Below are 271,151 nucleotides of genomic sequence, written 5' to 3'. Positions count from 1 at the left end.
AGGTTGTGCCTCATCCCCGGGGGCGTGGGGGGGTCTCCACCCCCAGCCCAAGGTCCTGGGTGGGCTCCCTCAGCACCCACAGGCAGGCCTGCCCTCGCCCTGAGGAACCCACACCCCCGCAGCCCAAGGAAAACTTATTTCAAGGAAGCCGGAGGACACCGAAGTCAAGGCTGGGAGGCCCGGAGGCTTTATCTGTCCTCGTCCTTCAGAGGGAACACAAGGGTTGCTCAACACACGCTTCCTCCAGGCTTCAGTACGGGAGCAAGGGCAAATATTTGTAAAGGGAAATAAAAATGGAGAGCCTCCAGCCTGAGTAGCACCCCCTGTCCCCCCAAGAGTGGGGTCTTGTGGCAAGGGGGTGTTCACCCTCACAGGTTGTACCCCAGGGAGCACAAACTGCAGCTCACCAGTAAGGCAAGGAGCTGAGAAGGGGCCTGGCTGGAGAGGTCTCCTGCTCTCCTTCCAGCCCCAGCCCGTACTTCCAGGGTCAAAAACTAGCAAAAGGCTGGGGTTTGTACCCTGGCTTTCTCTTTTTCTCGAGGCAGACACAGGCTCGTGACAGACGGTGAGTCACAGGAACACGTCACCACCAGCAAACAAACTCCAGTAACCTCTTGGTAGCTGCATTTCAGTGTAAATGGGAAAGTTTTCCCAAACTCGGGACAACTAAGCCACTAATTTCCTACTAGCAAGTATGCGTCAGGGCTATGTCTCCATGTGACTTCATGACAGGTACCCAGACCTTGAAAGCTCATCCCAAACCAAGGTACAAAGCTATGATGGGATATTAAAACATTTCTATTACATTACACCTTATGAGACCTGTTAATAAAACAGATTTATTTTGACCAACATACACCCAAGACATACTCTTTTTACATGTATAACTGTTGGAACTGTTCAGAAGTTGTTTTAAATAATCTGTGGGGACTCTGAGCAGAGCCACTCAGTGAGAAAATCTGAAACTGATGTAGTTAGCAAAGCGTGTTCACACTATTATCCCATCACCCATCTTTCATGCTGCTTAATAGGAAAACTGTGGAAAAAATTAAGAGATAGAATAAAAAAGCTCTCATTGCTGAAATGCAAATAGCTGCATGGGTGATAGCACCAGGAATTTTCAGTTAACTTTGCCCCTGTTCTTAAGAAGTAGATTTTAACACAATGCTGCTCAAGTCAGGCTATACATGATCACTGGTGCCCTCATGCTGAAAGTGCTGTGCTAGCTATTTACACTGAAGTGTCTTGTGGTGCCAGCATTGGCTCGGTGAGCAATTGGAAAAGCAGAAAAAAATAATTAAAAAAAGGACAAAAGACCCACGTTCAAAAGTTTCCTCAGGTTCAGCAAATTGTTGAGTTTACTATTTCATCAAATTAGTAAAACCCTAACTCTGGGTGGTAGAAAAATGAGATACCTTTAACAGAAAGCAAAGTGCACCTAACCTTCAGAGTGAGTCAGATTGCTTTTCTTCTTAAAGAGGCTGTAGGTAGGTGCTACCAGACTTTATCAGCACCTCTTGACAAATCTCCCAGGCCAAAGCAGCACAGTGTGACGGGCACTGAGCTCCCTCCCTGCTCTCTCTGCTTCTCCCTAGCAGAGCTGTTTCACAGCCTACCTCACCTTCTGTTTAGAAGCTATTTACCTGCAGCTCACTGAGTGTGAAAAGCAAAGTGGCTGCTCTTGTTACCTTTCTTCCCACCGTTTACACAAGAAATGGGAAGAAGGCATTGCCGCCTCTGCTTCCTGCCACTCACGCCCATCACCTGCTGTTGTCTTTGCTGGTCCAAATCGCTGTGCTGTTTCATCAGATACATCATTTACTGTGCTTGTCACCACGGTGCTTGCAATCTTCTTTTTTCTAGAGTGTTGTACCTTAATCCTACAGGTTGCATTGCTCAACAATTGCCTAACCACAACTGTTCCTGAGCACTCCTGGCTGAACCACTGTGTGGTTCCCATTTGTTGACGACGGAACCTGTGGCCCTGGCATCCCAACTTTTTGCTTCAGCTTCACTTGCTCTCAGCTACCGAGTGCCAGGCAGAAACTTGACTTCTGCAGCAGTGGTTGTTTCCTTCCTTTCTTCCTTCATTCCTTCCTTCCTTCCCTCCTTCCTTCTTTCCTTCTTCTTTCTTCTTTCTCGCTTTCTCTCTTTCTTTTTCTCTCTTTCTCTTTCTCTTTTTCTTTCTCTCTTTCTTTCTCTCTCTCTCTTCCTTTCCTTCCTTTTCCTCCCTTCCTTCCTTCTTTTCCTTCCTTCCTTCTTTTCCTTCCTTCCTCCCTCTTTTCCTTCCTCCTTTCCTCCCTTCCTTTTTCTTCCTTTTTCTTCTTTCCTCCCTTCCCTCCTCCTCCACTCCACGCCCCCCCCCCCCCCCCCCAACAGTCTGCATTACACTGCACGGCCCTGGTGTGCACATTCCGTGTCATCACGTGGGCTGGTGGCTGTAGGTAGGCTTGATGAAGCGGCTGGTGGCTGAGCCTGCCTCACACCTGTCATGATGCCCAGGGGAGCATAAAGAAAAGCCTGTGCTGATAAGGCTGATGCACTGCCAGGGCAGACCGACACCTGCATGGTGCCTGAGAGGCTTGAGCAGCCCAGGGGAAGCACTGGGTAGGCAGCAGCAGGGCCTGTACCCGGCAGGTTAGGGAGAGGTGGGGACAGCAAGGGGGGTGAGGCAGAGGGTTGAGGCTTTCACAACCCCTCTGTAAAATCCATGGCTGGTCCTGTTCCTTTCTGTCATTTTTGGTAGTGCTGTAAACTAGATGTGATTAATGCCTACTTTTAATCCTGTGTAACTCTGATTTATTTTCTATATTAAGATTTTTGGTGTCAGTCAGCCTGGGGAGTAAGTAGCTATGGCTGCTTCTGATGCCTGCATTTATTGACCAGCATGATTAATTCCTTTAAAACTTCTATCTGGGATTTAAATTCAGCCACCCTAGCACCTCAGTACTTCCATGTATTACAGTAAAGTGTAGTATGTCCTATAATAAGCTGTTTAAAGGTAGGGGGTTTAATTTCCCAGTATGTATGCACAGTACCAAAATCCTAATGTGTAAATGAAAGAGCTCCCTCAAGTGGTTAAAAATATCGTTATGTTTCACTTATTTTTTTCCTTTAAAAAAACCCAAATGACCGTAATGTTAGATCTACAATGTAAAGCTGGTTCTAAATGTAGTAATATAGGATCTTCCATTTTTGCATAATGAGAAAAAATGGTGTGGATGTAAGAGGCCAAAACTCAGTCAGGCAAGTGCTGCAGCTAAAAAAAATTATATATATTTAGGAAACTGTAGAGGACTTCAGCCTGATCTGATAACGGATGATTGAATTTTGGCAGGAAAACAAAAAACTAGCTCCAGCAGATATCACGTTGTTGAGGATTCCTGAAGTGTTTATAAATCATAAAGATTGTTTTTTAAAAACTCTGGTTCAAGTTTTCACAGTTCCTGCTATCATCATGTCAAGATTTTCTGTGTAATCACCCTTGCTCCTCTTTACTTAAATGAGGCATAGAGTTTTCAAAATATTTGGTGAAAGAGATTCAGATCAGCAAACTTCAAAGGAAATACAGAAGCAGCCGGAATTAAACTCTGACTTCAGCGAGCAATCCCTCATGGAGTTACTTTCCAAGCAATGAAGTTGCTGGTTTCACTGGCAGATGACAGTTGGAAAGAAACAATTGCATCTCTCTCGGCAGAGGGCAGTGGTATCCTTACCCAAACAACACATCACTTTTTGCTACTGAACTGAGATCATCCTTTTAAAAAAATGAAGCTCTACTGCCAACCAGCAGGTTGCTGGCTTCCTCTCCAAGCTCAGAAATTCAAGTGTTGAGCTTCTTGCCACGACCAAGCAGGAGGCATGACAGCCAGTGTAATTGCTGTGATTCCATTCCTGAAAAGGGAAACTCACATTATTTTTTGAGAAGCAAATAATTCTTCCTTTCCCTGCCATTTTGAAGTAATGGCACGAATCTTGCCAGTTGGGCTGGTGTAATAGTTGGGGTTTTGTTTGTTTAAAATGAGAAGGTTATTTCTTCAGTATATTTTAAAAGGAAAAGATCCTTCTCATCTGGCTAAACATCAAATCATGAACGGTATTGAATCTGTATAGGTATAACTACTGTCTAACCCTGCTAGGCTGAGCTGTGTTTTCTGAAACTGTTCTTTACCCTCTGCGACATACCAGCTTTCTCATTCTGTTAGGCACAGAAACCATTTCGCCTGGGTCCCAACCACATTATATGTGACCATCATTCTTCCTGTGACACCAGCTCAAACCAATCTCAGATTTATTTTGCAGCATATTCTGCTGCTTATTAAAATTGCATGAAAATATTGAACTGCCTCAATGAAAGGGTTTCTGAAGTTGTTTCAGCAGGAACACATGGCATTAAATGTGCAGCCAGCCCTGGAAGAGTGACTTCAGAGAGATTAGTTCCAGAACAAACAGGTCTAATTACTAGTATTGACTCTCCTGCACGTAAGGACTTTCTAAATATTTTTGTGGAAACGCAGCACTGAACTTGGCCAGTGTCTCCTTCCCTTTCCTACACCAGCAACTGTACATGTTCCTTGTGACTCCACAAACTGCCAGCTGTTTTAGAGAGCTGGCACCATTCCTCGTGAAGGTAAGACACAGCAGGTGGAAAAGTAGACATTTTACATCTAGTTTAATGACTGCTTGCTACTCTGTAGTAGTAATCTCTTCCTCTCCATATTTCATAAAAATGCACATCCTTTCTCTTTTCCCTAAGTAAATACGAAATGGTTTGCTGTTGCTCTCTCCATAGCTTCTAAGGTGCTTAGATGGAGGAAACAGTGCAAGCCAGTATTTTCTACTATTTCATTGTCTGCTATTTATCTGTTACAGTATAAACATGCTGACTGCTGACAGATGTGGAAGAGAGTGCTCATGGAATGACTGATCCAGGATGATTCCCAGGACAGTTGTTTGCAGGTAATCATACACCCCTAGCTATTCCATACTTTGCAAAGTGCAGGTTATAGAGACTAGTAACTTTCTACTGCAGTAATCAATTTTTCCACTTGTCTAATGTGGGAGACTTCCACGGCTTTCTCTACTCTCCAGCTATAAAAACAGAAGCATGTTCTTAGTACAGAGCTTTCATACACAAGCTGTAATATATATGGTTTTTGTAATCTTTTAGACTGTCTTCAAAAATAACATTATGAGGCTGTGGGAAAGGTATTTGACTTGAAAGGTGTGGGGAAAAAACAACATTGAGGTGCTATGGTGAGAACAGATCAGCCTTTCCAGGGAGTATAAGATCCTTAGAGTCATCAAGGAGAGATCTTACAGAGAAATATCATGCAGGTAGCCAGTGTGCTTGTCAGACACACGGGGAGCACCATGGAGAAGTCTAGAAGCATCAAAACAGCAGCTATAATTATAATGCCAAAAGTGTAACGATCTCTGTAGTGAAAGACACACCCCCCCCCAAATAAGAGGACATGGGGAAAAAATAACCCCTATCAAAACCAGGCCATATTTCTCAGAGACGAAAACGTATCTTCATAAAGCCATGGAATATTGACTCTCCATTGTAAACCAAGAAAGAAAACACTTTTTCAGCTTTCGGTGTCGGACAGTTCCTCTTTTCACTCTTGTTTTTTAATTTCTGCAAAGACAGATGACATCTACCAAAAGCAGTCCCAAGCAGGAGACATCTCTGAATCTTTCCAGGCAGCTCTTTGGCTGTTTCCATGGCAATGAGGCAGCTCGATCTGCTGCTCTCACTTCTGCGAGAGCCTTTCCCGAGCTTGATATGGACCGACAACGCCATGCCTTTGCAGCTCCCTTGCCAAAAACTTCCCTCTTCTCTGCTCAAGGCCTTTCCCATCTGTTCCATTCTGCTTCTCCCTGATTTTGGAAATACCTGGCTAGAGAAGGAATCTATCCATGTGCTCCCTTCTCTGCTGCAATGATTCAGGCCAAGGAGAGACTGCTGCTGGTAATACAAGTTGAGAGACTGGAGAGGGCAGTGGCTTCCAGCCTTCCTGCCTTGGAAAGAGGTTTTGGGTGATAGTAACGGAGAACACTGCAGGGGCCAGGCGCATAAACAAAGCAGAGAGAAAGAAAATCCAGATTTCTGTCTAGTCTCCCAAAAGAATTGGACTGAAACTTGGCATTTCTGGCCATAGCAACAAGTAGAGCAGTAAAGAATGTACAGACAGTACAATGCAGTGCTTGCTTAGTGAAGGAGATGACAAGCGTGAAGGAACACTTCCAAAACCCTGAATTCAGAGAGATCTATGTCACAGCTGAGTCTGCAGCAGCTCTCAACAGCATTTCACTGAAAGTGGAAACAATAAAAGTTAAAGTTACAAAGCTGAAAGAAGAGCTTTTGCTATCAGCTGAGGACTAGCAAAAATGGGAGATTATAATGGAACTACACTGGGAGGTGAAGCAATCTGCAGGGTTTGCTGCAGTTGATCTGCATGGGGCTGAGTTGATGTGGTTACAAAAACATCTTTGTGCTCAGCACTATTCCGTTGTTGGCCTAGTGCCTTGAGGCTTACATGCTTTGGGAATATGGATGAGGAGATGAAAACTTGAGCTTGTTTAAAGGATTTAAATCTGAAGATGGCAGGCCCAGGAGAGGGATCCTGAGTTCAGGCATGTAGGTCATGCAAGAGAGGTATTGTCTTCACTAGCAAGTTAATATGAGTTACAGTAAAAGTGTTCCTGTTAGTTCAACCCTTGCTCACACAAAAAAAATCCCTCATTGTATAAAGTGGCTGGAGACCCATGCATTGACAAACCAACCAGAGAACAGGCTAAACCTCCTGTGCATTCACTTCATCCTTTACTGCTGCCATTTCTCTCCAGTAGGGACCCACATTAGCACCACCAAAACAAACAGCAGCGCTCACTCCCCACAGTTTTTTCCACTTGTGCTTTCCTCACCAACCGCTTGCTCCTTACTTCCTATTTGTGAGCTTATTTACCCAGCTGCAACAGGCTTCCAGCGCCCACAACAATCACCTATCTTCAGCACAGGAATCTTTTGTTTTATTATTTTGAAATTGTGTCTAACAAGACCTCATGTTACTGTTGCCTGCTGATCAGACACCAAGTTATGGGAGAATCACTGGCATGACGCTACTGTAGTCTATGATTTTAGGAGGAAGGATCCAGGCTGAAAGCTTCCTGGTGATATTCCAGTTAAGGTGTCATGAGAAGAGAATCCAACACACAAGACCTCAGTGCTGAGGGAAAATCAGAAGGTTTCATCTACTCAGAGGAAAAGTGTAGAACTATAAATGCTAACTCAGTAACTCCCCAGGAATGAGCATGTGCCATGCTGAGACTGAATGCATCATTAGCAAATCCCTGAGGCTGGATCTCTATTTCAGACTGCGCAGTATAACAGCTCCAGGGAACATACAAACAGAAGATGCTGATAATTTCACAGTTTCTGCTTCCCTGTGAGGCAGAAAATAGAAGTGCTCTGAAGCTCTTTCCCGAGAGCACAGAAGTAATGTTTTCCAGGGCCACCAAAAGCAGAGGAAGATAGGTGTGTTCTCTGCAAACTGGGAGAAAAGGAAACAGAATAATCTGCTGCCATGGCTGCTAAAGGAGTCTCTCAGCTGATCAGGCAAGCTTTGTGGACTGAAGCTATACAACTCGTCCCTTGCAGCAGAGAGGCTAGGGAGGGATGTGAACTCGGCTTAGGTGGACGGAAATCTCAGAAGCACATACAATCCACAGGGGATTCTCACCCTATCAGCATCTCCCCTAGCAGCACAGATCATTAATGTGCCTAGTACATCTGCCCTTTATCACAAGCAACCCATGGGAAAAACTTCCAGGACAGATGACTCAAGGTAATTTTGTAGTGTGACTGCATGCTAAGAAAGAGTAGACAAAAAGGGAAAGGCAGACAGCCAGGCGGTCTCTAGCACGCTGAGGTCAAATTCCCCTTTCTGTCACTCTCGGGTATGAGAAAGTTGAGGACAACACAGAGAGGTAACAGACACACTCCTCTGTCTGCTGGTAGAGACCGACAAGGCACCAGGCAGACTTAAACATACGCTTGTGTGAGCACAATGATATAATCTCTGACTATCAGAAAGAAGATGCCCGGGTTTCACTCCTAAATGTCTCAACTTCTCCGCATAGTTCAGATTGCACAGTAAATGCCTCAGCTGTATGAAATGTGCTGTTGGCTCTGGGGAGGTATTATTTCAGGTTGGCTGCAGATGGGAGTATGTAGCATGACTTCAGGCCTCATTAGATGCACACTTGACAAGTTTTCTGCACAAACATAAAGGGAAGAAAGGTTTTCTTAAGGAAACAAATCTTACACAGTTGTCCTATGTCTGTAGGGAAGGGAGTGTCTGTCTGTCTGCCCCAGCTGCCTTTTACCTCCCGGTAACTTTTGAGCCTGTTGGCCACTTTTGTGCACATCAGACGGAGAGACAGAGGTTCCAGGAATAGTCAGTTCCTATTAGTTTTGTGAAAAATTTGGCCTAATTAGAGGACAGAGTCTTAATTAATGCTCTGAATGGAGGAAACCTGCAGATGAACTCAACTTTTATTAGAGTAAGAATTCAGGTTGGCAGGGATCACTGGAGTTCATCCAGTCCAGTCTCTCACCCAAAGCAAAGCCAGCTCCAAAGTTAGATGAGGCTGCTCAGGGCCTCATTTTGAAAACCTCCGAGGTGTCAGAGAATCCACTCTGGACCTCAGCTTCACAAAACAAATGCAGCGAGTGCAACTCCTCTGGCTCTGCTGATCAGGGAATTAACTTTCCCCTGTTCTAAGGAAAGCTTAGAAGTGGCAACCGATGGTAAAGCCTGCAACAATCACCATGCCAGGCAGTCCGTAGGACTCTGCTTACATTAAATACATTTAACCAGCAGCTAGTTACTTTATTTTGGCATTCTATGTTAGTTAATGATTACAAGTACAAAGGTCAGACTGAGAGACACAAGGCTTTGTATATCTCATTGTTTGATTTACCAGAAGCTACAAGGGAAGGAGCACTGTTCTGTATGAGTGGAAACTACAGGCTACATATCCAGCCTCACAAGCTAATGAGAACAAGTCATTCATTAACAGAAGACTTGCTGCTAGGCAAACACACACAGCTGGTATGGGAGAAGAATTTGGATGTGAAATGAGACAGTGTAGTTGTTTTTTATAAGACATTTCCTACTTCAGCAAGTTTATAGTCTAAATAAAGACCACACAAAACACGCTGAGAGCCTGATCAGGGGAAGATTTGGGCTTGTGTCTTTTCTGAAAGGTTTGGTAATGAGCAGAGCAGCAGAATTTGCAAAGAGAATGGCAATATTTGCATGTTTAACAGAAGGAACGAGTTTTAAAATTAAGTAAGATTTGATTACAAATGTATATGCTGCTGTCTTGGGTACCAGTCTATTCTGTGCACACACACATACATACGTGTTCACAGAAATATCTTACAAAACCCTGATGCTTTCTCCTGCTTCAGTTGTACAATTTCATTTTTCTTTAGAGTCGTTTCACACTACTGAGCACTTTTTAAAGAAATAACATTAAAGCTGGAAGCTGAAAAGCATAGATATTTAATACTACATAACTGTGTGAGGAAAGAACACAATGTCACTTGAAAGACAGTAATCACTTACAAATCTTGCATAATTAAATAAAAAAGCCTGCCAAGGAAGAATCTATTTGGACTTTGCAGAATGAAACAATAATAGTATTTTAGATGAAACTCTGACTTTTAAAAGTGATTTAATTATTTAGGACCATTGCACAGAGCATGACACTATTCATGGCCAGGGCACGTGGGCATTTATCAAAGTGGTCCAAAGCAAGGCTGGTTCCCTGCCATCCTTATTTTGCAATGCACAGAGCACCAATCCTGCAAGAAGCTGAACCCTTAGGCTTCCTTACAAAATCAAAGACTAAATTCAGAAGTGTGTACAACTCGAAACAATACCGGGAGTGCAATCACAGAGAGATTAATTATTGTAACAAGGGCAACTTTTGGAGACATGGTTTTCAGTATGATTCAGAAAAAGGAAGTGAAGGAGTCAGGAAATCACTGGCTGGCAAAGTATTCTGAACACGAGCGGCAGTGTGAGCAGGCAGGAAGACAGGTGAAGGAGGTATAAGGGGAAACTAGCACATGAGGCAAAGAGCATGGAGAGGAAGCACTGCTGAGTCTGGAGTCTTAGTGGTCTGTTCCAACCTAAATGGTTTTATGATTTTGATTCTGTCTTATTTTAGCTGCGTGTCTTCGAAAAAAAAAAAAAAAAAAGATAAGGATTTTTTTTTTTTCTGGCTAATGTAGCCTTCATTCGGTTTTGGACTATCATGGTCGTTATTCTAATTCAAATACAGTGCAGTAGTCACCAGAGGAATGTAAGGTGGGGTAATGTCAGTCTCGTAGGCATTGATGGAGAGGCACCGCAGTATAATATTGTGCTCTGAAGCATTTGCTCTCCTTTTCTAAATGTCAGCTCTCTGGCTCCAAACCGTTTGGGGAGAGAAAACAAGAAAACACATGAAGAAGAGCTTCCATCTGCGAACTAGAGAATCCCTTTGCAGTCCAATGAGCTAGTAAGATTTCAAATTAGGAACCAAGAAAATTAGGCTCTTAAACATGAATTAAGGCAACCCTGGAACTCTGGTGGCAAAACACTCCTATTGACCCACCTGCAGACAAATGCCTAAAAGCCTGAATCATCACCAGGGCTGTCAAGGGACCTCATATTACCTCAGCAAATGTACTTCATCAGTGATCGCACTGTGCAAGCTGAGTACTAATTTGCAATTCCCAGCAGATGCAGAGACTTGTCATCATTTTTGTTTGGTAGAGGCAACATTTTCCATGGAAAAAGGCAAACAAACAACCTTCTTAATGTTCCTATTAGCATACTCTTCTACAACCTTTTGTGCCTTAAAACAGATGCTTGGGAAGGGTGGTGCAGCTGTAGTACTTACAGAAATATATCAGACAGGAAAACAATGACTGAATAAGTACTATAATCTTTTTATTCCATGTCTCTCCACCTCTGGCTTTACTCTGATGGAGGCTGTGAGAAGGTTATGGGTTATACCATGATGGGTATACTTCCTGCAAAACCTCAGCACAGTTAATGTGTTGCTCTTCGCGGTTAATAGATACATACACATGGACCAGCCACACAGTTACCATCTGTGACGATGGTGAATTACACAGTATACCTAATGCAAAAACATAGAAACACATCAAAGAAGAATCAGGCTCCTTGAGATGCTGTCGTGAGCTGGCTGTCTCTACACACAGACACACTCATCTCTTCTGCTACAACACTGTACACCCAGGCCCTTTCCTGCCTCCACACAGAGCCCTTCATTTGCTCGCTCTCCTGGTAGGCGTCAATGTTTAGACTAGTAGCTGGCAGCATCAGAAGGGTAGTTTGAATGAGGATAATGCTGAAGCAGCATCGAAGAGCTAAGAAAAGGTTGGTTGCACTGAGGGAAGGGCTGAGTTGGGTGGTGAGATGCAGTGTTTGGAGGAGTGTGTGTGTGTGTATAGTTTTTATTTTAGCTATGGTGGAAGAAAGAACAGTTATTGACAGGAAATTTCATCTGTCAAGGGCTGCACGTGAACCCTTCTGTGCTGTTGGGCAAAATCTGTTAGAAAGCCATACTTCCCCAGAAAGCTTTTATGTTCATAGACTCTTATTGAACAGGCATGTGAGTACCTCAAGCTATCTTGCTCGAGATTCTAATTTAAATCATAGTAATGATCTGAAATAACTTTTAAGACAAGACTGAAACACTACCTATTGCGCCATGAAAGATGGGTGCAGACAGTACATTTTAAGAGCTGTCAATCAGAGATGGAAGAGTGAGTGCTTGTACGGGTTGCACCAAGAAATGACACACTCTTCTGAAATAGCTCAGAATTTAGAAGCTTTCAATGTTTATTGCAGAGTAATTAACTTTGTGCCACAAGCCTTTACCAGATTTTTAAATCTTTCTTTCTTCTTTTTTTTTTTTTTTTTTTCCTAAAGTCTTTCATCAGAACCCTCAATTAAGGCTAAGAAGTGGCTGCCTGGTTTTCATGCAGGTTAAGTTGGGGGTGTTACAAGGAACTGAGCAGCAATGCTACGGGCCATCTAGTGGACATTACTTATTGGCTTTGCCGACATCCCAGGGGAGTTGGAGCTGTCCTGAGCTTCACAACTTGTTCAGGTATTGCAATAAAAGCATAAAAATCCTGACATGTTACGCACACGCAGCCCCTGCTCTCAAGAACTCTGCAAATGCCTCGATCAGGCCTCTGTTGTACCAGGCACTTAACAAATACCTTAACTAATACCATCCGTATTCTAAATACCAACCAATGTTTAACACAAATCTGTTTCTCTGTGTAGCTGTGATACACAGAAGGTATATGAGCTGGAAGAAGAGCAAAGAATACTCCCATAATTAATTTTCAAGCCACCGACAGAATACTGCTGGGCAATTTTTCCTAAGTTACAAACAGAACCTACCCAGTTGACTCAACACTTAGACTTAGGAGCCTTCAACTTGTCCACAGGCTTCTTCTGGCACAGAACCTGTACCTCAGGCAGATGACAGCAGCACACTCATGACATGTAATGCTGGGCACGTAAGACTGCTCAGCCAGCAATTATTTGTTTGTGTGATTTTTGGAGCACACCGTGGATGTGGAGCAATGCATTGTCAGTGCTTAGAAGAAGCTTCAAGAAATGGATATACGGTGAATATTTAAAGTCACTTCATAAGTGTTTCTAGAAATACCACATTTCACATCAGGTACATTACTGCAACCTCAGTGCTGCCTTTGTTCCTAGGTCCTTTTCATCCCTTACTCGAACAGCTCATGAGATGGCAGATTGACTGGAAGCCCAAAATCACCGTAAGGACAGTAACTGTTACTGACGCCTCATTAATGCACAGTGCCAGACCTCTTCAAAAGAAATTACCTTCTGAAAAACAACCTATTCCTGATACTAAGTGAAAGCTGATAACATCACAGCTGATAATAATGGGTGGCAATGAAACAGATTTTACCTCTCCAAAGCACTTTGTAATCTTTGCATGGTTAATAACCACGACACTTGGTGAAGTGAATACTTAGTAGCTCCTGTTTTAACAATGAGGAATGGTGTGGCTCAGTGTCATCAGTGACTCAGTAGCACAAGAGTAATTTTCAGTTTGGGGAGTTTCTTGTTTATATCCCCATTGCCCTTCTAGCAGGTGCTCTCAAAGAGCTGTCACCAACCAGGGCAGGTCCCCTGTTTCTGTGATACCATATAACGGATGTTGTTGAGAGGACCAGCTGGGGTATACTCTCAGGGTATGGCTTGTTGAGCACACAACCAGAAATGCTGGGGCACTGGTTTTGATGCTTTTTTCATAGAGTACAGCATAATCTTAAAATACTATTATACAACAGCAAATGGTAACCATGCTGTAGCCCTCTTCCCCTTCTAACAGGCCTTTTAGAAAGCCCCTGCTTGACTCCTTGCCCAGTAAAGATGTTTCTGTGTGTCAGATAAGTTCCATGCTGTGAGACCCACAGCGAGCTGCTATATGCACACAAGCAGCTGGTAGAGAGAATGAGGGATTTCATGAGAACCGAGGAATCAGAACAGTGTTTAAACCCAATTCTCCTTAGTGCACTAAGTATAAGTCTCTTGACACTGGCATCTTCTTTTAAAATGCTAATGGCCTTCCTCTGGATAGTTCTTTAGCATCAGCAAGTAAAAGGCATTAGGAAAGAAAAACAGTATTTCTGTTGATTTTTAAAGAGTGTTCTATCTCACATGGCAACTGCAAATGGCACGAGGGAGTTTTGTTTGTTGTTTCTCTACAGTCTCCAGAGAACATATATTTTGTTTACAAGGCAAACCATTTATAAGTGTCAAACCCTGCAAATTCTAGCTGGAATGAGACCAGAAAATATCTCCACTGAGGAGTTCATCCATGTGGGCCAGTTCTGCCCAAGACCATCCATCCTGCAGACACACCCTCTGCTCACATCCATGTAACCATGCCCATATGAGGCCCCGGACTTGGCAATGTGTGCTCCATGCTACACCCCAGATGTTCCCAGCACTATTTTAAGAACTGTTTTGTTGTGTGCTATTAGCAAGTCTGTCTGTGATTCCCGATCTCCCCAATGTTTTTAGTCCATTAATTTAGTGAGTTAAGGCATTTCTGGCTCCACATGCTGCTCTCTCCCATTTACTCCAGCCTGTGTCAGAGTGCACACCAGCCCAGCTGGATGAGCCACCCCTATTTTAGATGGAATTATTACTGCAGCAGTTTGAGTGCATGTGACAGTATGGATAGTATTTTGGTAGCACTTCATGACCCTGGGAAGGTAGAATATGACCTTACAGTTCTTGTCGCTAGGAATTTCATGTAAGGAAGCTGAATTTCATGGAGCTCAAGAGACGAGCTTCTCCTCACCTCCCCACCCTAGGACAGCCACACAAAGGTTAGTCCAGCCACAGGTTGCCATGGCTCCTTGGGAGCTGGCTGGCTCCTACCAAGCCAATTTGTCGCCATCCTGTCAGTTCTCCGTGATGCAGTGAGGGCATCTGAGTGGTGGTATGGCTCATCCATGACGAAGCAACACAGCCAAAGCATTGCCGAAACAGTAGCTAGCATGGAGAGAGAAATACTTCCAAATGCCTAAGTCCTGTAAACTGCACCATGCACCATTATCCTTCACGACGAAACCTCCACCCTTCTGCTCTGACCTGGAGAGCTTTACGCTAGTATTAAAGAAGCTGAAAGAAGAGAGTTTAGCAATTAGGTACGGAATAAAGCATACATGCAGCCACACGATGACAGGCCACTGCTGCCAGCCATGCCTGGCCACCAACATGCCCATGTGCTCTCCTCTCCCCCCATGCTCTAGGCCAGGAAAGCGGGCCCGGGGCCTGCTGACCCACAGCAGGGGCAAGGCGCAGGGCCCAGGGCAGGGCCCCCACTGCCGGGCAGGCGGCCCCAGCCTCACAGCCCGTGCCCCCTGGGCCTTCAGGTGACCGGCCCGGCCCCAGCCTCGCACCCCGCGTCCCCCGGGCCCGCGAGCCGGCCGGCCGGCCCCAGCCCAGGGGGGAGGCGCGCTCCGGGGCCGGCGCCTGGCCTCGCCAGGAGCAGTCCGGCCCTGGGTCCGCGGCCTGCCCTCGGGTGGCCCGCGCCTGGCCTCAACAGTGGCCGAGACTGGGCGGCCCCCCCCGAGGGCGCGATCCGGCAAGCGAACTGGGGCCTTGCGCCTCAGCCCCCGCCAGCCCGGCCCCGCCGCCGCGCTGCGGGACTGTCCGTGCCGGGGGCGGGGTGGGCGGCCTCCCTCGGAGGACCGGAGGTGGCTGCGGGAGCCGCTCTGTCCCCGCTCGCCCGACGCTCTGTGGTTTAAGATGGCGGCGGGGGCTGAGGGGGCGAGTCCGTGAGTCCCAGGCCGGAGCGCCGCGGGGGCCGGCGGGGGCGGCGAGGCGGGCGGGAGCCGCCGGGCCGCGCCGGTGGGAGGAGCGGGAGGCCGCCTGCCGGGCCGGGGAGCGGCGGCATGTGAGCGCGGGCCGCGGCCGGCAGCGCGGCGATGGGGCAGCAGGTGGGCCGCGTCGGGGAGCCGGGCGCCGGGCTCCAGCACCAGCCGCCGCCTCAGCAGCAGCAGCCGCCGCGGGGGCTGCGGGGCAGCAGCGCGGCCAGGCCGTCGGGCCGTCGGCGGGAGGCGGCCGGGCGCACGGCGGAGGGAGGCTTCAATATCTTCACCCAGCACGGTGAGGGGCCGGGCCGGGGCCGCGCCGCCGGGCGGGAGGGGCCGGGCCGAGGGGGCGCCCGTCGCCGGCGGGCCGGGGGCGGCCGTCCTCCCCTCCCTGCCCTCCCTCTTTGTTGTTGTTGGTGTGACGGGGGGAGGGGAGAGCTGCGGGGGTGGGGGGGGAGCGGGGCTCGGCCCAGCCCGCAGCCTGGCGGCGAGCGCGGGGCCGGGTGAGCTGCCCCCGGCATGGGGACGGGGCCGCCATCCGCGGCAGAAGCCAGGTGGCACCTCCGGCAGCCAGAACTTGCGGTGCTGGGAAGCTGTCACTGCGGCGGTTCCTAGCTCCGGGTTTGTTTACCAGGGTAAGGGTTACATGTGCCTTGTCAGAAATTCCAGCTTACTGAGGCGCTTATAACTTGCCCTTCTACATGTGTGGGTCTCTGTCGCTGTATAGCTCCTGACAGAGCAAACGATTTTGTTTAGGCTGGGGTATTATAGCTGCCATCCGATTCTCGGTTGGAAGTTTTTGCCTGTCCACTTCTATTCTTACTGCTGCACACTGATACCGGAAATGTTTAGTGCAACACAAATAGTTTCTGTAATCTCTCCTAGGAGGACCCCACAACTTCCAAGTTCCCCTTCGTGACTGTGTTTTGTCCTTTTTTTTTTTTAATTATTATTCTGTCTGTTTGGCAACATCTTAATAAAAAGCATAGGTTTTGAAAGGTATGATCAACTGAAACCTGTCAGCCTTGACAAGCACGTTGAGAACAGATGCATGGATGCGCCTCTAATCCTAAACAACTGAATCTGTTATGGAGAGCTTGGCTGGTTTGGCTTGAGGTGGAGAGAGGTGTCAGTGTATAGAGCAGGGTTGCTTCTGACAATACGTATTTTCTTTTGCTCAATAGAATGAGCGTAGGCAAAAAGATTAAGGAACATGCAACCAACAGTCTAAATGTAAATATCATCTGCTGTGACTGCTGACACGTAAGTATCTATGAAAACAAGAGCATGGCGCTAAATCTGGTTCTTAAAATCTCGGTGTTATCAAAGCTTTTGAGTTCAGGGAGCAGTATCAACTTTAAAACCAAAACAAAACTCCATGCTTGCTGAAATGCCTGACCCGCTATTACTACAATTAAACCTAATGGTTACTATTTTACTGTATCTTTCAACCATAGTGTCATCAACTTCACGTTTTACTCGGTCATCTTTGTATTTTTGTACTTTAAAAGGCACTTTGGCAAAAACATTACTATAAAAGACTAAGTTCACAATGTTAGGAGCAGATCTCAGAAGTTATGCACATACCCTGCTTCTTTCTGTATGCTGAAGACTGCTTAGTGTGACTTAGCTGGCAACACCATGTCTGCTAATGACAAACTCTCGGTCTTTTCGTGTCTTGGTACCAAAATGACTACTTGGTTCTTGCTTTTACAAGGCAAGGACAGAAAGGACGTTTGTGAGAAGTGCGGTACAGCATTGTGAGGATGTGTAGTTACTTTAGAATAACACAGTTGAGACTGACTCAAGTGCATCTTTTAATTTATTGCTGCATGTTTTAGTAGTAATTTAATTCAGCATCCTACACAAATCCTTCTAGCTCCTCCCTACTACATTTTAAAGGTAGAAGGTAAGGAGAATTATTTAGATGTAGTGGCAGGGAAATGGAGAGGAGAAGCTTTCTTAAGCACGCATGCACACCAAGACGACAAATTATGTGCTCTGCCAGCCCTTCTGCTCTGTCTTCCATTGAACTAGAAAGAAGAATGAGCCTGGAAAGCCAACATGCTCTGAATAAAACTGTTCAGTGGCATGTAAAAAGAACATTTCTCTGTGATGACGACTGTATCTTTTAAAATAATTTCGCTACTATTTGTATGGCTTCGGTTATCTGCTTCAGTGGTAAGATGATGGATATAATTTTACTTAGGTTTTTGTTGCTTCTCTTATTTTCTTTGCAGACTGTAAAGGAAGATGTATCTATTGAAAGTAAGATACAGCTTTTTGTTCTGTTAGATTACGTGAAAGGGGTGGGTTTTTTTGGCAATCCAGTTTTTGAGAGTTTCAGGGCAGGCTTCAAACTCCTGTCCTGTCTTGGTGAATGCCTCAGCTGTGTTAAATTGTTCCCTGATTCCGTGCACATTGTACTAGAAATGAGCGAACAACTCGCTATTAATAATCTATACCAAATGCTAGCCAAAGTTGGGTACCTATTTAAATACTTGTCCTGTGCAATAACCAAAGATTTTTGTCATGTTCCTGAATCCTTTCTTTCTCAGAGAGGTTGTTTTCTTGTGATCCTGACTCCCCTTGTCTGAGGGAGGGGTGGTTTTCCTCTCAACTTCTGTTCTTATTTTTCACTTACTGACCTTGTTCTCCTGTTTTACTTAAGCTGGCTTTCTGCTAGTTTTCTTTAAGTGCTACACTGCTTTTGCTGCGATGCTGTTGATACTATGTGATCCAGATTGCTCTTTTCTAGTCATTTCTTTCTGAACCTGACCGTCCATCCTGTCTCTAGGACATGTATTCACAGTGTATGAAAAGTGGTGGAGAAAGCGCAGGGTTGTGGGTTAGCACTCTTGGACCAGTGACTAAGCCAGCCAGTCAAAGGATGAGCCTGGATTATCTACCTTCCTTGGCTTTCCTTGATATAGTCATTGATGCGAGGACGACAACCTGTTGACTCTGCTAGACTCTTACAGGTATAAATCCCTGTCTCAGTTCATGTTGGCAGATTTCATGCTATACTGTGCCGGGAGTGACGTGAATCCTATTAACTACTCTTGCCAAAGTTCATTTTGAGGGGGCTGGTGCTTCCGGATTGTTTACAGAAAGGATGGAAGTAAACAATGTTTTCAGCCTCAGACCTGTTTTTGTTTCAGGATTTTGAAGAACAGCTTGTGTCAAATCAAAAATGTGTAAGATCTGTTATGCTAGGCTACTGAAAACCTGCGGTGAGCAGTTCTACGCAACTAACTTGGAAGTGTAGTTGCCCTTGAAAAATTGAGAGATTGAGCTGAACCAGTTTGTCCCAAGTGTGTTTTCTGTGTTACAGTTGTGTAGGAGAAGCACTAAAGCAGGTATACAGGCACTACATACTTCAGGACAAATTTTTGGAAGAAGCAAAGAGATGTTTTGCATTCTTTCCTTGTTCTTACAAGGAAATCTGTATTGTAGCACCCCGCTATCCTATCATGAGAACAGTCACCTAGACTCTTGGGGGGTTTCAGCTCACCATTATACTGAGTTCTGTGGGCACTGCTATGAAGTTGAGCAGAGAAGTCCTAAGCAAGCTGATATACTGGTGTGATTTGTTAGCCATGGAGCAGAGTTCTCCAAGATGCAAAAGACAGTAATGGATTTTGCACCTTTTGCAGTTAGCTCTTCAAAGCGCCCCTTTCGAGCATTCCTAGCACATAATCTGTGGCTTACAAAAGCAAGCAATGGATCATCAAGCATGGTGGTTGCTAGTAACATACTAGAAAGGAAGAGTGTAGTGAGAAAGATCATTCAAACATCAGTGTTCCCGTGTATGCTGCATCAGAATTAACAAGTACCACCGGGACAACTACTCAAGAAGGAGAAGCTGTAGGGAACACTAGTTAGGATCAAATTCTTACAGTTCGGCACAACCAGAAAAGAACTACTTGGGGCCATTACAGGATGACCTTCCCTTTCAGAGAAGGAATGGGCGAGAGAGCAGGGAAATAGGTTGTCTACTTATGCTTTCGGTAGTTTCCGTGAGGGAAGGGGTACAACTGATGACAACCAGCAACTTCCAAGTTGCATGGGCTGTAGCCGGCTCCTCGTATGACCTTTGAACAGTGACATGCTCTAATATTCTTCCTGAAGAGCAGTGATAACTGCCTACCGTACCAAGATACTCTTTGGAATGGTGTTAGCATGCTTTTCATCTCTGAAAAGACTTGCTGAGTGTTGTAGAAAACATACTGCAGGAAAATCAGATTATTTAAATCCTGGCTGGGAAGACTTTGCAATACCTGTTTGCAATACTGCTACAGTTGCCTTGGTAATATATTTTGGGGTAGCGGAAGGCTCTGCCACACTTGAGCTTTTGATCCAGCAGGCGCAGGACATTTGTTCCCTGTTTTGTTTTCTAGAGGAGGAGTTTAGCAACCTTTTACTATGTGCATCAAGGTCAGGCAAGATAAGCCTATACTTTTAAAAATAAAATTATCATTAAAGCTCCCCTAAGGCAGTCAGAGTGCTATGCCACATGATAAAAACATTCTAAAATAGGAAGAAGCATAAATACACTATCCCTTTGAAATTGAGTGAAACTGAAGGGCTGGATGCAGGAAAATGGAAAGAAAGAGAGAAAATAGGGTCAGTTTAACAACTGCACTTTGTGGGCCGCCTAAAATGTTCTTTATTTTTCATCCCAGTGAAATGCAGCAAGCTCGGGCCAGAGCTACTTGCCTGCAGACTTTCCTGTCAGTAAATGCCCTGTGCAGATGGAATATAATCACTGTATTCAGTGCCTGAGTCTTTGTACTGTAAATCAGAAATCTTCTGGGACCATAATGTATAAATAACTCTTAACTAATTATTTGGGGAATAAAGGATAGTTCAGCTAAGTGTCTAGAGGAACATCTCCTGCAGAACATGAAATTATAGGCGTGTTCTCTGTTGCATCATTCTACGTGATATCTAAATTATTCCTGCAGATCCAGTTGCATTCAATACTTGTTTTTATACCTTGTCTTAAGTTGGGATTTTTGCGTACTGCATTTCGCAAACAAAAGGACTCTTATCAGCTCGGTGGAAGGGACGATACAATAGACTACGGATCTGTTGTAATTCCTGGCATATGTATATTTCCTGTGTACTTTTCACATAGTCTGAAGAAGGTAAGACTGAAATGAAGTTACTTCAAAGGATGTGAGCCAGAACTAACTCAAAAATCAAATTTCAAAGCCCAGACAGATCTCCGATTTCTCAGTTCTCCACATATAGCAGATGGTGTGGTACAAGTTGTTCTAGCAATATTTCACAAACTTGCTGTTGCTTGTGAGTGCAGTGTTTTGCAAAAAAAACATTTGTGGGATTTTTTTTGGAAATAGGGACATGGCCAAGTGAACAAACCGGTGGAAAGTGAACGTGTAAGGTATTGGACACACAAGCAAATTGTCACAAGCAGCCTAAACTTTTTTAATCTAGCAGGACTGACAGCTCACATAATTAGAGTTGGAAGATAGTTGGACTATCTCCTAGAGATGCTGTAGCAGGGTTGGCTTCAAGAATATTTTACGGCTGGTAGTAATTACGGATTCTGGGACAGTAGGCTTGAAATCATGTTTTCACCGGTGTTCAGGAGAAGTGACCTGTTCTGTGACCCACTTATGTCAGCATATGTCATGTTCGTTTGTTCTTAAAGCAGGCCAGTCCTTGCTGAAGTCAAATAATACTTTTTAGACCTTTGTTTTATAGATAAAGCTAGATGATCGTTAGTGTGATTTATTCTAGTCCATTTATCTTAGTTGTGACAACTTAATGTTTCCAGTATACTTATTGTCTGTAAACTGTCTTCTAAGTACTGCTGACAGCTGACTAGTTCACACTCATAAGAAATGTTAAAATCCAACTAATGTAAAACAAGAAACAGCAGTTTGTACTTACACCAGTAGGGATGCATATGATAGTTAACTGAAAGTAATGCAGTTAGGATTTGTTCAGTGACTTGCCAAGTTTCTTTTCACCTGGTTGTATTTCAAAAAGCCAAGGCTAGATGGCCACAGACTAAAGCTTCACCTACATTATAACTGTTTCAGAATCTGATGTCCTAAATCACTGCCTGCCAAATGCTTAGTCGTTCTTTCAACAGTGTAATTATGAGTGACACGAAGCTTGGTAGCTGTAGTGCAGATGGCCCCTTGAGTGGCTTTGCAGGTGAATATGCAAAGTAGGCGAACAGGTTCCTTCTTAACAGCATTAAGGAGAGTATTTACCAGTAGAGGAATATTTCTCGTAGTTGTTTGGACCACCAGCAATCTCTCTTTCCCTCAACACAGCAGGAAAGAAACAAAAGCTTGTGTTGAGTTGGGTAACACAGTTGACTTGCTGGGTCTGAAGTAATGGTTCTCTCACGGTTACTGCATCAGCCCTCACATTCATCTGGTTTTGTGGTTATGAAATACTTTATTTTAAAGGCTGGTCTTGGTATTATCCGTAGAGATTATTCTCTCTAGAATAAGTGACTGTTACAAAACCATTGAGGCTTCCTGTTGGTAACACTGTAAACCACAACAACAAAGCTGAGTTATATTACCCATATCTGCTTAGGAAGTTTCATGTGCTTTGTGGGCTTTCTATAAAGACATGCACGTCTCCCAATAAGATTGCATTAACTTTTTAATAGGTGGCTTTCTGTATCAGCTAAATCAGCAGAGAAATTTGAAAAAAATGTCTTTTTTTAAAATGACTTTGCCATTTTTGAGGGTGAGACAAAGATGCACAGAAATACTTTGCTAAGAATTGGATTGATTTTGTTTCAGTCTTCTAGTGCTCTTTAAAGGCTATTTAAACATATTTATTTTAAGACTGAAATTTTTCAAGAAATTCCTTTCTTCTTCTCCTGCTCTTTCCTCCCAAATGTTGTCCTTAGAATCTTAATCTTACTATGATACGTCCATTAAAAACAATTACAGGTGTTAGTGAACTTAGAGCTTCACTTATGTTGATTTTAAGGTATTCTATGACAATAGTGATATGAGAATTGGGAGTACAGTTGCGTAAGAAAAGTAGCTCTTCAATGAAGGAAAACTAATTTTCTATAGGACAGTTCTGTATCTCCTCATCCTTTAATTTGACAATGTTACTGGTTTGGATTTTGTGCTCTTCCCTGGCTCGTTGTTATTTAATACTAAAGTGAAACTGAAGTAGCTGCTTCTTGTTATAAGTGATATATGGCAAAGACACAGGAACCATCTCCTGCTGCTGTTGGGGTCAAATTAGGATTCAACTTAGAGGATAGGAAAATGAGATCATTCTGGTTTTGTGACCCTGTGCACCTCCCAGTCTGTTTCTCCTTCCTTTCTCCTATAACAATCCCAACAACTAAGCATCGAGCATGTCTCTGCTGTTCCTATTTATCATCATCTCAACTAGAATATGTAAGATGAGCAACTGTGGAGGAGAGTGTCTCTAGAAAGACAGATAATGCTGGAGAAGAACTAATGGGAATAAGGGAAGACTGGAAAAAGAGAAAAGGGTAAAAGCTGATGTTGCACCTTCTCCCTGACAGTGCATTTTGATACACTGGAGATGGTATTTTAAAACATTGTCTGCAAAGCTGAACACTCAAAATACAATCATGGGCGTGTTTAATAATTGTTAAATGAGACAGGTGGGCCTTCTAAACCGATCTATGGTAAGTTAGAAGTGGTTTACTGACCGATGTCCTTGTAGTGGGCAGCATACCGGTTGGGGAGTTTCCCCACATAGAATAGAATGGAATAGACTATTTCAGTTGGAAGGGACCCGCAGCGATCATCTAGTCCAAGTGCCTGACCAGTTCAGGGCTGACAGAGCTGATGACTGGTATAAGGCACAAAAAGATGAGGAGTTCCAAGCTCCTTGAGCACAACCAAATGTTAATTTGCAGGACTGAAACAAACAGTCCTCCCAAAACAATGGGAAAGAAAAACCCACCAACAAGTTCTCCTCCTCATCATCCCTTCTTACCAGAGGTAGAATCAAGTACAATGGAATAGTGAATATGTATATCCACTCTTTAGAGTTCACATGTGGGATTTACAGTGGGTTGGCACGAGATACCAATAATCGCTTTTGTTGCAGGCTAAATGTGCTTAGCACCATGGCCAATTTTGAAACAGGTGCCAAGCTTGCTTCTGGTTGAAAGAAATTATATTAATATTGGCTATTATGGTGGTAGTATGTAGCACAGGTCACAAAGTGTTGCTGTTTTTTCACATTCCGTGTTCAATTAGATGCATAGTTTTTGGAAAAGTTGATTGTAGAGTAGCGTGCCTTTACAGGAGACACACCAGAACACAGAGGAATTGCAAAGTGAAGAAACACTTCTTCATCGCAAATCTGTGTACACTCCAACATGGCCCAGCCTAGAAGCTTGTTTAAATGTTGTCATATCCAAGTAGATTAGTATTACCTTCTACATTTACCCTAAACATCAGGCGTCTGAAAGGTGTTTAAAGAACACGGATCTGGTTTCTAGGCGAAACACAAAAAAATTTGTACATTCTAATTTTGTAGCCCCTGTATTGTGGAGATAACCCTTCAAACCCAAGCTGGAGTGTAAATTAATATAATGAAGCCTTCCTTAGCTTACAGGGTCAGCTCAGTTTCTCAAGATTATTTCAAAGCCTTTGCTGGTCAGGGTTTATTTTACCTACCAGAAGTGTCACAGAGTTAGCAAGACTGTTCAGTTTTACTGCTGCTATTCAGAAACCTGTGGGAGGCTGTGCAACTGATGAGAATATCAATTTTGAGTTGCTACTTAGAAAAGAGCAGAAGAAAAAAAGCAGAAGTAGAGGCAAGATACAGATACAGTAGTAGCTCTGAAATTTACTTTATAATAGAATAAAACTGGAAAAAATATTTAATTAGCCTTGAAGTGATTTAAAAAGAAATAATTGTAAGTGTTACTTCCAGTCCAGCAATCTAGTATGTCGGAACTTGCCAATTAATGAAACTATGGTGACTGTTTAGCAATAAAAAAAGCCTGTTCGTGCAAACTTTTAAAAAATTAATACAAGTTATTCATCTAGGAAGAGTGAAACGGATTCTTCTTTGAGATCTGAATAACCTCGAAGATCTTTTGAAATAGTGGCATGGCTTCCTTCCTCCATTAAGTCACTGGGTGCAGCGGAGTCCAAGCTTATACTGGCCTGAGCTGGATTGCGTAAGCATGGACTTACTTGCTGCTTGTGTTTAATGCAGTTTTTTCTTACAACGCAGGTTTTAATTGTAAAGCTTTCTTTATGTTCACTGCTCACTTCAGTACAAGTGAAAGAGAAACAGTGTCCTTTGTCTAAGAGCCAATTTGTGGTTCCTTTTCTCCTATAGATTGTTTTTCATCTTCTCACCTATAAACTGGCAAATAAAAAATTCAGTCTAATCGTTCACAGCTCTTGGGCTCAGAGTTAATGTAAGAAAGTTAAAATAGCAAGTTCTTAAAACTTGAACTTTAAATTGCTAAATGTCCTACATGTGCTTTTTAGAATGTTGTTGATATTAATAGTGTCAAGTCTTAGTAAAGTTACTCTTGGAGCGGCACCTTGATCAAAGCATAAAGGCTGTGGTATAGGCAAGACCTTGAACAGATGCTCCAAGGTTGTTTCTTTGATCATTTTGTGGTGATACCACTCAGTTCTGGTTTCTTTTCAAACCTGCTTTTTCACTGACTGGATTGGCAGTAAGTAAGCCACTATGAGCTTTATAATTTGTGTCAGTAACGTATATAAATAGTGGGAGCCAGCTCTCTGCATGTCCCAGAGAATTCTTGCGCTTTCTCCTGACTAGGAAGTGAGGTTTTGGTAGGTTTTGTCATTTTTAGGCAGGGAGATTTGTACAACTTGGCGAGGGATGAACCAGTGCTTTTATAATTGATATCAGTGTTAAACCTGTGCTCTGGCCCAGTTAGTTACCCAGTGAAGCACAGCAAAATACTTTTTCATTAATCATAAATTGTATGCTTGTTATTCAGGATGATATTTGTTCATTTTACTTAATTTTGATTTATGGCTTTGTTTTAAAAAAGCTAGGTAAACTGAGAAAGTTGAGATGCTTTATCTAGAGAAGATCCTTAGGATAAACAGGAAATTAGTATATAGCGTCCTGTGGTGCTAGTATTCCAAATTGTATTTAGGGTTTTTTCTTCAGGATCTTAAACTGTGGCTTTTAAGGTTTTCTACATAGCTGTGAGAAAGGAGCTGATTTTTCATGTTAGAAGAAACTGAGATCTATTTTTTTATGAGTAATCTGATATGTACTACAGAAGAACAGTTAGCCCACATTTCGTAAGTTTTTCTTCCAGAGGTGCATTAGATAGCTTAGGATTGATGTGCAAAATCAGCAGATGCGCGAATGATGATTTGAGTAGCGTGCCATAGCTATACTGTGAAACAGAAGTCTAGCAGGTTTAAGTCTTGCTTTTGTCATAACAATACTAGATGTGTTTCGTCAGAAAACTTTTTCATTTTCTGTGTTTATAGGTCATCATAATAAAATATATTTAACTTCTTTAGGGGTAAAATGTTTAAAGAGGGCACTACCCTCTATATTAGAGTCATTTAGTTGTGTGATAATTCCTGCACTTTAGCACCTAGTTGGAAGTCCAGATATGCTTTGAGAAGCTGAAATAGGCCACGAGCTTAAGTCTGTTGAAGCTTATCTTGTCTGTAGTCTTGTAAGAAGTTCTAATTCTTTCTTATTCTGATGTGAATAAGTCTGTAGAGCTTCCATTCGCTTTTTTTGTCAAACGGTTAAGCTAAACTTGAATATTATTCTAGGTATGTGTCTTTCCATCAACACACAAGCTTGCGCCATGGTAGTAGAGGTGCAATTACTTTTTCTTGTCATTGTCTGCACCTTGTTACTGTTTCTGCTAAATTAAATGTTTTTCTCATTTTAGGGGTTGGTGACAAAGCACGTAACTACTGCGAGGTGCAGCCTAGCTCTAGGTAATGCTTAGCTAGCCTCTCGGTACCTGCTCAGCCACAGGTGGATGGACTTAGCCCTGGTATTATACGCACTTGTGCTTTAGGCTGTGGAAACAGGTGTGCCTTAAGGCAACGTAATCCATAGGCTGTTTAGATTCAGGTGAGCTGTGCCAGTTCCCTTGCTTTACCCATGGGGACATGGTATCCCCAGGTGCTGATTTTAGCATGTTTTCTGTTGTGCATCAGCTGTGACAGAACTACAGTGCAGCTGATATGCTTGAGGCGTTGCCATTAAGTATTTTGTTCCTGAACAAGAACAGCACTTGACTACGAGGAACCTCTTAAACAGCCTTTCTCCTTTCTTTAGCCTTCTTCTCTCCGCACAAAGCTCACCTTGTTATGTTCAGGCAGGGAAGCAGGCTTTGAAACATGCACCGCATTGTCAGCGGGGAGCAGGTGAGTACGAATGAGTACAGACCCACGCTGGGCAGAACTACCACATGAACTGAGGAGCCTGGGCAGCACACAGGAGGCTGTGTGAATGTAAAGTAAGAAGGTAGAAGGATCAATTACATAGCTGCTTATGGAGAAGATGATTTTCCAGCCTACCACGAGAGGGTGCTACAATGCTTCGACTTAATTTATCCATTGCGAAAAAGTTTTTCTGGTAGGAAAAGTTAAGGGTGTTTTTCAACATTACTGTGTTACAGTGAAGTTTTAAGTAACTGTTGGTTTATGAAAGCGTGCGAGATCCATGTATCAAAATGCAGATGTAGCTGTCTTAAAATTTAAGGAAATACACGTTCATGTTGCTTTTGCTTTTAAGAGCTGAACTGCTTCCTTTGTAGTTGTTTTGTTTCTGTTGGGCTTTATCCTAGATAACTTCATCTGCCAGTAAGAGAGGATTTCCAACTTGTTTACGTGTAAGCGTGCAGGCAACCTTTCGTGCATGAAAAAGCATTAAATCGGATACTTCTGCTAGGTAATCTGAGCCCTCAAATTAAGAGGCACTTCTCATCTGTGAAATGGCAGTAATGCTTGCTTGCTTTTATGGAGATGTTTAGAATTAACTTTTGCAGAAGCAAACACAGAAAAGCTGTCTGCAGGCTAAATGTTCAGTCATGCACTCTTGTCTCATCCTGTAAGCTGGTTAGAGAAATGTGTTTGTTGTGGTTCTAGCCTGTATTTCAAAACACTTGTGGCATGGTAATGGGTCTGAAAGAAGTTTAGTGTTTGTGTAAATTGTTTAACTTGCCTTGAAATGGAAGCTCAAAGCACTGTGCTTTGCTGAACGTTATTTATTAAACATCCATAAAGAGGCTGAAGCTACAGAGAATTAGCAACAGATAGAGAACTTTAGTATACTGTCTTTGGTTGTTCAGCAGTAGAGCAATACAAACAAGAGAGTGAATTGCACTAAGTGTTCATGCAGTTAGGTGGGCTGGCAAAGAGATCCCAAACCTGGTGTTTAGGGTTGAGGCATGTAATTACTAAGAAATAAGATCACTTGACATTACTGTGGTGTAGTTCATCATTGACTGCTCAACTGTGGGGTAGTTGTTAAACTAAACTGAGGTGCATTTGTGTTTTTCTAAGTCACTTATCATTCCCTTCAATACTAGTCAGAAAATGAAAGACCACATTGAAAGAAACACATTAATCAGTCCCAAAACAGACTACTAGAAAGGAGATAAGAAAATCTGTTTAAAATGCAACCAAGACAGACTGCCTGGCTTGCATACTATAGTGTAAGAGCAAAGGCATGACTTCTGGTATGCTGTAGCTGTCCTTTTTTTCTCTCCTCCACACTTCCCTAATTTGTTAGGACGTTGAGATCTTGCCTGCATTTCAGGCCCAGGCACCTGGCTTTGTTTCATCCATCCATCTGTTATTTCCTCATACAGAAAGATTAAAACACTCTTTATCACATGGTTACCCCCTGTACTTCACCCCCTGAACCTACAAGGAAGTGGGCTAGTGATTTTTGAAACCATAAAAGCTACTATAGAAGCAGCATCTTGGCATTAGTATGTAGTATAAACTGCTCTGCTGCAGCAGTGTTCATATCACCAAGGTGAAGGTCACCCTTCCAGGGGATTGCTCTTGTGCTTTTAGAAGTTAGATAATGATCCTGTGCGGTGAGAACAAGTATCATTCCACGGTGAATACTGTGTGCAAAAGAGGTTGTCTGAGGCTTAAGGGGAAACAGAACTGAATGTCCAGGAATTGGTGCTGGTGACAAATTAGGAAGAACGGTTTCCTTTCCTATGAGCATTTAGCATTCTTGCTCATCTGCCTGTATCTTTATTTGGAGTCATGTCTGGTCTGAAAATGAGACAGGTGATGCACAGTCTATCTGACTCTGTCTGCTCCTGGGGAAACTGTTCCCAAATTCCTTGCCTTTGCTGACAGACAAAGTATGCCAGCTCTAAAACAAGGAGTACAGATAAGCAGGAATAGAAGAAAATGGTTTCATGCTCGTGAAGGTACTATCTTTGTTTAAATATTAAAAAAAATGAGATAGTGTCATGAGTAAAAATCCCTGCAGTTAAGAAACTATTTTCTGTAGTAGTTAGCTATTTAGTCTTGCCCCCCTACACACTAGTAGAGTAGTAAGTTTATAAAAGGAAGACAGTGTTTTAAGTGAGAGGCATGAGTACACAAAATGGCTTATGCAGCAGGTCTCTAGCAGAACTACTGATGCAGCACCCTTTCCTCAGGACCATGTTTTCCTTTTCCAAGTTGGACAGTAGAGGCTTTCTATTATGCTGTGACAGATTTTCTTCCCTTTTTTGATGCTTGAATGTAAAGCTACTTGTTTTATTGCTACTTCATTAGTGTGATGAAGCGTAGGAGTTTTTGTTTAGAGAACATCAGTAGTTGAGGCAGTAGCTGTTTTCAGTGTTGCGTGTCTCTAATTGAAAGTGTTACTCATTAGGGAGATACTGAAAGGATTTTGTAAGGAAAGCTCCAAGTATTGCACTTCAGGAAGGATAGCTAATCAACACCAGTTTGAGTCCTGCTCTGCCCTAGTCTGATATTTAGCAAATGACTTTGTTTCCTTGCTTTAGATCTTCTGCGTAGTACAAATTTTACCCTACTCTGTAGGACTGTCAAGAGAATAAAATACCAAAACTGTGAAGCACTCTATGTATCAAGTGCAACAAAAATATCTCATGTAGTATCAAGTCATAATATTAGCATGCCCTGACTTGAGAATGTTCTGTAGGCTGTGAATTTAATGCGTGTGAGAGCCAGCATTTACTGCTGGTGAAGGGTACAGCATAATTAGCACTGGTGAGGGTAGTCGCCAACAAAACATGTACAGCCTCAGCAGAAGCCTGGGATCTGGTACATAGTCTTTCTCTCTTCTTCTTAAATTATTAAGAAAGTGTTTCAGCAAAAATTGTGGATCTTATTGTTTAGTTGTAGATGTCTGAGCAGGCTAGATTGTTACCTACTAGAGGGTTTGGAATAAGTCTTACTAGAACTCATTCTCATTGGGAAAATATTGCATCTTGTCTGGATAACAATTATCTAGATTTAGGAAGACTTCACTGCTTGGGATGAGATCCTCATGCTGCTGTTTCCTGATTGCCTCTTGTATAAAAGAACAGGCACATCACTGGATGTCTTCACTCTCAACATTGTATGTTAGCACTCATGCAGTGTGAAATCTGATAAAAATATGACTGTGCATCTCAGGCCTGAGCTCTGAGGAGGAATGCCGAGTCCTTTCAGCAGCGTGCCTCCAAAGACAGCTGCGCAGTTAGCATTTGTGTCTGCCAGGGTCTGTGCTCTCCACAACGATCCCCACCCCAAACCTCCGGACAAAAACAGGAGATGAATCTCAACAGCTGCAGAAAGCTCAGTTTATGAATCTTAATTAGGGTAAGGAGTTATTTGAAGTGCTTCTTTTTGTAAATCTCTAATGATGGTTGTAAGGGCTACGTATCCCCATTGAAGTTGTCAGGATAATGCTAACCTTTTTATTGAAGTGGAGTTCTGGTGGTCTGAGCTGCGCGGATGCCACATCTCTCTAAACATAAATAATGCTCACATAGACTATAGTGTTTTTCTGTGCTCCACCGGTGTGCTCTCAGTTCTCCTTCCTCTTCTCCCCTGTCCACGTTGCACCATTTTTTGCACGTGCTGATTTTTCCAGTTGTACTTTTTGCCTTGAGGAGGCTACCACCCTTACATGATATACTGCATTCATAACATTGGCAAAATGCCCAATAAAACTGGTTTGAGACCTCCACACCCAGACCTGAATATTTTTCCTCCCCAGTTTAAAGGAATGACCTGCATTTTATGTATTTGTCTTAGATTACAGCAGACACCTTCATGTATTAAGAACAAAGCCAAGACTGTCCATTTCCCCATAATTATATTGTACCTGTCATTATGTAGGAAGCCCTGCCCTTGCTTTAGAAGTCATTAGATTCCATATATTTTAATTGGGTGAGTCATTTAGTTTCAGTCCAGCTGCTAGAGCATGCATCTGTTGTGTCTAATGTAATTTCCCCCTAATGGGGCCAGCAGTAGCCGTACCAGTAGCGTGAAGTCTGTTACAAATAATCTGTCTACAATATTCACAGTGCGTAATTTCTAAAAGGTTCACTAGGAATTTTCAAATTAAGAATAGCTGCATTATTATTTTTTTTCTGTTATGGAGAGGGTTATAACTTGATCTAGGAAATACTTAATCTTGAAGTAAACTTTTAAAGGATACAGCCTGTTTATATCCTGGTTGTCTGAATTACAATATGATAAGGCTTAACTGATGAAAACGTGTCAAAAGAGAAGCTTGTCCCCACCACCACTGTGCTCCGTCTTTACCAGGACTGGTTCTTGTCTGACCCTGTGGTGAGCCAGTCCAGGGAGCTAAACCAACAGAAAACTCTGAAGTGCTGGTTTGGTTTCCCGACCCAGGTCGCTGCACAGCAGATGAACGCGGTGGGTACGAGCACATGGGAAGCAGCCAAGGAGGCAGCTGGGAGCAGGGGAAACAGCCACAGACCTGGCAGCAGCTGCTTGCTGGGTTCATTTAGCCACATGCTCAGTCTGCACCCTCAAGACCTTAGCGAAATATTTCAGTGGTTTTGTTTTTATGTCTGGGGAGGGCTTTGATGAATCTGGTTTAGGATTACTAAAAAAAAAATAATAATCTAATAGGTTATACACATACACTTTGCATTGTATTTCTTTAGCAAGGCTGCTATCTGAAATAAGACCCTGAAATTTGTTCTTTTAGAAATCTTTGAAATTCAGAAATGTGTTAACTCAGATATGCTTAAAGAGTCAAAGGCAGTTATCTCTTCATAAGAGGTTACTTCTCTAATTTTCTAAGAATAGGATCACCTCTTATCTGATTTAAGGGTGGGGATTTTGTAACCGTTATTTTACTTCAGTGGTCACAGAGTTCTTGGCATTAATGGCCATACGTGTATGTCTTGAATGAAAAGCTGATTATTACCCAGTGGCCATAACAGCAGCTCTTCATTGCAGTCCTTGCGTTGGTGAGACTGACAGCTAGAGGAAAAGGCTGGCTGTCCTTCAGGCTGCTGACCTAGGTGTGAACTTAGAGTTGGATAATCAAATGGATTATTTGACTGCTGTTTCTGCCAAAAGAGGCTCAGTTCTGTGAATAAATCTGTTAGTCTAGTTTCTCTAGTAATTAGGAATTAAGTTCTTACACTGGTAATTTGCTGCATTTTAGTTACACCCAATTCTCAATATACAAGTTTTTACTGAACAGTCACATTTGGCGTCACAAGAGAATATGACAACCTAGATTAGTCAGTCCTTTTGAGGGCTGATTCTGCTTGATGTATTTGATCATGATAATTTGATGTTTGCTATTACTCAGCTTTTCCGGCTTTAGAACCTGAGGTTTGACCCTGCATGTTTAGTTTACTCTTATTTTAGTGAAGGAAAAAAACCCCACAAAATTCATGCTTTTTGTAGGTCTGTGCTGGATATTCTCCAGGCTGTCATCTTCTGTATTTCAGTCACTGATTTGTGTGCTGTTCACCTTCATGGATTCACCTCCATTGGTCTCTGTGGGTGCTTCAGAGGTTTTCTTTTTGGGGGGGACACAGGCAATCTGCTGTTCATGATGAAAGCACGACCTTAAAGGGTGTTTGCCCCAGCATCTCTGCTGATGCTTCATGCAGGAGCTTCAGCATCCTTGCTGGAGGAGTTTAAATGTGCTGTGTGTTTCCAGGTTTCTGAATTTCAGCTCTTGCTTCAGTTTTTCAGGGACTAACCATCAGGCTTTATAAAAATTTAACATTGTTATGCTTGTATGGTTTATTTTAGATTGCAAGAGACTTAGATCTTGAAGCAGTAATGTGTCCATATAAACATCTTTCCTTGCCTCACTTCCCTCACTGTTTTTGACAGTTTTGGCATCTGCTCAGTTCTATAACCTATCCAGGATCTTGTTACTTCCAAGCAGCCCATGCAGCACACTTACATTGGCTTTAAGTAGCTTGAAAGCAATGGTAAGATTGTTTCTGGCAATGATGTAGATTGTGCAGGTAACATGTCATTAATTCTAAAGACCCTTCAAATACTTTCAAATATTCATTAGCTTCTGGTTCTGTAAAGTTCTTCTGAGCTGAAAGACCTATTTTAAACCAACATGGTGTAGCGCCTTTCAGTCTGAAGTTATTTGTAACTGCTTCTGGATGCTCTGTTGCTTGCAGAGTAGTAGCTCTTCAGCTGAGGCATATGTTGTAGTTTACCACAAGGGTACTTTTTCAAAGAAATTTGAGAGTTAAGTAACATGTCACAACAGCATGGAATTCCAATAGGGAAATGCCCTAAAAGGCATGGTTTAGTGGCATCTCAGGAAGCTGGCAGCAATTGACCATCTTGCAGTAGCGCTAAATAAGATGTCTCCATAAGGATGGGACAGAGAAGCCCTAGGCTGGAAGCAGTGTCTGCATGGTTTGGTAAGTGTATTTCTTTCCAACTACTGCACTGAGAGCTACAGTTATTTTGAAAACATTCAAGTACAGGATGGCCATAGGTAACTGCTGTAAATAGTATTAATGTAACTGGGAAATCTTCTGCCAAGCTACCAAAAGCCAGGGCTTCTTTAGTTTCCAGTACCTGGACAAAAGGCAGGAGACGGCATTCTGCCCCTTTGCTTTAAGAGGCTAAGCCAGAATGGAGTACAAGTTCACCATGCTTTTGGTTATTCGGGTATCTGATTGGGAGTAGATTTGTACTGTAAGAGGCTCAAGAGAGAATGATTTTGAGAGGAGCATTTGCAGGACTGCCTGTTGTCTTGGAATTTCCAACTTCAAGACAGCACCTGGTGTGTTGGCACAGCCCAGTAGTGAGCCCTGGTCCCAGAGAAAGCACTTAGTGTGGCTGGTTCTTGAAAGGATACAATATAGCCCTGTGTAATCCAAGCAGTCAGCTGTCCCCACAACCTATATAAGCCGGCAACAACTGGGAATGTTTTTCTGTGGAGTAGGAGGAAGAAGGAATGAGGTGGAACTCTTGTCAATTTAGGAGAAAAAAAAATTACCTTAATTTAACAGGATAAAGGGACCTTTCTTGGCCTTTCAAACTGGAAGACATGGGGATGCTGCAAGCAAGGTCCCTTCTGGGTGTCACAGTTAGGCTTCGGTTTCAATCTCAATTCAAAATTTCCATTTCATAAAACAACACTCCTGGACTCAGAAGCAGTTTCACATACCTCCCTCAAAGCAAGCTGTACGGCACAAGTGGCAAAAATCTTGCCAAGAAACCGAGTGCAGCTAATGTTCTTTTGTCAGAGACCTTATTTTCTAGCTTAGGTTAAGTCATCTTGCACTTAATCTTCGTTAATTTCCCTATTCTTTGATTAATAGTGATAGTAGAGTACAGATACCATTCCTCCTGTGGCTGCAAGTATCCTGTACACCATATGAATGGATTGATTTCTCCAATTTGTGTGACCTAAGAACATATTTTTGCCTTGTTCACATGTTATGTATCAGTGATGACTCGTATCAACTTGAATGGCAGTTTTCTGTGCATTTCTACTTGTCAATGTTACCATTGCAGGCGTAAAAACTACCAGTGCCGCAGGAGGCAAGGTAATACTGAAGTGTCCTCCCAGTCTGTGGTGTGCTGTACTCCTTGTCTCTATAGAAAAATGTTACCATGCACAGTAAAATCCACAAAAGCTGATGATGTAGATGGATGCAATTTAGGAGCTAACCAGTACTTTACAGAGTGAGAGGAAACGAACTGCTGAGTGAGCTGCAATGTTAGACCTCCCACTGGGAATTTCCAGCCCTTTCCCTCTTCCTTCCTCCCTGAGAATATATATAGTAAATGGAGTAAATTAAGCATTGGGGGAGGTGGCACCCAAAGGCAGAAGCAGTAATAGAGGCTAGAGTAACCTTTGGTTAAAACCAGCTGACAATATATCGACCAACCTACTCTGAGCATCCCAGTCGTACCACCACAAATACTGGCAGCAGGAGAGATGTCTCAGACAGCTATGCCAGTATTAAGTGGGAGGAAGGCTCTTTAAATAACTGGTAGTGGGTTATTATTCCCTGACTGTCAACATTGTTTTACCCTCTGAACAGGAAAAAATTAGTTAAATAATTGTGTGGCAAGCAACTGACAATTTTTTTTTTCTTTTTCTAGTTGCTGGATCTGTTTTAGATGATAGCAGATACTTTGTCATTTTGTATTTCAATTCAAAAACCTATAAACAACAGATGAAAAATCAGAACAAGAGACGAATAGATTGGTTGGAACTGAGGGAGTAGCACTCTGTTGTATTTCATTCAGTTGCACACTGAAGTAGTCCAAAAGAACACTTGTCTATGTGTTGGTTTTGGAATATTTGCATTTTGAGAGGGCTAAAGGTGGCATTCGTCCCTTCCTCTCTCACTGTTAATTTTAGCTTGCTTTTAAGTTAGTGTGCATAATCCTGTCTTGAGAAGCCTGCCTGACTCTTACAATATAGCTTATGTTGTCTGTCTCTTCTTATGCCAGGTGAATAGATGGTTTTGTGGTACCAATTCAATAAAATAGGATTTCGTTTCATTAGGATTGCCTCAAAGCCCTTTACAATCCTGGATAAATCCATACAACTGTTTTCCTCTTCCATATTTCCCTAGCGCAAGGGGGGGAAATGTTTGAAGTGTTATTTTGAAGTGTTATAGAAAGACAAACTGTTAGTGTTCAGGTTAGCATTGTAAGTTGGCAACAGAGCTTGGCTCTGGTGGGGATTTGTCTTTTGATGAGTTATTAGGTGAGTCTGGAATTGCAGCTACCTCTTTTTATGATGTTTATTCATCTATAGATCAGAATCTGGCCTAATTTAAGGTTAATCTAAGCATTTTCCATGCGGTTTCTGGTTTTGAAATGGCAGTCTAACTTAGTCAAAAGATGTGGGCTAACATTTCTGGGGAATTAAGTCACTCATTTCCATGCTGTTGTACGTTGTTTGCTTTTCTTTACTGCTCTGAAAACAAATTAGTAGAAAAAACATTATCTATGGGATGTTTCTGCTCTGTTTGCATGCAGGCATATTCAGGTTTCCCATCTCCTGGAATATTTCTCCCTGGAGCCAATTACACCTTCTTTAACCAGTCTTCTAGTCCAGCAGTTTCCCTTGCAAAGTAATTTTTGTCTTTTTTTTTGTCAAGTGCGCCTCACCATAAGACAGCAGTATCTGATGATACTTAACCAGGTCATTCACTGTACTAAACACTGATTGTAGCATATAACTTGCTGGAACACATTATTGGTTTTTGTTTAGTGAAATGGTGCTAGAAGTGAAGCAGCTATCAAACAGGAATAAAGAAAATGTCTTTCACTCAACTTTCTAACTGTTCTTCAATTCAACTGTTTAATTAAAATCTGCTATGAGACTAGGACAAATGATGCAAAGAGGAAGAAAACAAATAGCAAGGTGGTAAAGTTGCTAATATTATTAAGTTATTAAAGACACTAGAGGCAAAAACTGACTGAAGAATTGGAGAAGGTTCCAGGCTGAAGAAGTGGTACAAGACTCAGTGTAACCACATGGAAGGTGGTACTTAGAGGAAAACGGTTCTAGCTTTGCATGTGAGGTATTTAGCTCAGAGCTGACTACTATAACAATAAAAATAAATCTTTAAGCTGGAATATGACTGTATCGTGACAACATTTAGAATGATAGTCCAGAAACCAGGGCATTGGGAATAGAAAAATAGATCGTTCTGTCACTGCACAAAGTTATGGTTTGAATGCTGCGTGTAATACTGATCTAGTTATCTGGAGAGGGGCAGGTATAGTAGAACTAGAAAAAACTCAAAAGGAGGACTGTTTAAAGGTGACCAAAGGCAACATCATCAGACTGCCTAAGACAAACTCTTTAGCCTGGTAGAAAGGTAGCTTAGGTAGAATAAGATAAAGGCCTATAAAAATCACAAGTGACAGGGAAAGCACCAACAGGTAGTGATTGTTCAGGGTTCATCACTGTAGAGACTGAAGATCATCAAACGAAACTAGCAGATGTGTTCAAAACAAGTAAGAGCCTTTATTCCACATTATTCCACGATGTGCAGTTGAGCTATTAACAACACTGCAGCAGGATACCGTTTGTGATGAGTGTAGTTTGCACTACTTCAGACAGTAACTGGACAAAATAGTGGAAGAAGCCTATCAGGAAGTTTAACTGCAACGCCAGCTCTGGCTCAGAAAGACCTTGAGCTGCAACATGTTGGAGGCTTGGAAAATATTCTGGAATAATATCATTATCCTTTCCCCAGGCAACTTCTATTGGCAATGGTGACAGCAGGATGCTGGGCTGTAAGTGACCCAGTACAGTGATGTTACATGCCTGAGGAATCCCAGTTGTCAGCTAGCTGACTTGCTTGTGACATTCTGAAGTGTTCTGCTGAGTTCAAGAGGCAGGACTTGTTTTTCCTATCATACTTCCCTTAAATGTTCTAGAGTTTTGATGTTTACAAGTAGTACTTGTACTTCCTAAAAAGAAAAACTTATCTCAATGCCTGACTTCATAGTAGATGCTACCACTTTAGTAGCAGGCATACATGTAATGAATGTTTCTGTCTTAGCTGCATTTAATTCCTTCCATTGAATATATTGGCTAGTCTTACCTCCCTTCAATTAATTATTTTAAAAACACTGGGTTTCTTTTATTATTTTGTCCAAAAATATCAGATCTACTGAGTAATATCCATCACAAACCTACAGAATTACATAAGCATTTTCAATCCAGATCCATTTATTCATAATCTTTGTCTATTCATTTCTAGTTATCCTTGTTCAATAAAACTGGCTTTACTACGACACCAGCAAGTCAAACAGTGACTTTTTGTAGCTTTGATTACCTTTAGAATAGGAGTATTGAACTTTCTCAGTCTGACTGTAGTTTCTGTTCCTTCAAAGCTGTATTAATTCTGCCATAACCCGGAAAGGATTTTCCAAAATTGTTATTTCAGTGAGTACGTTCTCGTCTTAATACTGGCCTCAGACACACGAGGGCTTAGCACTGCTGTTAGATTTGTAAAAGCAAATGCAGTGACACAGCCTAAAACTGCAAAGCTGTCGGTGCTGGGCTAGGAATTCTCCTTCTGCCGTGGCCGGGATTCGTGTTACCCTGGTTATTTAGCAGCTGTTGGACACGGCGCTGGTGAATGGAGGCCCTTGTCTGCTCAGCCGAGCCAATGACAAGCGCCTGGCGTTTGCCAACGGGCAGCAGCACAGAACCAGTAGCTAAGTTTAGTGCAACGGACGTGTTTCTTGGACTTCATACGTGCATATTTACACTGCCCCCCCCCCCCCCCCCCCAAGTGAATCAGCCTGCAGGTCTGAGAAGGAGCAAGACAAGTTAAGACGCCGTCAGCCAGGGCTCAGGCAAATGCCAGACTCTGGGGATCTCCTGATAAGCATCCGTATTAAGAGTTTTCCCTGGTTCTGACGTTAACAAAATGGCATACAATTTTTGGGCAAGTATTCATGCTAAAGCTTGGCTTTTCTTGGAGGAAAGGAAATGCTGGTTTATTTTCTAAGACAAATATATTTCAAAGGAGGCAAGATCACGAGAGTATTTTACTCAAACGAAGTAAATACCTTAAAAAGGAAACCCCTTCTTTGTTCAAGAGAGGAAAATGGCTGTGGACAATGCTTGAACAGCATATTGGTTGCTGACAAATGAGGTTGACAGTTTTGTGATTTATTTTTAGCTAGAGATTTTTTTTAAAAAAAAAACAACCAGAAGTACTGTGTAGCTTTGGCAGTTGCTGCATATTCAGCGTGGGTGGATGGAACTGAGAAGTCGCATCTGTGCTAACAAGCATTTTGGGATTCCATTAAAAAATTAACTCATGTACTGGAAACTGAAGCTATATCAGCTCACCTGGGGAGCGCTGCCCTCCGAATATCCTCCAGAAGGTAAGCAGTGCTGCCTGTCCAAGGCACTTGTAAAAATAATTACTTGGGCCTCAAGATGTGACATCAACTCAAATTTGGGCGGTTAGATCGACGTTTTCTTTCACTCCCGAGATTACAAGTCAGTGAGGTAGTCTCTACCCTCTTCTTCCAAGTTTTACTTTTTAACTAGAAAGGCTAAAAATAAACTTCAAAAAGCCAGCTGAGGAACAGTTTAATGTGGTCATTGTTCGGGTGCCGAGTCTAAGGAGAGTACCTAACACTGGAAGACTTCCAATAAGATGTAACTATGTTACTTGGAGAGCAGTTTGGACATTTATGTCATATTAACTCAAAAGTCTGATAAGTTGGTGCTTTACATCTGCAAAATAAACCTCTTGCCAGCTAGACTTTGTTAATGTAGGTATTTCTGGCTTGCTTAGAGGTTAGTTGAGCCATGATTTTTCAAGTAGTCTTTTTGCAGAAGAGCTCTTACTTCAAATGTTTTTCTTAACACTGTGAGTAAATGACTATTAATTCGATTTGCTAAGAAGCAGATAGTATCTTGACTTTGATCTGGCCGGTATTAACAACTCATCAGAAATTCTGTTTGAGTGAAGCGTAATCCACATTAAGCAACTTTTCTCCCAAAGTGCCGATTAAAAAAAGTGCTAAATGACTTGCTGTAAGCTGTCATAATGTTTGGCCATCCCACCTTTCCTGGAGAAGGACTGGGTGACCTAATCCTCCTTACCCTTCACAGTAGAGAGGTTTACTGGAACTTACTATGACAGAGGAAGGATGTCAAATAGACTTTTGATCTACATGTATACAGTTTCCCAGTTACCTTTGAATTCCGGTTGTCCCTTCGTAGCACTCCTTTCCCCAAAACTGTCGTTGTGGGAATCATTACTCTACTATAGGCAGGATTCAGAGGAACAAAGCCTACAACTTCATCACCTCGGCGCTCAATGGAAAGAGGTATGTAATATAGAACATCTGAAGTTGGTGGTCTCACTACTTGTTTCTAGATACCAGCAACTGCAAAGCTGAGTAGCTTCATAGGAGCTGAATAAAACCTCAGTAATTAAGGTAAACACTTTGATACAGTATTCAAGATTTTGCAAAGAAGTTACATTTGTAGCTTTTTGTTCTAAAATTCTTTTTGTATATAATTGTACCTGCCTTAGAATCTCTCATTTCAGGGAGTGTTTTTCTCTGTTGTGTTGTTGGGTTTTGGTTCCTCACCTAGAGGCCCATTCAAGTAGTCATACTGGTAACTTGAGTGACTACTGGCCCTTGCCGGTACCGGTGACAGGAAATGTCCATTGTACCTTTTAATAGCTTAGGCCCAGCTCTCCTGGGTTTACATGAGTCCCTCACCCTAAAGTGTTCTTTAAATGCATGTAAAACCAGCATCATTTTGCTAGCTGCATATATCCCAGAGCAACTTTCCTGCCAGAGTTCTATGAGGACACAGAATCTTAAAAGGTAGTGAGAGCCAGTCTATTGAGTTAGCAGCATTCGTACTGAAGATGCTCAATACTTAGTCTACTTTGAAATTCTCTCTTAAAACAGCAACACTACCGTATGCTTTGATAGAAGGTTTGGTCACTTACAGCCTAGACAGTTGTTGATCTATGAAGAGAATTGTGCTTCTTGGATTCAGAAAGGAATGAATGAAGGTTTTCACGTGAATACTTTGGAGCTTAAGCTTGATTTATTTTATACTGGATTCTGTGCCAAAAAGATACTTGTTTACCAGAAATTAGTTGATGAAAAAGGTAGGGAAGTGCTGCACTGGGTTGATACTGGGAGAAGTGGTATACGTGTGTGTCACTGACATCTGAGCAAAGGAATGAGCTGAGGGACGCCTCTCTTTGTCTGATATTATTAATAAAAATGGTGAGCCTAACTGGAACCAGTGAAACAGAAGGCAGGCGGTTCCTTCTGTCAACACTGGTTTGTGTGGGTTTTGTTTTTGTTTATTTTAAATCTTAACATAGCTAATCTCTTGTAATGTTCAGGTAGACAGACAATGTCTTGAATTCTTCATACATTGGTGTAACTAAATAGAGATCAATTTGTCTGCCTCATCCTACCAAGTAAAATTCAGTAACACAAAAAACCAAACCTTGTCTTCCCTTGGAATTTTGTTTCAGGCTAGCTAAAAAATCACGTCTTCTAGGTAAAGTCCCACCACTTTAACCATTAAATAAGTGCAGAGGAATATCATATGCAGCAGTTTGTCATGTTGCAAAATAAATCTGCTCCTAAGAGTTGAGGTGTACGGAGAGCTTTTAAGTTTCTCCATATATTTGTCTCTGATACCAAAGATCCCTTTTATTAACCTTTTCTATGTAAGATATATTTTGATAACTGAGGCAAGGCATTGCCACCAGCTTGGCTTGAAATGTTTCTTTTTATATGATGTGAGCTGTTCATGATGCAATTTTGTCACCGATTCTGAAGCCTCCTCCCATTCAGTCTGTCCCAGCATGGTACCATAAATAGAAACCTATTCCTTGCCCATCCCAAGTTCTTGGCTTGGAGCTGTATTTCTTGGCTTTATTCAGTGGGTTGTTTACACTGCTTAAACCTTGCACCACTCTGTGGGAGGCCCAAAGGCTAACTATGGATCTGTGCTTAGCTCAAGCAAACCACGTTATTAAGAGTCTGGTTGCTTGCAGGAGAGGAACACCTAGGAATGGCATTTAGTTAGGTTGCCTGCATTTTACCAGAGCTGTATGTGAGCTGTCTGTCCCATTTAAACTGGTGTTTTTCATGGCCACATGTGTGTCAGCAGAAAGACTAGGTGGTCCATTTAGGTAAGGGCTGAAGTCTGTTACAGGGTAAAGAAAGTTCATCGGTCTGCTTCTGTGCCACCACATTATTAGACAGCAGGAACTTGGCCTGTTCAGCATTGGTTTGCTTTTTAGTATGTAGTTTGCCTTGAGTATTTTTGGTTAGTAGGAAACGCTGAGACTTGGCTTCAGAAACAAAGCTACTGTAGAACTTGATACTTTTCCAATCGTGTCAGCAAAATAGGAAACCCGCTTGCTGCTGTGTTATCAATTTTGTTTCCTTGTATTCATTAAGGCAGAAATCCTCCCACTAACAAGCTGGGTAAAGGTCTTGAAGTCTAGTGATGTAAAGTGATACATGTTTTGAAGATGCAGTGGAAAATACCAATTGTACTAGCCGTCTTTAGTTACTTGATGGTCTACGTTCTATGCTTTTAAGTTGACCAGTACCTGTTCTTTGGTAGTCTTAAAAGCAAGCATATAAAATGAGCCTGTGTGTAAAATAAGCATCACGGATATTTATATAGGTATTTAGTTTAAAAACTCAAAGTGAAAATAAAGATGTGGTACATGCAGGAATCCTGGTGGGCTTGTGTTCAAGTGTCCCTTTGTGGAAAAAGGACTGTAAGAAGCCAGGAGATAGAACACCGTGCGTGTGTATATACACACCCACCCCCATGCTTTTTGATGTAAAATGCTAAGATACCAGGTTGAGACTGTATGCAATAACCAGGATTTACCCACCCTATAACCCTTACTTTGTCTGTCTTCCTTCCATTGACAAACTAGTCACTTTGGCCTGCTCCAAGCAACACCAAGTCCTTTTCAGAGCTGTATTTCCATTTACACGTTCTTTTGTTTAAAAGACATCAACAGTTGGTTCAGAAATTCAGAGTACAGCAGATTTGTTAGAAGCTTTAGAAGCTCCCTGAACTATATATTTTTCAAAGTAGCATAGTCAGCAAGATTTCCTTTTATTCAACTTCTTCCCACTGCTGGAAGAACAGAGAAATGTTTCTAAGTGGATGATTTAAGTTGTACAGGAAGGGTACCCAACCACTCTCAGGAAACTGCTTTGAAGGACACCACAGGGAATAGTCTAAAGAGCTGGGAAGAGCTGCTGTGCCTGAAAGGTGGATTCTTCCACCGAGGAAGTTAAGTACACCAGAATTAAGATTTTATATTGTGCACTTACTGCGAAGGGAATAGGAACAGGATGCAGATGTGGTGGATGCAGATGTCAAGGTGACGGCCTACAGTACTACAAAATAACTGTCTAGGAAAATCAGTTGTAAAAGAAATGATGCTCAGGTAGAAAGATGCCTGATTTTGTTCTGCCTGAGTGCATTTGACAGGACCTTCTGAACTGCTACACACTGTGCAGGGACACTCCATATCCTGCCCATGGAGGAATGCCTTCAGGAGGGTGGCTGGAAGGATGCAGCCAGAGAATTGCCCTGTTAGGGGAAACTTCCAGCTAGGGTATTACTCATCCACAATGCCAATGCTGGCTATGACTTGGTTCCCATCAGGAGCTCATTAACAGACCAGCCAGCCCTTAGGCTTTGCCTGAGGATACTCTTCTGACAGAGGCTAAAATTGATAGGGTCAGTAGATGTATTTGCAAGTTACGTTCTTAATCCAACCTAACTTTCTGCTAATCCTTCTTTGTTCCAAATACCAATTACTCATCTGTTTTATTTTAGCTAAGAAGTAAATCTGTGATTTTAGCTAAGGTTATTAACTATTACAGCTAAGACTAATTTAGCCACAGATCCACATGTAGCTTGCCATTTCCTGGTACCATTTCAGCAGTGTGTTTGTCACAAAGTTCATCCACGTGTTTATGAGGCTGCATTGTTTTTCTCTACAAATTCTGCTTATTCTTTGTGTATTAATAGAAACATAAGGGTAGTACTAATACCAGTGTAGTTAGGAGTACTTGGAGCAAATAAGGGGAGAAAACAATAAACTGCAAGAGACAAAACCAAAGATGAAAATGGATAAAATAAACCCTAGGCATCTCAACCTGTAACTACTGGCTAGCATGCTGCAGGATTCACTCAGCTTGGTTTTGGAGAAGGAAGGAAAGAGGTCACCCACTTGTCAGAACTTTAGGAAGACAACAGTATGTAGGTATCCCAAGGTATTTTGTCTAGTTATTTTTTCCACATACATTAGGCGATGGTGGTAGAGGAAATAACTTATATCGCAGACCATACAGGGAAAAGCAACTCCTCACCACCACAAGCATACCCATAGTTACACAGTGTTTTTCCGCATCCACAAAATGCAAACATTTGGAATAAGGCAGGTTGCTCGTTTCTTACCTTTAGCCTGATCTGAGGCCTCATCACGTGGTGCAGCAGTCTTTCTTACAGAATGGTGGGTTATAGAAATGCCGCTTCTTTTGTACTTCTTCCTCCTTGGTGGGCTGCAGCAGCTCCTCTCCCCTTACAAAGGCCAAACCATTGACTTTCCTTTCCCTGCTCCCTTTTATACCCCTCTGCAGCAGCCCCCACCCACCCCCCAGGTGTGATACTGCCATGGTGATTGCTTGTTCTTTAACCCTTCCTTGTCCACGTGTTAGGAGGAGCTTGTCCTGCTAGAAACTATACAGCCTTTGCTAGACAGCTATGGCTTTTAAAGAACTCATCCTATAAATCTTGTGTTTTTTGAGAGATAATTTGATGATGCCCTTTTAGAGAGCTGTCCTGAGTCTTACTAAATCAGCAAATATGCAGCTCAGATTGGGAGTGCTGTATTGCCCTTGCTCTCTGTTTCTTTCTGAAATGCTCAAGAGAGTTTGCTTGCTCAGTGCTTGTACATCTTAGATGTATGTTTTCATTAACATCATCCTGTGCCGATTCATGTAAATAGTGGTCCCTCAATGGTATGTGGAGTAGAAAAATGAATCAATCTGGGCCGTCCCCTTAATGGGTGATCTGTTTTGTAATTTGTACAAAGGAATTTCTCCAAGGAAACTGTTTGCTTTCTTCCCAAACACTTTGTTGCCCAACTTTTAGCCGAACAAAACTCTGTCTTCATAGCTTATCTCAAATTTGTTTCAACTTGCAGTCCATTCCCCACATCCTCTGTTTAGCGTTCCCTGGGAAGCTCCACCCTCACTTCCAGCTAATAACCACGTTAACCCGCAGCTCGATTTCCACAGTTTCTCCTTCGCCCGCTGGCAGCACTTGGTTTTTCATTGGCGCCAGCCTTGTCAGCAGTGATCCTCTGCACGTTTGTGCTGGCAGTAGCAGTCCAGGACTTCTCGTGTCAAGCAGCCTCTTCTGCTTGCTGCAGAGCACAGCATGATTGTGGGGACGGTCCTCTTCCAGTCCAGCAGCTATGGCAAAGAGGGTAAGCTGCTCTGCTGCCTTGGTGAGGAAACTTCTGAGCCTGGCGTGAGTTTCACAGGTATGATGCTCAGGGATGTAATGCTGTGCTATCCCTTTCCTGTATTTCTCCAAGTGTTTCAAAAGGAAGGTATGGGACTGTTCAAGTCCTATCTTTGTCTTGTAGAATGGGACCAGCCATGGGCAGGACTGAGATTCCCTGCTTTTATCTGGGTTTGGGGATTATTGAAATGCTGCATCCTTATGAGCATTTACACAGTTAGCATTTCAGAAATAGAGACCTCTTCAGCACTTAACGTGACTCTAAAATTTAAGAGTTAGCGTGTACTACCTCCTGCTCTTGGACCAAAGAGGTTGGTAGTTGCAGTGTTGGCAGCACAGGGTGGGGGACAAAACACCCCTTACATGTTGGCTGAATAGGAAAAGCATTCGTATCCGGAGAGAAGCAAATTGTATTGTGGGAATAAAGAAAAGGAAGGAGATGGGTGAAGCATAACCTTCTCGCATGACTATGTATTACTCTTACTAAATGATGATGTAAGTTTTCCATTGTATAGGAAATGAAAGTGGTAATATGTGATTTATGGCTAGCCTTTAAAAGGAACTGATATGAAACAGAACTTCCCAGCTCATTTCCTCACTCTTGGTGCAGACAGAGCTTGCAGGCTATTCAGTTGGAGGGGTATCATTTGTGATATGCTTTGGGTTTCTTAGTTTCCTTAATAAGGCCTATGCGATTATCATGTTTCCCTGACCTTCCATATCTTTACTTATTGGATGGTATAGATTGCACACCATATTGAGCAGCATAGGTTATTATGTAATAACAACCTGCAATAGGTACTCGTATGTCCTGGTAGATTTCCCGTAAATACATATTGGGTAAACTTCAGTTACTTAAGCATCCAAGCCACTCTAGAAATGAAAGTAGAGGAAGTTAGTGAGACATGAACTCTTAAAAGCTTTTGATTTTTAGGTGATGTGTTTTTTAGGTAAGCACTATAGCTAAGAGATTGAAGCTCCTCATCGAACATTAACTTCTGCTGGCTTTTTTGGTACATAAAGTGGGTGTTAAGAACATGCGCCAGCCTCCCCGGCGCTCCCAAGGAAGTGGTGGTAGTCCCACACCTGCTTTGAATCCTTGCTGGCAATCCAGGACAGCACCAGAAATGGTTTCATGTGGGCAGAGCTGCTCAGCACGTGGCAGCAGGTGGCATTTCTGCTGGTTTTGCCTTGGCTGAGGTGCCTGCTGCTGGGCTCCCCATGGGCAGGCTTAGCTGGTCATGGCATTTGCTGCAGCAGCTCTAAGCTAAGCTGATACTAGGCTGCTTCAGGCTTACCCATCCAGTGCGTGGTTAAATGCTTCACTGTGCTGTCTGTTAAGTCAGGGTTGAGTGCTCAGTTCATGAGCTTTTCTGGCTTGAGAAAGAGACTTGAAGTATGCTTTGATTTAGAACAAATGCATGTAATTTTGTAATGCATGTAATTACAGCAGACATGTAATTGAAAATAAGCAAGTTATTTAAACACCATTAACACATTTTGGAGCTGAAAGTTTGAATGTTTTTTGGAAATGCTGCCTACTTTTGCGTTTGCTCCTCAGCAGAGATGCGTTAAGTCAGATTCCTTCTACAGCACATTTGCTGAGTGACTTTGCTTAAGGCACTGAAACACTCTCTAACGCAAGTCACTGTAGGAGTATAAAGAATGTATTATTTAATTAAAGATGTATTTTTACTCCATAAAGATAGATGGATTTAGGAACCCGTGTTATTTCCTTTTGCTTAAAAACTGGACATGCATATGCACACACTCAGCCCTAAAAAATTAGAGTGGGATGTGGGCAGCCATGCTGTAATGTAGGTAGCAGAGCAGGCATTGGGATTTCCTCTCTTTTCCATGATAGCATCCAGTCTGATGGGTTAGTATATTGTAAAACTAGTTGCAGTTGATAGTTAGGAACAAGTTAGGAACAAGAACCATGTGTCAATATTGCATCTGCAGACAATGAAGTCGAAGAAGTGACATTTTGGTAGCTTACTTTCTAGTCACTTCTGTTCTTGCCAGGAGAACCTTGATAGAGAGCAGCTTTGGCAAGGCTTGGGAGGTAGGTTATATTAAGTAATTGCAAGATGCAAGCAGTGTAACTGACTAAGTACCAGAAATGCAGTCAAAAGCCACTTAGCTAACGTGTTTAAAAACAAAACAGAACAAACCTCAAGTATTTACTTTCTCATGTACTACAATAGGGTCAAAAAATTGCATATAGATGCTGGGAAACCCCTTACAATATCATTTTCCAGGCTTGAGCTCCGTCCTGTGACACAGATTTGGCATATGTTTGCCTGTAACTTGGCACGGGCCTCTTCCTGTTTTGTGTCTCACTGACTTCCCAGTTTTCCCGTCCTGTATTGCGTTTGAGCTCTTTGTTCTCTTTTAAAGTGCCTTATAGACTAGCTCACGAATGTTGATCTCATGGGAGCGTGGGGAAGGAGTAGTCAGACACGTGTTCTCTGGCAGTGGTCTGCTTAAAAACATCCTGAGCCTGACTCTCAGTCCCTCAGAAATGGGCCAAAGCAATGATTGTAAAGCAAAGAAATCCTCAGTTTTTTTAAGGAGGACTTTTTATATGTAATACACTTAATGAAATCTCTTTTACAGTGTACGTTTCCATAAGTAAGTTCAGCAAGAGAATTCAGTAATATATATTGGGACGGGAACGTAATGTCAGTTGTGCCATCAGAGAAAATATTTATATTTTTACACCTTCTTTTTTTTTGCTTCCTTGAGCAGCCCAAATGTATGAAGCCACATCATTGCTCTTTCTCTTGTCTTAATATTGAAATTTATTCTGCTACATGTTCCTGGAAAACCTCTCTTCACTACAGTTCTTTCCAAAACCCTGTTTATTTAGATTGTTTTTCATCATCAGAGGAACTGTAGGGACTTTCTTCTTTTGTCTATAAAACAAGTTGATTCCTCCCCCCCACTCCCTTGTACTATCAAGATTGCATCAGTTGTCCTTTGAAACAGCAAAATAGAACTGGCGGGGTATTCAGAAACACTGCTGCTAAATACCTAGCATCGCCCTTACTACTTTCTGTCCCTGTCAGTTTTCCACCTCTTATTTACATAGTCTTGTATGTATTACAAACACCATAATTCTTGCTAATACTGAATCGGTTACTGTCCCAACCTATGGATCTCATTTGTGTCATAATTTGGTCTGGTTTACCTGTATTTGTAATGTCAGTTTCAGATCCAGGCTACCTACTTCAAACACAGAAACAGTAAAGACATGAAACAGCGTTGAAAGGTTTCCTTCACTACTTCACATAGTCAAAAAAAGCGCTTTTAATTTCTCACCCATTTCTTATCTATGAATGCTTAAATACTTTCAGAGAGAGGTGTATATAAATAGAAGTATATCTAATAAAATAAATATAAAAGGCGTATACATAGCTTGCTGCTTGATATATAGGTAGTTAATCACCTTCTCCAGCCCCTGTTAGAAGTAACCTATAGAATGAAGAGGCAGCACAGTGGGGATTGAGAACCACTGATCTAAGATGTGTAGCTGTGGTGTTCCCCCTCCATAAAGAGCACATTATGCAGCAGGAGCTTTGCTGTGCTGTATGCTGGGTTTTGGTGTATTGACAATCATACACAAATTTACTTTTCTGCTCTTTCTTCAGAGGCCCTGCACCGCCCCTATGGTTGTGATGTTGAACCCCAGGCACTGAATGAAGCCATCAGATGGAGCTCCAAGGAGAACCTGCTTGGAGCCACTGAGAGCGATCCCAATCTCTTTGTTGCACTTTACGATTTTGTAGCAAGCGGTGACAACACGCTCAGCATCACCAAAGGTAAGGCTGCAAATCGCAGAGCAGCTACTAGGTTGAAAACTTAGCAACAGAAAATAGGAAGCAGAATCCTTCCCCGGATAGGAATAGGAGTGCAATTAGAGAAAGTTATTCTCTGAACTGATGATTTTAAGCAGACGGCCTGTGTCTCACTTGTGCTGGAGGGCCACCTGCCGGGCAGTTCTCCTAGTACGGAGACAGGCTTGTGTGACACTGCTGAACAGTCCAGCCCAGCTACGCTTGTTCCTGTTCTAGGCTGCCCAAATCACTGGTCCTGCAAGACACCTATTTTGGGGAGGGCCAGAGGAAACACGTTACATTATGGATGATAACAGAATTCAGCACTTTCAACTGGAGCAAAACTAAGAATTAAGAATTGCAGAGTGATTTTTTTCTATTTCTGTTCAGTACATACATCAGAACGGCCTGCGGCAGAACTGTTTTAAATCACATGCCATTTCAGGCTTCAAGAAGGAGGCAAACCTCATCCCTCCAAGAAAAAAGAAGTCTTTCTAGTCTAAAAAGCTGGATTACGGGAAGCTTTTTGAGTTCATCACTCACACTGCAATAAATTAGGGAACAGTACCGTAGGTATTCTGTCTGAAACTTTACTTTGTACTTTATATATAGCAGTTTAGTTACAAGACCACTGCTGCAGACTTTTATCGTTAAGCTACAAACCCATGCTTAGTTGTGATGAGTTTGTCCCTCAAAGAAACCCAACAGATTGCACTGTGCTTATTTTGTTTTTTTCTTTCTGGTCATAGGTGAGAAGTTGCGAGTCCTGGGTTACAACCAGAATGGTGAATGGAGTGAGGTACGTTCGAAGAATGGGCAGGGCTGGGTACCGAGCAACTACATCACACCAGTGAACAGCCTAGAAAAGCATTCATGGTACCATGGGCCAGTGTCACGCAGTGCAGCGGAGTATCTGTTGAGCAGCCTCATCAATGGCAGCTTCCTGGTTCGTGAAAGCGAGAGCAGCCCAGGGCAGCTATCCATCTCGCTCAGGTACGAAGGACGTGTTTACCACTACAGGATCAATACCACCTCAGATGGAAAGGTAAGGATCTTGGCACAATGCTGTGGGAGAGGAAATAAAGATAGTAATTAGGAGCTGGTACAGAATCTCAAGTTGCAGGCTGTTAAGGGAGGGGTGTGTATGAGAGAAAATGGATCCACTGGCTGGTTAATATAAAAAAAAAAAAAGAGAGCGAGAACATGTATGCCAAGAGTTTGGTGGTAACTCACCAAACACCTCTTTGGAAGAAGTACAGACAGTACTTACCCTGGCTGAAAGCAGCTAGGGAGCAAAGCAGCTGTGGTTTGATGTGGTGAGGTCTTTCCATTGGTTCACTTGGAACGCGCAGAGCTTGGTAAGTCACCATTTTTAACCTTGATGAAATTGCAATACATTGCATTGAGAGATGCAGAAACAGGCCTAGCGCTTGGCCACAAGAATTCCAGTTTCTAGTCCTGTGAAGTACAAGGCAGGAGGCAGTACTGCTCTCAAGAGATAGCTTACATGTAGCTGCCTTCTGCAGGTAAAAATATCCCACATTTGCCCAGCAAGATGAGAACAAATACTCTAAGATCTGGTTGTTTGTTGGGTGTTTTTTTAAAGATGTTAGAATGTTTTTACTGAACCTGTTTTCCAGTGTTAGTGAAAGCTTCCAGCTGCCTTCATTTAAGTAGATTCCTGGTTCTTTTTTAACAGGTATATGTGACAGCAGAAAGCCGTTTCAGCACTCTAGCAGAACTGGTGCACCATCACTCAACAGTAGCAGATGGACTTGTGACAACTCTGCATTACCCAGCACCCAAGTGCAATAAGCCCACTGTCTATGGAGTGTCCCCCATCCACGACAAGTGGGAGATGGAGCGGACCGATATCACCATGAAGCACAAACTTGGGGGAGGGCAGTATGGCGAGGTGTATGTTGGTGTCTGGAAGAAATACAATCTCACAGTTGCTGTGAAAACATTAAAGGTGAGTTTTCAGATTATTAGGCACTGTTCATTCAGTCACCATTTACAACAAGGGTAAGGGAACTGTAATGTTCTCAGTTATACCACCTAATGATAGAAATATCAGAAAGTGGAGTGTGCTATCTGAAAAAAAAAAAAAAAAAAAAAAAAGTAGCTTTGCAGAACAAAATGAGCTTATGAAGCTTGTTTCTAAGCCACATGCACCGGTGCAATTTCTAACTTTGGCCCAGCACACACCTGCATGTCCAAGTCAGATCTGTAGAAATGGTTACCAAGTCTGCTTCCCTTCCCTCAGAAGAGCTGTGGAATCTTTCAGAAGTCAAAGGTGTTGGAAATATCTTCTACAACCTCTCCTCTATTCCTGGAAAAATTCAGCTTCCTGAAAAATTTCAAACCTTTTTGTTTGTTTCAACGGCTACAATTCTGTGTCCTCTCTGAGTAAGGAAGCTTTCAAGCCTAATTTTAATACAAGGCAGGGAAACTAAGAAGCAGATAGTCCTGAGTGTCTTCCTCTCACCAGCCACAACTGCTTTGGTAGCCACAACAGCTACCAGACGAGAAAGCCTAGAACTCCCTGGGTGCTGCAGGTCTGTCACTTAGCCATGCTGCAGGCCAGTCAGGCAGCTTCTCAGGGCTGTTGTATTTTGCTTTGGTAAAAGCCAAACTGGCAGAATGGAGACAAGGTTACCATTATTTCTATTCAGCTAGGATATGTGGTGTTAAGCAGACCTCGGTCATGAATATAAATTTTCCCTTCTTTTGTCTCTGTTTATCTAGGAAGATACCATGGAGGTGGAAGAGTTCTTGAAAGAAGCTGCTGTGATGAAGGAGATCAAGCACCCAAATCTAGTGCAGTTGTTAGGTTAGTGAAATACCTTGCTCTTTCTGTCTTGAGTTTCCACCAAAATGAAATCTGTCTTGTTCAAAAGCAGTGGCAGATTTTCTGTATTTATTTAACTTTTTGAATCAGCTTGGTTATGGGGCGGTATTTCTGACAGCTTACTCCTTTATGTCATATTGGAGCTGAGAGGCACTAATTTTAAATAAAACATCAAATATAGTCACTTACATCAGCAGACAGCTTTGCTGTTGAGGCATGACTATGCATTATATAAAAGTGTGGAATATCAGCCTCCTGTTAGTTTGTACCCTTGGCCTTAGACGTACTCCAGGGTTCAGTTACCAGGGTCACATTACTTTTCTGTGTTAAATCGGATTTACAGAATTTTCTGTGACTTATTTTTCTGTTAGAACAGAACAAAGCTACAAGAAAATTCAAAGCGAAAGAAAAAAATTATATTGGAAGCACAACAAATACCATTCTTTATACTTCTCAGATCAGAGACATTTCTAGAAAAAGCTCCACTGAATAGAAAAATTAGTCTATAATGAAGCAGAACACAACCAGATCGCTGCTGCTATAAGGGACCCTTGGTATCACCAAATAAGTACATGAGAATAAGGCAACAGAGATGCAAGTCAGATCAAACAACACGTGACTGGAAGAAATCTGCAGGCTTTACAGGTTGGCTGTGCCCTGTTTGTCTCACTGGCAAACGCATGATATGCTGATCGCTATTAAATAGTCTGCATAGCAGTTAATTCTACGAGTACAAAGATTCTTAAGGAGACACCCTAAACCTTTACTAGTGTTTAATTGCCTCTGGACTTGCTGCTTTCAGGAGCAAAGCTGTCAAGCCAAGCCTAGGATAAAAGGAGAAATGTGAAGAATGTGAAGGCTTTTAAGAATGGCAACTATTCTGTACCCATTTAAAAAAAGGGCACAGATGAAGTGTCTGCCCAGCCCAGTCTGGTTCCAGGTGTAGAGACTAAAAGATTTCTCATCAGAGAGATGCATTTTTGCTCTTTCTGATGCACAGCGTAGTTACGTTTTACTGCTGTATGTGCGTAATGGTATGAGCAGGCATTCAGCAGTGCTGCAGTGGGAGTTCACAGAGATTTGACGTGAGTATCCCGTTGCCCTCCTCCTCCGCTAATACATGCTTTGTACATAATTGCAATGACTGTAGCGAGTAGTCATCTGAGGAATGTGTGAGACTGCTTCGTTAGGAGCAGGTCCTACCATGCTGATCACTTACCCTGCTAGCACACATGGGAGTGCTTCACATTGCTCTGTAGTGACATTTCACTCTGGAGATCTTGCCAGTTGACAGGTACCTGCTTCCAGTTGGCCACTCTTTAGCTTTACGAAGGAAGAGAGGGAAAGAAAAGTAAATCGTATGTTTCAAAATAGCTCCTGTTTCATTCTGTAACCCTCTAAAGAAAAGAACTGCTCCTTCACATTTATTGTACAGGAACAGTGGTGCTTTGATGGACGTGTTTCTCTCTGTCCATAAAGTGGATGGACAGATAAATAGACAGAAGCACTGAGTTTTAAGTTGGGCTGCATTGGTCTGAATCTTGTAGAGGGAAGTCTTCACTTTTCAGAGAAACACTCACCAGTAGAAAACTTGACAAATGGTTATTAAATCAGGAATAGTTGTAAGCTAGGGAAGAAATGGAAGCTTTGTTCACACGCTCCCTCCTCTCACTGCTAGGTGTATGTACCCTGGAGCCCCCCTTTTACATTGTGACAGAATACATGCCGTATGGGAACCTGCTAGATTATTTACGGGAATGCAACCGGGAGGAAGTGAGTGCTGTTGTGCTACTCTACATGGCTACTCAGATCTCCTCTGCCATGGAGTACCTGGAGAAGAAGAACTTCATTCACAGGTGGGCGAAGTCACATTGAGCTGGTACAGTTTCAGGTTGCAATGAACAGGGCACCAGCATGGTGGCCCAGGAATTCCTCCTTTTGGGGAGGTTTCTTCCAGAGTTAGGTTTCACTCTGGCTTATCCATTGGCTGTTTTGGTTTCAATACTGTCTTGCAGTACCTTCTCCCCATGACTTTTATAGAAGACTGACAATCCGACGCACAACTGTTCTGACAGCTGTGAAAGTTGGTGCTGTCCTGTTCTGAGGTATCCCCTATGTGCAGGACATTGTCAACCCCAAGTCCTATTTTAATCCAGTCAGATAAAGTCAGGCCATAATGCTGTTAACAGCATGTGATGAGCTGCTGATCTCATCCTGTTCTCGGGAAACATAAACTGTGCGTCGTAACAGCTGTCATTGCTGGAAATTTAATAGAGTTTAAAGAATGAACACTAACCCTGATTCACCTTATTGCTCCTAAGAACAAGCAACTCAGTTGCTGACACTGTTCAGAGCAAAGCTCACATTGCCTTTACTGATGTATAAAGGGAGCGCTTCCCAGTTCAGAAGAGAGGGACAGGCTATGCAACCACAAGACTGTATTCAAAAGCCCTGCTCTTGCTCCAGTAATGGAGTGTGCTTTTTTCTTTTGTACAGAGACCTGGCAGCACGGAACTGCTTAGTTGGAGAAAATCACGTGGTGAAGGTGGCTGACTTTGGCTTAAGTCGACTCATGACTGGAGATACCTACACAGCTCATGCTGGAGCCAAGTTCCCAATCAAATGGACAGCTCCTGAGAGCCTGGCCTATAACACCTTTTCAATCAAATCAGATGTATGGGGTAAGAAAACTCCACTTCCATGTTCTTTTTTCTTTTTTCATTTTGTTTTTCTTTGCCAGCCTAGACAGTAACTTGCTTTCTGGCCTGGGCAGAAACGTGGGGATGAGATGGCCACATGCCAGGCCACAACTTCATTAATCAATAGCATTTTTATCATGTAATGTCTTCACCTAGACTGGCCTGAAATATCTGCAAGAAAACGAGGCTACCTCAAGCTGCAATAAAGGCCCCAATGTAATGAGCAACACAAAAGGAGGGCAGATTTATGACCAGGAATTTTGTTTCCTCCTTTTGCAGCCTTTGGGGTGCTGTTATGGGAAATTGCTACCTATGGGATGTCACCATACCCAGGCATCGACCTCTCTCAGGTGTATGATCTGCTGGAAAAGGGCTATCGGATGGAACAACCGGAGGGGTGCCCTCCAAAGGTTTACGAACTGATGAGGGCATGTGAGTATCTTCTTCCAGTTTGGGGGACAAAGCATGGGAGGGGTGGGAGAAATCTGTAGTTAACTCTGGAGTCTTTGCTTCTTACGTGCCGTTCCATTTGCTAACGTGGAAAAGGCCCTGTCACCTGAGACGTACCTGGTTACTGACGCACAATGATCTCTAGGGAACAAGAATTCACTCTCATTGTAGCAAATCGTACTGGTGTTTTGTCAGTAGGACTCTTTACTATGGAATCACCAAATTAGAAGGAAATTTAGTTCCCTGCAAATACAGCATCTGTGCAGGAGAACGTAGTTGATGAGATTGCACAAAACAAATCCTCCAAGCACGCCATGAAAAGCTCCCTCATGCTCCATAACGAATTGAAAATTTACTAATAAAAGGCCAAAAGATACAGTTTGCTAACAGAAGAGAGCAACAATGTTTAAGAGCACTGTGAATCTCCTTCAGTCCAGCAAGAGCAGGGAATACACAGGGCAAAATGCTGAAGATCCCAGGGAGCAAACTAGGCCATGCTGTTTAAGTAAGGCAAGCAGCTCTGAGCAGAGACCCTGTCAGTGTGACCAGGGTGGGAAGAGAGTCCTTGGCGCTAACTCAGGCAGTCTGTGTGGCCCTCAAGGTTAAACCATGACAAGGTACAAGACAGACAAACCAGGGCTTAAGAGACCATTCAACCTGACTCCAGCAATGCCTGATCCCCAACATGTCAAAGAAAGTCAGGGCAAATTTCAGTTATGGAACAAAGAAGCTGGGTAATGATGAAGGATATCGCTTTAGAAAACTTTCAGGAAGCTGATAAAAGCCCAAAAGCAGGGAATTCATATGATACTAACGCAACCCAAAATGAGCAGAAGACCAGGCACTTTCCAGACGCTATGGTAATATCGGCAGATAGTGCTTCCAGCATACATTCCCCTAGTGCAGATGTCTAACTACAGAAATTACACTTTTTGTGATGATACCCTTCTAAACTTTCCAAGATCCAACTTAGATCAACGCACTCTCTTGTACCTTCCCCCACAGGGGTGCATACATTCTCCTTTTGGAAGGCTCTGCCTGAATTTCAGTATTAGGAGCACGTGAGCAGAATGTTGCCTGGAGCCTTGCACACACAGTTATGTGTGACTGGGCTAGATGTGTTCAGTCCAGACTGAACCAGCCAGGGTAGCAAACGTGGAATTCTCCTTTGCCCAAAAAATTCAGAAGGAGGGACAGAGAGATCAGACAAACCTGTGGAGTTGACAGAGAGCTGGGATTTTCAGAATTGATTCCTTCCTCTCAAGATCTGTTTGTTAGGATATGGCAGAGTGACTGACTGCTGCTATGAGTTACTATCTGTGAATGAATCTAAAGCCTGTTTAATAGTAGGAGATCAGAGTCTGACTACAGTTGAGAAAGCGTAGGTATTTTCTGTCTCCTTGGACAAAATAAAAATTTATCTCCTGCCTGTTTCAGGCACTGCGACTTATCCTGCTTTCTCACATTGCAGGCTGGAAGTGGAACCCACCAGACCGACCTTCCTTTGCCGAGACCCACCAGGCTTTTGAAACCATGTTCCACGACTCGAGCATCTCAGAGGGTGAGACCCTGTTGCTTTCTGAAACAGTACTGGAGGTTATCCCCTGGCGTGCTGTGTCTTACGCACAGGCCCTTAAGTCTTGCCTGCTAGCAGTGGAGGTTGTGATGAAGCTTCGTCTCTTACTTAATTTCTTAAACATAAGTGGGTAGATACGTTCTCTTACTTGCTGCACAAATACTGAATAACCTTTAGACATATATCAGCGCAGGGGACAGTACGGTTTCATTTGAGCGCTAAGGTGCCAAAGACTTAATTGAAAAAATACGAACTCCTCTGTTAGAGGCAGACTGAAGAGTATGGAACAGTGAGTGATGCTGAGAGAAAGATATATGCATATCACAGTCCCTTGCTGACTGAAGCAATTAGGTCATGAAATATTATTCTACCAGCCTTCACTTTTACAAAGCGCCTTAATCTCTGGATTTTCTACTTAGCTACTTCTAGGAGTGAATCCGTGCAACTCAGCTCTCAAATATAATTGGCTAGGAGGTAAATACTGGTGAGAAGTGTGATACTAGACAGCAGACAAGCAGAAGTGTCTGTGCATCTTCTACATTTTAATATTAAATATGAAGCTGATCCATCCACTTCCCTACTACGGAAAAAACACACCAGGTCGAATTCTATCAGGGAGGATCTAGAATAGGCACAGCAAGTGGCCCACACAAATGCCACCCTGGGTGTGACCAGGAGGTTACAGGGTTTTTCCCATTTTTTTTCCCAATCACATACCTTGTGTTGATGTTGGGAAGGAAACGTGCACTCTTCATCTCTGACAGGGATGTGCAGTGCTTTTCCTTAAGCGAAGCAGCTTAAATCCAGATCCAGAGAGGACACAACTTTGAGGGGATCCCAGGAGCATCAACTGGAGGCACCTTAATTAAAAACAGGGGCAAATGCTTTCAGGGGTGGCTTTAGCTCTTGAGCAACCCTCAAGCCTGCAGAGAGCTAGATTCATACTAGACCTCTTGTACAGATCCTACCACTGGGGTTTTTTTGCTGAATTATGAAGATGTAAATGAGTTTGAAAGCATTATGATAAACAACTGACCCTGAATACCTCTAGACTTGAGCAAAAACTAAATCTGTAAGTGTGTATTTCTCAGTCGCGTATCTCTTCTTGCCAGTCTGCGTTTGTAGTAAAGACCAAGATTTTCTTTTCTTCTGCTGGTCTCTGTTCTAACTATTCCCTTTTTGGTTGTTTTGTTTGGGTTTTTTTCCCTTACAGAGGTAGCAGAGGAGCTTGGAAGAACAGCCTCCTCCTCATCCATAGTACCTTACTTGCCCCGGTTACCCATGCTTCCCTCCAAGACTAGAATGCTGAAGAAACAGGGAGAGAACAAGGAGAACATTGAAGGAACACAAGATAGTGTGGAGCACTCAGCTTCCAGCTCAGCACCAGGTATGGGCACTGGGCCAGTGGCAATGAGGCCATGTGTTCTGGGCTAGGATTGCTGCTGGTGTAAATTGCCAGAGGAACAGAAGACAGAAAAACGTGACATGAGAAGGGGCTTTGTGCTGCTACACCATTAGGGCTGTTGGCCTCCTCAGCAGCCCCACTATTCACTAGCAAATAGAAAACACTGTAGTTTTTTCAATGTTCTTTTAGTAAATCCAGTTGTATTTTCTCATTTTAAATTTAGTTCTGCTGCTTCTTTTAAATGACAGCTTCAAAATTAAAGTTGACAATGCAATGAGATTTTCTATTATGCTTGTGGTATTTGGGGAAAGAGGAAAAACTACAGGAAGGGAATAAGAAACTGGAAGGAAAGAGCAACTTCACTTTTTCCTGAACCCTCTCCTAAGTGGCCTCCTCGGTATAGACAACAGACAAATCACACATGCAGAAGCGGAAAAAAAGTTCTTAAAAAACTCACAATCACACCAGCCTCGCACAAGAATAAAAGCGCTAACTTCCTCTCTCAATTTATCTCTGCAGAACCTGTGCAGCTAAATACGCCAGGCCCACAAGGCCCACTGCAGGATAGGGAAGTGGGAATGGAAATTGATTTTGCAGATTCACACTTGTTTCTTCTGTCTAGGTTTTATCAGAAGCACACAGCTGACAAGCGGGTCTCCCGCGCTGCCTCGCAAGCAGAGGGACAAGTCACCCAGCAGCCTGTTGGAGGATGCCAAAGAGACCACTTTCACCAGGGACAGAAAAGGTGGCTTCTTCAGCTCCTTTATGAAGAAGAGGAACGCTCCCACACCTCCCAAGCGCAGCAGTTCCTTCCGGGAGATGGAGAATCAACCCCATAAGAAATATGAGCTGACGGGTAACTTTTCATCTGTTGCTTCCTTGCAACACGTGGACGGGTTCTCTTTTGCTCCCACACAGCAGGATGCAAGCCTGGCGCCACCCAAGTGCTATGGTGGGGGCTTTGTGCAGAGGACCTTCTACAACGATGACGGCACTGGTACCAGCAGTGGTGGGGGCGTAAGCACTGGTGGTGGGTGGTCGGGCATCACTGGTTTCTTTACACCACGTTTGATTAAAAAGACACTGGGTTTACGAGCAGGAAAACCCACTGGCAATGAAGAAGCTTCAAAGCCTTTTCCAAGGTCAAACTCTACATCTTCCATGTCCTCAGGGCTTCCAGAGCAGGATAGGATGGCAATGACCCTTCCCAGAAATTCCCAGAGGTCAAAAATCCAGCTGGAACGGACAGTGTCCACCTCCTCTCAGCCCGATGAAAGCACGGGGAGGGCCAATGACCTGCTTCCCAAAAGGTTTGAAGAAGGCCCTGCTTTGACCAGAGAGAGACCAAAAGCAAAACTCTTGCCGAGGGGTGCCACGGCACTCCCTTTCCGAGCCCCCTCCGGGTCAGAAGAAAAGGAGGGTCCAGGGCTAGCAGCAGCTCCTAAGGGCAAAGAAAAAAACAGCGGCCCACGGCAAGGGGCCCTTGAGGACGGTGAGAGACCGGGGTGGTCGTCTCCAGTAAAGGCTGCAGCAATACTTCCAACCACTCATAACCACAAAGTGCCAGTCCTCATCTCACCCACTCTAAAACACACTCCAGCAGATGTGCAGCTCATTGGCACAGACTCTCAGGGTAATAAATTTAAGCTCTTATCTGAGCATCAGGTCACTTCTTCCGGCGACAGGGACCGGCCCAGACGGGTAAAACCAAAGTGTGCTCCACCTCCACCACCAGTGATGAGGCTCCTACAGCAGCCAGCTGCCTGCTCCGATGCAGCAGAAGAGCTGAGCAACACGGCGGGAGCGCAGCACGGACTGGAATCAAGCGAAGGGAGTAAGAAGGCAGCAGCAGCAGCACCTGTTGGTGGAAAATCTGGGAGGCCTGTGATGCCTCCACCTCAAGTGCCTCTGTCATCGTCTTCCACCTCCCCAGTGAAAATGGCCAATGGCACAGCTGGTGCAAAAGTAGCACTAAGAAAGACCAAACAGGCGGCTGAGAAAATCTCCGCAGACAAAATCAGCAAGGAAGCACTGCTGGAGTGTGCAGATCTTCTCTCGAGTGCCATCGCCGAGCCAACACCAAACAGCCAGCTGGTGGACACAGGGCACCAGCTGTTGGATTACTGCTCAGGCTATGTGGACTGCATCCCGCATACACGCAACAAATTTGCCTTCCGGGAAGCCGTGAGCAAACTGGAACTCAGCCTGCAGGAACTGCAGGTGTCTTCAACAGCTGCTAGTGTCCCTGGGGCAAACCCCGTCCTTAATAACTTATTGTCATGTGTCCAAGAAATCAGCGATGTGGTGCAAAGGTAGCTACTGTCAATCTGGGTAAGAGAAATACACACGGGGAGGGGGGGACTTTTTTCTGTACTGATGCTTTCAAAAGGAAAGACTGATACTTGAGTATGTGAAGTACCTCAGATCACTGAGTTCTCCTCACGTTTACAGGTTCATCTCAAAAAAATGGGGATGGAGAGGGTAGATTAAAGCTGTAAGGGGCAGAACATCAAGTATTTGTCCCTACCTAGTCAGACTGATCTGCTTGGTATGGCAGGGGAAGGAAGTTCCTCGTTCCTCCCCTGGAGAGGCAGGAGAATCGATGGCAGGTTCTTGCTCTGGGAAGGATGATTTGATGTGTGATAGCCGGAGTACTGGAGCAGCTGCAGGCTACGTGGCTGTACGGATCCTCCCCGTCTGCACTAACGCGTGCTTTGGTCTCCTGACAGGGCAGAGGACTGGCACGGGGGCTGCGCTGGGACCACCGGCCGAGCAGCCTGAGCTGGAGTAGCTCGGAAGCGGGAGGGCGCGTGCAGCTGGGGGAAGGTCTAATGCACTGACAGTATTCAGAGCTGCTGGAGGTGGATGCACTAGCCCAGACGGCTTACTTCCACAGCGCTGCTGCTGCTGCTGTAATGAGAACTGCAAAATTACTTAATATATGAAACTATCCCTTTTTCCCTCCTGTCCACCTCATCTACCACATGTTCTCATCTTCGTTGTATTGGAAGCGTCAGGGATGCTGGGCAGACTTACCACTGGAATACCCCCTTCCCCACCACACAGCCTTCACTTAGCTGATACTGATTTCTAGTGGTCTAGCACGAGTGCTGCTTGATGGTCCTTTGTGGGTAGTTCGGGGCTCTTGCGCAACTCGCCAGTGTTGTTAGTGGGGTGGGTGGATTGTTTTTTGGTTGTTTTTTTTTAAGCTCTAGTTTTTAACTTGCTACCAGGTTGACTCCCCAGTTCAGTTTCATCACTTTAATGGACCCACGATAGGTAAGGCAGAGCCTCTGCCACCCCTGGCTGTTCCCCGCTTTCCTTTAGCAGTCATGGCACTGCAGGGCCAGCTGGAGAGCCAGAAGGCACAGCCTGGCCTGCCCACCACGCACCCTTGCTGCTGCGGGATTCCCTGGAGCGGTCCCTGCTCTTGGCCTAACACTAACACTTCCCTCCGACGGCTTCCTGGGATTTGTTCAGGTGCTTGCGGGTGCTTTCAGCTTCCCTGCGTATGGAGGCGACTAGGTGTGTCAGCACACAGGGGAACCATAGCTATCTTTTTTTATTTGTTCCTGTATTTTAAAGGCTATGCCAGAATCTCATGCAGTGGCATAGGGAACATGCACAGACTGCATGCTCCTCCGCCTGAGACAACAAATGTTACAGCCCTGCCTTGGGGAGCTCCCACTGGGTTACGGTCTTCTGATGCCTACCAACAACCCCAGAATGAAAGCAGTCACGTGGTTGAGATTGTTTTCCTTGGTCCTAGTGCTGTTTGTAGACTGCTGTGGCCTCAAAAAGCTGGTCTTCTGTGTATACGCACAACTCCCTGAGATTTAAATGTACTGGCAAGCAGGAAGACCTCAGCCAACTGTTGGTTTGCAAGAGGAAAAAAACCAGGCCTGATACCTAGCTCCAAATACACGTTACCCTGTGGGCTGCTGCTCACTTCACACTTTTGGTGATGATAGAAGATCTCGCTTGCTTTGCACCTTAAATCTTTTATTTTTGGCTAAAACGCTTTTTAAACTTGTTTTTAAAGTGTGACTGTGCTGCTTTTAGTTTGAGCATTTAGAGTTGAGCTGGGGCACAGGTGTGAATTTAGAAGATGGGCACTTCCATTTCTGTCTAGAAGTGTTGCCCCATTGGTGCTGTCTCAACGAGCGTTCCCCTTTTTTCCATGGAGCATAGCGAGACGGGGCCTGAAAAAGTCTTTATAAATGGGCTGGTGTCTGAGAATCCTCATTTTATTACTGGTCTGTGGTAAACAAAGTTGTGTCACAATGCATGAATGCACACCAGTGGAGCAGTATGTGAGATAAAATGGACCACGTGAGCTTTACTGTCAAAGCGAGTGAAATGGTGACGAAAAAAAAGAAAAGCAACCCCTCCACCACAACTGGCAAGCATTCAAGTGAATTAATTATTTCTATGAGTCAGTTTTACTCTAGTGAGCTGGTACGTAAGTGGCGACAAATGAAAGTACAGCGTGGGTTACTCAGCTTACCCAACAAAGCTGGCTGTCCAGTTCTGCAGTAGGATCTGCAGCTTGCCCAGGCTGTCCTGCAGCTTGCCCAGGCTGTCCTGCAGCTTGCCCAGGCTGTCCTGCAGCTTGCCCAGGCTGTCCTGCAGCCCTCGGGCCAGCCGGCCGGGGGAGGCTGTGCTGGGGCTCTTTCACGAGCACCAAACCGTTATCTTGTAGACTTTACTGAGGGCTTTTGTGGTTTACCTTATCTCTTTCAGTCGTCTTTATCGAAGGTGTGCATCGCTGCACACCAAACTAACTGCCTTTGGAAAGGTGACCTGCAAAGGGAAGAAGGCTCGTGGTGTTGCTTCACACGGCCTTTTGAACAATCAAAAGGATTTAAAAGCTATGGGAGCTTTCTTTGGGGCAGAAGGGTAGGTCTTGTTTGGCAGACAATCGTGAGGTTTCATCATTGTACTACTACTCAGCCTAGGACAAACGGACCGAAACTGAAGTGATTCTCAGGGGAAAGGTATTTTAACCAGAAAATTTTAAAGCTGTTAGTCCGGTTCTGATGAGTATTTTGAAAGAAGCCTTTTTTTTTTTTTTTTTTTTTTCTTCCCTGAATGCCAGTCTTCCAGAAAAGCTCCAACAAAAGTGATGAAATAGCAAGCAATTCCTAACTACTAAAACTCCCCTTTTGGCCCTTTCTGAAGAAACTAACTGTGCCCCAAGGAAGGACTGGTTCCCCCCGACTGGTCACCCCCACTTTCCTTCAGGTGCCACCTGGTTTCTCCTCCCCCACGGCAGAGATGCCATAGCCATCATCTGCTTTCACAGTCACGGAGTGGCTGAGGTTGAAGGGACCTTTGGGGATGGCCAGGTCCAACCCCTCCCCTCAAGCAGGGCCATCCCCAGCCGCGGCAAGACAGATTTTGAATGGCTCCAAGGATGGAGACTCCACAACCTCTGTGCGCAACACAGAAGCCAGTTCAGTTCTTATCCCTATGTGGTGGATAAACAGAACAGTGGGAGCCGGGAATGTGCCCACCATAAACCCTGTGGAGAGTGTTTCCTCCGCTCTTCCTTGTTGTCTCACATCAGGTACATAGATGGTGGCAGAGGCAGTGCTGACTTGAGCCTATTTTTTTTTTTCCCCTCAGGCAGGGGCTGCAGACTTGTTGCTGCTTCTGCTACCCGACAGCATTCTTCCTAAACTGGAATTTTCCCCTGCCCCCTGGCAGGATAGCAAAAGGATTGTATGTGGGAGAGCTGGTTCTGCTGTACATCACCATTCAGTTGTTCTTCCTTCCGCAGCTATTCTAAAATTGTTACTGTTCCTTCTCCCTTTTGCTAGGTTTGGCTTTCTGTTCAGCCCTAAAGGTCTCTACCATAGCAGTTTCTCTGCTTTCAGCCTTGCACAGTATGTTCAGAGGAACGTAAGGATGGTGAAGCCCCGTTGTTTGTCCCAGCAAAGAGCACTTCTCGCTCCGCTGTTTAGGGAAACAAGGCACAAACTCCTGTCGCATTTCCTCACCACTGTCAGGCGGCCTTGGGGGGTAAGGATGCAATTGCAGCCGGGCTCTCTCACTTGCACTAGTAAGAGCTAGAATTTAACGTAGTCTTTGCAACAGGGGGTGGCATCACATAGGGCCTGGTAATGCCAAGCACAAAGCATGCGCTCACACGAGTGAGTTGATGTGGGGCACTTTCTCTTCCTGCACTGTACACCCTTTTTAACCCCAGAGGTGGTGCACGTGGCTGGCTGACAAGCAGCACTTTGCTTTAATCGTATTTTCATTAGTGTGGACGGGGGTGAAGCTGAATTAGGAGTCTGGGTCTTGGGACTGGATCAAATGTAGCCACTGGGAAAACGGAATTGAATGGGGCGGCGTTGCTGATGCAGAACACGATGGGAAAGGGGGGCAGGGGGGGCTGTCTGTTCCGGTCCTCCTCACAGGGGCATTTCTCCTGAGCACCGCTGGCCTTGTGGCAGTGAGACACGGCCAAACACACGCATGTTGACATTCCCATCAGGTGTGCTTTTGCAAGAGTTTTATGGCACACCACTCTGCAGGCAGCAGGAACTAAACCCCACAGCGTGGGGCGGCAGCTGCACCAGAACTGCTGCGTTAACAGAGCAGCCCCTCGCCCAGAGGCAGCAGGTGTGTGAGCAGGTAGGATGGGTTACACCACGGTGCAGTCAGAGAGGAGAGAAATCCAGACCCTGATGTCTGTACACTTACCTACGGCAGGCTTCCCCCGCAGCTGAGGCGCTCTGCCTTTTGCTCATGGGTGCTCTCGGGCATCAGCAGCCACGACAAGCACCAATGAATCCAGGAGATCGGTTTTGCAACCTACCAGGCTGCTCTCTTCTCTTGTAAAACGCCCAACCCAGCCCTGCCGCTGATCAGTAGCTGGCGGGAGAGCCGGAGGGGAGCGACTACAGCATGCTCGGAAACCTCTCGCTCCAGTGAGTGGCACCATCCAGCACAGATGGGCACTGGGCTCGCGCTCCGGTTCCCTGCAGTGGGCAACAAAACGTTCAGCCTATTCCCTGGTGGTAGGAAATAAGAGGTTATGGGACACCTGATGTATTAGTAATACCTACACAATAAGAAATGTCTGTACCAAAGGAGGTCACTCTTCCAAATGTGTCTGTTGTGCATGGGAGGGAAAGCCCAATCGGCTCAGCACGCTGTTTGTATCAGTAGTGAACTCATTGAGAGCAGGAATGGATTAAAATGAAACACGTTAATCACCAATCACTCTACCAGTGTTGTCAACTGTTTTTGTTTTTAATTGTTATTGTAATATATTTTGGTTGTTTTTCTAATTTAATTCTCTCACTATCGTCTGACTGTGAACTGCGAACAGTGTTAAACTTGATGTAAATAAGGCCCTTTGAAGGGCCTCTTTGCCTGTCGTTCCACAAAGTTTTGCCAATTTGCATTTTGTTTTAAATAAAGGTTGCAATATTTTATTGGCAAAAACCACTTTGAGTATATCCTGCTTTTTTTTTTTCTTGAAGGAATATTTCAAGCTGCTCATTACTAACCTGAAGTTGGTTATTTTGGGTAGAGAAGACAAGATTATTATAAGCTTGTTAAAAGAGAAATAATTTAATTATGTTGGATCTCAAAGAAAAGCAGTTTATTTATGCCTTAAATTAAACTTAATGTTGTCATGGTGGGGGGTCAGAGGAGAGCGGTTCTTGCTGCTGGGGTTGCGTAATCAAATGCTCACTTAATTCTGAAACATACACCTGTGACCTGACAGCGTGCAGGGTCTTGCATCATCCGTTTGACAGTTGCCCTCATTAGTGACACCACCTCTTTAATCAGTGACAGAGCGAGAACCGCTTAACACGCCAACTTCATACCAGCTGGTGAAATGGCCGAAGCGACACCCTGCCACGCCAGGCAGCACCAGCCTGACCTGGGCACAGACACTTCTCTAGTTAAAAAAAGTAAGTCTAAAAGTCATCTAAAGTAAGTCTAAGGTCATCCTGGCTTATAGACCCTTCAAAGCAAATAGCCTTCAACCAAATAACTAACAACTGTCCAAACTGCCTGCCCAGGTCACACAGCACAGCCCGCGCAGTGCCCTGCGGGGCCGCATCCTGACCCACGGGCGCAGCTCCCGCCGAGGGGCGCAGCGCCCACCGACATTTCCCAGGGGCGCAGCTCCCGCCGACCTGTTTCGGGCTGGAGCTTTAGGCCTGACGCTTGTGGTGAAGAGATTAACCATCAGCCCAGGCTGGCACGGGCCCCGGGGCCAGGCCGGAGACAAGGGGTCAGTCCGGGCTGACCGCAGCCGCCGGTGCCCGCAGGGAGCGGAGCTCAGAGCCGGCACGCCTGGGCAGTGTGCCCGGTCAGCGCTTTGCCAGGGGCTCTGCTGCACCGCCGAGAGGTACAAAGCCTAAAATAGACCCAAGGGCCGCGGGTGGGAGCCCAGCCTGGCCTTGGCGTGCGCGGCCTCCCCTCGCCGCCCTGCACCGCCGTGTTGGAAGGGAGTTTTGACCCAGAGGTCACAGAGCCGTTCCCGTAAGGCTGCAGGATGTTTTGGTCCTGCTGTAACACGCTTATCGCCTGGCAAGTACCCAGACAGCAAACAGCCCTGCAGCGGGGTAACGCTGACACCAGCCAAACCACCACAGCGTGCAACACAGAGAGAGGGAAAAGGAAGAGGGGGGGGGGGGAAGGGGAAAAAAAAAGAGAGGGAGAGGGGAAAGGGAAGGGGAGGGAAAAGGAAGGGGAAAAGGAGGGAAAAAAAGAGAAGGGAAAAGCAAAAGGTAAGAGGAAAAGAAAAAGAAGGGAAAGAGGGAAAAGGGGAGGGGAAGGAGAGAGAGAAAAGGGGAAAGGAGAGAGGGGGAAGGGGGAAGGAGAGAGAAAAGGGGAAGGAAAGAAAAGGAAAAAGGAGAGAGAGAGAAAAGGGGAAAGGTGAAGGAAAAGAGAGAACCCCAAGTTTACCACATCCCCAAAAATCTGAATTCAACTGCAACCTGTTCCTTCAGCCACCATGCTCCTCAACTACCCTTTGGCCTTGAAAGGGGAATTAGTGTCTGCTTTTTTCATTTTGCAGTGAAGCAAGCAGACTTTTCGCCAAACTGCTTAGAAAAATAATTTTGGCAGAAGTTCAGCTCATCCCCGCAGCTGCTTCCATACAATGAAAGACTCCAGTGAGAAGGGACACTGAAGCGAGGGACTACGGAGCTGACACCTCCCGAGGAGATCATTCCACCATTTTCTCTACACAAGGGCCTCCCCGCACAAACCGCGGCCCTGGCGTGCGCATCCCTGAGCAGCAGCAGGCACCTTGCGAAGGCGGGAGAGCAACAGAGAAAACCCCTCAACTCCAGCAAAACAGTTCTGTGCAATCATGTGAAGAGACAGAGAAAACCGGGGACAGGGATGAGGATGTGGCTTCTGCTGGACTGCCTCAGCAGGACCGGCCTGTCCAAGGGCCACCTTCATGACGTGCTAACGAACCAAGGATTTGGGCATCCCCACTCACACCAAACAAAGTGTCAGCACAACCGCTTCAGGCTGCTACCTGCTAAAAGAAGGGCCTTGAACCAAGGATGGGCTTCCAAGGCAGCCAGGTGCAGGCTGCCCTGTGTCCCAGGGGTGTGCCTCCTTCCCTGCAGACAGCCCTCGGAGTAACAAGGGGTTAAGTCTCTGTCCCTGTGCAAGCCGCGGCTGGGTAACCCACTGGCTGGGTAACCCACTGTGCGGCACCACCTTCACCACTGGTGCAGTCCCACCTGGTGGTATTCAAGGAAGGAAGTAATTGATGCGCTGGGATATAGATTTGCAGCCCTGTGCGGAGAAAAGCTTCACCTCTTTGGGGACAAACACCATCATCCTGGCCACCTCATCCAGGGCTGCCTCGGTGTATGGAAGTCCACGGGCCAGGAAAGCATCCCGTGCGCAGAGCTTCACGTGGTGGTACTCCAGGGGCAGAAACGGCACGAAGAAATCAATGAGGTTCTCTTTGATGAGGTGGCTGCGGGCGTAACTGTTCTCTGTAGCAAAACACAAGACAAAAACTTCAGAAGCTTCATCTGAGGGCTGTCATCGCTCTGCCAGGCCACGCTTGGCTCTTCCAGCCCTATGTGGTGGGAGAGAGACACCACTTGTAAAGGGCTGGCCAGCACCTAGTCCGGACACAGAGCATCACTGCGGCTTGCCCATCTCAGGCCAAAAGAAGCCTCGATACTTCCCTGCGGTGTTCGGCTGCCGCCCACAGCCTGGCCGTTTTCAGGGCTGAAGGGGCCACAGGGGACTTGCAGCCCCCTCCTCGTGTGCCGCGGTGCTATGCTCGTGGGGCTGTGCCAGTGGGGACGAAGGAAGGGGCTCACGCTGCAAATAACCCTGGGGTGGGGGCTGGGACGAAGGCTCGTCCCACAGTGCACACACTTGTGCAGCACAAGGTGGATGGGGCCGTGTAAGCAGCGCCCCGCAGGTTTGGGGGCAGCCTGCCCACCGCGTCCCGCCAGCGAGCCCGGCTCTTACCTGCAGGCTCCTGCAGCTCCAGCCGCAGCCGCTGCTCCAGGAACTCCACGGAGATCTCCTCCCGCGCCCGGCCCGCTCGCCAGAAGTCCAGGGCTACCTCGTTGATGGTGTTCCCACCGAGATTGCTGCGGACACAGAAGGGAAGGCACTCAACGTGCGCGCCCCCAGAGAGGGGCTGCCAGCAGCCCCCCCGTGACAGGCCTCAGCAGTTCTGCCAGCCAGGCAAGGTGTGCTGTGCAGGATCAGCACCTGAAACATCAGCCCATGGAGGAACCAGCTTCCATCCCAAAGCCCCTTTCTACAGGCACCTATACAGCCATCTTCCACCCCGCCAGCTCAGCCTCTGGGGCAGCTGCTTTCTCCCCCCGGGGGGGATCAGGAGCCAGCAGAATCCTCCATCCCCGACAGCCCCCTGTCCTGGCTGGGATGCCATTGACCTCGCAGGTGACACTCGGCTCCACACCAAACTCTCAGCAAGCCACCACTGCAAATCCAGGTTAAAGGGCAGAGCACATGGCAGGAGTCCCACCAGCAGCAAAGGTCCAGGGCAAGGATTCAAGTGGCAGCCCAGGACCTGGCAAAACATCCCCTGCCCGAGGGACAAAGCAGCAAAACTGACCATGGAGGCAACCGCCTCTTGGAGGAGCCAGACATCTTCCCCTCCCCTGCAGCCTGAGCCCCTCCTGTCACACACCTCAGGAGATAAATCCCATCTCCCTGTTCCTCCCCATCCCTTTGGGGACCCAGAAATCACCTGAGGAATAGGAAGATGGATCTCCGGTAATCCACCTGGCTCTTGTGGTCGTAGTGAGCCATGAAGGGCTTGATGGTGTCCAGGAGGCTGAAATGAAGTTTCTCTGCCTCGTCGAAGATGAAGAGGGGCTGCCTGCAGAGCTGCACAGTCTCACGTATCTGCTTCTCCAGCTGAGCCTGCAGAGCGGCGGGCAGGGGTCAGTCACGGCCGCCAGATCATCGCCCAGGGGCTGAGCCTGGGTGCTGGGGGCTAATCCTGCCGGCAGCTCAGCACCACACAGCCGCCTGCTTGTCACCTCCCACCCAGCAGGACAGGGCGCAGAGCAGGAAGAGTTAAAACAAGCGAGTCAAATTAGAGATAGTAAGTGAAGGGGAAGAAGAAAGGGAGAAAAGAGAGCAAGCGACACGGAGGCAGCCACTCACACCGACCGCAAACGGACTGATGCCCAGCCACTCTCTGAGCCATGGCCCCCTACCCCAAAACACCCTCCCCTCAGTTTTATTGCTAAGGACGATGGTAAATGGTGTGAAATATCCCTTTGGTCAGCTGGGGTCACCCGTTTGGTGTCCCCCCTCCCAACTTCTCATGCACCCCCAACGCACTGACCACAGGGGCAGAGGGAGAGAGGGAGGAAGCCTTGAGGCTGCAGGAGCACTGCTCAGCAGTAGCCGGAACATCGCTGTGTTATCAGTTATCAACGCTGCTTTACTCACAAATCCTAAACGCTGCCCCGGACAGGCTGCTGCGAAGAAAACGAATCCCACCCCAGCCAGACCCAGCACTCTGGACCATCCCCAGGGGCACGCCATGCTGCTGGCTCTCACCTTGTACGAGTCCATGTACGTGTGATGGGGGAAGTGGAAAAGCGAGATGAACGTCTTGACGCACATGCTCTTCAGCCCATCCCGGTACAGGTGACTGGCCACCATCCGCGCCACAAAATTCTTGCCTGTGCCGGACCAGCCATGGAAGGAGAGGACCAGCGCCTTCTCCGGCCGCGGGCTCTGCAGGAACCCTTGCACTGCCCGCACCACCACTTCTTTGGCCACGTGCTGCCCGTGGAGCTGCCCGGCGAGGTCTGCTTCCAGCCCTGGGGGGGAGAGAGCAAGAGCTCGGCCTTATTGCAAGCCCAGCTGGGGCTGAAGGTGCGGAAGGAGAGGAGGTGTAGCAGGGCACTAAGCCCACACCGCTCTGCTGGCGGGGCTGCCTGCCCGCAGGGACGCAGTGGTGGCACGAAAGCCACCGGGTCGGTGAGACAGGCTGCCCGCACCCTGCCTGCAGCAGCTGCTGGCCGCAAAAAGACACAGATCTCCCACTGACTCCCTGTTCCCTTTGGGAAGCGGAGGAGGTATCTGGCAGCTGCAGAGAGCACTGAAGCCCAAAGGCCCTCATGAGCTGCTGGCAGAGGGAACGGACACCAGAAATCTCAGGGCCAGCAAAATGCAGTGACACCCATGCAGGGCTCAGCCAGGCTCACTGCGCCCTCCCCACTGGGGGCTGGATACTGGGCCAGTTTGGATCTCCCTGCGTATGCCTGGGAGCTATGGGATGAAGGCAGGGCTTGTGGCAAACTGGGGATCTGCTGTACTGGAAGGAACAAACTCAGCCTCAGAACTACAAATGAATAACAGGGAATAGGACTCGGCTCAGCCCCTCGCCCTCCCACCAGCTCAGCACCCTGCTCAGAGATGCCATTTGCTTACATCACTTGCTAAAGCACACTGGTTTTAAAAGCAAAAAAAAACCCAACAAAACACCACCACCACAAACAACAAAAGAGACAACAGGGAAAGGCAGCAAAGGCAAGCACTGCTCAGCATCTCCCAAGCACAGCACAGCACCCACCTGTGATGTTGTTGACGATCCTGCAGTCTCCCGTCTTGCAGCACTCGCTGAAGCTGCAGTACCAGGCAGAGAGGATGGCCAGGTAATCCTGACCCACCAGAGGCAAGCTCCAGCCTAAAAAAGGCAGCGCTCTGAGCAGAGATGTTCCAGCAAATACCTTCTCGCATTCCGGGTGGACACTGAGCCAAGCCCGGTTCGGCGCTGCCCTCCCGCCAGGGGACCGGCCGCAGGGGCTCGGAGCTGCCGTGCCGGGCAGCTCGGGGTGCGGGGAGGGGGATAAGCCCCTGAGGGCAGCCGCACCAGGTGCCCGCACGCCCCCCCCCCCCCCAAATAGGTGTTTGTGGCAAGCCGGGGCACGGCGAGTAAGGGGGGAGGCGGCCCGGGCAGTACCCTGGGGAGGGGGCGGGGGGCACAGACCCCGTGCCGGGGCACGCAGGGCGTTCGGAGCCGCCGCTGCTTCTGGCCAGAGGGAGAGAAAGGAGGAAGGTGCTTACCTGGGCTGGGGCCGGGCTCTCCCTCCTCCTCCTCGCAGCCCTCCTGCCACACCTTGCAGGCCAGGTACCGCCAATACCGCTTGGAGAGAGCCCCCACGGCTCCCAAGTGCTGCTTCACGGCTTCGTACCTCGCCCCGCCCCACGCTCCCCCCGCCGCCGCGGGGCCCTGCTCCCCCGCCCAGGCGGTCCCCCGGCCCCCCCCCGCCGCCCAGCAGCAGCAGCAGGCAGCAGGCCAGCCCCGGGTGCCGGCACATGGCTGCGGGTGGGCGCCAGCCCTGCCCGCCGGCTCGGGCCGCCCCAGCCGTGAGCTCACTTCCTGAGCGGGGGGGTCACCGCCGCGCCACCGCCTCCGCCCGCCTGTCCCAGCCCCGCCGCCGGGCCCCGCTACGAGCCACGCCGCGAAACCCATCCCAGCTGCCAAGGGGAGGCAGCCGGCACCCCCCCGCTCTGGCCGGTGCGGAACCGGGCCCCCGTCCCGAGCCCAGCTCCTGCCGACCCTCGCTGGGAGCGGGCTGGAGGGATGCCCCGGGGAGCCCCCCGACACCGCTGCCAGCCCGCTCCCACGGCCCCGCACCACCGCAGCCCCCCTCTGCCCCCGCGCCGCCCCACAGCACCGGCAGCAAACACCGGGGAGTAAGAAACGGTCCAGCAATTCGTGGCAATAGAGGGTTTCAAAGGCAAACGTTGGGACCTGGATCTAGGGGACCGGAGAACGAAGGAGTTTCCAAACGACGGTTAACTATTGCACGGGACGCTCTCTGCAATTTTTTTGCAGTTGCAAGGGACAAGTCTCTGACATCCAGCCAAGAGACTACCAAAGAAGGAAGAAAAGGAAACTGAAGGCCGACTGGAGGACAAAGCCTGGGAGGCAGACTGCGAGCCTTCAGCCCAAGAAACTAATTGTAATAACCCTGCCTTTCTTAGAAGTAGTGACGAATATGTATTAGCTCCGGAACGTAAAAAACCAGCTGCCTGATGTAACACGTGTGTGTGTTACAGGAGCCCTGACTCCCCGCACACCCAGCGCTGTTTACTTGCCTTTTATTAACCCCATAAATATATAAAACTAAAAAACTTGTAATTTCTAACAGGGGGAAGGCAAATAACCTGGGTTTTAAGCAGCCCAGGGGCCCAGCCGAAGCTTTGCTGCCACATACGCAGGAGGTGGTGGCAGTTGTTGTTCAGCAGGGTCGCTTCCAAGGGGACGCAAAAACACAAGGGAGCAGGAGGCAGGGGATGAGGCAGAGCAGCAACACAGGGAGCTGCCCTGCACTGCCTGCCTGCATCTGCTGCCAGGCCAGTTTAGCAGTTAGATCAAAGCTCCAGGACGAAGGGGTTTGCTGCTGGCTCTGGGCCAGGCTTGCTGTGTGACACAGGTGTGTGGGGCTCCTCACCGACTCCCCAAAATGATGCCGTTTCGTTTTACATCGGCACACCTTCGCATGCCACGCACCCAAACACCGGGGCTGGCAGGGTAGGCTCCACTCAAGCAGCCAGGGGAAAAAAAAAATAAATTCAGATCAGCACAGAACTACCACGGAATCGCGTACAAGAACCGAGGTATCCCCTGCAAAGCCTGCCTCTGATTCTGCAAACAGGCACATACACCAACTCAGCCCCGGGGGGAGATGACAAGTGGATAAGCCCCATCTAACTTGCACTTTACCTTAAGCCATACCTACTGGTGGCTTCCGACAGGAGACAAACACCTCTACAAGTTACTGAGCATCAGGACAAGTCCACCCATAACTTATCCTAACCGAGCTGAGGACACAATGCTTTGGACATTGAAAAAAATTTTCCAAGGTTATCCCACATGTTCAGAACAATAAAAATAAGAAGCATACTAAATGCAATTCATCCAGCCTGGCAACTCACCCATCCAGGTGGGTGGGGAGCAGGATCCCACACGGCCAAGGCATGGAGCAGAGTGGATCTCCATCAACAGGTGGTTGTAAATATTATACATCAGCATTAAAGATACTGGTATTAACATGACTGCCCTCTCCAGCTTCAAAAATAATGAAGCTAAAACCTTAACACCAATTGCAATAACTTAGAACTAAAGCCAGCCCATGTTAAAAAAAAAAAAAAAAATCAATTAAAAATCGAACTCACTGTAGTCACAGCAAATAAAACTGCCATCAGCCTTTCTGAAAACTAGCTGAAGCGCCTGAATTGAAGCATTTATATATATTTATAAAAAAATGCATAGCTGTAACATTCAAGCTCTACCCTCCTGGGGATAGGTGCTTTAGCTGAACAGAACTTATCAAAAGGGAAAAAGGGACAGACTTCATAAAAAAATAGGTGTTTCTATGTGCCAAAGGAAAAAAGAAAATTTTAAAAGATAAAACGACTGACTGTCCAACACCACACCAGCTCCATGGTACTATGGTGTAACTCCTAGGGCGTCAGCTTTGCTCACGTGCATAAAAGCTAGAAGGGAAAATAAAACCAGTTGTTCAGTAACCTGCCAGCTATGCCCTGCGGTTATCGAGGCACTGAAGTGCTGAGGGGGTGGGAATCACCCCCTTTGAAGAATTCAATTCCCTTCGTGGGACCTCAGGGGTGAAATTATCCCCATGGATTAGAAGGGATGCTGCAGGAGACTGGAAGAGATCCTAACGCACTACATGGAGGTGAACTCGCCTACACGCGGCTTGGGAAGGATGGGGCTAGGAAGCACAGCAGTCAGTGCCCTAGTACAGCTCGCTGGGGTTGTGTCTCCCCCCCCAGCCTCCAGTGTCGGGTTGGTTTTTTTTTTTTTGCTTCCTCTGCTGAAGCAGCACTCACTGTGGTATCTGCTCCTCCAGCTGCCAGCCTGGCAGTAAGAGGCAGCTGCAGGGCCCGGACGATGCTAGGACGCACGGCTTTTCACCTCACGGCTGGTCGTTCCAAGGTAGTCCTGGTGAGCTGCAACCACCTGATTAAAAATCCATCATCTTGGGTCAAGTCAGGCTTTACAGTGAAAGTGTCATCTAAAAAGGAAGGAAAAACAGCACCACAAAAACGGCGTTATGCCTGGCTTACTCAGCACCCCTAACACAACGTATTACAAGCAAACAGGCAGAGGGAACCTCGTAATCCACAATTTTATACTCCAGGGTGTATCTGCTGGACAGTCCAGAGATGCCATGTATCCATCGTTTTGTGTTTTTTTCCAGTTTCCACATAGCAATGCCTTCTGCACATCCACAGATGAACTCTGACAGAAGGCAGGAGGAGGAGGAAGAGGAGGAAGAGAGTCTCCTTCCAGAGCTCAGTACAACACAGCTACAGATTAGATCACTAAATAAAATGAAGATTGGGAATAAAGGATGTAGGGGCAGTCCTTTCCCCGCAACAAAGTCGTATCCCCAGTCTCCTAAAAGTATCAAGACTCCACAAAGAAAAAGCAACAGAGCACCAGTCCCAGACTTGGAATATAGGAACTAAGATCTTCTTTTAATTTCTAATTTTTAGAATCAATAAAAATTCGTAAGGAAAGATTTGAAAGAAATTCAGGGAAAAGGGCTAATTCTCAAAACCCTTCGGATCTCCACTGGCTCCAAGTTGTTCATAATCAGAAACACTCTTAACATCTTCCAGTTATCCGAATTCTCCCCCTGCTACTAAGACCAACCACTAGCAGTAACACAAGGGGCTTCTAAAAACAGCTGTCCAACTAGCAGTCTCAGCCTTTCAAAGCTTAAAAGCATCTGTAGTTTCTGCAAGTTGCTGAACTGTTTATACACAAAAGAATCCCGTCCTCCCCCCTGAGCAAACTGGCACCTCCGAAGCAGAGATGAAGAACATGAAAAATCATCACCACACAACGCCAAGAGACACCCCCCACCCCTCAGAACATCCTCCCCCCCAAACCAGTTCTTCCAAAATTCAGCTATGCAAAGTTTCAACTGAGAAACTCTAGTCGGGGAAATAAATAAAATAAAAAAAAATAATTAAAAAAAATAAAAGCAGGTCCCTTCGGTTGTTTGCCAACACGGAGCTGACGCCACAGAGCAGGTCACAGACACCCCCCCCCCCGCGCCTCCCGGAGCAGCACGGCTCCGTGGTGCCCTGTCCTCAGCAGCTCACCATCCTGAGCACACAGCAGCTCTCAGCACCTCCCGGATGCCCAACGTTCCCAACTGCGGGCATCGCCTCCTACCTCCGAACCACTCCTGCAGGGGGTTAAGAAAACCAGCCAGATTCAACCCTCGCACTCTGCGGGCACAGGTTCTGATGCCTGTTTACTTGGCCAGTCTCATACAAGGGCTTCAATAAAAGCTTGGAAAAGCCAGCCGTGAACACCTGCCGAGCCGACAGACGTCTCTTGCCGACTCTGTACACATCCCTCGCTCCACAGAACAAAGCCAACCTACTGGGGCACAACCAAGAAATCAGCCCAGGCGCTTGGGAGATGCGGGGCCATGGGATGTGGTTTCAAAAAGTGTCGGAAGAGTCTCCTGTTCTTCTGCATCACTCTGGGACGCTCTTCTTACAACACATCTCTCCTCACCAACAAGGCTCTCGCACACAACCTGCACATTTGACCCCGTTCTCAGATATATGTGACCGGAATAAATGGCATTGATATTAGCAAATGAGTAACTATGGAACACCAGCAGCAAAACACTTTAAACATTCAGTCCACCACATGTCAGAACAAGAGAGACAGACAGACAGGGGAGGGAGAGAGAGAGAGAGAGAGAGAGAGAGAGAGAGAGAGAGAGAGAGAGACTTAAACAATCTATCAATGTTGCTTTATTAAAATCTTTATTCACACAACGTTGCTTTATGCAGAATCTGACCCTGGGGGATACAAGTAGAACGTCATGATTGCGTTCCGTTTTCTTATTAGCAACCTCCATTTGTGCAGCTGCTCCCAGGGGCGATCCTCCGACAGCTCCAGGAGGGGTGTCTGTTTCGAGCATCTTGCTCCAGCTGCCACAGCAAATAAATTACCTTCTTAATAAATTAGTATTTTTCAGCTGAAGTTTGTTTGGCAAGACACACTCCAGTTCATTAGCTGCTGGAAGAGGAGCAGACTTCAGTGCCTCCTCCAGCTTGACTGCTGACTTAGGAAGGAGGAGATAAATAGCAGATGGCTGATGATGCTCTCTTTTTAATTAGTTCTTGATTTCTGTGCTTCAAGCACTCCGATATTACTAATTTCCACAACACAACCATTTTGTAACATCTGGAGCCAGTGGATTACAGCGTGCGCAGTGAACGAGAATTAGAAGGTGTCACAAAAACCTCATCAGCAGAGCTCAGCACCTGCCTCACAAATGACGCTGTTTTTCAGAGATTCACGCAGACCCTGTTCGCATGTGGATGCTGCTTCTTATTTCTTTTGCAATGGTTACAATCTAAAATTTCTCAGGGCTCTGTATTCAAGCAAAACAACAATCGCTGCCAAAATGCCAGAGTTTATCACAAGGCCAAAATCAGATCTTCCTGATTTTGGGTAAGAGAGAAATTTATTCTTCTTTCCTGCTGCAGAACACCAAGCTCCAGTGGTGTTTACAATGACCAGAAGCATCAATATGAAAAAAAAAAAAAAAAAAAAAAAAAAAAAAAAAAGGAAGAAAAAAGCAACTCTTCGTTCCTTACTTCCTTTTGCTAACAATGCTGGACTTCAACGCCCTTTGCTCACAAGTAAACCAATACACTGCTGTAAACCTCTGATGTTCGTACCGGGGAAGAACTTATCCCCAGGCTCCATCTGATGGCAAAACCTTCAGCTTAGAGCCCCGTGAACAAGCAATACTAAGTCCTGAACGCTCATTGAATTTCCTAAAGACAGAAAGACTTTTTTGGGAATCCATTATTAAACCAAACATAAATGGTCAAGTGATCGTATGGAAATCAAAACATCAAATTTTGGTAGATCCTTCCCAAAATATTAAGTGCTTATGATTAAGCTCAAAGAGAAGAACATGCTTTTAAAAATACTACAAGCTGCTACCATGTCCTTCGCCCTCTCGCCTTTCTGTAAATCATCTTAAATTTCCTGGGAAACAGTTTACGCCAAAATGCCTCAGTATGAGCCTATTCTGCTTTCGAATAAAAGCACTCACTAACCACCCAGCTGTGGCCCACAGTACTTCCCAAAACTGTCCTGCTCAAGCACCAGGCTGGCTCAGGCGGGGGCAACCCCTGCGCCGCTCCTGCCCATGCTCCCGCCGCCCCGGGGGAGCCCAGGCACAATCCACGGCGGTGGGCGAAGCTCACCGAAGGACCGTGGCTTCTAAAGCACGTGTTACATTATCAAGTGCAGCAATAAAGAGGCGCTAGCTTACCAGTGACCTAAAAGCTGGCTGCGCATTGCAGTTCTGACCAGTGACACCAGTAACTAACTCCAGATCCTATCCTGGCTCAGGGGTGGCTGTGTGACGTGGCCAAGTCCAGAAGAGGTCTAGCAGAACATAAAATTCAATTTCAGATAAACACTGGCTTTCAAGATACTCTGCTCATGCAATGACAAAAGGACTGCAACAAAATAAACCTGCGTTTTTAGAATAAGCTCTCACTAACTCCTCTTTGATCAGGTCCCTTTGAGCAGGCAGGTGCAACAACAGGAACAGCACTTTATCTGCCCACCACACTACAGCAGAGCTAGAAAGATTTTGACGGACAAATCACGGAAAAGGTCTTAAAGTGACATTTTGCTGCTCTTGCTCACAAGTCCAGTAATACACAATCGCTTTGGGAAGTCAGCTCTTATCCTGCTTCTAAGGACCACACCGTCCAAACCGAAAATTAATGCAAAGCTGTTCAATTTGGAAACGTAACCATGAAGCTGCTTCCCTTCTAGACATGGATTCAGACCAACAAGTGTGACAGGTCCTACGGCCACAAGCTCACCTGCAGCACAGGCAGACGGTGCCGAAGGGTGACAGGACTAGCACAAAATAAGTGCTACAAGTCTGCCCTGAAAAGCCAACTTACACCAACTCTCCCCTATCTATGGCAAAACCGCTAGGAGTGAGAACCCCGAATGCCCACCCCAGTCAGAACATGGCAGCGGGGGTTAGGGGAAGCAGCTGGGAAAGGCAGAAAACTTACTGGAAGCTCTGGCAGCAGCCAAGCTCAGCCACAAGCCACCAGGTAAACCCGTGGGACTGAATAACCTGCCGGTGCCCCACTAAGAGCAGCAGGGAGCTGCGGGGACAACAGCGTGCTCTCTGCGTACGAGATGAAGCCAGACCACAGCTCAGGGTTCCCTCCACTCCCCAGGGCCTGGCCCACAGCTGTGGGTTACTGGGAAGCCCAGCAATACACCTCTCCCCCCACAGTGCAATGCCCCCAGACCCCCCACCTTAAAGCAGGCCCACAGTAAGCAGCATGACTTCGCGAAACGGAACCTGCTTCCACGGACAGATTCTGTCCTCCTCCTCCTCAGCTACAAGATAATGAAAGTTTGGTTAATACGGACACAGGACTGCAAGGGTATTTTCTCTACTCAGACCTTGCCAGATTCCTTATAAATGGAAAACAGTAACGGGAACACATGGAAACATACTTTAACTCCTTAGATGCCAAGTGCTGTATAACCACCCTGTCCTCCCCTGAATCTCCAACCCTGTGGATCAATCTTTGATAGGCCTTCAGCAATAACTCTGAAGCATTACCACGTACAAGGCAAACCCCTTTCCCAGCCTTTTATCGAGGAAAAGACAACTGAGCAGCAGAGGTCCTCTCTCCCACCCCTAATGGCATTTAGAAGAACATCCCACCCCCAGGGGGGTGGCACAACTCTTCAGTCTAATAATTGTTTTATTCACCACTTCCTCTCTCTCTAAAGAAGCAGTAAAATGCCTAACCAGCTCACAGCTGATTATGCACAGCCCTGAATCAGACAAAAACTCGCCAGAGTGTATGTGGGGAAGAGAAGGGGAGAGGATCGTACTGTTCGTCAACATTTGTCCCCTCTAGATTCAGTCCACAAATTGGCGTCTACGTTCCGCACGCTTCCACCGACACCAAGAGCCGTTTTTATCCAGTGCAACGTCCACTGCCGGCAATGGACACAGCACAACGGCCAAGATGCCATTACGGGTACTGAGCCGCCCGAGGCTCCAACTTGCCACCTCTCACCGCTGTCAGCCCAAGGTAAAAGCCAGTGCCACCTCTGTTTCTCCGGCTCGGAAGCTTTCCTGTTCATTTCAGTCCATCTTGGCCACAGCCTTTCTGAACCGATTGTGCTGTTTTTCTATCACTTTGTTTTGTTTGTTTTTAAAAAGGGAGTTTCATCTGTGTTCCACTACAATTACAAATGAGACAGAGTCATCCTGTCTTCCACCAGCACAACATCTGGCCCAAATTGGTCTGTGCACTGCTTCACTGTGGCCAGAATGCTGAGAAGCCGCTGGTCTAGGGCATCCAGATGCGGGTCAGAAAGCACTGGTGAGATGGGGTCATGCGACATAGCAGTTTTTAAGGCAGACTTCAGTACTCCATTCTTCAGGTAATTAAGTCTGTTCCAGGTAGAAACCCGGATGCTGCAAAAGAAAGACAAACACAGTCATCATACCACTGTCCAGCTGAATTCTCACCAGCAAACCCAGAGCCAGCCTGTCAAGGGAGCCTGCTACATCAGGATCGCAGTATTATTCCCCGGCAGTTTGGGGATGAGATGTCCAGGTACAACTGCATTATATGCAAGACCTAAGTGAAGCCTGAGAACTGAAGGTGAAGAGGAGGAATCTAGTATGACATAATTCCTGTGTTATACAGGGCCACTTCCAACTGCTAGCAAGGAAGTTCTTCGGTCCTGAAGATTTTCAGTTTGAAAAGGAAAGGAAATTGACAGTCTGGCTGTTAATTCAAACACAAAACTGGCGTCACCTCAGAAAGAGCATCGCTGACCAACAACTGATCACAAAGGACCAAAGTCAGAGGACTGAACTTCCAAGAAGGTGAACGCAGCAGCGATCTTCCCGCTTCACTGGTCACCGAACTTGTTCGTGTCAGCTCATCTGAGCTGTCTTGTTCCGTGAAGTCTCTTGGGATTCTCCCTCAAATTTTTGTGGTTTAGCACCACTGGTCTACACTCTTGGCTTTTGATGATCTCTAAGGAAACCAGAAATATAAGCAAGTGTCGTAACAAACCTATAGTTAAAACAATTATGCATAAGAATCGGTATGTGGCATTTGCCTGGTATCAGAAACAAAGATGAGAAAGACTCCAAAAGATCCTCATAAAGCAGGAAATTAAATATGCATTTAAAATTAATGCAGGAAAACTAAAGAACTGGAAAGTAACTTTAGTTTAACTGTTCTCCACATGGTTTCTAAGGGAATCTGGTAGAATGTAGGCCAGGTATACCACAGCACGCATAGAGCCTTGCTTAGTTCAAGCAGGAAGTGACAGCTCAGGCTTTCCGCATAGTTCCCAGGTTCCCTGAAGAATTTGGGAGACAGAACCTTCCAAGCACAGGCTCCAGGAACTCTCAACTAAATGGTTATTTTGGAAGCCTTAAAGGAGTTAATGTTATTTTGAAATAACAGAGGCAGGAAATATATACCAGCATTTTTCTCCCTGGAACTTTTATCTATTTGTTAGCGAGAAGAAGCAACGGCCTGGTGAGGGAGCGAACATGGAGAACAGATAGCAAGTCACAGTCTCGAAAAATAAAACGAACACAGCTCAAAAGGCCCAAGTCGAAATGAAATCCTGCAAGAAAACTACAAACTTCCTTTTGAAAGGAGCACGCTGAGCAGTGCTGCGGTCTTGTTTAGAAAGATCCTTTGGAAATGAAGGTAGTTAAGTTGCCAGACACGTTGAGTCCTTAGCTTCTGTCAGGGAGAACTCAAACTGTGATGTGAACTTTTATTCAGCAGGAGCTGGATGGAGACAGCTGCAGAGGCAAAGGACCTGTCATACTGACTAAGGAGAGAGCTGAACCAGTGACCTGGAGGCGAGACTACTTCCTACAGCCTACCGTCTGATTTACTACCTTAATGAAAATTTATTTCTCGGCTTCTTAAGCAGTGATAACACATCAAACGAACGTCGTGCCTCAAAAAAATAAAGCACTATGTGCCCAAGCGAACATTTTCAGGTTGCCAGAAGGCTTCAAAACTTAATTATATTGCAAACCTAAGGATCGCATAAGTGAACAGCATCCCTGCGTTTCACTTACATGCAGCACTGATAAAGAGGAGCCAAGATGCTTCTTTCATCCAGGGCAGGGTTTCCAAAGCTGAAAAACAAAATTAAAACCAAGTGAACCAGCTGAACTCCTAATGTTGTTCTCAACATCAATGGCATTTGTGAATAATTAAACAAATAAAAATAAAAATCAATACTAGGCAATTTCACGCTCCAACAGATCAAATAATTTACATTAAAATGTAAACAGGCCATGCCCAATTACAGATATAACTCTCAACAGCATCAGCTAACATACCAAGTAAACGGAAGCAACAACAGTGTACCTAGTTCTTTATCAGACCAAGGCACCTTAGAAATGAACTTCAGAGTAGTTTAGAAATTGAGCTCATCTTGCAAAGCCAGGGAAAAGAGTAATTGGTATTCTGGACACAGAGAGTGGGAGCTTTGCCTGCCTGACACAGCTGGACAGGGAATGAAGGAAACAGCAGCCACGTGCTGTTTTAGATGGCCAGGCTTAGATCAACAGTTCAACTAACAAGGTGATCAACTTTAACATTTCACGATCATGCTCTCTAAGGAAGGCCTGTCAAAAGGGTTTCATAGTATTTCAAGCCTCACCTAAATATTTCTTTAAAAAAAAAAAAAAGTTTCAACCTGCTCATAATGCTGTTTTCAACAAAAAGCTTTCCCCTCAATGAAGATAACTTATTCTAGGAGTCTGGCATTACGCTGCTCAAATAGCTATTAGTAGCCTTAAAACTGGAACAGGGTCCCCAGATCATGGCACCAAGGAGTGTCTGGACAATGCTCTTAGTCATATGGTTGAGTTTTAGGTAGTCCTGTGAGGAGCAGGGAGTTGGACTTGATGATCCTTATGGGTCCCTTCCAACTTGAGATCTGTGATTCTATGAAAAAAAAGTCCCCCTGCCCTTTATCTCAAAGCAGCTAAAAGCACTTAACTTAAGCTTTCAAAAAAACAATTAACTTCTGGGCCTGCAAAGCTCCATCAGAAATGTTTTCATACCGTCATAAGCACGTACCATAATGAAAGGTATTATGACATTATGACAAAAGCAAATGAATGACCTTCAACTACCACAGTCACTTCCAGTGACTTAACACATCAACTTCCTCCTAGCCCATTGCCAGAGCATTACAGAAAGACAATTTTTGCCAAATTCATCTAAAACGGTCTGAAAGCAGCAATAATTAAGCAGCCCCAAGGTGGAACACATCCTGCTGACATAACTGAAGGTGCGTTACTGAACAGGCTGATGCATAAAGACAAAACAACTCAGCCACTGCAGGCAAATTAGAAACAAAGGAAAGAAGGAAGGAAGGAATCCACTATAGGAAAGGCAAAAGGGGGAAGAAATCGTAACTCCAAGCCTTGCAAGGATCTGTCTAGAGGTGTCAACTGCTGTGCAGGCTTCGTACAAGTGGTACGCAGAACCGCAGCAGAACAGAGCCCTGCGCAGGAGCTGCCAGCGCTACCCACCAGAGGCTGCCCCATCTGCAGCAGGGGAAATTCACTGACGCTGCAGATGGCAGCACCCGTCAGGGAAACAAACTGGCGTCTCTGGACTAAATTGTGAGGAAGTGGAATAGGTTATCTGTGTCTTTAAGAAAAATTCAGCAAATTGTTGTGATTTAAACAAGGCTGCATATTCAATAGGATTTTTAACTTAAACTATTCCAGCCACTGTACAAAAAACATAGCAAAGACAGAACAGCTTACTTTTAAAACACATACACATCCTAGTCTGGCCACAAGAAGGACTTCTCATCAGTTCCTCCCAGTTACTACATGCTCCATTTTTGTTTTGGTAATAGTTAATATCCACGCTCAGGACATCATCATATTTTCCTCTCATATCAGTTTTATCTCCATTTTAAACTTCTAACCTTTTAAAGTCAGAGCAGACATATCCAGAAGGCAGGGAATGCCAAATCATTCAGAGACACTTTTCGAAAAGATCTGCTTTCACTACGGCACTCACTAATACTTACTGGGAAATAAGAAACCGTAAGTTTCTAATCTTCCATTAATTAAAAGCATAAAAGTGAGGGGCTTTTCTGGGGATAGGAGGAAAGACACAAGCAAACTCTTGAAAGTTGCCTGGGGGGAAAAAAGGTCATACTGTGCTAATTTGTGGGTTTCTGTAGTTGGGGTACGACTTTGCCGAAAGCAGCCACGGTATCTAGAGCACAGACTGAGCACCACAGCCTTTGAAGGACCCCAGCACTTGGCGAGGTAATTTCTGGTAAGAAGGAAAGCTTTAGGTTTTTAGCACAAAAGGTAATAATGAAAAAATCAGAGAGAAAGAAAACAGAGACACAGAAAGCAGATAAACGTGTGCCCTTGTGCTCGCCACTACCTGGCCACCAGATTTCCCTCACCCTCACCTTTTGGCGTTATCCAGGAGGATGAGCATACTGGCTCCTTCATCATCCTGGAAACTCTCGTAGTGATGCCGGTCAGCATTCCCAATCAAATAGTCAAAGACGGCGGTGTCAATGATGTCAAGGAGACGAGGGCCCGAGTCATATGGTGAAGTCTTTTTCACAGCATCACAATAGCTTTCGTCATACTCCCACCTGTGGGCCGTCAAGAGAAACCAAATCAGATCCTCAAGGAACGCTCCATCATCGCACACCAACACTATTTATAGCTGTCCCTTTATTCCCTTATGAGTGCATAAGGAAAAGGTGAGTGCAGCAGTCAAGGCTATATAAAGAAGAAAGAGTTAAACAAAAGTGTTTTCTTGAAAGAGTAAGCCCTGTACTAGCACCCTAGCGTAAGGGGCAAGCTGTAGTTTCAGTGCAAGGTTACACACCACCTTCCTACAGAAAACAAGGTCAGAGATTGCTTCCTCGCTGCTCACAATGCAGCAGTGGCTGGGCTGCCTCATGGCATGGTTACTGTCACGACTTGCCTGCCTTAACTTCCTAACTAAGGACTCCAAGGCCGGTCTCTATTTCTATTGCACTGACCTGCTTCCATCAGTCTTGCCTTCCAGCGACCCTCTTCATTTTGTCTAATGCAAATAGCCTCATCACGCTTACTAATGACCTCCCGTGCCCTGAACAGAAGGGCCTCACGTACATTCGTTCTCTTTCACTCGCAGTTGTCCTTTCCTCCCTACTTTCCTTTCAGGGTATCTCACCTTCTTCTCCACCGGCAGGATTCCAGCTTCCCTTTTCTCTCCTCTCCTTCTACAGGTAACCTAGGCATGTACTTCTGGTCTTTAACATGGATGTCATGTCTCAGTTCTCCAAAGCTGGAGAAATTTCTCATTTTCTTCTTTACAGTTTTCAAAGCTATTCAACACCACCACCGAAACAGCCAAATCTCTGGTGGATATCCATTCCATCTGTCAACCTAGATAACAAGTACATCTATAACATCTTCCATGCAAGGACTGAAACGATCCTTCACAAAATAGCAGTTAAGTTGGAAATGCCTTAAACCATCTGTGACTTGGAAACAGAAATGGAGGAAACACAAGCTGGAAAGGCTCACTGACATACTCAAAATTACAAAGTTGTAAAAGCGTGGAGAAGATCAGAATTTAACTATCAGAACAGCCACATACCCCACGCCATCTTCTGGAGGTCTGGAGCCTAAGCTCTCGATATCCCATCTTTGCTCCAGTTATCCAAATCAGAGCAGCCAAAAATTTATCTTCTCGATGCTTCTGTTAACACATCACACACACTCCCTCAAATGCTGTCACTAGTTCCCTTTTGCATCAAGGTCCAACTCACATTCAACTTATAGCACAAATCCACAAAGCTACATTATCAGAATGTACCCCTCCTTGTACTGGATACATTTCTTTTATGCTACATCCCTCTCTCCCTCAAGTCTTTCCCTTTCCCTCATTTTACTTTAGATCAGTATTTGAACTCCTTCCAACAATTTTTCAGACATACTATGCTCTCTCCTCTCATTTTCCATTCAGTCTCTCAAGGCAGACCTTTCTCCCACATTTATTTCTGATAATTTATATTGTACTAGCACACGACTTCGAAGGTCGGGGATTTTATCTATTACACGTCCATTAAAAATCATGTACACTAATGTGACTATATGGATTACGTTCCAAAGGTTAACTCAGGACAGAGTAGAAGCAGCTAGATCAGGAAAAAAAAAAAAAATCCCACAAGAGTTATTTTTCCATAATTACCAGACACAGAAAAAGGAGAGCACGACATCTAGAACGTTTAATCACCCTGCTGCTCTCAAAGTGAAAAGCGCGACATGACAAAGTGCAAAAGAACAGAACCACGTAACCCCATCTGAACCAGGCAGGAGCAAGCAAGTTTTAAATACAGTGAATGTCAAATTAGCATAAGTATCAGGGTAAACTCCAGTGTAAGCAGGCAGTTTATGGCGCAAAAGTCTCCCCAAAAAACCCCACACCTCCAAGAAAGAGTCCATTCATTACTGCAATTCACCAGGCACTAAATACAGCTGATGTTGACCTGTTGGAAAGGAGATAACACCTGCTGCTAAAAAAATCAGACTTTGTACTTAATACTCTAAAACAATTCAATGAAGCCTTTGGATGAGATTCTTTCCGAGAACAATCACATCATTGGAAATCAACGGGTATTTTAGATCAAGAGCTAAAAAAGAAAATAAAATAAAAAAATCTTTTTAATGACTTGTTCAGGGGACAGACTTGGAAAAATTTGCTAAGAAAAAAACATTTGCTCTGGTCATGGCAAAAATATCTCCAACCCAAATACTCAGACATGTTACATCTATCGTACAAGACTACCAGATCCCATGTTTGCTCTTCTCTAAAAGCATTCTTTAGATGCTGAGCATGGTCACCAAACGCTGACGGTATTCAAAGCAAAGAACTTTTCAGCGCCTACCTACTTAAGCTAAAACAGCTCCACAACTCCTGAAGCCAACTACAAGGACCATGAAATCAGGTCTGGCAGAAAATAGCACAGCGCTACCGTATTTTAGTGGGCCACAGAGAGGTGCAGGGTCAAAAGAAGGTCTAGTGGCACAAGAGAAGAGTCTCTGCTTGCCCAGAGCCGGGACTTCCAGAGCCTGGAGCGACTGCATGGGGGAGTTTTGTTCCAGCCAAGAAGCAGGAAAAGGACAGCACTTAGTATCGTGGAAAACCAGATTTCTTTCTTGTTCGTTTTAATTTAAATCTCATCCTAGAATTCTTGACTTTTATTGTCATATCAAGAAAGCTGTCAGGAAAACTCTAGGTTTTGAAAGCACATGCTCCTTAATTAGCCACTGTACTGCAAGGGTATTTCTAGTACAAATTACCATGTGTAAAGAACAACCTTATCATGCTCTCATACCTGGCCAGTTTGCCTTCACGGTAAGTCCTACCCCATGGGTGCCGATGTTTCTGAAGAGGCCAGACATCGGGCAGCCACAGAGTCACCGACCCCTCCATGATGTCCCCATCTGCACAAGCTGGTTCTGTTTCCCGACAATAGTAGCACTTCCCATAGAAGCAAGTGTTATTACCTTAAAAAATAAATAATACATATCAAAAGAGCAGAACTTAATGCAAGGGATGCCAACTGAAATTCAGGAGCATATTGTTGCAGCAGAGCCTTCCTTGCAACAGGATTTCCTCGCACTTGACGTCATGCTTCCCATCGCTGAGAGGGAGAGGCTCAAAGGAGGTTAAACAGACATCTATTAATTCAAAGGAACATGAAGGATTAATATTCAAAAGACAGTAAATCTATTTTCTAATGTTTCTGTCACTCAGAGTTAATACAACACTGCACAATCAACAAGGTTTTGTGACCCCTCCCTAGTCTTTAGGACCTTGACTTCGCAACCTTAGCACTGCTTGCTTTTTAAACTTCACGCTTCGTGTGTCAGTTTTCCCACTTTTTTGAAAAAGTTGACCAAAAAGAGACAAGTGAAAAAAATACTAAGCAGAACTCAGATGGATTTGGAGCCCTGACACCTGCCACACGCCTCAGTTACTTGAGCTGACTTAGCAGGGGAAATTCAAACAAGCTGTCATCCCTGTATGATCTAGGAATGCAGAGCTGTCAACATTTTCATGAGTGTCTTCTGACAAGGGAGGAACAATGAAATCCTGCCACCTTTAGTCCGTTAAGGCCTACATAGCCTGCAGCGTAAAGTAACCTACGTAGCCTAGATTAACATTTTCAGCTTTTCTGTTTCACCCTTCTAACCTGCCTTGGCTTGACGCTTGCCAAGTTAATTCCAGTTCCATATTCACAGATGTTCCTACAAAGTTCAACTGTGTCTCACTTCCTTGTCATTCCTCTTATTCCCTGCCCTTTCTTCCTTTGCCTCTGCATCCAACACCCTCCTCAAACCAGGCCCAGCTCACTGAAAAAATAAAAGCATTTCTCACTTTCCACCCTTACACACCACAATCCCTCAGCCAGCCAGCACTCCTTTGCTGTCCTCCATCCAGCCCTGGCTCCTGTGCTCCCACTAGCCCCGTCAGACAACTTGAGGGCATCAGAGAGATCATTACCATCGACATGGAGCTTGCAGCAGACCAGACCTCTTACCTGTGTGGAAAGCCCTGCAAGCCTCTCTTCCTACCCGCAGCCTGCAGCAGGTCTAGCCAGAGGCAGAATTCTTTGAGATTCTAGCTGCAACTCAAGCAAATCTGCACCGAGTACGCACGAATCATCTTTTCTTCAAAAAACTCAGAAACCTGGTCAAACGGGGGTTGACAAGAGATCACAACCTTGTCCCCAGATCCACCCGTTTCTTTGGTTCATGCTCTATACAGCAGGCGGTTCCAAGGAATCTATCTATGGGAAGGCACTGAAGTTTTGTGGAGCCATACTTTTCCAGTCAGCATTTCTGCTAGAAAACTGCTTAGTTATCTTGGCTGAAATTTGAAAAAGTAAAGTCTGCCTGAGGCAGACACCCAATCTGAATGCAAAAAGAGTTTGGCAAGGCAGAGCTACTCTCATCTGAAAGTTACACCTTATAACTGAAAGTGTTAGGCAAACTTAGTAGGTGAGAGTACCAACAGTGCTTGTAATAGAAATAAACACAGGCACGCATATTTACCAGCTGTAATGAACAACCACCTCTACGGTCTTCTTATTAGGGGGGGGAAAAAAAAAAAAAGAAAAAAGTAATAACTGGGTATTTTATAAAAGCCTGAAGAACTTAAAGGCTGCTGCATAAGTCATTTCTTGGTGCTTAATGACCACCTGGTAGGAGTTCACATTAAGAATTCCCATTAGGTGCCCTTCACAGCATTACTGCTGCAAACAACGTACGGAAGTTCTGACACATGTAGTTACAAATTCTCAGCAGACTCTGATGGAGCACAAACAACATCTAATACCAACCAACGCATCAGCCCTAAAAATCATCCCAAATCACCACTGTGTTTGTCTTACATACAATTCCGTATTTTTTTTTCCTTTCAGGTCTCATCACAGACTTTTCTAACCACCTCTGACAGCAGAGAGAAAATTCTTTCTCAGAAAAATTCCCACCCATAACAGCAGCATGAGGGAACACAGAGAAGTTACAGAGGAAAAACTATTTGGAGAAAATGGAGCCCTCCTTCCCCACCAAATGGGGTTATACAAGCGTTAAGATCACTCTTGGCAGAGGAAGAGACTCAGCAGCTTCCAGCATCACAGTTAACTGTTCTGTCGCTGTACCAGAGTCCCACAGCTCCTTCTCCCCATTAAACAAATTTGTCTTACTGGGCTGCACAATCCACAGCCTCCACTTACCCACAGTCATGAAGGTGCCCAGAAGCTGCTCCGTGGCTACCGGTTTGATCTCCGTACGTAGATTCACAAACCTCCCAACCACCAGCGGAGCTCGTCGGAAACCCAGAATTCTGATTTGGGGGGAAAAAAAACCACATCATGAGAATGTGCAACATAGGCAGCAGTTCTAAATTCAAACAAAACCAAACCACAGTCTCTGTGCTGTTGTCTGACATCGAGATGACAGACCAAAGAATGAAGTTGGAGAAGGGAGGAGGTTGCTGCAGGGCTCCAAGGTGAAGTAAGGAAACTAATTTTTCTTAAGTGCCTGGATGTTAAACTTGCTTTATAAGCCATCAGTGACACTATTAAAGCATTTGCAGCAGAGCAACAGAGGATGCACCATGCTCCAACTCAGAAATCAGACCCCATACCAGAAATATCCATCATCTGTCTTGGGTGCAGGCTGAAGCAGTAACCATATGGCCTCTGAGCCGGTCACCTGGAAAGATCATTTATAATTTGTGGGAATTACCATCTATTACAATGTTATGTTTAAGCCCAGTTCAATTACACTTGAATGTAAACAATCAAGGAGTTATCTCATTTGACATGAGGGGAGAGAAGGGAAGAGAGAATGGTAGAACAAAACTGAATGCCTGAAAAACGTCTGGAAAAAAAAGAGGTGGGAAGAATAATTATAAAACTTGCAGACACAAGATCCAGGTTCCACTCCCACGTCTGCCACAGCCTTTGGTCTGTGACCACAAATGACTTGAGTATTTGTAATGGTATTTTAAAAGTGCTTAAAGGAGGAGTACAAACATCAGTGTATCAGCCCCAACTCTCCCAACGTACTTTTGACATCCTTTTGGTAGCCTTTGCATCTCAGAAAAAGAGCCTGAAAAGGGAATGATCCGCATTCCACAGACATACTGGGACAGCCACTCTAATAGCAGGGGTTTTAGATATTCAACAAGTCCACTCCCTTCCATAAGTATAAAATACCTCAAAGAAAGGGCAACACCAAACATCTGCCTGAACAAATCAGGTATGCATAAAGACAAAACTCATAGCAAATACAGAGTTACGTACAGCTTGAGGAAAACACAAGTGTTCCAAGTAAACAGGCACAGAGCTTAGATCTGAAAAACTTGTCCCTGTATTTTCAGACCCACAGCTGAAAGGCCACTATCCCGGCTAGCACAGCCTCCCCGTTAGCTGTGAACATACAACAGGATTCAGATCCTTCTTGAAACTACGGCATCCTTGGACAAAATGTGTCACTGTCACCATTCAAACCAAAGGTACATGCTGAAGTTCTGAGGGCAGGTGTTGCTAGGTGTTCTTGAAGAATACAGAGGTGCAGACCCACAAAGCGAGGAGAACGGCCAAAGAAACAAGCACAAACCCACAACTGAACAGACAGCAAGGAAGAGCTAAGAACAAGGGGGCTGGACACCACGAAGAGTTTGAGTTGGTGCTTTACCATGTTTGATTCCTGCTTTTTCAGGGGAAGTGAAGTCTAGGTGTTTCTTGACAGACAAATGGACAACAGCCATCTGGCTACATCACCTTTGTCTGGGCTTAAAATAACCTGATTCTGGCCAACCGCCTCAAGACTGCAACAGCAGCAGTGGCTATTACACAAGTAGTTAGCACCAAACCTCCCTACAAATACTAATGTCCACTGCCTGTGCAATCCCACAGATGAACCAGGACTAACAAACCTACCCTTTACCACCTATGAATTCTGTCACAGTGATGAGCCTCTTATTTGTGTGCTGAGAAACCTCACTTTAAGTGCAGCCATTCTATTCTTTATTGTATTTGTCCCTCCTTACTCCTTTCCCCAAGATTTTAAGTCTCTTCCTGTAAAATTTTTTTGCATCTTCAATTCTCTACTGAAATCTTCTCCCATGTGCCACCATAGTCCTCTTACCATGAGCAGACCAAGACTGCGCTCATTTATTCTAGATGATACTGCACCTCTAGCAGTATTGTTACCGAAATCTCAGAATGAAGAACTTATCAACACCAACGTGATGCAGATAAGCAGACACTTCTTTATTGATGGCTGGGTGCGTGAGTGAGTCCTCTCACGATCAACGCACACCAAGCTTCAAAATCATACACCATATATAGAACTTATTCATGCATATTCATTAAATATTTGTGCAGAATCATAGTATTTCCCAAAAATCATTAACATACCCTCCTCCCAAATCCGATTCTGCACAGTAAAGGTTAGAAAAGTCTAGAAATGGGTCTGGGGTACGATTTGGGTAGGTGGTACATGAGTCGGTGGTCGCGATCTCCCCCCTGCCGGAATTACCTTTTACTAAAGCTCACGGTTTCTTGGCAGGTAACTACAAGCTGTTCCAGTCGACTCTTCTCCCCAGTTCCCATTAATTCTACATTCTGACATTTCAAAGCATTCTCCCAGTCTACTGTAAATACTGTATCCAATTATCTTCAATCATCTTGAATCTTAGGTCTATTGTCTAAGTATTAATCATTCCTACTAGGTGATTCTGACCTATTCTTCTGGCCTTGGTACAGGGCTGTACAGAGGATTTCATAGCAGCTTTTGCTGTGCAACTACAAGTTTCATTAAAATATATTTCTTATTCCAAATGATTTTATAAAATCAAATAAAATCAATTAACTCTAACTTATTAGCAGATCTGTAACAGTATTTCACAGCTATCAACATGCAGTGTTTGTATTTTCAGTCCCATTCTTTGTACTCCCTGTAACTTTGTTTTTTCTTCTGGTAATTGCACCTCCAGCTCAGGCCCACACACCCACCTGGGTACCTGTATATGAAGAGCTGTTTCTCCTCTAGGATGCACCGATTCATAGTTAGTCTAGACATTAGGCTTAACTTCTTAGTGTACTGGACATTAACTCAGCACATATGTGCAGCATTTCACACTCTTCCACAGCATTTGGCCAAGTTATTTCTTCCAGATAACGTGTCAGTCCTTTCAGTGCTCACTCTCCTTTTCAAAATTTTCACAAAAATCTCAAATGTTAGAATCTCACACAGATCTCTGAAAAGAAGTTTCACGAAAAAGCTGATCCTTGGCCTCAGTGTGGTATATCGGCAGGTTAGAAACAGCTCGCATCTGAGAAGTATTCAAGGAGCTCCTTTTTCCCCAACTCCGATAAAGCATTTACCCGACACAATAAAACCCAGTAACCCAGTAATTCCATACCTGTCCAAGTGAAAGGCTGCCACTTCTGCGTTGTGTCTGTCATAGCCAGCGTATGGTTCTCCTTCCACTACATAATCCCTGGCATATCTGTAATTGAAATAAGTCAAACAAAGTGATTCACGCAGGATTTCCATCAGTTTCGCTGTTCAGAGTAACAAACGCAATAGCAGCGCTACATTAAATAGACTCTGGGTCACTTTGAAAATGATTGCCAGTAGGAGAGGGAAAAAATATTAATGAGATTAAATAGTGTACCAACTGTTGAAGTAGTAAATAAGGAGGAAAGGTCAGTAATGTACTCAAGAGTTTGGGAAGCGCTGCCCATTCAGACTAACGGGTTTTAATTCAACCATATGCCAAGTCACATCTAAGAACAAAGAGCACAGACCCAGCTACAGAACAGAGGGCTATTTATACTGGAAAGCAGCAACTGCGCAAACGATTTTGGGGTTAGAATGGATCGTAGATTAACATGAAAATACAATCTGATATTGTGGAAGAAATGCCAAATGCAATCTTTAGTAGCTAGATGATCAGCAAACATGAACCCGAGGACAATACTGGATATAAAAAGACCCTTTATTCTGGTGGAGAAAAGACATAATGGACAGCAAGAAACAGAAAGTTGACACTCATTACAACAACCGTGGTATATTTTGGTGAAGTGTTGGGCTTTTTTTCCCCCCCTTTTTAAAAAAAAATAAAATGTTACATAAATAGTCAAGGCAAACACAAATTTCCAAGATTCATGACATTTGAATCAGGTGTAGATACTGTTGAAGAAGCGTGCTTCAGATGAGCATGAAATACCACAATCAATACCAAGCAAATGCGTGACATGCAATAACATTTTCAAATAAAGGAAGGCCAAATTAGATTACCTATTTTCTTATTTTTATCTGTGTCTCAAACTGTGTCAACCGGATTATTTCCAACAGGCCTGCGGTTCAAGCAGTAGCACCAACAGTGTAAGAGAAGCCGCAGTACTCTGATGTTTTAACCCTGCTCAGAGAAGATGTGGGGCAAGATGACAGTCCATTTCATTAGTCTGAGCAAATGCTTTAGCTTCTCTGCACGGCAGCTCAAAATGGCATTAACCAGTGGCAGGACGGTATGGAGTTTTTGGGTAGAGCATCTGACAGACTCCTGCCAAACTGGAACTTTACACCAAACCAGCATCTTATTTCACATACACCACTGGCATGCGATGGTAGCAACTGTTAATCATCAGCGATTTCGGCTGGATTTTAAGTCACTTTGAAATGAGACAGCTAAACCTCAGAGCATGCCCTCCAAGGCAGGTCTTTTGTACATACTTAGAGCAGGCTTTGGAGAACACGGCCACATGCTGAAAGCTGCAGAGCTAAAACTTAGTGGTAAAAGAACCAAATTCTTGCTTCCATGCACAGTAGGCACCTAGTCCTTTCTAAAGCAAAGGCAACAAGAGAATTCGTTCTTCCCCAACCAGTAAGTTTTCTCAGAACGTTTTTTAGTAGTAACTTCGATATACCGTTCAGGTCAAAACCGAGTTCAATAGACTATCTTTCAATGCCAGAACAAGTCTCTACCTACAAGCCTAACTATTTAGCAGTCACAAACACAACGCTGGTCTACCAGTATGGCTAGGGCCATACTGCCTAGCACTCCCATAAACTCCTAGCACTCCTATAAACACTCCCCGCTGCACACGTCCTTGATGGAGCATAGTCACTGTGTTCGCCTGCACAGACATTCTATTATGGGAATGTAATTTAATGCTTGGTGAAACGCTTTATGGCACTCAGTTATACAGAAAACACTACAGAAATGCCATGTCTTGTTCCTGCATTTACTGGACGCACCAACTGTCACGCTGCTGAGACCACTGCCTGAAAGGTTCACACTGTTCAAACACAGCCCAGCCCCACAGCAAAGCTCCAGCCAGACCAGTAATTGACCATACAGAAAAGGACTGTGAATTCAAGAAGTGGAGAGCAGATTATTTTTCCTCATTCTCTGATCATTTATTAACATGACAGGAAAAGTTCATGCTTGCTCAACCCAATATCCTTCGGAGAGAGATGTACTCATCCTGTGATGACACCACTTACATCTGTACTCCAGTAAAACACACCTGCCTTACTTCTTTCCCATCTTTCTTTCTTCTACTTTTCCCTGAAGGCAAACAGTTCAAAAAACTTGCAGGCATGCACAAGATTCTTCATAAATGTTCAATCATACCAGATTTCCCGGTGGATCACTGTAAGCAGAGGCAGTATCACTACTCACCCGTCCTTACATTGCTCCTTCAGTATTCACTACCGCCAGAGAGAAAAATCAGGGGCTTTCACTCACCTACCAAGCCATCTTTACAGCCTTTATGCAGCTACACCAGACACCCAGGTCTACGTTTACGACTACTGTCAACTTTCACTCCTTCCCTGTTCTCCAACTGCATCCCCTCGTGGCAGTTTGACACGACCCTTTCTCGGAAAGGGTACCGAGACTTGCCTCCACACTGCCAGAACCTGCACTTCCACAGTGCTTCCGCAGTGCTTCCAAACATCAGGTTGCACCAACACTCCCTCAGGACTAAACACGGTGATTATTCTTTTAACCTAAAGGCAGGCAGTTCCACACATCAAAGCTATACAGCCTGAGCGGCAGCTGGCACAGCAACCTAATGTTACTAGAGCACCAGCAAGGCTCTATCCTGTCCGCCTCACAAATAACAGAACAGACTTTCTATTTGCATGTAAATTTGTAGCTTAAATATTAATGCAACAACACGGAGATAAAAAAGAAAAGTATACACAAAACAGTTATTGATCCAGTCACCGAAAGCAGTATTTACCTCTTGGGTTTGAAGACAACCTTCTGTCCTCCTTCAAGTATTAGCAAAGCTTTCAGTTGGGTCCCTTTGTATCCCACATCAGCTTTTATTATTTTCTTTGTTGTCATGGCATGCATAACAGCCCCCAACTCGGGGGTCTCCTCGGGATACACCTCCCGGGGCACCACCCACTGGGCTGCAATCTCCCAAGGGGACTGCAGCGTATGGTCGAGCCGGGGGTCCAGTTCCACGTGGAGGCTCGCCATCATACGGTGAAAGGCGCGCTGGTCCTCCCGGTTGGCAGCTGAGGTGTCCAAGTTGTCAATGAGGAAAACTTTTGTGAAAATGAAGATGACAAGGAGGATGGCCAACAGCACAACTCGCTGCTTTAGCTTCATGGTGACCTTCAACCCTTCTCCCCTGACCCTTTCTTCCAAGCGTTACAGGAAGTCTATGGGAGATCAGGGTGAGGAAGGGGACGTTAGTTAATGGATTTCATTCATAACTTGCATTGTGAAAGAGGTATGACCACTGAAGCATCTTCTGGCACCCCTAAAAATAAACAAAACACAAACTTACAAAACTGCATTCCTGCAGATCCCACCAAACTCAAAGTCCAGTTTATGCTTGGAACATAAGTCTGCATTTACGTACACTTGTATCCTAAAGCCCAAACATTTCTGCTAAAGCACATGGGGTTTGCTGTCTTCCTGTAGCCTTTCAGTGATCTGCACAAAAGGGGAAATCGTCTGACAGCATCTCTATACAGCTGGAATCACAACAGCTGCAACTACCCCAGGCAAGACTTTTGCAGAGAATTGTAGTACGAGCTGATGGCTCCAACTTCACAAACACTTTTCCATTAGTAAGAGAACCCACGAAACTCTGGTTTTCCCTAAAGATCTGTCCCTCAAGAGAAAGCTCCCAGGTAGATTCTCTGGCATCCAACAACCAGCGACAACAGCTGCAGCCTAGTTTCCTGAAGGTATAAGACAGAAGGAAAGAACATGCTTAATGTGTTTATTGTCTTTCATTTGCCGCCACTAGAATTTACTCAGCTTTTTTTCCCATTTAAAAAAGGAAAAAAAAAAAAAGAGGGGGATGAGAACATCTTTGCTTCCTTGCAGTTAACCACATATCTTCTGCAGTCAACTGTAAAACCAATAACCACAAAACCCATACAAAATATCTGCAATCTCAACACCAAATTAACAACAACAAAACCCCCCAAAACCCAGAATACTAATAGTGCCTCTTCTCAGAAACCTCACCTCTACCACAGTGCCATGGTTTAGCCCCAGCCAGCAGCTAATCCCCACGCAGCCGCTCGCTCGCTCCCCCCTGGCGGGATGGGGAGAGGATGGGAAGGGTAAAAGCAAGAGAACTCGTGGGTTGAGATAAAGGCAGCGTGACGGGTACAGAGAAAGTCACATGCACAAGCAAAGCAAACCCAGGAGCTCATTCACAACTGCCCATGGCAGGCAGGTGTTCGGCCATCCCCAGGGGAGCAGGGATCCAGCACGTGGAACGGCAACTTGGGAAGACCAATGCCATAAGGCTGAATGTCCCCCCCTTCCTTCTTCTTCCCCCAACTTGAAATACAGAGCATGACACCATATGGTATGGAATATCCCTCCGGCAGTCGGGGTCACCTGTCCCAGCTGTGTCCCCTCAGCTTCTTGTGCCCCTGCTCGCTGGCAGAGCATGGGAAACTTGAACAGTCCTTGATTTAGAGTAAGCACTACTTAACAACAACTAAAACATCAGTGTGTTATCAACATCATTCTCATACCAAATCCAAAACACAGCATCGTACCAGCTACTGAGAAGAAAGTTAACTCTGTCCCAGCCAAAATCAGGACACAGAGTTAAAAGCCACATCTGTGTTTCTGCCTTTCTGTACAGGTGGCAAGACGTGTCTCACCCCTCAAGCCTTGGCTGGTACAGGTTCAGCAACGTGCTCGCAGCCCGGAGAGCCACCCGTGCCCTGGGCTGCGTCCCCTGCAGCGTGGCCGGCAGGGCGAGGGGGGGGATTCTCCCCCTCTGCTCCGCTCCGGTGAGACCCCCCTGCAGCGCTGCCTTCAGCTCTGGGGCCACCAACGCGAGAAGGGCACGGACCTGTCGGAGCGCATCTGGGGGAGGCCACGAAGATGCTCAGGGGGCTGGAGCCCCCCTGCTATGGAGACGGGCTGGGAGAGCTGGGGTTGCTCGGCCCGGGGAAGGGAAGGCTCCGGGGAGACCTTCCGGCAGCACCAGTGCCTGGTGGGGCCGGCGGGGCAGCTGGGGATGGGCTTTTACACGGGCACGGAGTGATGGGACACGGGGCATGGTTTTAAGCTGAAGGAGGGTAGAGGTAGAACAGTTATTATACTGTGAGGGTGGGGGGACACTGGCAGAGGTTGCCCAGAGCAGCTGTGGGTGCCCCATCCCTGGCAGTGCTCAAGGCCAGGCTGGACGGGGCTTGGATCAGCCTGGTCTGGTGGGAGGTGTCCCTGCCCAGGGCAGGGGGGTGGAACTAGGGGATCGGGGAGCTCCCTTCCAACCCAAACCATTCTGTGAGTCTATGCTGTAAGGACCACATTAAGACACAAACAATTGTATTTCAGTTATGAGGACAGAAATTATCTTTGCAGTATTAGCTGAACATAGTCAAAACCCAAATGGAAACTGATACTAAGGCAGATCCGAGGAACACTCAGAGGCAACAGATTTCTCTCTGCACAAGTGACGTTAATCATGAAACCCACAAAAGGCATCCTGAGCTGTGGCAGGACCAATATAGAAAAGCCTTCTCATGCAATTTAATATTGAGCGTATAAACCGGTCATTATTAATCATGACACTGGAAAAACAAGCTGCTAAGCTAATTTACCAGCAGCACCCAAAGGACAGCCAGACTATGCCTGACTAGCCAAACGCAGACCACGGCCACCTTCAGCGTCTGTGTGGATGCGGTGCCTGCAGAGGTCACGGCTGGTATGATGGATACAAGGAGCACATTGTTGAGGTCCATCTCCACCAAAGACTAAGGCTGCAGCAAACAGCAGATGACAGTAAGGCACATTCTTTGAGCAAGTCGTGAGTGCAGAACCAGGTTTGGTGCAGTATAAGAGTACTAGTACAGTAGGACACGCAAGCCCATTTACATTAAGCGTACAGCAGACCCACCCTACCTCCCGGCTCCATGGCTCTCCCACCTTCCCGTGCATTGGGGCAGCATTCATACAACCCAGCTGCAAGGTAGCTCAACGATCCAGGCTGCCAACCCACCCAAACATTAACCACTTTCTCCAATTTGTGTGTGAACCACCTATTAGTAGCAGTTCTTTGAGCCAACAGCACAGGTTTCATCTGACCACAAAACACCACTACCCGTGCAAGCCAGAGCCAAGGGAGGGTGGCACAGCAGCTCCGACAGTGGGAGATGACCCGTCATGTACCCACCTACAGAGGGGCACCTTAACTTACTCAGGTCAGCACTGCCACCCAAAGAACGGCCCTGCCCTCCACGTACTTCTTACCCTCATGGAATGAACTCCATGAAAGACCTGATCAGTGCTAAAGCTTGACTGTTTTTCTTAATTTATTTCTTCCCTCAGCCCTCCTCCCCCCAATCTGGTGTCCAACACAGTTTCAAAAGCATCTGAGGGCACGCAACCAGGCCAAGAACAAGTGTTTCTCCTGGCAGCAGCACGAGTGTTTATACATGTAGGTAAAACCATGGCCCAGGCCAGCCCAACAAATAAGAAGCAGCTGAACCACTTGGGAACAGCCACAAAGAGCCCAACCAACAGGGATGAGGAAATCTGGTAACAAACTGCCACATCTTCCTGTTTTCAAAACCACTCTTTTCAGCATAGCGACAGAGCCAAGCACCACTCAACTCGCAGGTGACAACACTGTGACGACGCAGAAGCGTGCCTTTTAGCCCAGCTTAGCAGCTGAACTGTTTCGCTGTCATTGTCCCGCCTCAGGTGACAGCTCAGTTCAGCTTGGCCCTTCCCAAGCTATGCATTTTGCCTCTTAAATACCTCCTATAAAACCTGTTCACTGAAGCAGTAAAGAAAGTGAAAGTCTCCTAATGACAAGGAGTTAAAACTGAAATGCAAACCATTAATAGCAGCTACTTAACAACAATATAGAAATCTCCACGAAGGGTAGAGGGTAGGACAAAAGCAGGCTACCAAGTCCCAGAGATGCTTCAAAGTAGTATTATGGTCCCCTGTTAACTGCGTAATACTGATTTTAATCTACTGGAAAGTAAGTGCTTGTGCTAACAGCAAAAGAACAAATCACGTGTTTATATGGAAATTAAAACATATCATCGTTCATCTCAGTTCTGTTTAGGCAGCCTCCGTTTCTCCAAACAGCAGGTCAATCTGCCTATCACACACGGCAAGCGTGAGAATGAGAAGCACAGACAACCAAGATGCACCCCACCTGAAAGCCCTTGTCCTTGCAAATACAGACTCGCCCAGCAGGAGAGCCCTAAATAATAATATTATTCTTAAATTTAAGGAAGTGAGCAAAGGAGATCAGGCTGTAACTTCATAATTTCACTTCCTTAAAACTAGTAATTCTAAATCACTTTGAACATTGCTGTTATAAAGATCTGCTTTCATTCATTTTTAAAATCCATTAAGAGTTTGTAAGAAGTTACACAGAAGAACACAGTTCATTTCAGAACGGTTACTCCTCATTATGAGATAGGTATATAGGAGATACGTATACGTGTACACACATGTTTTAAGAAAGCCTCACAGCCCAGTGTTAGCCAGCTAAAGCACAGGACAGAAATGTTCCGTATCTCTGGAGCTCAGGCTGGGCACTCACTTTCCTAGACTGATTTTCAAGAACACGGAGTCTGTCTAGAGGTGTTCTTCCTAGGGGTGTGGGGTGGAGAATATAACCAGAGCCACTGCTGAAATTAAAGGTCATTTACTTAGTTTATCTTTTGCGACAGCTTTGAACCTAATTTTGGCTGAAAACCTCCAATGATACAGATAGAATTTGCCAAAAAAATTAAATATTTGCTATTAAGACATTTCAGCGATTCCCTTAACTGAACAACCTAGCCTCACCAAACATTTCTCAAGTCACACAATTCCTCCCGACATCCCAACTAACCCCCTACCCCGATTTTGCTCTCTCTAGCTTTCAGCAGGTGACTCGGCTCTGACTTTTTACTGACATCTGCTGAAATGAGTCATGAGCTGCTCTCCTCCAACAAACAACAAACCACCCCTGAGGTTGCCATGCCATCGATTTCACAGGCTACCTGCGGAGCCCGCACATCACGCCTTCGGTGCCAGCATTATGCTCACTGCTGTGCAAGCCACCAAAAATGAAGCCCCTCGTGAAGAAGTTTACTGTGGGAAGAACTTAAGCTTTATCGTTTTCAAATGAAGATGGCAAGAGTGACAGTGTTGAGGTGTAAGAAAATATTTACAGTTATGGAAGAAAGTAATTTGAAGAAAAGGACAAGTCTTTGGAAAAGTCTCAGATTGGAAAAGAGGACTGTGAAAGCTCAGGAAGCATGAAGCTGATCCTGGAACGAGGACAGAGATGGGAAAGGTGGCCACAGAAACAAATGAAATAATAATAAACCCCCAAAATTTTAAAAAACTGAAAACCAGGGTGAGCTGTGAATAGGACTCTGTGGAACAAAGGGCAAAAGGGTCTAGGACAACAACAAAAATAAACCCGGGGAAAATCTCAGAAGGAGACCCAAAAAGGAAACAGTTCCAGAAACTGGCAGGGGTGAGAGGATAGGGCAAGGGTCTTCACACTTGACCAAAAGAAGAAAAGGGACAGAGTAGCCGCTTACTTCTACATGAGTCATGGGAACATGGGATGTGCAAAATGACAGCAGATGCTCTTGGAACCAGAAGGCATCAGAGAAGGAAAAACCCTGACAAAGTTTTCAGAAGTACATTTTAAGTGTCTGACCAGAGCTAACACGACAGAATGACAGAGTAATCCCTGTGTACCTGCAGTCCCAGAACAACACACATTCCCTCCTGCTGCTCGACGGCAGCTGCTGATCTCTTACCAAGGTCAGGTAACTCCAAGCGTTTTGTTTGGTTGGGTTTTTCAGGTTTTATTTTATTCGTTTGGGTTTTTTTTTTTTTTTTCCTTTTTCCCAAGCTTCTGCTTAGCATTATCTCCAGCTACCATTACTAAATGGAAGGCATAGTCCAAAGAGTTTCGCTGCTCTACCACCCAAACTCCATCTCCATGTTACACAAGTACAGAAAACCTAAATTCCCTCTGTACCATTTTCTGATACTCCTGATCAACCAGGAAAAGAAAATAGTCAAGAAATAAACAACCACACCAGCTTTTTAATAGTGGAGTCAACTGGCCGGTTTGCATAAGAAATGCTTCCTGTTTTTCACTACCTCTTCGGGATATTTCCTGATCAATTTTGCCTCTCATTACCACCAGGTCTGTATTCTCAGCAAGTAAAAAGTCTTCCAAGTCAATATCCAAATAACAGCATCTTTTATATAGCACAGTGGGGTCACTGTGCACACAAACGTCCGAACTAAAGCATGCCTACTGGCATTATATACCAACATCATACCACTTTATGCCCAGATCAAAAAACAGCATGAAACTCGCCTGTTACAAACAACAGTAAAATCACAGCTCCTGTAAGCAGCCTGCAAAGTTAGCAGAGGACCACACCCCAGAAAACCATTTTTATTGGAGTCACAAGATCAAGGCTATGCCACGAACCATGAAGCTCGAAAACTACTATCTCAAAAACACTTGTGTACAATTTGCAAGGATTTTGCCATGCTCCAAGTAACAAATAAGGTATGAGGGCAGGCAAAGGTTTGGTTTGTCAGCACAAGTACACAAAAAATCATCGCTCAGACAGATGCCAATGTGAAATAAATATGATTAAGTATGCTCTAATTCCTGTTTAAAACGCACGTTTTCTCTTTCCAAATACACTGTGCCTTTTGGGATCTCCTATCAAAAGGTCTTTAAAAGTCCTCCAGTAAATCCTGGAAAATGCCTTGCAGAAACAGTGTATACAGTAGTGCCATTTTCCTCTTCCCAAAGTGTACTTCAGTCTCACCAGATCAATCTTTCTCCCTATCCTCCCCTCTCTGGCCAACTCGTCGGTAGCTCATGCTTTCCCTCTCTGTGTAAGCCTCGCTATTTGAGTTTTCACAGGCAGGCTCCTACAGACCTTTGTTTAGATTTTTCAGACTCATTCTGTCACTTCCACTCTCCGTATGCTGCCTGGTTTGTGTACGAGTTCAGTAATCCAGTGCATGAGGCTTCACACGTATTTCCTTGTCTGCTATTCCTCCATCTCTCTTTCTGTTAAAACCCCTGCTATCTATAGGCAAAATCTTTGCGACACTCTCTGCTCAAACTTTCCGCACACACAACTGCATCCCCGGTTGAGACCCAGACTATAGATAAATATAAAAGCTCACAAGCATTTTAACCACTGCATTATCTATACTTGCAACTGCAAACGTCAGTGACTGCCTGATATATTCTCCCACGTCTCCTGAGAGAAATGAAAGAATTTCGTCCATCTGTCTGTCCGCCTTGCCCCGTTATATTCCTTAGTAACTTTAGAATCCGTTACCGACATTTCTGCCAGATTCAGCAGAGGAATACTTGCACGGCCTTAACAACCACCACCGCCAGATGGAGGGCAGAAGCGTCAAGAAGCCAAGGACAACTGGATATATATCCTCAGCCCTTCCCCGCGGCCGGCTGGCCACTCGGCAAACAGGAACACCTGACTCAGCCGGCTGCACAAATACAGATGGGGCACATCAGGACACAGGCAGCACCTGGGCGCAGGCCTGGGGGAAGAGAAGCTACAGGGGGGACGGAGGGCGGTAGAAGACAGACAAGAGTTACTACAGTAGGAGGTGGCAAAACAAGTCCTCAGGAAACCAGGTTTCATTTTCTCCTCGCAGAAAAACTTTCTTTTAAGCACAGTTTCCTATGGAAACAAAGTTTATATAATCACACTTTTCACTAGTAAGCTTCTGGATCCATCCGAGGGAACAGTAGATGTTTTGAAGACAGGGTTTCTGAGTTTATTGGAAATTGGCAGCTGGGGAGCGCTGTGGGAAAGGCTGCAGCATTAGCTCAACAGTTGTCTGTTCGCCTTGGCCATCTGGGCAACCAGCGTGCGCACAGCTGGTACGAGGAGGGAGCTGGAAACGCTGCACGGGAAGGAAGGAACGGAAAGTACTGTGAAGTGGAACGGTATGAGACGCGGGCAGGAGCCAGGGGTACCGAAGCTGGAGGGAACCTGGTCAAAAACAACCAAAACCGTGCTAGTTGAGCTATGAGAACAACTGCCCCTTGTTCCTATCCCAGTTAACGAAGCTCCACCTGACCATCCCAGGCAGATAAGCCACAACAACAAAGCGAGCTGGAAATGTTTTAGGGGGCCTTGTTCAACTTGGAAGCGAAGCCAAAGCGGTAAAAAAAATCAGTAGTTTTCCTTCTGAACCTGACATTTCTATGTTAGTTCAGCTCAGCCATAAAAAGGGCACCAAATATTTAAGCAGGGCCCATATAGCTACCTGACATTTAGCAGCGACGAGCCTGTCTCTGCCGCAAAATAGTGCCAATCAGCCTCCCCTGCTCCCAAGAAATGAGGCTGTGGACCACAAGGCAAAGGACGAAAAATCTGGGGGAATCAGAATTGAGCTGCCAACTTTGTTACTGTGTGAGGCAACAAAACCCGCCTTGCCCTCCCGAGATGCTGTACTGCCAACGGAGAAAGATGTAGGTCAGGCTTAAGGACATAAGGAGTACAGGGAGTAATTTTCGAATTAAAGTAAGACCAGGGTATTAACTTGCTGTTGCGTGGTAAGTACCAAGTGGAATCTATTCATACGGTATTTGCTGCAAGACTAGAATGTACGTGTTGCAGTTTTCCCTGCTTGCTCAGCCCCTAAAGCCTGTACGTGTATGGTGGGGCCCGGGCCGCTGCTCGCAGACAGCAAAGCAGCCGCACTGCTTACGGGCAGCTGCATCGAGAAGGGTTTAAAGACAGATGGCAACTAAAAACGATTAAACCCACGGTAAACCCGCGGCTTTTGACGATGGCGGCGGCACTCCCGCCGCACGGCGAACACCCCATGGCTCCCGGGCGGGCAGTGCCCTGAGCCGCGCTGCCGGCGGGGCCGGGGGGGGCAGCCCGGCCTGCGGGGGGGCCTGGCTGGCAGAGGGGCACCGCGCACCCCGGCTACGGGCACCCCGGCTGGCAGGGGGGCACCGGGCACCCCGGCTGCAACACGGGGCCGGAGGGAGCAGACGGGAGAGCGCCGGTAACCGGCCAGGTCTGCCCCAGCCAGGCCCAAAGCGCCCGCCCGGGCGGGGCACCGGGCCTCCCGCACACCGACACGGCGGCGGGACCCGCAGCGCGGCCGCCCCGTTCCCGCCCGGCGCAGCACAGGACCGCCCCCCCCCGCCCCGGCAGGCCCGGGCCCGAGCCCGGCGGAGCCGCTGCGCACCTGCGCGGCGCGCCCCGGCCAACGGCCGTAACGGTTCTAACGGCTCCTCCCCCCCCGCGCCGCGGGGCTCCTCAGCCGGTACCCGGCAGCCAGCCCCCGCCGCGGGACCCCCGCCGCCCCCCCAGAAGCGGGCCCGATGCCCCGCCGGCGGGCTGGCCCCGGCACCCCCCGCTCCCGGGCCGCTGCCCCGGGCAGGGCGAGGCGGCAGGGGCGTGCCCGCCCCTCAGGTGCCGCCGCCCCGCCGAGCCACGCAGGCAGGCGCGGGAGCGGCCTCCCCCCGGCCCCGCGGGCCCCCCCGCGCTTCCCCGCGGCCGCCGCCGCCGCCCCCCGCGCCGCACCGCACTCACCGCGCCCGGCGGCCCCGCTCCATGCCCCCGGCCGGCGCCGCCGCCGGCCCCCGCCAGCTCCCCAACATGGTGCCGCCCGGCCGCCGGCCCCCGCCCCGCCGCCAATGGGCGCCCGCCCCGCGCCGCCGGCCGCCCGCCAGCCGGCCAATGAGCCGCCCGCCTGCCGCTCGCCGACGGGCCGCGGCGCGCCCTGCCATAGGCCGGCTGCCAGCGCCCCCGGCCGGCCGCCTCCAATAGGAGCGGCGGAGAGAGCGGCGCCGCCGGGCGGCCAATGGGGGCGGAGCGCGGGTTAACCCCGTCCTGCCCGGCGGGGCCCGCGGAGCGCTGGCGCGGCGGGGGCGGCTTTGGGGTGAAATCACGGGAAAGCGGCTCTTCCGACGGGGCAGTAAAACTCCTCAGGCCTGACTGCGCGCCGCAGCGCAACGCCTGCTGTCGCGACACGCAGCACCCCCGAGGAATGCGGGTATCCCAGCACCACCGTTACCTGCGCTGTACGCCGCGGCGATGCTGCGCAGCCCCCGCTACTCCGGGTATTAGCACCACATTACAGCCCTAAACAATACATGTCCCCCCCCCTGCACGAGCAGACTTTGGGCACCTATGCGCAGGCGATTGCAAACAACATTAAATTTCATTTCCCCCCCGCTGCTCACAGGGCGGTAGCAGCCGCTGTGATCCGGCAGGCGTTACTCGGAGCGTGGCAGCTGGTGCGACACACCAAGCTGCCCCGGCGGGAGGCACCATGGAAGGGCACGGAAACGTCCCCGGAACAATATTACGGCAGGGAGGGCGGCGGAGCGGGGGGAGACAAGGCCCCGCTGTTCTGGCCACACGCACCCCCGGGCACACCGGCACGGCACGCGCTCCCACCCTGCAGCCTGCCCGTCCCGTTCCTCCAGGGTTCCTCACTGCCCAGAACATTTTCTCCATCGTTTCCACTTCCCGTGCTGATCCTGCGCGGTTTTTTCTCCCTTTTGCCGACCCGGTTTCCACCTCCTCCGGGACTCAGTCCGTCAAACGATGGAAGGTCGCTTCCCTCCCTTTCTTCAGACCTCCTGAGGGCACCTCCTGTAGTTCTTCACCAACCCAGCACCCTCCATCCACCTCCTCCCCGCCTGCACCTTGCATTTTATCACCCAAAGCCAAGACATCACATGTTTTTCTTTCATTTAGGTGGGGAAAAGGGAGAAGTCCTATCAGCTGGGAAGATGGTCTCCTACACAAACCACTCCCAGACCCTTGGATGAGAGGTGCCAAGGAAGCAGGCCTGAAAGCCGAGCCAGGAACAGGGAGCACCAGCTCTCACCTAGGGAACAGGGGGAAGGAGCACACTGCCACTGCCAGGACACGGTGGCATCGGCCATCAGGAAAGTTGCATCCTGATCCATCTGGCTTCCACCACCTCCTTCCAAGCCAAAGAAAGTTTCTTTCTCTGGTGCTGGAAAGCAATCCCTTGTGGAGAGACAGGCAGAATGGGGTGGGGAATGTTTCATCTTGCATGTGGATCTAACATGTCCTGCGCAGAGCATCCCCAGCGTGTTTGGTACCACGCATCCCAACACCACTATCTTCATTACCATGGCCTTGCCCTGACTTTACAAACAGTTGAATGCAGTATCTTTGGTTACTTCAATACTGCAACAAATACTGCCGTTGCAGACTGGCCTGTCTGAAATGGAAAATAAATAAATATCTTTCCAGGAATTTTCCCTTCCCCTCCTCCATTTTTAAGCCTCAGAATGAAAACCTTTTTTAACAGGACTTTTTAAAACCCCTTTGAAAAAAAATCCTACCTAGTGCTTTATGACTTCCTGCTCCAAGCTTCCAAGCGTTGCAAGCAAACATCTTCACAGCCATCCAGAGGCAGGATACTTGTGCAATGTTATTACTAGAGCAAAAGATACTTTAAAAAAAAAATAATCTATATATATTAATAGCGCAGTTTCATTGTTATGGACTGCATCTCTGCTAAGTCCTCACCGAATTAAAATTTTATACCTAACTACAATTACTGTTTTCATTATTAATTAGAATGTTAATATTTAATATTTAAGTGCCAAGCACTTGACTACAGCTAAAGAAACATCAGGAGCTGGAAGCAGCCAGCTGGATTAGGTTATGGACAAGCCAAGGAGATGGGGATGGTGGATGGCAGAGGGACCAGGAGGAGGCAGGGTAGTCATGATGGGCCAGTATCTTCCAAAGCTGACAGGCAGAGGAGCTCCATTATCCCTTGCCAAGGAGACAGAGGACTCCAGGAAAATCAAGGAAAAGCTGATAGAGCTGCCTACAAAAACCTGTAGGTCATGGGAACAAGGACTGTCTCAGGCTGGAGAACAAGGTCTGACTGGGGGAACAGCAGTCAAAGAGCCGTCTCAAAGGCTGGGGCTGGTGTGGGAAGGAAGCCAGAGAGGCTGTTAAATAATTCTATCTGCTCCAGGAAAATCTCTGCGTGCTCAGAAGGAGAAAGCTTTAAATCAACATACGCACTGTCACCAGATGCTGCACAGATCTTCCTATTCAAAGAGGTGTATGGTCCTGGCAACAGACCGAAATCGGATTATGCAACACAAAAGAAATTCCTGAGTCAAGAACAGCACTTAGACCCAGCGAGCGATGTGAAGTGTTGCTTTGCAGAAGATATCTACATAAAATAAAATCATGTGCCAATGGAAACAATAGGCTGAAGTTACAGAAATCAATTCAGACAGGGTGACGCTGAGGTCAGGTATCAAGCACAGGCTCTCGGATAGAAACTCCAACTAAATAGCTGCTACCCCCAACCCCATCCATTTCTCCCTGCTAGGTGGTGGTGAGAAGAGCAGGTACTGATGCCTTCACTTACCTCTGAAGATGAGTTCTTGGATACTGTGAACCGGGAATGGTGAAAGAACCTGAAACAGTGGGACCAGCAGAGATGAGACAGAGCCTGGGGAAGGATGGGGCAGGTGGGCTGAGGAGCACTTAGGTGCATGGGGTCTTCTTCACCTTGCCAGGCTTGGCTGCATCCCACCACGTTACTATGGTGCTTAGTGCGACCCAGCAGCCACCCTCTTGCCTTCCCTGGGGTGCTACCTTTAGGCAAAAGGAAGGGCCACAAGGTCACTGCTCAGTGGAAAGGTGCCACAAGAAAGCGTTCACCGTGACTAGGAAGCAGCAAAGGGCTCTCTCAGTATACGGTCAAAAAGGTCAGATCCTTAGCACTGGGATTAGGGGGATGGGATCTGGGCTTCGGGCAACGTGTAGACACGCAGGAGTCTCCCAGGCGAGCAGGAAAAGCAAGCGTGATGCATGATGACTCAGTCAAGGTGACCTGATCAGTTGACAGCAGGTTTGCTGGCACCTGAGGGGCAGACGGGCCAGGCAGGGCTTGCTCTCCTCGCCTGGACCCATCCAGAGGGAAGGATGGCACCAGACCTCCCTTTCCAGCCCCAGGCCCCACCACCGCACCCTCTGGCTGCTGGTCACCACCAGCAGGTGAAGTCACTAGCACCAAATTTCTGCCCGCAGAGAAGTTCTGCATCATCACCCCCTGATCTCCTCCAGGGAAAAAATCAGCCGGGTTCATTTGTACCAGCACTTTGAGCCACCTCGGGTGATTCTGCCTGCAGCAGATTCGGGAACGCACACCCCAACTGCTCCCCAGACAACGCTGGGTAGAAGCGTTACAGTAAGAAACTACACATGGTAGTATTTTAATGGAGTACTGCACCCTGAAGCGTGAAGTTAAAGCACTTATACAAGAGATTAAAAATCTTTTTATAGTGGTGTCAGACATTTCTACAATTAGAATGTAATTTTTGTAATTAAATACTTGGGCTGTTTGGTGGTGTTTGTTTTTTTTTTTTTTTCTCTCCAAACCGGTGTTTAACTGGAAAGACAAAAGCATACGTTTAACATTTAAACTTCCTTAATTGCTTTTAAATGTCACTACAAATTAAACAGTGTTTATCTGCAGCGTAACTGACAGGCAGTGCTAAGATGTCACCCCTCCACCTGAGCTGGAAGGCTGGCAAGGGAATAGCGCAGCAATGCAATCGTGCATCGCACAGGCTGATTTTATACCCCCTGCCTCCCCACTGGCCCCTCCGCGCATGTGTGTGCCTACCTCCGACGGACCCGTCCCCAGTTCTCCCAGTTTTCCTGCCAAATCCCAGCCTCGTCCCCCCTGTGCAGCAGCAGCCAGCTCAATACAGATCGAACCTGCTCGTGGCGAGGGGGAAGAGGCTTGGGTCCTGGGGAAGAAGAAAACAAAGAGCAGTCAAACGAAGGGCAGGCATCGGCTGGCGTGGGCTTCCCGTGGAGCACAACGGCATCCTTCCCACCGGAGGCTGTGCTGGGAGAAGAAAGAGAACTTGAGGATCAGTAAAAATCTCATCAGAGCTGCACGCACACAGAAAACCTGGTTGCAGCACTGGAGAGGCCATTTCAAATCGGTCAGTCCAGTCACAGCAAAAACACAGTCCAGGGAGTTCAAGGCAGTTTTCTAGGGTTTCATGTTTTGCATGAAAGAAGTGAAAGATTAATTAATTTTTATTTTTTTTTTTAAACTCAGAGTATTTTTAAATTACACTGCAAGTCCACTTTGCTCGTTTCGTGAAGCATCGGTGGCCAAAATCAATTTTTGGAAGGTGGAATCCAGTGAATAAAAGCTGTGCACGTCATTCTGAACCTTTTAAGAATTTAAGAGATTAGTGTTCAGCACAGCCTGGGAAAAAGCAAGGGAGAAGCAGGGCTGCCTTGCTTGGAAAACAAACTCCACAGAGCAAGGCAGTGCCAAAGGAAAGAAGTAATACCTACAGCATGGAGATTTTTCCCTTTCTCACTAGAAATAATGGAAGTGTTAGAGGTATTGGAATAAAATGGTATTCTCAAGCTTCTCATAGCAAGTGAAGAGGCTGGAACAAGTCCCTGTGCCATGACAACACGCCAGTCAGGCTTTTGTATACCTTTCTTCTTCTCTTGTGTGCCTGTTACCCTGAAATCATGCAAAATGATTTCAATCATACCTAGCTGACTTCAAAGCAAGCCAAGCCAGCCGTGCAGGGGATCTTAGGGTTCTCCCCATCACTTTTTCAGGCTGTCAGCAGCGTCACGTGGGTGTTTCTCCTCTGCGTGACTGTTTTACCCGACCCCCAGGATGGAAGCCCTCCATTCCTCACGTGAGCCTTCTGAAAGCGCGCTCAGCTGTTTTGAGAGAGGTCAGGGCAAGGATCCTAAGCGCAGGCTTGAGAATCAGCTGGGGAAACTTGTCTTTCTCAGTTACTTAATCTTGACCCCAACTTGGCTTGCTTACCCGACAGCCACGGTTCCAGGGCTGAGAGAGTTGCTTTCATGAAAAAGGTTTCCACAATTCCTCTCCTGGTGAGACGGGACGCCACCCAAACTTACCCAACCTTTATTTAAAAGGAGCGATTGATGCCGTTTGTCCCCCAGGGCTACAAGCTGACCCCCTTCCTTACAGATCACCCCCTTGATGGTTTCCCTTCAGGGCTGTAGGCAGCTGCGGCAGAACACAGAGTGAATTCCTCTCTCCCCTGTGGTTCAGAAGGTGGCCGTGACACTGTTTGGTGGCCGTAAATTCAGGAGACCACCAAAAGGAGGAACATCTCCGCGACTGGCAGCCCTCATCACCCCACCTGCAGCTGGCAGGGCCATGGGTGTTGCAGCTGGAGCACAACCAGGAGGGGTTTTGGGTGCATGGGGATGGGGGGGAGAGAGCAAGCCCAGCCATTTCGGGGCTAAGCTATTCACATGTTGAGTCTAATCCTATTTCCATGAGCGTTTCCAGTCTTGGAAGCTGGATCAGTCCCTAAGATTTTATTTTTTTTTTAAGTGTCTATAAATACTTTTCATCTCAAAGCGTTTTACAGACAGACACGCTGGATCTGCGCAGAAATCCCTTCCCGATGGCTGAGATAGGGCTCAACTGCTTGGCCAGCTTACTGCTCCCCCACACAGCGGCTTTGCACAGCATATTAAATATTGATCTCGGCAGGGATGGAAGTATGGAGCTCATGGGAGGGTTGACAGAGCTAGTAAGTTAAGTAAAACCATACTGTAATTTGGCCACAGTCCTCAAGGATCCGTTATTTTGAGAAGTGAGACTGTATCTTTAAAGCCTTCGACACGCTAGAGCTTGAACCTCCTCCAGGATGGAAGGCATCTCCAAAGACGGAGTGAGGGTCTAGCGCTATGGCCGACTGACCAACGTCATTCCTGCAGTGGGGAAGTGATTCCTGGACACGGCGTAGCGCTAAGTGTATCCAGCCTCGCTTACCCACAGAACCAAAGATCAACTTCTCGCAAACAGCTCTAGCAGCCGTCGAGTTTATACCACAACTCATTTCTCCCGCATATTCTGTCCTCACTCAGCGCCGTCTAGCTCACTCTTCCCTTCTGCAGATGATGTAAACACGAGAGAATTAAACACATTATCATCCTCGGAGGAAATTACTTAGACCAGGCAATTCTCGAGGTGAATAATGCACTTCCAGCGCTCAGGTTCACTGCGTTTCAGACAGCGTAGGAGAAAAGGGAAACGCTCTCAGACTGCCAGCAGCTCCCGTGCAACGCCTGGCTGCACTCACATCACCAGGAGCCTCCTCGATAACCGTCCTCCTATTTCTGATCTTTAGCCCTGCACGTAAATGGGGGTCCTGTGCTCAACTAGAGTGAAAAGGGAAACTCACCCTTTTATTTCGGATGCCCTCTGCCCAGATGTAAACACAAAACGGCACCTCAAGAGCCAGACAGTCAACCCAGCGACTTGCAGCAAGAACATGCGAAACACAAAGCTGTTGCTCTGCTTATTCGAAATGCGCGTTTACAATCAGACAAACCTTACTCGCTCCTGTGTTTTTAAATAGCAGTCCAGGCTGGGAGGAAAATTCTTAGCATCCTGACTTCACCTAGGCATGGAATTCCCTCCAATGCTTCTCGCTGTGCAGAAGAAAGTCCTTTGGGAAACAACCCATTACAGGTAACTTCTTCAGAACTTGTAGAATATTCCTCATCCTCCTCCTCCTTGGCAAATGAGCTTTTGTGGGTTTAGCTACAAGATTAAAGAAAAATTAATGAATTAGTTCTAATAGAAAAGATAGAAAGGATTTTTATTTTTTTAATTGGACTTAGAAAAAGAGGAAACTTTCCACTGGAAAGTAATTAAAGTTTTCTCTAAGAGAGGACACAAAGGAATCCAATTACTGGCCTAAGGAACAAGGATCAGCAAGACCTGCAGGACTCTCCTCACATCTCCACAGGGTGTCAGTCTTATTTCAAATTTGGGTCATTTTACACTGGAATCAGACTAATTTTCTCACCACATTATTTTTATGAGTCTGCTCCTCAGAGAGCTGCTGCCACCACAGCCTGCTTGTTAGAGAGCTCCCCCTTTCCTCCCACAGCCAGCATTAAAATGAAACCTCTTAAAATGGGGGGACAGAAAAGCGTAGTCACGGTGGTCTGGGGACCACGGGAGGATTTCAGAGGGATTTGAGACAGGGTTGACATTCACCACTCCAAACCTACCACCAGCTTGCTGGTGGGATTCCCAGCTCCTGCTGGGGGATGATCTTCCAGCAGGTGATCCAGGGCTCTCTCCCATGCACCCAGCCAGGGCTGCGTGCCCTTTCCCTGACGGACCCATAGCCACAACGAGCATCTCTGGCACTCCACGCGACTGCTGCAACCCATTCTGTGTTTTAAAGCTGTTGGAGAGCTGACTCCGAGGCAGAATAAAGCTGTTTAAGTTGACCCTTGCCAAAAATTATTTTCCAGACACGTTACTAATATGGCTGTGCTGAAACAAGGTCCCACTGTACTCTGGCAGCTGTGGCAGATGTGTGGTGCGACACACAATATCCCCACCGACGGGCAAACTCCGAGGGACTGCACAAGCCGGCTTCAGTCCTTCCGCGGGGGCTCTGCGAGGATGGACACCCCCTGAACCAACGCTCCCCCTCTCAGCAGCTGCCTTCGGTTCCCCTTGGGCCAGCCTACCTTCTACAGTACTTCTAGTCCTACAATAGCTCCCCTCCGAACCTGTAATTTTGGGAATTATTGTAGGCACGCCACTGTTGAACGTGCAACAGGGATGAATCCCGGGTCACGAAGTTTCAACAATTATTAACTACTCAGCATTTCAGTTCTTCATCATATTCTTCAGTGGGCCGGTTCTCATCAATATTAAGGTCACCATCCCAAAGAAGCTTTCCTGAAAGCAATGCTCGAGCACGTGCTTGTACAGGGACAGGCAGCAAACAGGCAGCATGTTGTGTGCTTAGTCCTGCGGAGGACATGCTCTGCCTTAGGTATCAGGCACAGTTTGACGGGCAGCAGTATTTTTTCAGCAGAAGCACCAGTTTAAGTTGCCCATGCCATGCTTCTCACCATTTATCCTCCCACCCCTACGCTAGCCCTCTGCTTGCACCGACACAGTAGCCTGCACGGCCGTGCAGTAAACTGAACTGCAGAATTGACCTCGATTAAAAGTGATCTGGCAACAAAGTCAGTAAGCATATGTTTAACCCAGATTAATTATCCCATCTCATTCACCAGCTGGCTGCACAGTAGCTGTGCCACCAGGAACAAGCACAGGCGGAGCGGCGGGTGGGAAGGACTTGCCGGACACCCCCATCAGCACTGCTGACCCCAGCCACATTCAATCCATACAGCCTTGGAGTTTGAGCTGCATTAGAGTAACAAAGACATGTAACCCCGGGTCTCCAAAAATACCTAGGGGTCCGGTTTCCTATAGGTTTCAAGGTTTTCATGATCCTCCTACACCAGCAACCAGCTTGCTTTCTCCAAGGAATCTGCCCCAAGCTCTGCAAGCAGCCAGGCTCGGAGGTCGGGATGGGGTGGGAGGACTCCTCATCTTCACCCGACACTCGCTTCCAAAGCTCAGCTGCTCCAGACGGTCCTTCGCCAGGTTACGGTTAGTCAGAAGCTGGTCAGTGGCCCCTCCACTCAGTGGCCAACCCTCCTTGCCATGGCCCTTTGCAAAGACTGTTCTACACGATGACCACTACCTCTACCAAGTTACAACAACTTTTTCGGTTTGAAGGAAGCTGGAGGAGTTGGGATGTTACGGTGGCAGGTCACGCAAGGGGATAAGGCCCTCGTGTTGGACAGGTGACCCGCTGGAAGGTCAGGCTCTGGGATCAATGCCAACACTTCCAGCACAGAGACAGCAGAGGAGGACATCTCCTCTAGCTGCAGTTCTCAAGGGGAAAGCAAGGATGATCACACGCCCCAAAGAAACTCTGAAACAAAAAGTTATTTTGTTTTGGTTGCAGACCTTTGCCAAGACTCCAGAGCAGCCATCGCACTGTGGGTTTGTCCCCCGGACTGGGAGAGCTGGTCCTTGCCACCCGCCCCCAGCACAGCCCAGCAGGGCACCAGGCAGGCTACCAGCCACACAGCGAGCCCTGCTCCAGCTCCAACCCACCTGGTGGTCTGCAGAACATCAAAGGAGTTTGGAACAGCTGCACTACATGATGGTAGAGAAGGAATATTGACTGGGACTGCTGTGGTGATTTCTTAAGTCTTTAAAAAAGAAACATCATGGCAGCTATTTAGTACGGGGTTTGAAAATTCAAATATTGACAGAAGGAAGTTTTCCAAAGGATGCCAGCAGCTTTTGCAGCAACCCCAGTAGTAGAAACACACTGCGGCGTCAGATGTGGGCTGTAGCATGGACCAAACCCACAAGCTCCACGCGGCGGGCGGCAGAGCTACCGGCGGAGCAAGAGCAGCGCTTCACCCCTCCGCAAGAGCGTGCGCTGGAGCAGGGGTGCTGGCGGTGGAGGGTGGAAGGGAGAAGCTCAAATGCCCCGAGGAACTACAGTCGCACTTGCCAAATTCTGCATTTTACTGGGAAAGGGAGAGAGTGACTTCACTTCTTACCTCCCCTTCCCCACTTCCCCTGCCCCAAACAGACAGATGTGGCTTTGCAAGAAATTAATTACAGATGGAGGCTGAAAAAAGCATGTGTGTGTGTGGGGAAACCTCAACCACAAGGCTTTTTCCTCTGCAGACTTGAGGATGGATGGGGCGACCTGGGAAAACTGGCAGATGGAAAACCCATTACAGACGTGAGGTTTGGAGAATAAGGCCGAGGGACAATTTGAGAGTTGTAAATTTTAAGTTTGAGGGTATAAATGCATTGCTTAGCAACAAAAAACAAATAGGAAACAAGAAGCCTCACGAGAGAGACGCTTAAATATTTTAGAATCCCTATTTGAGATGAAGACTACATTACCAGAGACCTGAGGGGCTGCTATTCTCAACAGTTAGAGTCAAGATAGAAAGAAAATTAGGACTTTAATCTCATTTCCACACAGAAATGTATATAACTTATTTTGGGCAAAAAAACCCCAGTTATTTGTTTGTTCCCATACGTGTTTTGCACGGTGCGTACCTGGTAAGATCAGAATACACTGTGTATCTGCAAGCAGTTTTCTACCTGGGAAAGATTTCTCATAATGTGTTCAAATAAATGCAGGAAAGCTGCTTTACTGGGATGTGCAATCATTGCTACCATATGTCTGACCCTCGCTACGTGGTCCAATGCCTTTTTATGCTGCTGCATAAATCTTCTAAAATTCCTGACATCTCAAAGGATGGCAGGGGCCTCCATCTCCAGGGAGAGAAGGAGAAGGGTGAAAAAGAACAGATCACCTGGAAACAAATGCTGAATGTTTTACAGTTTCTTTGCCATGAAAAGACAAGGATAAAGGGGAAGGGGGGGGGGGGGGGAAGACATTACCGGCTTTGGAAGGTCAAATGTTAACTGCTTTTGCTTTTTTTGATCCATTGAAACACTAGACATACAAAGTAAAGCAAAGCACAAAGCTTCCAAACAAGCCTGTGACCAAAGCCTCACCTTCTGCAGCAAAACACAAAGGGAACTTATTAAAGATTAAAGAAGAAATCAACAAGGAAGCAAAACTCCCTTTTAAAATTCTTTTCTTCTAAGACCCCGTAAGAGCAGCTCCTCAAATACATATACACACACATATATGCATGCACACACTGAAATACAAAAAAAAATATGTAAGCACCAGGTAGTTCTTTGCCTTATTATGGGGTATTAGCCCACCGTGTTACCTCTGGGATATGCTGAATCAGTGGCAGCACGCTCCAGTTCTCTCTTGCACTGCTGCACATGACATCATTCTGTTTCCTTCATGAAGGAGGTCCGTCCACATGAGTGGAGTTCAGAAATAACCCAGACATTCCCATTTGGTTTTGCTGCTTGAGCTAAAAGGGATGCTCCAGACCTACTTTTTATTTTCCTTTACTTTTTTTTTTTTTTTTTTTTTTTCCTATCTGAAAAAAACCCCAAGCAGACAAGCCCAACCGACTAACAACTCTGGAAATATCTAAAGCTTGCAAGAGTTAAAATCAATAGGAAAGTTCCTTGGCAGCTTCGAACTTCAGGTCAGTAAAACCAGCTGTTCGTTTTTAAAAATTAATGAAAAAAAACCCAGAAGCATCACGGACACATCTTGTTTAATCTACTTAGTACTTAAGTACTTTAAGTACTTAGAGAAAAGGCACTCTGACAAGAGACAAAAAGTTTGTCACTCTCACACTTCTCCTAATTTGGAGAACTAGAAGAGTTTTATAATTCTCTAGAAAGAGAAGACAGAGTCCAGTATCAAAGGCAACTGATATTTTTGCCTAGAAATGCATTCAACTGCAGTCTTTGGTATACTAACGAAACCAGTTCAGAGTTTTGGCTTGTTTTGTTGCTGGTTTGGCTGGTGGTTTTTGTGTTGGTTTTTTTTTTCTAAAAAAGGTAGGAGGTTTAGATACTGATTTTTCTTTACCTCAATACAAGATAGAACGCCTGGAAGGGCTACCCTGGATCAGTGCCTCCTGTCCTCTTGCCTGCCTTGGGATCACATCATTCTTCTAAGGGGTGCGTTTGGTTTTGTTGTTAATAAAACAGTGAAGTAACACCACACAGGCCACCTGAAAATGAAAATGTGATGAGCTTACATGACAAACATCAATAAATGTTGAAGAGCTATCAGAATATTACAGGCCAGGGCTACCTTTAAAGACAAGGGAAGTAAGTATTACTATATAGATCCTCAACAGTTTTATGAGTAACACTACGTCAGCTGAAACTACCAGATGCAAATACCATGGACAAGAATCAAAGAACCAACTCCAACTGTGGTTATTCTCCCAGCATTAAGAGATGTTCAAAAGACCAATCTGCAGGCGTGCTATGAAGACAGTGTAAGTCAGAAAACAGTGTCTGCGGCTCAGTATCCGTACACCTGCCCGAAAGCCAACATTGAGCCATTCCTGGAAGGCAGCCTTTTGGGAAACGGCTTGATCTTTGGCCAAAATTGTCATGTAAGAAAAGCTCATACAGGGAAGATCTCAGATAGGTGGTTTTAGCTTGGCCTGGGACAGCAGCAGAGACCATAAGCAGGCTGATGGTGGGAACACAGCGTGCTGAAGGCACACAAGCTCATGTTCCCCTTTCCCATCTCCTTGGCTAAACCCACGCCGGCAGGACTATCAAGACTTCTTTCCTCCCCTGCCCTTGCAAGATGTTTTTTTGCTTTGCGGACCAAAGAAATGAAGAAGCATCCTTCCAGTCCCTGAATTAAAGACTAAGTTATTAAATTACCCACATATTTCATTTACCAGACTCAATTTGAGAAAACGCCTGCTGCAGCAATCACTGGGTAGATCAGCACGAGCAGATGACCTTCATAAACAAGCACCTTCACCTTCACAAGCAGCTCCCAGTAGAATTTTTTCTACAATTGGTTAAAACTATTTGACAAGATGGTAAATACACCCCAGAAACTGATGGTCTCATCTAAGCACAGGCTCCCCACTGCTGCTAATGCTTAATAACGCCACTAACCCAGGGTAATGTTAGCTGGAAAGTTTTACAGAGTTCCCTCAGATAGCCAGGGGTCTCTATTTCTGGGATTAAAAAGGCAAGAAAGCCTGGGATATTACACACACACACACAGACACAAAGCCCCTATAATTTCCTCTGTTTTCCTCTCTCCAAAATTCATACGGATCCTCACTGCACAATGCAAGAAAGCAAAATAAAACACAAACTCATTATTCCACCTTTGCCAGCTGCTTTTCCTCACAAGGAAGCTTTTTCCATAATGTTCCCATCACAGACGTGTCGTGAGACTGGGCTGCTGCAGCACTGCTTCCCAGCCTGGCTCGCATTTTTTTTTTTTTGGAAGAGAGTGGCATAGTGAGAAACAAGCCTCGCTTAGTTGGATTCTTTCCTGGATAAAGGTAGGAGCTCCTACCAAACCCCACGTGCTGGCGGCCAAAAGCGTTGCCCGGGCCGATGATGTGACACCAGGTCACTTGACACAGGGAGCTTAACAAAGGGAGAAAAAAAAAAAACCAAACAAACAACAAACCCTTAGAGTTGAATCGTGCTCTTGAGTGAAAACAGGCTGCTAAAAATTGCACTCAAATTAAAGAGCATTATAGTGTGGAAACTGAAATCTCATCAGATATTCCACTGGAAAAGAGCAGGAGTGGCTTCTCCAAGCGCGAGACAGCACTGCTGCTCTTGGAGAGCCAGAGGCAGCGAGCAGCCAAGGGGCCGGGCAGGCTCGCCCAGCTGAACAAGCCTCGGTTTTTTGGATGCTGCTGAAACTTGCCACTGTTGCTGAAACCCTGGCTTTGATATGCGCTTCACGCAGAGGAGATAGATGTGGGGCAGGAGAGACGACGGGGAAAAGGGCACACAGAGAGATAGGAAGGGAAAGGGGCTGCTCTGTTCCCGAAACCCCTGCCTGCCCCATCCCTCGTGAAAAGGCTCCTTCAGCCAGACCTATCTGTCAGTCTCCAATCCGCCTTTCAAGATTATGATGCTCTTTGATTTTATTCATTCCTGCTGGAGGCTTTGCTTAAACATAAACAGCAGAGCATTTCAGCAGGAATCAAAAAAAAAATAATACAAATAAAAGAAATAAGAAATTCCCCAAACCTCCAGGCGCATTTTAAAACACATTAAAAAAGACACAACAGTAACAGCTTCATACATAGCACAGCTGCAGTGATCTGGAGCAAAAGTAAGGGACGCTGAATGCGCTAGTGTTTTGTTTTAAAATACGGCCTATAGACCTCACACTCGTGCAGGAGCTCTCTACCACGCTGGAATCTCCCCTTCTTTCCCCTGAAGGAGCGAGAAATCCAGCGATTCCCACTTTTCCCACCTTCATTTCTGCTCCTCCACGTGCCGGGCAGGCTGGACTCCAGGAGAGCAGAGGCTTTCGTGCGGTCCCCCGGACTCCGGGAAACACAGGCAGCTTTACACTAGGATTTACAACCAGTAGGTAAAGAACAACTCAAGAGGTGTTTTATTACTTGTGATGAGGGACTATCAAAGAAGCCACAGGGTACTTTGCCAACCGTTTGGTGGTGTTTCTTCAGTTCTTATTGGCAGCGCTCTTGGTTACTGCTCTGTTTTTCTTTCCCCTCCTGCTTGCTTATCTTTCATCTTGCTGGCCCCAATGTTGACTTCATTGCAACGCACCATATCTTGGAAATAAATCCACACAAACGCTGAAGAAATTTCGGCTGCTAAGAAGCAAAAAAAAAAAAAAAGACAGCAGCTCAAGCTCCTGACACACACAGGGCAAGATACCACTCCAGAAAACAGAAAATAAAATATTGGCCTTGAACTTCAGGGCTCCCAGTAATCCTGAGCCCAGGACGCTCAGCTCAGCAGCACCTCTTTTCAATTCTGCCCTGCCAGTACCAGGGCTACAGTGAGACGAAAGAGGAACCAGAGACATGACCCTTTGGTTGACCAACCCCATCAAGAAACTCCCCCTGTAAGAGACGAGGAATGACCACAAACCTATGAGCTGTTTTCCTTTCCAACCTTACCCCAGATCCTTTTCTGCTTCCCCTGTTCAGAAAGGAAAGCGTACTGCCTTTGCCTGAAGTCAGCTCTGCCAGTCCCCCGGGCTACCAGTAAAGGCAGAAGGGTCTTTTGCCCAGATTTTGACATTTTGACATTTCTATTTTCTAGCGTGAAACACGGCTGAAGGATGAACAGCTTCTCCTTCAGCAAGCGCAGGGCTTTAACAATGTGTCCCACCTTGCAATTAACAGTCACGTCTTGGTTTCTCGACTCCTTTGACATGAAGAACGGAACTAGATAACCAGCCAAACACCATGTGGAAACAATAAGCATTTACCATATTCGTTTAGCCTTTCTCAAAGACTGCCCCAAATAAAAGCTCAGCCTTGCGCTGCGAGTGGCCCATGTACGACTGCTGTGACAGACAAAGCAATCTGCCAGGTTAAGAAATACAGGTGAATATCTACTGACACTCATTTGCACTGTGTGCAAATAAAAGGGCCCACACCAGGGCAGTTATGTTTTATAGCATCACAAATGTCAATTGAGATGGACTAGCTGCCGGTGCAACTTAAACAAAAACGATGAGAGAGGTGGCGTACGCTGGGAATCTATGCTGGCGGATTTAGAAGCAAATAAACCTCTATCAATCTTTTCTGGCTCGTATGTACAGATGTTTTGCTTTTTGTAACACTATTTCAAGTTGGACGCAGATGTTGTAAATCAAACTGTAATACTCATTAAATATATATATAAGAGAACATGAATTCCATCTCTCCAGCATGCCGGGCAGTTTGGCAGGGCAGAGCACCTACCCTCCGCAGGGAGCGCAGAGGGCATACGTGACCCTGGCAATGAAAGCAGTTCAAGCAGCAGATCCTTTTGTAAACTGCTCCTCCTCGAGCCAAGACTGAGCCTTCCAGACCAGTGCCTCTCTGGAACAGAAGGCACTGGTTTATAAAATGCACCTACTTTCTCAGCTGACAATAAACACAAGTATTGGACTGTGTATGCAGTTCTTTTTAGAACCAGATTTATTTATTTATTTTTCTCTCTCGAGAGCTACAAGGCATCTTCAATACCAAAACTGAATTTAAAGAGTGCTAACAATTTTTCTTTAATTTTTTGTAAATTCTGCCTTTGCCGAGAGCCCTACACGTTCATGAAATTCCCTATTCACCTTTTTCGCAGATCGCACTGTTTGGTGGCGACTGTTCAATTCTATACAGACCGCTGTGTAAATGGCCAGCTGAGCCCAAGCAAACATTCACCTTCTTTTTCCAATCCCACCATTACTTTTGTATTTACTCCTCTTTGTTTTCTGTTTTGCGGTTCCTTTTCTTGGCCTTGCAACCATACTTACTCACTACTACAATCCTTTCTATTACCAAATTGTTTAAAAGCAACATCTATGCTTTTATGTAATAAAACATTAAAAAAACCCCAAAAATAGAAAACTGCAGTCCAAAGTAAATCACAATGGGACACTGATAATAAACGAACCTTATTCATGCCAGATAAAGCAACACATCCTCATTTAACACACCAAATAATTTATCCTTAGCCAGAAAGACACTCGGTCCGACATTCAAACAGCCGTCTTTGTACATACAGAGAAGCTGCCAAGTCTCCATACTGGAATGATCTCATAGACTCCGGGGGGGGGGGGGGGGGGGGGGGGGGAAGAAAACCAAAACATTTTACCATACAAGTTGAATACACAGGGGCATAAAAGGATCAACTTTAAAGCATTTTAGTGGTTTGGGTCCTAGTACAGATCTGCAGACAAGCTTTGGGAAAAATTATGACCACAAAGTCACAGAAAAATAAAAAATTAAGCAAAACCTCCTTTAAGTTTTCTCGCCTACGACAGTGCTATCAATGAAGAACAACCACTTCTAAATACCTGTTGCTGTTCTCTCCCCTACTCACACCAAGCCCAACTCATCCTGGTTTTGCAAACAAGGGAAATGTATGCAACAAATGATAACCCCTGTGGGAGAAGTTAAAGGCAGTAATGTTTTTCTCAGAATCACCAGAAAAAGGTGATCAGTTTTCATCTACGATGCCTTTTTGCCTTCTGGTGCCAGTGAGGCATCGCTTGGTTGAGAGGGAAAGGAGAAGGGGGGAAGACATGGATACAAGCGAACAAGAGGACATTGATCCGTGCTGCTACCTGGGAGAAATACCTGCGTGCAGCCCAGCTGGCTTGGGCTTAGGACGGAGCACAGATCGCTGCTGAGCTCAGCTTGGTGCCCAGCTGTGTACACTGGACCCGACTCCCTACTTGGGTAAATTTCCGTAGTTCAATTAGGCTGTGAACGATGACAATTTTACCAGCTGGAGACTGGCTACATTTGGGGTTTCTAACAACACTGCGGTGCCTTTCATCGTGCGGCTGCACATGTGAAACCGGCTCTGAAAGAGCACACGAGGTACACCTTACCCTGCCCAGATGAGACAAAGGCAAGCAGAAATCTCAGGTTTAAATAACAACCCATAGGGTTTGGATTTCTCCTTTGCCAATTGCTGGGTCAGGATGGGCTGAATTTCCAAATGTGCCGCATACTCAAACTCCCAGTTGACAAGAGAGACTCAAACAGTCCATTATACCACGGAATATTACGTCCCTTGAAGTGTTAAGCCAAATATGCATAACCAATCTTAAAAAAAAACCCCAATAAACAGGAGTAAGTCACTTTGCCTGATGTAGCGCACCAACTGCACATGAAAAAATAACAGGGAACCTTTCGGAGGGAGCACGTGGATTTCCTTCACGCCTTACCTACTGGTAGCTAGTGTTTAACTCAGCATTTCACCGTGCTGTTTCGCTGCTGCTCACACATGAGGAAAGTGACATCAGATGCGAGAATCAACTCTGTCTCAGCATCCCTCACTCCACCTTAGCCTCTCCGTGCTGCTCCCACGCAGCCAGGTCTCCAGCGTTCCACCAGATTCATTTGCACGACCGAAACGGCACCAACGCTGCTGGGTTTTGTGCATTTGAAGATGCGGGGTGTAACCTCAGTGCTGCTTGCCTGCGAGCAGGGCCAGCCAGCTTTTAGCCGCGTAGGCACGGACGGAGCTGCGCTGGGCTATCGCGCCCTGCTGCACACCTGCAGGTAGTTCACACTCAGCATCCAGCTCTGGAATCTCTCTCTCTAGTCCTTTCTGCATAAATCAAGCAGCAGGGAGGCTCAGCAACATGACGAATACGTTGGCTAGAATATCTCCTGCTGTAAAGACACAGGGAGGAAGGGGGATACTAAACTAACCTTGCCTTGGATGGAAAAGCAGCTGGAATTTAATGTTCTTGGAAGCTGGCCCTGGCTGTTCAGACATGGATCTGCCAGGGAAGTCCCCAGCGGAGGCATTGCTCATTCCCCAAAACTCAAATGTCAAAAGAAAGCACTGGAAATCATTAAGCACTCCGTTCAGCATTACTTGAACAATCTCAGGCGGGGTGGGGGGAAGGAAAAAAGGCTTCTCAACCAGAAACAAAACAGAAACAAATTCTTAGTGTTCATGCAAAACGGGGGTGCGTGTGTGCGTGTGGGTGTCTCATCAGGAATCTGAAGTGGGATTTCGCTTAATTGTGTCAATCTGATACAACATCAAGCCAGCCTTTAAAAAAAAAAGAAAAAAAAAGGCAAGAAGGAAGAGAGCAGCAAGCAGAAAAAGCAGGAAAGATAACCAGCACTGTGTTTGGTCTGGGTTTTCAGGGACATCACTGTTCCAGCCCACCTTGTGCCACTGCCCTGCACCAGCTACGCCACCCGCACACAGCAAGCTCCGCTCCGGCACCAGGAACTCACCGTGGGACAGAAATGGTGCTCACATAGAAGGCAGCAAAGTCAGCTTTCCCCCGGGAAGGGCAAGCAGATCCCCCAAAAGTTTTATCTCACTGACAGAAACCCCGTTTGGAAGTACGTCACCACTTTTCCTAGAGTTCAAATTAAGAAAAACCAGGAGGTGACTTTGCCATCTGCCACAAAAGTGCAGCTCTAGAGAAAGCACATGTGAGTTTTAATCCTACACCAATTTAGACACCAGTACCAACTGGCTATTACGGAAATACGTTCCCAGAGTTCGTACCTCCCAGCCCTTCCAGGGTGAGGGATGATTTTCTTACAGATGTTGCCTCTTCTCCAAACACTTTGCTAGGGAGGTACCTTCTAAATCACCGGCAGAAAGGCATAATCAGCACTGAATTTTGATGCCGTGCTATGGAAATACGCACCATGGGAACCACCACCTTTCAGTAGGAATATAAATAACACAGTCGTGCCCGCTGAAATAGCTAAAAACCCACTGGCCATTTTTGCAAAAACAGAGGCAAACTTGGTAAGTGGCAGGTTAAACTGAATAGGTCTTTTTGTTTGATGTCAGAAAGATTTGTATGTTCTAACAAAATAAGGTTCTGTATTTTATGAGTGGGGTAAACCGGTTGCTTACTTGATTGGCTGATCCAATCGGTGCCAGAAACTATTTCCCTTTTTCTGTACGATCTGTAAAGCATTTGGCAATCCCTTTTGGAAGAAAGCTGTATCAAGGAAAAAAAATATAAATAAATCACACTATTGTATGCAACTGAAGTGTTAAATTCTCAGGAATCGACTGAGAAAGTACTCCACATTAGCTAAACTTTATTATTGTTTTCCAGTTAGGATTACTAACATTTCTTACAATGCTGGAAAACACAGGGAACAACTTTTTTTGGAATGGTCTTACTGAGGACCGCTGCAGATTGATGAAGCATCTAGTCTTACAGCAATGGAAATTAATGGAATAAATGGGAAAAAAAATATGGAAAAACGGACTTTATCCTATTCCCTGAATGCCTGGTGAGGTTCTGGCTCAAGCCGTGCTCTGGGGCAGTGGAAGGGGCAGGTTTTGAAGCATGCTAGAAGAAGGGTGCTTCTGCTTAACACGGTGGAAAAACTCATAAAGACAGAGCACAAGGTATAGGTGAATCCAGGAGCTGCTCATATGGAGCAGCTGACGGGGACCAAAAAGGATCCCCCCAAAGCAGCCCCGAGGGGAGCCTGGCACTGCCGCGCAACTTCTTTGAGGGCTGGAGAAGGAAACAAGAAAAGCAGAAATCTGAGGTACATGGGAGGATTTCTCAGATTTGTTTATATACATGTATTAATGGACACATTCCAGCAGAAAAGACAGATATTGCTTAAAAAAATAAATAATAAAAATCAACAAAATGAGAAACAGCCTTTGTGCATTGGGATGAGACATGCCTTCCCAGAACAGGCTTCCAAGCAGAAATAAACCACATTTATTCCAATATCTAGCAGCGTACATTGGATTTAAATTGACAGGGGTGGGGAAAAAAAGCAAAAGAAGTTTTATCCTCCCACAAGCTGGCTGGTATAGCAATTTTCATCTAAAGCTGCAGCAGATCACCAAGACAAACATATTCATAGGGATTTCCTGTCAAAAGTCACTCTAATGCAAACATATTTTAGTGGGAGAAAATAAAGCTCACTAGTGACACCAGCAGAACGCTATTTCCATTTAAAATGAGGAGCGTGGCAACTTCAGTTTTAATGGAAATTAAAGCATGCTGGCACCGTCAACTAACTGTAAAGCCACTTGCGGGTTTTCTTTAATTTTTAATTTCAAAAAAATAATACTTCTGAATAGGACATAGTGTCAATACTTTTACAGCTCCGATCCCACTTTCCACGTGTGCTAATGGAACACTTACAGTTCTCAGCTCACATGACTTAAATTTGAGAAACCACAAGAAACGTCTTATGACTTCAAACCTTTAGCCTGATCTTTTAGGGAAAATTAAAAGAATATTTTTCCATAGCTTGTAATTACTTATGTACAAAATATGTTTATCCTTTGTTCCAATTAATCTTCTAATACTAACAAAGGAACCAGAGTCCATCTGCAGAGAAGTTGCATCAGTTAAACTCATATTTTTCAAGTAGCCGAGACCCCCACCATTTAAATTAGGACAGTCAGAGGCTCAAAGGTATTTGAAACCTCAAGTTCTTTGATGTTCAGATATAAGAACTTGAAAATGTTCATCTTAGAAACCTGAATTTCGATAGAAGGCATAATCTCAGGAAATTCTGGGCTACCCTGTGAGCTCCCAGAAAGTGGCAGATTTTAGTAAGAGTTGCGCCATTCCAGCCAGGGATACTTGTCCCTGCAGTACAATTGGGCTCAAATTAATATTTTGTACTGCCTACAAACTAGAAATAATACGGTATTTTAAAAAGTACCTTTAGAAGATGACATCTCCTTCACCACTGAGAATATTCGTAAGAGACCCCAGCCCAGAAGAGGCCTCCTAAATCACTGCGTGCTGTCTCGTGGTGCTGCAGACATCTAACAGTAGTACAATTTCTTTCATGATCTGATTAAGCCCCACAAAAAACCCCACAGGTAGGGACCTGCTCCCCACGGTTCCTTTGAGAAGCTGCAACAGAAACTTTCCCTCCTTGACGGTGTGAAACCTATCAGTTATTTACTGCAAGTTTATGCACATTTGTTCATGTGAGCATCTTCTCTTACTTTAGATGTTTCTTTCCTATTTCTTGGGTTCCAGGATAAGGGTAAAGAGCCTCTTCAGGTTTCACAAGTGTAGGAATAATACATTTTTAAAGTAGTAAAGTGAATTCTGAACTAGATTTAAAACAGCAACATAACTTTAAAATATGGAGTGTTGGGTGCCTGAATAGCTCTTTAAAACAAACCATGAGAAATTAAAATTCATCCAGCTACCAACATTCAAAACAGCATTGACTTAATCCAGTTTGTTATTTCCTTGCCAGCAGCAGAGTTTTGCTTTAATCTAACCGCCTATTACATTTTCATTGCATATCCTTGACACTGAAGGCACAAATACTGGGTTGATATCATCAGAGCATTCAATGTCATTATCTAACTCGAAATGACAGGCAGAACAGTGTATTAAAGAACTCATGCTTAACTGAAGGACTTGATGAGCTCAAGGTGAACCAGCCTGATGCATCACAAAAGCCTGCTTTGGAAGCTCTTCATACATGCACAGCAGGAGGAAAAAAATCCCACTGTATTTGCTGGTTTACATTCAGCACTGAAAAAAGCAGCACTTCAAGGATCAAAAGGCAACACAAAGCACCGAGTTACAGAAAATAATGAATGTGTAAGCCTTGCAGGATTTTTTTACCTCCTCTTACTCTTGAAAAGGACCCTAATATGGGGGTGAATTAAGATGTTTGCGTACTTTCCTTTTTATACTTGGACCTAATTAATATTTTTTTCATTACCTTTTTAATTTGAAGGTACTGTTTTACTCATGTTTTCCCTGGTCACTTTTTGCAAACCAAATGGCAAAAGGGCCGGTGGCTTACCCATCCTGAGACCGGCAGAAGGCTGAACAGGAGCAGCATCCAAATCCATTACTAATCTTAAGTAACCACTTCTTGGGAGCATTGCTTGACACGCTATTGGAAAGTCTTCAGCTCAGTAAGCTTTGTCTAGAGACTATTTTCTTATAGCGGTTTTGATATTATGAGCTTCTTCGAGTGCAAGAGATCATTCTGTCTGCATGGAGCCCCACTGAAATCCCTGAGGCTGCACTTCCACGTACACCCACCTACAGCCCTGGCAGTACCAGGATTTAAATGATTTAGCTTGCCCAACGTTTTTCTTGGTCTGACTGCCTGGGAGACACCGCCAGCCCACTGATGGGCTTTACCTCCACACATCATCAGTGTCAAAAATAATGATTTAAATCAGGATAAGGGATATACTTTTGCCAGAAACACTGGAGCAGATGTGCTCTGACAAGTTCTTGCTTGATTCTTTTATGTGTTTAAGACCCATCGGAAAATGCACTGGATATAATCTCAGCAGAGCTGGCTTAATCTCCAGCCTGGCACTATTACTGCTGCATACCGAAAACAACACTTACTACTATTACTCTGCTGTGCCTCAGTTTCTCCATCTGTAGCACAAGGACAGTACGATACCAGTTTCCTCTGCAAGGCATTCCGAGACCAACTGATGAATCCCATGGGAAGAGCAGACATAGTGACCGCTTCCCGATATTAAGATTCGGGCAGTGAGGCATCACCACACTCTTGAGGAACGGCTTTCCCTGAAATCTTAAAACCACCGGGTCACTTAATTTGACAGCTTTCATTCAGCCGAAAGTGAGTGGAAGAACAGCAGCACGAGGAATACGATTTAAGCAAGATGGTGTTTAGTAAATATTTACTAGACACCATAGTAGCGAGCACGATACGTCTCTACAGAATGGCTAGCAGGTACTCTCAGATAACCAAATGGCTAATGCATTTATCCTGAAATAGTTTCCTTATTCCAACACCTCACAAATTCAATGCAAAGCTGTGCACAAGAATCTTATGCGGAGACATTACATGAAGTATTTTGACTCCTAAAAATAAGTAATACTATACAGATGTCTCTGTCAGGATGTAAACCAAGATTTAACACAAAGCCTCAGGCGTATTTCATATTGGCTTTCAGCTGGTGCATTCATGCCACACTGGTTCTGCTCTTTATCATCTTACATGCACAGCTTCAATCCCTTTTTGAAAAACATTCTTTCTAGAACAGAGGCTCAATGCACCACCTCTCCCCTCGCCCTATCCACTCCCCAAACACACTGTGGGATTTATAAAAAAAAGTAGGCTTCATTTACAACCTTGCTTCCAGCTGACAGTCAGAAACCTCTCGCACAGCTGCAGTGGTGCACAGCGCTGCAGGCAAGAGGTGTCAGGAACGGATTCTCCTTTCTCTATAGCTGTGGTACTCAGAGACTACTAGAAGCAAGAGTCGAGGCTAACTTCCAACTGAGCAAGTCTATGGAGAACACGAGTGTCAAAAACATAAAACAAAAGAATGCCAAACGTGCTGTGAACGTGCTCTCTCCAAGCCATTATGCCTGACGCGTTTCAGGGATGCTATACAACAGCCATGAAGCATCTCTGTGTGTGTGACTCCTCACAAACATGCAAAGACTGGATCCTTCCTGGAAGGACCAAGACGATTCCTGAGCCTTTCAATTGCTACCCAGTCTTTTAAGAGATCCATTCTGCAATGGAAGGTGGGGCTGTTGTACGCTCCCATGTAATCCCTTGTGCTGTCAAAACTCAAGGTTTTGGTGCTGGTATAAGCTACTTTTTTAATTATTATTTAATCTTACCTGAGAAGTCCCTACAGCTCTCAACTGTGCTGGCTGTGAGTCTGTTCGGTAATCCAGATTACTGAAATAGTCCAACATTTAAAAGTAAACTTCTAGAGAGGGGTTATTTTCAACATAGAGCTCAAGTATTTTTATTATCAGAAGTGTTTTCTGAATCTTCATTAACATACATTTTGATGGATTACACCAAGGAAACAGAGATTAGCAGAAACATTTTCATTATTGCAGCCATCATCATATTGGATGAAATTAAGAAAATGAAAGTATTAAGTTTTCAATACATAAGTCAGTCATTAAGTGTTAGAAGTTGCTTACCTTGCTAAAAGTTCATTCCTCATCTGCGCGCTGTAGGTTTATTCTTTCCTGCGGGCCTCTGATACAGGTATTGGAACAAAAGCAGCGCTGGTGTAACGTTATGGATTTCATACTGTTGGGAACTGATTACTGCGGCAAGAGCAACCCAGGTTTAGGAACTGCCCACACACAGTATTTGGGATATGCAGCAGAAGTCAAGAATTCATAAAATGCTTGCCAATAGCAAATATCCCCAAGAAATATAACAGATCACAATTATCCCATTGAGACCGTCTTGTTTTGGATAAATCTTAGATACATGTTTATACTCATTAATGAGCATACTGCTGTTTCAGCATTGGGAACTCAATTTGCATACACTTTCCCCAGTTCTATCATATAACGCGACTGAGCTATTCACAATACCATAAATTCTTCTCTAAGCCACTGCTTTGGGATTGCTCCTGTATGAGGCAATGGCTCCCTCTTCTCATGTTTGCTCGCTGTATTTCTATATATCTTCGCCTACAGAATAAGCTGCTTTCTATATTCCAGACAGTTGTTCTAAAACATTAAAGAAAATCTGCAGTCAGGTAGTGAGCCACACAAGCCGCAGTTTAACCTTGGCTGTAATCTTCAACAAGAAATGAATTATTTAAATGTTTAGCTGTATTATTTGACCTTAAAACAGTTCAGCTCCTTATCCCTTTTCCATAAGGAAAGTGAAACATTTTCCTACCTGAAAAGAAAACGAAAGACACATTAGCACTTTGTTGCTGGCTGTATTCTTGTACAAGGTCAGTCTTTAACTTAAAAAACTGGCTTGGAGTCATTTTGTGTTTTGCTACAGACAAAAAGACCCCAGTTTTTTAATCTGGAAAAACCGTGCTTTCACTTTTCCCTCTGCAGGTTTCCTTTGAGCAGACCCTTTTAAATGTTTCAGAATAAACACTGCAACATCTTACATGCCAGAACTTTTTGTCAAGTCAGTCCCTGACATGCTCGGTTCATGTTATACACATCACATACAAACTGCGTCTGTTAAAGAGCGAGGCAGAAATGTTCAGTAAAGACTAATTTTGCACAGCAGCAACTGACAGTCTCCTGTACTGGTTCAGGGAGGCAAGCAGGCAGTTTTCCTTTGGGATCTGTGTTTTGTCCTCAAGTACCAAACTGAATTAAAAATGTGGAACTGAAAGAGGCAAGTACCAGTGCAAAGGTAAATATTACCTATGTAAGGAAGTATGTTTCAGTAATACTGCTCAGTTTAGGTGAAAGCTAATAAAACTACTACTTACAAGTTAGAGCACGGATTTGGTCTTCTGTATTCAATTTATCTGCTATTATAAAAAAGCACATCTCCCCACTGTTCAATCAAGACATACAGTTCATGCCAAAATGGTACCATCTGCTTACAACTGGATATCATCCACCTACCTTTTTGTTACCCAACATTCTCACTTCCAAAAACTAAGCTTAATACAAAAAGAGGGAGAAGACCACCGCCTCTTTGCAGCTTATTTCATGCCTCTGTGGTTTGGATTCTGTTTCTCCCCCAGATACGAAGCCCCCTCTTCTCCCACTGCGGTTCCTTCACACGCAAAAAGACAAAAAGCCAAACCAAAGACAAAGTTACAAAACCAAGGCAGTAGTTTGTATTTTTTTTACAGTTTCAAAAGGAACATTTGTTGATGGACTCAGTAGCGTATGCACCTGGTGAAAGACAGCAGGAAGCATACCCACAACAAAAAGCATTCCAGTTGGGAAGCAAGGAAGGGGTTTGGTGCCCTTTAACAGGCACTGCAGAAAGGTGCTGTAGCCCTGAAGTATTTAACGGCAAGAAAGCATATGAAAGACAGAACTCACAGATAAAATGATGGAGGTAACAGCAGAGAGGGCCAGACTTGGAATCACTAGCATTGTTGTATAGACAGAGATGCAGTTGAAACAGGGGAGGAAAAAAAAAAAAAAAAAAAATCTCTTCTGAGAAGAGGCATTTGACCCCAGAATCACTTCACTCTGCTTGTGCCTCTCCACTCGCAACCTCAGGCTCCCACCTGAGAGCAGGCAGTCAGCATTCAAATTAGTAAAGCAGCTCATCAGAAAAACTGTTTGCCAGAAACTGATGAGTAACAAAAAGAGCTTTGAAAAGGAACAAATACAAAAAAAAACAAGAAGAGAAAAACAGAAATCACCAGCTAATTAATTCTGTGTTTCTTTTTACACTATCGAGCACAAAGCATTTCCTCCAACAGTAATCTGGAACTAAGAAAAAGGGGGTTTACCAAAATCTACTTTATTTCCCTCTCTGTAAATCCATTTGCAATGAATTCTTCCATTAAGAGGGGGAAAAAAAACGCCAAAACAAAGGAGGAAAAAAGAGAAGGACCCCAAGGCTTACAATCTGACAGGCATTTCCCAGCCTGACCCCACAGCATTTCCCACAGAGGGCTACATGACCCCGTTCAGTAAGGCTTACCAGATTTTAAAAGGCACAGAAAGTAGAGGAGCACCACCAAACAAAAAGCCAGTGCAGTACAAAGCTTTGCAAGCTATTAATTCATTCTTTGGTTTTACTTCATCTTCCATGCAGTCGCTTCTTAAGTTTAGAACCAATCTGCCTGATGACTGCTTTCAGTGAGTTTAAATTTATTACATCTATAAGTGTAGTGACGGCAGACAAAAAACAACTGGTAAACTACCATGGAGAGAAAAACCCCACATCATTTAACAGAATATCTGCAACCAAATATAAATCTCGTCTGATTTGAAAAACGAACTGTATTTTCCAGCTAGTTTTTGCATTTCTTTTGTACCAACAGACAATGGTATGTTTACGTACCACATTTCAGAGGTTCATTGAAAAAAGCTAATAAAATTCCAGCTGATGTCAGCATCATTCTGACAGACAGTCACAGACTGTGTTTCAAAACCTGGATGCAGTATCAATGCAGCTTTCTGACAAGAAATCAAAACTTCAGACACAGGCCATCTTTTAAATCATTTATTTCAGTAGGAAAGATTTTTGAAACCTGTACTTAAATTCATTTAAACTAGCTTATGCAAACACACAATTTTCACACACACACACAGAGTAAAGTATTAAAAAAGTTGAAGAAAAAGGCTAGAGGACAGCCAAATTGCACATCACTCAACGAGATCATGGTGCAATCCCTCTATCTCTAGAACGCCTCACGCCAGCAGGGAATATTAAAAATGGCTTGTTTACTGCATGACAACTTTGATCCCCCCTTCCAGTGATGGTTGGTCCTCACAGGATTATTATAAAACACTGTCTACGATTTCCTGGTGCTTTTCACACTTCAGTACAGTAGTAATTGAATGGATATGCTCCTGTACCCGAGGAGCTAGAAGTGCCTGTAAACAAGGCACCCTAGAAACCTTTATTTCAACATTTAATCCATTTATACTGCTTTTCAGTTTCATCCATGAACAGCTTTGGAATGGTAAGAAATACCTTCAGGAAACACGTGTGAAGGCCAGAACCTACCCAAATAAAGAGAAATAATATGCTAATCAAACACACAAAGGAAGCAGAATATTTACGATGCTTTTAGTCACTGGAGCAAGATCAGGTTAACAGCCACAACCTGCATTTCATTACATTTCATACACCTTTTTTCTTAGCAACGTAACTTCAAGAAAACTTGTCAGCTCTGTTCTGCAACAGGCACGGCTAAACTAAGTAACTGGTCTTTCCCCCTCTGACCTAACCCTTCTATTGTCTTTCAAGATTCTTAAAAAGAATAAGATGAATTTTCAACCTATCCTTCCCATTCTGACACCTGGATTTATAAGAACTACAGTAAAACCGCTATGTTTTTATAAGGATGTGTTCCAGGAAAACAGATGTTTAATTGCTGAAGAACAACACATTCCTTCTCTCATTTCCCCATGCGAAGCTTATAAAGTCTTGCTACTAAAACTATCTCTAGGAGTTGTTTCAGTGAAGGACAGTACTCTCTACAGTGTTGGCACGAGAAATACAATATACATAACTGAGCTTATGGGATATTAAGAAAGAATAAGATTTATCCAAGCCTTCTCTTTCCCCAAACAGTTTTTTCCTGTAGTATTTATTTTACGTTAACAAAAAGCTTGTAAGAAATAAATCTCCTAAGAATGTTCTCCAATGTTTAAATCAAAAAGGGAGAGAGGAAAGCAAGCTCCTTTCTAATAATGTGAGGTCTTAAGTTCATGTGGTCTAGACCATGACTTGGACTAACCTCTTCAATTTTTCTCTCCTACTAAATCCATTTAGAGACATACCAGAATAGAAATAAATTAATTTTGAAGAAGTCTGAGCTAGGTCTGATAAAAGCTGAGCAAGCCCAAGCTACCAAATACCTCTGCATTTTTCCTAAAAAGAGGCTATTCAAACAGAAAAAAAGCCACAAACAACTAAAGCAACTCAAGCCACAACTATTTCACATTGACCAAAACTACCAACTGCCGCAGAAATGCAACGACTGCAAGGAACACTGCCCCTTGGTACATCAAGGACATGGTTCGCAGGTCTGCCACCGTGGTACTCTCAGCACTGAAATAAAGGAATTGGTCTTCAAGTTAATAATAAGGCACTGACAAAAGCCTCCTTAAATCCAAGCACTCACTCTCTCTTGATGCATTACAAATTCGAATGATGGTTTTAAAAATAGGATAACGGTCTACAGACAAATTCAATGTCCACTCGTACAGATTCTTTTAATGACACCTGTCCCAAGCCAAATCACCTTATGCACAAGCCACTTTTAGAGAAAAAATGAAAGAAAAAGCACAATACTTAAGTAATAACAGAACTTTTAAAACTTGTCCTTGTAGGGAGAATGAGGAATTAACTGATGTGATTTAGTACCAGCCCTGGTGTCCTTGCAACAGGCAGCATACTGCAGCCAGCCGTGGAAAAGATTGGAACTAGTAATGCTGTTGAGTTAGCATACCGAAAAAAAGGACAAAGAATGAAGAAAAATGCCACTGAAAGAGCCAGAAGCAGCAACATCCCACGATTTATCTTATCTTGATTTAGACAGGATTTGCTAGAGTTAACCAAGACCACAAAATCAATTTGCCTTTTATCAAAAGGGACCTCACCTCCTCCAGTGCCTTAGCAGCACAAAAACCTGCAATTACTTCTGCTGGAAAGCAAAGCATTTCCTTTTAACATTTGTTATGTCTGATGCCAAAAGAGGAAGACTTATTGTTGAAATTGTATAAACGCAAATACAGGAGGCTGATATTGCATGCAAAATTAGATTAGATGCATTTACTTCTAGTGAGGAAAAAACAACTAATAGAATCCTGCTGGTTTTTTTATGCTTCCTTTTGTTCCCAAGATGTTTTCAAATATGCATGCTTCTAGAAACGCTTTTCTTGGTAGAAGTTCAAGTGCTCTGTAGTAGCGTTTTGAGGAGGAAAGTTAATCAACTGATTCCCCAAAAGAGGCACCGATTCCTCGGGCAGTGGGCTAAAACATCTGCGTAACTAGGGGGCTGCTTAATGCAGCTGCAGAGCTGACAATAAGGTCTGCCACTGCAGTATTCTCCTTTTCAGATCTTTCTTAAGTAGGATATGCTTTTCACAGTAATTTAAAAGAACTAACTAACACAATTTAAAGCTGGGTGCTAAAGCTCATTCATGTAAGTATTTATGAGCATTCATTTATTAGTATTTGTCATTTTAATACCTGTAACTTGCACCTAAATATTTAATGAATCATAATATCCTGAGTAATATCCCTCTAGCATGAAATGTCTGCAAAATGAAATACGTGTCTGGGATGAGCTGTGTTTACTCAAATTATCAGAATTTTTCAAAAATAAATCTCCTTACTTGCTTTCTGAGAACACTGGAAGGGAAGTCAGGTTTTGAAAAACCTAGCCAAAAGCAGCATGGAGTAAGTTAGAAAGATAAAAGTTAGCAGTAAGTAATCAATAATCAGTGCAATGTTACGTATTTCCAATGCGCTGCACCAGTTCCATAAACCAGACATTCCCTGGTGTCCAGTCTTTCCCAAGACTGCTTGGCTAACAAAAAGGTTAGCAGGCAGCAGACGATTAACATTTGCATGTGAAGTCTTGCTAGGAAGATCTACTCTGAATACTTTTTGCTCACACGCCTCCAAAACAGGGAACTGTAAAGGGGCATCTTTAGTTTAAATATCAAAACTTTAAGAAATGAAAGTGACAAACATAAGCTGAAGTATTTCAGCAATTATTAACAAGGTAAAGAATTCGAGCAATATATTAAAAATAAAAGTCAAAAGAGAAACTGCCAACTATCTGAAGTAGTCTGGATGACAGTCTTACCTGAAATACGAGAGCTTGTTGCTGTCCTTGTTTTCTCAGCACTGGTTTTAATTATTTCAGTCTTTTGCTTGTTTGTTTGTTTTTTGCATTTTTTTGAAAGAGCATTACTATGTTCTTTACAGTGTATTTGACTTGTCAGTCTTTCCAAGGTTAGCTGAGGCAGCTTTCCCTCGGGGAACAAATCCACCACCTCTTCCTGAGCACCAATTATCTCAAAATATGTAACATTTCAGTCTTTCTGTGTTGCCTTGTAGGACTAGGTGGCTAAATAGGAGATCAACAACAGGAAAGTAGGGAACTACTCATTGTAACAAGTGCCAATAATGTTTTCCACATTGTCATTACTCACTCCAGTTACACTGGCTACACATTTTAAGAAACTCCTCCCACAACACTCAATTTCTCCCACGAAAAACAGCATATCTGTGGGCAGAAAAACAGCATTATCTGTGGGTAGAAAACCAAGGAAGAGTGGAGGCCGAAGAACAATGAAAGCTGGTAAGAGCAACAATTCACTAAATGATGATTTGTGAGCTGTTTCCCTCACCATCTTCCTACCATAAAAACCTAACTCAAAACAGCTGGAAAAATAAAAATAATAATAAAAAAATATAAATGACACCTTGTGACCTGGCTCTGTCTTTAGCAAAGCTGGGTGATGTCAGGCTGTGGCTCCCAGGTGCACGTTTCCTTTCACTAACAGAAGAACAAATACAGTTACACTGCAATAAACCTATAATAGCTTATTTAAAAATTCAAAATCCACAGGCTATTATCCACAACGCTTAAAAAAAGTACACACACTGTTAAAAAAACACTTAGTCATTGAGAAGAAACACACGTTAAGTCATTTTTAACATAAAAAACCCCAAAACTAAAGTTGTGCAAAGTCTACTCCAGTAACACCGCTGGCTATGAAGATGTTGCCTTTGCTACACACCCAACATGGGTAAACTTGGGAGATACGTGAATTGCAGAGGGATCCAGCACCAGTAACCCCTTCCCAAAATACATGACTTCAGGATCAGAACAGACTATTCATTCCCCATCAAAACAACAACAAAGAAAAACTGCAAAGGGACACAAATTCCCATGGTGCTTGTGGTGCAGTTCTGACAGAAGCATCCTTCTACTGTTTTCTTTCTACCAAGTGCCAATTTGCAAGAACAATTCTTGGAAACATAAACCAGCCTATTACCCTTTACATCACCAAGAAGGGGTTGGGGGTTTTGTGTTTTGTTTTTTTACTGTGAGATTGGATTATTCTTCTTTTTTTGCCCCCCCAGTCATCAGAAATCAATCATTTCCATTAAGAGATTAATTTGACTCTGGAAAACAACCAAAACATGAATTTATAGGCTTCTACTTCGGTGCAATAAACAAACTGTACATTTTCAAACTAGTAACTGCTAGTAGAAACCTTTATTAGATAGTCAGAGAACTCTGCCACAGACTGGTAGGTAGCTTGTTTGTTTTTTAAAAAAGGAGTATTCATGGTGGAATCTGCAAGCGTATTTACGGCCACTAAACCACAATGTCATGGAACAGTTACTACTTTTTCACAGACTTCAAAGTTTTGATATCGGAGTCATATTTTGGACAATGTTTCCTTGCTTTACAAAGATAATATTTTTGAAGATTAAAGAAAGACTAATCAACCAGGAAACTATATCTAGGTGACGTCAAAGAAATCCAAATAAAGCAAGAATCAAAGTCTTAAGCATAAAACACGCACAGAAAGCATGGCTCCCTTTTTACAACCATAATGTTTTTCTCCGTGAGTAACTTCAGTGACCAAGAATTACTCCTGTCAAGGATGGAATTTTGGTAGTCCCACACCTTTTCTCTCCTTAGGTTATCCTACTTATCCTACCTTTAATGAATTAATTATTTGTCTGAAGATCAAAAGAGCTTCTGTACGTAAGGTCTGCTTTAGGCCGTGTTATCAATACCACACAACGTCAACTATTTTGACCAAGACAGATACTAAAATCAATTATTGCCAAATAAGAACATGAAAGCTTGAAACTGTGCCTCTATCTTTTTAAATGCAGATCTTCAGTGATAATACGAAACACCATACACTGTCAGTGGTCCCTAACTGATAATTAACAGATACCCAGAGAAGTAAAACGTCTCCGTGAGCTATACCCCCATGTTGGGTTTTCTGCCTTCGTACGCAGGAGAATAACACGTGTAGAATCACATGGGAAGAAAACACTCAGTTCTGACCCGACAGTGCTTTCAGTTTTCTCTTCCACACACAGTCCCTGACCACCCAAACCCATGTGAACTATGTTTTTTAACCAGGAATTAGGTAACAACATACCAAAAAAATTTTTGGCGTCTAAGTGCTCGGCCTTTGTGCCACTCATAGGGAATATGGCTCCCATACAGTACTAAGGTTTGCAAGCTTACTGCTATTTTAAACTTGCAGTTGTTAACATTTCTTATACTCGTAGGTCTGAGAGAAATAACATTGCTCCAGGCTAAGCGTGCCTGGGATAAGCTTCCATCAAGAATTCCTGGTATAGTATAGTCTAAACAACATCTTTCAAACGCGTAGTACCTCTTTTACCCGGTCCATACATAGCTTTTATACAACTCTCAAATACCAGGTTCACTTGTTTTCTTAAGAATGCCTAAAAAGGTGAGTTATATTCAAAATTAGTATAAAGTTAAAAGAAACTCAAACTAGCTACAATCTATTTTACTCAAGCACAGCACCGCCAGAAGTTTCACACACACTGTTTGGTGTCTCATGTTGTTTTTCCTTTCATTCTTTAAGGCAGTGGTTTCCACAGGTCAGTTCAGAGAATATAACGAAGCATGGTCCATGGCAATTCATGTTGCAACTCCATTTTTAATTTGGGGGACTCTGCTCCCCAATCATTAGTGGTTTTGTTCAGGGCTCCAGAGTTCAGAGATCGAGTTGATGGGCTCTGTTCTGGCACAGAATACAGCTGGCACATTTTTCATCAGGACCTCGTTCTCAGTTATGAGATGGTTCTTTTGAATTCGCCTATTATTCAAATGTCATCAAGTTGGCAGGAACCTGAAAACAAAAATATAAACAATAACAGATTTTACTTCAGGTAGTAGCTACTTACACTCCACTGTTTCACAGACTAGCCACCTGTTTAAACGCACATCGTTTAACTCATTCTGTTTCAAAAAACAGGGAGGAGGATTGCAACTAGTGCTCAACAAATAAACTTAAGAGCTGTAGAATCTGCTATCGTTTCTGTAGAAGACACAGGTATAACCAAAATATTAAGCCGCTGGATCTCATTAATTCTGATGAGATTTACGTTGTCAGCCAAACAACCTTAACATGATAAATCTCAGCACCAAACTACACAAGCAGAAGCTTCTCACTTGAGTCCCAGCTAGAGAATTCTTGACACACAGGTCAGTGATTGATGTAGGCCCTCTAGTATTTTTAAGACTAATTTAAAAAAAATGAGGCATAAACACTTGCCTGGGCTTTTCCCATAGGAAACCTGAATGCCTGCTGCAGACGTCACTCCCTTTTATGAAGATTAAAGCTAATTTGCATTACATTAGTTTATACCCCCATTTTCTCCCCATCAGGAATTTGCCTGACAACAACATCTCTTGTTTACTCAGATTATTAAAAAGCCCCCACATTCCTGATGACTGTCAATAAATACCCAGTTTGGACAGACTGGAAACAAGCATTTCTTGCTTTGCATTTACCAGCGGCTTGTAGAAGCAAGAATAATGAACTGGGCTAAAGTTCCACCATTACAATTAAAAATAGTATCTATTATAATACTTCCCAATATTATTGACACCTACCCAGTTGAATATTCTATTGAAAATACATTTAAACATCCAGTCTTTCTTAGGCAGTCATACTGTTAACAAACAAGATCTTCCATTTTGAACAGTACCATAAGGCATCTCTCTACTGAAAGCACTGTTCAGGAGTCAAATCACAATCAAAAGAAAAATTTTAGAGGATTTTCTTGCAACTCATTTGGTAAACCAACCTTTGTAACCCAACGTTTGCGTAAAGCACTGCTTCTTCTGTGGCAGCAGCTATGCTGCAAGAACCCATATAGTACGACTACGCAACATGCCAGGAAACAGAAAATATGCAACAAATTATGGTAGCAGGGTTTTGGCCTTTCAGTGGTAGGGTTTTTTTCATTAATGCTCCCCTCCTTTTTTTCTTTTAAAGTCTCCTACACGTATCTTCACTTTGCTGTCATATTTTCCACAGAAGGCCCTGCCAAGCTCCTTATGCCTGCTGCTTTTGCACAAGCAAGGGGCTGAACGCTTTAAACAAGTTTGCATTAAATAGTATTGTTAAGCATAATTGAATAAAGGCTGTCCTCAGAGGGCAGTTTACAGGCTTGCCTGGAAGTCACCACTTTCTTGCAAACTCTTCGCTGCTATTCCCACATTCTCCAGCCAGGAACACAAATTTCGTCTCTTTTGCACTGTCTCAAACCCTTGCGAGGGAGCTTCTGCAACCCTCCTTACTCCTTAGATTTCTCTCAGAAGCAGAACTGAACAAGAAAGCACAGAAGGATCTGGAAAGGTCCTTGAAATTCAGCAGTACTTTTGCTCTGGGAACACCATAAACAAGTGTGCAAAGTAAAAGGGAGAGTTCAGGAAGACAAAGTGGTTAATTAAACAAGATTTTACTGATGGAAAAGGTCAGTAAGAATTTATATGGGAACAGAATTTAACAGGGGTTGGAGTAGTCTTATCTTCCTTTTTGGGTCATGGAAAATTCTACTTCTGCTTTCAAAGTCTGCCAAATGTTACCCAGGACAAAAATATTTTGTTATACATTTTAGAAATAGGTACAAACAACAGAAAACATGCATGCCCAAGACCTGACAAAATGGCACTGTGGGAGTTATCTGGAATCGATGCTGAATGCTACAGTTTACAGCTTTTTATGTAACTGTACAATAGCCTTTTGAAAATGGAGAATGACAAAAATACTGCCGCTTGGACAGATCTTCTAGAGCATTCCTTCCATTTTCCCAATTGCTTTGAATTGGCCCCAAATTAGCCCCAAATCTTTGTTCATTACCACAGAAGCTCTGAGGACTTGTTTGCAAAGGAACAAACAGAAAAGCTAAGGCAAATCAATAAGCATGTGAAATTGATGTGCCTTCATAGAAAGCCATCAGTTACAGCTCAGTTGTCTTGAAGATCTATCAGTTCTGAGCTCTTAACAGCTCATACACCTTTTCAACATTTTGTTCTCACCTGTTGTCTGTTGCTTTGGCAGGCAGCACTCAGGTGTTTAAACCACAGCATTGCATTCATTCTGTTTCCAGCTTGAAATTTATATGAATTTCCTAAGTGAGAAGGGTAGAGAAAAAACTGATAAATCCCCATCAAAAATACTATACACTTAAATCCTACCCATATTCAAATAACACTAGATTAAAACATTATGAAAATGTTTAATAGCAGAAGGTTCATGTAACTTTACACTTTGGCACAGGTGCAACTTAATTATTTGACCTAGTGCGAGAGAAGTTTCAGCTTGCCCGTCTTCCTTTCCAGCATTCTAGATTTCAGCTGACACCAGCATCAACCAGGGAAAAACAAAATATTTGTCAGAACCATACAACAACTTTTTTGTTCGTTGCTATTACTGCGATTTGTTTATAAGATCGTTTCATAATTTTTAATGAAGTGCAAGATAGCACTGAAATGCACTCTAAAAATCTACATTTGAAAATATTTGAAAGTTGTTCCTTAACATATTGATACATTTCAGACTAGTATTGTCAGCGTTTGGTGTTATACCAGCACTTGCTTGGGTTCAGAAAGGCCAAGTATTACAAAAACATTTCAGGCTGATTTTGCTGAGTTTAAGCTAACAAGCATTCATAATGTACACCACATATCGGTGGTGCTACAATAGATGCTTGGAAATAAAACGTACTAAGACTCGAAGAAGACAAAGTAATAAATAACATTAAGCTCCTTTATCAGAACTTCTAATGATGCTTTTTCTGCATAGTTTGAAGTGCTATGGAAAAGTAACAATTCCTTCACAGTTTAATCTGAAACCAGGGCGCTATGTTGGAGTAACAGAAATCAAGGCTTCTCTGCAAAACAGTCCAGAGCTCTTAGGGTTTGGTTTTTTTCCCCTGGTAACATTTGAACACGTGGTTTGGGTTTTTTTGGAGAGGAGAGAGGACTGGTCAAGCACCTAATATTACCTGACTATTGAAATTTTTTTATGTATTGTTACTTACATTTTCACATACGTGAAATGTATAGCCTCTGATGGGCTAAATATAGTTTAAAAGAATGCAGATGAACACTTCCAATAAAAATCAGAACTGGAGTTGTTGAAGTTTGGAGAGTTCTAAAAACTTAGTGAAGATTCTCCACAGACAATTGTTCCCATAGCATTCAAAAGGCAAACATGACATGTTAAAGAGCAACTGAGTAAGTGACAAGTAACAACATCCTTCCAATTTCATTTAGTTGCTTATGAATACCTCAGCAAAGCAAATGTTTATTCTGGGAATCACCGCACTCATGGTGCTAGCATTGCTTACCCTTCTCAGAATCAGTCAGTAAGAAGAGATCCGGATGCTCAGGGTCATCTGCCATCATCACCATCCAGCCCACCACTGACACATTCTTACTCGGCGTGGATTTGAACTGAAAATACAAGCAGAGATGTAAACTAACATAGAACAAGAAGCTTCGGCCAGACTGACAGCACTACGCAGAACAAGTCATCAAAAGGGCAGTTCTCAGTGACACTGTTAAAGACACAGAATAGCTTCAAAGGAAGCATGGCACTTCATAAGGCTAAGAAAGTTTATGAATTTTATACGGAATTAGTGCAAGCAGAACTTACCATAATGAATGATATTCAAAACAAATTAAAAGGAATATCACAATCCCCCCAAACATGTCAACAGACACCTAAACTGCACTGTATGAATACAACAGCATTTCTCACCACATTATTGCACACTTGTATGCATAATATAGTTCAAAAACGGTGCATTAACAAATGGCAAAGCTAATCCCTCCACTGTTAACACAGAAGAACTGAACTTGTCTGTGCCACAATTTTCAAAGTTAACATGCATTAATTATTGTAATAGTCTGCAATTACACCTAACATTAATCCTGTGGACAAGATAACTTCCAAACAGAAATGAAAATTTCTTTGAATATTCCAGTCAGTATTGAAAAATGTTAAAATAATTTTATCTGAAAGAAGGAATAAAGACAGGGAAAGGAAATAAAGTAAGGATATAGCTCATGAGTTCTTAAAAAAAAAAGTAAAACATATATATTCAGGACTTGTTATGGACCCACTGAAGACACTGCCTCGAAAAATAAGATTGACAATTTACACTTAAAAGGTACCTGCAAAATGCAAATTTCCAAATAGTCCCACAATGTATTAATAGGCCATCTTCATAGAGGTGGAAATTTGAGTCACAAAGCAGTTTTAAGAAGTTACAGATCAACAATGTTACCTCTTGAACTGCACTAATTTCCAGAGTTTCATGAAAACGGCACACTTGCACTTTCCTGTCTTAGTTATATATCATAACAGCAGGTACCCAGTGCGTGAAATCACCAGGCAATCCAAACTCCTAGATCTCACTTGTTTTTTCCTTCTACTCAAAACAATTAGTTAATCATCGTACTTCTCCAAAAAGTAAAAAAGCTCCACCACAAAAGGAAAATGTTTCCTGCCGGCATCAATCCATCATCACTTGAAACACATGTCAGTTTTCCATCCCTGCGCATGGCTGGATTTGTATTCCGTGTTTACACAGTCCCCCAAGGCAGTTCATTCTCCACTGATGCACAGAGCCTTGCTAACAGCAAGTCTGCTTTGTTAACATGAAGGGAATGAAAGCTTCATTGTAATTTAATGTTCCTGGTTCCTCTTTGCCTTTTTTTTTTTATATATATACAGACCACTGGAATGATAGTTATTACACATAGAGAACTACACAGCTCTGCTGCTACGCTTCACATAACTAATTATGTTGTTGTTCTGAGTTCAAAGGCATTTATACATAAATCTTTGAATCAAAAACTCCGAATTAATCTGTGAACAGACTTTTCACTCCAATCTTTTGGCACTTACAAATCTCCCGCTCATCACCTCTTGTTGAGATTTCATAGCCTTCTAATAGTCAATTATTTTCTCTGGCTGAACACACTTGCTAGAACGACCGCATTCTTTATCAGGGTATTTCAGTGGAAGTGCTTGAGCAACAACTACCAAGTTTACTAGGGTGCCAATAAATGGGTTGAATTTTGAACATAACATGCAGTGAAAGGCTTGGAATGAAGACGGGTTCACGTTCGAGCACGAAGCCTCAAAAAGTCTCTGTTGCTTTTCCAAGGACCTACAAACATGGAAAAAAACTCTGCATGCTATGTTGTCACAGAAATCGGCAAGACTCTTCCAGCCTGATCACTATAAAGTGGTTTTTTGGGTGTATGCACATTTTACAGGGTGAATGCTTTCTTTAAGACTGATTTTAAGTTGGCTGGTTTTACTAATTGCCTTTTCTAAAGGCGCACAAGTGCTATAGTGCTATCACAGGAGCATGTTTGTGGGCACCATTTCAGCATACGAGATAAAACACCTTAAGCATTCTACACACATTCCTCCTAGATTCTCCTGCTTCACATCTCTGGGCTCTGAAGTTCACATTCTCTTTATAAACAATCTTCCATTACTGTAGTAGTAACTGAAACCTGTTCACTACTTAAAACACAAAACTCATTATATTTAGTAGTCTTTCTGAGTAGATGCAGCACAATAAAGTTTGTCACATCCACCTAGATATAACATCCTCTTCCTTTTGACTAGATTCATATCTAGAATACATACTATACTGGATGCACTCCTTTGTCTTTGCTCACGGGCATGAGAAGAGCAGCTGGCTTGCCCGTGTCTAAAAGGGAGGGGGGGGGGGATTTCTTGCCCTTTTTGCTGGATTACACTGGGATTTTAATGAGGTAATTTTCCAAAGAGATTGGCTATTATAAGCCTGGAAGAGCTTTGAGTGTCAGCGCACTCCAAGTCCTCAGTCTCAGCTGCCTGAAGCAACAGCAGCAGCAGCAGAATAGTCAAAAGCATGCCTGTAATCAAGACACATTTACCACAACAGCCCCAGCCAGGAAACTTTACATAGCAGACTGACTTTTTCATTGCCAGTGTTCCTTTCCATGTCACAGAGGTCTTGAGAAAGGAAGCTAAAAAGACAGATGTTCAGATGGACCCAGAAGATGCTTGGAATATTCTACCTAGTAAATCTCAAATGTATCAACTTTTGAAAAAGAAACCTGCTTCAAATAGACCACATCATGCTTTTCATGCATTTAACCTGGACAGTAATAAAACAAAACCTAGATCTAACCTCAAGTCTCTTTACTTTGCAGAACTGACCCCTTAGGTATATCACTGGACAGTATTGGTAAAGTGAACATATAGCCATGCACTAGCTGTCTACGGATGGTTGACTATCCAAACCCACAGTTTATTCTCTCTTGATTAACTTTTTTTCTGAAAATGCAACCAAATGTGAATTGAAGCATGACACTTGACAAGTCATCTTCACGGATCCCAGAACAAAAGCTGAGGCTTTGTACAATAACCCTGTAGTGAAACGGATGGAAATCTACGCCATCAAGGCTCAGTGCCAGGTTTTGCACTTGGGTCACAACAACCCCAAGCAACCCTGCAGGCTTGGAGCAGTGACTGGAAAGCTGCCCAACTGATAAGGACCTGGGGGGTGCTGGGCGACCACTGGCCAAACGTGAGCCAGCAGTGTGCCCAGGTGGCCAAGAAGGCCAACAGCATCCTGGCTTGTACCAGAAACAGCGTGGCCAGCAGGAGCGGGGCTGTGACCGGCCCCCCGCACTCGGCACTGGGGAGGCGGCACCTCGAACCCTGGGGTCAGTGTCGGGCCCCTCACGACAAGAGGGACATTGAGGGGCTGGAGCGTCTCCAGAGCCGGGCAGGGGCTGGGGAAGGGGCCGGGGCACCAGGCTCGGGGGGGGGGGGGGGGGGGGAGCTGGGGGGGTTCAGCCTGGAGAGGAGGGGGCTCAGGGGGGACCCTATCGCTCCCTACAGCTGCCTGACAGGAGGGTGTAGCCAGGTGGGGGTCGGTCTCTTCTCCCATTTAACGAGTACCAGGACAACAGAAAACAGCCTCAAGCTGTGCCAGAGCAGGTTTAGATGGGGTATTAGGAAAAATGTCTGCACTGAAAGGGTGGTCAGGCACTGGAACAGGCTGCCCAGGGAGGTGGCAGAGTCACCACCCCTGGAGATATCTAAAAGATGTGCAGATGTGGCACCTGGGGACATGGGTTAGTGGTAGGCTTGGCAGTCCTGGGTTGACAATTGGACTTGATGATCTTAAAGGTCTTTTCCAACCAAAACAATTCTATGATCCTAAAATAGCTAGGCTAAAAGCACAACACAGGTAGGCTAGCTGAACAAAGTTATAACCAACTACTATTAGGCTGTTTAATAAACCGGAGGCTCTCCCCCTAATCCCCCAACCTCAGTCTTCCACAGCAGTTACCAGTTTATTTTCCACTTGAATTTCAGTATAAAGATTAAAACTCTGTCCAGAGGAATGAATGTATCCACTGTGAACTACCTGTTTAAATAAAAGATAATCCAAACTATAGCTAAGAGGTATTTGCGTTATTTTAACTGTGACTGCACCTGGGAAACCAAATCAGAGACCTGAGCTTTATAACATGCTTTACATCCAGAAACAGAACAAAATACGTTTGTTGCCCTCAAAAGCTAAAAGCAAGACACCAGCTGTGTACAGCCAAACCCAAGGTTGCACTGCATAGTTCAGTCCAATTTCAGAGAGTTAACTTAAAAGAAATAAACCTGCTTTAACAGTCATTGCTTTTTACTACTGGTCCGCCACCTCCCCTTCCTGGGAACCTCATTGCTCAAATTCTGCTCAGAATTTGCAAGCCATAAGGCTGGCGGGCTTCTGATGGGTAATGCTGCCAGCATTATGGACTTGAATGTCTCCTAGCCTCTATCTGCAAACTTTGTTATTGGTCTGCTGGCACATCCGTGGACAAATAAACACAAGAACATAAGGATGCGAGACAGATTATAGCTTTGTAAGCACTAGTCTCTGTTCACTAGTAGCTTAGTTATTGTAGGTATCTCAACACATCGGTGACTTGGGGAATTTTAAGTCATTTCAATATGTTCAGAAAAGAATTTCTGAAAGAGCATTCTAAATGGATATGACTGCATTGCAAGATAAAAGTGAAGGCTTTTGCAGAAACAGAGACTCAAGAGGATCAGACACCAGACTTGAATGTTTACATTTGTTACTTTTTTACTTCATTTACTTTCCCTAAAGAAAGGGCAAGGCTATTTAAATGATTAAAACTGTGATTCTGCAGGAAACATATAAGCAAGTGGATCACATAAGAATTCCATATATTTCATTTCAAAGAATAAAATTACCAGCTATGCAATTCTTCCAAGTTCTCTAAACCTGTAGGCTATTTAGATTGTTTTGAAATATTTATATACAATACTGAAAAAGCTTCTGATTGAATAGGTACAAGCATGGTAAACTCCTCCATCATTCAGTACTTTGACAGCAGACAAGAGGGACTTACAAATGCATATTCTACTCTTAAAAGACAACAAAATGCAATTTTGGCATAAAGCCTAAAAGCATCACATCACTAATAGGAGCACAAAGTCTGACATTACAAAAATTTTTTTTCCCATTTCTCAACATTTCCAGAGAAAACGAAAAGCTAACCATTAGTGACATAAGGGCAGCACAACTTCTCTCTTGGTCCTTTCTTTTTCCTTTGCTTTAATACTTTGCATTTCTGCCTGTAATAGTTTATACGTCTGCTCTTTCCAGCTACCTTTACTTCTATTGGAACAGACTCCTTCTGTAAGGGCTTCACTGACAGGGGAGGCAAATACATCCAGACACATACACTTCGCTAAAGACACCAGGACACAGATGCCTGGCTAACAGGCCTTTGGTCTGGGCTAGTATTGTCTTAACTGGCAAGCCAAACTAAGTGAGATCAGTTTCAGTTTCACCTAAGCAATCAAAGCTAGTAGGGGTGAGGTAGAGGGATGATGACAAAAAAAAATATGCAAATATTTCTACAAGCAATTAGCTATTATTAAACTACTTTGAGTATTAGAATACCATTTCCTAATGAGCTACTTTCAATAAAAGTGGAAAATACACCATTTTTTGCAGATTAAGACAATATTACACGCAAACTTCTCACACAGGAAGTTCAAAGAGTCCGGGAGTCTATTAATCAGAAATCTTAAGCTTCAAGCCTCTACCCTCTGAACATAATAGGACAAGAACACACTATTTTGTACCAGAAAGAAATAAAGATAGTCCCCTTACAAAAATTCTAGAAGCACATCTCGGTTCGTAAAATTACATAAGCTTTGCTTTATGCAAAATAAATGTTTTTCAGTGACAGTTGTCATAAATTAAACTGAAACGCTGGCCAATGCAACTATAAGTAACAGTTCTGCGTAGGGAATGCACTCACATAAAGATCCAAGTACCTCAAATTTTAGCTGGTTTCTTAACAGAATTTCTGGCAGCATCCTTTTCCATTATAATTAACCAGTGAAAACAGGAACTACACACCTCATAACATCTCTGGAACACCTACAGAAAATCCTTTTACTACTTCCTCACATAAGCAAAGTATTTTTAGCTTCTTTCAAATAAAGCTGTGGCACAAGGAAAGCCAGCATCATACGATATGTTAGCTTTCTGCTTAACATACGAAGTGTTCCGTACTCTGGTGTAGTTAAGGGATTACATGATTTAACAGGAAAAGACAGTAGTCTAATTTTACCACATATGTGGAATCAGTACACGCTTAATGTCATATGTAGTGACTTCTCAGTCTTTCCACATCAATGCTTGTTTGGATTTTAAGTAGCCACCAACTGTTGCAAGACTCAGAGATCATCAAAAGCTATGATTTCTACCTTAGAAAAGCAAATGGACCCAAGACATAGTTCCCTTCCTTACAAGGCCAACCAACGCAACGAGATGCATGGCATATGCACAGCAGATGTTCTTGGGGTAGCACATAAACGTGCACGATATTTCCGTTAGGGCATATCCATATGAGGTGTGTGACTGACTGGAAGACAGAACAGCGCTGATTCGAAATCATACAAGTCCTGAACCACACAGTGTTTACATCAGGGAATCACATTTTAATTTTGGCAGATGATACTAGAATATGCCTGTTTTACATACATGTTTTCTCTCCGTAGCCTTCAGAGATTTTGCAGCGTAGTAAAAGAGTTGGGTTCCACACAGTGCTACCCAGTATTTCGTCCAAGATGCTACCTAGAGAGAAAAGAGAAAAAAAACGAGAAGCGCAACAGATAGGTGAAATGTTCTGTAATACTGCGCTGTAAAATAGCAAGCATCACTCTGCAAAAACGTGACAGCACTAACTGCCAGCTAAACAATCAGCCATGTTTCCAAAGCTGCTGTTTCTAGTTATTCGTGGAGGCCTATGAATGCACTAAAAATCTAGAGAGCGGAAAGAACATATGCCTTTCCTCACTATTCTGAGAAAAAACGTCTGCGCCTTACTCTATACATTCTGCAACCCTTATTGAACACTTCATTGGGTTAGAGTACATTTGTCCCTTTTTTTTTTCCAATTCATGTACGCCATAAGGTATCTCTTAGGCATCCGATAAGGTATTTTCGCTTACAATTCAAAATCAAGCATCTGCAATGCAATGCTAAGGGTTATTACCTATTGGTAAGTTGTTAGGATCCACATACCGTTCCGGAAGACAAAACATGCTCCTCTTTTTTGAATTGTAATTGAAAAAAATTTTTGTAGTCTCTTCCACTCCCTAGAATGTGGATGTAGTTATATAAACTGAATAAATCCACCAAACAGAAGAATGCAAACTCTAGCAGTGACCCTAAACCTTAACCAGCAAGGCAGAGGAGATCTCAGACACTTGAATTAGTTGTACAATGGCCATTTTATTGTATTTATAACTGGACAAAGGAAGAAGGTGAGAAAATGAATTAAAAATCTTACTGTAGGTTTTTTGCCTTCTTTCAACAGTGTCTTCCTCCTGAGAACACCTTGAATAGTAACTGCTCCTGGATACAAATGAACAGCCAAATCTTCAGATTCTAGAGAGCTGAAAGGAGCATATGAAGATTTGTGTGAAAAACTATTTTTCCTAAAGTAGTTTTCCAGTCATTACCACAAACTAACGCAAACATCTGCATTTTAATTTAGAAATGTCAACTTTTTTGTTTATTGGACTTCATTGTGGAAAAAGACTTTGGCTGTGACAAGGAATTGCTGTTGTGAATTTACACTCACAAGCAGAAGTGATCAGAAAAATTAATTAGCCAAGCAGGTAATCCTTAATTAAAAAAAATTAAACTCAAGACAACTGAAATACAAGAACAATTAATTTTGAAAAGCAAACATTTGAAGTACATTCATACAGCTGCTCTATGTGTTAAAACCTCTCCTTCAGCCCTTGCAAGAAAGATTTGAGTATTTTTTTTGTTAGAAACACTGGAATCATTAGCACACCAAAACCAAAGCATAGCTCAAACATGCACAATCTTTAAAATATCTGAAGGCAAGAAGAGTGGGAAGGAGGAGTAATAAAGAGTAGAAACCGGAACCACAGCTTTAAGGTGTTTTAACACATCTGGTGCTGTACTAATCATCTACTCTACGTAGGATCTAAAAGCAATGGGCCAAAACAAATGCCAGGTACGGCACTGTGAAAAGAAAACTTAGTTTTATTAAAATTACAAAGCTGACTGGCTTACAAAACATTTTCAGTCAGAAAAAAAGATAACAGGAATCATTTCAGTAAACGTCAATCACAGTAGCTAACAAAATCGCTGACCCCAGCAGCTTTCTAGAAAAGCCAAGAAATTGAACAGCACCTGAAATTCATTTCGAAGCAAGCCAGGAGTTGCTGTTTCATCCATCCTAACATTCATGAACGTTCAAAGCAAACTAGAAATCTAGCAAACATTTTCATTGCTGCGCCTAGTGAGGATGATGATATGGAGACGATTTTTGACACTGATAGATGTGAACATGAGTTTAATTCAGTGAGACAATGCTTGCTTCTTAACACGGGAAAAGTTTCACAGTTAACGGCCATCTCTTTCCCAACTGCAGTGCCGAACAGCTGGAGACAGAATTTGCATTTTAATTAATCAGAATAATCAGTTATACTCTTGTCAGCTTGCAAATGATATTATATGTAATAAATTTGGGCTGATTTTAATGCGTTACTCATTTTAGGCGTATCTCTGACTTCAGGGAATGGGGGAAAAGAAATTCAATACAGAACTGCCAGCAAAGAAAACATCTCGAACGCTATCCATTAGTGCAAGCAGCAGCTTTGTTGTCCACATGAGAAATACCAACACTGCTACGCAGTGGCAAGCAGTAAAAAAGCTACCTCTGGTAAAACATCTTTAAGCCTTGATATAAAGATCCAATGGTTCAGAATTTGGATTTGCAGACCAGAATGAACAAAAGCCCTTACGGTGAAACAGATTAAGTCATAGAAGAGGAAAGCTTTAAGTCTGAAGGAAAAGGTCTCTACCTTTATTTTCACATGTAAGTTAGAAAGATAACATCAGAAAACACCCACTTAATTATTAAACCAAACCAAATCACCAACACCAGAGGGAAAGTCTGACACCTCTGTGTGCCGTGGGGATTGTACCTGCTGGCCTTCATGTGGCCTCGATAGCCATTTCGTGACACTCTTGTCCCCGGACCGAGAGAATGGTACAACCTGTTCCTGTTGGATTCCATTATAAATTGTATGTATTACATATACTTTTATTCACACAAACAGCACGACTGCTAAAACAGCACAGTATTTTTTTGTGTGTGTGCATATCACAAAGCACCTTCTTTCACACACAAAACAGGGTAATTTTATTTAGAAAAAAGCATGCAGAGGTAGATACCATGGGTTTGTTATTTCATCAGATGTTCTCTTCGTCAGAACTCATCATACAGAAGTGTTTTATTGACACTGAAGAACAATACACTTTGACAGCAAATTCTGCGTTTAGATCTTAGAGATTAAATCAGTGTAAAGGATCCACATTAATAAAACTTGTCTTTCAATTCTGACTTCAGCTGTTACTACAAAAAATGGTTTCAACTTCTATGATTATGCACACACACAAGCTGCTGGGCTGAAAGAAATCAAAGGCACTGTCAAAACATGCCTGACACCATTTAGAATATTGTTGTATTAAGTAACATTGAAATAAGTGAAGCAATATTTCAGTTCCGCAGTTCACACAAGCTTTAAAACTTCACCTATAAGCTTCACATTTTAGAGTCCTTAACCTGATCTATACCATTATCCCTAACCAGAGCTGTGTTCTCCATCTGCCTTTTGAATGCTGCTTTGCTTCATTGAACCTTGTTTTTCTGGAACAGATCCCTTTGTCGACTGAATTCCATTTAAGTCAATAGAAACACAGGCACTTTGTCCTCACCCCCTATTTTCAATCCATTTTTCTAGTTGCTTGTGTTATGCTGAAAGATTGGAAAGCAGCTCTAACTCTGCAAAGCAGGCAGTTAAATACAAGCCTATGAGAATTTTACAAGCATAATCGCCTACACAGTAAAAATCTAACAATCTGTCACCTGTGAGAGGGGTTTTGCATTAGCTGGAAAGCTGCTTATGCACGGACAGGGCAATATTTCTCAGAATGGGAAACCTAAACAAGTAGCACTGTCATGTTTCAATCTGAACTCAGAATAGCACAGAGCAGGCAAGCGAGACGGGCTTGAAGATGGGATACAGTAAAGACCAGCAGCGTTAAACAAGAAGAACAGGGAGGGGGGTTGTTTGCTTTTGTTGTTTTGTTTTTTGAAACCAGATCAAACTATTGCCTTCGCTACAAGAAGAGTTATCAAAAAGATACTAATTAATTACCATCTACTAATCTATCCCAGAATTTGCCAGAATATGTCTTTCAACATAACCGCTACCTTTGAATTCATAAGTGATTTTTTTTAAATACGTTCAAGATATAGACGAGTAAAAGAATAATTAAGATGAAGGAAAGAAAACTGTAATTTGAGCTGTGTATTTGTGCATACATATATTTTACATGCAAATGAAATACATTCTCTTCTTACCTTTAAGCTTGGGGTTTTTTGCATAACAAGGAGGCTATATCACTCTTGGATTCGTGCTATTTCAGGGAAATCTATTCAGAGACACTCAGGATGACAACCAATGAGACTGAAGAGCTGTTACGTATACTGCCCTTAACGTGATATAACTGTCAGGACTTGGAATTAAATTGTCCTTCAAGTAATTTTGATTAGCCTAAATGGACACCCCAATGCTGAAAGCTATTTCTCAAGTTTCAGACTGTGTCTCTGTTGCACTTGAAAGCAATCAGTGAGTCCAATTCTCAGCCCTTCTGCATTTCCCACTTACAAACAACGGGAGGGTCAGGAAAACTGGGAATATTTGTTAGAATTCCTTCTGTTACCTGGGGAATCTGTGTGTGGAGTATCTCATTTCTTTCTCTTAGGCATATGATGCAGATTCAAGCCCCCTACCCAAAGATCCAGTTTCTAAATCACTGGGAAATACTGAATTCCCACTCACACTGCATAGGAAGTAATCGTTAATAACACTGAATGTATTCCAATTTTGCCAGTAGCTGTTAATTCCAGACAAACACTCCTCTGTCACTTGAAGACTCTTAGAAGAATGGACACCCACTGTAGAGATCAAAATTAGAGTCACACCCTTCTCTAGTTATCTTAAATATTGACATTTGCATGTCAGTGTATTACCTATTGAATTACAAAACGTGCTTCACCATCTTACAAACCAAAGAACAGACACAGGGTTGCTGGTGTGTCTCTAGGAATTTCACACATGACGTTTTGAATGTCTGTAAGGAACCAATCCCTCTCCCTGGGAGCAGGCAAAAGAACTCACCCTGAAAAACGGGCAACTTCAGAGTTCTCAAAGAGCTCTCTCAGGAGAGAAGAAAGTACTGAAGGCAAGCGGAATTTGCAGGAGGTATCTTCTGACAAAATTGTTTGACGTGGAGCAAAGCTTCCAACTGGGAAGAGTCTGGACCAGCCAGTTCTCATTAGGACAGGGATGAAAAAGCTCCACCTCAGAAGTCCACACAACGATCTGGAGTGTTACCATGAACTTAAGCCTGAGGCTTACTAAAACTATTCAGTTTCTTTTGCTGCTCTGAGTAAAAGCACTTAGTTCACCATTTTGTCTAAGGCTTTCCATATAACTTTTTAGCTTTGAGAAATAACCTGAAAATGATTAATTCCATAAAGCAACAGGGAAGAAAAAGCAAGAAAACCTTGTGAATCTTGCAGGTTGCATCAAAAAGCACATACAAGAGATTTTCTTTCTGTCGCAATTTTCTTTCTATGATTATGTGGACTGTTCTTATAGCTTACATGATAGAATCATAAGGGCATTTCTTCATGCATCTGTAATCATATTTATAGGATGAGGTATCAAAGAATTCACCTTTGGCACATAGAGATTTTCAAAGATTTCTTTCAAAATTAACACAGAACTTGAACTGCTTCAATGAATTCAAGCAATATAGGTTTGTGGTAAAAAATCCTGGCTATAAAGTTCTTTGACAAAAAAAAAATAAATCTACAAAACATGTCATCAAAGCATGGTAGAAAAAGTCACCCATGGCAACTCTGAAGCTGATGGATTACCTGAAACTAAGTTATAGAAGCAAACTGCACACTGTATTGTGCACCTTACTCAGCTGTGGGAAGATGAAATTTCCACCTTTTATTATATTAAATTACAGCTGTTAGTCTTTTTCCACATTCTCAAACACAACACGGGAAAGGACTGAAGTGGTCAATGTCACCTGAGCACTTGCAGTATCGGATAAGGGGCAAGATGTTAATTCTGGACCACAAAGCCAGACATTAGCAAAGGGCATTTCTGCATTTTTCCCGTGTAACACAAGGGCAAGTAACAAGTGAAGAGCAGGTGAGAGAGAGTGAACCAGGTGACTGTGTCAATGACAAGAACAAAGGGACTAAGAATGGATGAAATATCTCAGGGAAAGTGAAAATGAAAAACAGATGGGTCACATAAATAGCATACACAGGACATACAAATATAGAAAACCAGAAAAATCATTTGAGGTTTAATGGTACTCTGGTTGAACTATTTAAAAGAATGGGTGCAATGAGTAAGCACCCAATGAGACAAAAGCCCTATTAACTACCACTGAGCAGAAGGTACTTCTCTGCTGCTTTAACAGAGCCCATGAACTTACTACAGTTTATTAATATTCTTACACACAGAAGATCTCTAGATCATTAAAATCAAGCACCATTTTCAGGACTGAGTTAAAGATTGTAAGTAGCAATGTCTGAATAGAGAAATGCAGGTTCTGAGCAGCAGTTTTTCTTACCTTTCAAATGCTGGCCATGAAGTCTCTTCACTGAGTTCAGAACCATCACTGCTGCCTTGAAAAAGATAAGAATGAATGATACTTTTATTTCATCATCCACAATCCATCTATTTCAATTATGTCTGCTTCTCCTCAAAATATTCAAGTTTAAATGTATAAAAACCACTTCACTAAAATACTACAATGAAAATACTTTGTGATTCGCTTCAGGAACTCCACAAACTGAGGCAGAGATTTGAAGGGACAGGGTCTAGGTGCACATTAAGTTGAAGAAAAGGAGCACTAATAATAATAAATACAAAGGCATTTTCCAAATGTGAAGAACACCCTAAATGCAGATTTTTCTGATTAACACAACAAGCATTTAAAAAGAAAGGTCACTTTTTAAGTAATTCCTTATGAAGTCATATGTGGTCATAACACAGAGGTGCCAATTCACAGTACTGCAAACTCACTGCTGAATCTCCAATGTATCAGAAGGCTTTGCTGATGTGAGAAGCCTCGAACAACCTTTTAAAGCTATCTCCTGCTTACTGCATCAGACCACAACAGTATTTTTTCCTCCTGTGCTTCACAAAGTAATCCAATATTACTGCAAGTATTTTATTTTAAACACTGAAAGTTGAGGAAAAACGCAAAATCCCAAATATCTGATGCATCCACTTAGGGCAGGCCCATAAATAACATACTAACTTTACAATTCTAGTAAATCCCATCAGCCTGAAAATTCGTGTTTAAATATGCACAATAACACAAGGTAGCGTTATCTGTAATGTTGTTAAAAATCAGTAAATATGTCAGTATAGAAATGCTGTTAAAAACTCGGTATCTTCAGTTACTAACTGTCCTACAACCAATGTTTCAGCTGTTGCCTTGCTAGCTCTCCACCTTTCAGAGCAGACCAACTTCCCATGCCTGCTGCCATCCTTGCCCCCCATTTCAAGCCAACATGTGGGTTTGGCTCCTCAGTTTCAGCCTAATTCCATGTCAGCTACTGCTAAAAGCTCACCTTTCGGCACACTAACTTGACAGCTTGTTGGCTCTGCCTCCTGAATACCCGGCTATAAAAGAACGAACTGATTCACAATGATTTTCAGACACACACACACAAGCCCGAATCAGTGCGCCTGACTTAAGGTTTTCCACCCAGAAACAAAGACTGAAAACGGGAACAAGTTCGCTGTAGTTTTACACAGAAAATCAGCAGGGAACAGTGGTGTCCTAAAGAACAAAGCTAATCTGTACAAAGGTGAGTCTGGATACCCACTGAGTAAACACAGGGTAAAGATGGAGGCAATAAAAATTCACACACAGCAGGGGTAATTCCAGCCAAGAGCTGAACTGAAGCTCTCTCTGTGCAAAATCCAAGAGCAAATACAGGCGAGCAAATGCAACTTAGATGCTTCTTTTGCAAACATTAACTCAACATCCTCTTATTAACATGATCTCTAAGGGACAGTAGATAATTTGGTCTTGGTTTACCCTGAATTTTTCCCTAAAGGAAGGTCCTAACCTAGGTCACTCTAACATTACAATATAAGAGACTTGTATAGTAAAGAAGCTAAGGGACATACATAAAAGTGATGTTCCAGTGGAGATACTCGCTCCTATGCTAGGCATAAAGGTCTGCAAGAATGGGAGTACAATACTCTGCTGGTGACTAATTATTTTCTAGAAGTGCCTACGATTTTAGTAGTTACATTCTCAGATCATCGATCCTCAAGCATTCAACTGCTTAAAAGGTTACAGTAGCAGGTAGCTTGTCCATAAAATAAAAGAACAGTCACTTATACTTCTGTGACTTATACTTCCTCTGTAGCTGTGACAACAATGTATCAAAGAGCACAGTTACTACAGTTGAGTAAGTATTTTTACTTCACATGACTGCACAAATCTAATCTATCAGCAGTCATTCTGGTGCCACAAGACAGGTGAGCAAAAAGTGACTAAAAAAATAATCAGAAGTTCTGTTCAGCACAGTTTACAGCTGACTTGCCTCACGGAAAATTAAGAGAATCTGTAGACTGAATGCCGTAGTCCTACATGCTTCTAAACAAGAATACCACCAGACAGATCATGAAGTATCCCAGGCAAAACTGGAGTAACTAGTTGGAGTAACCTGTCTAGATAGAGCCTGCTGTTACGGTAGAAGTCTTTTCAAAATCCTAGAACAAACATTGGAATTTTCTGGAAGAAACAACTGCCACTTAATGTTTTCAGCAAATCCTACATTAAATCACAGTGAAAAGCTCAATGACTGATTATTTTTTTTTTTTCATCCAAACAAAAACACAGCTGCACTCTCTGTAAGGCAATATACTAAGTCTTTTCAAATAAATAAGTAACATGGTTTGGGGTCCAAGAGACACAATCAGATATAACAGAATTCAGAGACAACTTTAAGCAGGTATTTTTGTAAGACCTCGCAGCTGTCTGTCTTTGAGGAAGACTGTAGTAGAGTATCTTGTAGTAAGATCTTAAAGTACTGTAATCCTTTTAGCAGATGGAATGATGATTAGGAAGGTAGGTTTCAAGTATGATGATATCTCAGGAAAGGGAATCCAGCATCCTGGACAGTTGTGAAGACAAGAGTGAGTTTCTTGAGCCATCTAAACACCAAGGAGCACAAGTGAGGGAATGGCATGACTAGGAAGTGATTAACTGATGCTACTATCAGGTGCACTCGTGTCACCGTAAAGCACAGACTGCATGACTAAGCAAATGTAATAGCCCAGTATGGCAGCTCCTAAACTGTGTCTAAGAAGGCCTGATCCAGACCTGTCCAAACAGAGGGTCTCTCCTATTTGTTTCTATAGGTTATGAATCTACTTATATATTTTGTAATAACTCTGGCTCAAAGGGACCTTAGGAAGTCATCTGGTCCAACATTCTAGTGAGAACAAGCCTAACTTGGTGATCAGATTGCTGAGGGCTTCATCTAGTCATGTTCCTCAAGGAGTCTTGAAAATATAGTCTACAGTCTCTCTGAGCAGCCTGTTACTGTGTTTCACCACCTGCATGTGAAAAATGTTTTCCTTGCAGGTTAATTGAAATTTTCCATGTTGCTACTTGAAGCAGTCTGTGCTGCAAAATGCAGCAGTAATTCCTGTTTACCCTAGTCATCCAGCCAACACTGAAGTTATTAGGGACACTTAGAATCTGATTTATTTCTTTATTACTGCATAAATTTAGCTTTATATTAACAAAAAGTGCAACTTTAGTATGACTGCGGCTCTACTTGAGGCCCACTTGATTGAAACCCACATTAGAATCTCCGAACAGTCCTGTATTAAAGTCATTTTTTAATATTTAAAGTAGGCTGATACATTAAAATTTTATATGAAATGACATTTTGATGGCAACTGAATTAGCTTTGCTAAAAAAGTTATATTTCAAACCCTGTACTAAGTACTCTACAGAAAGATTTAAAAGCTAGTGTTGCTTTCTAAAAATGCAAAACAATCTAGAGCAAAAGAGCTGAAATCTCACATTTCAGAAAGTGATAATCCTTGTTACAGTACCAGTACAGTTACAAAAATTAAATTAACTTGAGGGATTTATAAACAAAGTTTCATTTAAAGAGTTCAAGCTATATAGAAATTGCCAATTACACTTTTAAAAGCAATGTTAATTTGGAAAAAAGTGGGCCAAACATCACAGCTATTGATTTAACATCTATATTGATGCCTACACATGTTTTAAGAAATAGTAACAAAAACCTGGAAAAGGTTGAATTTTAGCATTTGACTAGCCCTCTAACATCTATATAGTGCATCTTGTAATAGGATTTTTTAGATTCTAACAAACTTTAGAAGATTTTTTTTCACAACAAACGTTCTGATACTAAAAAAACCCTCTTTCCCCAAAAGCAAAAGGATATACATTACATCCCTCTCTCCCAAAACAAAACAGAGGTGAAAGGAACTGGTTTTACCTTAATAAAAGTTAGATGTCTAGCCAAATTCTGTTTAAACATTAAGTGCACTATTTGACTATCACCTCAACTGGAAATATTTCATTCAGTCAGTCCTTTAAAAATATATCACCTTCTTAAATTCTTCTCAAGTATGTACTCAATATTTGAGTTTTTCCAACAACCTCAAGTAGGTCTTCAGGTTAAACTTAATAACAAATCCTAAGCAGTATAAGCCTTCTCTATTAAGCAATGTTATACACAAGTTTTGGCTTTATATAAGGAGACACTTGACACAAACCACTATCCTCCTGGTTTTCTGTGCTGCTAATAAAATTTAAAATTTCTTGTACAGGATTAAAACAAAAACAAAACAAAAAAACCCCCCAGAGTTGTGTTTATCTTTACTAGATAACATGAAGGCTTTTTCCTATCTTGGGGATAACAGCAATTGGCAATTACTTCTTGTTCGCTGTGCTGATGATTATCTGAGAAGCTTCAGGATTGTTTACATACAACTGTAGTGTTGCAGCTGAATACAGATATGAATTTTCTGGTTTCGTTTGTAGGTGTGCATATACGTATGTCTATGCTACAGCCACACAAGCAGCGTGAGGCTGCATTCCTAGTTATGTGATAGGGAATGCCTACACCATTGCATACCCATTCCCCCCTGGTCACGGCATCTACTCATTTCTGAAAGTCTGAGGATATTGAACATTTAACACAGGCTTCCTTTATCCAGAAGTTAGTCCCCAAAGTTAAACAGGTGTTAATATAAACAAACCAACCCCAAAGAGTTTAAAAAGTATTCAGACTCAAAATTCTTTCCCCTTCTCAAATCTGTAGCTGACACTCTCTTGGCTCCAGTCACACAGCCTGACCTGACAGAGCTCGAAATTCTAACGTGAAAACACAAAAAATTGCTCAAGAGGCCTGAACACCAATTGCTGTAGTACAAAAAACCAAACTAACATCATGGAGATGGACTCCATGCCCTGAAAGTTATGTTCTGCCTTGTTGAGTCTATGACCACACTGAAAAACCTCATACGTATTTTAACTAGTTCACTACCATTTAACTATTGTACAGTAAAGTTTAAATAGCTCAACTTTGACTAGCTAGTTAACCAAATAAGAACAGTGTGAAGGCTGGCAAATGAGTCGAGCAATATGATGCCAGAGAACAGGCATTAATTTTTAATACCATCACTGATAATGAGTTCCATTGTGAAAAACTAACCCAAGCAAACAACCAAATGGATAAAGATGAGGAAGAAACAGGGAGGTTGTACAACAGCATTAATCACAAAATACCCATAGTACATGCCTTGGACTGAGCAATACTAATAAGGACTGGGGAAGAAATGGGGTACTAGAATTCCTGTATACCCCTCTCCTCCTCTCAAATGGAGGCCCCTACATGTGCATTTTCAACCTGAAATATTATACAGCTTTTGTATTAACCCTATCACTAATAAAGCAGTAGTTCACAACAGCAAAACAGGGTACCCACATTTAGGGCAGGAGACAGGCATCTATATACCCATTTAAATGGAATATTAAAAAAAGAACCACCAACATATTTCTTCTGCCCGAAACCCTACCATAACTTTGATCTTCTGATGCAGACTGCTGATGACTCAGAGTCCTAAACACCCAAACAACATACTATAGGGTAAGGAATCAAATAAACATTGGCTGTGTATAGTTCTTCCCTACTGTATGGGCTGCCAAAAACCTGAAAGTAAATGCATATACTGTATACCTACACCTATACTTCATTTATTTAAAGAGAAATATAATCCCTTGTAGAATTCAAGTACTTCAAGATGGTGACTTAATAGAGGAATTCATTAAAATGCTGATATTCTTATACGCATTTTATGCCAGTTCAGGTTTGAAAACATACTGTTCTTACAAAGGCACTTTCTTACATTAATCCACAATGATTCAAAATACCCTTCTTTGACTCTGCAGTATTAATTTCTCTGACTGCATTAGAATAAAGGCTCAAGTTATTCTCAAGCAATTGGAGCACACAAATGAAGGCAAATGTTCAAGAGCCATAGTTTTTCCACAGCTTTCATCCATATCATTGTAGGTTTGGAAAAATAAGTGGAAAAAAAGAAATAGTTTGAGAAAGAAAACACTGCAAGTTAGAACAGAAATTGCATCCAACACCACAACAAACATAATCCATTAACATGTTTTCTTTGAGTTTTTAAACACCTAAAATTACATTCTCAATTTCAGCCCAGTATTTCTGTGTTCATACCTCAACATCTATTCCTAAGTGCACCCTTAAAAAGAAAAGCCTCCTAAGCAAACATACTTTGCATCCCATACATTAAGTGCTGTAAGAGGAGAAAGGCCAAATATATGAAACGAGGTGTCTATTTTACACTGTTCTATTACCTCTAGGATTATTTGGACAATTAGCCATTGTGAACAAATTCAACTTCAGAAAAGAAATTCAGTAACGCAGCTGAGCCAAATTATAAAAAATGTTGGAAATCCCAAACTTCTGAAAACATCAATGAAGCAAGCTGAACATTGCTGCAAAGATACTTAGGAGTACACTTAAGCAAGAAAAGAATACTTTAAAAGTATAAGGATATCAAGGAGTATTAGAAAACCATGCATTCTTAAGAAAAATCTTACGAATAAAAAGGAAGTTTCATGCTATTTGAGTGGAACCACGATCTAGTAAAAACATCTTAATTTATGCTAGTTTTAGGTGAGGAGGTGACAGCAGGGAAATACATGCAGGAGAACAGCTGGTAAGAGTGTGCAGGTGGTTCCTCCAACTCAGCCAAGAGCAATGCTTGGACCCCAGAAGGGCAAACTCACTCTTCTTCTTGAGAGAGTACATACAGTGACCTCACCAAAACAGAGGGACTGCAGAACAAGATGATCTTGTAGCTTTAGGACTTACTGATAGCAAGCACTTGAGGTTCTCAATGAACTTGCACTGCAAAGTAAAAGCATCTGTCCCAGTTTACTTAAAGCAGATATTCTGGATTGTCTGCACAAAACATTTTCAGCAGTATTAATCTGCCTGTATCTTTAGGTATTATCTGTCAAAAGTCTCTCTGCAGTCAACAGAAATAAAGTGGGGTTTTAAGGACACAGGTCATATAACTTCTTTTTAGCCACCCACCTAAGAATGAAGTCAATCATATCCTTGATGATCTTAATTCTCTGTGTAATTATAAAGACCTCCAAATGACTAATTCAAATGCAGCTGTCTAAACTATGAATGTTTAAAACTTAGAAGAGACTATTTCCTCTTGTTACATTCCTGAATTCAAGAAAACATTTCCCATCTGATATTGTATATACGACTGGTCAAGTGTTTCTTTCTTCTAATTAGGATAGCCTTGGCACTGCTGGAGAAACATTTCTCACTTTTGTTCAGATAACAAGCACCTATGTTATAAAGCAAAATGGCAACAGAACCAGATGTACATGTCCCTTACTCCAGCAGAATATACGACCGTCTGCTGAACACAGTCTCATACTTCTAGGAACCAGAACTGTTTTGGCCCAAGTACAAGAACTTTATATAACAGGGGTTATATCTCTAATTTTTTATTGTATTTTAGTTCCAGGTCTTTGCAGAATGCATTGAATGGACACAGTCAGCCTCCAGACCCTGAAATTAAGAAAAGAATCTGATAAAGATCACTGACCATGGCTGTTATGTTACAGACAGGCCTGTTTTCAGGAAATCCCATACCTGGCTCACTTTCTGCCTTGCTGCTGCTTTACAAATCGTTCATTGGAAGGAAAAATACCCACTTAATATATCCTTCTTATCTGAAAGATTAATTACATTGATGTAAAAGTTTTGGTACACTATGCACCATTGCCAGAATGGATCATCAGTCTTTCCCAGCACAACACAATCAAAATTATCCATCATCACCTGAACGTGTGTTTTTAGTTTAGATACACACGCACTGGCTGGATTAACTGCTCAGTGTTAACATGCTTACAGGCAGAACGGTTTCCTCCAGTCATGAATCTCACACCTAGTGATGATGCTCTGACTGACCTCTATCACAGCCTGAAAGCTTCTATCACAGGGGTAACTGAAGAAATCCAAGTGGAAGAGTCCTGATGTATCTGAAGCAGTTGGTGTGTTCAGTGGAAAAAGAAACACTATTCCTCATGAGGAAAGGCTGCCAGAGCTGAGCCTGTTCAGTGTGGGAAAGAGAAGACTGAGAGGGGATCTCATCAACATCTGCAAATATCTTTAGGGCGAGTGTCAAGAGGACGGGCCGGGCTCTTTTCAGTGGTGCCCAGCGACAGGACAAGCGGCAGCAGGCACAAACTGAAACACAGCAAGTTCCTTCTGAATAGGAGGAAGAACTTCTTTATTTGAAGGGTGACAGAGCACTGGAACAGGCTGCCCAGAGAGGCTGCGGAGCTTCCAATGGAGGCACTCAAAACCTGCCTGGATGTGACCCTGTGCAACCTGCTCTGGGTGTACCTGCTTTAGCGGAGGATTGGACTAGATGGTCTCCAGAGGTCCCTTCCAACCCCGACCAGTCTGTGAACTCAGACATGAGGCCTGATAAAAAAATGCATAAATTCACACGCTCTAACGATTCAGATAAGGCATCATAACGATACACCACTACATACAAACATCCTGTAGACCCTCACTACTGTTACATTGCTGCTTTTTGATATTTGATGTAGAGGTGGATTATACCCAGTCCTCCACTATGAAAGGATTGGGAAGGTGTGAACACCTCTGAGCCCTCAAAACCCAAGAGTGATTTTAAGTAGTATTACAGTCATCTTGAAGGTCATATTCAAGGTGCTGACATACCAGAAACACTGTGTATGTTTTGAAGAAGGGTCATTTATCCAAAAAGTTAAGTCCCATATAGGCTTATATCTAAGAAAAGGTAGTCCTGTTTCTAGAGTTACAGGTTTAAATCCACTTTTATGGGCAAGGTAAGGAATAACACTCTTTTCAGTACACACATTCAGAAGAAGTTTTCTTGACCGTCTTTTGAAGTTGTGTTGTAGAATACTGTAAACCTCCTCTCTGCTGCAGTGACTGTACTATTTCCAAATCCTGAGTAAACAGACTACTTCAAACATTATGGAGGAACTTAGCAACTTCAATCAACTTCCCTAAATCCTGCTGAAGCAGCAGTACAGAATGCCAGACAACTTAAATTTCCAAGAATTCTTCAGTAATAGATACTGCAAGCCTCCAGAATTTACTCTCTTCCTCCATATGTACTTCTAGCACCTCTTTTACATCTTTTGTGTAATTGCAAATTTCATAATCAAGAAGTAGCAAAAATAATAATGGTGCTAGACTGTCAAAACAGTGATAAAACTGAAGTATTTGAGTATGGGGAGGCTGGAGGTGGAAAAGAATGGGAGAGGGAAAGTTCTAGCCACAATTGCTGATCTTACACAGATTGCATAAGGTTGTTGTTTTACAAGTGATTTATAAAAGTCTTCTAAAGTGGCAATTCTGTTCCAGCTTGTAAGGATGACTACATCAAGTCCATAAGGTCATGCCTGAGCTAAGCAAGAGAACAGAGTTGAAAAATTCAGAGATGAGACGAAGCAGGAAAAACCCTGTATTCTCCAAAATGTCTAGATGGTGACTGGTTCTTAATTGTACCTCATGAAAAATTGCTTGTCAGCTCTGGCAAACCTTCCCTGCTAGGCTCTAATGGAGGTAAATAAATAATTTACCCTGGAAAAAAGGACCAACTGCAGAGAAGCTTCTTAGATATATAGATAGAAAACATCAGTAAAAAAATTGCACTAGGAAAAGGGTAATGCTACGTCTCAACAAAGGTGACAAAAATTTGATTCTCCTGTACTGTGCAATCCATGAGAAAGCAGTCTGTCTGTATGCTGATGAGAAGTATCACTCCTGCTGGATAATTTGGAAACAGCAAACTTTGCTATAGCAGAGAACTTGTAGAAACAGAGACAAGGCAACGCACATTTAACAGTGGAAGCTGTCTGATGTGAAGAAGTTCAAACTACTTTGGACTAAGCTACTTCCACAGCTTTACTTATTAACGTTGGGGTTTTTTTAATTATTACCTCCACATATTTGACTTTTTCCACATGAAAAATATATTTAACTTTTGCTCAGAATATAGCCTTCTCCTCAAGAAAATACATGAGCAGCTCCCGAAAACAGAGTAACTTGAAACTGTGTGACCTTGTTTCTCTCCGCGAGGGCTAAAAAAGAAAACTTCTTTTAAAATTAAGTTATCCAAAGAAATGCATAGCACTACAGAAATCTTTCATTACCATAAATGCATAAAAACTGAACACTGTTCAGTTCCATCAAGCTAGTAACTCTGAGAAAAAGGACTGTGATAGAGGTTCCATATTGCAATCCTGGCTGCAGTTAGGGGGATCTGAGAGGCACTGGCCCTGCCCTCCCTTCTCTCCAAGGATCTGTGCACAACAGGGAACAAGAGCAACTGCCATCACATAAGGAACTCAGGAAGCAGAAGTTCTCAAAAGAAGAATACCCTAAATATTTGAAAATAAATAACTTAACAGTATGAAGTAGATTCTGACATTACGTAGTATATGAATGTTAAATTGCTATCTCGCCCTGACTAAAGTGAGGAGTATTTAGAAATTATGCTCTTAAAGATTGTCAGCAATTTACAGTTCTCACTGTCTATTCAATATGGCATTTTAAATCTAAATCCTACCACAAGACATTTTTAATTTGGATTGATCTAGGGGGGGGAGACTAGGAAGAAAAAAAAAAAAAAAAAAAAGAAGAAGAGTATCATCAGAGGTTGTATTGGTAAAGAGGGTAAAAATAAATCTTTTTTTTATTATTTATCAGTTCATACTGCATAAATTATGCTGCCCTTCACCTAGATTTCTCGAATTTGTTCTAAAATAGAATTAGTATTTCAGAACAGTACTGCTGCTTGTACAATCACCAACTAATCGTGTTAAAATCTTTATTAAAAGACCATGTACTGCCTGGGTACGTTTACATTTCCTACCTATTGAAATTCCACTAGAAAGGGTGGAGCTCTCCGCCTGCCCTCGGGATGGGACATGAGGCTCCATGACGCTGTCATCCAGTAGGTGCCTTGGTCCTGCGTTGGGGAATGTTGCACTTTTAAATTCAGCCGTATTCATTTTGTGTATGAAACTAGAAATGAACAAGGATAAAACCATTACAATGTTATCTTTGATACATTTCATGAACTGTTGCTTTAACATCCTGAACGACTGCAGTGTATTCCAAATACCAAACTAAATCACAGCTCATCACAAGCAAGTGTGCACAAACTATATTATCGATAGGAACTGCTAGTCTTAAAACTGCACAGCACTCTTGGAGCGAAGTCAGCAGTACTTTATAAAGTACTTTCAACATCAAAAGGTATTTTTGTCTTACGGTAACGCAACCGAACTTCAGAATTGCATTCTAGCTCATTAAAGGTAAACTTACACAACGTAAGGTAAGAGATTAATTACTGAATAGCTACAACTGTGCATTTTGAAAAGACGACAAGGGAACTGATGATATAATGATCAAGATATTAATTAAGAGTACACCTTTAAAGAAAAAAACCTGAAGCCACTGCTATACAAAGTTACGTGAAAGTCTACAAAGGAGGTCTCACTATAAAAATACCAATAAAGTAATTATTTCAGTTTGAATTTGAAAAAATTACACTGGCATTGAGTTGCTGTATGTGATAGTTTTGTAATTCAAAAAGCCTATTTTAGCTAATTCATTAGCTATTCTTATCATGTTAACAGCTGCACAGTCTTCCTACTTTGACTAACTCTCTTTGCTTGGGATACTACCGTTATAGTTCTGAGCTTGCTCTCTTGCCACAAATCGGTCTCCAAGTGAAGTACCATGCACAAATCATGCTACTTTTTAAAAGCAAAGCTTTTGTATTGAAAGATAATACATCACAAAGCTTAGGGCTTTCAGGTTAAATAAAATGCTGACTTGTATCCCAGACTGTGACACTTCCTATGTCCATGTGGTATCAGGTTCCTAGGCGAAGGGGGTGTTGGTGGTAGCAAGGCTCCTTCAGCCGCAACATTTTTCCGTCCACTTTGTGGAGACGCTCCAACTTCAGAGCCTGGGAACAAAAAAGACATTACGCCCAAGTAATTTTAGAATTACCTTCAGGGTTACCTGCCAGAAAATTGTGGAGGAGTTGCACAAAACTTCCTAACTCAGTTTGTGAGAGAGGGCCTGTAATAAAACTCATTGATGTACTCATATTGATAATTTAAAAACCCATACTTTATGGGTTTTGCACAGGATTAAAAATAAAGATACTTATTTCAAATAGATCAAGTAGTTAAAAGTATTTTGTAAGTCCTAAAGTTTGCTGCATTAGCTATATTGGCATTAAACAGGTCCCACTGATTCTACATTTTGAAACTCCTGCCTTCAACCACTTTTGGCATTGATCAAAAATAATCTACGTTTTTGGAAGCATATTATACCATGAAAAGTTTAGATGAAGGCCCTTCTGTCTAGACGCAACAAAGAATGAATATTTAATAGCTTTTCACCCCAAATGACACTACAAGTTAGTGCCACAATACATACAAGAAACTAAAAAACCAACTCAATTCCTTGGAAGAATTTCTTAACAGATCACCTTTAGACTTTTTATTACAAATACACAGTGTTTATACTTCACACTTCTTTATTAGCCTCAGGCAAATATTTTCCATGCTTGCAACTGAAAAATAATGCATTTGACAACCTCAAGTCTTTGCACATTTATTAAGCATTTACCTACTAAATCTTCTCTGGAAGCAGCAGAGTGGGGGGTGCTGGTCCCTGGTTCTATCTTTAACGAAAGTCTGCATTAAAGAAGCATTAAAAATTACTTTATCAGGAAACAGAAACATATAAAAGTTTTTGAAAGATTATTTTTTTAAAATTTACAATTGAAGGCTGCCTGTTTCTATAATTGCAAGAAACACTACAAAGTTAATACAAACTGTGCATAGTTATCTTTAGCACGCGTTATTTTCAAACTCTTTATTAAAAAAAAAAGTGGAAAACCCCCTACTACTGCAACAGGGCCCAATATTCAAAAAGTGACATGCTAGGGCATAATGCAGCAAATGAGTTTTTTGCTTTGGTTCATATAGACAGGACAGGTTTGTAATACCATGCTGAAAGAGGACCATACTCAACACCAAAACCTTGGCTACAATACAGAGCCTCTTCTGCACCAGGCACAGCCAGCCACCAGCAGCCAAACAGCTGGTTTGTAAGTCCTAAAGGTCGCTGCATTAGCTATGTTGGCATTGAACAGGTCCCACTGATTCTAGAGGCTGCCATCTTCACCCTCTGTGAGCAAAAGCTCGATGTGACAAAGTCACACTGTGGAAGGAGCAGGGGAAGAGGCCATTGCTCTGCCTTGGCACCACCTTCCAGAGCAAACATCAGCCACACGTAAGCCAGGACCTACACAGCCCGGGGACGGCTAGCAGGTATCAGACACTCAGCAAGAATACCGCCAGCATGAAAAATAGCAAGAATAAAAAGCATACAACTGCTCCCCCTACCTTTACTCAAATAGTTACACTTACTACACTTCACCATTTACATTTTCCTACGAAGTGTACTGGTGTTCCAGGCCAAGTCTTTTGTATTTACTGGTCTAAAAGTCAAAAGCCTTCTTTGGCATTTTGGAAAATACATTATCAACTTGACTGCATCCATAATTCAAGCTTCTTCTACAACAGGCATTTCCAACAGTACCACTAAGATGGCAGACTCCAGGAGCAGAGAACTCCAGGAAGATCAAGCATATCTTGTCCACACAGTTTGCAGAACTGGAATCTTTGAAATTAGCAGAGTTGGAAAAGCATCTACATCATTTTGGGGAGAAAAAGTTTGAAGTTTGACAGCTCTTCTCCCTCCCATCCCCAGACAACTTAGCAATGATTTATTAAATTTTTAAGATTTAATTTTTTAAAATGAAATAAAATCCACTAGGAAGAAAAACATGTATCCAGGTCACAATGGCTGTTCTCTAAATCTTTAGAGATTTAGAGAAGAACCTCCCCTTCTTAGTGGATAAAAAGTAAAATAGTTATTTATAGTAAGAATAGTTCTTCAAAATACACTCCTCCCTCATAAAAAAAACCTAACCAGTTTGGAGACATATAAAATAAATGGGCGTAAAACCAGACTTTCTGAATGGCAGTTATGCTGCTGCATTATGTGCGATTGTCTCCATTCACTTCCCTGCTGTCAAACCAGGGCTTGTACAGGATGAAGACAACGGAGCTCCTTCAGCAATAAAATTTCCACTAGTAGTTTAGTCCTATCTAGTGAAAGCAGAGTAAAGTGGAGCATGGAATTCATGAAAACAATATGTCACTAAGAAGCAGGCACTGCAGTTAATAAACCTAGGTTTGTTTGAGGGGTTTGGGGTTGTTTTTTTTAACTCAAACGTTTAACTGCAAAGCTTTTACTCTCAGTGATAAGCAAGCAGTATTTTCAAAATCAAGCTATAGTACATTTCAGCAAAAAAGGTAAGCTGGATGCTTGCATATGAACAGGCAGAGAACAATTTACAAATCTTAGAAGGGAAGCCGAGTGTCGAAGCTCTTGTTAACTGTTCTTTGACATAAATGGAAGGGTCCCCATTTGCTGCCTTTTAGTAAATCCCAAGTTAGGGTTATTAAATGGTAAAGTGTATCCATTCCTCTATGTGCATACCCTGCCCACCATTCGAACATAGCTACACAAGCAACCAATACAACACAACCGACCTGACAAACTTCCCGGGTGGGCAGGATGGGAACGGGTGGGGAACGTCCTCAAGCGCACCAGCCAATGGACAAAAACTTTCTTCATATGCAACAGATTTGCTTGAGGTTTTTTTCCTATCCTCAGGGCTTGTTCCTGTCTCTTGCCAGAGATTTCCATTCCCTAGTTTTGCTGGATGCCAAGTCACTTAATACAGTAACAATCTTTTAATTAAGGAAGTCAAACCCTCTGTTTCAAATGGGCGGGGACATAGGTGGACAGTAACTCCCAAAAATCAAGTGTTTACATTTTACACTGTATATAACCTAATCAAAAATATAAATGAAAGTAAAAAATATACATGAAAGTAAAAGCCTTAAGTCACCCTCAGTGAGAATTTGGGACTAGACTCACAGATGACTTAATTCCCATGAAAAATGACATAAGCTATCTTCAATTATGGGATACATCTTATTGACTAAACAGTACTATGTGTGAACCAAAAGTACGGAGCCTTCATTAATGAACACCTGAAGAGGTGTGCAGATCAAATCAGCAGACCTGAAAGCTAGGAGATAAGCCCTCCAGCATGCTGAAAATTGTCTTGAGTACAGGACCTTGCCGGAACCTTACTACTTGCAACTAGTGCATCTGAGATGCATAGTCCCCCGATACAAATGCAATCTTAAAAGCAACAGGCTCTGTATTACAAAAGTTATTTTGTAATGAGCTACAGCCAGTTACAGCATTTCACATACTTACTTGTAATTGTCATCTTCTACAAACTTTTGTAGTTCTTCTATGTACTGAACTGAGTTTAAATATTTTTGGACATGAGGCAACAGAGGAATATCTGGAGAACAGACGACATTCATTATCACTGTACCATTCATTGCTAAGCCAAGTTATTTTCCAGAATCTATTTAAACAGAATCAGATCTCTTGCCTTTTTACATGAGATGGAGGTACAAACTACAGTCCCTACTGATGCTGAGATTTTTGTCCTTCATAGCAATTCCCATGCGTTGAGCTGACACTCCCCACATCATGAAGCCAGGTATGTATCCCCCTAAAACAGCTCTGCTTATCAGAGCACATGTAAGGGAAAAGTGAGAGAGCATCCCTGGCCAAACCGAGGGTCCAAACCTGGAACCTGGAGGTTTGTACCTGAGGACTCCTTCACAGCCCACTTTCTCATTACATTGAGCTTTCAGTGAAGCCACAATCCCATGCTAATTCACATTCCACCATCAAAAACACAGCCTTATGACTTCACTAGAACTTGAAGAGGACTGTGAGGGAGACCATCTTTGAAGAAAAAATACATTATCTGATCTATGAACAGAACTATAAACGTCCAAAAGCCAAGCTGAGCGTATTTTATTATCTCTGGTAAAACTACTACTCCAAAAGTAAGCCTACTATTTGTAGAATTCATAGTCATAAAATTATGAAACACAGGGATACAAGTTTATATCGTACTAGTAAAACTACTCAAGTACAATGTATTCCATATTTTTCATCAGAAAATACATACTGCAAAAATGTGTGCAATGTAAGAAAAGGGCAATTTTACTCCATCTTCTCACACTGCCGCTCTGTCATAACCAACAATACCAGAAGGAACTCAGACTTTTGGGCTGAGAGGGTGAGAGAGCGCACTAATGGCATTCAAATGGGTCAGGCCTTACTTACGTTGCATTACAGAAGACAAATATTAAAGCTTTTAAAGTTGTTCCATTTAATACTGCAGTATTTACACACCAGCTTACCATATTCACATGACTGCTGTAAATCTGAGATAATCCGAAGAATGTTGTTCATTAAATTTGTTCTTTGCTCGCTTTCCAGAATGCTCCCTGTTGATGGGTAGGCAGAGTCAATATACGTCAGGTCGGACAGATAAATACCTGAATAAGATTAGAATGAAATGTTTCTTTATTTAGTGTCTCACATTTAGCAGAAAACACTCACAAACAGTTTTGAGGAATTTTGGCTTTCATTGACTAATGTGCATGCAGAATGAGTACAGCATTGACTCTGAAATTTTGTATTTACTTCAGAAATTGCTTTGACAAGACCTCTGAGAGCCTTCGGAGTAAAACAGTAATAATGCTTGGACTTACAGGAAAATAGACCACCATGCCACCCTTGTCTGGGTTTGCACTCTCCCCAGTCACTTAATCCTTAGTGTTGTCAGTCGCCTCTCAGCTGGATTTGCAGGTGCTGAGGGTACGAGTACAGCCAGTTTCTGCGAGCAAGCTTTCCTTCTCTGTATGGCAAGTTACAACAGGGGGCAGAGAGGATCCCTTCCTCCCACCGCCCACTAGGCACGCTCTGCCTGGCTTTGTGTTTAACAGTGTCATCACTTCTAAATCTAGAAATAACTACAAGGACATGCACAACCACTCATGAACCTAATCTTCTTCCATATGACCAATTAATTATTCCCTTGTCAAATATGAAGCATACTAAATGCACAACGCTAAGATACACGATCAAAATTACTAATGATTTTAGGAAGTTACTACTTCATTCCTCCAATTCAGCAACTAAAAAGCATAACAGAAGGAAAAGTCATGTCATCGGTAACTCTTGAAGCTGAGAAGTTAACTAGGCAAAAAGCACACTCAGATTGAAATGTGGTACAAATCCTGCCATTGGTATTAAATGCAACTCCAAAGATCCAACAGACTTACAGATAAGTCTCTTCAAGTCTTCTACCTGTTTTCTTCCTCACCGTCATTGTAACCTCACTACTCTTTCAATCCCTTGATCATGTAGAGGGAAATCTTTCTCCTTACATACTAATGCTGTAGATAAGCTACTTATTTTAATTCTAAATGCAATTCTACTTCCTGAACTTCACCCAAAGACTAATCATTTTTGTCTCAGCTAAATGAAATATATCCTGACCAACTCCGCTCTTAAAAGTAATTGCTCTTCATCCCCTGCATCTTCCACAAAAACTCCAAATTAAAAAAACACCAACAAACCACCACCAAAGTTAAATACTATTTTCTAAGAAACTGATTTCAGTAACTGGGAATTTCTAAAATTACATTTTGCTTCACCTCTCAGCATTGTATAACAAAAATCATAACAAGACATTTGGCTTTACAGGTGGAAGACTATTGATACAACCTCACAAGAACAGCAGTTGTGTTTGTATAGCACCTAACCAGTACAGACCTCAAATGTGAGTTGGGAAACTGGGCTTCACTCCAAAATCAACACATACACGCGCGTGTGTGCACACACACAGAAACAAATTAAAATACTTGTGGTTGAAAGGTGACATATAAAAAAGTGAATAAAAAGGTATTACACATGACCTGATACACTACTAAATTTCTCATTTTTTCTATTCTGCTAGAATCAGTTTATTAAAAAACAGAAAGGATAATCAGAAACATCAGATAGTCACATTTAATTGCTACGCTATCTAGACTGCATAAGCTGTCCTGAACCTAAATTTGCTAAGCAATATCCAAACAGGCCTGAAAAATCCAAAACTTGCTCAGTCTTCCACAGAAAGTAGTAAATCATGCTTACTAATAATAATTAAGGAAATTCACTGTGAACACGCACCTGCGATATTATGCAGGATTTTATAAACCAATGTAGGATTATCCTTCTGAACGACTTGCTCAATTAAGCACTGTTTTTTTTTTTCTTTTAGCTAAATCAAGACCTCTTCTGTAAAGACCTGTTCTCTAAACTTATTCGATGCATTTCTATGAAGTCTAAAATAATTTTGAAACCACACTAGGGTAATTCTCTTTCAAATATAATCAAAATACCCTTTGTGAAGAAACCAAAGATCAATGAAATCAAACTGAACGCACTGAAGTGCTGGCTGACTACTGACAGCACTAAAAACTGCATTCCTTACAGAGCATAATCTCTGTGGCTTTTGCTACTTCTAACACCAGTCAGATGTTATCAAATACTCTGATACCTACCCAAAACCATCACACACACAGTTTTAACATTTTCCACATGTTATCGGAGACTTCATGCATTTAACAACTGGAACTGTTTCTTATTAAGTGAACGTCAAGAATTGAATGCGACATTCTGTTGAACATTCTTCTGGACTATAAATGGTTCATTTTTCCTGTTGTATCCAGCCAGGCTGCCCCTTTTATTCCCAGCAACACAAATCGAGTTTTATCAGCCTGAAAGAATCTTTCTTCTAAATGAAGCCCAGTACTGTAATAACTTGAAAGGCATCTTTAGGCAGCGTAGTAAAAATGTTTGATTTGTAATTGCCTGCTGAACTCTTGCACAGTCTGTTGCCATATGGTACCCTCCCTTCTACTGGCAAACAATCTTTCCTTGTTCCTAACTTCTCAGCCTCCCTACCCCCTCCTTTTCTGGAGGGTATGGATAGGAAATCCGAAGGAGGAGTTTCTTCTGCTCTCAGTGTGTTCGCGGTGACATCATAGGTGGGCTGAACGTCTAAGTCGAGTGTGTGTTTGTTTAAAAAAACACTGTCCAAAAGTGATGTATATGGAATCTGGGTCAGCTGTAGCTGGTTAGTGCACTTCTGCATGTGAGAGTAAAGCACTGCAGTTTCAAAAAACATTTCCTTCTCTCTTCTGGAATAACCCATACTGGAACATTACTTTTTTTTTTTTTCTTTTTTCTTTTTTTTTTTTTTTTAAATGATTAGTTAGCTTGGTTATCGTATGGAGAAACCCAATTCCTCAACACAGCTTGGATCTAACAGAGAAAGACAAAAGCACTTTTCAACTCCAACTGCAGATTAACAATCCACAGCATCGGGTAATATAGGAGGAAAAAGCAACTTGGCCTCTGGATTTTATATCTACCACAGGAGCAAAAGAGCCGGAAGATTTTTTTGCTTGGTAAGTTTTAAAGTTATTCTTACTTACAAGTTTAATTTTGAGCTATTTGTGAACTATACATGCATCTCCCTCAACACAAGATTGTGATGAAACAGATCTGTCTCAGTCTGAAAAGCGTTTGACAACTAAAATATAAAACTCACTTTTGTGGCATTTGGTAGACTTTGGAAACTTGGAAAGAATTAAAAAGGACTCTGCATAAGAGCAGAGACTAACTTATTCCAGTTGTAAGGATGAACAAGTTTCAGTTGTTTAACTGTACTGTAGATTTTGTTATCTATAGTTACAGAAAATTAGTACTACCAGATTCTTTGCTAAGCATGTGATTTGGGTATTGTGAACATATTAATGTGAAATTCTGATCCTACCAGAAAGAAAAAGCCAAAAATCCTATTGATTTCAGGGAAGCTGGATTTCACCCAACAGCACAACGTAGACCTAGCATTACTAGAACTAGAAAATGGATACCTCAATAAAACCACTGTAAAAAGTCCCAAGTAAATCAATGCACATCTGTAAGTAGCAATCATTGTATATAATTTCAACAGAACTTCTATTTATGGTACTTCTGAGCAGTAGAAGTAGATCGAGTTGTACAACCAACCAAGAAACCCAAGTCATACATTGATTCAGAATATAATAAAGTTTGTAGCATTAACAATTGTGCAGCTGAAAATCCAAAGGCATTGCTGCACCAGGCACTAATCCCCTTAACGATTTGTGGAATGATAGGGAAGTTAATTGTACCTCAGCAGTCTGTTTCTAAATAAAGATTCATTTCATAAACATGAAATGTAATGTACATACAAGGCAACACTATATTAAGTGAAAAATAGAGGGGTTTGTTACCATTCTTCTTGGGGGGGGGGGGGGGGGAGGTGGGGGTAAGGATGCAGTTGCAAGTTGACAATTAAAAGAGTTGTTTACAAACAGAAGACAAAAGTACAGACAAAACTCCAAAAAAGTTTCCAATACATAATTTTCTACTTTTTTACTTTCTTTGTGTTGATTTGCAAGTTAAAATACAATAAATAATGCAAAACAATGGAAAAGAATTCAAGTTACGTATTTGCATTGACAAACTCTCAGAAATGCTTGACGCATTCAGAGAGAATGAAGAGGGTGATGCTAAAAGAAGAGACAGTGTTACAGAAAGCAAACTTAATTAAGATTTAGCAGCTATGGGAGAAAAAAGCTCTGAAGCAGTCTTCACAAACAAGAAAGATGGATCCTTTCCAAGTTCTCAAGCCCTTTTTCTTACTATCCTTTTGTGCTTTTTTACATATTGAAGAAAACAATCTAAACAACAAGAAACCCCATTTGAAGCCTACGTAGCGTGCTTTGGACACCAGTCTCCATTCATTCATGATTCGCCAAGGTTTTGATTTACACAGCTTAGAACAATTCCTAAATCTTTCACAAACGAAAACAGCTGAGTCAATTTTAAATACACTGGCTATGTCCAAGGTTTTAACCCTCTCTCCTTTGCTGCCTTCCAACTTTAGAGTTCAAATTTTGAAATGCTTATTTTAAAACAAATAAAGAAATACCAATATTATGCTGTTGCCACAAGAATCATCTGAAGTATGATGGAAAAATATGGCATTTAAAGTTTTACAGGAATTTACTTCAAAGAATGGAAATTCTGAACCTTTGAACTTTTGCCAGTAACTACATGGCTTTATCAGGTCTTAATTATTGCTTTACTGGGCATAGTGTGTTTTTCATAATGAGCCCTATTAGTCTGGTCCTTAATATTTATACACCAATGGATGGATGAAGCAAAATTTCCTATAGCAAACATCACTAAATGCTAGTCTTCACTATCTGTTTTACAGACAATTCTAGAGTCCCTAAAGAACATATTTCCAAAGGCAAAATGCACCACTCCATCGTACCTGCCTGTTAAAATGGTGCCAACACACACAATGGCTGCAAACAAACATAAAGGAACCCTTACACCAAAAAAAGTCACCAAAAAAAAAAATCTAGAAGTGTTATGATATCTTGCTGTGTTTTCAGAATATCTAGTACGACAAGATTATACAAATCTCTTCTGCAAAGAATTTCAAACAATCCATGATTTTTAACTGTGACACATTTTCAATGACTACTTTAAAAACCCCTGAAGATTTTTAGCTTGCCTTTCCTAAACGGAATGAGATTCCTGTTAATCTCAGAGAAGCAGAATTCTGTGACTCAATACATCACGTATCTGACTAACAAAACCCGAGAACGTATTATTCCTGGATCTCAGTCAATACAATTGAAAGTAATCCTGTTTTTTCAGTAGAGGCAGAGTGACTTACCGGAAAAGCACTTGTTTATATAGGGGGAAAGGAACTTATTGAAGCACACGGATACATCAAAAATCGATGTGAACATTTCTCCTATAATAAAAGCGACTTCCCCACATAAGTATTACTTTTAACGTTATGGACAAAGTTTTAAGCCAAAAAAAAATCCACAAAAATCTCCACTTACTCCGTGTAGAGACAGGAACATAGATTGTTCTATTGATTTTAGCTGCTTAGACAAAGCTTAACAGAAAATGAAGCACATGTAACATCAATAACAGAGCTTTCAGATTAACTGGTATCATGTTCAGAAAATCTTTATTCTCAGTATTATAACTTAGTTTCTAAAAGAACCCCATCTCTTTCTTTTCCCATTTTACACGTTTATATATGGAGGTTTATAAAAGAGGGCACTGCTGGTACTTATCATTTGACCATATTCTTTTAATAAATACTCAGAATAAAGATACATACTGATGCTACACTTTCTTTACAAAGAGAATCTTATATTCACATTTACCTCCAACACTTCTGCTACATTCAGTCGTAACAACCTACAGTGCCCAGGGAGAAGCAGTCTGTCAGCTCTGAAAAAACAGATTCCAATTTGTGTTGTAGGTCTCCAAATTCTACATCCTGCTGAACATGAGAGTCACAGCAGTACAACAAAGAACAAATAGTTTGTTGTGTAGAAAGGTAAAAAATGCCAAATATATACTAGTTTCCACACTTCCTCACCCCGGCAACTCTAATACTTGTAAGTGATATAATGTTTTTTGTGATAACACAGCCCACATTAGTTTCTCAGTGAACATTAAAAATAGTAGTTAATGGTCTATTTTGCTCTTTTCAACTGGAATTTTGTTCTTTCAAACACTTTAAAAAGTAATAAATCAAGGACTAATTCTGGAGAGAAGTTGGGGGTTTTTTGCATAGGCATCAGTCTGGAAAAAGAAAGAAACCAGAAGAAAAGGAATGGCATTTAATGTGAAATGGTATTGAAGCCCTATCCACAGCTCTGTGTATTTCTGACAAGATGATGATGAAGTTTGTGCTGCTATGAAGAGTTCCACATTTCCTCCTGCAGAAGCAATAAAACATTGGCATGCCAGAACATACGTAATGCAACTTCTGCAGAAATCTGAGACCCAAACCCGGGTGATACAGAAACACAACAGAACCAAGTGAAGTGACATTCTATTTGAATTAAAAAACCATGACAGCTCATGAAGAGTTAAAGAATGTATTTTAAAGCAACAGTGTCTGTAACCACAATCTCTCTTGCTTATTTTCCAAGGTCTGCATTCAGGTCAGCAGCCCCTCTCATTACAAGCAACCCTGGACTTGCAGGGAGGGTTTGAGACTGTGGTTCTGTCTAAACTGATCCCTAAGCCTCAACTGCTTTATCTCATAACAGTTATGACACTACCTAAACATCTAAACCTAGGAACCCATGACAAAATGTGTCTGATTAAAAAGCCCTAAAACTATTACCCAACTCTAATATTTGTCATTTTTATGTCTTACATATTAGGTTATCATTCTGTGATATTTTGGATAAACAGTTTTATTTTTTCAAGCTGCTTGCCCAGAACATCAGAAAATTTCTGAAATGGTATTTTAATTTCCTTCTAAGCTGATTAAAACTCCAGGTAAATATCTTACTCGGAACCTATTCTTGTTTAACAAGTTAGGCATTAAGCTGCTCAATCATGCCAAGCAACATCCTAAGATGTTTAGTTTTTTCAACATCAACATTACCATGGAAGCATAAAAGTTCCCTACCAGGCAGATTCTCAGAAGGAACTCATCCCTGCTTAACTGAATATCTCAGTTTAATACATGATGCTTAAATTATTACAAGTTCTAGAGCATAATCTTATGCAGCTGTTGTATTTGGTTGTGCTCTAATAGATCATTTAATTCATTTTATGGTCTGACAGCACATACACAGACGTGAAAATCCTAACTTCTAACACATAAGTGTAAAAGTTCAAAATGAACACATATAATATTACAAGAAATGCAGAAAGCAGACTGCAGCAGAATACATGACCAGAAAGTGGGGCTGCATTGCAAAATGTTTGGTTTTGAAAGATTCATTTAGGTTTTAATGTATTTCAGGGGGAAAATGTGCTGCAATGGGGAAGACCCCCAGCCATTCATTATTTAACTAACTGTATAGGGTCTTTAAAAACTACCAAGAACTAAAGTGTTATTCACTTTCTTTGGACTATGAAGCAGCTATTATATACCGTGAAAACAGTAAAATACTGGACTTGTACTATGGCTTCATTCTGAACCATATGCCATGAAGTCAATTGCCCTGCATCTGCAAACACTGAACGTAAAAATATGGAAAAATAGTTCAGATGTGAAGAGTTCTCGAACTTCAGACAATTAGTTCAGTTCATCCATGTCAAGTTAGAAACCACACACAGACCCGATTCCCATGTGTTTCCCATGATTCATGTGACTATTTAATCTAATGAACAGTACTCAGAGTTGGAAGTTCAAGTGATTAATATTTTAAATATCTGGAATTACCACAGAAAAATACATAATTAGCTACAGGGAAAAGTGATATTTTCCTACTTTTTTTTTTTTTAACAGAAGTCAACACTTTCAGCAGAGAAATATTAACAAAACTTTTAACCAAGTTCTGGTTTTGATAAAAAAATTTACTAGTAGACACCAAAAATACTTATTAGTACATACTAGCAGTAAACCATACTGAAATACATTTTTAAATATGAAATTTCTCAAACATCTATGTATTACTGTCATTTACACAGGGTAAGAAATTATTTTCAGTATGTGTTAAAAGCACGTGTTCTCTTCTCCTCCCAGAAGCAGGGCTTGCAATACAACTGTCAGCCATAGAAAAAGTTGTTTTTTAGGCAACAGTGGAACATTTGATCAGGATTCCTAGATATAATTCCTGACTGCATGTAACGCATGGTTTGAAGTTTATAATCACTGCTCTTAGTGAAACCAAAAAATAAAGACTCAATACGTTTACTCTGAGGTTGAGCAGGCATCACTTGTAGCAATAACATTAAAGCCAGAACTGGGGAAAGTGACCTGACACAAAAGTCACCTTATCATTTGTAAAGGTGAACGTAAAGGAAGCAGAACAGGTCTGCTTCTCCTTCAGGGTGACTGTTTCAGGACTGCCAAATGCACTTAAACTTGAACCTGGCAAGAACTGCATGAAAATTAGCTTTCTCTGGCTTTACTCTGTTTTTCTTCTTAACTGTACAATGGCCACTGTACAAAGCCTTGTATGACCACTAATAGTAATCTGGAAAGGAAAGCCAGATCAACAGCTGAGATAAGAAGAGTGATCTGCTTGACAAAGCAAATAAAACATGAAAAATGAGGGTTCCCCGCCCTGCCATTTAAGTGCTACCTTTATTTATCATCTCAAAATATTTTAAAAATAAAGTTAAAACCCAGGTGTCTCAACATTCTTCAGTCTATTATCACTTCATTTTAATTCTTTACACAGAGCTAAAAAGAAACACATTATTTTCTTTTAAAGGTGAATTTAATATTTCAGTAAAGTATTTATAGTGATAAGACATCTAATACTTCACTTATTTGGATTAAAATGTTCTCAAAGGTTCAAATATAGTTGAAAACAATTTTAAACTTTCATCTCAAAAGGCAACTAAGCTGAGACACACATGCAGAGCGTTATAGACTTTCCTTAGAAATAGAAAGTTATTTGAATATATAATTTTCAATGTTTAAGATAACTATCTTATGCTAATCTCCTGCTTAACACTAATGTCCAAAAATAGTGTTAGATATGTGTATATTTTTCAAGTCTACCATATGTGTGTGTATATAAATTTGAAAAATGTATGTGTATATGAATAGGTATGTATATAGTATTAAAAACCCTATACATCTCTCTCTATATATACAAAGCTAAAAGAGGACCAGAAAGGCTTACATAATCCAAGTTCCAAAATTTATATAAACATTTTTGAAAATACTACCACTCTGTCTCCCTACTTCCATTCCAGGAAGACACTCTGCAGGCACTCTGTATGTTCTGTAATCATGTGCATTCAGTTGCAGTGAGTACAGATCTAAGCAGTCCAATTCATAATGAAAGCATAGCACATCATCCAAGCACAACATTGTTTCTGAGAATATACCTATTGCAGCGACTTCTCTACTAAATCCAATATCTAAACTTCAGGGTTTGCTGCTCAAAATAGAAAGCTATTCTTTGAAGCTAATCTAATGGAATCTATGTCTACATGTAAGCATGGCAAACGCATCAGTTCAGGCAGTTTAAGTAGTACAGGAGCCTTCGTTATGGCTCTAATTTAATTATTTTACCTTTCATATATTCAACAGCCGCTTCTGACAGTCATCATACTTGCTTTAAAATGAAGATATTTAAATGGACCTTGGGCGTACTGTTGTTCCTGCTGTTGTCTATCGGGCGGTGTACAGAACAATCTACGCCTAATAACACATCCCAGCGGAGGCACCCTCGTTCAGCAGATGGTGGAGAGGAAGGGAAGAAATGCGGTTACACATTCTTGGTCCCAGAACAAAAAATCACAGGGCCAATTTGCGTGAATACTAATGGACCAGGTACTGGTAACAGAAAAGATGAAGTCACAAGAATGGACATCGAGAACTTGAAGGACGTGCTGTCCAAGCAGAAGCGGGAGATTGACATTTTGCAGTTGGTGGTGGATGTGGATGGAAACATTGTGAATGAAGTAAAATTACTGAGGAAAGAAAGTCGTAATATGAACTCTCGGGTCACCCAACTCTATATGCAACTCTTGCATGAGATCATTCGAAAGCGTGATAACTCGCTTGAGCTTTCCCAACTAGAAAACAAAGTCCTTAACGTTACAACGGAAATGTTGAAGATGGCAACAAAATACAAGGAGCTTGAAGTAAAATACGCAGCACTAACTGATCTTGTAAATAATCAGTCTGTGACTATCTCACTGCTGGAAGAGCAGTGCTTGAGAATCTTCTCACGACAGGACCCCCATGGGTCTCCACCTCTCGTTCAAGTCGTGCCACAGCACATTCCCAACAGCCAGCCTTACACTCCGGTTCTTCTGGGAGGTAACGAGATACAGCGAGACCCCGGCTACCCTAGAGACAGAGATGTAAGGCCACCACCTGACCCAGCTACTTCTCCTACAAAGAGTCCTTTCAGAGTACCACCACTGGCTTTAATTAATGAGGGTGAGTTACCTATCGCTGTTTATCTAACCTGAGATTTCTCTGTTTCAGAGGGAAACTGTCCTGGCTATAGAAATAGAACGAAGAATTTAAAGAATCTGGTATAGCTAGCCCTTGCTCCCGACTCTGATTTTCTCTTCCTCCCCCACCCCCTAAGGAAAGCTTTGGTTTGCCAAATAGTCTAATTCTTAAGCTATAGCTGCCTAAGAAGAATTCATTGAATTTCTGAGTATCAGCTATTTCAATCTGAAGAACCCGCACCTTTAAGTCACAAACTATTGGGGTTTCTGTCTCCAGCTGGGTCCGAGTTATGGAAATGAAACTTAAATATGAGCAAATACTTTCTAGTATTTAGCCCTGTATCTTTGAAGATTGCCTGCTAGCTACATGTTGCAGTACATGGCAATGGTGAATAAGAGAAACTAATTAATCTTAAATAAATCAAGTAATTATAAGTAGTTGTCCTTTATACGCACACATACAACGTTTGCCAGAAGTTTATCCTGCTAGAAGAATTTTACTCCTATTCTGAGCTGCTTTAAAATTAGCATCTAAATCCACCAACACAGCCGTGCAATAAGTCTCTTAAGTGTTTGGTGGAAATATTCAAGAGAGTAATATAAGTTTGAAAGGGTAATTGAATCAAGGCTGGATCCAATTAGACGCACTCAGCTTTGAAAATTTAAAATGAGTAACTACATTCCCAGTAATGTGATGTCACTAGGTGATGGCAAGTTAAATTAATATCATAAATATTATGAAAATACATCCAGGAGGCAGTATCAAATCTTCATGTGTTACATTCTTCAGGTCATCAGATAAATTCATTTCTCACTACAAACAAAACTAGTGACAAGAAAATTAAGCTGCCCTGAACTCTGTGATGATTCTCACTTTACTAAAATTTTGACAGAATTGTGATTAAAAAAAATTAAGGATTGAGAAAAACAAGCTTTTCTCAGACATCCATTCAAGTGCTTGGTCTTGGCTTCTGTTAGCTTGCACAAAAAAAGGATTTGGTTGGGGTTCTATTTGTGTTTGGATTTGGGGTTTTTTTTTTTTTGCTTTTGCGAACATATTGCCTTTAGTCACAGTTGGAAGTTCAACTTCATTCCTAAGATGAAGACAAACATTTATTTGTGACTGTTCTACAAACAACTAGCTGCTGATGTAAAGAACAACTATTTTTATTCAGGGTCTGCAGAAAATTCAGGCACAAACCCAAGTAAAATGCCAGATGTCATGAGAATTTAAATCACACATCATGACACAAAATAAACAATATAAAAGCACTATGTTAATGTCTGGTCAGACAGCAAAAGTACCATTCTAAAAGCCAGCAACTTCCTGTTTCCCAGAAAACCCATGCTTCAAGGTTTTGTTATAAATGCATCTTTTTCTTTCTCAGTGTATGCCTGCTGTACATAAAAAATTTAGTGTTGTTGAAAACAACACTAAATGTTTTCCTCTGAATTATGTACCACGGTTTTCACTAACCTCTACCCCTAAGAGTTCAGAGTTTGAATCCATTTTTACAAGGGAACACAAAGAAATCTTAGGAAATGTATTTTTGCATTATTCAACTTCCTTTATTTAATACTAGTTTCTCGAGTTTGAAAGTTTAAGTGTTTCTTGCAATGCCTTGGGAAAATGAGGGCTGAGAACTGCTACAGCTTGTTGAGCATCAAACATCAAACCCAAAACTTTGAAATTGAAACACAGTGCCCAGTTATTATCTTTGATATTTTAAATTAAGGTTACCATATTTAACAGTGTACAGAACCAAAACTGTCTATGTGATAGAAAAATGAACTTAGCAGTTGAAAGACGATGACTATTTATAATGTATAAAGATGTCAAAAGAGACCAATGAAAACTAAATGGTCCCATTTAGAAACAGGCCTGTCAAAGACTTGGTTACAACAGAACAAACAACTGGACAAACAAGTTGGGAGTTTTCTCCTACTGTATCTTACTGTATAAGATAGATCTATGTATATATCATATATATATATATATATATATATGAAAAAATATATAGTGGTACCTAACAAATACTTGCATGCAGCAGAAGTTTACAGAAGGGTCCACGTGCATCTTAGTATTTTGGGTGGAGAGTAAAACTCAAAATACATGGGGAACAGAAGGATGAGATATTTTTTAAAGAGTTTTTTGCTTAATTTACATAAAAATTGCTCTAAAAAATGAGAAAGAATAATCATAAAATCATAGAATGGTTTGGGTTGGAAGGGACCTTAAAGACCATCTAGTTCCAAACCCCTGCCCTGGGCAGGGACACCTCCCACCAGACCAGGTTGCTCCAAGCCCCGTCCAGCCTGGCCTTGAGCACTGCCGGGGGGATAGGGCACCCACAGCTGCTCTGAACAACCCGTTCCTGTGAATTATGGTTTTCACAATTATCTTAGTCCTTGGAATAACCACCCACGTCCCCAAATTTTACTGTCACTATGTTGTAAAAAGTACCTTCAAGTAGACAGCGTACTTGACAATTTCACACACAGACACCTCACTCTGCTGCTAACACCTGTCAGTTAACAATATAACTTTTTTATTTTTAATACACATCCAATTTTATTTGGGCATTTTCCTCCGCTATTGCTCAAAAAATCTTCTGTATGAAGCTTTCACAAGCACAGCTCCTTTATCATCCACTCAAGGTAACATCTGGCATCTTAAAGCAGGATTCAGCCATCATTTTATGAACCTTCCAAACTTACAATATTTCATCATTTCTGTTCTCTACTACATATAATTTACAATAGAATATGATCTGTACTAAACCATAAATTTAAAACAATTTTAGAAGTGAAATATTTAAGAGATCATCTTCTTGGAGTATTCCTAACATAACTAGTTGTCTCAGCAGCTTAAGTGTACACAGACTGTTACAAAAGAGTAAATATGCACGAGATAATTGCTACATAGATAACAAGATTTTGAACAGAATAATTATGCTTTTTTCATCAGCCAGAGCCTCCACTCACACCAGCACTGTGTATAACCTTACACTGTTTCACCAGTCTCAGTATTACCACTGAACAAGAAATGGATCAGTTCTTATACTCTGAATTTAAAATTATTACGTATAACAAAGAATTTACTTCTCAAAAGAGATTCAAGACAATACACCAAAAGTTACAGGATTTCCTGGATTTCCTTACACTACAAGTAGAAATCTGTTACCTCTACTACAGCAATAATTTATGATAAGCACGTACACAGATCTGAGCATCAAAAAGCAGACAAGTTGCATCTTGAGACCCTAATGATAACTGACAATCAGAAGTGATCAAAGTGTATTATATAAGGAGGCTAGTACCATTCTGTCTGCCTTAAAAGCTACTTAAAATCACTGCAAGCATCTGCTTGGGTGTCTCACGGAAAAATAAGTCTTCAATTCCTCCTCCAGTAGAAATCACGGGAAATAATACATAGGATATCTGAGCTATTCTTAATATTTAGTTAACATTACAAAAAAACCTACTTGTCTGTAGTAGTTCATTTTAACCATGTACAAGAAAAAAGCACTCATATACCAAAGCTACTGGATTTCCTGCCTAAGCTAGTACTGCATGCACTGCAAGAATGACAAAAACATCATTAAATACTGGTAGTACAGTACGCAGTAGTACTTACAACAGTGACTCAATGTCTGCGGCATCGTTGGTAACACCGTTACAGCCAGAAGCTTCAAGTCATCACCTTCATTAGATATAACACCTTTCTGCATTCTAATTAATATGAAACGCGTTATGGATTTCTTGCTAATTACACACTTACCCAACTGGCAACCTACTACTTGAAAATCTAAAAAAAAGCATGACTTTCAATTTGCTTTTGTCACACGACCTCAATCTGCAATGAAGGTCACTTTCACTCGACCTCTACTTTTGATTAAAGAATAACTTCAGTCACTGTCTGCTATGCTTCTTTGCACATTAGCTGCTTCTGTGACTGATGAGTTTTCTCTGAAGTTCCATTTCATTTGAGAAAATGAAAAAGTGTATTTGAGAAAATGAGTCTTCTAAAATGAGAGGAAAGCTGTAGGTAATTTATTTTCAGATTTACTGAGTATGAGTTTTCAAATCCATTTAGGGTATCTGCCACTAACTAGTCATAAGAACGTATTCTGCTTTTTCATTAGTAAATAACCAGTTTCTCTAAATTAACTGAAGTAATGATACATGAACATAAATCCTTTGCTATAAAGTCAAAAATAGAAATATTACCAAAAATTGAAAGGCAAATTAGGCAAAGCTTTCAGAGATATATAAGCTGCACACTTCTTATGGAATAACCAGATGCTCTTCTGTAAGTGGTATTGGTGAAACCACTATTCACGTGGTCTAAAATAGAGCTTTCAAGCAGCACTGTCAACAGCATTTTTTGTAGAATCGCAGCCCTGAAAACAAGTATGTGAGCCCTTTTAGCTGCTCAAAAAGTCCCTTCTCCATTGCTCACATCTTTTCTTCATCAGTATCCATCTACATGTATCACACCAGGATGACAAATGAAACAGAAATTCTTATCCACAGTTAACTGGCTAATCCTAGAATGGGTAAGTACATAAAGGCAAAAAAGTTATGCAGTACAAGAATACTCTTTCACTAAATCCCATGTCTGTAGACTGTGGCAGTAAACACTTTTAACAGCTACTCTCAAATTAGATAGGGGAGGGAGGGGGGGAGATATCTGGGGGTCTTGGCTTTGTTTTGTTTTAAACTTCCACCAGTTTCAAACAGGTGCACCAGTACAATGAAGTAAATTGATGTGTACGTGTCAAGAGTTGGAGTATAAACCTTCGACACAGTAGGCAAAGTTAAAAAATGGGTGTTGGTAACCGAAGTCTGTATCTGTTTAGCAAAATGAAGTTTTTCTTTAAAAAAACCCAACATGTTTGTTTATATATACACAAATAATCAAAGACAGTTTTCCACAGTAGTTGTACCTTAACTGAATTACTGACTTTCCATTACCATCACAAAATATTCTTGAACAATGTGCACCGCACAGCCAAGCTTGAACACTTACAGTATTTCTTTTTAAAAAGGTCCATTCAAAGACTGCCAACAAGCCAAGGAAGCTGGGCATTCCAACAGTGGGATTTATATGATCAAACCTGGAAACAGTAATGAGCCAATGCAACTATGGTGTGAGAACAGCCTGGACCCTGGAGGATGGGCAGTTATTCAGAAGAGGACAGATGGATCTGTCAACTTTTTCAGGAACTGGGACAGTTACAAGGTAAGTTCTGAAATGCAGAAAATCAGCTGCTTCATTTCAGTGCAGCAGTGACATTATCTATAATGATCAAGATGGTGCAAACACTTTCAGTGCAATTCTCCATTGCAAACAGTTGTACAGAGTGATAAACACTGAGGAGCTGGAAATAGATAGCTGCTTCAGTCAAACAGTGAAATTAACTTTATGAACAAAGATAACTGAAAAGAGTGGTCATCCCTCAGAGGCAAACATATTTCAGTGGGACTGTCCTATTTCACTCAACGCAATACTTAACTTTGTATGAACTAATTTATTGTCTGAAATAGCTTGCATTTATGATGCACAACACAACTGGGGATACATGTGTTATTCTAGACAGTGACTGGGAAGTCATTTATTACAAAGACTCGACTAAACACATGATTTTTATTAACACAGAGAGAACTACAGTAAGTACTTGCAAAGCTTAATTGTCTCCCTTATTCATAAGCCAGTGGAACTGTTCATTTTAGCATGTTCACAGATCTGCAGGATCAGGGCCTTAACTGAAAAACATTCCCAACAGTAAATTAAAAAGGAAATAATTTCTATTTTTAAAATTAGGTTAGAAATCTGAAGATTGGTGAAGGGAAGCACATTTTTGCGTGTTACTGTGCTATTATGCACTAGCAAGCATAATGCCTAGGACGACAAACGCATGCTGCTTTGGAGTAATTACACGCTAGACAGGAAATCTGAAAATCCATTTGGTTGGATTTTTCAAATAATAATAGTGTGCTGCCTTCATACATATAGGACACAGTTCTCCCCTACGATGCTGTGCCCACTTCACATGGATCTACAATTGCCATGTGCATTTTATCTGAAGAGAGAACTGAGCCACATTTAACTAAAAGCAATATCCTAAGTTAGTAATAACCACTAACTAAAAGTAGTACCATACAAAGGAAATGACAAAAAAATTACTATGAGGATTTTCACTTTTTGCATTCTTGGAATTTAAGGATTCAAATGTTAATCATTCCATATTAGCAGTTATTCAAAGTCTTTACTTCTCAGTACGTGGTTGGTTTTGAGGTTAGCTTTTTTGTTTTTTTTTAATGTTGTAAGGCAGTTATGGACTGCCTGATAAAGTAACCATAAACATTTTGAATATAATGCAAAGAAAATGTAGAAGAGTATATAACCGGTACCTAATACGGCTCAAACTTGGGCAGATTTGCCTCCGAGAAAACTTCTTGTTAAATTGCAGTGGCTGAACATGGTATTCCTATTACCTAACTTCAAGTAATTGAAGGTGCACCTCTGTGACTGGCTTTAAACTAAAGCTTGCACCGCTGACAACACAGGTGTCTCCCACACCCACATTTCTACATCTGTCCCTACCTCTGTGTGGCTGCACGGCTACAGCGTTGGCACAAGGGAAGTACTGCAAACGTGGCCGTGAGCCCAGAGCAAAGCACCGCTACCATTTTTGGTGGTAGCATGATGCTATATCAACTTAAGCCACTTGTGAAACTGCAGCTTGAGGTCAGAGCCTCGACTGTTCATCTGCTGGAGAGAGACTTCCCCAGAAAGTGAAAAGAAGCAGGAAATCAACTGTAGGTCCTACGTAGCCAGAAAGAGAGGGGTAGCCAGACTTCAGAAACTCGAAGTGTAACAGATAGCTACAGACCCTAGCAGCAACACCAAACATTACCAACACTGCTTTACCCAGGGACAAGGAAACAGCAAATATGAAATATCACTTTACAGCTACTGTGCTGGCAGTCTGTGATTTGAAAGGAAAGGTATCTTTATATTTGATTTCTGAGCACAGTTGAATTACGTGATTAAATTTACAGTCAACAACGAAACCAGTTGCATTGAAAAGGCAATAAAAAGTTACTCACCTTTAATACTGAGTGCTGACCCATAAATACCTTTCTCAACCTCGAAATAGACCCCCTCAAATGTCATTATTCTTACAGATCCCTTTAGTTTTGTCCAGAAATATACTGTTTCAGTTTCCCTGATCTCTCTCCCTTTACATTAAAAAAGAAGAGGGCATCACAGAAAACAGAGTTTTGCCACCTTTACTGACTCTGGTAGTACCACAAGCCGCTGGCAGTCCAACTGAGTAAATGGCCAAGTGCAGTAAAATAAAGCATTTAAAAGCATAGGTTGAGCAGTCACCCAGAAGCTTAAAGGCTTTCACTACCCAAGTCCCAGTGGTTTATAACACTCCTGCTGATGAGTGTTTTGACAAACAAGAAAAGCTAAGCTAACATCACCTTCTGCTCTTCTTTTGTACAGAAAGGATTTGGAAACATTGACGGAGAGTACTGGCTGGGACTAGAAAATATTTACATGCTTACCAATCAGGATAATTACAGACTATTGATTGAGTTAGAGGACTGGAGCAATAAGAAAGTCTATGCTGAATACAGCAGTTTCCGCCTGGAGCCCGAAAGTGAATTCTACAGGCTACGCTTAGGAACATACCAAGGAAACGCAGGCGATTCCATGATATGGCATAATGGAAAGCAATTTACAACACTGGACAGAGACAGGGATATGTATTCAGGTAAGGAAACTAGTATACATGTGAAAAGTGAATACAGTAGATTCCATTAGTGATACCACCTTTAAAAAAAGAATAGTGCAAAAAAAGTAAACAAACTCTGATAAAACAACTACATCGAAAGATGCTTCAAATTGATAATGATAAAAAACCATGCTGACAGGGTCCCCTTCAAGGCCCTGCACCATTCAGAAATTGAAATTCTATTACCCTCACTGCAGACGCACTAGAGCAAGCTTTATATTTAGCTCAATGACATCCTTATCACTTGCACATATGTCTGTGCAGTCAGAATACCTGTCCAGGTGATCTCCAAGAGTAATGCTGTGACCACAGAACAATAATCACTGTGAACTAAAGCCTCTGAACAGCATGAAAGGAACTGCCGTTGTGCACAGGCTTAGTTATGTACCAGCACTTGAGAAATGGGCAGATCACTTCGTTTTGCTCTCCTTAAAGGACACTTTCTTGTTCATTTCCACGCTCTTCCTCCAGCTTCCCCCTTAAAGCCTTAGCAGTAAAAGCAAGCTTGGGGAGCTTCAACTACTTCCAAGTGCTTTTTCTCAGCTGTCAGTAACCATAAAACTGGACAAATCTTGCAAACGCTTAAACAAGCCTGTAACAGTAAATACACAAGTTACAAGCAACTCTTTGTGGAACTGTGGCCCTGCATGCTGCTTGGTACTGTATCAACTCACATTGCTTCCACTGAAGTATTTCTTAACAGCATATAATCCGAGTTCCTCAAATGTTAGTACTGCTGGTAGTCTGACAAGAGTTCATCTCCTTGGTTTTCAGCTGTCATATTAAATCCCACATCAATAATCCCCCCTCCAGGCAATGGTTGCTGTTACAATAGAATTTATAATTTAGGTAGAAGCAGCAATTGATATGAAGTACTTCAAAGCTCCCTCTAAGAATAAGGCAGAAGCTGAAACCGTTTGCTAATCTCCATTTCTCCTCTTTAATGTCAAAGTTCACCGTTTTCTTTCTGTCCCACAGGAAACTGTGCTCATTTTCACAAAGGCGGCTGGTGGTATAACGCCTGTGCCCACTCTAACCTTAACGGGGTGTGGTACAGAGGAGGCCACTACAGGAGCAAGTACCAGGATGGAATATTTTGGGCTGAGTACCGGGGAGGTTCCTACTCCTTGAAAGCAGTTCAAATGATGATCAGACCTATAGACTGAGGAGGAAAAATCCCACAGTGCTCAAGTGATCACATATAAACTTCTCAGCGCTTGAGTTCCAGAAAAATAAAATATTACTTTTTAATCATTATTTTGCACAATCTGCCCCTGCAAAAAGCAGGTCTACAGTTTTCCTGCCTTTTTTCCCCTGTTGTGTTCCCCTCTCCTTTTGTTAGAAACCTTTTCTACTGTGACAGACGGTGTTTTTTTAAACACACATTCACAAAAGCAGATGTTTGTGCTTGCAAAGCATATTTATCTTTGTTCAAGTCCAACACACTTTATGTCAACAATCATTAGAACTGGTAAAAAAATCCAGATATATGACAAGATATAAGCTTTTTCACTTAAAAAGCTTATGCTTTTTCAGGTTAGCTCAACCCTTAAATGTAAATATGTGAAATGACATTGTCTTGCTTTAATGTGAAAATTGATTAGTTATTTAACAATTTATTTAAAAACGTTGCTATTGCTTTCAATGAAAATCTGACTTCACATTACTGTTTAAGATTTAGTCCAAGAAGCTACAAAAAAATTGAAGACTTTCTAGCTTTGCCAGCAGAGAAAGATCTTTGCAACAAATAATTATTTCAAAATGAAGCAGTGAATTAAAATAAAATATTAAATTTATTAGTGGTGTAGAGAACTCCTTAAGCTCTGCATATCTTACCTTCTGTAAAACACCTAGGCAAAATGTTCCTAACGAACAGAACAATTGTATGACATTATTGATAAACTTAAGACAACCAAAGTGCTCGGCAGGCTTTTTTACTTTCAACCTCCGTATTCAAACATCCCCATTAAACAGAAATTTTATTTCTTGATACTTTGAACTTAAATGGCAAACCAGAAAGTCCTCATATTACAATCATGACTTGACACTTGGAGACCCCTCATGTGCTCCCATTAGGAGAGATGAGGTCTGAACAAGCGCTTAAGCATACTAATTTAAAGAAGGACCAAGTCTCTACTGAGTATTAGTTTTCCTCCAACACAGCTTTCTGCTGACATAGTAAAACAAAGATTAGAAATCACCTCTAAGTATATTCTCCCTGCCACCCCAAAACTGGACTGCTCCTGTGACACAGATATTTCCCTTCCCCTACTTGTATACAACTTTTGATACTGTCTGTATTAAATTTTCTATGTTCTAGATAACAGATTTCCACTAAAATTAATAAATTAGAAATACTTTTCCAACCATTAACAAAAGTCATACAACATACTGCATCAAAACAAGATACTTCCAAAATCTGAAACATGTTCAAGTGCTAGAGTCTCTGAAACGAAAGCTTTCTTCCTAGTATATAAAATTATGTAATAATGGTACTTAGCCACACAGCTTACCTAATTTAATTCGACAGAACAAAAGCTAAATATATTTTTCTGAATGGTAAGCAATGTATTTATTTGGCATGTGCCTCCAGGATTTTAAGGAACTTTACTGCTATTTAACATAAGAAACCTTAATAGCTAAAAGAATAATCTAATATTATTGTTACGTTAAATCAGTTGATATCAATTGCTATGCAAATTCAGAGGACAAAATAGCATTCTCCTTTCAAAACACATTCTCTGGGGTACATAAAACTTCACTGATAATATATGGCTGCAAGGGGTGTAATTAAATCTTTGGCCAGAGATCAAAGCCAACAAGTTTCAACAGTATTTAACTGGGGTTGGCAGGGGTAGGTGGAATCAGTCCCATATTCTGTTCCCCAATTCTAAGAATTTAAACTGACACAAATGTTTAAGATTACAATTCTGAAATTGGTCTTCATATAAGGAATATTTGTTTGTTACAAATATCATACAGACCTCATTGATTGAGTGTTCTATAAAATGCTTTTTAATTGCAAATACTTAAAACTCAGACTATCTATAGTCTATTCTTTTTTTTTTTTTTCTATGGTAGCTGAATAGAAGAGCAGTTCAGGTAATTGAAAAGCTGAAAATGCCCTCCAAAACATTCCTTTAATGAACACTTCTGACAGCTTTAGTTCATTCAACCAACAGATTTCCTCTCCTTGGAAGAGATCTTGTTTTACCAGAAAACCCGCTACAAAAACAGTGTTTGTTTATTCAGTGCAGTCAGTGAAAGGTGTACTTTGCAGAAATCCCTAAGTAAAATTAGCTGCCACTCAGCCTTTAAATTAAATCTTATATATTAGCCATCTAAAAAGTGAGTCTTCCCCAATTTAAAGCTGCAGAATGACGTTAATTAAACATTATTACAAAATATATCCAGGAAGGCTCAGACTGTACAAATGCTGTGCTCTGAAAGGAAAGACTTAATTTTAAACCGCGCATTTAAGATTATAAGAAGGGAAAGCACAGCACCTCTTTTTCAGGTTGGTTCATACTCTGTACAATAATTTACTGTTTTCAAATGCTTGTAACTCTTTCAGCTCTTAGCTTTTGGGTTGAATTTTCTAAGCAGAGCAAACGACTTGGAAATTAAGTGTCTTCTCTCTCACATTTTTTTAGAAAGTTTTTCAAAAGAGGTTTTAGCATCCCTCAAGCTTATGACACTGGACATTCAGAAGCAGTCTGTCTGTGAAGGGTATAGCTTTCACCGCTCCTGTACGATCAATTCAAATTTAACCAAGCAGACCTTGAGAAAGTTCAACCTGTACTAAACCTGAAACATGGTTTTCACATATATTTCCAAAGTCTATTGCAAGCATTATCACTGGAGTAGCTGAATATTCATCAGATGAATACTTCAATAACCTGTTTTCAGCTTTTCTGTTTCTGGATATAATTCCTGAAAGACAGCTGTAAGAAAATATTTCACAAGGTAGTACTGTCTAGTTAAATAAAACTCTTACTTCTCAAGATATGGCTCCATTGTTTCATTGTGCAATCTCAAATTAATCAAACTCCATAAGACTCCCTTTGAGAATGGGTTTTTATTTTAAGGCAAAATATAGCATCATAAATACAACTCCCATTTATTTTGGCTACTTCTGTTGGCTGGGTAATGCAATAGTGATGGCATATCCCACGTGATGTAATAAGGGCCTAATGCTGAACATTTTTATTGGTGTTGCATGGCTCTGAGCACTCACATTTAAGTTAGTGCATCCACATTGATAATGCGCTGCTCTCACTTGCATTTCTAGAACTCTGGATCACATCACACTTATCGTTGCAAGAAACTGAAAAAGGTTTTTATACACACACAAAAAAATGTGGAAGGACATCTTTACTTTGTACACAGTAAATGAGCTGTGATAATAAGAAATCAATCTGTATTTCTGTGGCTCCATTCTCATTCCAAAGACTACACCAAAAAAAAAAGCATTTCAGCTTTACCTTATAATGCTAAGATGGTCATGAAAAAAACTACACACACTGGATATTTGGTTGTATAAGGGTAAACCTAGTAACCTCTAAAGGGTAGAACGTTCATCCTTGAAACTGCAGCTGAAACTCCTCTGTATGCTCACTTTCCCTATGACCTTCCAAACAGGGTCTCTCATGACCAGTGCCAATGTTTCTCCGGAGGAGATTTGCAATGGCAAATGGAACTGTGTGGCACATTCGATTCTCTGCACTCTTCTGAAGAGCATTTTAGGGGAGCATGGCAACTGCAGGATCTCTGCACCAAGAGTGAGAAAGCCTCACCCCACCCCACCCCTTCTTTTACTCGAAGAGGAAACTGACCTTACGATTAATCCCCCTCCCCAGCACATCACATGATCACAATTTTTAACTGCAGACTTTTAGGCAGACTTTTCTACACATTTTAAACCAGGAGCAGCACTTCCCCCATATACAACTGTATACCAGAATTAACAACAGAAAAAGATCCTTTCAGGAATTAAAACCTATAGTTTGTAAGCTTAAAACAGTAAGTAAAACAAGCAACTTAAGTTACTTCTGTTCCATATGACCCTTATATTAGTAAAAATGCCTTGGGAAGGAAATTATAGAAATAATACTCTGGCAAATCTACTCAGGTCTTAATGGCAATTAAAGCTTTGATCAAATGAGAAAAACTGAACTCAACAGCCAATCTTCCAAGATAGATCCAGATTTATCACAACTATAGTTTCATGACACTTCTGTTCTTTTTGCCACTTACTTAAACCTTACAAAATTAATTTCGGAGGGGATGCACTAGTGGGCATTTGCTGTTCCTTTGGAGAATTAAAAAGGCTTGAGAACGTACTTTATGTCAGTAAGAATTGGTACCGTATGAAACCAGGTCACAACATATTCTTTAACTACAGAGGGTTACAGCAAAGAACATTTCTTTCTTTCTAAGTAGAAAAGAAACATACATTTCACTTCAACGAACTATCAAGTCAAGTCCAAAGCTTATTCAGATGCAAAAGTTAGACAAGAAGTTGCTAATGTACTATGGAAAACATCTGTAACTAAACAAGACTTAAAACATTCTTTTCCAACATTTCACCTTTTTTTTTTAACTATGCATTTGCAGGTAGAAAGGCAGTATTTTTAAAGGGTCAGACAAATACACCAAAGCGTACAGATTTCTCTGTACAGCAGTAAGTGTCAGAAGACCTTAACTGCAAGGGTCAGAGAACCACTGACATCTTAAAAAAAAATAAAAATCTGTCACCAGGTTAGCTTAGAACTTTTATAACCAGCCAGAAAATATTTCAAGCCTGCCTTTATGTTTCAAAAACCTTAGCAGATAGGTAAAAAGCGTCTGAAAACTAAACCCCACATTTCAGACCCACATAGAGCGTGTATATACTATATACATGTATACACATGATGGGATAGCTGCAGAATGACATGTTTAATCACATTACATTATGCTTGCCTCCTTTTTTTGCCTCTTTTAATTCAGGCCTAGTTTTAACAGCAACAAACAGGGTAGCATGTGGCAGTATGCCACACCAGCAATTTTCACACCTGAACTTCAGACAAAACACACTTTGATTCTCCCATTCTAGGCACAAAGAATTACCATCTGAATACTTAAAAATACAGGAAATCAACAGCTGTTAAGATCATGTTGGAACTGATGGATATTTCTGGGAGGGATGTAAGAGGGAAGTAAAAAATGAAGACAGAAGAAGGATCTTTATAAGACTACTTGTCATTAAAATTATTATTGGTTCTCCACAGTGAAGTATTTTTTTCTATTTAAGTGTGAAGCATCTAAAATCCATCCAGTTTTGCAAAACCTGAATATATGGATTTTAGAGGCATCATCCTAGATTCTAACATCAATGATAGCATTGCTGCTCATATCGAGCTATGAAGCAACTGCTGAAGTAATATTGTGATGGACACACAGATCACAGCATAAAGATAACTGTTAAGTTAGTAATCTTGAAAAAGTTAATAGCTCAGCTGAATAAAGGAAGTATCAAACTTCAGGAACAAAAAAAAAATTATAGCTTAATAAGCCTTACTGACCACAAGAGGTCATCTTGAATTTAAGTGTAAGAGCAACTTGTATCTACAAATGTATCAACTATTTTTTCTGGAAAAGGGAAAAACTTCTAAACATTTCCTTAATTTTATGTGACTACTAACATCTTACGATAATAGAGAAAAGCTACATCAAAAAAACCAAAACATACCAATTACTTTAAACAAACTAAAGACATTAAATCACACTACACTAGCTTGGCAACAAAACCGATACATATTAAACACATTTATCTAGTTTTCAGATACACGGAAATACCATTTATTCATAATTACTCCACAAAGCTGAGTGTCACAACAACCTAGTTTTTCTTGTCACCTTAATATAATTAAATGCAGCAATATCTCTAGATTTTAGCATGTTCCAAACCCTACTATATATGTTTGTCTCAGATGTTGGTGATTTATATATAGCTTCTCATAAATGAAAAGCCATCGTTACTGTAACAGTCAAGTATTTAGCTCTGAGAGTGCTAGCAGGCATAACAATTTAAGTACTTCCCCAGAAGTCAATCAGTGCATCTATACAACATATGGGAAAGTAATTTCCTAGAAAACCGATACTGTATGTAAAACCTGAAATGTTTGTGAGGTTTAATAAGCATTTTTTTCTGAAGCTAGTGAAGTTATTTGTTGCTATATACAGAGTATCCAGAATCAACTAGATGTTACAGATTCATTACTGAAGTACTGAAATAGTTTCATGAAGGCTTAAAAGATGGTGTTTACTTTGTGTAATCACTGGAGAAGTATATTTGTCATTAGTGTTTCATGCTAGAAATACTTCAACTTACCTAAATAGGGAATACAAGGAGTCATTTTCAAGCTGCTGATATAGTCTCTAAGCCTTTTGTAATTATCTTCTTTACTCATAACATACTCCAGCTTTTCAAAGGTGGCTTTATCCTTTCGACTCAATAACTAGGAGGGAGGAAAAAAAAAAAGGCAAAACTAGATGAGCTTAAGTTTGATCATTATGATTTCTTTCTTACCCTTATAAGCACAGATTTCCACCCGCACACACACCCCCATTGTTGTTATTGGTTTGGTTTTTAAATAGAACTGCTTCAAAATTACAGCATTTACTCCTTAACAACAAGTACTTGGAGAGTTTACAAAGAAAAGTAGCTATTTTGGCTGGTAAATTTAAACGATCCTTTTAAAAAATTCACCAGGTAAAACTCCAGTTTTCTGGAGGATTCTTCTGAAATAATAAAAGTTATCAAAAGACTAATTTAGCTAACACACATCACAATTTCAGGTGCCGTCCAATCTACGTATTTCAAACCAGTAATTTGTTCACTCTTGATTATCGGTAAGTGTGCTGGTTGTAACTGGGATAGAGTTAACTTTCTTCACGACAGCCAGTATAGGCACATTTTGAATTTGTGCTGACAACAGTGTTGTAACACAGGGATGTCTTCATCACACCTGAGCAGCCCTTACACAGAGCCAAGGTCTTTTCTGCCTCTCACACCACCCCACCAGCGAGCAGGCTTGGGGTGGGGGGCACAAGAAGCTGGGATGGGACACAGCTGGGACAGCTGACCCCCACTGCCAAATGGATACTCCATACCATATGACATCGTGCTCAGCATATAGACCTGGGGGAAGGAGGAGGAAGGGGGGACATTCGGAGTGAAGGTGTTTGTCTTCCCAAGTCACCATGACACGTGATGGATCCCTTCTGTCCTGGGGATGGCTGAACCTGCCTGCCCGTGGGCAGTTGTGAATGAATTCCTGGTTTGCTTTGCCTGTGCACGTGACTTTCACTTTACCTGTTAAACTGTCTTTATCTCAACCCACAAGTTTTCTCACTTCTACCCTTCCAGTCCTCTCCCCATCCCACTGGTGGGGGGAGTGAGCGAGCAGCTGTGTGGTGCCGAGTTGCCAGCTGGGTTTAAACCACAACAGCCCTTTCTTGGCACCCAACATGGTGCTCAAAAGGTTTGAGACAATGACAGATTTGACTGGAATGTGCTAGATCCATTTATAGCTGTTATTGCTGTGTAGCTATTAATTGGCAGGCTCCTGCGCTTGCCGTGGGGTTTCCTTGTCTTATTGTAAATTAGAGTCCAGTGCTCATTAGTAGCTGTTTTTTCACTTTTGCTGCTTTCTGTACCACTTATCATCTTACTCTGCTCTGCCTGGGAACATTTTAATAACAGCAATGGCAATGTGCCTGGGCTGGCAGAGGGCCAGGGCATCACTGCTGAGGCTGTGCTGCTGCACTGGACGGGCTGGAACTCCAGGGGGAAGGACTGTGACCTGTGGACAAGTCTACACAGCAGCAGGACAAGCCAAAGCATCTGCGTCTGTAGTTATGTCTGTGCTGCAGCACGTATACCTCCGAAGGGATTGTGGCCCAAGGATAAGTCCATGCTGCAGAAGGTACACCTTGAAGGATCTGTGGCTGGGGATAGGTCCGTGTTGCAGCAGATACACCCTGAAGCATCAGTGGCTGTGCATGAGGTCACGCTGGAGCACCTCGAAGCATGTGGCCACAGAAAAGCCCACGACAGAGCAGGTACAGGCCTGGAGGGACTGCAGCCATGGGTAAGGCCATGTTGGAGTAGGTTTACTTCTGAACAGACTGTGGCTCATACATAAGGTTCCACCTGGTGCAGGTACACCCCCCTAAGGGACTGCAGTCTGTGGGTAAGTTCAAGCTGGCACTGGAGCAAGGGGAGGAGTTCACTGCAAGGTTAAACACTATAGTCTGGTCTAAAAGGGACTGGGGTGGAGACTGTAATGGAAATAATTGTTGTAATGTAATAGAAATTAAATTGTTGTAACCTGGGAATTGAATTGCAGGTTACAGAAATTACTACAGCAGAAACCACGTGAACCAGTGGAGGATGAGCCTTACAAGAAGCAGTGCGAGTGCAGCAGTGACCTGACCTGAGCTGGCTTTGGTGTCCAGTAACTCCACACAACACACCACCCTCTCCTGTCCCGAGTGACCACCATAACAGATGTCCAAAGTCATGGACTACACCAACATTCTGTGGACATTTGACAGACATTTTACAGGTATGGTCCCTGTAAAACTAGGGGAGACTAAGACTAGGGGAACGATATTTATGTATTGTATCAAAGGACGGGAAGGTGGGTGATGGTTAATAAGGATGTATTGAATAGTGTGGGACCTGAGCATGACGCAAATGGTATGAAATAAGGGGTGGAGAATGGGCAGGTTAATTATCTTCCTAGTAGGTAGTACAAGGCTATGTTTTGGATTTGTGCTGAGAACTGTTAAAGATGCAGAGATGCTTCCGTTACTGCTGAGCAGCGCTCGCACAGTCAAGGCCTTTCCTACTCTTCATACTGTCCCATGGCTGGGATTTAAAGCATGACGTAAGCTAACATTTCTCCATCAGATATACTGAGAAATTTTATACTAATTCAGCTTCACAAAAACCCAAATTGCAAAGTATGCTCTTATTCTTGATTTGAGAGCTATCTCAATAATTTTCCAAAGAGCAAAAAACCACCATTAGAATCTGATAAATACCTTTCAACTACAACTTTAAAAAACAATGAATTCAGATATACACATATCCATGTACTTGAAGGTCTGGAAAAGAATAAGGATGTCATCCATTTTTCCTGACAGCAGGTATTATGGACTTCATTACAGGTTGTACATATTGCTCTGCCAACTAGCAATTTTACTGACTCTTAATATTACAGGAATATCCACTTTGAATACAAAAGTTAAAAGTCATGAACAGTCTTCATTGCCCATTCCTGCTCCCCCACACCTCTTCCTCTGGTGAAACTAACAGCAACTACACTCTCCTTGCAAGATTAGGGAAGTAAGTTATTTAAAAAAAAAACCTAGATTAACTACTGCTGCAAAACCACCTTAAAGGCTTCATTTCAATTCAGAGTCACAATTTAAAGAAGGGTGTAAGATGTTCCCACTGAGCATTCTGGCAGAAGACTCAGTGTCTTCTGTCCCAGTCACAATTATCCCCCTATAAGACATGCAATAATGCAAAAATTACAAGGGCCATATTGCTAAAATTTTGTGCATATTCCCTTTTCTCCTTCAGTTAAAGATCAACCTATGTGAACATGACAAAAGTGTCTCTATTGTAAATGTACTATTGAAATAAGCATTCTTTTTACTTATATTTTTTATAATCTAGTCTTCATTAGGATAGCTAACACACCACCAAACTAAACACTGGCTTTCAGAAGAAAGCAACTTTTCAAAAGTCAATTGTTCCCCAAGACAAACTGATCTCTGACATTTCCAGCAATTAATTGACTTTAGCTTTGGTTCCAATATTTGGATGAGCAGCATCTAATGTTCATTAAAACTGCAGACATCTGCCAATTCCAGGACAAGGAAACAGTAGACAGGCATGACTTCTTTCCAACCACCAGAACACGACATTTATCTTTTGAAGTTTATCTCCTCAAAGATGGTTCCAGTTTAATCAGACTAGATTAGCTTCCCTTTAATAATATTCTAAAATACTCTGCCACCATTTGGTCCCTGGAAGACTTTTATAGTTTCGTAGACTGGAAGGTAAGACAAGACTAACAGATATAATTAATGGCATAAACTCAGACTTGATGAGATTAATTGTATTTTCCTCAAAACATGCTGATCTGCACAATCTTGTGCAAGTCTGATACACCATTTCAGGATTTTTGAATAACAACGTCTAAACAAGTTGATGCTGTTTGACTTCCCCTTGTGCTCAATGCACAATTTATACCATGCCTCCACTTCCTGCATTAATATGGAAAAGTACAGAGAAGTCAGTAACATTAAAAGTGTTTCTGTGAGGGCAAGTAAGGACCCAGCTGTTATTTCTTCAGTTTTAGAGCTGCTACTTTTTCTGAATAATTTTTCTTCCTCTGTCTCTTAGGCTCAAAGGATGCAAAGAACAGTAAAGAGATGTACATATGCAGAGACAATAAAAGCTAAGGCTGATGATTGTTTACAGTAGCAGGGAAGGACTCTGCTTCCAGGCTGCTCTTCACTTTGTAATTATAGTGTGCCAGCACTGAAGACAACCCTTCTGGAATACAAGAAAGGAGAGATGAGGTTTTGGGATGCTAGCAGAGTGGGGCAGGATTCACTCACCTAACTTCAGATGTCTAATGATTATTTGCTTATATTGCCCAGGTGCTTGCTGGTCTTCTAGACCTCCTTTACACTCAATTGAGAGAAGCAGAGCATTCTATTCTATTAACTTCCTTGGAAAGGTTCATAATTCTTTTCAAGTTTTGAACGGGGCAAATCATGCATTAGAAGCATTTATTATTCTCCAGAGTTCAGAGGGCGTGCAGGCAATAAGCGAGACAAATTTCAGACATATTCAGACATACCGTCAGAAGACATGAATTTCATCTTTTTTAGGAACATTAGATTACCAAGCAAATATTTAATGGTTCTTTTCAACTCTAGATTTCAACCATATAAGCTGACTTTTGTTGTTGTTGTTGTTAGGGAGAGAATATACTTGCAGCTATTTTCCTGAATTTCTAAGTTGAGTTGATTGCGGGTTGCTACACACTATCTCAGAAACGGAGAAGAAATCCTTCCTTACTGAAGGTTTTGGCAGGTTACTGCATAACTTAAATGACTTGGTGACTCAAATAATGGCTTGGTGTGCCTCTTCATAAGTCTTTTCTTGCTTTTAATATACAGAAAGCCAAAGGCTTAGAATTACTCCAAGAATTTATAAGCTAAACTTCCAAGAAAAAGACAACTAAATCAGTTTGCAACGCACATGGCTAGGAGCTACCCACAACTTGAATTTGCAAAGGCTTACATAAGATGATGAAAAGCATAAACTTGCTTGGGATTATATGAGAAATTAAACAACTGCAGAAACGTGGGAAAAGCTACGGGACATTTCAGAGGCTGGAAGAGAGGCAAACTTTAAAAACTGATACGTATGTCAACAGCACACGAATAATCCTCCTAAGTTCAAACTAGGACCTCTGGTTGACCAAGAACGAAAAGAAACTGGGGACTGCCAGTTCTGAATGGCATGATCATGCCAGTTACTAATATGGTTATAGCTGACATTTGTTTCGAGTCATACACACACACAAATCAATTGGCACAGTTATCTAAAACTGTTGAGGCATCAATTCATTGACATGACAAAACCAGAGAAACCGAAGTTCTCCTTGAGATCATTTTGAAGTGTTAACTTCATTAAGATTTTCTTGGAGATAATATTTGTATTTTTGAAAAACCAAATTGAAATTACTTCATTGTGCCCTTCCAAAATGCACCCAGAATTCTAGAAGAGTATCTCAGCAAGAGTGAATTACATTTAATTTTGGGAATGTTTATCAACTGAACAGCATTATCCTTCAGTTATCAGACAAACACTTTTTGTAACATGCAAGGATGTGTTGACATGTCTTCAGTGAAAATTTTTAGCTCTTTTCAATGACCTATTTATATGGATCCCTCACACAGGAGAATTTCAGTCACCTGATTATTTCTATCACACTTGAAAACATCACAGTTCGTCTGTTTATACAGCTGGGTAACTACACAATGTATGGCTGAATCAAGCACGGTGTTTTCTCAGCTCTGAGGTAACAATGAGCAAAATGTCTTCTGATCAAGGACACAACTACACAAAAATAATACTAATTACAGTCAAAAGACAGTTGTCAAATAAAAATGTTTCCAAAGAACGTCATTTTGTAACTCTACAAAAGCAGACCTACAAATATACTGTGTAATGCAGTTGTTCCAACTATGAGAACAATTCTGAAAACTCTTAAGGAAAATTGCCAGATTTAGTTGTCAGTCAGAGAAACTACAAATCTCTTTAAGCAAACTGAATCAAGAGTTTCTGGACATCTGCTCTCCACAGCAAAAAAAATTCCAACAGTTTCAACCCCTAAACTATTAAAGTATGACCCACTTTGGCATTCATAATTTTCCAGTAACTAAATACAAAATAGCTTCTGGCCAAATTAGAAGCCTCTGCATTTAGCAGAATCTGCAGGGAACTGTTTTTCAAAGGAAAATATTTCTATGCCAGAATGAAAAAAAAATTCAACAGGAAACCATAGACTTAAGAGGCACTATTATATATACAGTACAAGATGATTAAAAGTATCTGTAATAATTATTGCATCTTTGAAAACAAGCTACAGAATGTTGCGTTTCCCTAAGAACACATTCAAACCCCTCCATTGTCCTGCCGTTCACTTACCGCCCACGTTTTAGTCAGCCTGAAAATTGGAGCACTCTGTAGGCCTGACACAACTGCCATAAGAGCATGCAGATTATTCAGTTCGTACAGTTTCTGAGGACAAAAAAGTATATACAATAAGAATAAACAACGTCCAAATGCAGTCAATTATGAATACAGAATAAGTAACAACCTAAAAACGAAGAAATCTGGCATGTTCTGGAGTTCATTACAGTGAACTGCTGTGCACCCACACCACTTTTATGTGGCCTCCTAATTTTTCATTACTGCATCTGCACAGTTTTGGATTAGACTATACTAACTGTTTCATAGTCCACAGAAGCCTTAAATTTTTTTTTTAAAAAATCTATATAGGCATACATCTTGGGACGTATATCAGGAGTTGCAGAAATTTTCTAACATTCAAACCCAACAAATTCCTTTCATAGCATTCAAGAGAATTTTAAAATGTAACATGCCAAAAAGGATAACCCAGTTGTGAATGATGTAATCGTGGCAGTACTTAATACTGTAAATTCATTTGGTACCACAGATTTAGCAGCTACCAAGGCTGCACCAAAGCACCCAAAAAATATTGTTGCAGGATGAAATCAAGCAGGTATATTTCAAAAGTCATGTACCTGAAGTATTTTTCTGACTGAAAGACAATTTTGGGGGTACAACAAACTAAAACTAGCCAGTGGAAAGGAACAATGAAATCAACGCTGAACACAGAAAATACCAGGGTAAAAGAATTTTCTTTAAAACTCTCTACAAAACACTGAGTGTATGTGCATTTCTTGGAATTTCCCTTCCCCCATTTTTCCTTTTCCTCTTTCTCCAAAACCACCAATCTGCCTTAGCTAATTAATTAAGTACTACTATCACAAAGGCTTAAAAATGGTCCAAAAGAAAATGCTGTTTCTTAAGCCCTTCTGCAATATCAATTATTCCGATAGCTATGAGCACCCAGAGATCTGAGTGAATGAACTACATTTGGGGATTTTTGGTGGAGTGAGCACAAACTGAGGTTTTACCACCAACAAAAAGACTTTGATAAAGAGAAACGGATACTCTATCACAGTATTGCAAATACTGGATAACCCATTTGGAAAATGCACCAAGGTAGGTTAGGATTTCAGCTAGAAATTATATAATAGAAAGAACCCTTGCTATTCAAGAAATGGTGGAAGTCTTTTTTTTTCTTCCTGGAAACTCAGCTTACCCAAATTCCCTTGATTAGGAGGCCTTTTGTGGGATTACAGGACAAAAAAAGCTAGACTAGCTTGATTCTGAATAAATGTTGGTTATCAGAGGATACCTTATATTCAGAAGGCTAAAAGCAACACTGCAAGGATGGCTTTCTGGCTAATCATTTTGCAGCAGGGCAAATTATCCTCTCTCCACCTAACGCACTGGCAGAAAACTATCGGTATTTTACAGAACATGAGGACCAAAGTCCTCATAGGTATTACTCAGAAATGTCACATTTAATGCTGATTGCTTACTGTCAGGTCACCCTAGTAGCAACCTCAGTCTGGGTGCACAAATCCCTAATGATTCCAGGATGTCTAGTGACAAACACGAGTCTGTCCACACCTACTAAAGGAGCATTTCCCTCTCCTAATCCTCTTTTGGGAGGATTCTTTGGTAACTGTGTGTAAGGACAGCCAGTATTTTGTGGGGTGAGGTGTACAGGTGGCTATTTGTCTCATACCATAGTCCTACTACTCTTCCAAATAGTACTGCTGGTGTTGCTCCCTCCACTTACACAATAACCCTTTTTGCCCCAGACACACATCCCCAAACAAGGTAACGAAGTTCCCTGTTGCAAAGGATAGTGTAGCTGATTAAAAATTAAAAAAGGGCTTTCCTAGCTGCTGCCAGCATTGAAACAGAAGTCATAACCAATCAGGATAGTCTGGGAACTTCAGGGGAATGCAACCCCTAAATCAAATTAGTTCATGCATAAAGCAATATAATATGAGATGTCATTAAAGGACTGCTAGCTATACAATAGAGTTGTCAGCACAAAGAATTCACTGTATTCACTGTGAATTTAAACCTTCTCTGAAGAAAGGATAATTACTGTGACCTCTGGCACCAAGCTGCTTTCTTAATAGTTTTGATGTAAACAGAAAATCCTTCAAATGGGACTCAGTGCAGTAACTTCATGTTAGTAGCCATACGTAAGCAAATCCAAGATAACAGATACAGAAAGTGAATGAACAGATATAAGAAACACGCCATCTATAGTTTCTTGCTTTTTGTAATTGTGATTTTTATAACTCACGGTAAGCAAAGCTCAACTAATTATTAGACAACATAACTGTCTCAAAACCAGAAGCATTTCAGCAGACACTACTGTCTGCAGTCCACTGATGAAATCAGGCACGTTCAGAGTGCTGTGCCCAAGGCAGAGCCTACAACACCCAGTGCTGGCAAGTTCCATCCAAGTACTAACCAAACCTGACCCCACTTACTTCCAGGGTCAGTCCTGCACTATGACCACACAGGTGAACCTCCCCCCTTCTGTGGAGGAACACGGATAATGAGGCATATTTTTGTATGTTTGTATTTCAAACAAAAAAAGAAGAACGGATTTTTAAAAAATACATGAGATGAAGATACATTAACTCACCAGGTATCATAGAATCACAGAATCAATATCAAAGGATATTTAAAAGAGATCTTAAACAGTTTATGACCACAGCATGATTATTGAGCAAAAACTGTGGAATTTTACAGAACTAGCTTGCTTAGCCCAAAATCAGTAGTCAAATCCCATAGAAGTAAACCACTACTTCATTAGAAATGTGCCTATCAGGGCAAAGAATGCATCTGCAAATACCAAGGTAATTGACAAAATTATTTTTTTTTGCAGGTAACCTGAAGTGGTCACAGAAGTTAGGGGTAGTAATAGCCAGCTGCCATCTGACAGCAAAAACTTGAAAAACATCCCTCTCTTCACACCACATTGAAGAAGTTTCACGGTATTTGAAGGGCCAGGACTCTGGTTCATCTACACGTAAGAAAAGGGTCAGCAAATCTTGACTGACAAATGTCAACAACCCTAAGGCTTTAAAAAAGATATCACAGGATGAGAGCTCTAAACTCTTTTCTGAAGTCAGGTATATTTTTGGAACAGTATTTATTAAGTTGATATTATTGATGTCACAATTGGAATAAGAGATAACAGACCCTTTCCTTTCAACAGTAAAAGCAAACAAACAATGCCTGTTCTGACTGATGCCGTTTGAACAGATTCTACGCACAGCGGGTTTTTTTGGTTTAACCAACATTAGAAAACACATCCGGTAAACTACATTATCTAATAAATAACATTTAAACTAAGGCATCTTTGCATTTCCTTAGTTAAGCTTTTTTTTTTTTTTAAACAAAGGCTTCCATTTCAGGATTTTGGTCTGTCACTATTTCTGACAACTTTGTTACATGCAGAAGCCAAACAGCTATTCATGTAAACAGATACAACCGCAGCTAAATCAGGTATCAGATAAATATTTACCCATGTGTATTTTTGAACTGACCAACTTAAGTATAAGAACTTTCATCACTGTGAATCCCACAACCCACCCACCCCAAAATCCAAATTCTTACCTTTGCAGTTTTAATATAGTGGCTCAAAACCTCAGCTCTTATTTTTAAAGTTTGTGCATGTAGAATCTCTCTAACAACCCAGAAGCTTACCTAAAAAGAAAAAAAATACCTTTTAAAAATAGAACTTTGACGTTTTATTTTTAATATTATTTCATGAGTAATACATTAGAAGTCACACAGCATTCAATTCCATCTAAGTTGAATACATACTAGAAGATGCAAATGCTTATACTACAAAATCCCAACCAATGCAACCCAAATACTAATAAAAAGCTTTCTTCAAAGTGTTTTTGTTCTGGTAGCCTGCTCATTCTTATCCAAGATACCTTCTACTATCACATGGTCAAGCAAGTGCTTAAATCAAATTAATAAACCCAACTTATATTTAGAACTGAACCTTTTATCTTGTCACTCTCTCTCCACCTTCCCAATGTCAGAACTGGTAGCCATGCACTCCAGTATTTTGCTGGAAAGCACATGTTCTGATGCCTGCTTTTCTCAGTGTGTGGGTGGCTAGAACTTGTCTTTATAAAATCTGTCACATCAGTTAGCTGTGCAGAGAGCCATTGGGATCTGTTTTTCTAATAAGGAAAATCCTTCTGCCACCAGCACATGTCAAAAAACCCTCAGTTATCTACAATCTATGCAAACAGACTCATTTTCAGGCTAAAAGACTGAGGGCGAGATCTCAGACACAAAGCAAATGGCCAAACTCTCAAACTTCAAACAGTGTTCTCTCGAGAAAATACAATCATGAAGAAATTTTATTAAGAGCGTGTACAAAATGAAGGAATATAAACACTAAAACTGAGTTATATCCTTTGTGTTTGCTTTTCCATATCTTCAACTCATCTGAGAGTTGAATAGCGCAGCTTTGAACAGCTTCAACTACAGTTCACCGATATTTCCAAATTCTCAACACCACATTAAAAAAAAAAAAAAGATAAAGCGCTATCACCCGAACAGAACTGGAACATAAAGTAGGATGTCTCTGCTACAACCTGAAGTTTATAGTTTGTACTCTTATTGCTGGCTAAGTCAATTACCTCTTAATATACAGCACGCTACCACACTCATTTGTTAAGTTTTATAGGACTAACTTCAATGCTGTATAAAAATCAGTGCTATATTCAGAGCGGTATGAAGAATGGTTGCTGCATTTCATAGTTCCACAAATGCCTCATAAAAATTATACTTTGAAAATTATTATTTGTTAACACATCTAAATTCTAATCTTTTCTCTCCTCTGCTCCCCCCACACATACTGTCCTCATACACTTCAGCACAAAGAAGAATGATAGAAAATACATAAATACAATAAAACAGTAGCAAAAAATCAGCAAATGGTAACAATTACTGTAGCTTTTATTCATGGATTGACTAGAATTCAGGAAGAAATGAATGATCAGCAAGATACAGCATGACAGGTATTTACAAAACTACTGAATAACAGTGTTATGAAGAAACATAAACATACATAAACATCTTTCAACCAGTCATGCTGCTTTGATTTTTAAGAGTGATGCTAAACTACTTGTAAACTAACACTGTGTACATATCCAGGTTCCTGCCTAAAATTTAAAAAATGAAATATCCTGTTTATCCTCTTTCACTTTGTACAGTATTAGAGCTCTTTATACAGAATAGCACAAGAATATCCACACCTCCAAAATTATTACATTTTCAGTGAAGTTACAGGGATCTGATGAGAACTGGGATGTCAAAATACAACAGCTCTTTAGAACTAGAAAATGGAAGAATTATAAAAAACATTTCAAAACCCATGAACGTCTTGCATAACAACTGCTTTCCTTTGGTTTGTTTGTCTAAGGCTGTATTAGCCAGCAAAGAATTAGCCAAGAAGCTCAGCTTTCTTTTTCCTTTCTTTTTTCTTTCTTCTTTCTTTTCTGTTTTTTTTTTTAAAGCAAAGTACCTGCAGAGAAACTATTACTTTGACAAATACAAAAAACAGTGCTGTGCAAACAGCATTACTACAAAATAAGTGAGTACTAAATACTGAAGTATTTCACGGTACTTCAAAATATTGTCAAAAAAGTTAAATCTCAGTTTGATGTTCTGCTGTAGTTACAGTTTGAGAAAACCAACTTTTCCCTTGATTGATGAATGAGTTTCTAAGCAGATGCTTTCCCTTGGAAGATCAGGGGAATTTAAGTTTGTAACATAGATTTTCGTATTGTAAGGAATCAGGCTGAGACAACACACTACACTATGCCTTAAAAATCCCAGATCTCTTCAGTCTCAAGCTGACAGAGCATCAATGTAACGGGAGACTGCTTGCAACAGGCCAGACTATGAAATGCTTACTCAAAATACAGAGCAATGCTCAAACATTTTCAGAAGGGTAAAAAAAACAGTTTACTACATTGGCCCTGACTTCTATGAAAGTTCATTAGTATCACAGTGTCATAAGCACTGTGCCACACAAGTACTCCGGTTTACTCAAGGAGGCCTGGTTTCCATCCCAGTCCCAACCAGCCCCAGCTCCAACACTTCCAAGTTCTTGCAGGAAAAACAAACCAGAACAAAATGCAAAACTTTCTTCAAAGTTGAGGGCCATCCAGTTTCTTCTGTGACAAGAGTCAGCAGAAGATGAAGAATTAAACACATTTAATCATTTCCACTCCATCCTCCACTCCTCTTTGATGCGTTTTTACTGGCATTGACATTGGGTTTTGCCCAGTCTCATCTATCCACTGGTATCTTTAGACAGCACCATAATCTAATGCATTCCAAATATTGAAAATTAAACAATTTAAATAAACCCGTTTGTTTCAATAGGCCACTTTCTTATTTTAACCAGACTCATTCTTCATGTAAGTCACACATATTTGTTCCACACATATTTTGTGGTTATTTTGCTTCAAATCCTCTCTCACTGCATTTAAATGTTACTACTTCTCACACTCTCCTGCCAATATTAATCATATGACCCCACAGCCTTTAGGCATCAATGGCTTTGATACCAGTCCAAGACAGCATTTAACCCTTAACATCTATTTGTGTATTTATATTCTTACCTATTAAGGTCAAAAAACATGCTTAACTTTTGAACATATCTTTTCTTGAATCACACTTTAAGCTTTTTAAATTATCCCATGTTTGCCTTTTCTGAAATACTATTTTTGTTATATAGGTGCTTCTAAGTTCAGAGTTGCTGGTTCCAAAACCAATTATGCTTTCTGTGCTAATTAGTAGACAGGCAAATTTGAGCATTTCTCTTTAAAAGAGTTTCTGGATTGTTTTTCCAAATATCTGTTAAAAACATTCTGATATGCTACACAAAAAGCATGTAATGTAAAACAGACAGCGTTGACCTTGTATCGTTACAGCTAAGGTAGAATCCCTGTCTTTGTTTTGTTCAGTTTCCAAAGGAAGCACACTAACCTCTTCCCTTCTTCAAGCATTGCAGCAGCAGGGAGGTGGTGGAATCACCATCCCTGGGAGCACTTCAAAAACATGCAGATGTGGTGCTCAGGGACATGGCTTAGTGGTGGGCTTGGTGGCCCTGGGTTAACGGTTGGACTTGATGGTCTTAAAAGGTCTTTTCCAACCCAGCTGACTATGATTCAATGATTCTCCACCCCATTTTTTAGTTTCTGATAACCCTAGTAAAACTTCACTATCACACTTCACTGCAACTGAGCAACACTACGACATTCAAGACAAAATTCTCCCATGTAATGTTTGCATTTGGTTTAAAAAACAAAAAAAACCCCCAGTTTCACAGTTAGTAGAATATAAAATTTTCTTTTTTCAAGTGGGATTTTGTGCTTTAAAATTGTTCCAAATGTGTTGAAACTAGTCGACAAGTTTCTCTAGTATTTCAAGCTCTGTGGCAGAACAGTTCCACTCCCATTTAAATGAAAACCTCAAGAAAGAGCTTTTTAAATCTTATAACCAGGATAGCAAGTTACCTTCACATAAACTACAAAATGTTTTCATATCAATTCCTAACAGCAATCTTCAAAAAACACAGGCCTCTTGTTTATTTGAAATTTATGATAAACGCTTATTTTCAAAAGATAGAGCGCAATGATTTAGTAAGGAGGCAAACTTGACAATTCTGCACTGACAGATTTACCAGTAACAACAGTAACATTGCAAGTATAGAACTAACTTTCAGAAGAAAGCTGAAAAAGGTAGAGATCAGAGGTTTAAAAAAAAAATTATGTAAAGAAATCACATATTTAAAAACAATACTTAATAGCAGACAGGTAGATCTATACAGTACCACATAGCAACGTATTCTTCAAGAATAAGAGTTCTGGCATGGAATGATTCAATTGATTTCTCTTCCCTGAACTCACTCCGTTTTTACAGGCACCACCAAATAATTATCACATAACTAATGCTGGAAATACACTACTTCATTCTCAGTGGACTGCAATCAACTACATATAATCATTTCTGTTTCCAAAACGTTATCAGCAAATCAATTTGCTGTGAAGCAGCTGTTAGTGATTTAATATTCTCTTTACTCACAAAGTGAAAGCTGCTCATCATTTTCTTTTGGAAAATTGAGGGGAAAAGGAAAGAGAGAGATGCATAATTTAAACCCAGTGAAATTTCAAAGGTTAACAACAGTTTGATTAAATGTATTCATGCCCGATAAAGCCAAAAGTCAAAATAATTTTCCTGATTACTTACTTTAGGTCTAAACATTAGAAACCCCCAGCTCAGTGGGGCAGGTGCCCAACAGAACTGAGCAAGCACCTGGGGTGAGAACTGAATGCCAAGGCAAACCAGACAAGGAAGATGAAAATTGCTTACTCCACCATGCTTTCTTATTCCCAGCTGCCACTGTCTATATCCCATAGGAGTTCTGGGACTTTACCGCTCCCAAAAGGATGGTGAATCGAAATATGACATCACTATTGGAATGAATGAGTCCTCTGCAATGATGCATCTGGAACTGTAGGCCCACACCACATCAAAAAGTATCTAAAGCACTGTCTCACTAAGTCACAAGTTGAGGTACTAACTCGAATAGGAACCTGTGGCTGAAACAGTACTTGCCCTTTTTCCCTTCCCTCTCCAGTCCTCCTGTATTACAGTAAGAATGGTGACTTTCCTGGTGCCAGAATAAAGGCTGATGCAAAGTTCTTGGAAGAGCTTTTTGCAAATGGTACGTCCTTTTGCCACTAAAGCTGCATGGAGCAATTTCTCAGAAAATCGGTTAGAGGCAAACTAACCCAGCATCTGAGAAGACACTAAATAGCTGGACTTGTTTCCTCTTTGTTACCTACTCCTCAACCCTTCAAGGCAGAGTTTCTCCTGCAGGCTACTATGACTCCTGTATCAAAGTTTTTCAAGTAACACCTTAAAGAGAGCAGAAACAAATGAGAAAAAAAGAAATAGGAAAGACCATCCAGAAACGCCTTCAAATCTGGCTTTAAATACAGTCCAAGAGACAGCCTAAGTATTGCAACATCCGAATGTCATGGTGCTGAAAGCGTGAGAAAGAAAAGCTACTTGTCTTGTTCCTGGTAATTTAATGGTGAATTGCAACGGCTTCAAGTACTTATGGGCTGCCTATTAAAAAAAAAGACCTTTTTTCATTTCTTGGGAGATAATCAATGGAACAGAGCCTCCAAGTGGCTTGTCTCAATTATACTAGTGACTCCACAAAAACTCACTCACGCAAAGATGCTTCTAGATTTCACCCGTTCTTGTTTCATGGGTGTCCCAAGGACAATTCAGATTACTGGCAATGTATTTCATTTAGACATTACAAGCACCAATAACAGGCACCTAAGTAAGGGACTCTTCTGTAGCAGCCAACACATCTGAAACCCTGTAAGGAAATGAAAGCCAGGGACAGATCCTGTCAGGATAGGTCTTTGCTGGAGCTTAAAAGAAGATAGAAAACAAAATTTTCAAGATATTAAGAAGGCTCTTAAGAAATTATTAGCAAAGATATTCTCAGTGAAGGAACGTGTCACTTAGAGGGGCACATCCGACTTTTATGGGTGTAAGAAAGCACAGAAGTGGAGTGAGACAACTATAAACCTAAACCTTACGACAAGAAAATTTGCAGCTATATTTGTGTATATACCACTATATGGAATGCCTATACAATGACACCCACAGAGGACCACAGATCACCTGTCATGGCACCAAGCTTTAAGTTAATATAACCTGGATTTATGTTTATTGCTCTTGTGGTGTTCCCCAAAAATAAGCTACAGAAAGGGAGAGTCTTAGACCCTCTTTCTGACTGCATCATTTCTAGTGAGGCTTTCAGATGAAAAGTCAAAGGGAAGAGAGCGGGAAGAGAAACAGTACAAGAAATTCTACAGACTACTCCTCGAAGCCAGAGTGCTGCATTTTATACAAGGTTCTCCTTTACCATGCAGAAAAAATGTAAACAGTGAGGTAGGTCTTTTAAGTCCATTGAAACATACTGAACAAGCTCAACTACAGACCTTTAAGAGCCACCCAGTTTTATAATTTCTTTCAGATTGACCAGTCTTTCAATCAAAAATAACTGTTCCTTGAAACAAATGAAGCATAGTAGAAAAAGAAAATTAAGACAGATAAAATAGCCAGTGACTATTAACAACTATCCAACATGCACTTCAAGGTATCTAAGGTTCCCTTTAGCAACTAGCGATGCTTTCCAGGGAAACAAGATTAGCTATTATGAAGAATGTATTACTAAAAAGGCAGATATTTCTAGCATCTTATTCTTATTGCCTTTGTTGTATGCACATAGCCAGCTTTGTATGGATTTTTATAAAAACTAAGACTGAACAAAAAAAAAAACCACCACCCCCCATCAATCTAATAATCCAGTAAAGAGATTTGATAAAAGTTCCACAGAGTAAAATACAGAAACATCCTTTAAAAAAATTAAAATCTAAAATGGCCACAAAACCAGAAAGTCATTAGGACGAATAAGAAGGGGAGACTTAAGAGAAGTTTACAATAATAAACTAATAGGATGGTATGATGGAATTCCTATATATTAAACTAAAACCACTGTATTTAGAATTTGTCAAAATACTATTTAACAATAGAGTTAGCATTTTAGCAACATGTAAGAACTTTAACAGCTACTTTTAAAGCACAGGTATCTCCTCCTGGTTCTACCCTGTGATACAAGGCAAACCTGCCTTCCCTCCGTCCTTAACTTATTTCACAGGTTTAATATTTTTAAACAGTGACTCTGTAATGACAAATGGTCAGTTTGCAGACAGCTGATTGCTCATTCCCATGATAAGGTTTCTTTCCTCTCCTTCCTTCTTGCTTCTAAAAGCATGCTTTACCAGTTCCTTAATATGTCCCAAGCTGACTTTCTGTTTAGCCAGTTTCTGCAGTTCTTTAGTACATTATACAACAAATGAGAAGTGAGATCCTTGATGAGGTAGACTGTTTAACATAGCCCTTACTACAAAAACATTTCAGAATATTCAGGAAAATAAAATCTTTGAAGAAATTACATGAATAAGCAAGACAGCAGATATTGGAATCACTGGCATATCAGTGAGATTAATGTAAAAAGTATTAATTTTTACACTAGCCTGAGGCTGGATATATGGTTCAATAAAGGAGCAACTTCAAAAACTGTGTCAGGAAAATGTCAACTAAATGCAACCTAAACAAAAAAAAACACAAAACCAAACAAAAAAACCCTAACCAACACACCACCACCACCCAAAACAGCAAAATTCCACTCAAACCCCCCAGATTTCAATAGATGGTACAACTACAAGATGTTTGTGGTGTTAACATTGTCTCTTCAGTTAAGAGAAGAATCAGGCAAGTGTCCAAAAACCATGCCCAGACAAGCATTTCAGTCATTAGAAGGTTAAGAAATATTTTAAGTGTTGTTGATGAGAAGTAATACAATTTGGTCATATCCTGAACATGAGCAATAATGAAAAGTGAGACAGTAAACAACTGATAGAAAAAAACCCCACATGATAGAGTTTTGGTCTTAGTTTTAGATGATTAACAAAGATATCTGTAGATCTCAGACTGGGTACAGAAGATAGGTCTGGAATAGAGCGTGTAAGTTTGAGACATTATTAAACATTTACAAGAGGAAAGATGACTAACAAAATTACTTCATCTGAAATACAAAATATGGCATTACATTAAAAAAACATTACACTTCTGAGACTTGGTTCCTTAACTACACAGGTGGACTCCTACAGCTTTAACTGCTGAGAAAGCTAAAATTCTGATCATATTTTAGAAGTTGATTTTACACAGTGAAATTTTTAAATGAGAAAGCCATGAATCTCAAATACACTACCTGAAAAGTTATGTCAGATAAAGAGTTAAAGAACAAGTTTTGTACAGTAAAATTGTTTGGAATTTTTAAAGTTTGCCCAGAATCACCTTAAAAAGGTAACCATACTGACAAAAGGCTTATATTTCTAGGTACAAAAAGATCTACATGGAACAAAAGACACACAACTAACACAGAAAGAAATTACATCAAATTACTACTCCAAAAATCCTGTATGGTAAGGCTTTAATCTGCAATTATGATTCTGTATTTATGTAAAGGACAGCCAGCATTTATGGGGAAATAAGAAAGCCAAACACTTAATATTGCCCCTAATATTAATTAGGCAATATTGCACTTAATATTCATCAGTGACTGCTATTTAAAACACAGCTATTTCTTCAGTACTGTTCTGATCTTTCTGTATGTCTTGAGGATAAGAAACTCCTTACAGCAGATACTTTAAGTTTTCAGGTAAACAGCTGTGATCAGTAATAAAAGTGATGTGCCAGAACACACAATTCCGCAGACTTTTTAAACATGCACGCGTAACAACACTGGAAAAAAAATAACTCACGTGATTGAATCTTCTGGTGAAAGCGACAGCATTTGGTGCAGAACTGTATTTCTCTTTTTTATTCCAGCCACAGCTTGCCAGCTCCTGCGAGAACAAGGATGAAAATCCTTTTTTTTTCTTTTCTTTTTTTTTTTTTTTTTTAATTAGCACATAACACATGTTCAGAGCCAAAAGCATATAGAGAGACAAATCCTACAAGTTTCAAAATAGCTAACAGGGTAATAATACATTGAAGTAATAAATATAGTTACACTTTTCAGGTTTCTTCTGTAAATTGAGATTTCACAAGTGTCATTTCTGAATTGTTGCGAATTATTAGATTTTCACAATCATCCTTTGTTGACTTAGGGACTTTCTTTTTAATTCAGCTCTTATTAGAAACCAGTTAAATAATTAGAGATCCACTTTGTTACCATGGAAAATCCTGCTTTAAATGTGCATCTGAGCTAGGGAAAAGGCATCTTCTTTTGGCTTTAATTGTTTCCTGAAGATACTTAAAAGTCTATTGAGAAGATACACCTTTACTAACTCAATCTAAGACATGTCCCATTATTTTAGTTTGGCATGTTGCATTAAAGAACTACCAAAATTGTCATTCTGTGCAGCAACAATAAAAAAACCCCTATTTCCCATCTTCCCTTCCAAAGGAGCCCATTTTATTTTAAGTTGAACAACACCCAGCATTTAAATAATTTTCTGGAGTAGAAGGGAGCCAGGAGGCCTGCTTAAAAGTTAAAAAATAAACCACATAATTCATGTACTTAAGTCACCCTAAAAACTACAGGTCTCAACAACTTAACAAATTACTCATAAAGGCTGAAAAAGCATTACTTTATCTACAAAGCTACAATGCCTCTTACTTGTCCATAAAACTTAGCAGATGGGCAACTATATCAATCTTCCCTGTTATCTACTACCACTTGATTCCAATAAAGCAGTTTTAATGAAAAACAAACTAAACACACCAAAATAAGCTCTTCTATTCGTATACAACAGCATACAGATGTAAATACATAGAGCATATAGCACACACCTATTCCACAGTGCTACCAAGAAAAATAATCAAGACAGTTTAATAATTGAAGTGGCATAATAGCAAAGTACAGCCTTTCATTTTCATTTATTCATGCTTTCTTTCCACATCTCCCACTCTGAAGCACTCTCAGTTTTATTATCACATTAAAAACTACTCTGTTTAAACTTTTACACTATACATCCAGCTACCACAGAACATAGGTAAGATGATTCAACAACGTATAACCAATAATTGTGCCATTTAAGACAGTTAAGAAGAATTTTCTGTCTGGATATTGTAGGCTTTAAAGTTTGGGTTGGGGTTTTTTTTTTTGTTTGGTTGGTTGGTTTTGGTTGTGGGGGTTTTGGAGGGTTTTTTTGTTTAAAAAAAAAGTTTGATTTTTTTTTTTTAAATCAGAAACTTCTTAACGTCTTTTTAACCAACGTCCCAAAACTATTAAGGAGTCTCATGCCAGTTAAGAGAGAACACAAATTCTTCCATTTGTTGGACATGCTGGTATTTGTTAGAGAAGACTGAGATGCTCCTGTCCAGAGGCACTGGGAAGAATATGGAGTCTCCAGCTTTGTATTTAGGGCCATTCCTTCAAATTTCACTAGGAAGTTCTGCCACCAAAAACCATCCTGGAAAGCACCGGCATGTTTGGTACAGGAATGTACATGCCCATCTCCTTATACCTGCACTGCAACGGCTGTGCACAGACAACCACCCAGCCCTTAGCTGCTCCTGCCGCAAAGGAGAGCGGGCTGCTGAAGAAGGAAGCCATCCGAGAGACTCTTGGTCACATCCTCTATCCCTCAGCATCTGCTAATGCTGCAGTTCCTATTGGAGTAACAATCACAGCTCTGCACCTGGGAGAATATAAGGCGATTCATCCTTATTGGCATCCGATGATTGCACTTCCTTAACAGCAGACAAAAATCAGTTGCTGTCTCAGGTTTAGGGAAAGCATGATAATTTCTTAATCATCCAGAACCTGTCCTTGTACTATTTAAATTCTCATCACCAACTAAGAAAACAATGATGATTCCAGGCAGAAGTGACTCATTGCCCTGGCACTGTACATCTAAGGGCTTACATGGTACAGACACCAGAAGCAGGCCTGACCTAGCTAGCAGCCTGCTACCACTGAGGTTTGTGGCACTGATGGGATTAGCAACAGAAATGATATAATTTTCAAGAGAAAACATTACCAAGAATCTTTAGACAATATGTAAATAACAGTATTAATGTTAAGGTCAAATTTATATTTACACACTCCAAATTAGAGGTCTAGTATCTATTGGGCACAGATGCAAGACCTGACTCTCGGACCACAGACCACATATATATGTGTATTATATACATTTATCATTATTATTTCAAAGAGGAGGTCTCCCTGCTTTGACAGAAGACTTAGACAACTGAAGCCTCTGCTCCAGAAAAACCTTGTTGAGATTTTCACTGTCGCACCGGAAAGAGAAAACAATGACTGCCAGGGAATAAACTTCTCACTACACACTGAAATCTAAACAGCAGAAACAGCTCCCAGAAAACATTCCTAGCAGATTCTTTTGGCTACGTAAGATTGTTACTGGATTCCTGGGCCTGAGGCTGGCTATAAGGTTGTACAAAGATACAACCTTATCATCCTTAACTTGGAAGGAAAGGTGTTTTCACGCAGTCTCACAAGAAAAGGTAAAGACTTAATTGGACATTATTGACCATATCACATACTGTCTAAAACTCTGAAACGCTAGTTCAGTCAAGAATACAGAATAACCCACCAGGGCTGACTGAAATTATAAGTTTTCCAAGTTAAAAAGAAAAAAACCAGACAAAAAATATTCTTCAACATTACTGCAGGTTTTTTAGCATCTTTCCTCACCATTAAAGCTAAACAGATGAAATCTTTTAGAAAGGCAATGTTCTGTGATCTTGCACTCAAAGGGTATAACAGGGTCACCACATTTTGCTCCAAACCAGAGATTCCTCAACACTTCTACACATGCTGCTGGTCTACACAAACACTTCACAGGCACAGCAGCTCCCAGCTCCACCTGCATGGAGCACTTGCTTCAACCAGTCTTCTAACGGTCCTTTCCCTGCCTCCCCCAAAAGCTTTCAACTCTGTAGTAAGACCACAAGCTGAAATAGTCATTTGTGAAGGGTACCATAGGACACAAAGGCACAGGGATGAGGTATACGAGATGTGAGAGTTACAGGTGGATTTGGACTCCTAGAGTGGGGTGGGTGGGTGGGTGTGCGCGGGTGTGTGTGCAGAGGAGGGGAATATTATGAACTCTGACTACAGGAGGTAGAAAGGAGGCAGACTGTCAACTGGAGACAGGTAGAAAAACCACATTGTAACAGACTTAGGCTTAAGATAATTTGAAAAGACACAGGTGCAGCTGAGAGAAGACAGGTATGGGATTGAGATGGTTGCAGAGTATATGGGGTCCCGATAAAATGACAGAGCCAAAGGCACATTCTCTCCTACACACGCCTGAAGCTCAGCACAGAAGCAGAACAGACAAAGCAGTCCCGATAACTGCTAGTGGTAACAAATTTGGGAATCCTTTGGCCCTATCGACGTTCTTGAGTGAAAGCACACAGCACTAGATACTGCAAGGCAAAAGATTCTGCTCCTGACCTGAAAGGTACACATCAGAATCCTCTTATTGAGGTGCTGGGGCACCGTTACAGAGGCCCTCAGGACCTGGGCTATCAGTTCAGCTTCTTCAACAGCTTAAGCCAACATCTACACTGCTGTTTAGGGACAGACACAGGAGAGGCATACACTTCTGAGAGTTCACAAAGCCCTTCTTGCCCTCCCTTTAGGAAATGCTCCTCCATCTCATTTGCAAGACCCCTCTCCCCTGTACAGCCAGCTTTCTTTTCTTGTGGCTATAAACTAAAAGTACTTTCCCATTGCTGCCTGTGCACAGTTTCTCGGTATTGTTACCTGACCACTCTGCTCAGAAGAAACTCTGTTGTTCAGAACCCTCTTATCCCTCACTAGAACCTGCTTGCCTAAATTCACTGCCCTTGACACTGCTCACCCCGCTGTCCTCAGGTGCCACTAACAGGAGAAACCACCAAGGTTTTTGCCTTCACTGCATTTGGTCTGGGAGAAGTAATACAGTCCTAAAGAGCATGGACCTGACTCTGCACACACTCCTGCAGTAAAGCATGCTAATTTGCTGAATTGGAATTCAGAAACCATTCTTCTATAAAAATACTCATATTTTCGCTAAAGAGACTGTGCTATCTATTCCATTACTTGACTTCAGGCATGTTTCTTTGATCTTCCTCTAGAATTGCACTTTTTCCACCACAAGTTTCAAACCTGAGGTATTCACAAGGATTATTTCCTTTGTCTGCCAGTCAACTCGAGCACAGAAGCCACCCCACCACAACTACCAACATCTTGTTACATGTAATTTCTTTAAAATGAGGGAAAGACTGAAAGATTCAGGATCAAGAATACAAAAGCTGAACTTCCTCTGTAACTCGTTTTGGTTTTCATTCCTTTTTGAATCTGTAAAATTTTGGTTTTCTTACAAACTAGTACAGCGACACAAATTATAACCTGTACCACATGGCAGAGAGACTGTGCTTCTCATTAAAAACTTTATAGATGGATCAAAGTGAAAGTTTCAAAAATAGGAGGAGAGAAAAAGCAAGGATTAACAGCGGAACCATTATACAGTTCACAACAAGCAGAGACGCATATTCAATAAGCAAACGTTGTCTTTTTTTCGTGGCCTAGACTAGTTAAGCAAAGGGGATAAAGGATTTAAAAACAATAGCCCAGTAAAGATTTTCAATGTGAGTACATATGGATAAGTAATTTTGGGGGATGTATTAAAATATGAAAAATAAGTAATAAGATTTTCCAATAAAAGCGAGCTAATGTGTTCTGCAAGGGGACATCTGGCATTTAGTTAATGCTAACATAGCTACCAGCAGCACAACTGAGCAAGTCTGTGACTACCTTTTTACTTTACAGTCACTGCTCTCTAGAAAGCCACCACCACTGCAACAGAAAGAAACCAAAAACCAACATACCGTTTGTCATTCACAGCGAATAGAGGGAAATCATGTGATTGACTTGGGAAACTCCTATCTTCTTTTGTTTCCCAAAAATGAAAATGCAAATTCACTGCATTCATACAGACGTTTACGCAGCAGAAGCGTGTTCTTTATCACCTTAATTTCTTATACTGCAGCCCACTAATTATTTAATTAACAAAGAAACAGCAATTCCTTCTATTTTCTTTTCTCCTAAGTAACTTGCAGGCATTTCTCATAATTAGGAAAGGTGGTTTCCAGTATCACTTGAAGCGATACAGTCTGCTTAAAGCTCAGGCAGAGGATCATGTCACTATATACTGTGACATGCTAACTGTTCAAGTCCATGCCTCCAGCTCACCCTAAACGTAAAGTGATCCACTCTACCTTAATCCTGAGTTAGGTGGGCTACACATTTCTTCCTAAAAGCATAAACCACAAAGTTGTAATGGGTGATGTGCAGGAACCGTGGCACACACATGAACCCATGATATCTGTAGGCAATTTGAATATAGACAGAAAGAATTATATTTATTTGCTACAGATAGAGGCAAAAAGCTGTAGAAGCGTGTAAGTGTGTGCTATAAGTATGTTCATTGATTTTGACGCTAAAAGAAAAATTACTATATATTGCTTTAAAAAGTGGTTCAGCTCTGGTTTTTGTTAAGGTAACCAAGATGAAATTCTGAAGGTTTTTTTTTTAAAAAAAAAAACATACCTACAATACTTTAAGAAAAGATTTTAGCATAATGAAGAAAATGCAACACAACAGACAGCTAAGAAAAACTATGATATTTAAAGAATATTGCTCACAAACCCTTAAAGATGGTAAAAATCCATCTCCAGTTATTTTAAAAATTATGCATCTTTGAATAGATCTTTCAGAATGCTTATTTGGGAAAACAAAACACATTAAAAGCTAAAAATATTACTTCTATACCATTCTACAGAGTCTAGGAAGCAGATGAGGATTCACAGCCTGTACAACAAAGATTTGTTGGTGAGTTACAGCCATCTGTAATAAGCACCCAGTTTTTGTATCTTGGCACACTGGGAAAGATGTTGCTTATCTCCCACCATGCATGCAGATGATAGCTGTGAAAACTGGTATCAGTGCTAGTAGATACTCTATTTAGAATCAAAAAACCAAATTCTATCAATGCCTTTTAGTCACTCATTAAAGCCTAAGTTTAGAAAGTCCTTTTATACAGATGAATTCACCTCAATATTGTTCTGTTTTCTAATTAAAAATTCAACAATGTTCAAGTGCACATGTAAAAGCGTTATGTAAAGATCTACAAGCCAAATCAAGACACAGACACAGACCACAGCCTGATAGATACTTCAAAGAAACTCAGGTATCTACAACACTTCATTAATCTGCGTCAAGACATCTTTAGGCAAACTAAGTGTTCCATGTCGGTTTTCCCCATCTGCAAAACAGAGAGGAAAGCATTTCATGTGTCTAGCTTCTTCTGACCTGAGAGTTAATCTGTATTCCCTTTTCCATAGAGGATTAAGACAATTCAGAGGCACATCAGATACAAGACGACAGACCTCTGTCTACCTGTTAAGCAGCACTGATGGACAGGTAATACTTGCAGGCTGCCTGTGCTGTCAACTGTTTTTGTACAAACACTTGAAGTGTCAAAACAGCTACTCTTCCTCCTCATATGGATATTTTCCAGTGGAGACATCGCATAAATTCTACTTATGCAGTAAATACAGATTTCTTAAAAGGAATTACTTTATAGAGATAGTCACCTGTTCTCTCACAGCTGGGTTTTTTTGGGATACGGTTCATTATTTTATTCTGCTTTCCTCTTTTACAGTTTACAATAATGGGTTAGAACAGCCAACAAAATTACATGTACTTTCTTGGCATTTCTTCTCATCTCTCAGAGACTTACTGTAGGTCTGCTCACACAACAGAATCTGAGATACAAGAGGCAGCATAAGAAGAACAATAAATTATGAGGTATGGAGTACTGGATCACTGCCACTATGTCTAACTTCCTTGCTTGCTTGCTTCCTTGTGGTTGTTACACAGCTGACTGCTCATCCTGTGCAGTGCTGGAAGCAGACTGCAAAGAGTAAACTACCATCAAGTTCAAGCAGCGGACTTTCTTTATTAACAGATCATTACACAAAGTTCTAACTAGTTAAATCAGTGTTCTGATTTTTCACTACTCAGTACCTTGAAGCTCAGACTAGCTAGATATGAGGCACTGCATAAGAACACTCAAGAGTGTATTCAACATTCGGGAGGAGGGTGAACCCGACAGAGCAGTAACGTTTAACATTAGAAAAAGTTGACAAACACGTATCAGGAAAATGTTTAGAAGAATCAGATAAAAGGGTAAAATGCTTTAAAGTTTTCAAACAGCTTTTTTTTAAAAAAAAGAAATGGAACCTATTAGAAGATCAGGATAAATGTATTCCATCAAAAAAACTCTAAGGATACCTGGGAGGGCGGGGGGGGGGGGGGGGGGGGGGAGGGCAGGGGGAAGCCAGAGAGATCAAATGGGAGCCTCTTTGAAGGATTTTAGAGAAAAAAAAACAACCAAAAGACCCACACAAATCCACATGGGTTGGGAAATAGCTTGCTGAAATCATGAAAGCTAAATCATCACAACATTTTCAAGTACAGATCAAAAGGAAGCCTTCAAAAAATTTGTGGGTACACAAATGATGAAATCAACAATCACAGCCAAGAGATTCAGCAGGTTTCTCCACTGGATACAAAATATTCTTCAGTGTGCCACAACAGGGACACAACAAATGCCTGCTACCAATAAAGTAGCATATGATAGCCTAAAGGTGACTGATGAGCTGAAAAAGACTTACACACTATTGATGAAGTGGACAATAAACCTTCAAAGTGCAAAACAACGCCCACAGGAAAATGCTAATCATGCAGAAATAAGAATAAACAAATTAATCATCTATTATCATCACAGAAGATTCTAAAAACATCAGTTCAAGTCAGGTTGCAATCAGAAAGTAATATGGCATTTTACGTAAAATAAAACAGAAGACACAAATCATCAATATATTATCCCAATATATCCACAGATCACACTCATTTTAAATACACGATGTCATTACAGCCATTTTTCTTTTTTCAAAAAAGATATGAATCAGTTAGGGAAACTGAAGACAGTACGAGGTATGGCATGAGGTATCAGGAGCTGAAACCTAAAACATTATGATCAGAGTAATCAAATCAAGATGTTTATAATTCAGAAACATTAAAACCCAGATAATTCATCTCTGGCACTAGCTGAACATATTTAAATACCAATACTTCAATCCCCAAACTAACCATTAGTTCCAGATAGTTTTGCGTAACAAAAACCATCTGCTTTGGAGCTATATGAACTGGGACAACGTTGCAATTCCAGAAAAGTTATGCCACTGTATAAATTCTTCATGTAAATCTGAAAACAAACCCAATAAACCACTTACCTCTGGCTGAATTGCTTTGAATACGGGGACATCCATTAGTGTTATCTGACCCTGAAATTAGAAAAAAAAAAATCATAAATTACGTTTTAAATTAAACTTGTATTCCATTAAGTTGCTATGCTGCATGAGAACTGTATTTGTTCTGATTTCTTTTCATTATTTGACTTTCATTTTGTAGCTAATTTCAGAGGTTTCGGCTCCTACCACAAAACTGTTCTGCAAAAACGGAGGACAAAGCGCTCTAAACTTCACATTTAGTAAAATAAACGAATTATGATAGATTATTCTCGGGAGCATAATCCTGCAGTTACATATGCAAGTCAGAGCTTGAACTCAGAAACACAATATAAGAAGCTATCCAAGAATATAAGAAACTAACTTTAGTTGCTCAAGGACAGTTTCTCTTCAAACTGAGTCTCAGTCTAGGTGTTACACAATTCTATTGAAACACCCCTAAAATTTTTCAATCAACACTTGAACCACATTTGAATAATTAAGCTAAGTAATTGTTCAGTTGCACAGCAACACTTAGAATTAAATACAGGCCATCTCATGGCCAGCAAGTCAGAATCAGGAAGTACATTCTCGTGTCTGGGATATCTGTGGTTTCCCCTTTATCTTTTCCAAAGCTAAACAGAGCCAAACACCACATTTTGCATTTTGAAACACATTCACAGAGCCCTATTTTAAGTGTACAATTTAGGATTGCTGCCTGGCTATGAATGAAAAAAAAAAAAAAAAAAAAAAAAGACCATCTCTTTCAAAGAGTATGTAGGTAGCCCAGAAATACCAGTGCCATCTGAGTTAGGTATCACAAATACCCTTTTAACAATGAATCCAAGGACCTCGTTTGATTTTCTCAGATGTGAGCTGCACAGCTTTATTCCCATTTCCTTGAAAACAGTGTTTCCGCCATTTATACACTCTGCTGTATATATACACTGACATGTTTGTGACTCTCACAAATTGCAACTGCCATCGAATGCCATTGCTGGCTAGCAGAATAGCTTCTCAGATAAAGACAACCTTGCAGAAAAAATTTAACTAGGATGATCTACTTTCAAGAAAGCATCTCTTTGCACCTGCTCTAACAAGAAGTGATGTGTCTTGCCAAAGACGATCAAATCTACATTTTGTTGCACATCTCCTTGACCTCCACATCTATTTTCAGATGGGTATTTTGGCAATCAAGCATGACCACAAAAAACCTGTATAAATCAGTCCCAGTTTCTGTAACCAACATACTGGACACAATCATCTGGTATTTTGTAGTACAACGTCATTGAAGCGACAAGCCTTTTATGTGTTTCCTTTTTACAAACTTTCTTTCCTGGGCTCTGCTTTAATTGGTTGCTCCTTCTTCCAAACAATGATGTTTGCAGACAACACCAAGCTGGGCAGAAGTGTTGATCTGCTTGAGGGCAGGAGGCTCTGCAGAGGGACCCGGAGAGGCTGAATCGATGGGCCCAGGCCAGCTGGATGAGGTTCAACAGGGCTCAGTGCCGGGTCCTGCAGGTGGGTCACACCAGCCCCACGCAGCGCTACGGGCTGGGGGCAGAGGGGCTGGGAAACCGCCTGGGGGGAAAGGGGCTGGGGGTGCTGGGCGACCACCAGCTGAACGTGAGCCAGCAGTGTGCCCAGGTGGCCAAGAAGGCCAACAGCATCCTGGCTTGTACCAGAAACAGCGTGGCCAGCAGGAGCGGGGCTGTGACCGGCCCCCCGCACTCGGCACTGGGGAGGCGGCACCTCGAACCCTGGGGTCAGTGTCGGGCCCCTCACGACAAGAGGGACATTGAGGGGCTGGAGCGTGTCCAGAGCCGGGCAGGGGCTGGGGAAGGGGCCGGGGCGGGAGGGGGCGGCTGGGGGAGCTGGGGGGGTTCAGCCTGGAGAGGAGGGGGCTCAGGGGGGACCTGATCGCTCCCTACAGCTGCCTGACAGGAGGGTGTAGCCAGGTGGGGGTCGGTCTCTTCTCCCATTTAACAAGTACCAGGACAACAGAAAACAGCCTCAAGCTGTGCCAGAGCAGGTTTAGATGGGGTATTAGGAAAAATGTCTGCACTGAAAGGGTGGTCAGGCACTGGAACAGGCTGCCCAGGGAGGTGGCAGAGTCACCACCCCTGGAGATATCTAAAAGATGTGCAGATGTGGCACCTGGGGACATGGGTTAGTGGTAGGCTTGGCAGTGCTGGGCTAATGGCTGGACTCCATGGTCTTAAACTTTTTTCCAACCTAAATGATTCTATGATTCTATGTTTTAAAGTTTTATTAGATTTTTCTAGTCTGATTTCTACAGTTAGAATGGTCTTGAAGCTAATAATCGAGACACTTTCAGAAAACATTTATCCTAAAAGGAGTTGAGGAACAATTTCATATACTTGTTTCTAAATCTTCCTTAAAACTTTAAGATTATAAATTCAGAATGCCCAAGAAAAGGGCTTCCCTATGAAGGCAGCACTTACCTAAGTACTGCACAGAAAGTGTGTACTACTGTGTGGGACAAACTTGCCTGATACTTAGGTGTGTGCATTATTTCTTCCCGCTCACTAAGAAAGAGCGGATACATCCCAGTTCTGTAAATCATCTAACCACGTACCCATGGCTGTGCAGGCGCAAACATCAAGGAATTACACTTTCTTACCTGCAGAGAACACTCAGGAGACAAAGGGACAGAAGGAAAGCATGGATTCATTTTTCTAACCTGATCAAATCCTGACCATAGAACAGCCACGCATTACAGCAAGAGTTAATTCTTCCTTTTGATTTCCAAGGTAAAGAACCTAGTCCTGAAAAACCAGCCATAGAACTCAATCTCTAGTCTCCTGTTTCTCTGCTAAATATGTGGCTGATTGAATGTATCACTATGCTTCTCAATAAGGGAAATGAATTAGAGAATTGGTTGGGTTGGGGAAGGTGAAAACAGAGGAATGGGCACTTGAATAGAATTTGAATATAGGGTATATGAAAACATCTTAACAAAAGACCCAGGCTTTTAAATGGTTATTCACATTTCATTGCATATACTACAAGATTACAACAGTACAATAAAAGTGAGCCAGAGAATGGATTCATTGTTCGCAAAGAAGAGAGAATGCTTAAAAATATGTTGCCTTTCTTCCCATCCCTCCAGAATTGTCCTCTTAATCAACCTGAACTGCCTTGGCTACATTAGACTATTAATTGCTTCAGTAGTGACTCCTAAGCAAATAATTACTTTAAGACAAGATCAACACCCAACACCGATGAAACAAAGACCATTATAACTTCACAACAGAATTCATTTAAAATCATGCATTGATTTTGATAAACGGTGACATTAAATGGGTAAATTAACATTTGAAAAACACATGAATCCTGAAGTTAGAGATTAATGTTTATTACTAAAAAGATTTGAAATTGCTATTAAGTACCTTACAGTATTTGAAAAAGCAAGTTTGGAACAAAAAAAAAATTCAACAGAGAAAATTCTTTCTTCTAGTATCACATTGATATTAGGCTGATTTTTCTTTTTTTTTTTTTTGCTTGTTTGGTTTATGCCTCTTGCTGCTTTCACTAAAATCTCCAGTAACACTGTATCACATTACCTCTTGTTCAAGAAACATCCCTTATGGAGGTTCCTTTCTTAAAAGAGCTTGCAATTTCCATTAAGAGTTCCAAGCACTTAAAAAATTGTTCACAATTCAAGCGGCAAGTAACTGACAGCTGAATACCTAAACTGATGGATAAAAAGCCATTTGAGTTTGCAGTACCTCACATAAGAGTTTAAAAATAACTTTTGACAAAACAGAACTTTTTAAACATTCACTTACTCATATTTTAAGTCTAACACGTAAGTGAATTTTTACCCTTAAAAGGTAAAAAAAGGTGCTTGCTCACTGCTAAGGCAAAAATAAAGCAAACTGGAAAGGCTGGCATTCTAATTAGTAGCACTTGAAATGATAAAGCTTCGAAAATTATTATGTTACATGCCATTGCTCAACTTTAACAACAAAGAACTTCTATCATGACCAAATCAAGGGGAATTTAAACCCCAATAAACAAAGCCACTAGTTTGATTTCTGCCATGGAAGATACAACACACCAACTTTTCTCATTCCAGCTCCTTAGCCCAGCCAATACAAATTCCTGGATAGCACCTTCTCCTAAATGTAGTTTAACATTCAATATTCAAACAAAAAATTGTAAGTGTGCACATCAATTTGTTACATGAACCATAACCCATCTTGTTTTTGAGTTGTCAGCTGCACAGATACTTAAAAAAAAATGGAATTACATGTGTAATACAAAAGCGTAAACTTATTCCTACTTATCAGTTAAATAAGCATTCTGATTACACAAAGATAGGAAAACTCAGTATCTTCTGCCTTTCCACAAGCGATATGTCTATCAAGTTCATTTATATATTAAAGTACTTCACTGGTGAATGGAAGTTTTGTGTTTATGTTTGCCTTAGATCTCCTACATAACAATTCTAGAATATGATTAGAAGAGGTATGTTTTTAATGTATGACTAATATATTTCCCAATTATCAACCACCTGAAGAACGTTACAAGAGAAAACCTACTTTTAAGCACAGCAAATGATCACCTTGCAGTTCACACACAGGCAGTGCGGTTGGAAGGTAATTCTGCTGCCCCTGCACAGCCGTGGCAGCTTTTGCATGTAGTAGAAAGACCCTGCCTGGGGAAAGTCCCCAACAGGCAAGTTTAAAAATACTTTAGCTCTCCTGGCTGCTGAGATGTTGGACTTGTTAACAATTAAGTACTTCAAAACCCTAAAATTATTACCACACCGCCTCGTATACATATAAAGAGATTTACCCCTCTCTCGAGGAGATCTGTCAGGCCAAAAATTTTACATCCAGATGATGAAGAACTACATTTCAGTATGTTGCTTCTTTGAGGAATATGGAGCAGCTCAATGAAATTAAATTGTAAAATATTCTCTAATTCTTTCTGGTTTCTGTGAATACATACGGATTACCCTTCTTCCATAAAAACCTGAACTTAGGAACGCCTAGCTGCAGTTAACACCACTGCATCGAGTCCTCCCCACACTCCTATGTGAAACTTCACATTTGATATGGGGTACAATCCCACCTTTCTAGCCTCTAGACCTCCCCAAGCACGAGTTCTTTCTATCAGGCTACTTGCTGTACTACAAATTTTCCTGCCATCCATGTACCTACTGTAAGGACACTGTACTTCCCATATTGCTCCTGGACAGAGACCATCAGTGTGAAAGGAAAAACTAAGTTTCTGTCTGAGATGAAAAAAAAAATATCAAACGTCTACATTTTGGTTGTTGAAGAACACTGCCATAATCTGATTTTCCTTGAAGCCATGTTGGTTCAAGCAGCACTTCATAAATTGTTCCTTAATCTGAATTTTTAGAAGGAATTATATTTAAGCCTTCCAACTTGGCTTAGCACTGTCTCTCTGGGCTGCCAGAATACTTTTCCTCACTGAAAAAATAGCTAAGTCTCTGTTAAGCACTGCATCAGTAGGAGAATAATTCTGCTGTCCAAAACGAACGCTGGGGGATTAAAGTTCCTGTGTTGAAACTCTACTTTTTTCTCGCAAACTCCACTCCAAAATTTTTATCATTTATAGTGCCTCCACACGCTATAATAAAGTTGCTTCTTCTTGCTCTCATTGAGAACATACTTGTTCTGTAATATTCTTCTGTAAAATAAAGTGAACAGGAACACATACAAGCAGAAGTCCTTTTTCATCAAAAGCTCCCAGGGCCCAGTACTTCACTTTATTCAAACTGCTCTCAGATGCAGCAGACAGACTTGCCTCAAACTCCCTAAATCCACTGACAACCAGCCTCTGGAGAGGCCAAAACCAACATTACTGCCAGGAACCGCGTAGCACAGCTCACACCAGTAGCCACGCAGGAACTCGCAGAGGGGACTGTGAATCTGCCAGAGTCCCACACAAGAGAAAGTTCTCCTGGGGGGAACCCTGGGCCAGTTAAAGTTATTTTTGTTCTATTTGAAGGGGCAAAAAACTGAGTTGTTTGAACCCCACACACCTCAAAACCTATTTCTGCACTTTTATTGCACACACAATGTGGTTCCAAAACTCTTGGGACCTGCTTCCTTTACAAAACACACTTCTCATGCTCTTTCTTCAGATATAGATAGCTTGATATTTAACTGTCCTAAGAATGCAGCTGAGAAAAATTCCTTGTTTTGTCTGAATGTTTTTATAATAAGCTTTATTTGTGTATTGTTTCCAAAATAAGCAATATTCTTTTTTCCAACATCCATTTGACAAAGCTTAACTGGAATAAAAAAGAAATAAACATACATGTAAAGTGTGAGCTTACTTCATAGCACTTTCAGAGACTAGGGCAAAGAATAAAGAATCCTTCTTAGATAACCTGGTGGAAAAAAAAGCAATGGATTTATACAGCTGCGCTTCCCTTAATTCTACCTCAAATATTTACACCACTGTGGCTTAGTTGAAATATAAAATGGAAAAGCAAGTCAAAAAGTAATAAACAGTCAAATAATTAAACAGTAGCAGTCTAAGGAATAAGAATTTACTGTAAAGCAGAAAATAAATATTTCTTCAACCTGAGGTTCGCCAACATCTTAATTTGGACCTCATGTCCCCAAGCATTTTCCTTTTTTCTTTCAGTCTCAGCAGCCCCCACTTTCTACTGCCACTGCACCATTAACATATCCCTCCCCCACAAATTGTGCCCTGTACGCTTGAAACCACACTTCTCCCTTCGACGAAAATGGACAGCATTCACTGCCGCGGTGCCTACCCTGCACACACACGACGGCTCCATCGGCAGGGCCAGACACCAGTGGGTAATCCTGGCACCGACTTGTTTTGTGGCTTTTAGCCGTTTAATAAAGAACCAAGCAGTGATCAGCCTAAAAGCAGATATTTAAAACAGAGACAGTCTCCTTACTAGTTACAGCTAGAAAGCAGCCTGTAGAACCCTTAGGAGAAAACAAACATGTCCTACTTCATACTCATTGAATGGGATTCTTTTTCCCCAAAATCTATGAAATGTTCAGGCATTCAATAAATCCCCTGGAAACCATTTCTGTAAGCTGCAGAGGGATAAAGCGAACTATAAATTTGCAACAGCAGCAACTACACCTGAAGATCTCACCTATTTCAGCTGTAACTTGACCCTTTCTAAAGCAGCCTTCAACCTTACAAAGAGCACCTGGCTGGTAACAACAGTATAACTGGACTATTACATGTCTATTGCAATAATAATTTCCATCACTGCTCAAGCTAGACCCCTTGAAGGGCTAGCATACTTTGGCTAGAAAGTTAGTACAAGACTGAACAAAGGACCATTCCATGAAATGGCACACCAGCTGAGTATTCAGGACAGTGCTAGATGACTGCCAAAGGGAAGAACATGGAAATAAAATCACCGAAAATATTTACACTTGGGCTTCTCTTTGGCCTGGTAAACAGCTTCTTGAAAATACAGGATTACAAGCAATAGATTTTGTAGTCCAACTTGTCTCTTACCCACTAACTGACTAAACAGACTTTTTAAATAACAGTATCTCTAACACAGTGAGAACTCAAAACACATCTGTGTGTTTCATACTGGTACTGAAACCACTAGTATTAATCTTATTTCCAGTGATCTCTCAAACTTAATTATCTTTCAGAGTTTTGCTCTTCTTCCTGCAGCATAATTGTAATTGTTACAATTATGTACACAGATGTGCAGTGACCCATTTTTGATCAAAATGCAACTTATCGTACAAGGTACAGGATAAAACTTACCAATGACAATGTTGACTTTATCAGTTAACTCCCACCTTTGTGCTACTTATGACTGGAATCCTTTTTCATTCAAGCCAAAGTTTCCTATTAATTAGACAACTGTCTAACTAGCTCTTGTGTAGCAACTTGCATTTATTGCTGTTTTACTGGCTTCATCACATTATTTTTTCTCTCCATGAATAAGGTACACAGCCCACAAATTATTTCCTCAGTTTCCCACATAAAAAAAAAATAAAGCACAGTACTGATTCACTCAGCCTTCACTACATCACAGATGTCTGCAGTCTGCACTGCATATATTTCACAAGAGCTATCACTAAACTAGAAGTGTTCTCATACTTTGAAATAGCAGTTTGTAGCATATCCATGTCCAGTGGCAGCAGTGCATACCCTGTATTATAATGAAAACCTTACCAACATCACTTTGCATTCTCATCTGTGCCAGTATGCTCAAGAGCCTGGCCATACTGCATCACTCTGGTAGTCTTCACATTAAAACTGAAATCCAAATTAAGATTTTATACTTCTCTGTAATGGCAGGACTAAAACCAGGAAGAAAAGGAAATGGACAATAAAATAAAAACAAGCATAAGGCTTAAAGGTATTTTCTCCTCCAAGGTACCTACGTATTCAGTAAATCTACTTATTTCTATAACCTTCAGCAAGAATGGAAGAAGACAGCATTCAAAGCAACAAGCCCTACTATAAAAGCAGATAAACTTGCCTGGGGAAACAAACATTAATGACAAACTTAAAGCTGTGTATATGAACTTTGAAAAAGAAATGAAATTAATTATAACCTTGCCAAAGGGCTGAACACTGACTACTAGTAATTTTGCTCAATTGTTCAGAATTCTATCTGTAAGCCACTTTAGTCCATTTACAGTAAATGAAGCCCAATTTGAAGAACTGGATACTTTAAAAGGGAGAAGGCTAAGAGTAAAAGGTGCTTTCTTTTGGGGAATTGAGAAAACTGCAAAATTATACCAGGTAGTATAAACCAAAAATACAACCACACATTTGTAATCCTAATGTGAGATGTTTAACTAAATGATTCCTCTTTGTGAGTGGAACTCCACACAGTTTGAAGCATAATATGAAAACAGTACAAACACCAGATTTTAATAAAGATTTTTATCTAACCAAGGTTTAAGTAGGCAACATCCACGAAAGTAAAAGGTTTCCACACATGAGAGATGAAGGATTAGACAACAGAGGACAGCAGAGAAAAAGGGTTATGAAATGCGATACAAGACCAAGCACCTTTGTGTATTTTGCTGTCCAAGTGAGTGACAGCAACTCCACAGAGACCAAGTGATCTACTCTGCTGCTCAACAGCATCCACAACTGGCTAAAAAGCAGAGCCATTCAAAGGAATTCCTTCTGGCCTATGTGCTTAACTCCGCTTCAATTCATGCCCCTAGCCCCAAACTCCTAACCATTTATATTTCCTTTATGTACAGAAATCGTTAGGATAAAATTGAAAGGATAGCCAGCTTCAAAAACGTCTTCCCATGAAAAGTCGTGATTCATTGCCCAGCTGTTCCCGACAGAGCCAGTAAGAGGCCTGAACCTCAGTCAGAAATAAATCCCATTAACTATTCAAGAAGAATTTAATGTCTAAGTACCACTTCATACTCCAGATGCTTTAAATTTTCAGTGTCCTCATTAAAATCAATTTATCCATTAACAATTCACTGAAAAAGTTAATGATTAAAAAATAGAACAAACTTAATGGGAATATTTTGTGATGCATCCTACCACGTATTGATCATCTCCCCAGGACAACTCATCACAAATCTTGTAACTTGAATTATAGCTTGCTAGCAATCTTTCTAGTAACATATCTGAATCACTTAGAAGGACCATCTGTCATCTTAACCTCTAAAAGTAGCGTAAAAATAAATAAATAAATCACTCAATGTTTTGGTTAAACATCTTTACTCCTTTGGTTTTGGTTCTGCAGGATATCCAACTCATTTTTCTGTACCATTGCACCCAAAAGAAGAAAAAACTTCCTAGACATAAGAATTAACAGAGTGAACAACTAAAACACCCCCAGAAAAAAACAAGTAGAGATCTAATACATTCTTGCAACTAATACACGCATGTCAGAATTAAGCTTCATCATATGGATTTAAGAATCCTTGGTCTATGTTACATATAACGGTGTGAAAAATGCCTGGATGGCATAGCTCAAAAAAGATCACATAGCATTAAAAAGAACATAGACAATGAAGAACTATAGCGCAATATCCATTTTTGAAATCCATGGATGACAGAAGTTAGGCTAAAAACATATAGAAATGGAGAAGCAGAGGAAAAGTTGCCAAGAAGATTCACACACAGGTAAAAAATTACTGGAATTGCTTACCGCATATTCTTCTGGTGTAACCTTTAGGACATCAAATACCACTGCATCAAAGCTCTTCTTCAGTTCAGCTGAACCTTTGTCACTCAAGGATTCAGAGCTGCTACTCTTCTGCAGAAACAAACAGAACCAGTAATAACATTTTGGTTCTCTCCTCTTCTGTTCTGTTTCTGCACTCCCAAAAGCAAAATTTCTGTTCAAACATCACTGTTCACACAATTTTTCTATCGGGCAAATTATCCATTAAAAGTCACTCGGAGGACATACCTTCTCCTGACAAAGACAGCTAAAACCAGAGACTCTCAAATTGACTTCAATGGATTTCAGAGGTGTTCCTCAAAACAGAACAGTTACATTTCAACACATAATTCAATTCCAATTTTGTTGATGGGAAAGTTAATAATAACAATACAATCACACTGAATTTGAAACAGGAAAAATACCACTATGGTGAGGAAAAAGTGAAGGTCAATCCCAAAGGAATAGTTAACAAAGAACAGTATCGATCTCCTCCTGTTTCTCTCAGAAGTATTAAAACTTAAAAATTACATTGTGAGCTAAAGATCTGTTCCTGTTGAAGACACTTGGTATAAACCATTTTAGTTGCTTTTTTTGGTAAATGCTAGTAATTCACATTTGCAAATACTGGATATTAGAACATTATTCTCTGAATCTTTATCTGCAACATAAAGATTTAGATTCCCTGCAAAACACAAATAGGATTCAAAAAATTAACACTTTGTATGAAATTAACACTACCTACTGGTTTCGTATGTTTCATGTATTGTTTTCACATGAAACAAATGAAAACAATGTATCTGTGTTAGGTGTAATCACTTCCTCTAGTGTATGGATGCAAAACTAGATTCTGGTCCACCATCACAAGCAAGAAGGGTTTTACCCAACGGAGACTGAGATGTCACATCTAGATGTATGCTTCACACCTGAACCACGGGCACACCTATTCCAGAAACATTCATACAGCATGCAATGACTTTGCTGCCCCACACTCTCCTCTGAAGACCCAAAAGGCTATGCATGTTTCTTGCTTGGTTTCTTCTCACTTTCAGAAACCTGGTACAAAGCAAACTCTCAACTAAAAAGTAAGAAATAAGACAAGACACGTGGGCAAAATCATGAAGAACCACAGATACTACAGCCAGTGACTGCACCAAATTCAGATGTTTGCTTCTTCATCAAACAGTACATTTACCTGAAGCACAGAGTGGCACCTGCACGCTTCAGCAAGAGCATAGCCTTGACCTAAGTGCCAACAGAGCTCCCGTAACAGTCCTGCGAATGCTTTGTTCGGAGACTTGAGAGAAAGAAAATGAGTATTGGTGCACGGAGCTTGTTCTCACCATGGCTGGGAGCTCCAGCTCAGCTATGGCAAAACACAGTGAAGACAAACCAAGACCTGCCTAGTCTTTATGTCGATCACCAATGTATCCTCAAGCTCTGTCCTCATCACCGTCACGGGGGATGGCTCTTAGAAAGCTGAAAAGATTAGACTTTGGCCCACATAAAGGCAGTTGCTGACAGTCTGTGTAATTTTACTGCTAATGTTGAAAGTTTTCAAGACCATGGGTATGGGTCACAAACACAACACCTTCAGGAGTGATTGCTTCACCAGATTGCTTCTGGTGGAAGCCAGATTTCAGCACTGTTAGACTGCACTTTTCAACTAACATCTGCATCATGTCTGCTGATGCCAGCGCAGGAGGAAAGACAGCACATGGTCACTGATGTTAATAGCTCTACTGTGCTAATGTCTTCTCCTAAAAAGCTACCCAAGGCAGTATTTTAGGGCTACACTATGTATTTTGCCTTCAGCTTCCCACTCACCGAAACAAGAACACTCAAACTCCTTAAGAATTCAGCCAGCTGAAATAAACTCTTGTCCATTTTTAAGCACTTTTGTTATGAAGACACATAAATAACATACATGCTAATTTGATAATCATGTCTGGTTTAGTTAAGTTCTTCTAACAGTACCATCTCTCTCTGAAAAACCTGATTTTGAAAACACCACCCACCAAAATCTCCAAACCAGGCTGGCATTTTCAGTAACCAACATAGTGAAACATTTCAGTTACGAGTCCTTCCTCCTCCCAGTCAAGAAAGAAACAAAAAAGTACCACTTTTACTCAAATTTATCAGACATCATGTAAACATTCAAGACTATCTTGCTGAGTAAAAAAAAAAAAAAAAAAGAAAAAGAAAAAAAAAAAAAGAGAGCTTTCTTCCAAGAAATCTTTTCAGTTGTATGCCAACAAATGGTCAGTCAATGATTCATAATACAACAATCAATAAGGGAAGTACAAGCATCTGTATAAAAACAAATAATAGTCTTGTGATGTCAGCTTTCTTGTTTAAATCTTGACAATACTTGTGAAATTATGCTGGAAATTATTTTTACCCTTTTGATAACACAACACTCCAATTTTCCTTTCACCTTGTTTGTGGTACTTTCCATTTCCATATGCACATGCAAGTGCACAGCACACATGCAGCTCTGCTATTGAAATACTTGTGTAAATATGTAAGTAAAACAACTATCTTTGGTAAGGTTCAAAGATTCATTTACAAAGGCAACTGTGTTCAGGATGTTGTGGCTCTCATCACTACCACCTTTGTAGGGTTCTTGAATACCATGTCTTTTTTTTTTAAAAAAAAAAAACAAACTGAAATCCACCTTGCTAAAAAAAACATGTTTCACACTGTAACAAAAGCAATAAAAATAATATGCATCAGCAATAAAGTAACTGTCTCCCATTGTACATCTGTACAAGCCAAAGCATATATTCAGTCACCCTAATGACAACACACAATGCATCTGGGAAGATCACTCAACATACACTGAAGGCAGATTTTCAGTTCCCTTCACCTCAGTACTATGAGGCATTAACAGGAAAAAAACCAACCCAAACCCAACAAAAAACTTGAAGAGGGAGTGATCTCCAAGAGTTCTGGAAAAAAAAACCTCCAAACCAAAGAGGTCCTGCAAACTCTCCAACATTGCTAAGAATTTAGGAATCAGTCACAACTCTCAACAGCTCCTCACATGATCCTAGCAAAAAGAGCTCAAAAACTCTGGTACCAACTTCACCCTGCCCCTTCTTTTTCTTTAAGTAGTAAGATGAAAAATGGTTAACCAGATTAACTTCAAAATAAGAGGCATGAGCATAGGAGACCAATCCCCATTGCTCGGCTGATACACATTCTCTTAACTCACAAGCTGCTCACTTCTGGAGGGCAGCAGCTTTGCTGGGCCAGAGGGGACCCATACCAATGCTTCAGCACAGTCCGAGAGACAACGGGAACAACCTTACTCCTGTGCTACTGTGTCAGACCGCCCCTCACCACACAGGCACACAAGTACCTGTCAAAGAAAAGAACATTTCCCACAGGCTTTGCCAGCCCAGCTTATCGCACTAAGAGCGTCTATTATTGTTAAAACTTAAAAGAAAAGCTGCCTTGTCTAAATGCGATGGAAGAGAACACAAAAAAAGGCAGCTTTGGCAATGGCAAGGCTGTAAAAGCTAGCTCACGCTTTATTTTGGTATGCAAAGGTCAGAACTTTTAAGTTATTCACATCTGAACTGGGGCATATGAAACCAACACACAAAACAAGAACCTGCCGCACTAGATCTGTTAAAAGAAAAACTTACATTTCGGTGCATTTTAAATAATGTGAGTACTTAGAGTCTTAAGTATGCAATAACTGAGTTTTGTAATCCTTACCTCTGAAGCAGTAGCTGCAATATTAACACTGCTTGACTGTCCGTTCATTAGGTCCATACTGCCCACACCATTAATCTTCACCCCTACATTTACAGCAGCAGGATCATCTCCAAGGCAACTGAATAACCATTCCTACAAAGAGCAAAAAGTAATCACAAACCATTTTTTTCAAGTTTTAAGTAAAATTCAGTATCTAAAATCTGTGACAAAAAAAAAAATTACTTCCAAAATGGCTACACTTCTTTGAGGTCCAAAATTTAAGTTCAAACATATATTCTGAAATTACCAGCTCTAAAATGACATAAAGAACTGAAAGTTCCATTGCAATCCAATACTTACTGGCAGTATAGATTTTCATATGCTTTCCCCTGCTATTTTCCATATACCAGGTATCAATATGTAAATGTATGCATTAACCCTAACTTGAAGTTAGGCCTGCACATCAGTACACATATGATTCTTTTCCTGATTACCAACTTTAAAAAAATATAGTGCAGATGTTAACTATCAGTAACTTTTATAAGAAGTTATTCAATGATTTCCTCTTATATGTCTATTCACCAGCTTCAAGAGAAAATTACCGCATTAAAAGCAATTTAAGAGTACAAGCGGAACTTGGGCTTTTCTCCACAAATTACCCAAATTATTGTTTAGCAAAAAAACCCCAAAACACCACCAAAAAACAAACTGCAAAACAAACCACACAAGGGAAAACTCCACACACTAGGTTTATTCTTGAAAGAATACTATTACTCCTCATTTCTACAGAGAAAATACTGCAAAAGAAATTGAAAGCTTTGGCATCCACTACAACAACAGTAAGACTACCCAATACCTCAGTGTTAGAGGGAGAGTAAAAATTGTTTTGGACTTAAATTTCATGAGATCTTAGTGCCCTCTAGTGTGAAAATTATTATAAATCAGTTTTCACAGGTCTATGTTTATAACAAGTGTGACTATTTCCGAAGTTGCTATTATTTATGAGATTCACTTTAGGTTTGTAATTTTAACTCAGAACTATTACAGACTGTGCAAATAAATGGAGAAGGTAAGTGACAGGAAACTGAGTAATGCCACATAACAAAACAGCATTACAGCATCTCATATTTAAGACCTCTAAGTAATGAAATAAAATCAGTAATCCAAAAATTTCTATCTCCAAGTGACATAAGCCAGATATGTCAGGTAAACAAGCCTGGAAGGCAAGAAACTGCAATATCTAAATAAAAAAATATCATTTAAAAAAAAAGCAGTAACTTTCAAGTGTCCTTGTAGGAATGCAATACAGAAAGGATGCAACTGAAAGGGCCACACTGCAAATTTCAGTCAAACACTATAGCTGCTAGATATTTTGGGGTATTAATAGTCCCCACCTGAACCATGTTCAGTCATACTTCTGCAGTTCAGAACAACCATTCACATTTGACCTTATCTTGTTTTGTTTTGGTTTTGGTTTTTTTTTTTTAAATGATAGGCTCATTCACAGGACAGAAGACACTACATTTCACTTAAACATTATAGTCCCAGCCCACATGCTATAATTAAGATTGTTTCCTCCACTAAAAATACACTTAACTGCACTTAGATTTATTTTTTTTATAATAAGTATTACACTAATAGAACATACAAAGGAGGAAAAAATACCTCATCTTTGGCTTGTGAGTGTCACTGCTGCCCTGTCCTTTCCTATCTCAATTACCCTTCAGACTGTCTCATGTGGAGTATTTCCAAATGCTCAGCTCCCCAGTGCCTCCTCCCTATAGCCTTCTTATTTACTGAACTGAAAAGCAAGGAAATAAAGCTAACTGACGTGTCATAATTTTCATTTATGTAGTGACAGTGGAGGACAGAGACATCACATCTCCAAAATCAGTTTCAGGCCTTCCTCGTGTTCAAGAAGGTACACTTGTCCTAATTTAATCCTCTTTTCTGCTGAAGAAAACCCTTTACCCTTTAAAAATTTGTACTTTTTGTAACCAATGTAATCATAGGAATTTTCACACTTTGAACAATTTCATCATACCACCTGGCCTGTAATTGCATCATACAAAGCCAACCTTAAACTCAAGGTTATGTATTTGACCCTCTTCTCACAAATACTTCAGTCCTTCCCCTTCCCCATACTACTGGAGGTGAGAAGGGGGAGAATTGGGGACAAAGTGTTTCTGGTCAAAGAAAAGTGAAAGTTCAAGTTTGTTTCCGTGTTTCTTTGGTTTTTGGAGGGATTTGGATGGTGCTATTTAAAAGAAATTATACATATCATAGAAGCCTATGGAGTTGGCAGCGCAGCCTCCAATGACAAGAGTGAACCGATTTCTCTATAAACAGGGTTAAAGCCCCGCTTCCTAATGACTAGTCCCACATAACCCACAGGCACCCAGACAAGTCCTAGCAATTTCCCTGCCTGCCCCGTGTTCCCTAATGCACTATCTTAAGCCTTATCCTTGGTCCCTTAACGTAACAGCTCCAGTCTGCTGCTACCTGTTTCCTAAGCTATTATGAGTTTTGTTTGTATCTGCCCACCCACCTGAGCGGCAGCCAGGCAGGCACTTACGCCTGGCACTGTCTGCATTCAGAGCCTGATGACTATGTGATAGACTTTCCACCTCAGAGGACTGTACCTGGAGGGTACAGTGGTGGTTCACACTGATCCGAGTTTTCCTTTTCTACCCAGTTACTGGGATAAGAATTGTGAGAATTCTGCCCCTTAGTCAAGTAGGGCTGAAATTCACCACTGTGCGGAAAAGAGACTCCCATGAAGCACATAAAAGTTGGATTTATTTTTTTTACTAAGTGGAAAATCACTTAGAAAAACCCTGCATGCAAAGAAAAAGAGAGATTACAAAATATAACATCTGCCAGTCAGCTTGTATTATAACAAAGCTGTCTAAACAATGTTAAATTTGTACACATTGCTGCATTACAAGAGTATATATATGAATACATTTATACTTTTTCCCACTTTGTGGAGATACAGTAGGGAGCAGAATTAGTACTGAACTGCTATAAACTAGCATTTATCAACTTGAAAGCTCCAGAACTTGCAATATTTAAAACGTACTTTTGAAAGCTGCATTACGCACGAGATCACCACCACTCCCGTAACAATGAAAAGTCGCAGCAACAATTTTGACCTATGTATCCTTTTAAGATGAATACTGAAAAAATCCTAACACTGGAATAATTAAATAATTTGCTTGCTATACTACCCTTCTGCTTAACACCACAATGATTAGTAAACAGCAATATCAGAAAGTGATCAACAGCAGAGCTGTTCAGAGCAGCATAGCTGGAGATGTGAAATGACTGTCACCACACTGCAACAGTGAGTCAGTTTTCACTGCATGCCCTGTATATCCAATTACAAAAACTGAATTACACTGAGTAATTTGAACTTCCAGTCTGTTTCTCCCCTTCAATAAATGCCTTTGTGCTCAGAAATGCATTAGATGTGAAATTGAAAGTGTTTTATATGATGCATAAAATACTTAAGCCAGCATTTATGCCAACCTGAAGCACAGACACGCTATGCAGTATCTTCCTACCTCTTCATGCCACGCATACCGTACAGTAAAAAGCAAACTAAAAATGCTGGTAAGCAGATTCACCATACCCAAAGAATAAAAACGTCCAACATCATGGTTTAACCCCAGCCAGCAACTAAGCTCCACACAGCCACTCATTCGCTCCCCACCACCACCCCACGGTGGGACAGGGGAGAGGACTGGAAGGGTAAATGTGAGAAAACTCATCGATTGAAATAAGGACAGTTTAATACATACAGCAAGAGCCATGCAGACAAGTATAGCAAAACAAGGAGTTCATTCACAGCTGCCCATGGGCAGGCAGGTGTTCAGCCATCCCCAGGAAAGCCGGGCTCCATCACGCGTAATGGTTACTTGGGCACGCAAACACCATCATTCCAAATGTCCTCCCTTCCTCCTCCTTCCCCCAGGTCTATATGCTGAGCATGATGTCATATGGTAGGGAATATCGCTTTGGCAGTCAGGGTCAGCTGTCCCAGCTGTGTCGTGTGTGTCCCCCTCCCCAGCCAACCCGCTGGTGGGGTGCTGCGAGATGCAGAAAAGGCCTTGGCTCTGTGTAAGCACTGCCCAGCAGTAACAAAAACACCCCTGTGTTATCAGCACTGTTCTCAGCACAAATCCAAAACATAGCCTCACAGTAGCTGCTATGAAGAAAATTAACTCTACCCCAGCCAAAACCAGCACAACTAAGCAGAGCCTGCTATCTTCAGGGAGTCTGAGTTTTTCTGCAAATTCACCCACGGCTGTATGAGATGATCATTCCACTACAGTGACTGACCTATAAAACCCCCAAATGGAAGGCAGCTTGGTGAAGACAAGCAAGGGCAATGTGCCCATGAAGCTCAGGGAATAATGCAGGGTGCAACTGACCGCAGCTGTTGCAAAGAAGCTGACTTTATTTCAGCACAAAGGGGACCACAGAGTGGTCTTTGTTTTAGATAAACAGCTATGTCAGTTCAGCGGATCAACTGACTATATTACAGTTGACTGAATCAACTAGTGGTGTAAATGGTTCTCCCTGAGCTCATTAAACAAAGTGAATGTCTCCCCGAGTTAGCTAAACCACGACAGGGGACTGAATACATGGCTCAGCCCAACAGAGTACAGAAACTAACTAACAACGGAATTCCAAAGAGATCATCAGGCTTGAGCCGGCTTCAACCCGCATGCTCCTTCCTGGTGACTGGGGATGCCCAACATCATGACAGCAAGCATATTCTAGCAACCAGTAATGCGGATCACATTGGTACTTGTTGGAACTGTATGTTGCAGTTGCTATATTGTGCCAAGTTTAACTTGCATTTGTATTGTGATTTCAGTATATTTTATATTGCTCTGTTAAATCAGAAATCCTCTTCAACATCAACTGTCTTCAAATAGTAAGTTTAATATTAAACATTATAACCTCCACATGCGGAATATTTAAAAAGAACCTAGCTGGAGAGTATTGGAATCTGACAGGTGTCTAACAGGACACCTAAGCCTGACTCCCTTCCACAGCAGAATCCAGGGATATTCTTGTCTCAGCTTGGGTCAAACACTATCCCAAAAATACACTGAACAAACACTAAAGACTACCATAAAATTAATTAAAAACTTACTGTCCAGAACAGCACAAAAGCTTTGGGGAAACACGGCCACAGTACATTTTTATGAATAGCTCAAGAGTCATGATGACCAATATCCTCTTTGTTCTTATTCATAATGTCAGTACAAAATGTCATTTGATTTGGTCACAGATCCCCATGAAGAAAACAGCAATGACTTGCATGGATTATAATCAACTACAAATGCAGAGTCACTACCAAAGACTTTGGGGACCAAAGACCAGTAGAAAAAAAAAAACCACCAAAAAACCACAAACCACCAGTGCCAGACACAATCAACATGAGTTCCTGATCTTGTGCAAATTCTCAGTAGTATTTTGACAAACAGTACAGAAAAAGATATTTCTTTCTGAATGAGGAACAGAAACATACTGGCTTTCACTGAATCTTCACTCCACCATGAATCAACCAGCTAGAATCAACTAATTCCATACCAGGACCTCAAGACACTTCAGTGAAATCTTGGAACCACTGACCAAATGCTAATTCTGGATCTGAGCCCTTTGATTCTTAGTTAGCAGTGTACTTTTTCCAGCGCTGCTTGGCACTTTCTAAATTAAGATTTCTTTCAAACAATGAACACAAGGTAGAAGCTTCAATAAAACACAAATTCAAGTTCTTCAAGCAACTATCACATTTGCATAGTATGCACAAAATTGGATCCTTTCGTCTGGAAGTACTTTGTGTAACCACTTCAGTTCCTTGACTAGAACTTCTTAAATACAAAACAGGCCAATTAATCTATAGCTCCTTACCACACAGGGCTACAAGAGCAAGCCTCTATTACAATTACTCATTTTGCACACAATAATCCCTGCCTTACTTGAAGAACATCCAGAAATGGTTGTGCTTTTGTGTACTGGGTTCCTGTGCACCTCCCCCTCTCACAAGTTTGAAGTAAAGTGTCTCTGCTAAAGAGTCACAACAATATGGCCAAAATGAACCGAACAATACTAAAAATATGGCAATGTTAGGGTGCTGCCACTTTACTCTATTTTCCAGGTACTTTTTCCTTAATCTTCATAAGACATACAGTTATGAAATACCTTTTAGTCTGATTTTTTGTGTTTTTGGAAGAATAGAATATGGATTATACTTCCCATAGGATCACTACGCTGACGTTGTGAGACTCACTTAGGTAACATACTGCCCCTTGAGCAAGTAGGGGCACAGGAAATCCTGCTGACCCAACCCCCAGCACAGATGCTTCTCACTGGTCTGCATCAAGTTGGCAGGTGGAAGTTCTGGACGTTCTGCCATACAGCAGCACTGTATGACCCTACTAGCTGCACACAAGCTGCTGCTCACTGAAGTTAATTCTTTGGAAGTGGTTCAAGGTGCCCCAGGGGCATGCAGGCACCAAGGAAGGTTAAGGAAGGAAGACCAAGTACCCTGGCATGCAGGCACTACAACTACCACCATATACAAGTATTCATGCCACCTGCCATCAGAGCAAGGGCTGATAATACAGTTCTTCCCTGCAGTTCGGTGCACCCCGACATGCCTCGAAGTTCTGTGTGCACCAGGACTGTGTTAGCAAAGGCACATACTACTCAATACTAAAGACAAATCACTCATTTGCCAGGCAGTGTGTTGTCCCTCCTGCAACAGGAAGATCTGGGAAGCAGCACAAGGCTGCACTGTGATAACACGGGTCATGACATGTACTGGGGCAGGGTGGGGGGGGAAGGTAGTCAGAGCAGACTGCCAGACTTTTAATGCTCCTGACAAAGAGAAATGCATGGCCTCCTCCTCTTGGCCCCAGAAACTACTGTTCTTTATTACTTACTTCACATTAGAAGTTCTCGAAGTCCGTAGGAGCTACGTATAGATAGGTAACAGCTTGAAACATATCTAAAGACGGTAAGAAAGCTTATAGCTTAAAAAGGCAAATGCAGAGATAACTGCTAAAATATACCAAACCAAAAAAAACCTAGAAAAAAAAAAAGTATTAAAAGAAATACAAACCACACACTCCACACCAAAACAAAAACCAACACACACAAAAGCCCCACAACTAAGCAGAAAGTCAGCAAGGAACAGGTGACAGGACAAAGAATGTTCATCCAACTATAAAAGAAAACTTCATCAAGTCAAACCAAACTGCACTTTCCAAACTATATTCTTCCTTTTTACACTTGACCTACTGAAACAAACCAACTACGTTACTGCCCTGTAAGAATAAAGATAGTATGTACACAGCAATAAAAAAATAAAAATTAAAGCCACGTTAACACATACTTTAATTCAGTTTTCAGTAAGCATGATAATATTAAAAGGTAATGTAGAGACAGAAAAGCTGATAAAAATAGAAACTTCCACAATAGAGATAAATAGAAGCTCAAGCAACTTAATATAACCCCATCCTCCTGCAGGAAATTTATCACTGAAGATAATCAAATCCCAGATCTAAAATTTCACATACTACGAAATCTCCAGTCAGACATATGAATCTTGGCAAAGCATTTGATAAGCTGCCACTAGTGAAGCCTGAGATAAGAGACACTAGAAGGTGACATGCATGGGGTAGAGACATGACAAAAACAGAGATCGAGGAATTAGAGTAGCAAGAGTTTAATAACAGTTATTAACTATGCAACACCAGTACAAATATTAGAAACAAACCATTTGGAAATACAGGAAAACACAGGACAAATAAAACTATCTGATGGACAGAAGAATGAAAAATGAAAGTCAGTCATTAAAGGATTATTTGGGTTGATCCCTGTAAAACTTCTGCCGTGAATTTCAGCACATCAGTTGGAAGTGACTGCCAGTACTGTAAGCATGAAGTAGCCACGTGAGATCAAGATATTTGCATTAGTTACAAACAAATACTACCTGCAAGACATTTCAAGAGACTGGAATGCTGTACTCTATGCAGTTCTGGTCACCTGGCTTCCAAAAGATTTTTGAACAAAATATATGCAGAGAAGGGCTTCCAGGTTCTCTGAAGACTCCACTGCAAAAGTGGAAACCAGGAGACCTCAGCTTGGTTATGCCGACAAACTGAAATTTGCATGAAACACTTGCCATGTTTAAATATCAGGAGAACAAACCAGAAGTATGAATACGATGTAAAATTATGCTCAAAAGCAGAATACAGCAATTGGGTTCTTGAACAGTTTCCAGAAAACAGTATTTCAAGCAAAAAAACATAGCTGCTTAAATTGATACTGGACTCCTTCCTGAAAGAAATTGTGTCATATAGTACCTGCATCAGCAGTATAGCTAACCCGGTACACAGACTCCTTTTTTCATTGGTTTTATTAATCCTGCTGCAAACTCAAAGCACTTCTATACTCATGGAACTCAACCACTCAAAGTTATGTCACACATCCGCTCTTTCCCTAAGCATCTGTTGCACAACAGTCTCAGTAGTATCAGCTATTTAAGCTCAAAGACAGATGAAGTAAGAATCCACAGAACAGTAACAAATGGAACACACAAAACAAAACTATTAGGTTTGACAGTGAAGTTTTAAATAATAAAAAAATCTATAAAAGCTTCATTTAAATATGGTCCTTAGATTCTCTCCTCTTACCCTAGAAAAGGCTTTACCTGGATAAACAATTAAGTGAAATTATTATTCTTTTTTTTAAGATTGCATTACCCACTGAGCACTTTCACAATCATGTGTGTGCTTGCATTCTGAACAATAAAATAATCTTATTTCTGCTTTTACGCACCTCAGTCTCCGACTTTGGGGGCTGAGGGGAGAGAAAAGAAAGAGAGGTAATGTTGAGGTAATGCATAGTCAGGCTCTGTCTCATTCATATCTTACTCAGTTTCCAGCTACCAAGAACCCTTCTTTGTGGTGCTCCAGTACCCAGTGCTCTCCTTTTTAATCTCAAGGCCTGGTACAACTCGTAGCTTAGTTTTCCTCAGATGAGATAAAAACCCTCAAAAATCCAAGAGAATATCCTTCTCCAGGGCACAAGCTACTTGTTTACCAAATCCTATTACAAAAAATTAAACTATTAGCTCAGTTTGTCATCCACTTGCAACAACAGCAAAGAAGTTTTAGCTCAAAATGAAAGGTTTTTAAAATGAGTTACACACAAATAGGAAGGAGATCCTTACCGTTCTCACTTCAACCATTCAAAAGCCAGCTATGCTCAGTGGACTGACTCATAGCCCAGAGTTAAGTAGTGGATACTGTAACACAAGAACTTTTTTAGCGCTAGCATTGGTACACAGCTGCAAGCAGTAGCAGACCCTGGCCCTGACACCAAGCAGGCATGAATCAAGCTGAAAGAAAATATTATTGCAGGCAACAAATGGAATAAGCCAAAAATGTGAACATGTGTACATGCTATTTAAGTTTAGCCTGGGGTTGTAAGAGGTTCTGTTTTTTCTAACAAAAGGTCTCTCCACCAGAGTTTGAGCATTAAAAGGCAAAATGTAGGTTCACAAAGTAACCAACCACACAAGAACTTAAAAATTGTTTCTGTTCACATACTGCTTACAAATTATCAGGTTCCCAGAGTTTCTTTCTTCAGAGATTGCCTACAAGCTTCTATGCTGTTTTGTAGTTCTTTGGAAACAACACTGTACAGCAGAACATTTTATTCCTTTGGATCTGGCTATTATTTTACAATTGCTGTTAGAACAGACAACATTTGAAGTTACTATGCACAGTTTGTTTTTCCTCCCATACACCAAAAGGGTAAGCGTTAGAGAACCAAATTATTTTAGTAAAGAAAGCACATTAAGTATAATAAGGTCTTGCCCTCCTCTGTCTCCTTCTCCAGAATTCAAGCCTACCAACAGTTCAGCCTGTTTGAGCAGCATTTCTTCAAATAGCTGAACAAGAAATCCAGGCTTGCTCTGTCAGGAACCGGAGGAGGAACCTACTCACTCCAAACACACAAAACAGGAGAAAACATAACCTAGAGACATTTTTGAAAAACAGGACCTAGTGCTATTTATCTCCATGAATAAGCAGTAAAAGAGGGCAAAGAAAATAAACAGAAATTCTTTAAATTACAACCAGATACTTTTAATTAATTGGGCAGTTCTAGAAGATTATAACCTTTCCAAAATGGGCTTTTTCAAGTCCCCCACCACATGGCCATGTCTCTATCAGTTCTGTTTGCAAACAAGAGGAGCAGTAAATGATTAATATCATGTTGATTAACTGATGCTGAATTTGCAAAATATTTTTGTTATGGGTGACATGTGCAGGCATGATACCAGTGGAACTAACAAAGCCAGAATACACCCATGGGCAACGTTCTGAAGAGCATGCAATAGCTGAGCACTGAAAGCTGCTAGCACGAACTGCAGGATCCAAATAATCTTTTCAGAGGTACTCGGATCCACAGTTTTGCTGCATTTCTGGATAACGCAAGAGACAGACGGACAGGGAAGAATTATTATAGACTGAGCATCAGCAAAAGTATCACAACACAATCACTATGAAAAGTTTCTAGACGCTGCCTTTTTTACTCTTAGTTTCAAGTTTTTTCAGTTATTTTTTTATTTTAAAATCAGGCAACACTAAGAATTCCAGCCAAGGACAAACTTGAAGAAAATCATGATAACAATCTATAAATGGACACATGAGCACGGCATACCTTCTCTCAGAATAGAAAAAGTACTTCACAAGAAAGAGATTTGGAAAAAATATTTAAATAGAATTTTATGTGCAACTGCACACTTGCAAGTTCTGAAACAGATGACAACTGACAGCATGAGCCTTGTTACTGTCAATAGGCTACAGGAACTCTGTCACCAACAATCACCGCAACCCAGATGCCAAAAGCACATATAGGAAAAAACAGGCATGAAAACTGAGACTGAGGGTCTAGACTGGATATTCTGTGTAAACCTACATATCACATGCGGATATGAAGAAAACTCAAATATCCATGCAAGTCATTGCATAAGCTTCTATAGGCATTAAGTGCTAGAATCAAAACTGTGAACAGCCAAATACAAAACAAGATGACCAAACCATCCTAGGAGGGATTTTTAACAAGTGAGAGATGACAACATACTCACTGTTGCTGAGTAACAGCCTCCAAATCCACAGAATTAAAGACTCAGTACATACACCTGCCTCAAATGCACACTTTCTCTGTGCAGTAAGACAAAAAAGATTTACTTTTAGGGAAAAGGCAGCAGAACTCCTCTGACATCGAATGCCTGACTTCCTCCTTCAGGAAGGAGAAAATACCATGAGAGATTATTTTACCATATTTTTTGTAAAGCCATTAATAAACAATGAGGATCTTTCTTGAACAAGACACACTACCTTCGTCTGGTTTAAAATGTAGCTTTCAGAGAGGTGGGTACAGTATTTATCAATAAAACCTGTGGTGCCAACATTTCAATTATGTTCTCTATAATTATTCTTCTTTTAACATCATGCATTGATGTGGAAGTTAGTACCATTTCTATAGCAACGGTGCAAACAGCGAAAAAAATCCAAAACTAACAGCCTATAAATTGCCTATATTTGGTACAGTGACTTATGTGCAACTACAATAGGCATTTGGCAGACAGCTGGATTTTCTGACTGTGCCACTATCCCCTGCATTCCTTTATGAAAGCATGTCAAGCTCAGAGTATCCAACTTCTACAAGTAAACAATACATAAATCAGTTATCCATCCAAGCATTCACATCTTTCCCACATTTCTAACTCCCTTTGGAAGAACGTCAGTAAATCAGGCAACTAATGAGACAGCAGGTAAAGACCCAAATAACAACAGTGTAATATTAAATATTTTTCTTAACCCAAGACCAGTCAGTAACTGCTGACCATCAAAGCATCTACCTAATAAATAAATCACGATAAAGTGAGCAAACCCAAATTCATTCACACAAATCCATGATTTCAACAAACCAAATGCATGTTGGAACCTTGTTTTAAATGTTCAAGAATGACCAGATAAATCCATGGAGGATTTGTCAGCTGGCCCAACCAGATGTCAACAACCTACTCCAAATGCCTGAAATTGGAGACCAAGCATATGTTTGCTTCAACCAAAATAATTTAGAGTGAACATTTTCATGAAGGAGGATAGTGGATTTTGAAGCATGTATCATTTTTTTCTTGTTATCAAAACAGAAATTGACAGTAGATTGCAGGGAAATCTTGTCTCTTTAGATACCCAAGGCAGACACGCATATATTTGGAGGCCTCAAATTCCGGTATACCACCTTACCACTTCTCTGCACTAACAACAACAGTTGAATCTGCAGAAAAACTAAATGCAACTTCGGGTAAATGGACAGTATAAATGAGAGCCCTGCTGGAGCTATTTCTAAGCCATCTATCGACATTATTGATGAAAGGATCTGCTCTAAAGAAGGAATGACATAATAAATATCCACAGAGTTTGCAGAACTTGTATAACTGATGTAGAATACAGTATTTTCCAGAAGACATCAAAAAGATACTGAGGTGTAGCATAAGCATTAATTTGAAGAGCATAGCTGGCAAAGCACGAGAACCAACTAAGCAAAAATATTTGTATACCTCTAATGGTAGTGAAGACAAGCCTCAAAATCTTGTTACAAAACAGGGAAAAAGAAACTGCAGGGGCAAAGTTAATGATAAAGTTCTTTCCAGCACACATGACAAGTTTAACCAGGAACCAAGGAAATCAAGTAATTTCTCAAATTACTTTCTAAGGAGGTAGAGTTAAGCTATTCTGCTTGAGAGCCATGCTTCAAATGAGGAACGTAAAAATCATTAACTGCTAAAGAGGTGCACATATCCTTTAGCTCTACACTGGATTTAGTGGCAATATGATCAGCAAACCAGGAAAAGAGAACACAAACCTGGACATAGTTTACTGGCATTAAAGAAGTAAAGGCACAAGATGAACACATACACACAACGTTGATGGGCCTGCCTGGTTTGACAGACATAGAAAGGCTGCAGACACTTAAGCCAAGTGAGAACAGTTAAATATGTTCCAAGTAGGGGCAAGAGTTTTCTTCCAGATCTCACAGAAAGCATGGGGAATCCTGCAATTTTTATATGCCTTTAAGAGCGTGGCAACTGCTGAAACAACAGCAGCATTTGCTGGTCTTTTCAGTATTTGCGAGTCAAGTGCAGCTCATTCACCCCACATACAAAGATTCCAGTATGCCTTCGATACAGTCTGTCAAACAGGATTTTTAAGATTATTCCAGCACTATGAACTCAGCACAGTAAGTTCACAAGTGAAATCCTATCCAAATTCTACTTGGATATTTGAGATATTCGGAGGATGACTGGATAGTTGTTACTCAAACATATCCCTCAGCTTATGAAATGCAGCTGTGTCCACTTCTGCCAAATCAATGGATGCATGCATTAAAAATTACATGCAAGCTGAAAACTTGGGTCCAAGAGCAAAGACAGAGAGAGAACCTGTACTCAACATAGTTTTGATAGGAATTTGGAGGAGAATGGTGTTTTGAATGTAAATCTGTTTTACAGCAGATAACACTATTTCTTCTTAAGGAAATCATGCAGTTTAACAGTTTATGTAACTAAAAAGAAAGTTATATTCATCTTTGTGTTAATCTTTTAACTGATAAAAAGTAAATGCAGAATGCTATAATGCAAGGAAGTCCACACCATGACACGGCAGGATATCACAATTAGGAATGCAAAAACCACTATTGTGTGACTATTCAGTGATGTTAACAGTATCTTTAAAAAGCACACAGACTAGCACCTTCCAAAAAAATCCACTATAAACTGCTACTTCAGTTAGTAGTACTAACAGCTGAAATCTCTGCTCTTAGCACACTGATTAGAAAATTCTTTGCTTTCCTTTCTAGGATCACCAAAATCATCACAGTGCTATAACAAAGGGGTAGTGCAGATCTTGGGAAAATCACAATTAGAACAAAAGCAAAGATCCTTGGATCCTAGCACACCTACCAGGTAAGCTTTTCTGTTCTCTAGCAACTTCTGGCAGGAAACCTTGCAAGAGTTCTACCCTAAATTTTGCACAACAATCTTTTGCCCCCCTTCTGCAGAGAGAGGGAATCTTCTGGCCCAAACTGGCTTACTCTCAAGCAACGGAGATTATCCATACAGGACAAACCAATGAAAGCTAATTCTTCACCTCATCTAAATGAAAGCACAACACTTCTTTGAGACTCTGTCAAGCCCTGTATTGGTGTCTTACGAGTTATAGTGAAAAAAAAAAAAATAAATTCAGCCACCCAAATAAATACACAGCTTGGCCAAGATGACCATTTTTGCTGTCATGCAAGATCCACCTTCAGTAGGAAGAAAACCACTAGGAAAGGCCATGACTAACACAGAGAACCAAAAGGTTCTGAGGAACAGTTTCTCAGTATTTGGAACCAGTAGCCTAAGTTACAACTTGTACGTACAAGGATTTGATACTGCTTCATCGTTACATCATTACTGACATTAAACTGTCCTTGTTGTACAAGGAAATCCATCAACATAAGAAATATAAATGGACACTGCCCACCAAACCGTGAGTAGCCTTGTTTGATTCGACACAAGAGCCCCACAAAGAGAAAACTGTGCAGGGAAACAGACTGAGTTGGGAGAGCTGCACAGGGAACCCAAGCTGCCAGCCAGACATTTCGTTGCCCTGCAGAGGCAGAGCAGAGCCCGTGGGCTGGCCAGCTGGAGAACCTCGTCCTGCAGAATCATCTACTTCTGAAAATTCTGCAACATTTAAGCACTTTTAATGCCCTATTATTCTGAGTTTAAGACAAATTACCTTAACACTGCAATTATTGTGGCAAGGACTGAATTTGATTCCCAGTTCAGAAATCATATAAATTTGCAATTCCAGAAGACATTATTTGATGACATACAAGAGACATTAGATTACTTTATATTGCAGTATTTCCAAATAGTTCTACTAATAAACTGTTTGCCATGCCCTGAGCAACAGTATGGACTAGACGACCCTCAGGTGTCCTCCCTAAAGTGTTCTGATTCTCTAAAGAAAACACAAAAGCATTAATGATCTAACTAGACGCGTGTAGGTTCAGAAAGAGGTATATCCAAATATACTGACCAAGCATAATCAAACCACACAATCTACTTCATTTCTCATCTCACACATCTCATGATTATGTGAATTTTTACATTTATTTTTTAGATTCCAAAAACAGTGGATAAACATTATTCAAGAAATCTTGAGGTCTGTTTGAACATGTTGGTACCTCCCCTTATCTCCTTCTAGGAAGATCTGGTAAAAGTTGGCTTCAAGCCTCCAACAAAAACATTCTACTTCATAATAAATACAAAGATGATCTCCAAAAAAGTCACAGGAAGCTATTTTTAAATGCATCACTTCAAGTAATCAACTTGTGGCATGACTATATTCTCCTAGCTAGGAAAAGCAGCACTACAATGGATACTCAGATAGCCCAGACAAAGGTTATTCGTGTGGCCTCTCCCCTCAAACATTAAGGAGCACCACAGGTTGATCACAGTCCATTTTGTCCTTCCTGAAAAAACATTAGAGAAAAGCAAGACTCCCAAACATACATACACAGGTTCAGAGGTGAGAAAGCCCATGGACCCCAGAACGAGAAATAAAACCCACTGACGAGGGAAGGCCATAACCCAGGAACAAGAAAGAAAAGCTGTGACCTCTCATGCTGTGAGCTAGACCCATAAGCAAGTAACAGCAAATCAGCTGGGTATCATGGAGGGACACACAAGCCCTATCCAGGCCCACTTCTCCTAACCCTGATATGTGTTTGACTCAAGTTTTCACTGTGTTTTGATACTTGGTGATACCGCAGCACTTCATGGTGTCTCCACTATGAGTGATTCAACTGCTACTGCCCATGAGGGTTTGGAAAATCTGAACTACAAATAATTTGGTTAAAGAGATGAATACAGGGATGAATTTTTCTACAGTTAAAAAAAGTAGATATTATAACTAAATAAATTCAGGTCTTTCAGTGTTGTCACAAAGCCAAGATTATTCATATCAGTGAATTATTTTTTTAATAAAAAAACAAACAACACACAAATTAGTAATTCATTTCCTCATTCTACACTACCAGGATCTGAGTTGCCTCTTGCCTGCTAAATGAATGGCCGAAAGCAACAGTACCTCAGCTGCACTTTGAAAATACTTTGATTTTTTTTTTTAGTTAGTTTCATGTTCCAACTTGCCAAGCTGGAAGGCTCATTTTGGTCATGAATGTTATTTAAACATAAATGAGAGCCCACCACATCATAAATACAGTATTGGTACCTTACTGTTGAAATACCACTGAAGTCATGCCACAACAGGGTTAGCGAGGTTTTGGCAGGTGGTATACTTTTGAAACAGCTTTATCACTTAAAAGCTAAGGCATTTTAGCAAGCTACACAAACTTTTCTTCCACTGCCTCCAAGACAACAGAGAAAAACAACCTCAGCAAAAACAGCAAACACAGCTACCAATTTAAAAGCAATATTCATATAGTGATTTACAGGATCTTTCCAATCTAAGAATCTGGTTGGGTTTTTTTCACAAACAACAGAATAGCATTTTCCAGCCGAGTTGCATGTGGCTAATAAACACCGTAAATCTGACAAAGCTATCAACTAGCAGGCAGCAGCGCTGTTCTACAACAGAGACTGCTGCATAAGCCAGCTCCCTCACAGAGGAGTGAAGCAAACAACATCAATTCTCTCTGGGGCACAACTGCATGCTCTATCCAGCCCCAGCCCCCAAAAAGAACACAATTCACAAATGGCACCTCTAGCTTAGGCAAGACCCCTTTTTCTCTTCTGAGATATGTTTTTTGACTTTGAGGATTGTTACATTAAAAAACCATTGGCCTCCTCTGCATTAGAAGTGATGCCAAATATGAATTCCCCAAAATTGCAGTTTTCTTCTTGTAAGAAAGCACTTTTACCAACACTCAGAGAATCATAAACACAGAAAAAGCCACAAAGCAATGCTGATCGGCTAGTCTAATGACAAGATCATAGAAACACACCATATTGCCCTAGGGAAAAAAAAGATATCAGATTCCATTAATGACCTGGAATGTAATAGGGAAAGATGACACCAGCAACAAGAACTTAAGTTGCTAAAGCCCATCACTTGTCCTCATCTTCCCTACCTCACTCTGACAAGTAAAATCAAGAAGATATCTATGACATTCAGTACCAGTCTACACAGCAATCTGACACCTAAAAGCAACACAGAAACTCCAGCACATCCCAAGACAGCAAGGGAAGCCTTTTTTCCTGCTCCCTGAAGAGATGTCACTTCTGTCCCTGTCCTTTAACTCCATTACTGCCCAATTCTGCTTTCCACTTAAGACTATCACTTCATAGAAAGAGGGGAAGAAAAAGAATGTAAAACCATGGAAATTTTTTTTCTGTGATGAAAATAAGAGCTAGCTTTTCCTAAAAGAATAGGTACAGCTGACGTAATTAAAGCTCTCAACTTTTCTAGAATATACCTTTGTTTACAAATAAATGAGGGATTTAAAGTTTTGTAGGTGCAACAGCTTAGCAAAACATCTTTCACACTAGCTACTTGCATTATTTATCAAACAAGCTTCCCTTTTTAGCAGTATCACTTAACACAGGCTAACTGGATTTCTGTGTCTATCTAACTTAGCATAACACAAATACAACACACCTCTGAGTTACATTACTACATCGATATGCACAACAGATTTCACCTTTTCCTAAGCTATCCTTTATAAAAAGCTTTTTGGCCTCAGCAATACCCTTTCAATTAATGTCTTCATTATCTTTTAAGTAAGATATGAAATTCAGATCAAGAATTACTTCTCAGCAAAGCTGTGTCAGCCCCAAATCATTAGCACATATACCTTTGATACTCTCAAGTCTAGATTTGTTTAAGAAGTCATACCCATTTGGCACATACTCTCTTTGGACTTAGAACAAGCATGTGCTGTAAGTGCACAACCCTGCTTCCACACCCACAGGCGTTTCAGTTTTCAACTATAAATTCATCAAATAGAACAGGAAAGGCACACCATTTCACAGGACAAAAAAAACACCAACAAATTTTTAGTAAGCTACTCTGGATGCCCTGGCATAACATCACCTTAAATATTTTTAAAACTTTCCACTGTACATATAAAAAATAATTTGGGATCATGTAACAATAAATACATGGATACTTCTATTCCCTCTCCTAATCACACAGCATTTGTTACCAAAAGGAGAAGAAACTAAAGGAGTTCTGATTGCTGGAATTTTTAGACGTCTCTAACAAACCAAAATACCTGAATGCTAGCTTATACACAGATTTGTATGAATACTTCTTTTAAGAGAAGTTAATTACCTTATCTGAAATATGAACTAAGTCCTAACGAAGAAGCCTCTCCACAACTAAGCTGCAGAAGAGTCAAGATTAACTTTTCAGAAGTATTAAACACAAGTCAAAGCATGAAATACAGTTTGAGTTCTGTCGTCACACAGACCCTACCCATATTAAAAAAAAAAAGTCAGCAAGTTGATTAAGCGCAAGGGCAAGCCATTACATGCAGACATTGAGGAAGTGCTATCTGAAAGCAGGTCTTGAAGCACACTATCTGCTTATGAATAGAAATGCTGTTCTTCAAAGGTAAAGAAATACTGTACCTCAAAAGCTGTTTTTCTACTTCCTTAGTATCACTTTAACATGCCCTCAGCTTTATAAAACAACCTACATCTGGCACCCACCTCAAGTGAAAACAGTTATCAAGCTTGCCTTTTTGTTTGATCTCCTGACTACAATTTGGTTAACAACTTTCTAAAAGTTTGGAGAGAGAAGTATTCTGGGTGGACACTTTGAACACTTTAATAGTTACTGCCAGTATTGCTGAACAACTTCCACAAATGAAGTAACTTTCTGCCAGCATAGTTAGATCTATACACATGTGTTAAAAAAACAAAACCAAAAAGAACCCCAACCACCAAAGAATCACAGTTTCATACTGCAATTAGATTTGGTACTACTGCCTTTGGTACATTTGTTATGAAGACCTTGTCCAGCACAACAAAATACTTGTTTAAAGCACCATTAAAAATTATTACCATGACTGGAAATGCCATAAACTAGGCTGCATCAGAAAGAAAGTTACCATCCACTAGTAAGGAGAAAAGCACTTTTAGCAAGGTGTATCACTAAGAACATCAAAATCTATTATCAAAGAGTTATCTGACAAAATCTGTTCAAAATAAACTCAAAATAGGCCCAGACTGGGACGAAAAAAACAGAACACCACAAACAAGGACTAGAAGAAATTACGTATCATCAATAGGGCAATCAATCAGCAAAGGGTGGCTAGCCAAGCAACTTTCAAAGAGGGAGCAGCAAAACCATTTCTACTACAGAGGTACACTTCCTATTATTATATAAATAAAATGGAAACCAGTTGCATTAGAAACGGCACACCTGACACCATCCACGTACGACATATTAAAAAGTAATAATAAAGCCTTATACCTAGGTAATGATTGTTCATCCTCATCCTATCTTAAGGCAGACCTGCAAGGGCCAGGTTTTATCTGCCTGAACAAACATCTCAAGTTTCAGGCTGCTCACTGCTCACCACACTGTCCTCAGAAGCACAGTAGTAGCGTGGCGCAAAGAAGAAATCTTGCTAAGCCTTCAGTAATTTTGCACTCTGAGCTCCAGAAGATACCTGAAGATCACCTCAGCTGCATGGAAGGACTGAACTCAAGAGATTCTACTCTTTGTATACATTATTCCTTTCCAAAATCCCTGTTGGTATTTATAACCCTCAAGGTTACATAGAAAAGTTTGATCAATACCAAAATTATTTAAAGGTACTTACCAGACAAGTCTGACAACTAACACCCAAACAGATTAGTCAGTCTAAAAGCACTTGACTGTTATTCTAAAAATAAATGAGATAGCTGCCCCTATTCAGGTATACTTACCAATAAAGCACATGGGAAAACTGGCTGGTAATCAAAGACAAGGCTGTTGGCAGAGTGGTCTGGACTTGCTAGCAACGGCAGCACAGTTCAGGCGCCCTTTAACCACAGAGAAAGTCAGTTGTGTGACAGAGCAGGAGAGGAAATACAATGATGATGAGTCATCTGCTTAACCATATGCATTATCAATACACCTCATTATATTAGAGTTACTAATTAGTGACAGGACAACACAGTGACGCTTTAATGGGGGAGCTCATAGCCCAATTCTTGGGGCCATTTTTTCTTTTATTGATTTAGCACTTCAAACAATTTATGTGTGCTTAATGTGAAATGTACACCTAAGAAACTATGCGATGCTACCAGCATTCTAACACTTCACACAAGTAAGGTGATTGCAGATGATTTTGAAATCCCCAAAATACTTTACAGGCTTCTGGATTAGCTTTTGCTTGATCAGAGAAACAGCTGTATTACCAGCTTTCCAGTAGCACCACCATCATTCCCAACTCACTCCACCAGCCTATGCTAAAAGGTGCAAACACTTAAGTTTAGCTCTGCGCAAAGGAGTTTCCAGAAATGTCACCAGGATCTTATAATGCCTCAAATATTTCTGCATGAAATCTGAAACTAAGAAGTTTTATCCCAAGTTCCCAGGCTAGCAAACCCAGCTAGGGATTCAGAGTAGAACTGAGCTCGTACACTAGTACCAGAAATCAACACTCCACAAGCTCAACTATAACCAAAAGGACTACTGATCCACTTAATTGATTTCAGCTGGTTTATGGGAACTCTTGATTTTGTACTTGCCAGTCATGTCCACCACTAATTGCTTTTGTTCATTCTTTTCTCTAACATGACATCAGCACAAGATTTTGTATGGCTGGAAAATAAAGTCAATAAATAAGCCGCCTCACTGCATGTGGGGTCACAACCTAACTCAATTACAAACAAATTTAGTCACAGCTGTGGAGGACCCCAATGTTATCAACCCAGTAACAAGAGAAATTAGAAGATTAAACAAACAACTTGGTGCTAAAACAAGTGAACTAGAAACACAACCTTTTAAAGAGTTTATAAATTTGAGTTTGACGTGGAACTAAGTCACAGCTCCACCTGTGCTTACAGGTCTATTCAGGTACAAATTCAGACACGAAGCTTACAAAGAAACAAAAAAAAAATAATCAGTAAACAGACTTTCAGATTTTTATTGGAGGCTTTTGCCTGCCTAGACATTAATCTGAAAAGGTTGTATCACAGCAGAAAGAACTCTGTACTAGTCCTGTTTATTCACTTACTGGTCCAACTCCAGTCACTCTAAATGAAAATGTAATACCATAGTTTAGACAATTATCCCAAACCCTGGGCACCTTAATCATGTGATAAAAGCAATCCAATTTACAAACTGCATTAAGATCACTTTTTCAGGATCTCCGCCAGTTTTATCTAGCCACCATTATCCAAGAAATACACCTCTGACTTGAAAAAAAGATCAATATTCTTCTTCCCTAGTTCGATCAATCTGAGCCTGTCTCAATGAGGAAAGCAAATTCCATAGCCTCAAAGTTGTCCCTTAATGAATAATGAGGGAGGCACAAATCAAACAGCTTTTAATGCCACATTACTACAACAATGATCAGAGAGTTGATAGCCAGTCCTTGGTCACTTCAAACTTAATTGATTGCTGCCAATACCACAGCACCATTAAAGAGAAAAAGAGGTAACACATACATATCCCATAGTATCAGTGCCACAGAGTCCTACGTAGACAGCTCCAAAGCAAGCAAAGCCTTCTGCATCCCATTTTGCCTCCAAATCGCTTTAAAATGGAGTTACAGCATGAAAACTAGCATTAGCTCAAGCTTCTCTGCAACACCCATTACACATTTCTTCTCTGCCACTCTGAGTGCTTCAGCCCCTGGACAGCCTACGGACATACAGCACAAGCAGTGTAAATGAGGAGATTCACAAGCTCCAACAAATTACTAAATGGGGCCGACCACTTTTCGGCAAAGGATCCTATAGCAAGCTTAACAACTGGTCTCCCTCTCTGACATTTCTGCTTTTCTTTCTTCCTTAACTGGCCCAGTCTCTCCCCAAGTGATATTTCATTCCTTGCACTATGAGCTACTGCGATGATCTAAAACCAATGGGAGGAGGAAGGGCACAGGCAACTTCCAGCCAAATTCTAGTCAGCTCTAGTCAGGTGAGGAGGTCTCAATCTTCTAGTCAAAGATTTAAAAAACTGATTTTACTGCTTCAATATCATTGCTAAGAATGACAACTAATAAACTCGAGTCACCAGAGGGCACTAACACGTCTACCTAATGGCAAATGCACTCCTTCAATCAGGAAGGCTGATAATTACATCCACATCATCATGTATATTTTATCTCGATTGAACTTCAGCCAGCTTGTTCTAATCCATGTTCAAATCTCAACTACATGCTGATGAGGCACTGAGCTACATCAACTGTTGTGGTCACACTTACAATATATGGGGAAGACTTACAGTCTCCCCAGACAGACCAGAGAAAACAGGGCAGGCACATGCATCTCCCAGTTCACTTGCAATCTAATACTGCCTATGAGATGTATTCGTATGTATACATATAAACGTAATTCTGAAACAAGCATGGAGAAGAGGTCACGAGTTCGACACCTCAGAGAAACAGAATAAATTACTACACTTACGAGTTTGCACCAAGATGAATCCTACCATAGCGGACTGCAAGCAATACCTGCCTCCAAGAGAAAAAAGGGGAGGGCTTCCATTTGACCACCAAACAGCAACAGATGCATTGCTCTCTCAAATTTGGCATCAAGTCAACTGCTATGTTACATGCTCAATCTTTAACAAAGGAGGCTGCTCTTTACCACTGAGAAATAAGCAGGTTTTTAAATCACAAAAATGATGCATAAGAGGGGCTGACAAGAGCGTTTCTTGATATTCTGACCAAGCAGCTCTTGAGCCTCTCTGTTTCAGGCACTGCAGCACAGCCAGAGATTTTCTGGGGCAGGAAACCTTGACTTGTTGATGTGCTTGATACAGTCACAAAGAGCCAAAACGCAGCCTGACTGGTACAGCCCTATGGAAACGAGGGCAAAGCTGCCAGGACCAGCAAGGTATGCAGCTTCTTTTTTCCCCAGCATTACTGCCCTGCAGTTCTACCTACACACTGTTGTTCTCATAGTCAGGACTATAAGAGAACACAGACTGGGGAAGGAAAAGGGAATCCTATCCTCACTTACAGAAAGGCACACAATAAGCATGGATGTCATCACTTCTCTACGCTGAAGTTACAGCCATGGAAAAAGTTACACTGAAAATAAAGCTGGGACAGCAAGGATTCTGAGACCATACTCAAGGCATCTCCTTGAGTTCAAGGAAGACACCATTTGTGCCACATGACAGCCTACAACCCACCTGGAAGCCTGTAAGGAGTTCTGAAAAGACCAGCTGTGGGCGTACTAGAGAGCAGCACACCTCACAACAGTCAACTCAAGAGAGTAATCTTTTATGCATGTCAGGAACATTGTATTTTAAAATACTTAGTACTGGTCCACTAGATTTCCAAGGTTTTTTTATTTTGCTATACTATAAGATTCAGTGAACAGGTCAGTTTTTGTAGATAAACTGCTCTATGAACTGAAACACAGACAGGAGTCTCCACCTTCCTCAGCCATCATCAACACCATACTGACTTTTTAAAGTCACAGCAAGAAGCTCCTACGTTCAGAACATACCCTGCTGCTGAATACATCCTCCCATTCTGCAACTTTGGGCCACTCTCTCCTTTCCCTGCCACCACCACCACCTTCTCTGCTTTATACAGCTCCTCCAGACTGCACAAAGCTGCTGCCACCAGCTTAGCCCAGTGACTGCTGCTGCAGCAGCAGGGTAGCAAGCTCTCTACCTGACACCCCACATCTGCCTTGCTCAAGCTCTGATTTCTGAAGTCGTGTTTCTGCTCAGCAGACTACTGGGTGGTACCACCTTGCCCACGAGAAGGACTCCAATGCCATTTTTCCTGGAGTCCTATAAGGCCTTTAAGGATCTTTGTAAAGTAAAAAGAGTTGCAGTCACACATCCATGTGTTCTAGGGGACTAACCATACAGAATATCTACTTAAAACACTCAACTGTAACATTACGACTCTCACTTCAGCAGTCTTTTAAGTTGATTAGTTCATAAATAGACAAAACATGAAGCCCACAAAGCTTCTGTTCATGCAATAAATATTACACATGCAAAACTTAAAAGATGATTTCTACTGCAGCAGTTCCGGGTATTTAAATGTAAAGGTTATGAAAATAAATGTTTACTCATTATTTTGAAAATGCATTTTTAAGTACCTTTTCTAACACGGGCTGTAAAACACTTGACTCAGAAATATACCGTGCCTTTGATGTCTTATACTTTGACAAAAATGCAACCAATTACACTCCCCACCCCTAAAGGAAGTTTTCAACTCAGCTTTATTTATTGAATAAAAGGAGGAATTGAAATGACTCAGCTCAAAGCAAATACAAAGGAAAAGATTAATCCCTAACCTCAATGAAGAAAAAAAAATTGGGGGGGAACTGTTTTAACATCGAGCTGTGTCCTCATAAATTCAAATCTTTTATTATTCAAAGACTTGTCAAGCAGAACATTAGCACACTAAGACTTTTATTAGCTTTCTGAAATGTTAAAAGACATTTATTACAAACCACAGAGAATTTAAAATCAAAGTTTACACAAGAAACTGAAGTTAAAAAGTTAGCCCTGTATCTTCATTCTTCACTGGTGCTGCGCACCATCAAGAACAATAAAATATCTAAACATTGGGATTTTCAGTCTACACAGTCACTAGCAAGATACAGGTGTGCAAGGAAAAAATCTCTCCAAAACCTCTGCGAAGGCAGGTTTCAGAAAAAAAACCAAACCCACAAACTGACAGCAAACAGGACAGCCTCATGAAAAGGTTCGGGGAGTTGGGGGTGTCCCTCCATTAAACTGAGGAATCAAACATTTCTCAGCAAAATCCAGTCCTGCCCTTTTGCTGGCTGAGGCCAGGATTTGCTCCTGCTCCCCAACACAACTCATCCACAAAGGCTACAAATTACAAGGTAGAATATTTCACCAGTGGGGTAACAGACTCCAAGCAGCTGCTGTGAATTTTCCACGTGTATTTGCAAGTTACTGCTCGTCCCTACCTCAGACATGCCACATGAACATTTCAGTGCAGAATACACCTCCAGCCTTGCTGGGAGGAATATTTAATTTCAGACTGGCAGGAGTGCTTCTTTACATCAGTCCAAACGCTAAGTACAGATGTCACCAGAGGGCACTCTTTCAATTCAAGTGACCTAGCTTTAGCAAACTTCTGAGCAAAACTGCAGACAATCCACATGCAGGGATGCAGAGGCTGTGCAAAGCAGTAATAGTTTTCCCTTAAAAACAAACAAACAAACAAAACCATGAAACATGAAAGAAATTTCATTATTTATCCCAGAAACGTGAAATGTTTTTCAGAGTAACCAGAGGCACTGCTAGTAAAGAACACAAGCAATTACCAACTTCTGTACTATGTTACACTGTGGTACCAATTCACTCAAGCAGCTTTGGCACCCATGTGGATCATGTTTATTTACAGCAGCAGAGCCTAAGCCAGTACAGCTCATGTAGAAGCGCCTATGGAAATCCTCTGGCTGTATTATCACAGATACTAAACCTGACAGCAAGACATGAAAAAACGCATTGATGTTGTGAAGAGAAAGCTCTGGGAAACAACGTATTTTTCTACGCCTCGCTGTTCTGTATTTGATGTTGTTTAAAAGGGCCACAAATTAAGCTATTATCATGAGGATAATATAAAAGTATCAGCAGTATCCAACCTGTGGTCCATGTGTTATTTCTAATGGCCTGCTGAGACCTAATGAAGATTTTAAAAAAACAGACTGGTGAGTTGAAGTTCATTAAACAAAGATGTGCACAACCACTAAAAAACACAGTAGGGCTATATACTAAAAAAGGTCACAAACTACAGTTTTATGTAAATAGAAAGTTAAACCCATTTTGCTTTGAAACAAAACATCACCGCAATGCTACTAAAATCAAGTCAGCTGCAGGCAGGCAGCTGTAAGAAAATCATCACTGTGCATCCTATGACATTTTCCAGCTTTGAGAGAAACTCCAACACTGGAGGCCTACAAAACATGGATCGCCTGCTTATTCACCTATTCCAGTTGAAAACAAATTGCCTCCATCTCTTCTAGCTACCTCTGATAGCCAAGCCCATTAGTTTAGCATAGGAACAGAAAGGGAGGAGTATAAGACCTGTGCAAAGGCACCTTTTGCCAGCATAGGGATCTCGCACATAGATAAACATACCCACAGAATTTTACAAGGTTGGTAACTGCTATTAAACACACAGGGACAAGTTACTTCAAACTACTACCTATCACCACCACTCATCTCGATTTAAAATATCTCTACAGAATTGTTTTTCCAGCATCTGCTGCCAGGAAAGAAATACGCCAGACATTCCTGATGTCAAATAAACAGCATCTGTTCGCCCACCCTCCAAAGCAGATCCCCGTTTACTGCAAGGCAACACGCTCTGGGCGCGCTGAACTCACCCCGTTTTACAGACCGCAAACGCCATGTCGTGCGGCGGGACCCCCCGTCCGCACCCCCCCGTGCGCCCGGACCCAGCGCGGGCCAGAGCGCGGTATCGCCCCGCCGCAGCCGCCAGCCCGCTCCGCCCCGGCCTCCGCCAGGCCCCGCCGCGGCGCAGGGCCCGGGGACCCCCGGGGGAACGCGGCTCTGCCCACCCGCACAACCACCCGCTCGCCCGGGCTGCGGCTGCTCCCGCGGGGCCTCTCCAGACAGCGTCCCGTCCCCCCCGCCCCGAGCCGGGCCACAACCTGCTCTCCGGCCCCTCACGCAGGTAGCGGCGGGGGGAAATAAATGACCGGAGGCGCGCTGCGGGCTCGCTCCACGGCCACGCATCCCTCCATCTTGCAGCGAGGCCGGGGGGCGGCCCGGGCAGCGCCGTCGCCTTACAGGCGCACGCACCGGCGGGGGAGGGGGCGCTGCCGGGCCCCCGGGACTTGGGGGTCGGCGCCGGGGGGGGGGGGGACGCACGGCGCCCCGTTCCCCGCCGCCCCCCGCGGCGCCCGTGTGAGGAGGCGGGCGACAGGTGGGCGGCGGAGCGCGGGGCGCCGCGAGGAGCCGGCCCGCGGCGGGGTGGCGGGTGGGGGCCGGGACCCTCCCCGGATCTGGGAGGGGACGGCGCGCCTCCAATCCCCGGCCGGCAGCCGCTCCGGGCCCGCCGTGCCAGCCGGGGTTAAGCCTCCCTTCTCTCCTCCTCCTGCGAGGAGCCGGACAATAAGCCTCGCCGCGGCTCCCCGCGGAGGCGGGCGCCGGCCGTGCGGCTCCCTCCTTCTCCTCCTCCCCGCGACAGCCCAGCTCACCTGCGAGAGCGGGGATGGATGAGCGGGGCCGGGCGAGGACGGGGAAGCCGCTCCGGCTGCTGAAGGGGCTGCCGGGCTCCCCGCCGCCCGTGGTGGCTCAGCGCTGCTCGCCGCCTCCGGGCCGCGCTGGTGCGGGGGAGCCGGCGGCGCCGCCACACGCACTCACACACTCACACACACACTTTCTCTCACACACACACTCACACACACGCGGGGGGGCGGGGGTGCCCGCCGCCACCCGCGCATGCGCACCGAGCCCCGCCGGGCCCGCCTCCTCCCGTGTGGCGGAGCGACAGCGCCGGGCGCGCGGGCTGCGCAAGCGCCGCCTCCGCGGTGCGCTGGGCCCCGGGGGCGCGCGCCTGGCCCCCTCACCCGCCGCCGCGCAGCGCCCGCCTCAACGGCCGCCGGGGCGCGCGCCCCACGCCCGCGCGGGTTGCCGTAGCGACGGGGGCGGGGGGGGGGGCGGCCTCGCTCTGAGGAGCGCCCCGCCTTCCCGCCTTCCCGCCCCTCAGGCCGCCGCTGCCCGGCGGCCCCGCACGCCGCTCCCCAGCCTCTCCGCCGCCCCTCGCGGGGCCTCCGGGCCCTGCCGCTCTCTCCGCGGGGCCGCCGGCAGCCCCGCACCCTCCGCCGCCGGGGGGAGGGAGCGGGATGCGGAGGTACGGGACAGCGGCCCGGGAGGCGTCGCTCCCTTAGGAAAGACAATTGCGGCAAGGAAAGGAACAGGCTGAAAAAATCATTTAAAAAAACCAAACCAAAACATTACATTGCAAAGAAATCCATTCATTCAGAAGGAGCGCTGTGCAGGGACTTTCTAGATTCTTCTTTGCTCCCACAATCGTTAGGAAATGACTAGCTCGCAAGAAGAAAGCAAGGCCTTCAAGCTGTTTGCATCACTTCAGGAGCGTGAGCTCCCAGAAACCCACTGGCTTGTGCAAGAATTGCCCTCAAGTCGCAAGAGCTGGTGGTGCTGCTGTGGTGTGACAGGCCTTGCGGTGTGACAGGCCTTGCGTGGCCGCTTGCCCCTTGCACCCCCTGCCAGGGAGGCTCCAGCCCCAGTGAGTTACTGCAATAATTAATAGCTAGCATGTATACATACTCAGTATGCTTTGCAAACGATACCTCATCTCGTTAACTTGTGAACTGACTTGTTTCCATCCTGTTGTGGAATTAAGATAGCAACTGCTTCCTTCACGTCCTTGGGAGACAGTCATTTGTTTGTATGCTGGATAACCCGTTGCTGCCATCCAGTATATAGCCACCTGCTATATGTGGTGCCTGATTTTTAATAGAGTTGTAAACTGGTGAGAATACAGGTACCAGGCTCCAGAGCATATTGGACAGACCTAGATTAAACGAGTACGGCAGGCTGGAAAGACAATACTGGCTTTTAAAACCATGACAGGGAAATAAGGCAGGAAGGATCTGAGAAAATGTAGGCACCAAGTTTGACTGTAAAGCAGAAAGGCATTATTCTGAGGTACAGTGCTGTTTTTCCAGTTTTAAGAAAGCTTTCCACCTAGAAAGAGCACATTTTTTCCTCTTGTTTTTGTTTTGTTTTGTTTTTTACCACAGTAATCTGGCATAGGGTCAAACTCATTCTGAACCCGGATAAATGAAAGGAAAATAAAATTGCCAAATGCCACCCTTCTGCAAGGTTTTCAGCAGGTGGGTCAGTGAATGGAAAGAATGTTTCACTAGGTTTGGAACCACAACTTTTAATACAGAAATAAGAAAATATTATAGGAAGAAGGAGGGGGGGGGAGAAAGGAAGTAAAGACACCTCAGAAGGAGGTGTAAATGTAAAGTTTTTGTAAGCTATTCTTCACTAAAGCAGGAGACAAGCTATTTCATAAAAACAAGCTTCTTGGCATTAGTTAAGTGTTGGATCTAGGGGTTAGGTGACAAATTATGAAAGACATTTTACAGTTCTCTCATTAAATGCTTCCAGAAAAATTATGTAGTGGGTTGTGAGGAAGAAGCAATGTCATGGACCGAAAACTAAGAGAAATGAAACAGGAGAACGTATAGTCATTCATAATCATGGTAACAAGCTGAGAGAGTAAGGTGTTTTTAAGGTTTTGTTTTAAATACCCTTGAAAATAGTCTAGAAAAATGGCTGTGGGGAAGGATACGACATTTGTGGAGGACGCAAAACTACTCACAATTTTGGGCAGACTGTGATGATACTCAGAGTGACCCAACTATGTAGGAGGACAATATAGTGACATTCAATATTAATAAATAGCCATCAGTACAACACACTACATACTGGAGGAAAAATCTGGTTACATATTGTAGAGGGGGTCTAAACCAATGCTAATAGTTTAAGAAATGCGCAGGCATCCTAGGCAGGAGTTCAGTAGAAGTCTCTCCTCAGTATGTGAACAGTCATGCACACAACACATCGAGATATGAAATGGAGAAAACCAGAAAACGTTGGCTGTCTTGCCATCATTTCATATCAAAGTGTTTTAAAAGAATGAGTGGGAAGGAGAATGTATGTCAGACTGTGGAACTGAAATGCCCAATTCCACTTAAGTGATGAAATGCCACAGATCTACACTAGAGCTCCATGTTTAGTTGCTTTTCCCCTATGATTCCAAAATCTTTTCCAAGATACCACCTTCCAATATGCAGTTGCCCACTCTATACACATAGCTGATGTTCCTTATTATTTGATAGGTACCAATTTTCCCCTTTATACTAAATACTCCATTTAAAATTCATTATTAGTTGAATATTGCAGCTGTGCTGTTAAATATTCAAATCACAGGAAGCATCAAAAAGAGAGGAAATGACTAGATGAAAATATGTGGCAAAATAGTTGGTTATAATGAAGAAAGCTGCTGTCAAAAGTAACAGGAAACCACTGTCGCTTGTGACTGGCAGGCTGTGAGGGAATGGGTGCAGAGGGCCAAACCTGAACAAACACAGTTAGGTGAATCATCCCAAAGGAACGTGGCTGAAAATCTTACAGCCCACAGGACATCACACTTGCCATCACCACTTTCACCCAAGACAATAAATTTAGAAGTGGTGTGTGTGTAGCCATCCTGCAGATCAGTATTCTTCTGAATAATTATTTACTATGGATCTCAGAAGTTATTTTTCAGACATACTTATCCCAAATTTTATTAGCAACCATTATTTGTATAATTCACTGCCCAATAAAGAAGCTACACTGCAAGAGTGTAACTAGGTTCACTGTACGTAGAAACCACTCAAACTATATCAGATACAACATTTTCTTTTGAAAGCAACAGCTTGAATCTTCAACATTGTCTACCAACTGAGAGGATGGAAATTTATCCGTGTATTTCTAATTTCACAGATCAAACCCATTTTTCCATTAGACAACATAAAATGTGTATGCTTCCATACACAAACTGCAATATGTTTGCAGGAGCAACTGCAATCCAAAGCACTTGCTATTGTAAAATCCAAGTCTATAAAAATGCCAGCAGAGTACAGTCACTTTATTATACTTTCATTAACAGAAGATAGCATAAGCATTTTAGATTTTAAAATTTATAACACAAGTTACTTCAGTGTGATCAGCTTTGCTTGTATAGATTACAATACAAATTATTTTGAAAAATGTAAGAAAAAAAGAGAAACTATTTGATTATGACTGGGTATATCATGCTGCATACGAAGATCTGGGATTAAAACTATACATCAATATAACATCACATTAATCTTGTTGCCTTTCAGCCAAGCTTCCTGAGTACTGCAGAAAAGGTACTTCTTAATCTTGTTTTGGTAACTAATGATTTGAAAGAGTATAGCTTACATCTTGGCACCTAGGTAGCACTTCATTAATTACTAATTACTTGGCACTAAGTAAAGTTTTTCTAACATTGCCTGAATCTAGAAACAGTTGTTATCATAGAAAATCATTAGTTAAAATAAGTTTGATATGAGATGACCCAACCAGATAACTGCTAAAGATTATAGTTCCCTAAGGAATGAGAACATAGTAGAAAATATTTCGTTTATGTAACCCGTAAGTGCTATTTTCTGTCCTTACTTTTTCCCTAAGTTATTCCATGAGTCTAGCTGCGCTTAATTCACACAGTACATCAGGATGAGGGACACTAAAGAAATGCAAAATACTGCTAAATTGTCAATTTGTGAGAATGAAGTTGTATAATTTTTTGTTGAAACTTTGTAATCGTATCTCAAGACAGCATCACAGTGCTGAAGCACACTTGTGGTACCTGTTGCCTTAATTTTTTTATTTCCTGATTTTGGAGTGCTTACCTATACAGGTCTGACTTTATAAATGCAGTACTTTTACATTGTGCAATTAGTATTTGAGTCCTTGTAAGGGTATATAGTCTGTGACATTTACATTACATATGCCTGCTTTTTTGGTCTGTGATTCTCTGTGGTGTCATTTCCCTTGTTATAGGTAAAATAGGAGTCAGACCCAGATTGCTCTAAGTCAGAACACTGCTGTAACTATCACCATCTCCCTCTTTCCTTTTGGAGGATGTTTATGCTTAATACATAACACACACATACTATCTTCCACCCTCTAATACGGAGGATGAGCTTCCTGCTGTAGTCATAACAAAATGGAATTTTCAGTTGGTTCAGTTAAACTTGAAACTAAGCATTAAAAATATTCTAATGGATAGAAGTGCCTGTATTTCTCTAGAAATCTGGTTCAAACAGACACTAGACACCCTACATGTTTAGAGTTTACAGTTTG

At 42.1% G+C, this 271,151-nt stretch overlaps 5 protein-coding genes and 1 long non-coding RNA gene across 13 annotated transcripts; 2 read left to right on the top strand and 4 right to left on the bottom strand.

Annotated features, from left to right (window-relative positions):
* Positions 1 to 15,278: 15,278 nt before the first annotated feature.
* ABL2 (ABL proto-oncogene 2, non-receptor tyrosine kinase) lies at positions 15,279 to 65,297 on the top strand. Of its 2 annotated transcripts, none has more exons than XM_055724745.1 (11): positions 15,279 to 15,764; positions 48,670 to 48,840; positions 49,605 to 49,900; positions 50,555 to 50,827; positions 51,604 to 51,688; positions 53,385 to 53,562; positions 54,203 to 54,387; positions 54,685 to 54,837; positions 56,327 to 56,416; positions 57,645 to 57,818; positions 58,459 to 65,297. In XM_055724745.1, the coding sequence occupies exons 1-11, from the start codon at positions 15,584 to 15,586 to the stop codon at positions 60,150 to 60,152; spliced, it is 3,480 nt and encodes a 1,159-aa protein (XP_055580720.1). In that variant the 5' UTR covers positions 15,279 to 15,583; the 3' UTR covers positions 60,153 to 65,297. The 2 variants fall into 2 exon arrangements, with proteins under 2 accessions (XP_055580720.1, XP_005435929.1); XM_005435872.3 differs by lacking the exon at positions 15,279 to 15,764 and adding an exon at positions 41,194 to 45,035.
* Positions 49,910 to 57,622, bottom strand: LOC114014998 (uncharacterized). The gene is made up of 3 exons (XR_003558718.2): positions 57,149 to 57,622; positions 52,926 to 53,029; positions 49,910 to 50,232 (listed from the first exon to the last, which is right to left on the bottom strand). It is a non-coding gene; the product is annotated as an uncharacterized LOC114014998 (long non-coding RNA).
* Positions 65,298 to 65,404: 107 nt separating the features above from the next.
* Positions 65,405 to 71,820, bottom strand: TOR3A (torsin family 3 member A). Its single transcript, XM_055724951.1, has 6 exons — positions 71,412 to 71,820; positions 70,918 to 71,031; positions 69,897 to 70,162; positions 69,073 to 69,248; positions 68,319 to 68,443; positions 65,405 to 67,828 (listed from the first exon to the last, which is right to left on the bottom strand). The coding sequence occupies exons 1-6, from the start codon at positions 71,818 to 71,820 to the stop codon at positions 67,578 to 67,580; spliced, it is 1,341 nt and encodes a 446-aa protein (XP_055580926.1). The 3' UTR covers positions 65,405 to 67,577.
* A 4,333-nt stretch (positions 71,821 to 76,153) lies between these two features.
* On the bottom strand, positions 76,154 to 105,226 carry FAM20B (FAM20B glycosaminoglycan xylosylkinase). 2 transcript variants are annotated; one of them, XM_055724905.1, is made up of 8 exons: positions 105,131 to 105,226; positions 95,296 to 95,826; positions 92,463 to 92,549; positions 89,263 to 89,372; positions 86,857 to 87,028; positions 83,926 to 84,117; positions 81,548 to 81,607; positions 76,154 to 79,903 (listed from the first exon to the last, which is right to left on the bottom strand). In XM_055724905.1, the coding sequence occupies exons 2-8, from the start codon at positions 95,670 to 95,672 to the stop codon at positions 79,672 to 79,674; spliced, it is 1,230 nt and encodes a 409-aa protein (XP_055580880.1). In that variant the 5' UTR covers positions 95,673 to 95,826; positions 105,131 to 105,226; the 3' UTR covers positions 76,154 to 79,671. The 2 variants fall into 2 exon arrangements, with proteins under 2 accessions (XP_055580880.1, XP_005435931.1); XM_005435874.4 differs by lacking the exon at positions 105,131 to 105,226 and adding an exon at positions 95,929 to 96,209.
* Positions 105,227 to 132,481: 27,255 nt separating this feature from the next.
* RALGPS2 (Ral GEF with PH domain and SH3 binding motif 2) lies at positions 132,482 to 266,741 on the bottom strand. 6 transcript variants are annotated; one of them, XM_055724484.1, is made up of 20 exons: positions 266,435 to 266,741; positions 238,948 to 239,079; positions 235,207 to 235,314; positions 225,057 to 225,107; positions 216,503 to 216,586; positions 207,669 to 207,758; positions 204,072 to 204,164; positions 197,658 to 197,784; positions 171,824 to 171,961; positions 170,814 to 170,904; positions 168,078 to 168,145; positions 167,271 to 167,406; positions 166,303 to 166,454; positions 155,363 to 155,417; positions 151,621 to 151,698; positions 149,946 to 150,051; positions 149,135 to 149,227; positions 142,385 to 142,490; positions 141,072 to 141,163; positions 132,482 to 138,873 (listed from the first exon to the last, which is right to left on the bottom strand). In XM_055724484.1, the coding sequence occupies exons 2-20, from the start codon at positions 239,002 to 239,004 to the stop codon at positions 138,844 to 138,846; spliced, it is 1,755 nt and encodes a 584-aa protein (XP_055580459.1). In that variant the 5' UTR covers positions 239,005 to 239,079; positions 266,435 to 266,741; the 3' UTR covers positions 132,482 to 138,843. The 6 variants fall into 6 exon arrangements, with proteins under 6 accessions (XP_055580459.1, XP_055580460.1, XP_055580461.1 ...); XM_055724485.1 differs by lacking the exon at positions 266,435 to 266,741 and adding an exon at positions 265,886 to 266,217; XM_055724486.1 differs by lacking the exon at positions 266,435 to 266,741 and adding an exon at positions 266,037 to 266,217.
* ANGPTL1 (angiopoietin like 1) lies at positions 174,009 to 194,267 on the top strand. Its single transcript, XM_005435875.4, has 5 exons — positions 174,009 to 174,925; positions 181,597 to 182,454; positions 187,523 to 187,716; positions 189,991 to 190,261; positions 191,261 to 194,267. Exons 2-5 carry the CDS (start codon positions 181,629 to 181,631, stop codon positions 191,446 to 191,448), a joined length of 1,479 nt encoding a protein of 492 aa, XP_005435932.2. The 5' UTR covers positions 174,009 to 174,925; positions 181,597 to 181,628; the 3' UTR covers positions 191,449 to 194,267.
* Positions 266,742 to 271,151: the final 4,410 nt, after the last annotated feature.

This window comes from Falco cherrug, chromosome 12, assembly GCF_023634085.1.
Source record: "Falco cherrug isolate bFalChe1 chromosome 12, bFalChe1.pri, whole genome shotgun sequence".
In the NCBI taxonomy this organism is placed as follows: domain Eukaryota; kingdom Metazoa; phylum Chordata; class Aves; order Falconiformes; family Falconidae; genus Falco; species Falco cherrug.
Note: the sequence above shows the minus strand (reverse complement) of the source record. Positions and strands in the feature narration are given on the sequence as shown.

Bases quoted from the DNA above. Each gene is read 5' to 3' on its own strand.
- ABL2 (XM_055724745.1), top strand. From the start codon at position 15,584: ATGGGGCAGCAGGTGGGCCGCGTCGGGGAGCCGGGCGCCGGGCTCCAG. The intron at 56,417-57,644 runs GTGAGACCCTGT...TTTCCCTTACAG, and splicing joins CGACTCGAGCATCTCAGAGG to AGGTAGCAGAGGAGCTTGGA. The intron at 57,819-58,458 runs GTATGGGCACTG...TCTTCTGTCTAG, and splicing joins AGCTTCCAGCTCAGCACCAG to GTTTTATCAGAAGCACACAG.
- TOR3A (XM_055724951.1), bottom strand. From the start codon at position 71,820: ATGGGTTTCGCGGCGTGGCTCGTAGCGGGGCCCGGCGGCGGGGCTGGG. The intron at 69,249-69,896 runs GTGAGAGCCAGC...GCCGCTCTGCAG, and splicing joins CGTACATGGACTCGTACAAG to GCTCAGCTGGAGAAGCAGAT. The intron at 68,444-69,072 runs GTGATTTCTGGG...CTGTGTCCGCAG, and splicing joins TCCATCTTCCTATTCCTCAG to CAATCTCGGTGGGAACACCA.
- FAM20B (XM_055724905.1), bottom strand. From the start codon at position 95,672: ATGAAGCTAAAGCAGCGAGTTGTGCTGTTGGCCATCCTCCTTGTCATC. The intron at 84,118-86,856 runs GTATGAGAGCAT...GACGGCCCACAG, and splicing joins CGTGAAGGCAAACTGGCCAG to GTGGGAGTATGACGAAAGCT. The intron at 81,608-83,925 runs GTGAGGGTGAGG...TTTGTTTTTCAG, and splicing joins CTCCTGGATAACGCCAAAAG to CTTTGGAAACCCTGCCCTGG.
- ANGPTL1 (XM_005435875.4), top strand. From the start codon at position 181,629: ATGAAGATATTTAAATGGACCTTGGGCGTACTGTTGTTCCTGCTGTTG. The intron at 187,717-189,990 runs GTAAGTTCTGAA...TCTTTTGTACAG, and splicing joins GGAACTGGGACAGTTACAAG to AAAGGATTTGGAAACATTGA. The intron at 190,262-191,260 runs GTAAGGAAACTA...TCTGTCCCACAG, and splicing joins AGACAGGGATATGTATTCAG to GAAACTGTGCTCATTTTCAC.
- RALGPS2 (XM_055724484.1), bottom strand. From the start codon at position 239,004: ATGGACCTAATGAACGGACAGTCAAGCAGTGTTAATATTGCAGCTACT. The intron at 150,052-151,620 runs GTACAATCCCCA...TGCTCCTTTCAG, and splicing joins GGCCACATGAAGGCCAGCAG to CTCTCTAGAATCTGAAGATT. The intron at 149,228-149,945 runs GTAAGATTTTTA...TTTTCTCTCTAG, and splicing joins AAGAAGGCAAAAAACCTACA to GTAGCATCTTGGACGAAATA.